A 288,358-nucleotide genomic window follows, 5' to 3' on the forward strand; every position below is an offset into this window, starting at 1 on the left:
AATTTAGAATCCAGGGGCACCTTTAAGACCCACAAAGTTTTATTCAAGGCATAAGCTTTTGTGTACAAGCATACTTCCTCAAATACAATCATTGGACTCAACATTTGCATTGTTAATAGGTTTTCATTGATTCAATGAATAGGTTTTTTTTGTATTATTTCTTTTATGTAATCTTTTGGGGGAATGGTTAAATTCTCCAATCCTCCCTCCCCCGGACAGCCTTGAGCCCATGGTTAAAAAGGTAAAGGTAAAGGTAAAGGTATCCCCTGTGCAAGCACCGAGTCATGTCTGACCCTTGGGGTGACGCCCTCCAGTGTTTTCATGGCAGACTCAATACGGGGTGGTTTGCCAGTGCCTTCCCCAGTCATTACCGTTTACCCCCCAGCAAGCTGGGTACTCATTTTACCAACCTCGGAAGGATGGAAGGCTGAGTCAACCTTGAGCCGGCTGCTGGGATTGAACTCCCAGCCTCATGAGCAGAGCTTTCAGACTGCATGTCTGCTGCCTTACCACTCTGCACCACAAGAGGCCATGGTTACCTATGCTAAATGCCAACAGCTCTCCCAGTCCTGCTGTCTAGCTAGTGAATTTGTGAAATGGAGAGAGAATGGCCTGAGGTCACCTGGTAAATTTCATAGCAGAGTAAGGATCTTGCATACAGGTTGACACTCAAGCCGCTGTCTGGACTTTCTGCATACAAAGGGCATGCTCTGCTTCTGTGACTTCTCAGTGAGGGCTTCTCAGTGAAGTTCTGGGGGATGAATGCAGCACCTCACATATGCACTCTAAATCTTATGAGGGAGATTTGGTGTTAGAAGCAACTAAGGGCATGATGGAAGAAGAAAATATTAGGTACAGTGGCTGCCCCTTTGGGCAACCTGAAGGGGATGGTGGTTCACACAACAGCAACAATTTGGAGAAATACAAAACTAGCCATTATGTGTATACCAGAAGTGAAGAAATAGCAGTGATAAAGGAGTTGATCGCTTTGGGGAACAAAAGTGTGTTTGTGTGTGTGTGTGTGTGTGTGTGGAGGGGGAGAGAATGCTCTACCCAACATATTTATTGGTCACCGTTGGCTCATTACTGAAATGATAAGCATAGGATGGAATCATTTGTATTATTGTTTCATATTTCATTTTCTTCTTTGATTTCTCATTATTTGCATTTTGCCCCTTGATTTGATTATTGTTTCATTCCCCCCTACTTGATTCAGTATCATTACATCCCTTACTTAATTCTGTGATGTATATTTTTAATATTTTAAATATATCAGCTCCAGCCCAACAGAGATTGCTGCCTTATTGGTTAATAATTCAAGTGTATTTGCCAAATATACTACCAAAGATGTTCTCTTTATTAAATTTCAGCCTGTTTATTTCTGGCCGCTATTCCAATGTGTTGAGATTACTTTGAATTATTATCCTCCAAATTGCGCACAATCCCTTCCAATGTGGTGTCATCCACCATTTTAAAAAGTGAACTTAGACAACAGAATTTTCAAAGCAGTTTTTATAGGATGCAGGTCACTTTTGAAGGGCGGTGGGAGGTAGAACGTCAGGTCAAATGCACTTATCGAACGTTCCAGTAATTCTAGGATCCTAAGGACCATTCTGCACAAGGGAATTTCAGTGCAATCCTTACATGCTGCAGATGCTTTAAAATCATGGTTTCAGATGATGCCGTCAGCCTCCTGCCCCCTCCCAGCACTGGTGTCGCTTTAACTGCCGATTAATCGGTAGCTGCGTAATCAGGAAAACTGCATTCACCTGGGCAGAATCCTGACAGATGCCGCAATCACCAGCCAAGTTAAAGTGAGGAGGTGACAGGAAGGTGTCCCGCCCCTGCTCCCTCCTCCATGGCTTCCCTCTTGGCTCCAGACCACAGCTGGAGCTATTTGCTGCTCGGGCTATGAGCTGGATCTGAGGGTGCAGTTGCCACAGACAGGCCCTTCCCAGTGGCGATCTGGGAGCAGATCAGGCCGGAGGATGTGGCTGCCACTACTTCCCGCACAGGAGCCAGCAGCAGATGCAGCGGCCCCTTGGGCCATCTCACCAGCATGTGGGGCATGGGGATGGGTGGTGCGCGGGCCAGGGACCCTGCGGTGAGAGGTGCGCAGGCAGGCAGCGGTGCGTGACTCCTTTCAGCAACCCCCCACCGATGCTGCAGAGCAGCCTTAGCTCCGTGGTAACTGGGAACTGTGAGAGCCCTCCCCCCGGGCCTGGTGGCAGGTGGTATTTTGGAGGCCTCTCAGAGCAGAGAGCGAGCGAGCGGGTGAGCGAGTGGGTGGGGGGAGTGCAGCACATAAAAGCCAACCCCTGTCCTAATTCTGCTTCCGTGCCTAGATCCTGTTAGCACATGAGGTCTCCTGTAGAAATGCTAGCCAGCCCCTCCCCAAGTACTGCAAAGCCTCCGGTTGCCCATGGCACCCTGCTGGCTATGCCCCCTCCCACCCATGCAAATGGCTCCAGTGGAACCACCATGAGCTGGCTGCCACACCAGCCAGCAGACGTTGGCCAACTGGGGTGAGGGGTTCAGAAAAGTTTGGGGGGGGGGTTCAGAATGGTTGGAAAAAACCCTGGTTTGCAAGGAAAAGATGCACAAAACCTAACCATTCCACAAGCTATAAAACATTGTAGCAATATTCAGAAGGACAGAATTGGAAGGAACCCAACAAACTCTCTAGGCTTGAGGCAGTTCAATCTAATGCTGTCTCTGGCCAGCAGATGGGAACCCAGCTAGGCGGAGGGAGGGGGGAGAATATGGCTGAAATCTTCTTAGTTTTGCACAGCTCCTTTGGTTGGTCAAGGTGCAAAGGGTTGCTCTGTACGCAGCAATTTCCTACAAAGGACTTCTGATCTCACAAATGGTAATCTAAACAAGGATTTGCTAAGTGCATTACATGTGCACAGGCATTAAGGCAAGCACGTTTGGCCATCAAACCTCTTTTTAGGCCACACTCCCCTAGTTCCTTCCTGTGCCTATATCATCCATTGGATTTCCATTATAGAGATCTAACTGGTGTTGCACCAAAGTGTGGTTTTCTCCATGCAATGTTGTGCATCTCGTATATTTTCAGGCACAGGATGTGTAGTCTACTTCAGTTGGTGCAAAAATCCTTCTGCTGCATTGCAGCTCAAAGCCAGTTTAAAAGGATACCCCATCTTGATACGTTAAAATATGAGATCCAGCAAAAGAGAGAAAATAAAAGAGGGACTCAGTATGGTGGGCAATAGGGCTGGCCTTGGCTAGTGTTACATGCTGTAACTTTGGTAGTGTGGTGCATTACGTACCCAACAAGTACACATGTGAAATTGTTATATTTATATTTCTTTAAGAAGCAAGGGATGGGGCTACAATAGTGAGGCAACACACAAATCAGATGTAGCTGTGTCTCAGAAGCTTCGGCCACGTTACAGTAAACATAATAGTGAACAGCACACACTTAATACATGTATTTTAAAAAATCGAGCATTTCTCATGTTACTCTCAACATATGTACAGTTGAACATGTGATTGAAGCCCTACATTGATGGAAGCTGTGGTGTCACCAGTTTCATTGGCAACGTGAAAGCATCAAGAGGGGTTATTCTGTAGGAGGAATGAGCACAGAAGCACCTTAAAGACTAACAAGATTTGTGGCAGGCTATGAGCTTTCGTGAATCACTGCTCACTTCTTCATCTACAGCTAGAATGTCAGTCCATCTGTCCTATATATTGGAAAGTGGAGTGATTTCAGATGCCGAATAACATCACACGACCAATGCAATAGCAGGTGAATGCTCTCACATGATTCCTAGCAACCCCATCAGTGGACTGAGCAACATCAGCTGTATCATCCCAGGTTCATACTCATGCTCATCCTCTAATGCGATTTTGGTCATCACATGTCAGCCATGCCCTTCCACCCTCTACACTGGACAAACAGGCCAGACCCTTCAACAAAGAATAAATGGACATATTTCTGACATTAGAAACCACAATGTTAAAAAAACAGTGGTGGGAAAATTTTTGTCAAAACCCTGTTTTCACAAGCTTTTGCTATTTTCATGTTTCCTCTGGCTTTTGCCAATCACCTTTTGTAGCTGCCTGCCATATATACTGTATTAGCCTAGACTGCCTTTTGATCTCTTGGTATTCATTGTAGAGGCTGTGAATGTAGCTAGCTTAAAGCCTTCGGGATTCTAGCCTTTGAGCTGTTTGATGTTATGGGAATGTACTATCTTTTCCCAGCTTTAAGAATTGAGGCACCAGCTGGAATCAGTTTTCATTATTGGTGCGGGGGGGGGGGGGAAGGGGAGGCATCTGGAAAGATTCGTGCCCAAACCAGGGACCTGGGAAAGCTGTGGGGTTCCTTCAGATTCCTCTCCATACACCATATCTGACATCTGATAGGGTTGCCAACCTCTCCATGGGACCTGGAGATCTCCAGGAATTACAACTCACAACAGACATCAGTTTCCCTGGAGAAAATGGCTACTTTGAAGGGTGGACATTAAATTCTTCCCTCCCCAGGCTCCACCCCTAAACCTACAGGAAGCTCCCATGTCAGAATTGTCAGCCTTAGGCATCTGGACACTGATGTGTATGCAATCACTAGTATTAATTATTCTTGATAGAATGATCACATCGCAGCTGACAACAGCCTCCAGACTCCTCCCGTAGTGTAGGAGGTGATGCGTGTTTCAAGAATGGCACGGAGGCAACTAAAGGGGTGCCTAATGTGATGACTGTCGTTGTTTCTGGCAAATCTAATTGCTATGCAGGCTCATGTTTAGAGCCTGAACTGTGGGGGGAATGAGTTGCAGGGTATGCGCCAGAACTACATTGTCTCATTATGCCACATGCTTCCTCACCTGGAAAAATCAGCTGTGACAAGCCACTTTTGTGGGTGAAGGGCTCAAAAGACATTGGGGAGGCTCAGGGCTGGATGAAAGGTATTTGATGTCAATAGTGTTTGACATCCACAGGTCTGATATGTTCCCTGCTTCTAAGCAATGCCACGGAATACAGCTTGTGAGAATTGCGGAAAGAAAGAGGACACAGAGCTAAACTCCTTCAGATAATTGCTCTTAGTTGTTGGAAGGATGACCTTCTCTTTTCCCCTTCACGTGCAGGCAGCAGATTGGGGAGAGCATATAATGATGGTTCTCGTTCCCCTCTCTTCGTATGACAGACACCGTACAAAGCAGATCAGCTGGAATGAGGAGAAAGCAATTATGGCACCTGACTATTTTGTTCAGGCAGGCTCGGAATACCAGCGTTGAGGATGGGATTCTAAACATGACGGATTCCAGTGCTGAACACATCATGCGTCTACAAATGAAAAACAGCTGTGATCATGGTGCTTGGTGGTGATGTGGGGGACAGAGCAGCAGGGATATCAGGTAGTAGGTAGAAACACCAGGCAGCTCTGGGTCCAAACCCCAGATCTTAATTAAAGTCCAGTCAAGAGCCTCAATATGGACTGCTCATTGGCCAAGAAAAACTCCACTCATCAGTTCCCAAGGATTTTGCTAATCATATCTGGCTACAGGTTTTCGGGCATGTCACATTTACCACGAAGGACAGCAACCTGATGATAAAATAAATGATAAAATAAGCAAGAAAGCTATGTTTTGATACCATATAGATTTTTCAAATCATACGATCAGGCTTCACAGGGTCTTTGAAGATTTCCTTTCTGCACATTTTCATCTAACGGCCTTAATTTACATCCCGGTGCATCCCAGTAATAGCTAGATATTCTCTGCTGCTTGTTGTAACTTCAGGCAGTAATGCAAAGGCGCATTCTCATGCTTTACATTATTTGAATTTGCATTGTTTTTCTACTGTGACAGAGCTGCTTGTTTATCCGATGGGCTTGTTTACAGGAAAGAACAGTGGCACATATAGCACAAATGCACAGATCTTGAACAGAAGCCGGTTGAAATTTGAATATTAAAAAGACTGAGGTATACAGATTCCTATATTTCACAGTAATTTTTCAGAGTGGCTGGCCGTGGTTGTGTTACTCTGCAAAAGACATCGTATGCAGAATCATTGAACAGGCAGGATGCTTGGGACTGATTAGGATGAGATCGTCATCCAAACTAAATCGTTTGTTTCCATTCTCCTGTAGCGTATCTGGAATGATCAGCTTGGAAAGTTTTTTTGGTGTACAGGGATCTATGTGTAATTTCTAGCTTTCTGAGTGGGTAATCTGTAGATGACTTGAATGCGAGAACTGGCTGCTATAAAAAGTAGTCAGCATTTGGTTGAGGCCAGGCTAAGGAAGATCGGGTCCCTCCCTATAGAAGCCCCAGATGCCGGACAACTGGACAGGGATTACCTCTCCCAAGGGCAGTGGTGTGTTGCTCTTACCAGGCATGGAGGGGGTGGGAGGAAGCTATTGAATTGGATTGTGCTGTCGTAACTGCTGTAGTTTTATCTGTCCAATGCATTTTATTGGAAACTGCCATAAGCTAGCAGGGTCTGAGAATGGCAGGTAATAAAAACATAAACAAACAAATAAAAAGGACTTGAGTCTAAGGGTGGAGCTAGATTTGATTGGATTAGATTGAACCAGATTTTCTGCTGATTTACCTCCAAAGTCTCTGCCTGGGATGATTAAACCTGGGTGAACAAAAAAATCCATAGGGGAACAGGGACTGCAGTGATTGGGGATATCCTCATAGATCAATTCTAGCTGGCTTTGGTATGCAATCTGTGTAAAATCTGTGTCCCAGTGAGAAAGGGAGGCTATAAATAATGTAAATAAATAAATTTGATATGCCTAATACTCTCCTTGCTGTAATGACCCTGCTCACTGTTACATTGGAAATTAATTGTTATTTTGGCACTACTTTGACAAAGTGCCTTGATGGATAACATTACTAACCCAAGAACATGTGTTTACCCAGGTTAATTCCCCTTTTTGTGAGTCAACCTCATGTGTGTATCTCATGTGTAAGAGCCAGTTTGGTGTAGTGGTTAGGAGTGCGGACTTCTAATCTGGCATGCCAGGTTCGATTCTGTGTTCCCCCACATGCAACCAGCTGGGTGACCTTGGGCTCGCCACGGTACTGATAAAACTGTTCTGACCGATCAGTAATATCAGGGCTCTCTCAGCCTCACCCACCCCACAGGGTGACTGTTGTGGGGAGAGGAATGGGAAGGTGACTGTAAGCCGCTTTGAGCCTCCTTCGGGTAGGGAAAAGCGGCATATAAGAACCAATTCTTCTTCTTCTTCTTCTTCTTCTTCTTCTTCTTCTTCATGTCAGAACAAGTGGCATGCCTTTCATGAACTGAAGTTGGCAAGATGTTATCTGCCTATTGGTTTGAGTCTCATGGAGTATTCCCATGAATGGAAGGGAGGTGATTTTCACAGGTTCAGCCTTTGTGCTAAAGACTCCCCATCTCTCCAGTTCTGTTTCCGAGGGATCTTGTGTTAGCCCACCACCACCATGAGCAGCATTTCTGGGTCATTTGGGGCTCCAACAGGAAAAAGTCATGTTATGTAGATAGAAATCCTTTATTTTGATAGATCACCTGAGTGAGATTTAACCTATTATCTATTATATAGAAAATGCTTTAAAAGTTCCTGGGCTAGACTCTTATTTTCATGTCTTTCAATATGTCAAATTATTGCTTCTCAGCCTCCTGGTTAAGATCAAGAATGTGTTCAATTGAGTGGTGCCTCATAAAGAGATACAGTCTAGCAATGGGGTAGATGCTTCAGCTGAGGTGATCTGGAAGAAAGATGGGATTTTCCCCAAAAGAAACAATAGAAATAAGGATGGCTGGGACACCTTCAAACATCTGTAAAATTGGGACCATTTGTCCAATTCACTTGAAAACTGGGGAAAGTAGAGAGGGGGGATGAGGTTTTCTTGAAATGTTGGTGTAATTTGATTAAAAACAGATGCTTTAGAAAGCTCCATAAGAAATAATGAGATGGATACTCAGCATTGATACAAATGAAAACATTTCCCGAATTGAATTTACCAGGTACATACCGCCAAATTTCAGGAACATGGTAATCACACCCTTTCTGATTTTACGGAATAAGATGAAAATGATAATTTTTGAAGTTCACACCCCTGATCCACACAACATTACATCAGAGCTAAACAACATTATTTCAGTGGTCAGATGTATTTGAAAGGGTTATTAATTTATTAAAATCTTTAGATCCAGCCTTTCTTCAACACCCTGATGGCGTTTCCCCCTCATCTTGAGGTAGACACTGAACCTCGTAGGAGTCTTCTCTCCTTCACCATCCATATTTCAGTATATTCAGAGCCCACATACAAAAAAATGTTCAACATTTTTAATGATGAAAATACAACACTTTCAGAGAATACTATTGTCAGGTCATCTCCATGACATTTTGCCACAGGTGAAAACTCGCATTCCACCTGCTGCCCCCAAAAGTAGAAATAAACAAAACAAATCCCTTCAGCTTACCAGTTTACTGCTTCATTTTACTCAGTCTGAAAACAAGTGGCGTGCCAGACTGGAATGCAAGTCGTGCTCCCTCTGAGAGATTGGAACGTTCCGGCAGCCCTTAAGCTCCTTGTCAAACGTGTGCATTTTTAAAATACAGGGATGATGAGATATAGGTTGGCTTGTTCTGTGCAGGGAATAGTCTTTTCATACACATGTCACCATCACAGATTGTCCAAGGGCAATTTATTTTCAGCAGCAGCCAATATTATCTTCAGTTGTATATCAGGGTAAGGTAGCTAGTAATGTATGAATCTGCCTTTTAAACAGTAGGTTTTCATAGGTCACTGTTGTGAACTTTTTCATTTCGGACACTGTGATTGCTGGTAGCTGTTCTTGATGAAGTGTTTCTTTCTTTTGTACCATTAAAAAAAACATTGGCAAAACTCAATTACAAACTCAATCGGGATCACACAAAGCTGGAAGAGACCATAGAGGACCACCTAGTCCAGCCCCTACCTTCTCAGGGACTTAAAGAATGCACATTCCTGACAGGTGTTCATACAATCTCCCCCAAAAACTTCTATGAAGGAGACTCTACCACCCTCCCAGGCAGCATATTCCATTTACAAACAGCCCTCACTGTCAGAAAATGCTTTCTAATATTTAAATGGAGCCTCCTTTCCCGTAATTCGAACCCATTGCTCCTAGTCCTTGCCTCTAAAGCTGCAGTAAACAAGTTGGTCCCCTTTTCAACATGTCTACCTTTTATGTAATTAAACACGGGTGTCTTATCACCCCTTGCACCCTTCTTCTCCAAGTTACATATACTCTCTTAACCTTTCCTCGTAAGGCATGAATTCCAACACCAACCATCCTAGTTGTCCTTCTCTGAACACGTTCCAACTGGTCCATATCCTTCTTGAACTGTGGTGCCCAGACCTGGACACAATATTCCAAATGAGGTCTAACCAATGCAGAATAGAGTGGCCTTATAACTTCCAGTGGTTCTCAACCTTCCTAATGCCACGACCCTTTAATACGGTTCCTCATGTTGTGGTGACCCCAACCATAAAATTATGCAAGTGTTCTTTCACAGAAATTAAACTGAAATTGACCAATGGTGTGAAGATCCATTGTTCATGATTGTATATAAATTGGTTATAAATTGTATATAAATTAGCGGGCACCTTCAAGAGGAGTGGCAATAGTAGTTGTGACCCACCCACACCAAGCTGCTTGACCGGCCGTGGCCCCTGTGAAAGGGTCGTTTGACCCCCACAGGGGTCCTGACCCCCAGGTTGAGAACCACTGGCCTAGATTCTGTGCTCCTAGCTTTTGCAGCCTAATATTGCATTAGCCTTCTTTGCTAACAACTAGTTCAAATCTAAAGACCATTTTGGAAGAGAATCAATTAAATTTTATGGGGAAAACCAATAATGAGGGGAAACAGATTAATGTTCCTTGGCTGGGTGTGCTACAAACGTAAAATTTCCATGGCAATCTTTGATTATGGCATCTGTTGATAACTTAAGAGCCTTGATAGGTTCAACAGGGAAGAAGGTATCTTCTTGGTCTGGCAATCTAGTCCTAGGCTGCTTTGAAACCTCTTAGATAGGAGTTGGGTAAAGAAATCACCTGAAAACCAGTAATTGTTTATCTTAATGTTAATCTGAACCCATGTTTTAAATCTATACTCAAAAATTCAATTCTGCAATCCTATGAGCACTTATTTGACAGAAAATATGCATGTAACTGGGCCACTATATTATGCAAATTAATAATAATTATGCAAGTGGATTCATTTTTCTAATTTGCACATCCTAAATACTGTTTTAAAAGTCACACTTATACAACACCTTTAATTTGTACTGAAGTCAAATATTACACTTAGGAGGAACATTGAAGAACAAATTATATCCAACACAAATTTTACAGAAGCAGCCACAATATCAAAACATTTGTGTTAGCACTGGGGAAATCATTACAAGATGAAAATTGAAATTAAAAACTTACACAAATGTATGCCAAACCATGTAAATGTGCTTGCCTGCATACATATTCTTCTTGTTTTGCATACTTTTTGAAAATCAGACTTGGATGAGGCTATAGTGGAATTTGAAGAATGGTTTCAAGGAATTAGTTATGTGGCGAGACAAGAGACAGGTCAAGGATGGCCAATAGGAAGAAGAGATATGCACAGACATTTCATTCAGGTTTGGATTCAACTTGTTTTGTTAACTGAATATTTCTAAAGCTGTGTATGCTTAAGGTTATTAATAAGGTAATCATTTTTATGAGTTCAGTACTCATTCCAGCCAGTGACATGGGATTTTAATATGATGTTTTCAGTCACAGTATCTAGAGCTGTACTAGATGAATAAGCAGTTTGACCTGGTATAAGACAACTTCATATGTTTGGTTACTCTCTGTAAATTACCTTTCTCTCTGTCCTGAATAGTAAAAGCGAGACCGAGGCTAAGCAGTATTTGGATGGGAGAACACCAAGAAACACCAGGCTGGTGACGCAGAGAGAGGCCAGCTTGGTGTAGTGGTTAGGAGTGCGAGCTGGGTTTGATTCTGTGCTTCCCCACATGCAGTCGCCTGGGTGACCTTGGACTCGCCACAACACTGATAGAGCTGTCTGACCTAGCAGTGATATCAGGGTTCTCTCAGCCCCACCTCCCTTACAGGGTGTCTGTTGTGGGGAGAGGAAAGGGAAGGCGAATGTAAGCCGCTTTGAGACTCCTTTGGGTAGAGAAAAGCGGTTTATAAGAAGCAGCTCTTCTTCAGTAATATCAAGGCTCTCTCAACCTCACCCACCACACAGGGTGTCTGTTGTGGGAAGGAAAGGGAGAGGAGAGGAAATGGAAAGGGAAGCCGCTTTGAGACTCCTTCAGGTAGAGAAAAGTGTCATATAAGCACCAGCTCTTCTTCTTCTTCTTCTTCTTCTTCTTCTTCTTCTTCTTCTTCTTCTTCTTCTTCTTCTTCTTCTTCTTCTTCTTCTTCAATGGCAAACCATCTCTGAATGTCTCTTGCCTTCCAAATGCCACAAGTCAGTTATGGTTTGATGGCACTTTCCATGACTACAGATGCCCTTTTGCACTGTCCTTTCAGTTCTTTCAAAAAAACATAGAACAGATACTAATGTGCATTTAACAAAATCTCCTCTAATCTCTGGTAGTAGTATAAATTAGAAATCAGGAATTCTCTCCTTTTAAAATCTGAATCAGTTCCATTTGTACCGCTTACTGTGCCTGACGTTAGTCTAAAGTGATGGTGCGGTGAGTCTTTTGAAGATACTAAAAACTGAACTGAATATACATCTATTATGAGAGACTTTTGCTCTTGAAGAGCCTATTATAGTTCATTGTGGGGAAATGGCTGAGTCAGAGGAATGAGAACATGATTGAGTGGGGGGAAAAGAAAAGTCCATGGCATGGGTTTTGCTGAAATACAACTTCTGGTTGAATCATAAGCTCACAGTCAGGCCCAATAGAGACATGTCACAGTAGGTACTCTGGAGCTTCCTGTGTAGCAAACCAGGGTGACAAATATTTGCTTTATAAAAGAAGCAAATCTAGGAATACTGCTTGATCCAAGGGGGTGGGGTGAGGAACCATGGCAGATTCAGATGTCATTAACTGCAGTTTGATTTGCAGGAATCAACAGGAAAACATTTATTCCATGCCATGGCTATGACCGTTATATTAATTAATTAATTCATAACAGCTGGTCTAATTAAAAGACTTGGCATCCCTAAACAGTATATGGCAAAAGTGTTTTTGTCTTGACCTTTGGATTCAGAGGTGGGTGGGCCAAGATTGAAATGTCATGCTATGCTCAGGATGTCATCCCGGTGGGTCTCAGATGTGTCATATAGGGGAACATTAATTAATGAGACCTCCTCCAATGTGAAGCAGTTATGCCAAGCTGGAATGCATCACATCAGACCATGTAGCCATTACCCCATATCCAGCCTGAATGGGCAACACTCTCTGAAAAAGGTGGGGGCTCACAATGCATTCAATGTATCACAAAACAAGAACATAGTATTGTATGCAACAAAGCCACACAACCAATGAATATGCAAAAAAATGTCTTACGCCAAGGTTTTTTTATAACAATTGAAAATAAAGCACTATAATATTCCTGCATACAGCATAGAACATTCTATAATTCAGCATAGGATTGTCTTGAGATGGTAAGTTATTTTCCAATGTGGTTGAATATTTTCTTCCACGTGTAATATATTATGTTTTCCTTCAACAGGTACCGGTTATACCCATTTCAGATCACCTTTTTCAGGGAGTACATCCCCATTCAGCTTGTCATCATCTATTAGTTATTATTTGTCACATATCATTAATATACATACCATATGAAAATCATATCATTGATCAGAACAACATCTTCCCATCATGAGATGGGAAGTCCCATCAAAGACTTATGCAGAACCAATATTTCTACCATCAACCTGGCACTTGTGTCTCCTCCACAATGAATTCTGAAACATCTCTTTGCAGCATGCACAAAGTGTGGTAATATGTATGTCAATTCAAAAGAAAATGGTCTTTCCACAACTTAATCAAATATTTCCATATTTGCCTTTAATTCAGTGGGTTTGCAAGAATGTAATACAAATCATTCCCTCTAATTAAGGACAGTAAGTATGCTACTCATAAAGCTGTCCTGACCGAAAGCCATAATCTGCATTATACCATATATGTGAAAAAGCATTAAAAGCCCTTGCCATCTGGTCCCACCCACTTTTTAGAAACACTTAATTGACACCAGCAAAGGTCCTGGCGGGCATCATGCCTATCACAATCAATCCTCTGTCAATTTGCAAATGATTGCTCTAATGCAGTGCTAGTATAATATCCAACAACAATATGGGGAGGTGGTACCCATGGAAGGCCCTTCTGAGATGGTTGAAGCTGTCGAAGTAGAACATAGGAAAAGAGGCAGTTCTGCAGATATGAGGGTCTAAATTAACGAAAGCCTTGTCCCTTGAACTAAAATGAGTAACTGGTTGCCAGCCAACAGATTAACTGCAGAATGGGTGTAATCTGCATGCTCTGCCTAATACATATTCTGTTCCTGATTTAGTATTTCTTGGTATCATCCAACCAGTTTGACCTCTTGATGTGCTGTGAAGGGTTAATTTTTCACAGAAACAGAGAGCTTTGAGTGACAGGCTTAACAGGAGTCATGCAATGGTACGCTGGGATAGCCAGTGTTATCCTAGGTCAAGCTACTTCAGTCTAAATTCACTGAATTCAATGGGCTTAACTCTGTTAGGATTGCACTGCCTAGGATTGTACTGTGACTCAAAGCGCGTCTCACTTCTTGAGACTTGGATAACAAGGAAGTTGTACTGTGAGCATTGAGCATTCAGAGGGTAGGGAGAAAGAATGCTGAAGTTTCTGTTTACTAGTTCCGAAGTTTCTTGGAAGTTCACTTAATGGCTATCCATCAAGCACACAATCTCTTTTGAGAGGGAGACTTCTTTATTATTCAGGGTTGGGTTTTTTTTTTAAGCAGCAGTGAAATAATATATGGCTATTTCAAACTTGGTTTCTGGTGGAAAGCATGCCTTGTTGAACAATGTTCCCCCGCCCCCTCCCCGGTAATTCTCACTCTGCTGCACCATTTTTATTTGCCGGGCCTTCTGAACAATGATCTATCCATCCATGTCATGCATATAATATCAAATTTATTACAGCAGCTCCTCAGCATATTTTCAGTCAAGGCTTCATTCTTCTCGCCCATTCTGCAAATGAACAACAGTTTTAGTTACAAATGTTTCCCGGTGAGACATCAGGCCTGACGCTAGAATGAAACGCAGTGCATTTCTTGCCGATATCTGAGACTGGCCCAACCAATCATTATGACACACTGCTGAGAAGTGCCATTTCTGCCCTGGATCTGATGTATTTCCACTCTAAAGTGAACCGTCGTGAAACTGAGAGCTGCTGAGACCTTGATTAGCACTTGAGCCGATCCAACATATATCTTTGTATTGCATTAAGACTTGGGAGGATTAAAGCTTCACATGATCTGAAATCAAGGCGGGCTTGCAAATGGAACCGATGATGGATGGTGAAATCATCCCTCACTTAGAAATGCCGGACATCCATCATTCGCAGAGATCTGGCTGCGGTTTCAGAAGGGGAACGTGCTTTAAGTGGGTCCCTGGCCCGTTCTGGATTTAGATCACCATGTCCATGGATGTAGACCAAGAGTTTTCATACTGGCTACCTTGTAGGAACTTTTTCCATGGACAGCTTGGTTTCCAAAAAAATGGCCTTATTTTTCACCTGGAATCTCTGCACATATTCAGAACATGTTGAAGCATCTGCTAGGTTTTACATACAGTTCACACAAGACCCTGGTTTGGTCCGTCTGGCCTCACTGCCACCACTAGACCATTGATCTTCAACTCAGCAGGTGAAGGCCTCCCTCAGTGGTCCCTTGAGAGCCAGTGTGGTGTAGTGGTTAAGAGTGGCAGACTCTAATCAGGAGAACTGAGTTGGATTCCCTCCTCCTCCAGAAGGAGCCAGTTGGGTGACATTGGGTCAGTCGTAATTCTCTCAGAGCTCTCTCAGCCCCACCTACCTCACAGGGTGTCTGTTGTGGGGAGAGGAAGGGAAGGTGATCAGAAGCTGCTTTAAGACTCCTTCAGGTAGTAAGAAGCAGGGTATAAAAACTGCTTCTTCTGTCTGTCCTATGTTCTAATTATTGTTCCTGTGTATGTGCATTGTACTGCATGTGTCCTTTGGTTTGGTTTTAAGTATTTTAATGATGTGTTTTTATTTGCTTTTAAGATGTGTTTTTATGATATAGGTTTTTAATCAGCTGCCTTGGTAGTCCCAGTCAGGGCAAAAAGGCATGGAACAAATCTTGTAAATGAAGAGGTGTGACAAAGGTGTTTCTCTCTATGGGAAAAGGGGCCTTCAAATGTGCAGCATCTTTTTTGACATTCTTGTTTCACATGGCTTGTGGTGCTTGCAAACTCCACAAGGGTTACATCTAAGTCTGTTTCTTTGTAACATATACATTGGCAACCAGTTTCTGGAGTTACTTTGTACTCCTTTCCCCTTGAGTGTTAATCACCTAACAACTGCAGCATCATTTGCCTGTGTGAATGTACCATTGTGACAAACTGCACTTTTAAGAAGCTTAGTAGAAGTGCGGTAAAGGTAAAAGGTAAAGGTAAGGTATCCCCTGTGCAAGGACTGAGTCATGTCTGACCCTTGGGGTGACGCCCTCTAGCGTTTTCATGGCAGACTCAATACAGGGTGGTTTGCCAGTGCCTTCCCCAGTCATTACCGTTTACCCCCCAGCAAGCTGGGTACTCATTTGACCGACCTTGGAAGGATGGAAGGCTGAGTCAACCTTGAGCCGGCTGCTGGGATCGAACTCCCAGCCTCATGGGCAGAGCTTTCAGACTACATATCTGCTGCCTTATCACTCTGAGCCACAAGAGGCTCTTTAGAAGTGCGGTACAAACAACTAAAGGACAGTGAAGGTTTCATTCTTCACAGGCCACCATTAGGGAAAGGTGCACAAGTGGCATTGTCACAAAAAAGCAAGCAAGGGCATTTTCCAGCAATCTCAGATTTCTGTCTTAGGCATCATTTTGGATCCCCATGAGAGACCAGAGAAATGGCCAGCTGGTATCCCAGAAACAGCTCTTCAGTTCAGCATTAAAATGTGTATTTTGGGAACTTCTTCTGGGGTTATTTTTAATAACTCAGAATATCTGCCCATTCCAACAAAAAATCCCCCTGCAAATGACAATTTTAGATGAAAAACAATGTGTGCTTCTGCTAGACATATCTTCCACCAAATAAAGGCAAGCTGGTGAAGAACCAGAATATTCAGAATTGAAATACAATGCACATAAATACAGTGCATAACAAACACTGCTTTTTGCATGTTTCCAGGAAGCAAGTGCAAGTTACGGCTGGCAATTCTGTCCTGTCAGGAAGATCACTTCCAAGAAGGCTTTCTTAGATTACTGGTAAGTCAATGTTGTTACCTAAGGCAGTGGTCCCCAACCTTTTTATCACCGGGGACTGGTCAATGCTTGACAATTTTATTGAGGCCCGGGGGGGGTAGTCTTTTGCCGAGGGACGTTGCCACTCCTGGCTGAGCCCCTGCTCCGCTTGCTTTCCCGCCAGCACCCCTGACTTCCTGCTGCTCACTGGGGGGTGCTGCCACCAGCAGCTGCACAGTGCCACGCTGAGGGGGAGCTCCAGACATGGCAGCCACCGGAGAGCACCAAAGGTGAGCTGGTAGTAGAGTGGCAGGGCAACCCCTGAGGAAGCATCCGGGGAGGAGGATGAGCAGGAGCCGTGGCCCGGTACTGACTGATCCACGGACCGGGACCGGTCCCCAGACCGGGGGTTGAGGACAGCTGACCTAAAGCACCAGACCTCATTGCTGGACTCGAATGGCACCCTCGTGTCTCTACAATCAAGTCATTCTTGGTACCCTCTTTAGCCTAGGCAAATGTAAGCCAGGCCAACAGCATAATGCACTCTAAAGAGAGCAACGGTGGCCATATTATGGCCAACTGACATTGCTCATGGACTCTGTATCCCTGCACTGGTGAGGAGGCGCGTATGCCTCTTCAATCAAGACAAAGAGCATCCTCCTTCCTGACATTCCTCCCCATCCCAAACATTTTATTGCTAAAGTGGGAACCAGCAGACCTATTAGAAATGCTTTCTCCCCCCCCCCATCCAGAACCCCCTGTCTCCACCATCATGCCAGCCTGCCCAGAGTTTTATTACTCTCATCAACTAGATATCAGAATTTCAACCTAGGTCCAGACTCCAGAATCTTCCTGAAGGTTCCCATCCATCCCCAAATATCCCTTTTTGTTTATGTTGATCTTCGCCATCTTAGAACAATCAAATCTTTTTGTCACACCAATCAGAGAGAAATCATTCCTTTTGTCTAAAGCCCACCTCAGCCTTTTCACCATGTACCTGGCTAGGCAAAGGGTATAAATCCCTAAACCTGGTCATCCTGAATCCCATCACTGGTAACCTTGGATCCTGCCAGATATTCAACTTGGATGCTGGCTTGTTCATAGAATCATAGAATAACAGAGTAGGAAGGGGCCTCCTGGGTCATCTAGTTCAACCCCCTGCACTATGCAGGACACTCACAACCCTATCGCTCATCTACTGTAACCTGCCACCCCCTTGAACCTTCACAGAATCAGCCTCTCCGTCAGATGGCTATCCAGCCTCTGTTTAAAAATCTCCAAAGATGGAGAACCCACCACCTCCCAAGGAAGCCTGTTCCACTGAGAAACCGCTCTAACTATCAGAAAATTCTTCAGGTTGTTTAAACGGAAATTCTTATGAATTGATTTTATCTCATTGGTTCTGGTCTGTCTGTCCCTCTGGGGCAAGAGAGAACAACTCTGCTCCATCCTCTATATGGCAGCCTTTTAAATATTTGAAGATGGTTATCAGATCCCCTCTCAGTCATCTCAAATCCAGGCTAAACATACCAAGCTCCCCCAACCTTTCCTCATATGTCTTGGTCTCTAAACCCCTCACCATCTTTGTTGCCCTTCTTTGGACACGCTCCAGTTTGTCCACATCCCTCTTCAACTGGGGTGCACAAAACTGAAGACAGGACTCCAAGTGAGGCCAAACCAGAGCAGAGTAAAGTGGTACTATCACCTCCCATGATCTGGACACGATATTCCATTTGCCTTTTTAGCCACTGAGTCATACTGCTGACTCATGTCCAGTGTATGGTCTACTAAGGTCCCTGGATCCTTTTCACACATACTACTGCCAAGACAAGTCTCCCCCACCCTATATTGGTGTATATGTATTTTCTACCTAAATGCAAAACTTTACATTTGTCCCTATTGAATTTCATTTTATTCAATTTAGCCCACTTCTTGAGCCTATCAAGATCATCCTATATCCTGATTCTGAGTTCTGTTGGGTTTGCTACCCCTCCCAGTTTAGTATCATCTGCACACTTAATAAGTACCCCCTCTATTTCCTCACCCAAATAATTTATAAATATATTGAACAACACAGGCCTCAAGACAAATCCCTGGGGCACTCCACTTGTCACTTTTCTCCAAGAGGATGCTGAGCCATTAATAAGCACCCTTTGGGTATGATCTGTCAAGCAGTTATCAATCCACCGGACAGAATTAAAATCCATACCACATTTTACCAGCAATAATATCATGTGGAACCTTATCTGTTGCTCTCCTCCTTCTTTCTGCATTCTCTATGTCCAGATTGGTAATTATACACCCCTTGCTGCCCCTCTTTCCCTAAATCTCAGCTATTTCTTTATTTATTTCTCTCCACATATGTGTGTTAGTGTAATTGCATACAGTCTATTATTTTTCTTTTGTGTTTTTCTTTAATAAAACTTTGTGCTTTATTTTTAGTATTTGTTTTTTGCCTCGTATTCCTAGATGGGTACAATCACCTCATAAACATTGACAAAAGATCCTTGCTAGATTACCCCCCTCTCACAAAGCTAAATTCCCCACCATAGACTAGAGCCTTTAGGGGTAACAATGTAACATTTTGAAGCATATCAAACAAGGTTACTAGAAAATCAATTATGGAACATTGTCATATGCCCTGTAATTGGACACTCTAGTTTGGACTTCCTGCAGAGAGGATGGGATTGGTCTATCAAGCCCTTTCCAACTGCTTGATGTGGGGAAATAATTTCCCATAAAATACATTGGTTCTAGTTATTTATTGGTTCCTTCCTCTCTCATTTTAAAAAAAATCTCTCAAAATGACTCTGCCATTTTATCATTAGTATCAAGCCTGCCCAGTATTTCTAAAACATGTCAGAAATGTGAGATTACTGAGAGAAAATTGATGAAAAAGAATATATTCTTACTGAACTCTGAATATTTGAGAACATCCAGGATTGGTATAGTTACCACCTTGCCATCTGAGGCACTTAAAAGACCCTATATAAAATGTATCGCTTCCTCAAAATATTTATTTGGTTAATGTATAGCTCAAAAAGCTCGTGCTGTCAGTTTCCTACCATTATTCGGCAGTTTCCATGTTTCTCTGACTGTTGTCTTGTGGCTGCACAGCTACATTCCCACTTTTTAATGAGTTCCAATCACCTTCAGAAGTTCCGTCCTATCACAACTGCTAGCCAAAGAAGCTAACAAACAAATCAGCTTCCCAAACTCAGCAAACATCCTAAATCCAAGCATGAAACAAGTCATTCATAATAAACTACGTGTACTATGTTTAAAACAAGAAACATTAACAAGGCAACATCAAGGGAAGGCCTCAGTTCTACGCCCTATTTTTGGCCCTCCAAAGGAACTAGTTGGCTACAGTTTGAACCCAGATGCTGAACTAGATGGACCATTGGTCTGATCCATCAGGGCTCTTCTTATGTTCACCTGTTCTTGTTCTGACTACTCAGCAGATTTCGCCCACTACGACTGAAGAGCATAGCTGGGTCAACCATTTGACCAGAGACAGTGGCCTCCAACAACTCATTTTAGGAAGCAATCACCTTCCATTCCCCCTGCTTCTTGTCAGCCTTGAGGGACACATGTTTCCTCTGGTGCTATTGTCTCTATCTGGGCATCTCTTTCTCCAAGCCACACATATTTTTGGGCCTTTGTAAACTCTTGCAAGATCCTTTTCCCTTGTAAGAGGCTGACTCCCTTATTGGTTCCCCGAGTAACTGCATTATCAAAGGGGTTGTCAGGGAAACTAAAATAATGGCTAAATGGCTACAAGGGGAAGGGCTCTTACAAGAGTTTGAGAATCCACATGGACCATACGGTTTCTGAAGACATGTGGCATGGGAACTGGCTATCTTCTTGGACCCTGCTGTCCGGATACTGCTGATCTGTACTGTGGTAACCTCAAGATTAAACTACAGCAGGGATTCCCAACCAAGACTCCCTGGAGCCCTGGGGCTCTATGAGACCTCCTCAGAGGCTCCTTGGCCTTCTCCCTATATCCTGCCTTAATGGACTCAGCTACAAGTTATTCCCAGCATTGCCATAAAAGAAGGGAACTGGCTGCTTCCATTGATCTGGGGGTGGAATTCTCACATGGTTTCCATTGCAGGGAAAGAAGTAGAGCCTGGATACCCACTCTTTCCTCAAACCACCTCCTTCTGCCCCCCAGTCAAGTATGACAGGGAGGTGTGGCCAGTTGGCATGATTCCTGGCCAGTTCCCAGGCCCCTCAAAATCTGAAAAATATTTCAGGGGTTCCTCCAGGGTCAAAAAGTTGAAAAAGGCTGGCCTATGGTAGCAAGGCCTCCATAGGGATGCTGTTGAAGATGTAGTGGCCTTCTTCAGTTTTGGGGGATTATGCATAAAAAGGTAAAAGGTAAAGGTATCCCCTGTGCAAGCACCGGGTCATGTCTGACCCTTGGGGTGATGCCCTCCAGAGTTTTCTTGGCAGACTCAACACGGGGTGGTTTGCCAGTGCCTTCCCTAGTCATTACCATTTACCCCCCAGGAAGCTGGGTACTCATTTTACCGACCTCGTAAGGATGGAAGGCTGAGTCAACCTTGAGCCGGCTGCTGGGATTGAACTCCCAGCCTCATGGGCAGACAGCTACAGACAGCATTTCTGCTGCCTTACCACCCTGTGCCACAAGAGGCTCCCTGTATTTCCCCAACCTTCCTCCAAGCATTCCAAGATTCATTGTGGAACCCAGGCTTCCATTTTCATTCTTTGTTACTATTTACCTGTTGGATCCTGTCCTGGGGGCTCTTTCATATTTCCGCTCACATAAAGAAGGGTCGACAATATTTGTGGATACCTCACTTTAAATGTAGAACTTCCTGCCACATCCACCCTCAATAGCAGCTTTTGGGGTGCGATGGAAAGAGGTAGCAGATTGGAGAAGTTGGAAATATCAGTTCCAAGAGAGGAGTGGAGTGAGCAAAGCTTAGGATCCAGCCCCATGTTCCTTGCTCAGTGTTCTGTCAGTTGTATCCCAAGTAAATACTTATAGAAGGGGGTCCCCAATGTGGTGGCTCTCGGTGATGTGGTGCCACTGCCCCCAAGCAACTTTTTTGGCATCCTCCAAGTATTTTTTTAAGTGGGTGGGGGCAGATGGGGCTTCTGAATGGCTATTGGAGAACTGATCCATTGTGTGGAGTTTTTTTAATTTTGTAGCAGCTGCCACCATGACTCAGTAATCTTCACTGTGTAATTGATGTAAAGCTATGGCTGGCTATGCCCTCTCCAGCAGCCATTCTGTGGCAGCCATTTTGGGAATAAACCTACCATGCCATGTCAGAATTCCAAAGGTGCTCAAAGGCTCAAAACGTTGGGAGACCTCTGAAATATACTCTAAGGCTATCCATGTATTTCTAACTCTAAGTCAGTTACCAGTATCAAGTAGCTCAATACATATATCTCAATGAGATTCAGAAAATAGGTTCTATTAGCTGTAGAGAATAACCATGAGATATTTTGCTTAGGAAAAACCTCTCAGCACTTTTTGGCTGGAATTTATAAGAGCAGATGTCTTCCTTCTATTGGGTACCATTTGCTTCAATTATTCTTAATGTTTAATGGCAGAATAATTGGAGCAAATGGTGATGTATACTCCAATAAAAATGCTTTTGTCTAATGCTTTAATTGCTGGATCCTATAACTACAGTGTAAAGCATTTTGCTCTGCCTATTGACATTTGACAGACTAAAATACTGATCCATTATGTTCATATAAATCCTTAGCTTACTTTCAACAGACATAATCATTCAGTAAACTAAGACACATCTCCCACTCAAAATAAAATGTGTAACTAGAGCATAGATGCATACAGAATTAATTGCACATGGATATTGTATCATCTAAGAGCCTCTTGTGGTGCAGAGTGGTAAGGAAGCAGAAATGCTGTCTGAAGCTGACTGTCCATGAGGTTGGGAGTTCAATCCCAGCAGCTGGCTCAAGGTTGACTCAGCCTTCCATCCTTCCGAGGTCGGTAAAATGAGTACCCAGCTTGCTGGGGTGTGAACGTTAATGACTGGGGAAGGCACTGACAAACCACCCCGTATTGAGTCTGTCATGAAAACGCTGGAGGGCATCACCCCAAGGGTCACACATGACCCGGTGCTTGCACAGGGGATACCTTTACCTTATTGTATCATCTAGTCCTATATCCTGCACAATTTAGAAAACTCACAACTATCTGTCCCCTCAGTTCCATGACCAGATGATGCCCCCCCCCCCCAAAAAAAACCCACAATCCCTGGTGAGTCTTCCCTGGAAGAACACCTCCTGATCCCAAAGTGGTGATCGGCATTTTCCTGGACATGCAAGACAGGGCCACAAGAGCCAAGCACTGACACGGTCCCTTCTGCCCACCTACTCACAATCTGCCTGTTCACAGAATCTGCATTTCTGTCAGATAGCTATCTAGCCTCTGCTTAAAAACTTCCGAAGATGAAAAACCCAACCATCTCTCGAGGAAGGCTATTCCACTGAGGAATTGCTGTCAAGAACTTGTTCCAGATGTTTAGCTAATACACTTCGAATGTTTGTAGATCATTTTGATCTGATCATCAAAAATCATTTCCCAAACTTCACTAAAACATTCTGATTCTGTTGGCCTGTATATGGGCACACAATGTTTTTTCTGCTGGAGCTGTGAGGGACAGTTGCTGTGCACTTCATATGGCTGGGGGTGGGAGGAGAAGCCATGCCCAGCTTCACTGCCTCAACGGAGGGGGTGTTGATAGTGACAGCTCCCTCCATCTCTCTTGACCTCAGCTTCACTGCCTCAGTGGTGGCTCTCTTCCAAGCTCACTTGACTGTAGCTTTACTGGGAGCCTCAGTGGGCCAGGGGATAACAGCAGTGATAGCAGAGAGCCAGTCCCAGCTGGGTGTGTATTGGCTGAGCCTCATGCAAAGAGAGGCAAGGGAGACAGTGTCTAGCTGAGATTTGCATGAGGTGAGGCAGATGGTTGTGTGTAACCTGCATGGGGCAAGGCAGATGGCAACACTTGGCCTGACCAAGCCTTGCATGCAGTGAGACAGCTGGTGGCACCCCGCTGAGATCTATTGACATAAGGTGAGGCTGAGGATGACACCCGGCTGACCTCCATGTGAGCTTTAAACTTAATCTTGAGGGAAGGGAGATATCTTGTTGGGTCTGGCAGTGGTGGTCAATAAATCCAAATATAAATAAATAAAAGTCAGAAGCCTATGATGATGCCGATAACTGGAGATAAGAACACTGGGAATGCACAGAATGGGGCATATCCACAGGGGCCCATTAATTAATTTTCAGGTAGGAACAGAAATGAAACACTCAAGGCACATAAATCATGGAACCGATGTCTCTGTGTGCAGAGTATGAGAAACAAGCAGGAGGGATGTGAAGCATTAATACAGGTAGGGGACTATGACCTACTCGGCATTACTGAAACTTGGTAGGATAACACTCCTAAGTAGAATATTAGGATTGAGGGTTACCACTAGTTTAAAAGGAATAGATAAATAAGGAAGGAGGGAATAGTAGTATATGTCAGAGATGTGTATACTTGTAGGGAAATGCATTAGGCCCATTATGCAGGGAGTGGAAGGTCCGCATTCGGGGTTGAATGGTGGAGGCTAAAATCACAAATTATGCTCGCTGCAGGCAGCAACCAGGCGCAGAGTCAACGTATGCCACCGAAAAATCTGCGTTAGCAAGATGCGGAACAAAGTGGAGCTTCCTGGGACCAGGACGCAACCAGAAACGGCTCTGGAGTAGCCACGTGCATAATCGGATACTCTGGGTTTTGCCGCCGTTGCATTCCATCCCGTGCGTAAGCAGTTTGCTTCGCTTCTTCCTCCTCTGCGTTCTCCATGCCGCCGTTTCAGCGGCCGTGCATAATAGGCCTTAATCTGAGCATGCCAGTTCAGTTTTGTGTCTCTGGGTAAAAATAAAAGGAGTTAAGAAATAATAGAGATATTACAGTAGGGTCTGCTATAGACTACCAAGCCAGGCAGAGAACCCAGATGAGATGCTCCTAGACCAAAAATATGGGGCATAGTGGTTATGGGAGATTTCAAATACCTGGATATCTGTTGGAAGTCAGACTGTACTAAAAATGAAAGATAAATTCCTGACTTGCCTCATTGACCACTTCATTATTCTGAAGGTGGAAAAGAAAACAATGGGGGTCTGCCAACTTGGACGATGGAACTCCTGGCCAGGTGCACCCAGGTAAATACAAAGTGGCAACATCCACAAGGAAATCATGCAGATAGTGAACATATGTGGAGTATTTACATTTCACAGTATATAGCTAGATTGTTTTCACCTCCCATCCAACCATCTAAAATGGGAGAGGAGAAATCATGGAAATAGTCTCAAAATGGAGGAATAAGTAAAACTAACATTTTTACTGTAGAGCCAAAGAACAAACTACCGACTAGGGCCTGGAATTTTGTAAAACTAGTCATAGCTGTATACACGACAGTGATTTAGCTCAGGGGTAGTCAACCTGTGGTCCTCCAGATGTTCACGGACTACAATTCCTAGGAGCCCCTGCCAGCATTTGCTGGCAGGGGCTCCTGGGAATTGTAGTCCATGAACATCTGGAGGACCACAGGTTGACTACCCCTGATTTAGCTGACTTTTATGAAACATACACACTTCCCCAGTTTCCCCATGTCTGGAGTTACTCCTGTACCTGTATTTCTGAATTCTCCACAAGCTCAGAAGAATTAATATAGAGAAGGGCATGAAAATGACACCTGATAATTACCATTTGTTAAACTTATAAGAGATAAGGCTTAGAAGAGCTGGTGTGAAAAAGTATGAAACAGTAAGTAGAGCAGATGGCAATATGAAGATGGGATACATTTTAACAGTTTTTTAAATTAGCATTTAATTACTGGCTTTTGGCCAGGAAAATCTCATTCACTGGCTGGGATCCAAAGAACTGCTTTCAGCATACACAAGAGCTTGCATGTGCCCATTGGATTGTCTTTTTTTTTTCCAGTTGAAGCGAAGACCCCACCCATCATGTCAGGATACAATCTGCTTTTGAACTTGTTCTTGCTTTAAAAACAAAACCAGAAGGATTACTGCCTGAGAGCACCCAGAAAACAAGAGTGACTGGAACTAGATGAAAAATTCTTTGGATCTGGCCATTGTGCTGTGGAATGCTACAACACCCCCGGGCCATTTCCCTCCCTCAGAGACAAGATTTTCCCTCCTTGTACTTTCCCTTTACTGACTGATGTAATGTGTTTTCATTGCTGAAGATTTCTGGTTATCTCACCCTGTCACAGTATGATAGTTTGTTTGTTAGCTCAGCCCAGGAACCTGAGGGAAGAACCAAGAGCCTGCTGTAACTTAAACAACTTAAATGGCACTCAAGGTGTTTAATATTCAGAAATAACAAAATACTTTAATTGATATAGAGGGGAATGGTCAGGTGAAATCAGGGGTTGACATTTCTATGGTAAAACTAGTGCATGCCCAAATAGGAGTCTTCATCTAACTACCCACTCATTCTTGCCACTTTCCCGAGTTCTTCTGTCTGTGTTAAACTACTCTCAGTCAGGGCTGAATTCCAAATAAATTCTCCTTTTCAGCATTCAGCTCTAAACTCTAAACTCTCTCTGCTCAGCTGATGCTAACTAATTGGATTGCTTGGAGCAGCCTGTCACTCAAGGCTCTCTGTTTCTGTGAAGAATTAACCCTTCATATTCCTTCAGCTGATTGTATGGCACTTCTATGCTTTTAAAAAGTGCAATCTTGTACAAATGGCCAATGCCCAACACTTCTTTCAGGAACTGGCTTTTTGAAATTCCTAAAGAAAGAGTCCATAGTTTAGGGGCATCTTAAAGACTAATCAGTTTATTTTGACATAAGGTCTTCAGACACAGAAAGAGTTTGGACTCATTGGATTACTGATTCTTTTTACTGGATGTTTTCATTTGCTGAACATGATAATAAAACAAACATCTGTTTTGAATTGGGTCCTCTGGCTCAACTTTTCAATAATATTCTTCTTCCCATGCAGTCTGCTCACACACATACTCAAATTACTGAACTGAGGGTGATACTTCATGGATCTAGTACAGGGAGCTATGGATCATAAGAGCTTAGTCCATAATATTCTCATTTGAGATGCCAGCAGTCTAGCTGCAAAAAGAAAATATCTTTAGATAACTGCGGTAAGCCTGAAATGTGGCAGGTCATTTTCCCAAAATAAACCCACTTTTATAAAGCATTCGGGGATATTTTCATTGTTCATGCCACGAATTCAGCCCTGTTGGTCTTAAAATCAAAATGCAAACAGATCTACAGATTGGAGAAAATGAATAAATAGACAAGGATCTATTTATCCTTGCAAGGATCCTTGCAAGGATGCTCCAGTTGAATACAGAATATGTAGTAAAGATGAAACCGTTAATGTAGAAGTAAAATAATTAGTTATGAATTTTAAAATCTATATGCACCCCAACAGAAGTGCCATTGTATCTTATACAATTTTTATGTTTTAAAACCTATAATGGGGCGGATAGGGAGAAATGGTTTTTATTTTATGTACCCTGTAGGGTAAAGCTAAAGGTATCCCCTGTGCAAGCACCGAGTCATGTCTGACCCTTGGGGTGACGCCCTCTAGCATTTTCATGGCAGACTCAATACAGGGCGGTTTGCCAGTGCCTTCCCCAGTCATTACTGTTTACCCCCCAGCAAGCTGGGTACTCATTTTACTGACCTCGGAAGGACGGAAGGCTGAGTCAACCTTGAGCCGGCTGCTGGAATCGAACTCCCAACCTCATGGGCAGACAGCTTCAGACAGCATGTCGCTGCCTTACCACTCTGCGCCACAAGAGGCTCTTAGGTGCCCTGTAATATATCATTATTATTGATGTGGGAACATCTACAGGTGCGACCCCTGGAACGGAAATGGCCATGGACGTGAAGTCTGTGGTTCCACCCCAGGGAGCACGCCACTACACGTGGTGGCCATAGCAGAGGCAGGAATGGCTGTGGTGGGAACAGCCAGGGCAGCAGGGTCAAGGTCTATGGCAGCAGCAACAGGTGGCAACAGGAATGGTGGTGGAGGCTGCAATGGCGGTGATGCAGGAGCAGGGCGGCTGCCTGGCTGCGGAAGATGGCCAGCTGAGGAGGCAGCCTGGGCGAGAGGCGTAGCAGGAGGAATGGTGCATAACAGCAGGGAATGGGGAGCCCAACCCAAGACAGGTGAGGTGAGAAGTAAGGGCAGCAGTAGTTCGCTCCACGTCTGCTGTCCACTGGACCTCAGCACCTGCCTGCCCAGCTTGGCCGGCGGTGAACCAGCAGCTTCCCTGTTCCCCGTCAGGCCTTACCAGGGTGGAAGGAAGAAGGGCCAAAGCAGCCAGCAGACTGGGTGGAGTTGCGTTCCCGGCCTGGACACAAATGCCAGGCCAGCAGCCATGCAGGAGCCACCCCTTGGGCCACGGCTGAACAGAAGACCCAGGGTGGGGAGCAGGATGCCCCTCTTAAGTGTGCTGGCGGCAGTGCTGTCACAGTAATCAGATTATGACAGTTTATGTGTTCCAACATAATCTGTGGCAGTCTGATCATTGTTTTTGATATAAAATAGTGCTATGCAACCCCTTTTTTTGCTTCCGTATCTCCTTTATACTTTTACTTTGTTTTCCAAAATAGTGCACTATTTCCCCCTTGGATTTATTCTTGGTTGCAGTTAACTGTTAACTAAAAACACAGCATAGACAATCACCAGGTAATTAACAATTAGCAATTTATTAGATAAATTTAATCTTTTGTTCAATTTAATTTTTTCACATCTTTACTAAATATAATTGGGGGAAAAAAAATCAAAACTGAATTTCTGGTTTGTGTCAGTGTAACAATGTTGCTTATACCTCTGTTTCCTGATTGGATAACTTGTGTAAATAACCAGCATCTGCAACACATAGCTTTATAGAGTCAAACCAAACTAGCACGCTGAAATGGTTACTGAGATGAAAAAAGGGTTTTGCTGCATCTTTTTTTCCTTTTCAGATGCATCTTTGTCACACAGAAAATGCACGATCAAGCCAATATTAAGTACTTTTACATTCAAATGAATTCAGACTGAGAGTGAAGCACATGCTTAACATTTCAACTGAAAGCAATGCAACTTAAAATGTGCTTATCTTCAGCTGGATCCCAATTATTGTCACAACACTTTTCCCTTTCACATTACAGGACTAACCCCGAAAGAGGGCGTGTTGTTCAGCATGATATGAATGACAATTCTACTACTATGCACATTGATTCCAGAAGCTCACAGTCAGTTACTAGATGGGCACACATGGCACGACACCATGAAGATGTAGTGTGTTTCCCCTTCAACATTTCAAAGTATTCACAAGAAAGTAATTAATTTATGGCACAGCATACAAATGGGACTCTTCCACACAATGACACTTTCTGTTTTTCATCTGGTGTGAGGTATGCACTATCAAAGCACAAGCATTTCCTTAAGGCATGTGTGAAACAAGCACATTGGCTATATGAAAACAGCTGCAACAAACTATTCCCATTACCTTGGCTCAAATGACGTAATACAAACAGTTGGGAAAGTTCATTAGAAACATAATGGTTGGGATCCAGAGAGTTGCTTCTGGCATGCCCAAGACAATGGATATATCCAGTGGGATTGTTGTCTTTTCACCCTTCAAGCAACAGCCTCATATCTAGGGCCACTGTGTGCTAGTATTGTACAGCACTTTGCCATAACTGAGCAAAGGGCCCATATGACAACATATGAGCCGGTGGATTCATAGCTTCTTTTATTTGCAGCCGTGTTCTACTTGCTGGCCCCATCATTCATCTCACCGTCTCACTGTGGGTGGTAGAGAGGATTGGATCCAAAGGGAGAGAATAAATGAGTAGGCAGTAGCAAAACAGGGGGCTCCTCAGGGAGCATGGTCCACTGGAGGCATCATGTCAAAGGATCTTCTAAAACTTGGAGCCAGCACTGCTCAAGCCACACTATAATCTGTTTTTGGAAATAATTTGGTACAACAGGGCTGCTTTTGGAAAAATGTAAGGTCAAATTGCACATGGGTGACTGGATCTAATGATGTAGCTCTTTAGATTTTTAACCATGATTATCAACATGGCTTTTATTCCTCTTGGATCATAAAGGTGTACCAAATATTAAAATCAGAAGTCACCAGAATGATTACATCTGTAAATAGTAATAATAGCTGCTCACAGGCTAGTCAGAAGAATTTAAAAAGCACAGGTCCTGTGACTTCAGTATTAACACAGATCTGAACTTTTATACACTGAACATTTTGTAAGTTCGATGTTGGGCAGAGCGGATGGGTCTATCCCTATTTAGTGGTGAATAAAAAATTTCTAATATATATAATTTGAGGCAACATTGGGAATGTCATCCATTGGGAACTGGAGTATTCTTTGTTGGCAGTGCTTTTATTTCTTTGTCACACTGGCCACTGCCTTCTTGGCAGCGTCTTCAAGGTCACTTGCTGAAGTTATTGGAAGTCCACTTTCATTCAGAATGCGCTGGGCTTCATGAACATTTGTACCTGGAAAAGAAGTGGGGAAACTTAAATAATGTGTACTGTTAATTTCACTGAGAAGAAACGGTTGGTCTAACGAATATCATGCAAATGTAAGTATCTATTAGGGATAACAATTGGGGACCTACAACATTTTGCAAATGGATGGAGGCTCCTTCTTACCCCTGACCCCATAGCTGCTGTATCAGTTGCCCTCTTTAAGCTTTTGTGCTTCTAACGAGCAACTGGAAGCGAAGAATCTTCTAACCAGCAAGTGGGAGCAAAGAATGCCTTCACCACCTGCTTCAGCTTCTCCTTGCAGCTTCGCTTGTCAGAAGCCAATTGGGAAGTATTAAGAGGGTAGCTGAGGCAGTAGCTATGGAGGCTTATTTATTTATTTATCTATCAATTTATACCCCATCCCTCCTAGCATGCCAGCTCGGGGTAGCTGCCAACATCATTTCATAAAAACACATACAATATTAACATTGGTGAGAAAAGGCTGACTTGCATAGACCTATGAAATGTTCATTAGAAAAATCATGAGAAATATGCCGACAGAAAGATTTAATATTATTTGACTTATAGATTTTCATATGGATCAATTTAAATACCTTGGAGATGTCTTGGGAGAGGGAATTAAAGGTAATACAAAAAATATAATAAACATTTATTTCCCCTGAATAACTAAAAAACCCCCAAAAAACAGTAGTACTTTTTTAAGATGCTGAAATGGCATTTGATAGATTTGAATGGCCATTTTAAAGGAATCTTTGAAAACCCTTGATACAAGGCCAGATTTGTGCCCTGAGTTGATTTTTTTTGCCAGAATAATATATTTAAATTTAAGATGAGTGAACCTAGATGGACCATATAGCTATATAGAAATGCTGTTATTTTTGACCTTGCAGTATTTCTCCAACAAAACCATTAAACCAGATACAAACATCTTTAAATAAGGCTGTATGAAACATGAACCCATATTTTAAAAGCTGTGTTAAAATGGATTAAAAAAATGGGAGGCAACTAATTGCTACTAATTGCAAGTTGTGACTCTTATAAAACATTATTAACAACTGTGTAAAAATGAAGAGGGAATGAAGAACATGTTTTTTTTTTTTTTTTTTAGCAAATTAACCTAGTTCAAGTGGTCCTGGCAAAGAGAAGCTCATACAATTAGTTCATTCTTGGATGAGTGACAACCTATAATTCGATTTTGAATAATGATCTAGACCAGTGGTCCCCAACCTTTTTATCACTGGGGACCACTCAACGCCGGGGACCACTCACCAGGGACCATTCAACGCCTTTTCCTCTACTCTCAAACACTGCCCTAGCGCTCTCTGAAAGGGCCGGGGGGGGGGGGGAGAAGGCATCCTTCGGGGCCCACCTCCAATTAGTCGAAGGACCACATGTGGTCCGCGGCCCACAGGTTGGGGATCGCTAATCTAGACCACAAAGAAATGTTGGACAACAAACATTAGCAATGACATAGACATTTATTCCTTTATTGTTTATTGATGCCCCAAGGACATTACTTTGAGTCAAAGGACATTGGGTTTACTCATAATACGGAATGATGATACAGAGGCCCATAATGGGATCTCTATTGTTAAACTGAATGTATGCCTTGAATGAAAAAATTCTTCGCTGAACCTGTATCATATAAGGAAAGAACTAGTGGTATGAGTTTATATTATATCGAAGCAGAATGAACAATTCTAGGGTTGCAGCTAGTATTGTTGCCGGAACGTGTTTCACCCCACTTGAGAATGTTTTAATTTGTGGCACGAGTTTCAATTTAAATGATGAGTATTTGCTTTTTGGGAAATTTTCAGTTAACATATCCCACCTCAGTATTATCTCCATTATTAAGACATGGTTGGGGAGTGGAATACTCCATGGTTAAGCTGCTTGGGGCCAAATTCCCCTGCAACCAAGGTTGTTGGCTGCATCTGACCCTTCCTGGAATTGTTGCAGCCCTGCCAAGCTAGGAAGGACTTGCTAAGGCTCTGAACTACTCCATCTAATAAAGGCAATCTTTTCCAACTCCTGGGTAAAACATGTCCTCCGAATCTCAGAGCTGTGTCAACTGATACATCAAGTTCTGTTTTAAATGTATTTTGGATTATTTTATTCTGCATTGTTTTGACCCAGCCTGGGAACTTTTGAAGGCAGGAGTAGGATATAAATTGCTGTAAAGATAAATAAATTCAGACAGCATAAGATTTGTAGCTACTTAAAAAAAAAAAAAGGATGGGGGGTCTACAAATTAAAAGAGACTTCTTGGAAAGTGTGCGTTAAATTCTGTCAAACTCCCATAAAAGGCAAACGCATAGCTAAATGAGAGGAGATTAATTAAAAGAGATGACTGATTGTTGCTCACATCCTGTAGCTCTTTGTTCATTAATGTTGCCAGAAGACAGGCCCAGTTGAATCGTTCTGGCAGAGCGATCACATAAATTTCATCTCTCCCCAGCAGTCTCTCCTGTGTTTTGATGCCATAATTTTGAGTACCTTCTGACAACATTTGGTACCTTTTCACTTGCTCTTTGGAAAGGTGATGGGTTAGACAAAAGGTCTGAGACGAAAGCAAAGACAGGCCCTCTCCTAGTGGCCAATCTCTGGAGGCTTTTCAAAACCAGACATACTGATGCCCGGAAGAGTGATCAATGGAGAAATGACAGCAACTCTCCTGAGTGGAAGTCTCATTTAAGCCTTGGGTGAAAGAGACTGTACACAACGGTGAGCCGATACTCTATTGATAATCCACAACCCTGAAAAACAGGCAGTCTATAATTCTATTTGATTTCTGCCACTCTCTTTCTGTCCCCATAAAAGATTCCCAAATGCATCCTTCCAAAAGGCAAACACCATTTTGACCTCAAGCTCTCTTTCTTCCTTTGCCCTTAGAATGCAATTAATATCCTCTTCCTCTATTAAACAATTAATAGCTGCTTCAGACCTCTAATCGGAGCTCATCCCTGATGACAGCACAAGATTGTTACTGGTTCCAAAGACCATTGTATATCTGTTATAAAGATGCTGCCTCAGAATATGAAAAAAATTATTATCAGATCATTCGAGGTCAGAAATATTTATTTATTTATTTTCGCATTTATATAGCGCCCTCCTCGAAGGCTTATTAACACCCCCCAATGAACAGTTTCAAATTTCAAACTATAACTAACTAAAACTATAATCTTAATGAATTTTAATTTAAACAAAAACTGTATTCTTTGTCTATTGATAATGTTTTAATGTATTTTATGATGTAAACCACCCTGAGCCCCCAGGGAAGGGTGCTAAAGAAAAGCAATAGATAAATAAATAAATACTGAGAGGAAGGGCTAAAGGTTTTCCGCAGGGCCTGCAAGAAGACGGAGCACTTCTGCCAGGTCTATGGCTGAGGCCAGTGATGGAGGAAGATCTGATTGCCGCTCTCCCCCCCCCCCCCAGGAAGCATATCATCCTTTGACCATCTTGAGGATGTTGTTGACATAGCCCTGTGTTGCCCGGCGGCAGGTGTTCTGTTATGGGAAAGGACAGTTTTTCTTCCATGTTGGGCTCTTTCTATTGGTTGTTGTTTTAATGGGGTTTTATTGTTTTTTTTAATCTTGAAACCCGCCATGAGCCGGCTTGCTGAGTGGTGGGTAATAAATGCAACAACAACAACAACAACAACAAGGATTTGCCAAATGGCAGCAAACTGTACCAGCAATGCAACATCATTTCTGCAATATTCTGATTTCTGGCATCATTTTAATAATGTAACCATGACTGAGACATTTTTCAACCAGTGTTGGCACATTCCAAACACTACAGAAATGATGAAGGTGACTGCAGCTGTGATCCATAAGTCCCTGACTTCCATGTTAATCTTGGACATGGGTGATGGTTGTCGTTTCAAATGATACCAAACAGAGAGAAACAGACCTATCCAGTGGCAATACAGACCGGTATCCCCATACTTAAGTAAGCCTGTGGCCAGTATTATATTACTATTACTATTACTATTACTATTACTATTACTATTACTATTACTATTACTATTACTATTACTATTACTATTACTATTACTATTACTATTACTATTACTATTACTATTACTATTACTATTACTATTATATAAGGTTTGAATTCTCAATACTTATAAAACTGATAAATATACTGAAGACTCAGAGGACTTGTCACTGATGAAAGAATCTCGCTGAAAACGGATATTACCTGGATTCCATTTTGACGGAACTCCTACAGAATAAAGAAATAAGGAAAACTACAAAAAAGGACACTTTTCTTTCGTTTATGAATATATTTATTGTATTGCCATTGGATAGGTCTGTTTCTCTCTGTTTGGTTTAATTATTAGACTGTCCTTCTTATACTCTTGTATGATGTTTCAAATGATACCTCAAACAACCCTCAGGGAACTGCTTCTGAATTCAGAAGGCAACAGAATTCAGACAATTGGCACTTAGGTCCTACACATTTCTGTCTCCACATCAGGCCAGCATAGAACAGCAGGCAAAAGAATGGAATGGGGGACTCAGCGGCACCCCAAAAGTTTGTGGCTGAATTGCATGTTCTTGGACAACTGATTACATCATCATCATCATCATCATCATCATCATCATCATCATCATCATCATACTATATTTAATTTATATGCTGCCCTCCCAGACCAGCTCAGGGTGGTGTATAACAATAATAATGATAACAATAATACTGGATTAATTAACCATTAATAAAAACATTACTGATAATCCTAAATCAGTCTACCTACCACACACAGTTGTTATGAGAATAAAAGAGATAGGTGGGGGCCAACCATGCATTTTTCAGAGAGAGGATAGGATAAAAATGCAATAAATAAAAACCTTAAATCCTGGAAAACTGGTGTCAACTAATGACGTTTTCTTATACACAACATGTCCCATACTTTTAAGTGCTGGTGCCAGTAAGCAAACACTCCAGACACAATAGTAACTCAGTCCCACAATATTTCTGCAGCAGACTTCAGGGAGATGGAGGTGATCCATGACATTATTCTGCTGCAGTACTATAGACCTAGCACTTTCAAACATGCTGTCTTAGTGAAGAAAAATCTTTTTATTGAAGATACATGCTTACATCTCTAATCCTTTGCTAAGACTAACTTCCCAGAATTCATTACTCTCTTTTAACCTCCAACCCCTTAGCTCACCTCGCCTATCCCTTGGGCATGGAACTACCCAGATTCCACCCAGTTTAGCCGGCTAGAAAGACACAGCCAGTGCCTCCTGCAACAAGGTCGAAGAGAGAGAGATAACACCTTCCCAAGCATCAAAGGAGCACACCTGGAATTCCTGGTACTGACTACACTACAATAAAATGGCTACAGTTCACAGCTAAGGCAATCAATTATACAGAAAGAATACATAGAAAACAACAAATGACAATGACATTTTTCAGAGCTCAATTGCGAAGTAAGTCCATGCTATTTTCTGCCTCACATTCATAAAGTGCAGAAATCACATATCACGTTTTTCATGTATGATGCTTATAATGTATATCATGATTAAGTAATAGGTTGTGCTTCATTGGTATTACATACAATATATAGAGGCAAAGCCAAATTTGCCACTGAGCCTCTCCTGCCAGCTCCCCCTGTTCCTCTTCCTGCCTCCTTCCTATGTGAACGTGTGACAGGGGTTGTGACCCATTTTCAGGTCCATGCCTGACTCACAGTTTGAAAACCACTGAACTATGTACCCTGTTTGGCAAATCGATGCCGTTAAAAGCAGGACAGACATATTAGAAGCTGCTGAAGACAGTTAATTCTACTGAAAGAAAATTGACTGCATTTCTCCTCCACAAAAATAGGTCTGGAGCTGGATAAACCAACTCCAGGGCTGTTTTTAGTGATAGGGAGAACAATCAATTTGCTCTCAGTAGAATCTGAATAAGAGTGTCATCAAAAAGCACTGGACAGAGTCTTTAGTAAGATAAAGACTTTCTTTCTGGAAGTGCTTAAAAAAATCCCTCACTGAACATTAACCTCCTGCCACTGGATGGTGTCAGAGAACTGTAAACAGACTTCCAAACAAAGCTATCAAAATAATCTGCACTTCGCTTGCTCTGGAGAACAGCTGCTTAACTGAGGAAAAGCATGGGATTTAAAAGGAGCTTTGTCTCTTCTTGTTTCAATTCTGCTACAGAACCAAAAAAGATTCTCCTCAGTTCCCCTCAAAGTCTGCTACAAGCAAGGCTACAATCATTGTCCTTCACTCATCATTTTCTGGATGGAGTTCAAATAAACGAACATTTTTCAATACTGAAAGGACTCCCAAGCATCAAACAAACACCTTTCCCTTCTTCACCTCACAACCACCGCCCTGTGAGGTAGGTAGGACTGAGAGAACTGTTCACCCAGCTGGCTGCATGTGGAGGGGTGGGGAATCAAACCTGGTTCTCCAGATCAGGGGTAGTCAACCTTTGGTCCTCCAGATGTTCATGGACTACAATTCCCATAAGCCCCTGCCACTCTTTAATGACTACACCACTTGGGGTCTAAAAGAAGTAACTGATTCTCTCACAAGGGACGCACTAGAACCCTGTTGCCAAGCTCTATGTAAAAGTAGCATCAGAAGTATGCAAACTGAGGAATTAAGAAGAATGGGCATACTTATAACGAACATTTAAAGAAATAATGGCTTCCGCCTTTTGCACCCTTCTTTTAAGATGGGTGCAACGCTCAATATCATAGTAGCGACAGGGAGATTTTTCAGGGTGACTTAAGCAGGCTAAAGGGTCACAGTGAACTTCAAATGCTCACCTTGAACCAGGGGAGATCCTGAGAGGGTAGGCGGGAGGAAGCTCGGACACAACCACTGAGTTTTTAAAAAAGCTCTTTAAGGGCCATTCTGCATGGGGGCTGCTGTGCCGGGCTGCCCCTGATGCATTGTGGCAGAGCAGCATGCTCCTCTGCTTCTTGCGTTTCCATGGGGATGCTTTGGGCAGTGGGGCTAGACTGCTTTCTGCAACCCAGTCTGCCACTGAAATGTGTCCCCAAGGGGCATGCAGGCACGGCGGAAGGGTTCCGCATTCCGGGGATGTTGTTGTTGTTGTTGTTGTTTTTTGCAGGGGAAAAAGTGCCATTTGGCACAAAGTGCCACAGAGGTGGGCGGTGCATTTTTTGTCCCCTCTGGGCCTCCACAGGAGGGGGCTCTTCCCATCCACACAGGCCTCCACCAGGCTAGGCCCCGTTGACTCCCGGAGCACTTAAGGGAACACGGAAAATATCTGTGTTCCCTTAAAGCAGGACAATGGCGGCCAATCTATGTCCAAAAGTATTTCTTTGCACATTAGCCATCCGGGATTCAGTTCAACTACTTTGCAGCAGAGAGAAATGAAGACATTTTAAAAATGTACACATTATACTAACACATGGAAGTAGAAAGGGGCGTATCCAACTGGGAATACCCATTGTGTAATATGATCAATATATATCTTCTAATGTGAGTAACCTTTCTGCTTCTTCTGTTAAAAGTTCTAATCCCTGACAGAAGAGACCTGGTATCCATGGCCCAAGCAAAGGAGGAGAAGAACTGAGGATACCTACTGGGGACTGGGAGGCCTAAGGTGGTATGTTTAAGTATTTTAAGCACATACTCTGACCTAAGTTGAACACTGATGGTTCTAAGGGTTTTCTGGAGGGAAGTGGTCTTGACCCAGTTAATCACATGGAACTGTGTATGTAGGCATCATATTATGAATTCATACAAGACAATAAATGATGCTTAAGCCTAAGGTTTTTGACTCCATGTTGGGAAATATCTGGAGAATTGAGAGGTGGAGACTGAGGAAAGTAGAGCTTTTTCATATAGTTAAAGATATGAGTTCCACCTGCAGTCTGAAGTGGAACAGTCCGTACTTGTGTGTGTGTGTGTATGTGTGAAGTGGCATCAACTAGCTTCTGACTTACAGCAATCCTATGAATGAATGACCTCCAGAACATCTTATTGTTAATAGCCTTGCTCAGGTTTTCCACACTGAGGTTTCCTAAATTGAATCAATCCAACTCACAATTGGTCTTCGTCTTTTCCTGCTGCCTTCAGCTTTTTCTAGCACTATTGTCTTTTTCAGTGGCTCTTGTCTTCTCATAATGTGACCAAGGTGAGATACCCTCAGTTTAGTCATTAGTACACACTTATGGTTGTGGAATTCAAATAATCCTATTCCACTTCAATGTGTGAGTCAGACCAGACAGTTCATCTGATACAGTGGTCCCTCGTAGGTGGGAGACCGTATAACCATACAGAACCATGATGGCCTCCTTGGTTCACTTCAGTGGAAGGGACAGGTGCATGAATGCATAAAGGAATTCAAAAGTGGAACTGTTTCTCTGCTAAAATGATCAGTGAGACTTGAATTGCACAGGAGTTCTCTGTGAACATACATGAGCATGCTGACTGGAAACTGCATTTACAATCCAGAACACATACTACTCACTCCTGTTCCTTAAAAACAAACAAACTCACTTCTCAGCTGGGGAATTACTTATTTATTTTTTTTAAAGAATTGTGGTGCCCATTTTCCAACAAGAGAGTAATCCACGAGTAAAGCAGCTTGCAATTATTATACAGCTGAGAACAACGATTTGTCCAGAAAATCCTGCTAAATCAAGACAGACCTGACTGATTAAAACTTTACTCATCAAGACATTTGTAATACATTACATGTGGGCATACGGCCTTTAAAGAGCAGGCTGCCAATCTAGTAAGATTTATGGGAATAAGCACAAACCTGCAGCTGGAGAAGGTACCAAATGGACAACACAAGATATACCAAACCCCTTAGTCTGGTAGTTTATGAAAAGAAGCTGTAATCAGATGCATCTTATAATGGCTTGGATCATGTGGCTCCCTGTTAACTGGATCCTTTTTGGAATCCTTTTTCCTCAAGTGGAAGATGATGGAAGCCTTTTTCCATGGGCAGGAGGCTTGCTGGGTAAAAATTGGAAGATCCATGGTTTTGGATCAACATTCTCCCTAATTGGCATAACTGATTCAAAACAACTTTCTTATTGATGAATGAAGACTCACAGAAAATAAGAAGCGAATATAAGGGACTGGGGTTCAAGATCAACCCTCTGAACAAATTGCTCAGTTCTTTGGCAGAAAGAAGAGAATTTTTTTTTAATTGACATTAGTGCTTTGTAATGGGCAGACACTTATTTTTATGAGCTTTTGCTGGTCAAACGCTCAGGAAGAAAAGAGAAGAGAAAAGCCTGAAGGGCTGGCTGTGCAATTCACAAAGAATCTCATGAGTAATGAAAGAGCAAAAGATCCAGTGGCTGGGGATCATGGATGAAGAATGACTGGTCAGCAAGGTAAAAAAGAACAGTTACACCCTAATTTTGCCTCGACCTGGCTAAACAAGTATGATGGACAGCTCATGGAAAATGAGGAAATCACAGCACCAGTGACTGAAGAGTTAACAATCCTCACTAGGCAGACGGAACCAGGGCTATAGGCTGCTCTGAGCCCTGTGACTGGCCAGCCACGGGTGAGTAGGAGTTGATATACTGACTGGTCTGATTCTGATAGATCCATTAGCACAGGGGTAGTCAAACTGCGGCCCTCCAGATGTCCATGGACTACAATTCCCAGGAGCCCCTGCCAGCGAATGCATTCGCTGGCAGGGGCTCCTGGGAATTGTAGTCCATGGACATCTGGAGGGCCGCAGTTTGACTACCCCTGCATTAGCGGATGAATTCCTCTGAGGGGAAACTCTAGTGTGAGAGTTTGCTACCGAGAGCTAATCCACACAGTGTCTGAACAATGAGCGTTGTTATTAGTCAGAATTTGGGTAGTCAAACCAAAGGAAGAGAAGAAAGAACCTTGCCAAGGTAGTGAAGAAAAAACATAGGTGTATTTCCTAAGACAGCAGTGTGTGAGAAAGAACTTCAGTTACCCCAGAAAGCAGTGAGAGACTGGTTCATCCAAGAAGAGAGAAAATAGTGGTACAAGCTAATAATCCCTATTTTCTAGGATCTAGAGAGAGTTCAGAAGAACTCTACAGAAGATAAAGATCAAAGATAAAATATTTATATGTGTGTTTTTGTAATAAATATTCTAAAGAAACGTCTCAGGACAAGGAAATTCTTACCACCTGAAAGTAAAGCTTAGGAACATCTGAAAAAGTCAGTGAGAACTAGAAGCTGGGATTTGTGTATAAACTCATGATTTCTCATTCCAGCTACCCTTCCCGTCTTTGTAAAACAAGATCTTTAATTAGTTTAGTTAGTAAAAATGTTTCAGTGCCATGCTGACAAAGGGTTTGTTAGGAAAAGGCAGCTTTTCACCTTCCCACAAGTTCCCAGGGCTGAATAAACCTAAAGGTGTCAAACAGTGACTGGGTGGGTCAGTGATTTTCATTTGGGAGAGAAAATAAACCCCTGTATGGGGAAGGGTGTAGACAGGTATCCATCATAGCAAACCATCATGTAGAATGAAGAAGTTGGTTCGTATATTCTGCTTTTCTCTACCCCAAGGAATCTCAAAGTGGCTTACAGTCGCCTTCCCTTTCCTCCCCCCACAACAGACACCCTGTGAGGTAGGTGAAGCTGAGAGAGCTCTGATATTACTGCTCTGTCAGAACAGCTTTATCAGTTCTGTGGTGAGCCCAAGGTCACGCAGCTGGCTGCATGCGGGGGAGCGCGGAATCAAACCTGACTCACCAGATTAGAAGTCTGCACTCCTAACCACTACACCAAGCGGTCTCTCAGAAAACTGAGATGAATAAATGGAAGAGAACTTTAGTTATCCACTCACCTTCCAATCTGACCACCAAAGGCACCTTCAGTTCAAGCTCCTGGCAGGCTTTAGTGATCCCGTTGGCTACAATGGCACAGTTGACAATCCCACCAAAAATATTGACTAGAATTGCTTCAACCTGGGTGAAAAAGAAAAATTCAACATATTGTCAGCCTTATTAACAAACTGGAACACAGAAGAAAAAGGGACAAGTTCAGAACTTATAATTCCAGCTACTATCTAAAGCAAATGGACAGTGTGTGTTGGGGGAAGAAAATAAATCAAATGGAGTTGAGCTCTAGATCTGAAGAAATAGTTGAAATTTCCAGGGCCCTGGCAACCAGATGCCTGAGGCTGTCTGGCTTTATTGAAGCCTGAAATGCTAGATTTGACTTCAGGACATCTAGGCTCAGATGTGAGCAAATCAGGTAGCCACAAGCAAGGTACTGACGCGCAGTTACTGTTTGCCGCATATAAAATAGTAATAATGATGATGCACCATAGTGGGTTGTGAGGGAGATGTCACAAGGCAAAGCTGAAAATCACATCAAAATACACAACCTGCCCTTGGAAAACTGGCTCTAACAGTACAATCCAGTAAAGGGCTATTTCAGTCAAAACTTAGACTGACTGCAGTAACTCTGCATAGGACCACATTGGAAGACACTGGGGATGCAATCCAAGTTTGGAAATATCCCCTCTCTGCTCCGGCCTCATCAATGAGTGAGGAGGTTTTATTTTTCTCCCTTGTTGTTTTGAGACTTGTGCTAGGTACCTTCTGCTGTGGTAAAACTAATCTAAAGCCATAATCATTTTAAAGCAGGGCCCAGCAAGGTAAGCTTGAAAAGCAAAAATCTGCACCACGGCGCAAACCTTTTCCTTTGCATTAGTAATGTTATTATTCTGCAGATGCTGCTCACTCCTTGCGCAGGAAAGCACATTTGCCTAGAATATTCCCCCCAAGAAAACAAAACTGGCACAGAAAAGTAATTCTTCTCCCAATCTATCAAAATTATAGTGCAGTTATCGTGCAAGTGATAGCACCATTGGCATTAAGAGGGGATTTACAAGAATATTGAACGGATGCCGGAATGTGGCCGTGGTGGTCTCTGACTAATGATGCAGCAGGGTGAAAAAGTCTGCAAGTTACTACTCTTAAGACACTGAGCACACTGCCCATAAGGGAATCAAAGCTCAACGGGGGATCATCTTGCTAGAGAGAGCTCTTGGCCAATTGGTCACAGTGAAAAGAGCAAAACCATTCCATTCCACCACTTGTGCAGAACAGCAGGTAGACCAGATACGTGATTTAAAAAAAAAGAAAAGAAAGAAAACAACCTTCCTTAAATATTTCATCTGAATAATTTGAGCCAATAATTTGAGCATGTGGATTCTTAATGAAACCACTGGCACATATTCCATATTCAAAGCAGCATGGACCGAGAGGTAATATACTTTGTCCTGACTTGATAAATAGGGGTAAGAAAATCCTTTATAATTAACAAGGAGAAGTAAGTTAGAGAATTCATTACAACAGATTAATTGATAAGTCCCACAGAGAAAAGAGCTACCCATCAACTCCAAGGGACGGAAATGCACCTAATGCACAATTAAATTGCAAACTCTCACACTATGTATTTATTTAAAAGGCTTATAAGACTGCCTTTCTCCAAGGCAATTGGAATTCATCCCCCTATTTAAATCCAGGCCATTCAAATGAGGGGTTAGATTCAAGCCATTTTTTTTACTGCTGAAAAAGGAAGGAGGGTGTCCTCCTTTGACATCCAAATCAGGCAAGGCCAAAACAGAACCATCGATACCTTGAGACTAAAGCCAAAGAGGCAGAGAATCAAAACAAGGCTGAAATTATAGAAATTCTCGTATTTATTTCATGTGTAGTGGTAACCAAAATGAGCTCCTAGGCACAATGTCCATTTTCAGATTGGAAAGCTTCCTCAATGTTTACTTCATCTGCAATGTTGGTTAGTTAGTTAGTTAATTAATTAATTAATATCCCACCACTTCCCAACAGGCTCGTGGCGGGTTACAGTATTCTTAAAAAACCTCCTTAAAAACTCCCCATTAAAAGACTCTAAAACTCATAACATGGCAGACAACAACCCACTCCCACCCCTACAAAGGCGTTGAGAAAGTGGAGCAAGGATGTTCTCCACTGTAGCCCCATGTATTTTTTAAACATCAATTTTCAAAGTAACGCGGTTAATCCACATGAGGGATATTGGGGTTTCAGGATCCCTCCTGTGGATTAACCCCATTAATTTGTGAGCTGTTGCCCAAGCGATAGTTGAAGATTGATGCTTGAAAAATGATATAATTAACCACCCTTGCAGAAGAAGTAACCATTGAGGAAGCTTTCCAATTTGAAAATGGGTATTGTACCTAGAAGCTTGCTTTAGTTACTCCTACACATAAAATAATGATTACTCCTACACATAACATGAATACAAAAATTTCTATAATTTAAAAATACTTTATTGTTCAGCCCTTTTTTGGGGATTCTCTCTCTCTTTGGCTTCATCCAAAACAAGTTATGCTGAGGATCCTGGAACATTCATAGGCAAAAGCATCAAGGGACAGGAACTATGGGAAAGAGCAACTTCTGTCAGATTGATTGAAATACCTGGCTGGATCCAATCTTCCACATCCCCAAAAGCTGCTTCCTATTGTCTGCGAGAATCTTCTCTACATCAGGGGTAGTCAACCTGTGGTCCTCCAGATGTCCATGGACTACAATTCCCATGAGCTCCTGCCAGTGTTTGCTGGCATCTGGAGGACCACAGGTTGACTACCCCTTCTCTACATGATGCCAGGTCTACAGAGTGTCACTAAGTAGATCAGGTGAGTTACAGCATGCCACAACTTATTCATAAGAAATCTTTAAATACCAATCTTTTCCATGAATACCTCAGGACCTAAGGTGGTAGCAACAACATAAAAACAACTGGGAAAAAATAAACATTAAATCCAATAAGCAAAACATTAAAAGGTAAAGGTATCCCCTGTGCAAGCACCGGGTCACCCTTGGGGTGACACCCTCTAGCGTAACATTAAGATATAGTTAAAAAAAAACCTATCTAGAAGAATCTTATGACCAACTATGAAGATCTCTCCCCTTTGACCAGGATTAGGCTTCCCTCAAAGCTCTCCAAAATAATTCTGTCTTACAACCTCACTGCAGAGCCAGGAGGGCAGAAACCTCCCTGCTTTCTGGGAGGCTGTTCCACAGAATAAGCCCATGCCCATACCACTGCAGAATGTGCCTTAAGTGTACTAACAATACATACTGGGTAGGAAGAGCAAAATGGCTACAGAGGAGATCACATGCACACAAACAGAAGCAGTCCTTCACATATATGTTCATGAAGGGGTAAAGGTAAGCACCAAGCCCTTCAAATGGAACTGGAAACTATTCTGTACCTCCAAATGACCCCCTCTTTCTAACCTCTGCCCCAGACATAAGAACTGCTGGGTGTAGCATACGAAAATGCAATGAGCTGTATGTGAAGCCATCTCTGGGAAGTTTGCAGACATTTCATTTGGTACAGAATGCTGCACCCAGGATGTTGACTGCAGTGGACCTTAGTGATTTTATGATTTCAGTTTTGGCTTATCTACACTAGCTTATAGCTTATAATTGTTTCTGGGCAGAATTCAAGGTGCTGGTCTTGACCATTAAAGCCCCGTAAGGCCTGGAACCAACAAATCGGAAGGACCATCTATTTCCTTATGAATCCACCCCACAACTATGGTAATCTTTGAGGGGCCCTGCTTTCGGTGCTCACACCTTCTGAGATTAGGCCAGTGGCAACCCAGGAAGGCCTTTTCAATCATGGCACCAAATCTCTGGAACTCTCTCTCTCAGATGATTGGTCTGTCCCCCTTCTGTTGCCATCTTTTGCCAGCAGTCAAAACGTCTTTGTTGTTTGGCATTCCTTCAGTGATCCCTTTTCCCTGACCAATGTCTTCTGTCTCTGTATGTATTTTGTTTTAATGATCTATGTTCGGGGGTGGGGTGGGGTTAGGGAGTTGTGAAGCACAGCATAGTTAATTTCCAACTTTCCCCTCCTCCCCCACCTTTGAGCCACTGCCTGGACCGTGAAGTGCAGGTGTCTAATTGGTCTCTGCCTGTGGCTGGTTCCTGGCCTTTCTCAAGGCTATTACAGTATCTCTGTTAATTGCTCAGAAACAGAACCTGTGAACCTGAGAAGGGAGGTGGGCAATCAAGGGGATGATATAATATTCTGGCCTTTTTCATCAGAATCATAATCGGATTGGTCCCAAGGGAGCACCTGACCTCCCTGGGCTGCAGGATTAAATTGGAGGACTGGGTATAGGGATTGAGAAGCTAGCTGGAGTTTCATGTGCTTCACATTCATGGACAAAATAAACTTATTTAAACTGAGACATGCTTTCTTGCAAGTACGATAAGTAAGAGAGGACCTCCTGGATTTAAAGGATCACTGTCAGGTAGTAACGTTAGTGTTTCTTGTTTTGTGTGTGTCTTTGATTCTGTGTTGCATTAAATTGAATTACTGCCAAACTATCCTTTCAAAACATATCTAATAACCATTTATTACTTTTACCAACTTGTCTGGTTATTTGAATACACCACCGCATAGAACTAAGGAGGACCAGTAGGCCTATTCCGTGGTAGGGCTGATTTTAATGGTTTTAAAATATCTCTTTTATATTATTTTTTTTATGATAAGATGTTAGCTTGTACTGCAATGTCACAACTGCAATGTCACATATTGCATTTCTCTATCCCCATTAAAGATCACTGGATGATGCTGGGGCTGGGTGGCAGGAAGATACCAGCTCTGGTAAGTTCTATCAAGTGTCATGGAGGGAGTGGGGTGAAGCATTGTTGTTGCTTTCAGTGGACAACATGCCTTGTATTCAATGGTGCTTTCCACATCAAAAGAACACTTATGCTGGTGGAAAGGGGGCAATCTTTACCGGTTTTACCCCTACATTGTGTTCAGTGTTGATTCTGGTGGGGAGGGATCCCCTGAATCCCAGAGGAGCCATTTCAGGGGGAGGCTGGACAGTCTGTTCTGTGAGTGGAGCTCCACTCTCCATTGATAGGACATAAGCCCATAGGATTCATTCCATTTCCAGTTTCATTTGAACTGCTCTAGCGGTTTCGAGAAGGAAGGGGCCATACAGGCCATCTAGTCCAACCCCCTGCTCAACGCAGGATTAGCCCTAAGCATCCTAAAGCATCCAAGAAAAGTGTGTATCCAACCTTTGCTTGAAGACTGCCAAATTATCCTTTGCAAAGAACGGCTGAAATCCCTTCGCTGGCAGCCATGGGAAGAAGACTTCTCTCTTTTCTAAAAATGGGTTCTCAGTGTCGTAGCAATTACACCAGCCGCGTGGAAGACCAACTTAAGGAAGCATGTTTACATCATTAAAGATAAGGAGGGGGATTTCATGCCTAGTATAGATATGTTTAATTCCCGCTGTGGGTCTTCTTATTTAAGCGTTCAAGCTGAATTTTAATCAGTTCCTCTAGTCTAATCCATTGACAGCTACATGAAAAAATATATATATTGAAGGAAATTAGATTCAGTGCTGTATAATTGAGGTTTGTGTGACTAGCTTTAATAATAACAATAATGTAACTAAAATCGGTTAAATTAGAGAGGAGCCTGAATGAGCTCAATCAATAGGACGCCGAATCAGGCAAGGAATTTAATCTTGGGTTTTATTGTAATCTTATAAATAAGCCAAAAGATCACTTCAAACAGTAAAGCGATTCAGTTATAAACTCTGCTAAAAATTGGTGAATGTTGTTTATCGCTCCTCTGCTGCCCTAAATGGATTTTGCTTTTCCTTAAAACCAGTTTAACATTCGAGAGATGTATTTTGATGAAGGGGGTTTATGCCTCCCTCCCCTGTTCTTTTTGCGTGCAGAAAAGTCAGAGGCTGGGAAAAGTGTCCAGTGGGGAAAAAGAAAACCACCTGCTGCAACATGGCAAACAAGCTCTTATTAACATAGCCGGCATCTGAGAAACACCAGGTAGAAAATGTGGATTGAGAACAGGGTGCCCTGCCTGCCTAGGGGAGACCTTGCCCTGAATGGCATATTAATCATTAACATTTCCACCTAACATCCCTGCCTTCCATGTCAGAGCTTTATGTTTCAAGCAGGAGGTAATATAGATGCAAGCATCTTTGTCCGGGAACTGTTTGCTTTTACTGACACAGCAGACATGAAAGATCCATCAAAGGAAGCGATGGCCCTTGAGCCAAAGGCAGGGAGTTAATGATAATATGAGAAGACATCATCTCCGCTTCTATGGCCAACGTGCAACACATCAATACTCAGGAATAGTGTTGGGAAATAAGGTGCTACGCGAGGGTTGTTGGCATTTTACAGCAAGCCAACACGTCCTATTCATATAAGCTGCATGCATTTCTCTCGTTGGATACGTCCATATAAAGCTTTGGGGACTCCCAGGCTAGCCATACATCTAAAATATCTGCTTGCCTTGAATGAAATTTAGCAGTTTATTTATGACATTTATAGCCCACCTTTCCCAAAACCTCCTGGGGTGGTCTGTAACAAAGAAAGCAATGAACCAACCAGTATTTCAGGGGCAAAGGTCCCAGCTGACCACCCCAAAACACTATGCTGGGAATCATGAGACCTGCATGAACAAAATCATGTGGGATGAGTGTTGTAGTAAAGAATGGGAATTGGTCAGGAATGAGTGAAAAAGCTGGCTGAATCCAAGCAATTTAAAAAGATGTCATGATGGGTTGGATCTAGCCGAAATTTTCTGTTCACACGAAGTTCTTGTCAGTGGAACACAGCTTTTCTTGACTCAACCTGCAGACCACCAGGAGCTTCAAAAAACTGCTCTGAGGGGAATGAGACAAGAAGGGGAAACTGGTAGAAATTACCTCTTAGCCTTTTTTATCAATAATTTTAGTCTGGATTCATATTAGCATGGTATAATAAGTCACAGACATCAGTGAGTACTAGGAATGGATACCGACTGGAAAGTTCTGGTCGGGGTATTCTTGAACCAAACACCCAAACCCAACGTAGCCCAAAACCCTGAAATGAACTGCCTGGTTTGGGCCAGTCTGTTTTGCTCCCCACTCCAAGCGAGGGACCACTAAAATAGAACACCAGCCCTGTTGTCAGGCTTAAATGGCTGCAAGACATTTCAGTGATTTATTTTGCCCCCTCCCGCTTGGAACTGAGAGAAGGCAAAACTGACTGCTAAAAGGGGAGGGAGCCATTTTAGCCTGGCAGCAGGGTGAGCGTGTCCATTTGCTGCTGTCAGCCTGAGGTGGCTGCCTGCTGGATTCCTAGACCGAATTGGACCAAGGTCCAGGGAATGTTCGGGAAGATGCCTTCCCCAAACCTTGGTAAGTACATCATAGTTAAAATAAGTAGTAAACATTTGTATGGCAGTAGATAAAGGGCAAAACATTTTCCAGGTAACAGATAGCATCAAACAGAGTTAAGAACCAGGAAGCACAAAAAAGTGAAATGAAATGCTCACTGAAATAAGACATGTTTCTGCCTGACACTGCAATGACACAGGTGGTATCAGATTTCTCCATATTTTAGAAGCTGTCAAAGCATTTCTGCACTTCACCCAGAAAATCTGGGAGTTGAACAGCTGCCACCTGTTCAGTCACCTTGTTCACTCAAGACTGGTTGATAATTACTCAAGTCACCTGGATTGAGGAATGTTTCAGGGCTGGGGCAACCACCCCCTCTTCACAGGAGGCAATAAACTCACTCTTGGACCTAGGCAGCCAATACTCCTGTCAGACATTTCTGCAGCCAAGAAAGGCAAGGGTCATATAAGCAGCTGGTAGGCTTCAGACATCCAGGGGGCCTGTCCTCATCCTTGATCTGAGTGAACTGAAAAGTAATCCAAACAACTGGACAACCCTGGCACCATCTAACACTGGTATGGCCAATAGAGTCCAAATCAGCATGGATATGAGAGAAATTATATGCAAACTACAAAGCAAAATGGTTACAGCAGGCAACTGAACAGTTTACCTCCTCATGCTGGTCAGATACCAACAGGCCTTTGACTATTTTGAGAGCTAGCATGGCATATTAAGGTCTAATGACCGGAACCTACTAGGATCCCTGGCCCAAGGAGATCAAAATGGGCCCAAGCGGATCAAATCAGCTTGATGGAACACTTTACCAAATGAGATCAGAGCTCTGTGGAACCTTAGGCTTGCAATATGGAGTTGTTCTGCCTGGCCTATGATTGAGGCCTGACATCTAAATCTACTGAGCTCTCTGTCTGTCCCTGCCAAGCCATGCCCACTGGTGAGAGTTTTGCTACTGTGACTCCCCCTCGCATCCCATACAATAGACTAATCTCTATGGGCAATACCAGTAAGTAGATTTATGATGTTTTAAAAGTAAATTTTAAACTAATTAGATTTTAATCTTTTTTTTGTATCCTGGAATTTTGATTTATGTTGTCATCTACCCTGAGTCTGCTGAGATACCGGGAAATAAAATAAAACAAAACAAAACAAAACAAAGACACAGACTTAAGTGATCAACATTAAAAAGCCCAGAAACATGGCTTTCCTGGGTGTGAACAAAAACACAAAAGGAAACAAGCAATTTTTATTTTATTTAGACTACATGTAATTTTTATCAATTCAATATGAATTACCCCTATTTTCATGATGTTTTTATATCATCAAAGTTTTTTTGAAATTTGAATTTGAACAAGCCATTTATGCATTGGAATAATGTTAAAGGCTCTATTCACTCATTCATAAACCAAGATACGAGATGCCCGGCTGCCTGCTGTGGCAGCAATCCTCATTCCCAGATATCCTTTGAGTCGTACACCAACAATAAGGACATTGTATACCATGAGGAAAAGGCCGATTCAGTGCATGAATTTTCAAGAAGCATTTGCCCAGCGTGGCACACTCCTACAGGACATCAAACAATACAACAGTGCATATTTTCCCTGTGTAGCCATCAAATACATTGATCCTTACTAGAGGGTGAAGAAAGAACCAGGGGTGCCAAGCCAAAAACAAGGCCAGCTGTTTCTGCATTCTCCCTATAAGGGCTTCTCACAACACACACGGTGGGTTTTCTCAGGAGAACTTTTCTAATAAGTCCACATCCGCACGTGCACACACAAGCACACACACAGAGTATGGCAAGTAATTGAGGAGCCTAATTAACAGGAGTCCTTAGATCCTGAGAATCAAAGCTCCTGCTAATGTTCTCTTTGTGAGATTCTTCTCCTGGAGACAAATTAAATGCTATCTAATCTTGCAGCAGTAAGAAAAGCTACTCTTCTTGGCTAATCCCCCTGCTCCCCCAATGGGCTGCCAGTGTCAAACATCTCCATCAGCAAACAGCCGGCACCAAGAAATAAATAAGTAAAGATCTGTGATGAAAATATTCTAATATTTCCAGTAAGACTGCCCAGCCCTTGCTGTGATCCGTTGCTCCGTAGCCGGATCCATTTATTAAAACTGAAATCAGCGTCTCAGAACTGTTGGCAAAGTCGTGTCTGCAGTGAATTAAAAGCTACATTTTGGCCGCAAGCTTGCTGTGATTGAAATCTGACAAAACCTCTTTACACCTCCAGGTATCCTCAAAGCATTTGTTGACCAGGCTTCTCCTGCCAAGACGTACAAGCTCCGCTTAACCCTTCCCCTAGTCACACAGGTATCCCAAAGCTGTGTATGAAAAGGATTTTTTTCCTTTCCATTTCTTTCCCACTGATGTTAGTGCCAAAGTGGTCCCTGGGATCATGAGAAATTAATTCAATGCCAGATTTTGTTTGCAGATTTCTTAAGCAGCTCCATTACGAACACGGCTCACCTCAACCGTCGCTGTGATCACACAGCCGTCCAATTACTCAAGATATCCACTAGAGGACAGTATCATTTCAGCATGGAAAAGGAGCAGGGTTATTATAAAGGGAATACGAAAATAGAAAAGAAAAGGAAAAAAAAAACCTCCGTTTTACTTCTTTGTTGCAGATTTTCAGAATCCCAGGTAAATCAACCAAAATGTCAACATGCAACACAACCACCTCTCCCATTCTCCCTTTCTCCCCCCTCCACTGTATAGATATGGCCAGTCACACCAGGTTCAATTTCTTCATGGTATCGAGTTATGTCTGCGGAACCAGATCATCTAAAAGCTGGAAAGTCTCACAAAATCCTGCTCAAACAAATGATTTGCATATGCACAATACTCAAGCAAATCAGCGTTGGGAAAAAATCAACTCAAGTTGGATGAAGATGTACAAGGATTATTTTTTAAATTTATATTCGACTTTCCTGATTAATGGGGACCCAAAGTTGCTTACAACATTGCCCCCCACCTTTCCCTGTTTTATCTTTACAATGACTGAGAGGCACATTGGGGTAAGGGAGAGCGGCTGGCCCAAAGTCAGCAGAGTGGGGATTTGAACGTGGATCTCCTAGGTCATAATACAACACCCACACTTTACTATTTAAGTTATTTACCAGCTGCCTTTCTCATGGAGGATCAAGGCAGATCACACAACAGAAATTACCACAGTCAAAAGAATAAGACATCAGTTCAGTGTGCATTATTATTTAATAGTATGGCATGCACAAAAACAATATGTAATGGAGAAGAACCAACGATCCATTCGAGGCCAATGTCTGTTTATGCAGTAAAGCAGGGGTAGTCAACATGTGGTCCTCCATATGTTCATGGACTACAATTCCCAGGAACCCCTGTCAGCATTTGCTGGCAGGGGCTCCTGGGAATTGTAGTCCATGAACATCTGGAGGACCACAGGTTGACTACCCCTGCAGTAAAGTACAAATCATAAAAGCAGTCTTGTTTATTTCCTGTTTAAATCTTGACATGGAGGTATGTAATGAAAATAATCCAGAAGAAATTATTCAGAGAAATGGAACCAACTATCTATATTTTAGTCTTTTTTGCTAAGGTGACCAAATTGAGGTACTTCTGCCAGCAGTGCCCCTGTCCTCTGAATCCATTTCAGAGCTAGAAATTCTTTATATTCTTTATGTATGGAGGGGAGGGCAGGACAACTGTCTAGTGAATGATAAAAAAAGTGGTAGCTAGGGTTGCTAATCCCCAGGCGGGGCCTGCAGGTTGTTTGCTTTCACACCTGATCTCCAGACTACAGAGATCAGTTTTGCAGGAGAAAATGGCTGCTTCAGAAATTGGACAGTATGGCATTGTACCATGCTGAGGCTCTTCCCCTCTCTACATGCCTGCCCTCTGAAGGTCCCCCCCCCAAATCTCCAGAATTTCCCAACCCCAAACTGGTAATAGCTGCAATGATAGGGTGACGACTCAGCATGAGATTTTTACCTAAGCAAAGTTCCAGCTCACTCAAAAGAAGTTTCTGGGGAGGAAAGATTGGTCTTTGATATGCTGCCCCCTCAAATTTGGGCACTATAATTACAAATGGAGTTATGTTACAAGCCTCCTGTTTTCCAACAGAAGGATTATGTATCTGTAGATCCTCAGGGAATAATTTCTGTTCCATCTAAAGTACATTTTCATTGTTCCCTAACAGTGAATTCTGTGAAAGTTGATGTTGAAACAGAGGCAGCATGATGGTCAGAACCATCTCTACTCCCAGCCCTCTACCTCAGGGGTAGTCAACCTGTGGTCCTCCAGATGTCCATGGACTACAATTCCCATGAGCCCCTGCCAGCAAATGCTGTCAAATTGTCTCCTCAATTCCCACTCCACAGCCTTAGATTGGGTGGGGGGGGGGGAGGATAAAGAAGGCAACCTTATCAACCCATCCGCCCAAGTCACCGTACCTTCTAATTTTATTCTCATTTTGTGACTGCCTGGAGGATCTAGAAGAAGAAGAAGAAGAAGAAGAAGAAGAAGAAGAGTTGGTTCTTATAAGCTGCTTTTCCCTACCCGAAGGAGGCTCAAAGCGGCTTACAATCGCCTTCCCATTCCTCTCTCCACAACAGACACCCTGTGGGGTGGGTGAGGCTGAGAGAGCCCTGATATTCCTGCTCGGTCAAAACAGCTTTATCAGTGCCGTGGCAAGCCCAAGGTCACCCAGCTGGTTACATGTGGGGGAGTGCAGAATCGAACCTGGCATGCCAGATTAGAAGTCCGCACTCCTAACCACTACACCAAACCGGCTCTGAAACGTTTCCTTATTTGAGGTTAACAATTCCAAAGCATTGTCAGGGCAACTAAAACACGTCTCTCCGTAGTGTCCTGGCCCCTTCCACATAAGCAAACAGTGTGGAAGCCCTGCCCCTTGCCTGAAAAAGATGCAAAGGACTTGCTTCCCTCAAACATAGCGCTTGCTTCCAGCGTGGCTTGAATCCATCCTGTCCTGTAGTAAAGAATTATTTTGCCCTAAACTGAGACTGCCCGGCTTGGCTCTCGAAAGAATTCACTGGAAATGTTTTTTTTTTCTTCTCCCTCTCCCATTTGTCCTCTTTCCCTAAAGTGGTCATGTTATTTGAAGAGACTCAGAAATTAATAGCTTATTTTCCTACTTGGCTATAGCTTATTTTCCTCCTATCAGGCAAAGCCTTGTAATGAACTAACTCGTATGTGAGCCACAGTCCCTGCTCAGTATGGTATAATCAGTACCCTACCATATAATTGGTATAATCAGTGCGGCGATTAGAAGGCTCAATATAATCATGGCTGTTGGGATGCGTGATTTCTAGTGATAACAGCTGCAGGAGAGTTCCCTTCAGCGAAATTGCCAGAGGCTTCTGCTGCAGTTGTAAAAAAGGTTGAAGGGCTATCCTCCCTTGCCAACACAAAGTTCAGGACCAACACGGTACACAGCCAAGTGACACCTGTCAACAAAGCTTGTCATGTCAGCTTAAATATCTGTTTTCCAGCAGGACCCTTCATGAACAGGCAACAACAGGCTCTTCTTTGTTTACGGGGAGTCTTTGCCTTAAATTTTGGGGAGTGGGTGTTCCTCCCTAAAAGATGGGCATCTATTATGTGTTTTTAATTTGTTAGTCGCATTGGTGGACAAAATGGAAGGCTAATATTTTGTAAATAAAATGGTAAGGTTGGCACAATAACAATCTTTTGGGGATTCTAACAGATAAAGGGAAGAGGGCTAGCCTTGTAAGATGCAGAGGCATGATATATAATATAATAGTTTTATATAATAGTTTTAAACAAGAAGACCCACCAGGACTTGAGGGGGGCATCTCGTTTTCCTGTTCTCCACTCTTTCCCTTTCCTGAAAGACCCCACAGCCTTTCCAGTTTTCCTCCTTCCTTCTCTTCTTCCTACCCACCAGCCAACCTACCTTTATCTGCCACCCTGTCTTGAGCTGTCCCTTCTTCCTACCCCAGCAGCCTCTCCTTGGGAAAACTCTGTGTAGTTCTATCCCTAGTCTAGGTTGGGTCCAGCTGTATGATGGGAAACTTGCAAGGGGCACCCCAAGGTCCCCCATAACCCTCCACTTCCTACACTATTTCCTCTTTTCCTTCTCCCTATATACTCACTGTCCATTGTAGTTCTTGCTCTGCAAGATGGGCTCTCTGAAGAGGTGAGGGAAACCTCTTCGGAAGGCAATATAATTCTTGCCTGTTTGTCAGGTCTTCTGATGGGGTTTGAATGACAAGGGGGAGATGTTTAGGGTTTGTTATTTTACTCTCATTTTAGTTAGAAATGGTTTCAACTATTATTGTAAGCAGCCTTGAATCATAAGGAAGGGTAGGATATAGATATTTAAATAAATAAATAAATAAATCTCCCTCTATATTTATTATTTATTCACTTCATTTAGACCTCTCCTTTCTCCACAACATGGACCTCGAGTGGTTTACATCATTCTCCTCTCCACCACTTGATCCTCAAAACAACCCTGTAAATCAGGTTAGGTTAAGTGTGTGTGATGATCCAAGATCACTAAGACCTTTTATGCATGGCAGCAGCTACACCGGGCTGCTGCCAATTCCTTGCGGTGGGGTAGCATGCCCCGCTGCTTCCCGAGAACATACGGAGGAAGGAATCCCCTGGTGCATGCAGACTGCTTCGACATTGTGTATGCACACACACAACACCGGGGCTGAAAGAGCCCATCATGCCACATGGCAGCGGCAGCAGAAGGGGGGAGCGGGAGGCATGGGGGCCCCACCGCACAATTTAATTTAAGCCACACAATCTAACAGATTGTGAATTTCACCAGAATCCTACCAATATACTGTGAAAATAGTGCCAATTACTGTATAACTTCAGCTGAGTTTATGGATTAGTGCCAAGAGGACTTTGTGAAGAGTCAAGGGCACCTACTTGATTCATAATGTACCCCTTGCATTTGGCAGGAAGGAGATTGATCAGCAAAGTTGGTAAATCTTATGCCATTTTTAAAACATAGCTTGAAAAGCGTATAAAATCCTCTTAGAATTATACTATGAGCTTTCTAAAAATTACCTTTATGCAAAATGCTGATGGAGGGGGAGGTTTGGCTGACATACAGGCAGAATTTTATATTTTCCTTGCTATATAAGGACATGCACAGTATACTTTAAAGGACATATGGCAAGGGAACACCAAAACCTTACTCTGAAGTAACATCATTCCTTGTTTGACAACATTCCTTAAATATATGCTGCATTCACTTGCTGTACCCGTCAAAACATTTACTTTCGATACTCACCCACCAGAATAAAAACAGATGAGAAATGGTTAGTCACCAGCTATGAGAGAGACTTGGGAGTTTGAGCATTTTGTCACCTGAGAAAAGTCTTTGACATTTATTCCCTGCACAGTAGAAAATAAGAGTCCTACAGTAATCCTATCTAGGTCAATCCACCTTTTGACTGAAGGAAGGGTTCTAACTGAAGAGGAGAACAATTAACACACACAAACAAGCAATGTTAGGAGTACTGGTTGAATCAAGCATTGGTTGTATCAAACATTTAAACCCTGCAAATAATTTTAAAAACCTCTTTTGTTATCAATAGGAATCGGGTCATCAAAATTCAGTTGCTGCTATCACAGGGTGGCATGGGTTACACTTTATTAACTACTAGAGGTAAAGCCCATTGTATTTTCTGCTTGCCCCGGTGGCCTTGCAGGGCTCCTGGTGGGCCCCTTCCACCGCGTCTCCCTTCGCCTCCCGCCCCAGGGCCTGGCTTTGGCGCAGTGAAAGGAGTAGGCCCACCGCGTCTCTGACGTGGTGGGCCTACTCATTTTGCCGCACCGAAGCCTTCTCCCCCGCCCCCCGAGGACCTGGCTTCAGTGTGGCAAAAGGAGCAGGCCCGCCCCATCTTTGACGGGGCAGGCCTGCTCCTTTCGCTGAGCCGAAGCCTTCTACGCCTCCCCCCAAGGTCCCAGCTTCGGTGCAGGAAAAGGAGCAGGGCCACCACATCGTGTGAATAACAACAGAATTTCAAGGAGATTGATTGGCTGTTTTGGCAAAGAATTATCATTGGCTGTATTGGGATGTGTGACACAGTTAACTAATGTAACATAATTCATTTTTGCTATATATTCCCACTGTCATGATGGTCAGTTCTTAGTCTGACGAAGAGTGCTTGCACTTGAAAGCTCATGCCCTGAATAAATCTTTGTTGGTCTTAAAGGTGCTACTGGACTCTGATTCTATTGTACTATTGTACTTCCATTGCACTGATTCAAATGGGAGACAATTATGCACAACCCTATCATCTAGTTAGTTGCCGAGGGGGCTCTGTGAAGGTGGGCACTGTGTGGGTATACCTGCAATGACTGTGACAGCCAAGCAAGGTAGCTATAGAGTCGCTATAGCTGCACCCATGCAGAACTCATCGAAGATGATGTTGTGAAGGAGAATAAGCCAGGTTAGCTGGAATACTAGTGATTGTTGAGGAGTCAGTGAAACTACACACACCAGATAAAGGCTTCATAAACTCAAAATACACCCACTATATTCCTGGGGAATTCCAAACACGTATTTCTACCCCACCACCAGCCTGACACATTGGAACAAAGGATTCCGTCTCAGTGACTAGACATTCATGGCACTATACCAGTCCATGAGCTTGACAGCCCTGTACAGATGAGGTTTGGGTAGCAGAGGACCAAAAAGCAAATAAAAAATTTAAATCCTATTAAAATGGTTAACATTCCCACTATTCTATTGACTTCTAAAAGCTACTGCAGATGGAAAAGTCTTATCACATACTGAATTATGCAGAATCTAAATTTTGTGTTTGTGACTTCCCAAGGGGAGAAGATCCCTAAATTCAGAGACAGCTACAAAGAGCTTCTATATGCCCTACCTGCTTTTTCAGTCCTTGGGTATTCAAATGTTTTACTTGGTATCTCATATTTCAAAAAAATTTCCTGAAATTAGGAGAACTAGAAATGTGTATCTTCGTAAGTTTCATTTTTGTTTTTGGTAAGCAGGAATCCTGAAATGGATGCATTGTCAAATTATTATTAGATCTCTTCACTGCCTGTAACATTTATAAATATTGCCACTGATTGGGCCTTTCCTTAGGGCTTAACCCACTTGCTCCTGAATAAATCAGATTCTTATATGAAATGTTTCCAGTCACCGGCAGCACCGGTTCTGGTTTCTCATCGTTTCAATAGTTTCGTCTTCCATACGTTTTCATCCATCTATACAAAGTCATTACTGGTATGGTATTGTGTCAGTGCCCAGACGTCACTATTATGAAGACAGATAATTCACAAGCAATGATTTCAGTCACACATTAAATATTGCAATGTTTGCTATCACTGATGGCTCATGGAACCGATGGCTCATTTATAAGGCACATCCCAGCCTAAAGGGGGAGGCAGTGACAGAGCTGGAGAGCTCACAGTTGCAGCACTGCTACTGAGAGGCTGGTACAGGCTTTCTCAACCGGGGTTTCGTGAAGCCCTGGGGTTTCTTCATGGCCCTGGAAGGGTTTCCTCAATGGGTGGGAGTTAATTCAATTTTAATATATTTTTAAAATTTGTTAAATATTTATGGGGTGAAAGGACCCAACCCACCCACCTCAAATGGCCGACGGGCCTGGAGGAACTGGGAAGGGGAGGGGACTCAGGGGCATGTACACAGGTGGGTATGAGTACAATGATGTTTTCTAGCCATGTTCTGCACGATCACACCACTTCTAGAGTGTTTCAAAGTCTGAAGCATGTTTCAAGAGTTTTTCCATGTAAAAAATTTGAGAAAGGCTGGGCTAGTGGAACCCAGTGTAAGCATGTGATATTACCACCCCAAGCCAGCTTCCACTAGCCACATGTCTGCAGCCCTGGAAGCTCCAGTCACTTCCTGATACTTTCCAGCAATGGTGCCACATCCCCCTTCAGGGGTGTCCTGTGGTGAGGGCTATGATATTCCTGTTGACCCACCAGCACTCTGTCTATTGTGTTTTAAATTCTCTTTAGTTGCTCCAGTAGCTGCAGCCCAGCTGATATACCTATTCCTTTCTGGACCACTGTGTGCTCAATCCTTAAAAGGTATGCTACTATCAAACTGTGTTGTGGGGGTATGACATCAAACAGTGTGTTGGTGCAGTGAAGGATGTATACAAAGCTCTGACTTTTTTCACTTAGGGAGATTAACCCTAAATTGGACAGCCTAGGCTACTGTGATCTCATCAGATCTCAAGATAAGTAGGGTCAGTCCTGGGATGGGAGACCTCCAGGAAACACCAGAGTCGCAAAGCAGAATCAGACGACGGAAACCCACCTCTGAATATCACTTGCCTTGAAAACCCTACGAGGCCACCATAAGTCGTCTGTGACTTGATGGCCCTTCCCACCAATGGAAACAGTATTTTAAAATGTATATGCTGCTTTTCCTAGTGCTCGAGGTCACTTGCTGAGCAAGAATTGCATCATGTCACAAGACTGACTGCCAACAAAGCAGTACACAGTTGCTCTGGAGTCCTGGTAACAACAGAAGATCTAAACACAGCCAATAAGCATGGTTCCTCAATCTAGGTGTAAGTAACAATAAAAAAAGACCTTTTCAAAGAACTTTTCTCCTTAAAGTCCTCTGCAGGGACTGCCAGCTGACTTGCTGAGTATATTAAAGGCAATCCATTGTGAACAAAGTTTTTAGAAGATGAATGTTCATTTTTATCTTCTGCTGGGTTATATAAAACTAATTTGATTTTTAAAAAATTGAATAACTGTGACAGTTTAAAAATTAATGATCAGTAATAACATTCATACAACTAAAGTGCTAACTTCAGAATTTATATTACTGGCTGAACTAGATGGCTCACAGGCTTAGTAATGAGTCTGAAGTCCTTTTATCACTGCCAATTTGAAGCTATAATATTTGTAAATTTGCAGGGCAGCTTTAGACCAAATCACATTGTAGACGGAATGTTCTGGTCCACATCTGCAGCAGACATAAAAACTGACACGGCCAGAGATACGCATGTTGCACATCTGATATATTAGTCCGCAGAACCACATGCAACAAGTAATGCGGAGACTACAGCTAGGTGCAGCAGATGCATGTGGCAGAAGCAGGATATACATTCGACGGGATATCACGTGACACGTTGGCGATGCCAAACTAACTTGTAGTATGTAGTGCCGGGATGGATTACTTTGCACGACTGTAGGCATCACTGGGATTTTCACTGCATTGTGCATGAAAGGCGTTCACCCCGGCAATCGGCTGTTCCATGCGTATCAGTCAGTTAACTCACGTGTCCAGCAGTCCCCAGTGCAGCATTTACATGAAACAAAAAAAATCTGTACAGTGGCAAGCGAATGTCTCCCAGAGAAAACAACAGAGTACAGCTTGCAGATTTTCATATAAGCAAAAGGCAGCTTGGGCAAGCTGAAATCTGCATTCTATAGCGCAGGGGTAGTAACCTGTGGTCCTCCAGATGTCCATGGACTACAATTCCCATGAGCCCCTGCCAGTGTTTGCTGGCAGGGGTTCATGGGAACTGTAGTCCATGGACATCTGGAGGACCACAGGTTGACTACCCCTGCTATAGTGCATTCCTTTCCAGTTTATGCTTTTTAAAGGGTTTAGAGTCCCGACCCCATGTGGGGTCACCTGGCCCCTTCTGTGGGGTTGACAGGTTGGTGGCCACTGCGGCGGCTGGCGGAAAAAGTAGGTGGTAATAGCAGGCAGCCAGCAGCAGCAGCAGTAGCAGGCGGTGGGTGGCGGGCAGCAGCAGCAGTGGGCAGTGGGGTGGTGGTGGTGGTGGACGGCTAGTATTTGGATGAGAGACCTCGAATGATTTGGGTGGTAGTTTTTCCAAGGAACACTAGGGGTCATGACATGGAGGCAGGAAATGTCAAAACACCCCTGAACATCCTTTGTCTGGTTGCCATACAATTTTTAGATGTCCTGGCTACACTACAGATACCATAAGATTAATAAATAAATAGCAACTGGTGGGCCACTATGAGACAAGATGCTGGTCTCACCCAGCAGGGCTCTTCTTCAGTTACAGACTGAGAAAAGATGAGTGGTCCAATATCACTCAGTGAGAAGTCTGCCAGAATCTGGGTCACAGCAGTGCTGGTTCAATATGCTACCTCAAGTCTATCCCTTGTTAATCTTGACTCTTCTCCCTTCTGCACCCTACATAGGGCCAAATCTTAGATTTTAAACTGGAGAATACCTATGTGCCACTGAAAAGCACTACATAAAAGTGCTTCTTCACTCCGCGCTCAGTAATATAGACTCTCCCTTAAAGCAAATGGTGTTACAGCTGACTTCAATTAGGATTTGCATTTAGATCAGCAGCTATGCCAACAGAAAGGTAGGTGTTTAAAGAGCTGACCACATTTGCACCTGTTCCTGCAGAACTGGCACCTGCAGGCTCCACAGCCTGTGTTTAACCCAGGGTTACCAATCATCTCCTTCTCCTAGGGTGAAGTAGGGATGAACTGCGTGGCTGGAGGCCAGATGGAAAACAGTCAAGATATTGTCCTACTGCAATACATTAACCACCCCAGTACTCTGTGGCATCTGGAGAGTCTAAACAAAATCAGAACAAAGGGTTTTTTTTTTTTGCTACTGCTTTACTTCCCTTTGGTCTAATTAAAATGTTTAAGAGCCATTTAATTACAACATGCCAAACTGTACGAATGTAAAGATCTTTCCTACCGAGACTATTGAGATGAATGGAATGTTGGGGTGTTTTGTTTTTTTTTGTTTTTTAAATCAAATCTTTTGCAAGCATGCCAGTTTCTTGTTTGTAAACAGCTACGCTGATGCTAAACATATTTATTCATGACTTGACAAGAAATATAGCTCTGTAATTAATCATTTCCCTATCTAATTCAGACCACACAGAAAAGGCACCCACAGAAGTTGTAGCCCTCTCCTGTTTATGAAAGTCAGCTATATACAAATGAATGATTATCTGCATTATCAACTATCTACACATGTGCCGCTCTTTTCAGCTCAAACAATGCCTCACCCTTGATGCATGTTGCTAATCTCACCCCCATTCACTCAGCCTTTTGTTTGGTTTGAAACTAAGAAAATCCCCTCACATATTAAATGCTCTCTGTCATGGGCTATTAAAACTATTGTTTTAGGTTATCTATTAATTGCAGGCTTCTCCGTTTGGATGCCCCTCCTAGGAAGAGAGGCCTTTGTTAATTGAAAGCGCTTTCAAAAATCTAGTGATGCTCAAATGTTAAAGGCTATTAAAGGAGGGGGGGGGGTCAAGATGAATTCTTTGAGAGCCCTGTCACTTTTTAAAAGTTCCTGAGAAAATCATTTGTTTTGAAAACATCCCCCCCCCAAAAAAAAATCACCTCCCACTCCCCACAACGGAGGAGAATAAACAGCAGAAGTAGTTAGGGCGCTAGCCGTCATGTGGGAGCTGGGGACCCCCAGAATTACAGCCCTTCTCCAGATTATAGATCAGTTCCCCATGGAAAAAATGAATGCTTGGGAAAGTGGACTCTAGGACATTATACCCCACAGAGGTCCTGGTCCGCCCCAGGCTCTGCCCCCAAACCTCCAGGAGTTTTTCAACCTGGAACAGGTAACCCTATAACCCGTTATAACCTGGCAACCTGAGTTGGAGACTATGTTTGTGCAGTTCTCACTTAGCATCAATGGGCCTTCGTTACACTGTGATGGTAACATTTCCAAGACCTCTTCCCCACTTTTGAGAAGGGAAATCGATTCGTTCCCTAAACGTGATGGCAAATGCATTTGGCACCACTGAACTGCATACACAGTGAAGACTCACCAATGCGTGAATCAAAACCTCCAGACTTCCTGGAGGTTTAGAGATCGAATTGGCACAAGGGGTGTTCAGCACTTTCGGACAGCAGCGTTCCAATGACAGAGCCTACACACTTCAGCCTGAATTCACACACCATGGTTCATGCTTATAAGCCCTTAAAACAGTAAATTGTCCACCTGAGTCAGCAAAGCACTGCACCAAATTGTGTGAGCATCTGCTATGAAGTTCTAGCGAGCGGAAGGTCTGAAAAAGCAACACAGGTGCCAATGGGTCACCTCTAGCGAGGAAGTGCACCTACCCACCCTGGATGGAGTGCAGCTATCAGTGGCCCACTCTGCCAGTACCTGGGTGTGATCCTCGATGCCACTCTCTCAATGGAGGCTCAGATCACAACAATAGCAGGCGTGACATTCTACCACCTTCGTCAAGCCAAACTACTAGAGCCCTACTTGGCCCAAGAACATCTAGCCACGGTGATCCACATGATGATTATCTCTAGACTGCAACTTGCTGTATGCAGGCTTGCCCTTGACTTGGATCTGGAAACTGCAACTGGTCCAGAACGCAGTTGCCAGGGTCCTCACATCAACACCTCGGAGGTCCCACATCCAGCCTATCCTCCAGCAGCTGCGCTGGCTTCTTGTTGAATTCTGGATCTGACTTCAGGTTCTGGTTATAACCTTTAAGGCCATACGTGATCTGGGCCCAGTGTACCTGAGGGATCACTTCTTTGGTTACCACCCCCCCCCTCCCACGAAGCATTATGCTACAGCACCTCCAACTTTCTGGTGAACCCTGGCCCCAAGGAAGCTCACTTGACCTCAACCAGGGCCAGAGTTTTCTTCATCCTGGCCCCCACCTGGTGGAATGAACTCCCAGAGGAGAGCAGAGCCCTGGCGAAGCTTGGGCAGATCTGCAGGGCCTGCAAAAGCTCCTTTGCCAGGTATTTGGTTGAGGTCGACTTCCCATGGGCCCTCCCCCTGAACCTCTCTCCTATGGCACCCACTGCAGTTCTGCCCAGCCCACCAGTATGCATTAAGTTAATGTTCTCCATATTATTCTATCATTCTACTACGTTGCTGTTATCACTGTATTACTGTTAAACTGAGTTATATGTATTGTTTCTGTTTTATGTGAACCGCCCAGAGCCATCAGGGAGGGTGCTATATAAATATGAAAAACAAACAGTGAGCCCCCTAGAAGCCCACAAAAACTCTTGCTGCTTCCATCACGTTGTACGAGAAGAACGGGAGCAGCAGTTCAATTTTACAGTTCTCTTGAATTCTGCAAAGGAGGACAATTTTATTTGGGAATAACAGCAGATGATAATACATTCATTATCATAGCCTTCACACTGTCATTTGTCTAAGTGTCTGCAACTGACTGATAGACCCATTTATAATCCCTCGCCCGTCAGAGACTGGAAAATTCTTTTGAATTAGCTCCTAAAACTTGAGCTACCCAATCCAGTTCTTTCCAGAAATGACTGGGCAACATTTCAAAACTTTGCTTAAAGCCACTGAGCATTGTCTTTCTCTTTTATAAAAAAAAAAAGACAATAAAAACTTAATTAACAGAGAGACTTATGGAATTTTTCAAAATGTTTGCTAGACAACTGACTCCATTTATGTCTTAAGAAACTAATCAAATTGCATGAGGAATTTCAAAAGCCATCAAAACAAACAGAAGTTGTGACTCTGTGGAGAAACAGGAGAAGAGGGGGCTTCTTCGGGCACTTTCAGCTGGAAGAAGGATTTTTTTTGGGGGGGGGGGGTGGATCAGGAGTCGGGCATGCCAGAATTTTTGTTAGTCTATAAGGTCCTACTGGACGCTTCCACTTTTCTTTTATCTGTGGCAAAAAAGTCTAATCGGGACAGTGCGGGTGGATTACTAACCAACAGGAAGCTAGAATCTAGCAGGCTTGCACTAGGGACAGCAGCACAAAACTCCTCTTGGTGGTCCCCCCCCCCCACATACACACTTCTGGTTTAGCATTATGGCTGAATCAGATTTGGGGGAACAGACATTTTGATATGATTACACTGGATGCCTTAACATTCCTCACGCTGATCACTGACAGTTTTATTTCTCCTATGTATTTGTGAACTACAACTGAATTTGAGGGGACTGATTGGCTATTTTAGCAATGAATTATCATATGGCTGTATTTGGATGTTGTGACACAGTTTACTAATTTAACAGGATTAATTTTTGCTTATATAGTCCCACTGTCATGATGGTCAGTCCAAAGTCTGAGGAAGAGTGCTTGCATTCGAAAGCTCACGCCTTGAATAAATCTTTGTTGGTCTTAAAGGTGTCTTAAACTCTGGTTTTGTTTTGTTGTGCTGCTTCAGACCAACACGGCTACCCACTTGAATCTATATATTTTGTGTGTGTGTGTCTGGGTGTGTGAGGTTTGAGCCTCAGTCTATTTTTAATTATACTAATATGAGGGAATGCATTCAGTCCAGGAAGTAGGATCTCAATACATATCAACAGGAACAACAATAATAAAGACATGCACACACAATACCTTTATTGGCATAAAGAACAATAATAAATGCCCCCTCTGGCCGTCCTACTACATTGGCCACACACCAACAGAATAGGTCTGGCAAATAGGGGGTCATCCAGAAAACCTGCAAGAATAATTGCGTGAAGAACATTGTTCATACCTTGTTCGTATCTATTTGTTGACAAGTCACAGCTGACTTATGGCAGTCTCATAGGTTTTCAAGGCAAGAGACGTCCAGAGATGGTTTGCCATTGCCTGCCTCTGTGGCAGGGGTGGCCAAACTGTGGCTCTCCAGATGTCCATGGGCTACAATTACCATGAGCCCCTACTGGCAGAGATACAGTTGGGCCACCCCTAGCCGAATACCTTTCTAGATTCATGATGACTAATCCCCATTCAGTCAAAAACCATAGCACAGTTCACATCCCTCTTTTTTAAAAGTAATAATTTTAAATGAATGCTGGAGTTGATTTATTCTGTTTTTTGCATCCCAATTTCAATCCAAAAGGTTATTAACTGCATAAGCAATGCATTCCTACTGTGCATTGGTAGACCAAGGCCATTTCCGCACATGCAAAATGTAGCTGGACAGCCTCCGAATGTTGGTGGCATATTTAACCTGTACATGACGTTGCCAACCCCCTGTACATGACGTCGCCAACATCCCAGGCTGTCCAGTAGGCAGCTTGTGATGTGGTAAAAACTGTGATGCGGTAAATCCAGGAAAGTGGATTTACCATCCTCAAATGTGCGAGCCACTGGTGAGCAACCAGTGGTCAATCAGTGAAAAAACCATATGGTGGGGGAAACGTGCTATAGTGCTTCCTGAACCACTGCCACAACCTCCCCTGCATGTGCGCACATACACATGCATTTCAATGAGTACACGTGTAGGTTTCAGTTTTTTTTTTTAATTGTGCTCGGGGTAACTTTGGAGACAAACCTCTGATTGGTTGCCTCCATTGATTGACAGGCCATGGAGCGGTGAGTAAAATAGCACATTGCTCTTTCTTGTGTCTAGTGAGGAGGGGAAAAGGCAAAATGTAGTGGCAGAGGGTGGAGGGGAGAAATAGTGCCATTTACTATCCCACAATTGCGGGCAGGCCACAAAGCACAATTTGATACTCTGTGCGAAAATGGCCCAAGTCATCACCAAAATTCAGTGATACAGATCCCTTTTCATACTTCCATTGGTGAAGAAGCTCTGCAAAGTGGAAGGATAATAGCTTTTCTTTTCCCACCAAATATTACATGGAAAAACTCCCCTGATAACAAACAAGTCAGTCCAGTAGTTGCCCATTCCGATCTTCATAAACTGATTCTTGCATCTCTGCCTTCTCATACTTGCTCTACGTGCCGTGATGTTAACTGCTTTAGCACTGATATTTTTAACATGATAATGGGTATGTGTGTGAGTGTGAAGGAGAAACCGCTTAGAATTTCTGCAGCTTCCTGCACCCAATGCACTGTTTGACAAACAAGAGGGAAGCATTCAAGCCATTTTTAGCCGAACAACAAGCCCATCCATAAGACAAATCATAACTGTACGGTCTAGCATAGTGAGGACATCTGTGTTCCATCATCGTTTTGGACATAATGTGTGGGCAGGACTGTTAAGGGCTTGCTATTACAAGTCAGGTCATGAAACATATTCATGAAATGGTTTCTGTAACCATGTTGTCCCATCTGTGCTGCAAACAGAAATCTATTTTGGAGCAGAAAATAGCGTAACCATGCCAGACACCCAAGAGCATGCAGTTAAATCTTACACTGCCAGCAAGACCTGAGAGAAATACATGTACTTTCCCCCCCAATTTGTTGGATGCCGTTTGGGTCCTCCAATTACTGAAAGGCTCAGCTGCCTTCAGTATTCAATGATGCTAAAATTGTTGCTCATTTCCTGTAATTTTATTTCCTGATTCTAAAATCTTCTCTGGCCAGCGGCATTGTAAAACTTTCCCCCCTTTTGTGATCATTCACTATTCTTTATCCAGTTTTCAGTTCCACTGCATGATTTTCTATGGAACATCAATTGAGGCATCAAGCAGTGCTTCGGGGTTAGGGGAAAGGTAACTTGACGTATACCTGGGCTTGCCTAGGGCTTAAATTGATTAATTCATCTGACACTTATGGTTAAGTCTTCCATTTTTAAATGCTCTAGGATGAAGCAGCTCCTCTGAACAAGGTAAGCTTTTAAGATATTTTACCCTTGACAAAAGAAAGAAAACCGTGTCTAGAACTGCTCAGCCTAAAAAACATCCGTGATTCTTGTGCTGAAGTCACCATCTCATGTAGTTTACTTTGGTTACAATGTATTAGGAACTTTTTCCAACATGTAACCTCAGGCACATTTCAGTTATTTTCACCCTTCCTTAACTGAATTTGTCTTTTCTTTTTGGATATGATGTGACAGGACTGCAGCTGGAGCACTACATTCAACCTTGGAGACCTGTACTCGCCATAGAAAATTTAAGCATTAATGAAAATCTGGAGGGAAATTACAGCGTCAGTGAGTGTTCAACAATGCTCAACAAGACTCCCCTTTTGATTTGCCTACTAGGTTGCCATGGCTAGGAATCCATGGAAGATACATGTTGGAGAGTACATGATTTCCACCAATTCCTCCTCACTCTGCAGAATTCAGATTCTTTCCCGTGCTATTTTCAAGGGGGGCTTTCTCCTAGGAGGGGTGTTGTGGCTGGGAGGGTGAGGCAGAGAAGCTGTGCTCCATGGGCTTTTGCCCCTCGCTCTGCAGAAAGCTCTGCTGGATTTAAGTCTGTATGTCTAAAATAACATAGCTGTATTACGGCTTGTAGGACTGTTCTCATCCTGTATCAGACCCTTGATAATACTTGCATTACAGAGTGCTTTTTCTTAAGTGTTCAAAGTGCTTCATAAAACACAATAGCAGTAATCATTACAACCCGATAAGCATTTTATTTTCATTCCAAACCTGCCTAAAGTACTTTGAAGAAAGCAATCTATATAGTTCATTAGGAACAATAGTGAAGTTACATCTCCCTGTCATAAACTGTGGGCCTCTTGGTATTTTGAAATGGAATTATGAGTAAAAATGTAAGATGACAGACCATGATGGAGAATGTGAAAGACGGGCAAAGGTTCTGCTTGTTTCTATATACAACCAATCCCCTTTATTCATGGTGGGAGTGTGTCAAGAACAGGTAATAGCCAATCAGGGCTCATGGAACTTGGGAAGAAATAAACAGAGAATCTGTTTTTTTTTTGGCAATCCAGTAAATACAGTTGGATGCTGTGAGGTTATTTTCACAATCTGTGGTGTGAAAATGAGAGTGGTATACGGCCTGATTATGAAACCGGTGCCTTATTTCTATATGTTATTAATAAGAGATATGGAAATTGTGAGAAATATTCCTCTTGAAAAGTAGATTGAGATTCCATTTCACTGGAATAAGGCCGTAGTAATTTCTGTGGGGCTCATATTATTTGAATGTTTAAGGTCAGGCTGAGTTTGTTTTGCTTCTCAAATACTGCCTTGACATTCACATAAAGTTAGTTACTACCCACCAAGTAATTTGTGTGCATATTCAAAGTCAAGTGGTAAGACTCATACAGCCCTGAACTTCAGGGCTTAATCTGACCAGGTGGCCATTCCCTGCAAACATACAATTACTTCAGCATATAGCACCTTCACCAAAAAGAGCTAATGGCCTAGAGAAGAGCCTTACTTTTAAATTCAGGGGTGTGATTTACATATTATGTTCATGAATATGACAGGTATGAATTTATATCCTTTTTTGATTGTCATATCTTATTCTGAATCCAGGGCCTTGAACCTCACTAAATTAGAAGATATCTGACATTAAGCATGAGAGAAGCAATGGAATTGGACTCAGCAAGCAGTGTCAACCATATTTTGCAAAGCTATATATTTTTTGAGGCAGTGTAAGCTGAGTTATAATTAAGAGGATTAGATATATAGATACAGAATATTTCCATCAGTGGATATTAGTGATGACCTTTAAATGGATCCTCCGTGTTCAGAGACAGTAGCCCTCTCTGTAAAGTCGCTGAGGTAAAACAACTGAGGAACAAGGGCCTTAGCACTCTCCTTGAAGTCTTATAGGGACATATGGTTGATCACTGTACAAAACAGGGACCATTTCTGCATGGAGGGATAAAATGCGTGTGGCCTCCTGCTTGCAAATGCAGGATGATAAGACTTGCGTTTGCAGCCCTCCATACAGGAGACCCTTCCTGCATTTTTCCTCTGCCCCATTGTGGCTTTTTACCACCCAACGAGGCTACAAGGGAAAACAAGCTGACCTTCTCACCCTGCTCCTTGGCTTGTCAATCACAGAAAGCCACCAATCACAGCACAGCAGTTCTCTCATAGACTGAAACTTTCTCCCCCTCAGCCCAATTATTTTTTTGAAGGCACTTCCATGTTGCAATGTGGTAATGCCACAACACAGAAGCATTCTCAATAAAAAATTAACACTTCTGCATTGCTACGGAGATATGCCAGAACGATACTGCATGGCAGGATGATCGGGAGATGGCTGCTTCATCACACGCCTCCCCCTCTTATCCTGTTCACTCCCCATTTCCAGAAAACACAAACAGGACTGTGTTTTTCCTGCCTGATCCCAAAAGGAGTGTGGACACTTTAAAGAATATTCCTTCAACTGAATACACGCTTGCCCCATTTGTGCCAATTATACAAGCAGCAACCCCAAAGGCCATGGCTTTTATTTCTCTTTTGAACGCACCATAAGATTGGATGCCTGCCTAAAAGATAAGAGGTGGCTGAGAATCACGTGAGAATAGATATATTCACAAATGATGGGATTCCATGCCAGATGTTCAACAGTGTAAATAATCTTAGTTCCAGCAATTTCTCCTCAGTTATGCTAATGAGCATAAGCTGTGGAGCTAGCCCACGGTATTCATTTCTTTGTTATTTAAAATGTTTCTCTTCCCCCCTGTAATTCAGAAACTCCATTCCTGAATATAGAACTGTACAGCTTGGCAGAGAAAAAAAAAGAAAATTCTGAAAAAAATGGCAGATCTTTAATCCGACAGACGATGACAGCGCATCCTAAAGAATCAAAAGTGGTAGAGAATCATTTAGAACAGACAGATGTCTGCACTGAACCACTGATCTAGTCCAGGGTACTGCTTGCCAAAACTGAGTCAATTAGGAGAGTGACTGTAACACAGGCAGTGATGGTGCACTGAGAAGGAAACAGAAATGGTAATTTCAAGGTCCATTAAAGATACGGATGGCGGGGAGGAAATCAATGTTCGCCAAATAGAAAAGGACAAAATCAGTAGGGATTAAAAAAAAAATCCAACCTACTAAGCAAATCTTCTAATGAATAATATAATCTGAAAATAATTCAGACTTTTCTCTCTCAAAAAAGTTTGTTTTAACAGCTAAAAGGTAGCAATGATGACCCGGGTTCCCATGAATCTGAAACAAAGAAAAGGCATTAAACCTTGAGGACTAGAGGGTATTGCTGCCATTTTGACTTTTGATTGCTGAATCTGCTGGAAAACTGCAAGGAACAAAGGTCACAGAGCCCCTAGATATTTCTTTACTCAAAGATAAAAGCGAGTAAGCATGGGCAGTTCAGCTTAGATAAGCAAAAAAGTACCCGAATCAAAGCTGATTGGGATACTTTATCCTCTGAGGCGAATCGCCCATTCCCTGCATTCGAACGGTCTGAATCAGGGTAGTAGAACTGTGATTTGGGATTCAGTCACAATTTGGTTGTTTAAATGCCCCCCCCCCCATCTTCTCAGCTCTGCCAGCGAAGTTGGGATGATGAAAGGTGTCCTGCCTAGTACCTTTAAATCCCTCCCCTATTGGGTAGAGATTTAAAGGCAGCGGGTCGAGCCCTTGTCACCATCAGCTGTTCAACACACTGGCTGCTCCCTTTAAATGTGGCCAATGTGCCTAACAACTGATAATGAGAGGGATTTAAAGGGAGCAGGCTGGAAGCCAGTCATCATCAGCTGTTTGGCAGGTGCTCTCTTTTCCCTTGCTTCTCAGGCTGCTACTTGGGATAGGGGGAAACAGAAGTGTGTGCACAAAAGGCTCCCAAACTTTTCAGATTTGGCCAAACTGATTTGGCTGAATCTGAAAAGCTGAAGGGGTATTCCCATATTTCAAATTCAACTGAATTGTTTCCAGCCAAATCCGAAATAGTACAATTTCGTTGTTTTATACTGCACATGCCTACAGTTCTGAATTAAATTCAAGGTACTGGTTATGACCTCTGAAACCCTTCATAGCTAGGGACCCATGTATCTCAAGGACTGGTTACTTCCATATGTTCCTGTGCACCAAATGGTGGTCTTCAGGCTGCTAGATGTTCTTCCACTTTGGGTACCTCTCTTGTCATCAAACAGAGCCTGGTCCTTTCCCACTGTGAATACCATTCTGTGGAATTTGCTTCTGAAGAGGTGAGGGGAGTCCCCGTGCTGGAGATCTTCAGGAGGTGCTGCAAGGCTTGCCTATTTAATAGAGTATTAACAGTAGGGATCATTTTTTGACAGGGGGAAGAGGTTTGGGGGGTCTATTAGTCCAGTTCCTTTTAATTTGTAATCTTTTACTTGTTTTTGTAAACCACCTTGAACAAAAAGGAAAGGCAGAGTATAAATAAAATAAAATGAAGGATGTTAGAATGTGGACTTTGATAAGATCGCATATTCAAACAGTCTTTTCCCTGACAGCTACTGTCAGGACACCTCAAACCAACTCTAATTGCCTAACTCCACTCCAGTTCTTTCATCCCTTCACTTCCTCTAAAACTCACTGCAGTCTCTAAAGTAGCTGAAAAGCTTGTTTTTTGTACCCTGCTTTTTACTACCCGAAGGAGTCTCAAAGTGGCTTACACTTCCTCTCCCTGCAACAGACACCCTATGACGTAGGTTAGATTAAAAGAGCTCTGTGAACTGTAACTGGTCCAAAGAAGATTCCATGGCCTATTATGCACAGCCGCTGAAATGGCGGTATGGAGAATGTGGAGGAGGAAGAAGCGAAGCAAACCACAAATGCACGGGACGGAACGCAACAGTGGCAAAACCCAGAGCAGCCGATTATGCACGCGGCCAGTCCGGAGCCACTTCTGGTTGCACCCTGGTCACCCGGGAAGCTCCACTTTCTTCCGCATTTCACTAGCGCAGCTTTTTCGGCGGCATACATTGACTCTGCGCCTGGTTGCTGCCTGCGGCATGCGTAATTGGTGATTTTATCCGCCGCCATTCCACCCCGAATGTGGACCTTCCACTCCATGCATAATTGGCCTATGGGACTCAATGTGGTACAGATCTTGCTGATCTAGAATCTGACACTGCAATTCTAAGGATACTTGCTTCGGAGTAAGTCTCATTGAGGAGATTCAATAGGGTTCTGAATAGACTACTCTTTGCAAAAGCCAAGTGCTGAGAGAAATGGCCTAGATCCTGTGAGACACTAAGTGCTGTGAAGCTTACTGAGTGTCCTTGGGACAGTCATATATTCTCAGGCTACCATACCTCATAGTGTGGTTTGAGGATAAAATGAGAATTGTATATTGTCCTGGGGTCCCTGATGGAAGGACAGGATAAAGGCTTACTAGATGAATGGTATGAAGAGATGAGACTTTATGGCCATTTCTGCATGTGCAAAATGTAGCTGGACAGCCTTCACATTTTGGTGGCATATTCAGCCCCCTCCACGTGATGTCACCAAAATCCCAAGGCTGTTCAGTAGCCAGCTCGCGATTTCACCATTTTTAACTCGCAATTTTGGGAGTCTAGAAAACTGGATTTTTCTGTTGCCTCCTCTTGGTGGGTAACAGAAATTGAAGCTTGTAAGTTGGACTATATGTAGACTTCAAAGAAGCTTTCAAGTATAAACTAGGTCAGGGCCCAGAAATTTCGACCAGCTGCTTGAAGAATTAGCCCTCAAGTCTTAGGGTCAAAGCTGGAGACCTAGCAAGTCTAGTCTTGGTGGCAGTACTACCTCGATCAACTTTAAAATAGTAAGCCAAATAATATTCCATCTTTATCTTCTAGTGTTTGTTTTCCCATCATAAAGATACGCTGAACATGAGGCACTCTGTGGAGATTAATGAACAATTGAGTTTTATTGGCTATGCATGGGCCATTAGCTCCTCCCAGCTAGTTATTAATTCCCAAGAAAAGCTTTAATGTCTCAAATCTTATTGCTTAAGCACTGTGGTGGAACAGGCCTGCTTTATCCTGCAGACCCTATTTCACTCTGCCTACTCAGGAGGTTGCCTCCCACCCTTTGTTTTCTTAGTGAAACCCATTTGCATTTGTTAAGAGGTCAGCAGATGTGAGCCTGGGAAGCCACTAACCAACCTCCTACTTTCCTGTCTAGAGAAAAGAAAAAAATGGTTAAAATGTCTTTTCCCCACAGCAGAAATGCCTTTCTTCACACCTCAATTCTTATTAAGCATCATTCTTGTTTATTTTATAGAATCATAAAAACATAGAGTTGGAAGGGGCCATACAGGCCATCTAGTCCTTTTATGGCCTTTAACTCTTAAGAAACAAACTTTCCCTCCTATTTCATGTAATAATGGCAGGTCAAATCACACCAATGTGACTTGACTGTCTCTTTAACATTCTCACCAGCTTTGTAAATATATGTAAAATGCTTCTAAGAGTTATCTGAATAGCAAAACAACAACAACAACAAAAGAAATGAACAAAAACTTAGTCAAAGTTAATTACTGGGTTTTTTCTTCTTCAAGGGCAGCCCTACATAGAAGGCATTACAGTAGAACAGCTGTGAGGTTACAACTGCATGGATCAGCATGGCCAGCTCAGCTGAGTTTAAAAAAGATAGGTGTTGGCAAGCCAGATGCCAACAAAAGGATTAATGGAACCAAGAACAACTTCAATCCAGGCCGAGCTTACCCTTTGCCTTACCCCCCAAAAGGAGAAACATAAGAATTTCAGAGTAGACCTGCTAGGTAAGTCCAACAGTCCATCTGGCTCAGCATCCTGTTTGATACAGTGGCCAACTCACTGGAAGGCTGACAAGAACACAAGGGTCACGGATGGACCTATAGTCAATGAATGCATCTACTTTAATACCATCTAAGTTAGTGTATCACTGCATCATGTATTCCAGAAGTTTGTTACTCACTGAGTAAAGAAATACTTTTTTTTCCCTGTCCTGTCAGATCAGCTTCATTAGATACCAGTGAGTTTTAAGGGCAAGGGGCAAAAAGAAGTTCACTATTTACTTTCTTTATCCCATAAATAATGTCTTGTCCCTCCCTCTCAGTCAGCTTTCCTCTCAATGGAAAAAGCCTCAAATTCTCTAGCTTTCCTTGTAGGGAGTAACTCTAGTTCAGATTACTAAGGGACTGCATGGTGAACTCTCCAGTTATTAGCATGACACACTGGAGAAGGAAAGCAGTATAAGTAGTTGAAGGTCAATTCTGGGCTTTAGTTCAGGGGCAGACAATATCCCAGCTAGAAGAAATTCCTAAGCCACTAGGATATTGTATGAGTAATCAATCTGAGTCAAGTTGTTGGATGTGGGACTCTCCTTTTACAATAATACTGCCCATTCTATCTTCTTTTAAATTAATGCTAATAACTACATTAACGTGGAATAGAAGCTGTGTAATATCTTTTATTAAGATTAACCCAAGTAATCAAAAAATGTGCAAGCTTTTGAGTTCTATGGAGGATCAAATGGCAATGTGTGTGTGTGTGTGTGTGTGTGTGTGTGTGTGTGTATGTGTGGGGGGATGATCTTTACCATGCTGAAATACCTCCTTGTCTGTTTTCAAGGAGTGAAAAAATAATCAGCAATTTGTTTTTTGTCTCTCATGAGTTTGTAGACAATTTGTGGTACTGGAAAGCAACCCTTTCGATTGTCTCCATTTAACGTAACAACATCACCATAGCCGATTAATGCCAATCCTTGAGTGGTCAATCAAATGTAACCTATTCTAATTTCTTCGGCTGACTTTTATAAATTGGTGCTGGGAGATCCATGTGGACATGGCCAATCAGATACCTTTTCCCAGGGAGTTGGTCAATTCTGATATTTCAGCCCACACACAATTAAAAAGGTAAAGGTATCCCCTGTGCAAGCACCAAGTCATGTCTTACCCTTGGGGTGACGCCCTCTAGCATTTTCATGGCAGACTCAATGCGGGGTGGTTTGCCAGTGCCTTCCCCAGTCATTACCGTTTACCCCCCAGCAAGCTGGGTACTCATTTTACCGACCTCGGAAGGATGGAAGGCTGAGTCAACCTTGAGCCAGCTGCTGGGATTGAACTCCCAGCCTCATGGGCAAAGCTGTCAGACGGCTGCCTTACCACTCTGCGCCACAAGAGGCTCATCACACACAATTAGCTCCCATCTATTTCATGGAGTCATTCAGATGCACCCTTCACTTGCATGACAGAGATTCAAAGAGGAGCAGCTTCCCATGTCTTTATGTGCAGTATGTCTTGAGGATACCTGAGTAGTTCACATATGCAGAATGTCTGGGTTTTGATAACTGATGGATCACCTTTTTAGGGTTTTTATGTTCTTCCTCTTCACCTTTCCTTATCAGAGAAAAAGAAAATTCCTTCTCTTTGTAATAGTCTCTGTCTACACGAGTTGTATTACAAAGCAAAAAGGCATGTTCATATACAAAGGGAAACTTTTATCCTCTAAAGCAGTGGTCCCCAACCTTTTAATCACCAGGGACCGGTCAATGCTTGACAATTTTACTGAGGCCCGGGGGGGGGGGTAGATTTTTGCTGGGATGTCGCCGCCTGAGCCTATGCTCCACTTGCTTTCCTGCCAGCACACCTGACTTCCTGCCGCCTGCTGCAGCAGCTGTGCAGTGCCACACTGAGGGGGAGCCTCAGCCATGGCGGCCGCTGGAGAACACCAAAGGTGAGCCGGCGGCTGCGTGGCAGGGCAGCCCCCGAGACAGCTGCCGGGGAGGAGGATGAGGAGGAGCCATGGCCCGGTACTAACTGATCCACAGACCGGTACCGGTCTCTGGACCGGGGGTTGGGGACCACTGCTCTAAAGCAGTGGTCTCCAACCTTTTTATCACCGGGGACCGGTCAACGCTTGACAATTTTACTAAGGCCTGGGGGTGGGGCGTAGTCTTTTGCCGAGGGACATCGCTGCCGCTGCCTGAGCCCCTGCTCCGCTTGCGTTCCCACCGGAGCCCCTGACTTCCTGCCACCCACTGGGGGGAGCTGCCAGCAGCAGCTGCACAGTGCCATGCCGAGGGGGAGCCTCAGAGCACCAAAGGCAGCAGCCGATGAGGAGGACGAGGAGCCGTGGCCCGGTTTTGACTGATCCATGGACCGGTACCAATAGAAACAGGGCTTTCATTATTCAAGAACTAATGCCAATATTTTAGCAAAATAATATGCATAATATTGGAATATCATCATGATGTATTTTATCATTGATGCTCCGGTACCATGAAATAGACAAGAAACTAATTGGCCAAACAATCACTTGTTGGATCTTAGAAAGTCATTAGGGCCTAACTGACCATCGTGGCGCACCGCTCATCTAGAGAGTGAATAAGGGGCTGGATGCAATGTCAGATTTCAAAAGCAGGAGGGGCACCCACCTGAGAGGACATTAAACCCTTCCCCTCTTGTGGTTCATCTATCTGTTGCTCCTCTTTCCCAAGAGCTATTTCTCCACCAGAATCCACCCCAATGTTAGAACTACAGCTGGGATAACTCCAGCTTTGCGCAAATACTCTTTAAAATTCAAACTGGATTTGCATTTCTTATTTGACATGGCAAGATCTTAGACTTACTTTATTCTGCACAGCACTTCAGCCAGATAAAATTTGTAAACAGATATTAGGTGGAGGAGAATTCAGAATAAAATATGAAACAAACATTTTGCTGTATGCTAGGGCAATTACAGCAGAAAATGAGTTTAACAGCTTTAAAATCGTATAGCTAGACAATAGGTTAAAACAATGTTAAAATTAAACAATGCTGCATTTCTATGCATGAAACTGTTGGCCTCAGAACACCAGCTGGATGCATGCAATTAGAAAATATGCTATACCTATAATAAAAGACAGGTTATTTTTTTAAGCTGTGATGTATACGGTATTTCTTGTCTGCAACCAAGTAAGATTTTACGGACAATCTAACAAGCCTTCAGAGTAATATTTCTCTAACATCCCATTTTTCCCTTCAATCTCTTTAGTTCTACTCTTTATCATGGTAAAGAGTAGAAGGGATTCAGGGGGGAAATGGACTAAGGAAAAAAAATCAATATTCAAGAAGTGGCACAAAAAAAGTATAGACGTGCGCTTAAAGAATGGGATGTAGATAATCAATACCCGGTAATGTTACTCACTTGACGTGTGTCCTCAGAGAAATGGTGAGAGTCTACATTCTCCAATTTAGCCTTTGATATTGAGTGACCTCCTTGGGCCTGATATTTCAGAGGAGAAACAGAACTGAAGCACCCATTGATTTTAGATAAAATGGTGGGTGTTCTACGGCTATGCACAAAACTCAGCCCATACAAGGGACACAAATTGGGTGACAGCTTGCACTCGTCCCATGCCACTGCTGCACGCTGAGCCTGATAGTGAGGCAGAACACACATTTCTGAATATAATGGAAAGCAGGGGTAGCCAACCTGTGGTCCTCCAGATGTTCATGGACTACAATTCCCACGAGCCCCCACCAGCAAACGCTGGCAGGGGCTCATGGGAATTGTAGTTCATGAACATCTGGAGGGCCTTTGGTTGACTACCCCTGATATTAAGCATAACATGCAAGCATCCCCTTGAGAAACATGTGATGCCACAAAGAATTGCCACAAAAGGAGGAAGAAGCCAAGTATACTAAACAGGCTGAAGGCTATATTTATACAGATTCAACTGGAATGTAGTGAATTCAGGAGGTAGACTATAATCTCTGGCCTGTACGTACCCACTGCCACACATGGGGAATGGACCGAAGCCACTTGACATATACCTCCCGTGTTTGGCTAGTGCTGATAAAGGAGCTGTAATGACTCCTCCTGGCAGAGGCCAGAAATAAGCCACTGTTTTGAGAGTACAAGCATCAATAGCTTTGCCACGAAAGCAAAAATCCAAAGGCTCTCAAGCCGTTTAAAACAAAAACACTTTCCTGTCACCAGAACTGATAAAGAGTTTGAAGACATCTCTTATCAGCAGTGTTTGCTGATGCCTCCAAAACCAAAACCACAACCTCCACTGGTTAGGGCTTCATTGCTCAGCCTGCAATTCCTTATTGTTGCCGCAAACCACATTTTCCTGTTTTTCTGTTCTCTACCATGACAATCCAGGGTTAAATTATTTCAGATTCTGTTTGAAAACAGAAGAAACTTATGTTGACGAGTTTAACCTGCATAGTTTTGTGGACACAAATTTCTGAGGTTCTTTGGTGGAGAGAATGAAAATCCATTTTATTATATTCCCTTACATATACCCACAAGTACATTCCAGTTCCTACACATAAATGCCGGTTGGAATTTACTAAAAAAAGAGATGTTTATGGAAGAAAACCCTAGGGTGGGTCTAGACAAGAGCCTAAAGATTGCTTCCAAATTAAGGAGCTCTTCCACTGCCTTCAGGGCAGTGATAGTAATACTATAGGATAGGCTCTACCCCACTTCATTCTTATTTGTCAAATCATTCCTCCATCTTACTTTGGATGTGGAAAATGAGTGAGACTGTATATGAAAGCTTAAATGCAGCTATCGTGCTTACCTGACCTTTAAGAATATTTACAAGAGGGGGAAAATGGAATTTGTAATGTATCAAACCTAAAAGACGGGAGAATGGTGATATAATTCATTCCAGGTTGGGGGGGGGGGAGGAGTAAACATCAACAGGTACTCTCCACTGGTGAATCGCTCCAAGACAAAATTTACTTGTACTTGTTGTGATTTTTAAAAAATGCTGATGAATATGTGCAGAAAATTGGTTATCTGGCAGAGGCAAAATTACGGGATATGTATGAGGTGGAACGGCATAAGGCCCTAGACATATTTTATGAATACTACTTTCACCTTGGCTTTGAAACTCAAGGGGGTCTGTAGAGATAAGAACTACGTAGATTTTCACTGATTCTGCTTATTGGGTGCCATTTTTCTCATTTCCACTTTCTGTATTCTCCTAGCTCCTCTAGCTCAGCCTTTCTCAACTTTTTTTACTGTTGAGAAACTCCTGAAACTTTGAGAATGCCAAGAAGGAGCACAATCATCCAGAATATGGTCACTCCCCACCCCCTCCAGGCCCATCATTGGCTGTTGGGGGCAGGTCAACATGATTATATATAGTCACATCACCTAATAAATGTTAAACAATTAAAAATATATTAAAATTAATTAGCTCCCACCCATTTGGAAAACCCTTCCAGGGCCATCAAAAGCCTGCTCTAGCCCCATCAAACTGGCAGTGCACTCTTCAAGACTCTGAAACCTGACTGCTTGAGGGCTGACCATTCCCAATGACCAAGTATTTCAAGAGAAAGGCAGCTAAAGGACCCAACACCTTCCTGGGTACTGCAAATGCCAAATCTTCAAATGAAGTCTTTTTTCATCCACCAGTACTAAACTACAATCTCCCTGACACCGGGCTTGGGGTATGCTTAACACACAACATTATATATCGCCTTGAGCCAGGCCACTGGGGGGTGAGGGGCATAACAATCAATCAATCAAACAAACAAACAAAATATTCACAGTTACTTACAAAATCTTTATGTTGAGAGGCTTTCATTCCAGTGTTTTCCCAAACACCTCAGCACACTTTGAGTATTCCTTGACTTTTATTTTACAGAAGGCTAGTACACTCTTTCCAGTACTTAAAACTCTTATCTTCGCCTGGGTAGTCTTTACCAACTACCCAAGAATTAACATTTCACAGTTCTTTATCCGTTTGTACAGCTAAGCTTTTAAAAGTGAAGTCTGTCACAGACGTTTCAGGAAGACAGATATTGGGTTGGATCCAGAGTAAAAACTACTAATTCATCCTGGCTTCCCCCAACAGTTCTTTCTGACCCCAGGAAAGCTGATGCTGGGAGTTATGGGACCTAACAGAAACATAAAGTTGGAAGATACCCCAAAGGGTTATCTAGTCCAACCTCCCACATATTACAGGGAATTCACAGCCCCCCTTCTCCCAGTGATCCCCGCTATATGCCCAAAGGAAGGTAAAAAACACCTCCAGGATCCTTGGGCCAATCTGACCTGGAGGAAAATTCCTTCCTGACGCCAAAGTGGCAATGGGCATTAACCTGGTTGAAGAAGAAAGGGTCACAAAAGCTTAGCACTTGCTCATCCCTTCCCCTCATTATCTGCCTTAAATTTAACAGAATCAGCATTACTGACCAATGGCCATCTAGACCTTTTCCTCTCCCCACTCTGGTTTCTCCCATCTATGTTTTTCCAGATGGGTGCCATGACTGTGGGAATATACTTTCCAAGGGGTCAGAAATGTCTGCTAGGGGGAGGGGCAAAACCTGCAAGGTCAGCATTAGTGCAAACATTCAGCTAATGGATTGTGGGATCCAGCCCACAGAGGGGAAAATCTGCCACAAGTGTGCTCAAACCAACTCCTATCTGAGATTCTGTGTTCCATTCAGGAGATTTGGAATGAATTCATTCTGCAGTGTGACAGGTGGTAAATGACCAGAAACAGTATGCATGTGAATCCCCAAATCCCAATATTATCTATTTTCCCCGGTCATGGGTTCTCCAGGATCTTAGACAGAGGACAGAAGTAGTCAGAAGTGGCTAACCTTAACCCAAACATTCAAGCTTAACTTGAAAATGCACAGACATGAAGAGCAGAAATTCCACAGAAGGTTTAATCATATTGTGGATAAATTGCAAGAGACTTAAAAATCCCTTTGATACTGGGGCGAGATCAATGCAGGTAAGTTCAATAAACTGTGCAGTCATTTTTTTTTGAGAAGCATGAAGGCATCACTTCCACAGCATGTTTGAAGCAATCTTCTCAAGTGACAGGCTGTGTTTTGTCTTACTGGACATTTAACCTCTGGATTTGGACAGCACACATTTGGCTTAGGCCCATTTCTTTAGGGAACACTGGAGTGGTTACTTCAAGTGACAGTTTTCTAATTATTCTGTCAAGCATCAATCTGTGAAGTTCTACATTCCTCAGAGCATTGACTGACTGGGCAATCAGTGCTTTACTTATTGCCTAAGTATAATCTCTTCCATAACGCCGCGTGTCCCGCACACCCATGCATGCACACACACACAGGAGCAGAAAGTGTTATAAATGCTCTCTATCATCTCATGGTCAGGAGTGCTGCTTTACAGTTCTGGCTACTTAATGCTGAAGACTGCCGATGGATGGATGGTGTCCACCTTGTGATTCTCACTTGAGATATCTGGCTGGGCACTAGCAGTAATTAGAATGCTGAACTGGATGGATTTCAGCACCCATCCCCCTTTATCTCCCACTTTCCCTGGGGAGGGATTGTGACTCTGCTTTTGCACCACAGATGAATTAATTTGCTTTCCAAGAAATATCTACCTTGGATTCTCTAGAATTGGGCACAAAAAATGTATTCATCTGAGTATTTTAATCTCAGTTTTCTCCATTCAATTTGGACTCTAAGCTAGCCTTTTTCAACATTATTATTATTATTATTATTATTATTATTATTATTATTATTATTATTATTATTATTATTATTATTATTATTATTATTATTATTATTATTATTAACAGTAATCTCAACCCCATTAAACCTTTTAACCATGGAGGAGCCCCTGAAATAATTTTTAAAGCTTCAAGGAGCCCCTGAAGTGGAGCCAACTGGCCATGCCCCCTGGAAGTGACATGTCACCACCCGCATTAACAGGCAAGCTCAAGGAGGAGTGAGGTGGGAGAGGAGGAGATTTAAAGAGAGACTAGGCATGCAGACTCACACTCAGGAGGGGGAGAGGGTGTGCAATGGAAGCAGCTGGTTCCCAAACTTGCAGCTAAGTCCATTGAGGAAGGACAGGAAAGGCCGGGGACCCCCCCCCCCCGATCCCCAGGGGTCCACATATTCCTGATTGGGAATCCCTGCTCCAGAGGCTTACAATGTGACAAAAATGAAAGCTACAAGCTGTTAATAAAAGAGATTTTCAGTTTATCACCATTGCCACATATTACCAAAACACAAATTCTAAGGAATATTTTTATACAAATACATATATGATACACAAATGTGCTAGTTCTTTATCCTACTGGTCTCCTGCCATCAGTACTCTCAATGGGACAATGACAGAACCATTGTGATTGGTGCAGTTTACACAATGCAATGCACAATGTCAGCCAGGCATGCCATATCTTGTTATGTGTGGGAATTCTGAGGTCATCATAAGCTCTCTTCCATAACTCATCTATTTATGGCTCCCTCCTGTACAGCTGTATATTCCTCTTCTGTTGGAGATAGATTTTTCCATGGCACTCGGGAATAAACCTGTAAAGGCATTTCAAGGGCATCTTCTTTGCCTCAAAGCATGCAAGGTCTACTCGCATGACACTTGAATTCCTCTAATCAAGACGATGAGACAGCATTAGAAGGCTAATGAATTAACAAGAAAGTGTAAATATAAAAATGCGGCAAGGCCCCGATTTCAGGGGAAAATTCTTTCCAGGGAAACAAAGCAATACAACTTCTCAGAATGCAAACTCAGAGGAGTTGATTTTGCTTTATGGAAACAAACAGGCAGGATACAGAAAACCAGGAAGGAGCAAAATAGATGGCTATTTGGATATTCTGAGTTGGGCCATAAAAAGTCTGGGACGTGTTCCTTAATTTGAATGGAGAAATGGCACAAGTGACGATCCATTCTCAGTTTCATGATAGGTTAAACTGAAATCCTCCCAGCAGGGACAGGCATGTGTGAAAGATTTGGACACAGTCATAAATGCACAAGGCAGGATCCAGGGAATAGGAAAGGCCCCTTATTCACAGAGCTGTGGAAGCTAATTCGATCAGCCAGCCATACGATTTCCTTAGAACTGGAATGACTTAATCACAATTGGAAACAGAAACAAAACCAGGGGGAAAGAGACCCTCAATGCAGAATCAAGCCTAACAAAGAAAAGAGATACCTATTCACAAGAGCGGATGTTTCCAAAAACATTGAAATTATATCATATCTAAAGAAATATAAAGATGACATGTTGTTGTTAGGTGTGAAGTCATGTCCAACCCATCGCGACCCCATGGACAATGATCCTCCAGGCAGCAGCATAGTATCTGCACAGATCAGTACTTAATGTTAATGGATTTTTTCCTGCACAAGTGGTAATCATTTTTCTTAAAAAACTCATCTTCAAAAGAAATGTGTATAGCTCAGTGAATTGTATTGGAGGGGAAATACTTCTCTTTTAGTTTTTTTTTTTAATGGCCTTCTGCTGCATGTAGGGAAGAAGTTAAAAATCTCTCTCCCCCCCCCCACCCCAAATGCATTATACCATTTTCTTCTAAGTATCCCAACAAACACAGAAAATAAGGAAAATATTATAAGTCCGCATCAAAGTTTTGATTAAAGCCAAATCTTTCACAATCCACAGAGCACATACTTAATCAGCGGCTGAAGAGGGGAAACCTCCAGGGAACTGCAGGAACTAAACAATTCTGATAAGGTTTCTGTGACTTTTCGGCAAACAGTAATTTGCTCTTTTCTATTTCTTCAATGGAAAGTCATGCATTGCAGTCCCAAACCTTTAAATCAACTGATTTGCTGGGCATCAGGCGTTCAAGTTTCATCACCTACTATAAAATATTGACTCTGCACATTCGTTTCCCTCCCGACACCCTCTCCCCTGACTCTTAGCAGTAATTGATTTTTTTTCCTTTTTCAAAGGCTTGGCTCTTAGAGCCCTATAATAGGATCCAGAAAGGATAGCTTAATCAGGACTTTAAAAAAAAAAGATCACTCTGCAAAAAACAAAAACAAAACCCAAACCCAGTATTTTAAAAGCAACACAATAGAAACCCAATTTCTTAACAAGCTCCCTGCTTTGGAACGCACTGAAATAATTAAAAAGATGCCCTATCTTGAATGGGATAAGTATTTATTTTTGTCTTAATGTGCCTGCTTTAATCGCGCACACCTGACATTACCTTGTCAACAAGAACAAAGCCTTGCAAACCCTCATGCTTAATAAAAGTCTCAGCTGGAGTTCATTTGTGAATGCCGCTCAATGGGGCATGTGCTTGCAAACTACATTAAAAGGTTTTATCTCCCCTTAAACACTGGCTTTCAACAACAATTTTATGGTTCTGTTTGCTGGCCTTTGTTTGGATCCTGTCATGGACTGCCTCATCTTAGCATGGGGAAACAAGTCCTACCAAAGCTGAATCCGGGCAGTCTCTTCCTATTAGGCTGGGGTCTCGGGGTCTTCCCAAAGGGGCCTGGAGCCAGCAACTGATACTGCCCCCTGAGACAGTAGACATCTCAAGCTTAGAAGTCCCAGCATGGACCCGCTCATGATTAGACTCTTGATGGTTTCCCAAAGTACTATGGAGGAAGGGAAGGGCTGAGGCTTGGACCAGGTGCAGAAGTATGTGCCTAGTAGAATGCAGCCTTCCCTCTCCTAAGGAAATCCTAGAAGACACTATTAAGTCATTCTAAGATCTGAGGCTGCAGTCCTTTGGCTGATGAGCCAGCTTTGATTCTTCTTGGGCAGAAAAGATCCTGCCACTGACTGTTTACGCACTGGGAACTTCACTGCCCCAGCTTCCATTCAGGAGCACAAATTGAGGGCAGATGAGGTGCACCAGGCCAAATGCTACCCCGTGTGGGTGCAGAAAGTGGTGGGGCAACGTGCCATGTCTAAAATTCTAGCCTGCAGCTTGGCATGAAATCTCCAGTGCATAAATGGTCACTGTGGTGACTGCCCTGCTAACATCCATATTAGATTACTGCATATGCTGTATGTGGGGCTGCTCTTGAAGACTGTCCAGAAGCTACAGTTGGTACAGGATGCTGTGATCAGTGTCCACTGGATTATGTCATAGGGACCATATAACACCAGTGTCATTCCACCTACTCTGGATTCTGATTTGCTTTAGAGCTAATTTCAAGGTGCTAATCTTGACCTTTAAAACCCTGTTTGGACTGAGACCAACATATCTTAAGGAGCACCTTCTCCCATATGTATCTATCCACTCACTCCAGTCATCCTTGGTGGCTGTGGCTTGGGTTTTCCCCACCATCTGAAGCTAAATGGGAGAATTACATAATTAAACCATCAGGCACAGAGACATAACTGTAGAGGTGAGTTGTGCCTGCTCCTCCCCACATGAAATTATACTGCAGCACAAATAAGAGTCTATAGCAGGCTGTGCAAGGCCAGGTCCTTAAGATGTATATCTGCCTATAGTGGGAGATCAAAACAAAATCCTGATGCATTTGGAGGCCAAACGTTTGTAACTCCATTTTCAAAACTTATTTAGAATGCCCACCTATGTGCATGTTAAGTGTTGTTGGGTTGCTTCTGACTTGTGAAATCATTTACTCTAAAACATTCTATCGGTAACAGCCATTCGGTTTATAGAAACATAGAATCATAGAGTTGGAAGGGGCCCTACAGGCCATCTAGTCCAATCATCTGCTCAACGCAGGATCAGCCCAAAGCATCCTAAAGCATCCAAGAAAAGTGTATATCCAACCTTTGCTTGAATACTGCCAGTGAGGGGGAGCTCACCACCTCCTTAGGCAGCCTATTCCACTGCTGAACTACTCTGACTATGAATTTTTTTTCCTGATAACTAGCCTATATCGTTGTAGTTTAAACCCATTACTGCGTGTCCTCTCCTCTGCAGTCAGCAGAAACAGCATCCTGCCCTCCTCCAAGTGACAACCTTTCAAATACTTAAAGAGGGCTATCATGTCCCCTCTCAACCTCCTTTTCTCCAGGCTGAACATTCCCAAGTCCCTCAACCTATCTTCATAGGGCTTGGTCCCTTGGCCCCAGATCATCCTCGTTGTTCTCCTCTGTACCCTTTCAATTTTATCTACGTCCTTCTTGAAGTGAGGCCTCCAGAACTGCACACAGTACTCCAGGTGTAGTCTGACCAGTGCCGCATACAATGGGACTATGACATCTTGTGATTTTTATGTGATGCCCCTGTTGATACAGCCCAAAATGGAATTTGCCCTTTTTACCGTTGCATCACACTGCCTGCTCATGTTTAGCTTACAATCCACAAGTACCCCAAGGTCTCGTTCACACACAGTGTTACCTAGAAGCGTATCCCCCATCCAGTAGGCATGCTTTTCATTTTTCTGACCCAGATGCAGAACTTTACACTTATCTTTATTACATTGCATCTTGTTCTCATTTGCCCATTTTCCCATTGTATTCAGGTCTCGTTGAACTCTGTCTCTATCTTCTGGAGTATTTGCCAGTCCTCCCAATTTGGTGTCATCTGCAAACTTGATGAGTAGTCCCTCCACCCCTTCATCTAGATCATTAATAAATATGTTAAAAAGTAGCGGACTGAGCACCGAGCCCTGAGGTACCCTGCTACTCACCTCTCTCCAGTCTGATGAAACACCATTGACAACAACTCTTTGAGTGCGGTCCTCTAACCAATTTCCTATCCACTTAACTATCTGAAAATCCAGATTGCAGTCCTTCAATTTATCCATCAGAACATCATGGGGAACCCTATCAAAAGATTTACTAAAATCCAAGTAAACAACATCAACTCAATTTCCACAATCCAGTAAAACCTGGTACTTGGTCAAAAAAAGAAACCAGGTTGGTCTGACAGGATCTGTTAGAGACAAATCCATGCTGACTTCCTTGGATCACCAAATTGTCCTCCAGATGTTTGCAGATCACTCCCTTTAATATCTGCTCCATTATCTTCCCCACAACAGAGGTCAAACTCACTGGTCTGTAGTTTCCCGGGTCATCCTTCCTCCCTTTTTTAAAGATCGGAATAACGTTTGCTCTCTTCCAGTCCTCTGGGACACCTCCAGTCCCTAAAGAGGTCCCGAAGATGATGGACAAGATCTGTGCAAGTTCTCCAGAAAGTTCTTTGAGCACTCTCGGGTGCATTTCATCCGGCCCAGGAGATTTGAACTCATCCAGTGCAGCTAAATGCCTCTCGACAACCTCTCTGTCCATGTCAACATGCCACCCAAACACTATCCCTTGGCTCCTGCCATCTCTAGATGTGCCTAAACCCCTTGACCTGTGGGAAAAAATAGATGTAAAATAGGCACTGAGCCTTTCTGCTTTTTCTGCATCTTTCGTTAGAGTTTGTCCATCTGCACCCAACAGTGGGCCTAACTTAGGTTATACCTTAGGTTAAGTCAATTTGTGGTTAGTAAAACACCTGTTCATCTAGTGTTCACCTAAAATGCCTCCCACTTCATAAAAGAGAATGTTTCTGCAAAACTGTCCATGACTCAGAGTTAAGTGTCATGTTTTAGCCCTGTGCCCATTCCACTGTTATGAGGAATAACAGAAAAGAATCTCTCAGCACAGTCTGATTCATTATGCCACTCTTAGTTCTCTACAGGTTACATTTATCATGAGCACTGAAAATACCATCTGCTGGTCTTCAGGTCTGCAAGGGGGGGAAAACCCCTTTCAATAACATGTGTTTTGTTTTTGAGTGAAACCTCAAAATTATAAATTTTCTTCTGCCAAACAGCATGCATTCCATCCCCCGTCTGTTTAAAAAGAAATGACACTACAATACTATGATAATTTAGGAATAACCTCAATTTTATTATTATTATTATTCAATTTATTGCCCGCCACTCCCTTGTGGCTCGTGGGTTACAACATTCTAAAACCCCATAAAATTCATTAAAATCCAGTTAAAACAACTACAGTCCAACAATTATTAGTTAGCAAGCTAACCTGGCAAGATTGGCTAATCCACTACCCTTTTCCCCTACTAGCAGGTGGAGAGGGGGTATTGGTGGTACCCATCTCTAATCCCAATCCCAAGTCCCGAGTCCCGGGGGGGGGGCATAGATGTTAGCCTTGGCCTCAACCATAAACCTGGCGTAAGAGCTCCGTCTTGCAGGCCCTGCGGAACGATGAAAGATCCCACAGGGCCCGCAGCTCTCCCGGGAGCTCATTCCACCAGGCAGGGGCCAGGACCGAAAAGGCCCTGGCCCTGGTTGAGGGCAGGCGTGCTTCCCTTGGGCCGGGAATGACCAACAAATTTTCTTCCGCAGAGCGTAAGGCTCTGCGGGGGGCATAGGGCGATAGGCAGTCCCTCAGGTATGTGGGTCCCAACTCGCGTATAGCCTTAAAGGTTAAAACCAGCAATTGGCAACCAGTGCAGCAATTGGCAACCAGTGCAGCTGCCTCAGCACCGGCTGGATGTGTGCCCTCCACGGTGTACCAGTTAGGACCCTAGCAGCTACATTTTGCACTAGCTGAAGTTTCCAGATCAAGGACAAGGGAAGGCCCGCGTAGAGCGAGTTACAGAAATCTATTCTGGAGGTGACCGTTGCATGGATCACCGTGGCCAGGTGTTCGGGGGACAGGTAGGGCGCTAGTAGTTGGGCCTGGCGAGGCTGGAAAAATGCCTGGCCTGCTACTCTTTTGACCTGTGCCTCCAAGGTCAGGGAGGTATCAATGATCACACCCAAATTCCTGGCCTGGGACGCGATGGTAAGGTGCGTCCCTCCCAGGGTGGGTAAGCGTGCTTCCTGCTCCCGCACCCTACGTCCCAGCCACAGGACCTCTGTCTTGGAGGGGTTGAGTTTCAGGCAACTCTGCTCGAACCATTCTGTCACTGCTTCCAAACATCTGGCAAATGGTTCCAGGGGAGAGTCCGGGCAGCCGTCCATGAGGAGATAGAGCTGGGTGTCATCATCAACGTACTGGTGGCAACCCAGCCCAAAGCTCCGCACCAGCTGGGCCAGAGGGCGCATGAAGACGTTAAACAGTGTGGGGGAGAGGACCGCGCCCTGTGGGACTCCACAAGGAAGTCTGTAAGAGTGCGAGAGCTCGTCCCCCACTGCTACCCTCTGGGTCCGGTCCTGGAGAAAGGAGCGTATCCAGCGTAAAGCTGTGCCCCGTATCCCCGTTTCGGCGAGGCGGTGGACCAATAATTCGTGGTCCACGGTGTCAAAAGCATCTGACAGGTCCAGAAGGACCAGCACTGCCGCCCCGCCCCTATCCAGCTGGCAGAAGTCTTACTTCTGATTAAATATGAATAGTCTGTCACCCAGGCCAGCATGCCAACAATCTAATTTGAAAGTGCAGCTATTTACATCTCCACCACACCATCCCTGAACATTAAAAAAGTGAAAGTTTGGACTCTGAAATATACAGAACACAGAACGGAAAGTCTTTCCTTCATTCCCCTCCCCCTTAGTGGAAAGAATGTTTCTGCAGATCAAAGCAGTGGTCAGCATGGATACGTCTTTTGGGGAAAAGGTAATGGATTTTCAAAGCCACTCCTCAGTTCTCATGGCACAGTTTGAAGTGTTCCAGGTCTCTACTGCTCTAAATCAAATGTTCTCAAACAGAGCCATGGAAGGCTTTCCCAAAGGTAAGGTAAACTCCCGCCTCATCCTACGCATTTTTCTAGAAAGCTCTTTTTAACAGCCCATTTTACATTGTCAACTCCCAGTGACAGGATCTCTTCACAAATTTTAATTTGCTTTTTTCCCAAGGAACTCTGAGTGGTGGACATGGTTTTCCCCTAATCATGTTTTTGTTTAGAGAAGGGATCTCATATTATCTCTGGTGTCAGGAACAAGAATCTAGCTGAAAGCAAGCAAAGAACTAGGCAGTCGCTACTAAAATAGTATCTCCCTAATCTTTCCCTCCATTCCCAAACAAACACACAGAGAACCCCTTTTCTGCACAGATTTGTGGTGAGTGCATCTTATTTTCTTGGAGAATGGAAGTGGCACTGTACTTCCTTTTCCCCCATGACCACACGTTGTTTCATTTATAATCTTGAAGATACAGCAAAGAAACAAAAGATTTGCATTGACCGAAGCCAGTATTTTGTTCTTAGTTTAAGGATGAGTATTTTCTCATGAGTGACAGTCACTCCTATATCTTTTGGTACCAGTCTTCTATTTTCTGTCAGAGAGCATCTATTTACTTTCTTTTTCTTTCCCCCCATATTGGCTTACACTGTACTTCTCTCCTCCATTTTATCCTTGTGAGGTAAATTACACTAACCGTGTGTGACTGGCCTAAGATCGCCCAACAGGCTTCCATGACAGAGTGGGTATTTGAACCCGAGTTTCCCAGATCCTAGTATGACACTGACCAACCCTTCCACTCAGAAGTTTCACTAGCAGCACCTGGCCCTGGAACAGCAAGCAGGTTGCCAACAATATGAAATACACAAATATAACCTTCATTGTTGGAAGGGCTGGAAACTGTTTAAGGGTAGCTCGTAAGTCCAACAGTGACTTTTGTAGGTTTTGAAAGCACTGCTGTGATGGGGGTAAAGATGGGTGGGAAGAAGAGCAAGGAATTGATGGATATTAAGAGGGTAGGATGGGATGTAAGTATCGCTGGAGGTAAGCGTAGCTGAAAGACACATTGTGTCCTGGCTGAAGCAAAGCAGCCCTGACACTGGTCAAGTCCAGATGGAAGAGCTCCCAGGAAACCTACACAAACTGCCTTTAACTCCATTGATTTTTTAATTCAGGTATTTTTAGCCCCGCTTCCTCCCAGCAGAACCTAAACATGGATTATAATATCCATAATGGAAAAAAGATGGTAAATAAATGCTTAGAATTTGAGGTTAGACAGTTTGGCTATGACACTTCCAAGCATCTGCATGTTGGGGACAGAATTAGAAAGTCTGATGTGGTGCAATCTGCTCTACCATCCCATTCTCCTGAGTGTGTGAACCAGATTCAGACTTTCCAGGATAGCTGTTACCTTGCAAACAAAAACAAAATCCAGCCCTTCTAAAACATAATTGGTTGATTAATCCACCCTGGCCTACGCTTCCAAAGTATATACTCCCACTGGCTTAGCACTTTGTGACTAAGTTAGACTCAGCCTCCACTAACGCCCTTGTTCTAAGCAAACTACTACATCTCCATTCATCAAATAAAAAAGGTATTAAATCACTTCTCTTTCCAATGCGTTGAAAAATGCCCATGCAGCAAATGAAGGTTCTGCCTTGTAATAAGGAAGGACAGCACATTAAATCATGGTTTAAAACAACAACACTTGCTCAGTATACGGATGGGGGTGGGGGGGAACAAGGAGAAACACTCTTAAACAAAGTTAAATGCAATAGGAGGCAGCAATGTAAAAGGAAATTGCCTGCTTGATCACACAGTTACTTGTAATAAGCAGATTTAGGTTTATCTGTGGCTAAGTCACAGATAAAAGTCGGGATGTTTATTAAATCTTCTTTCACTGAATTTTCCCAAGTTTAAAGGGAAGAGTGCAGTGACCAAACGCCTAATGGTTATGGGTCACAGAAAACCCTTAATTGGCTAGAGCTCCAGAATATGCAAAGGTTTCTTGTCATTTTAATTGGTCCACAAGGATCAGCCTTTGGGGTAAAGGTCTGAGCCCTGAGTTACTCTGGCTCCCTGAAGGGTCTCCTCCAAATGGGCTGTAGCTACAGATGGGTGATCTCTGTCCAGTTTAGCTTCATTTCTCTACTTACTCCCCAGTGCATTCAAGAAATTATGGCTCCCAATATGCCTGATAATAATGATGTGTGTGTGTGTAAGGACATTCAAGTCCAGGAACAATAAATGCTTAACTATACCATGGAACTATTTTCTGGTTTTCCCAGTTGTATAATCTGTGCCATCATAAGGGCCAACCAGGGGCATGCAAAGCATGTTATCTAACACTCTCCTATGGCCTTACTACCTGATCCATACTCCTGGGCATGCTTCAATTATCTCTGGATTTTGAAAATGGTCTCAAAGTATTAGTGCCCTGCCTTTTAACAAATGAGCTTTCTTTTCCCTATCCCAATTTTAACCTGCTCATTTCCTAGTAACCATGCTCGCTTAGTTCCTAGGAAATGAGTTTGCTTGCTGTATTCTCTGGTGAACGTCTGCCAAAAAATCACGGCATAAATGAAAAGGCTTTTCTTGTACCGCATAAAGGAGAACTGGGCAGTGAGGCATGTAAGAGGCACGGGATTGGAATCAGGATGCAAAAAGTCTTGCTAATGACCGCAGGAAAATGTAGTTGCTTTCCCATTATCTAATGACATGCAGTCTGACAATTCAAATAAATCTCCCACTAGCTAACCGTGCTACACTAAGAATGGGATGCCGCCTACATTTTACTTCACTCAGCTTGGACGCATCGATGATGGTGGGCGGGTCAATAACGTCTACCTGGGTCAACCATGGCAAGAGGCACACCATGCCCTTAAACAGGCTAGAAAAGATCTTTTACAGTGACTTATAGCCAAAACGGGAAACAAGGAAAAGTGAAGAATTCTAGTACATACCACGAGGCTTCTAGCACAGCCTTCAACAGAGTTCATTGGAAGTCTATGGACTTAGATGAGAATAACTGTGCTTAAGAACTGTGCTTGATCTCATCTGGATTATATGCAGGGAACACGAAAGCCCTCTACAAGGGCTTGATTGTAACACAACGATAATGAGGGACGCTCTTTCAAATAATCCTGGATTGCCTTGAACAAAGCAATATTCTCTAGACCAAGGCTTTTGATTTACCATGAAGGCTCGTTGTTGAGAGAAAGGGATTAGCAGTTTATTTGATGATGAAGCTCTTCTTACCATTACAGACAGCATTGGGAATTACAGTGAACCTAGAGTTGATGACCTCCTGCCATTACAATTGATCCCCAAGTGACCAAGATTAGTTCCCCTGGAGAAAATGGCTGCTTTGGAGAGTAGACTCTACAGAAGGGGTAGTCAAACTGCGGCCCTCCAAATGTCCATGGACTACAGTTCCCAGGAGCCCCCTGCCAGCGTTCGCCATATCAAACCATACAAATTATTGCCATATCAAACCATACAAATTATTACAATTCATAACGTATATTAAGTTACATATCGATATGTTTTAATACAGGATTTAATGTTCTACTAACTGTGATCCCCACAAACACTGTCCCTCTGAATCAAAAAAGACTTGGAAAGAAGTTCTGATCAGGTTTTCTTCCCATTGGGAAAGAAATGAGGTCTGACTTAAGCCTCTGGGCAACATGTTTTCTGGATGAGATAATTATCTGCCACACTTAATGCAGTCCATGACAGTGTCTGAGTTTTCTTAGAATCCATTCCTGAGAGAAGAAAAGCTGGGGGTCTCAAGGCCACTTACAATTGCTTTCTCTTCCTCTCCCCACAACAGACACCCTGACTGTTTATGCACTGGAGTGGGCTGTAGGCTTGAGTTTTAGTCATGGCAGGTTGCCCCACCTCTTCCTGCACCCACATGGGGAAGCATTTGGCCCCGTGCACCTCATCTGCCACCGATTTTTGCTCCTGCACAGGAGTTGGGCAGTGAAGTTCCCAGTGCATAAACGGTCCCTGTGAGGTTGATGGGGTTGATAGAGCTCTGAGAGAACTGTGTCTGGTCCAAGGACACTCAGCTGCCTGCATATGGAGGAATGGGGAATCAAACCCAGTTCTCCAGATCAGAAGCTTCTGCTCTTAAACTTCTTACTTTGGACTATGGAGCTTTTTGAGAAGGTTAACAAGGATATGGACAAAGAGACCTTTTCCACACCTCAGTGTTGCCCGTGTTTCCCAGTGAGTTGAGTCCATAGCTGATGCTCCAACTTTTTGGCATCCTTCTGGAAAAACGGTTTGGGGGACTTTTTTCTTTAAGTCAGATCAGATTCTTCCCATAGGCTCTGCACTTCCTTTGAAAAGGGGTCATGTGCCAGTAACATTATAACATCGTAATATTGTAAAAACAAAAGGCTAGACGTGTCAAGCAGAACAGCATGGTTGCCATCATGACCAGTGATCACTGAACTGGATAAACCAATCCATCACAGTGTTATTCAATGAAGCACATTAAATGTGTCATCGTGTACTTTCTCGGCAACTGAACCTCCTTTTTTTCCTGCACATGTGCAGTAATATTATAACATCATAATATTGGAAAGGAGGATGGGTGTATGGCGGGGAACAGCATGGTCACTGCCATTTTAAAGTCCCCCTCTTCTCTTCAGTGGTCAACTAAGAAAATGGCTGGCAAAGAGTCCCATAAAGTCCTAATTAAAATAGCAATCAAACTAGATAACACCAATTCATGTCGCTGTTATTCAATAGTTATGAATCATGTTAAATAGAGATACAGCATATGTTGAGTTTCAAGGATGATCAAATCAATTACAGAATTCAATTGTTTTCAGATATTTAAAAGACTGAATTGGCATCAAAACCACTCTGGGAGCTGAGGACTTTTGGGGAAACGGTGACCTGAACAGGAGCATTTCTAGAAGCTCCAAGCTTATTTCCCTGTAGGTGTACTTATGTTAGGATAGAGAATGTATTTCTCTATTCTCACATCTTCCCTAAGAGGAAGTTCAAACTGACAGGTGAATCCATGGACTCTGTTTCATTCAGACTCCACTTGGGTTCTGATAACTCCAAAATCAATGGCAAATAAGGAGGCTAGATTTGCTGGTAAAGGTTCACACACACCCCTTCTACTTGTATTTTATGCTTCCATTTTCTCTTCTATTTTAAAATCGTTCCCCAAATAAAACCAAAATATTTTCACTCATTTTTAAAGATCAACCTTGGAACTACAATTTATTTTGGAAAGCTGGCAGATTCCCTGGTGAGGGGTCTTTATTTGAAGGGTCGGAACTGTGGCTCTGGTGGGATGGGACAAGAAATGAGCAGGTCAGCAGATCAAAATTTACCTCTGAGCATTTACAGCATATAATAATAACAATAAGATTTTGGACATTGAACTAATTTTTCTCCCTTTCAGATGATGAGAACCATGGAATCAGCACACTGGAAAACAAAAATACAACTGTTGGACAAGCCCTACCTCTTTTACTTTTTTATTTCTTGGCCTTCCTTGGGTGAAGTATCACAGATTAATGTAGACTTCTAAAGAGCCAACAAATCAGATATATGTTTGTTTTTCCTTTCTTTCCCTTTTGCCTTTTGTTTTTCATTTCTTTTTAATGCAATTTTCAATAATGCTTACTATAGAAACTTTTAAAATTTTCCTTTCCCCCCTCAAACTCCTTTATTAAAAAAGTATTTTTCTCTCCCTCCCTTCCTTGTTAACTCTAAACCTTAATAGTAGACATAAAATGTTTTGTTGGTGATATAATTACAGTTATGAAATCATGATTAGGAAGTATGTATGTATGTATGTAGGTAGGTAGGTAGGTAGGTAGGTAGGTAGGCATTTCTCAACCGCAGCTCTCGGTCCAGATGGCTCATGGCAGTTGACAATCATAAAAACATAATACAGTAAAATCCAACACTCAACTACCTTCCCCCAACTAAACAATATCCCACAATTAACTCAATGGAACTCCTACATTATCCATTTCTTTCATTTTTATTTAGAATATTTTTATCTATGATAGATTTTTATACAAAGACTGAGGACAACATCTGTCCCTATTACAACTGATATTCATTACAGTTTGATTACTTTAAGAATATGCAAGGTGATATTGTAAATTCTTATATCTGCACAGAAGGGTAGAGGGGAACACCATAAGAGCTGTCATGGGAGTCTGGACCAATCACAAAAAGTTTGCCACGAGAAACTGTTTCAGAATATTGGGAGACTCCAAGCCAACCATCCTCCTATAATGTAGGTTGCTTATTTTTGAACGGGACTCCCCAAAGACCCCAAAGTGAAGTCTCCTAAAGTCTTCTACTACAATAATGTGGTAGGAAAAAGGCAGAACTGTTCCTTTGGATTCCAATCAGTCAAAGTTATTTAAGGAGGCTGGACAAACACTCCTAAGCTTTTATAGGTGTCAAAAATTGTGAATTTCTGGTGCCACTTTCCTTCTCCACCACACATAAACACACATGAAGCTGTCTTATACCAAATCAGACCTTTGATCTATCAAGGTCAGTGTTGTCTACTCAGACTGGTAGTAGCACTTAAATCTTTTACATCAGTGGTCCCCAACCTTTTTATCACTGGGGACCAGTCAACGCTTGACAATTTTACTGAGGGGGGGAGTAGTCTTTTGCCAAGGGATGTTGCCACCACTGCCTGAGCCCCTGCTCCATTTGCTTTCCCGCCGGCATCCCTGAATTCACGCTACCCACTGGGGGTGCTGCTAGCAGCAGCTGCACAGTGCCATGCCGAGGGGGAGCCCCAGCCATGGCAGCTGCCGGAGAGCACCAAAGGTGAGCCAGCAGCAAAGTGGCAGAGAGGAGGACGAGGAGGACCCGCAGCCCGGTACCAACTGATCCACGGACTGGGACCGGTCCCCGGACCGGGAGTTGGGGACCACTGTTTTACATCATCTCCCACTTGATCCTTTTAACTGGAGATGTCAGTGATTGAACCTGGAGCTTTCCGCATGCCAAGCCGGTGACTTACCACTAAGCCACAGCCCTTCCAGATAACTACTGTTCTTCATATAGTTATATATATCTAATGTCATCTCCTTCTCCCTTCCCCCCTTCTGATCTCTATTATGCTAGCCAATAATGAGAGCCACCTGTTATACTGCAGAACAGGCAACAGTTTTAAGAAAACAAATCGTTCAAATTCATCAACTACAAATGAAAATAACATTGGCAAAAAGGTACTGTTTTAAAAAGGGCAAACTGCATTATTCTGACACCAGTGACAGCTGAAAAATAAGCAAAGAGCAGAAATATTTAATGATAACTTCCTTCAAGATTGTGATCACTGTCTGAGATGTCTTGAAAATGGAAAGCCATGAGACCTCTGATTCACACACACACACAACATAATGGCATTGATGTTCCCTCGCCGTTATTTTAGCTTCAGTGCATTGGATGGAAGCGATTCGTTGGACAGAAGTAAACAAGCTTAAGAAAAGTGACATGAATGAGAAATGCTTATTCCATATTCATAAAACAACAGTCTGCATTTGGACTGAGGCATGGCTGTAGAAGAAAACAAATTAAGCTTGTCATCAATTATTCCATTGATATGAGCTAATGGATGCCAATAGCCAACATTTTACTGTGCCGGAGAAATGCCAGTCAATATAAGCTCCTCTCAGAATGACAAGTAAAAAGTTATTAATAATCAGAGGTTATTATCGACCAAGTTTTAAAAGATTCTTCTAAACCATAAGAAGATTCTGTTAATAAGAAGAAAAAAAACATATTTTCCCATCTCTTTTGAGTCTAATTTTAGAAAACCTGGGATTGGCTTGGATCCCACAGAGCATTACCACTGACAAAACATTTCAGTCAGCAGAGCACAACTCCCCCCCCCCCGCTCCCTTGTCGCAGCCCCAAATGCCTCCCGCCATGTTGATCTGCAATTGTGATGGAAATCTTATTAATGGAAACGCTCGGTGGGATCCAACCCCTTGTGTGTTCTGTGACAGTCACAGGAGGCTGGAAATGGCAACCTTTGACAGGTATGCACATCAATACCAAGACATGAGGGAAAAGATTCTTGGGTCATGTTAGAGGAGGGAGGGAAGGCAACCAAGTCTGAAGAAAAAAAATATCACTTATTTGGCGTCTTTGTGTCCTTCTTGATGTTTACAATGTCTGAGCTGGTACTTCTCAAAACTGCAACTTAGATGTAAATAAGAAAGCAATGATATTTTAACAGATCTTTTGTTATTTCATGTCCTTTTAAAGGCTGCTTTTGACTTGCTACTTTTAAAACAATCATCCTGGATTTGAGGATCTGTTTTTTTTTTCTTTGCTATTGACAGCATTCTTGCGTTTCCTTGTCGGAAAGAATAGTCTGCTAAGCTCCATTTAGCAAATCTCTCAGCAGCTTTGAAAAATCCCTGCCTCATGCTTCTATGCTGTCTTTTGACTCTCTCAAGTCTTGGAGAGCAGACTAACAATATACAAAAACCATTGCCTAAATTCAAATGTTTTCTTTCAAAAGGGAAATTCTAGCATTAAGAAAATGTACCACAATTGATCAAAGCCAGGCATTTGGACTACTACGTTGAGCATTTCCAGTAGGGTTGTGCGATTTGGCAGCCGAAGTGGCCGTTTGTGCCTGGCACAGCCGGCGCCATGCCACGGGGGGGGGGGGGGGGGGGAGGCGCTGGCATGCCAGTTGATACCTCTGTGTGTGTGCGCCTACTGGCACACCAATGCCTGCGCCTCCCCCCCATGGCGCTGGCCGCTTCAGCTGCTGAATTAAGGTAAAGGTATCCCCTGTGCAAGCACCGGGTCATGTCTTACCCTTGGGGTGATGCCCTCCAGCATTTTCATGGCAGACTCAATACGGGGTGGTTTGCCAGTACCTTCCCCAGTCATTACTGTTTACCCCCCAGCAGCAAGCTGGATAGTCATTTTACTGACCTCGGAAGGATGAGCCAGCTGCTGGGATTGAACTCCCAGCCTCAGACAGCATGTTGGCTGCCTTACCACTCTGTGCTACAAGAGGCTACAATGTGCTGAATTGCACAACCCTAATTTCCAGTGCTTGACTGTGATCAACAGTTATATGCATGTTCATCTTGAGCAGCAGTGGGTGAATGTTGTAAAGCTAAATGAGAGGACACATACTTTGAGCTTCTTGGAAGAAAGAAGAGATAAAAATGAAACTGGCAGATAAGCTTACAGCAAATCCTTCCAAAGCATTCGCCACGTGCCACATGATGTGGCTGTATGGAGATTTATGTGACTCTCCTGATCACAAGTGATCAAAGAAATTGCCCACATACCTAGGGTAATGCCCATCACCACTCTGGGTTCAGGAAGGAATTTTCCTCCAGGCTAGATTGGGCCAGATATCCTGGAGGATTTTTGCCTTCCTCCAGGTTTAAAGCAGGGGTCAATCGGGAAGTGGAAGGGGAGGCTAGTTGTGAATTTCCTGAATTGTGCAGGGGTGAATGGCAGCATTCCCTTTTAGCCACAAATGTTTCCCCTGGTGGAAGTACCCAATCAGAGGCTCGCTTGGCCCCTTAAAGAGTAGGAATAAAAGCAGCTGTGATGGTTCAAAGGTGAGCTGCAAAGAAACTGGAGATATTTTGCATGGCCCTGCAGGGCTCAAAGAGGCAGCTGCAACAGCACCTCAGTGCTTCCTCTGACCCAGTCATCTCTCCCAGGCTTTAAAGGGCTCACCTGCTTCTTTTCAGTGATACAAGCAAATGGTGGGGTGGGGAAGATGAATGGGGCTAGTGGAGAGAGAAGATGAGCAGGCAGCTTTTAAAAGTAGCCTTGAAAATAAAGCCTCCATCATCACATCCCAGTAAGTTTGCATTTGGTCTTAAACGGCATGGAAGGGAAAGTTATTATGAAAGAAAGGCAATCTGCAATTACCGTGTAATTCATGATTGATGCAAGTCTATCTTTAATGGAAGACTGTGTCAGGATCAGGAGCTCTGATCTCTGCCATGATTTGTGGTGGATCTGAGTGACTCCATCTTGTGTTACTGTAAGAGTCTCTGTATAACCCTGACCTGGTCCACAGCAACGTACCCTTGGAAATCCCCATTTAAGACCCCGAACATACTGTTCATAAGTCAGTGCTGAAAGGGGAAAGCTCTTTCTCTGATGACATGGTTTCTCCAATGGCCTCTCAACACAGGAACAGCATCCCCCATGGCCAGAGCAGTGCCAAGAGGGTAAAAAGCTTAAAATCAGTCACATCGTGCGGCCAAAGGACCTGCTGTTCAGAAAGTGCTCGCTTAAAGGGAACTGCCACAGAATATAAACTTACGGGAACAATAGTGCGGAGGGACTCAGTCAAAGTAACAGAGGTTAATAACTTTAGGAGAAGGATGATGGCAATAATTTCTGCTTGATTTCAAATCTACAGTGGACAAAGCCAGAGGCACCAATTGCACCTACACGTCAAGGCCTGACATTCCTATTAGCAAGGTGCCCAAGGGCAGACAGGGTGTTTAGCAGAGCCACATTTTACAAAGAGGGGAAATTGGGGGGGAGAGGGAGGGAGGGAGAGGGATAAAATGATCAAGTAGCCCAATGGGAAACTTTAAAGCAGACACATTCTGAGAAGCAGCAGGAAACAACGCAGGAGCAAGAACTGAGAAAGTTCGTTTTTAAAAAATCGAGACAATGAAGAGAACAGAATGGGGAAGGGGATTTCAAATAGAGATGCTTTCTCTTGGCTGAGAAAACAGCAGCCCTGTTCACAGTGGGTGAAAAATGAAACCTGAAATAAAACAGCAAAATCAAAAAAGAAGAGGAGGGGGAAAAACAGGGCAATTAAATAAATTGGAGGCAGAGCAGAACAATGAAAAGAATGACACTACCGCAGAACAGGGCACCATGAAATGCTTGGCTATCCATTACCTTGGATGCCTTTAGCCACAGAAAGACTATCGGTCCAATCTGCTTAAGGGGGCTCTATGACTAACATGGGTGGAGGACCAGCGTGCCATAAAGAGGGGAAAGATGCCTGGTGACAGCTTTATTGTCATACAAAGTCCCTACATGTTTGCCATACAAGGTTTGTACAAGCTATTACTGAGTAACAGAACTCAATGGCTATGGGAAGAAGAAGAAGAAGAAGAAGAAGAGTTGGTTTTTATATGCTGCTTTTTTCTACCCGAAGGAGTCTCAAAGCGGCTTACAGTCGCCTTCACTTTCCTCTCCTCACAACAGACACCCTGTGAGATAGGTGATAATAAAACAACCCCTTTGGTTTGCTGGCACATTGAGGCTCCCAGTGGCCACCTAGCCTGCTTGAAAGGGAAAGAAAGGAGAACTTCCTTCCACTTTGCTTCAACAGAAGACAGCGAAACTGAAGTACAATCCAATGAGGATGCCAGCAAAGATTTTGGCCTATTTTGTAAACCTGAGATGACCATCCTAAGGGATAGCTTCAGAAGAAGGCGATTTGTTACAATCAGATCCCAAACAATGCCACCGCTGTGAGGCACAATTGACGGCCTTAAATAGGGAGGTGAATCTCTCTCTATCCAGCTAGTTCAGTGTGATTTGGATTAATGCTCTGAAGCAGATGGGGCTGTGCATTTATCCATATCTAGTCAGGGTATTCCAAAGGCAGCTTAAGTAAACATCTCTTTTCTCTGGCTTGTTGGTGTGACTCTTCACAGTTAAGCGAAGGAAGGAAGTGACTGAAGTGGTTTTAATGGGCGAGGCACGGGCAAGCTAACTACCACAGCTGCAGAACATGGCTGCAGAAAATATCGTTTCCACAGTTCAAAATGTGAAGTACATTCTTGGCTTCGGGAAGACCGTGTATAATTGCGTTCTGAAATTTTCTCTGCAAAGACAACAGGTTTTACCTTGGGATCAGCGGTGAGCAATTTGAATGCTTGATACACTTGCGCTTCCTTCACGCCTCCACCAAGATCCAGGAAATTGGCAGGCTTTCCACCATTAAGGTAAATTATATCACAGGTTGCCATAGCAAGCCCGGCTCCATTGACTGTAATTAAGAGAGTTAGAGGTGTGAATTTGTAAGTGGCAAAATGCAAGACTTGTGAAAGATAAATGTAGTTTAAACATACCACTACAAAGCAAAGGGACTGTACGCCCCACGGCGCCGTGGATTTCAGCACTTGCTACAGGTGCCGTGCATTTAGATGGAATATACTTCTCTAGTGCAATGTGCTTTGGTTGGCGCGATAAAGGATCACGTCAACAAATTTTATCCCTGTACAGCCTCTGCATTTTTCAGCAGAGCTTGTGCTCGAAGACCATAAAAACCTGTGTTCATATAACTTGCTAGTTCAACACAGAGTTTTCATAAAGAGAGGCAGGGAGTATCCTTCCATTCTCTCTTGTGCCACCTGGGCATGCAAATCAAAACAAGCATGCAAATCAGACATCATCAGCTGCGGTTTGTGCAATAAACGCCGGTGTGCTAAGTATAAGTAACATGGCTTGCACATAAAACCAGGTATGTTTGCTTCTTGAGTCTTGCCTACCTCAAATGAGGGACAATCTCTTCCCTAGAATCTCAGAAGCCGTAGTGGGCCAGAGCCCTGCTTGGCCTCAGCCACTTTCTAAAACCATTTGGTGGACACCAGGAAAGGTGCTGGCGGCAACCATGGTGTTTACAGGCACCATATTGGAGACCCCTGGTTTTCAGCTGCCTTGGGTCCTTACTTGTGGGGGAAAGAACAGGTAAAAGCACAGAACTGCTTTGTGGAGAGAGGAAAGTTAGAATCACTACTTCTAAGAGACAGCCCCTTGCACATGACTTTCAAGTCATGGGCGGGGGGGGGATTCAGGGCAGTCACCAGCAGACTGGGTATTCCAGTGCCTGCAAAAGAGCCCACATATCGCTTGGAGGGGGGTGGCCTGTGGAATTTCCACCACTGTCTTTAAGGCTTTCTCTTTTTTTTTACCACTTGCATGGCTTATACAGAAAGTGACACTGAACTCATCAATGCTGAACTCAAATTGATAGTTCTATGAAATGTGAGTGTTTAAAATGGATGAAATGTATTGCCTACACTCTCTTCCTGGGAAAATGTCCTCTCCCCCTCTAAATGTGAAGTGTCTGAATGAAAATTTTGAGCGTACAAGAAAAACAATACACATTTCTTGGATGTTATCACACAGAAGAGGATTTTTAAAAATCAAATAAGCAAATTCTGCTCAAGTAGTCAGAGTGTGCTATGCTTTTTCAAGGCATATTCAAAAGCCTGTTTGGTGCCGTGGTTAAAGTGTCAAATTCCCACCCAGCCTTGAAATGTAGTCAGGAAGATTGGGGCACTCACTGTCTCAGAAACCTCCTTACTTTACAATATTGCTGGGAGAACAAAATGGAGTTGGGAGGGGGGAAGCATGTTACTACCACTCTGTGCTCCTTAGAGAAAGGTGCAGGATTTCAATGGATGTATAGTTAGGTAGGTCAGCTACTGCTAAATACTTAGAACACAATCCCTACTCTATCTAGGTGACTAACAGTTGAAGATCACCTTCATACATTCTCCCAACTTAATGGCTATATATGTGATTGCATTCTGGACTCATGCCCTTCACCCCCAAAAAGTGCAACTCAGAATTCACACACACAAACACATGCATATTAATGCATGAGTTCTTGTCTGTACGTTAAATAAATGGCTTATTTCCCCATCTTCCTCTGCACCTTACTAATGTTTGAACACTAGCATCTACACCAGCAGCATGCATTGCATAATCCACTGGGGCACATTGTTGCTCTTGATTAGGTATAGTCACACTTATCCATGACTAAAATTGAAATGGCAAAAATTGCCAGTTGTATAGTGGTTGTTGGTGGGGCACTTCTTATAACTTTTATGTTGCTTTACTGCGTTTAGCGTTTTAAATGTTTAATTAGTGTTGTGAACTGCCCCGAACCCCACTTGCAGGAAGGGGTGGTCTAGACATTAAATTATAAATTAAATAAAAATAAATAAGGTGGTCACCTGTGCAGTGAAATATGGGTACTACGTGTGCACAGGCCTCTCTGGGCTGCACAGGTTCCATGATGATTACACATTTCCATTAAAAAGGAATTCTAGCCAGCAAGACCACAGATCTAAATTTGAATTAGAACCATCACCCATCATTATGGATGGATGAAGCCACAGTAAATTAACTGGGGACAATTTCAGAAACACAGATGTGGAATAAGCAGCACAAGTGCCGTATGTTGTTTGTTGTCTGCCTAGCTCATGAGAATAATATGCTCATGGTACTGACCACATGGAACCTAAATATGAAAATGATAATTGTACTTCAGATTTCCAAGTACAATTTGCCCAACAGCATGTTAATCTGTTACTTTTTATTCATGGAGAACAAGATCCACAGTTACACAAGAATGGTTTGTGTAATTTTTTGCCCCTTTGAATGGCCATATCATATAGATCACAGCTGTTCTCAGTCTGAAAGGAAGCATGCCAGAATGGCCAGTGGTTTCCTTGAGGGTGCAATAGTGTCAAGCTCTGAATCTAGTATGGATCTGAATATTTTTCTGCTCACCAAAACAGGCAATGTTTCCATCCAGGCCTATGTACTTCAAGTCATAACGGGCAGCTTCGTTTTCGAAAGGATCGTTCTCAGATTTGTCATCCATGGCGAATACATCTTTTTGCCTGAACTCTGCATTGTCATCAAAGTTTATCTTGGCATCGAAGCACACAACTTAATGAGAAAAAGAAACGAAATTAGTATATTACAAACAACAGCTCAAAAACCTGAAAAGAACTGGCACTGAGTAAATTGCAGCCTTTGCACTTTTCTAGCTCTCAGAATATAGACTCTGCATTTGAGAAATCAGTGTTAGGTGTTCTGCTGAGTTATATGGAAGCAGAGCTTAAGAAGAAGACCTGGGGTCTTGTACCCCATTTTTTACTACCTGAAGGACTCTCAAAGCAGCTTATAGTCTCCTAGCTTTCCTCTCCAAGGCCCATTATGCACGGCCACCGAAACGCCAATTTCGGGTCACATGGAAAACACGGAGGGGGAAGAAGCGAAGCAAACTGCTTATGCACGGAACGGGACGCAACGGCGGCAAAACCCAGAGTAACTGATTATGCACGCGGCGATCCTGGTGCCGCTTCTGGTTGCACCCCGGTCACCTGGAAGCTGCGCTTTCTTCCGTGTTTCGCTAACACAGCTTTTTCGGCGGCATGCACCGAATCTGCAGCCGGTTGGAGCCGGCTCCGTGCGTTATCGGTGATTTTAGTCGCTGCCATTCCACCCCGAATGTGCGCTATCCCCCCCGTGCATAATGACCCAACAGACACCCTGTGAGGTAGGTGGGGCTGAAAGGGTCCTGAGAGTACTGTGGCTGGCCAATGGTCACCCAGCTGGCTGCATGTGGGGGAGTGGGGAATCAAACCCGGTTCTCCAAATTAGAGGCTGCTGCCCTTAACCACTATGCCAAGCTGGCTCTTTAATGGCAAACATCAAAGATTAATAGTCCATGGGCCTACTGGATATCTGAGTCTGCCTAGGTTGTGTACTGCTTTCAAATCTAGATATCATGAAAGCAATGACATAAAACGGAAGCCGAACATTCTTCATCATGCATCAATAATTGTACTGAAGCCATAAAGTTAGCATTCTGTGTTCAAATGTAAATCCTTAACTGTTATAGTAACTGGTTTATATTAGGCGATTATCAATGCAAAGAAGCTTTCCTGAGAGTAAGCTCCACTGAATAGATCTGAGTAGGCTTATAACTTCTTTCTATAGCGCTTAAGTGAACATTTCCATATATGCCACAAGCAAATCTTGACTTATAGGAAAGCGTTGATGGCATATGTACTCTAGAGAAGAGATAACACCCATATTTAAACATGTGCTTAACTTTTCCATTGAAAGCAACAGGACTGAAAACTTTGACTGGTTTGCGTTTCCGGCATGTAAAGTAAAAACCACCACAGGATCAGTCTCCATCTAAAAATGAATGAGGATGATTCCAGAGGAAGTCTCAAACAATGAAGCAAGGCCATCGCCATGATCTAAGGATTATTAATGTTTTTATCATAATATGATTGCATAGGTGTCTATATTCTACACCTTGCTGTCATTTTATTATAGGTATACTTCGTACATCTGAGTGTTCCTCTCTGGATATGTTTATGTACTGGCAGACTGGGGTGTAGGCTGCATGGGGCTTTTTACTCACTGCCAGCTCGAATAAATCCCTGCCATCTACACTGAATTTGATTTCCATTTTGATTTGGGGCCCTTTAAATTTTTCCTCTGCAACAAGCATGATTAATTCATGGTGACCCTACCTTTCCCCCCGCGATATCCTGGAGTGGATATAAGCCTCAATATTTCAAAAACCGAATTAACTCTGCCTTGGGCCTTGTGCTTCCAAAGCTGTAACAAAGCAGTCTTCCCTGACTGACCAGGGCATCAGCTCAAAGTCTTCCTGGTTCCCTGTTGCAAGGCTTGTCTTAAAGTGACTGCACTCCAGAAGCCCTAACTTCTCTCAGCAGAGATTTGCCTCTTGGTTTTCTCCCCCCCCCTCCTCTGCCATCTCCAATCCTCTCCACCCCCCTCCCCACAATCAAGAAAAGAAAGAGAATCAGCATGGGATTCCACTTCATCACTCTGAATAACAATATATGAAGTTACAAACAAACAACAATGGCCATACTGGCATATTTCGTACTTCCACACATCCCATCTCTGCTAAAAATGACTTTTTAATTTTGTTTAGATGAGAATATCAAGGACACAACAATGGACTGACTCTGTTTGCAGTGTAAAACAAGAGAAAATCTTAATCCAAACCAAAGTCCAGGAACCAAAAATGGTTAAAAAAATTGAAATCTTTGTAGGCCTAATGGGTGTGCAGCATAAAATTTCTAAAATATAATGCAGTTATAAAAATATCAATATACATTAATAATACCCTTTAAATTAAAATCACCTAAAAGCTCTATGCATAAAAGGTAAAGGTATCCCTTGTGCAAGCACCGGGTCATGTCTGACCCCTGGGGTGATGCCCTCTAGCATTTTCTAGCTATGCTCTATGCATAAAGGTAAAGGTATCCCCTGTGCAAGCATCGAGTCGTGTCTGACCCTTGGGGTGACACCCTCTAGCGTTTTCTTGGCAGACTCAATACGGGGTGGTTTGCCAGTGCCTTCCCCAGTCATTACCGTTTACCCCCCAGCAAGCTGGGTACTCATTTTACCGACCTCGGAAGGATGGAAGGCTGAGTCAACCTTGAGCCGGCTGCTGGGATTGAACTCCCAGCCTCATGGGCAAAGCTGTCAGATGGCTGCCTTACCAATCTGCGCCACATAGCTTCAGATAAAATCTGATCCTGTAAAAATACGAGCGTCTCAACACCACTGACTAAACACATTTTGCCGTTGCTGCCTTTATCAATGTTCTGGCATACAAACAAGTACAGCATTCAAGAAATGTACAATGAATTTTGTAATAGATTATCTCCTCTACATAGACAGAACCTTAACACATAGACAGTGGGCACTGTGTGGTCTGTTAGTCACATATGTAGATCAAGGGACCAGCTAAAATAAATGTAGGTCTCTAAATTCTCAAAAACAGGTCCTGGTAAAGGCAAGCATTAATCATGTCTAAGTCTGCACTTTCAGTGTCCACATAAGCATCCCCCAATCAAGTAGGGAGCCAAATACACTGAAAGTACGTGGACACTGAAAGTGCAGGCTTGGGCATGATTAATGCTTGCCTTGACCAGGGCCTGTTTTATCTGTCTGCAGTTTACTCTCATCGTGGAAGGCCAGGAAAATGGCTCATTTATTCTTTTATACTCCCATTTTTCTCTCCAATGGGGACCGACAATATCATTCTCTCCTCTTACATTTTATCCTCCCAATCATCCTGTGAGGACAGAGAGAGAGAGAGAGAGAGAGAGCACTGATCAAGGTTACCAGGGAGCTTCTGTGACACAGGGGCATTCAAATCTGGATCTTCCAGATACTAGTCAGACACTCCAACTCAGCCTTTTTCAGCCTTTTGATCATGGAGGTATACCTGCAATATTTTTCAGGCTTTGAGGTGCCATGGAAGCTATGTCAGCCATGCCCCCTCCCATGCAAATAAAACATAATAAATAAAAATAAAAAACACAAGCCCATCTCTGTTGAATGCAACACTGGTATTCGGGGCCCTTCTGCCAGTAAGCCAGGAGGTTCCACATCAGGCAGAACAAACAACCACAGACACCCCCCCTCCCCACCGCCACCCTATTAAATGTTTAGGATTGGCAGATGCTGGTGCTGCAAAGCCTATTCAGGGCTGTAACAGGCATTGGCATACAGGTTAGAGCTATGTCTGCTCTGTGCGGAACCCCACCAGTACCCTGGATAATGAGGAGAGCGAGGGTCACCAGGAGGTCTGGCCCACAGAACAAGCAGGGTGGGGAGATCAAGCAGAGGCTGGCATTGGAAGGTTGCTGTGGTGGTAGCTGCCAGCTCTGTGGAGCCAGCTACCATCTAGGATTCCCCCATGCTGCAGTACATCTGAGGTCCTCCAGAGGTACACCTCAGTACTACAGGATTGCTCCCTACACCCACACTAATTGTTTCCCTTCAAGATGAAACTCATTGTCCCACCTACCCACTCGTAGATCTTTTTGACTTCACTCAACCCTGGGAACTTCTGGGAAGGTGTAGGGCAGCCTTTCCTTTTCAGAATGGCACTGAGATGCTTTTACTAATAAACAAATTAAATATTTTATTTTACAAAGAGGGGAAGGGTAGTTGGAATGAGGAATCATGGTTGTAATAAACTAACAAATCAGTTAGTTTACATGTTTCCCAGATATTCACCTTAACTCTTCAAGCAAAAGGGAACTCATTCACCACTATTCTGAGTTTTCTTTTGCTGTAGAAAACTGCATCGAAACTGAAGACGGCTTATTTTTAGGAACCCAAGCACATCTTTGTTATTTACACTGGAATTTAACAGCTTATTTTTCAGCGATGGGTTGTTTTATAATGGTTTTATTGATTCTGTTTTGATTATGGATTTTAATGCATTTGTGGGCCATGGCTTAAATTTTCCATGCTGCCGAGAGGGCACCGCTGACAGGGAAGATATTTCAAACTAAACAAAATAAACAAAACTCTCCAAAGAGCAGATCTAACAAATGAGCCTTCTATGTATCCTCACTATCTCCAAAGATAGTGACATAACACAGCTTTCAGACGAAGCACACATTTTTGTTAATGTTAAATTAAGTCTTATGCCATGTACACAGGAGAATTGTAAAACCAATTTCACTGCAAAGCTTTATTTTGCTTATTTAACATGCACAAATATGGTGCAGAGTCAAAATGAACGTAGCCTTTAGGGGAATGACAGTTCCACCGCTCAAATTTAGCAGAGACTGAATCTGGTTGTGATCAGTACAAACAGGACTGCCTTCTGGCAAATTTAAGTCTCTGAGCGAGTGAGCGAGGCGGTCCAAACCTAAAACAGTCTGAGAAAGTCAACAAAACAAGACACATATCTCCAATCCATTCTGCTTGTCTGAACTGACATCACATAAATGCTCTTCCACTTCCAGCTGAAGCGCTCCTTGTAGTGTACAGCTCGGTAGTCCCAGGGGAACAAGTCAGGTAGAAAAACATCAGGACATCTTCAGCAAAAGAGGCTTAAGCATAAGGAGCAATGACATAATGTACAAACAAAACAAACACACAACAGAAAAACCAGACTCTGTGGGTTCCTGTAGCAAAAGAAACGTCCTGCGTGCTTTTTGTTCTTTAATAGGCAAAGAATCTCAATGGTAGTTGCAGGAGGGCAGGGAGAGAAGGTCAATGGACAATTGGGGGAAAAAGGGAATGTGACCTGACTGTGTATCTACAGTTTAATAATCTATTTCTCAAGTGTGACCCCCATCTGAGGATATCTGAATCTACAGATTCTGGCCACACTTACCCAAAACAGATTTTTATGTAAACTCAAGATTTTACATAACTCAGATTTTTATGTAAACCTTAGGTTTGCAAATAAAAAAAATACATGGGAGGGGGTTTAAATCCTCCCCCAAATTTCATAAAGAATGGTTTGCACATGTACACAAAATGCACTTACCATTAGGAGCTGGAGGGTGGCCCAAAAGCCTCTGTGACAGTGTTCGTTGTGATAAAGACCTACCTCTCCAGGCTCAGCAGTGGCACTGGGAAATTCAGGCAGCAGCTCTGGACCCAGAGCAAGTGCCAGACACCACCAAGGTGAATGGTGGAGCCTGGTGTCATGATGGGGGAGGGAGATGGTATCCTCCTCCTGTCTCGTGGTCTTCCCTCTTGGATCTCCTAGCACCCATGAAATGAAGGCTCCCAAACCAGCCGGAGTGCCTCCAGATCCAGAGCTTGCGTTATTTGCAATTGTTCTCTCGGATGCTTAAAAGACAGCGGCTTTGGTTTGGATGAAAAATCTAATCCTAACTAATCGCCCAAAGACTATGTCAGCTCCAAAGTCACAGAGTCTCTAATAGTTCAACGCATCCTGGGATATGAGGGGAAGGCGAGAAAGCAATGCATGCAGCTATCTAGTTGCCATCTCCAAAGCTCCCCTCTTGCATATTGAACTGCTCAAGTCCAGGTCTATGTGAACAGCTTTAGCAGTTGGGCTACAGGGCCTTATAGCACAAGACTTGTACCTGGTTGAGCAGGAACCAATACATTTAATCACAGGCCTCAGCAATCTCTTACAATTGTCCCATTGAGGGCATGGATGGACCTATCTGCCCTCTAAGCAGAGCCATCACCTTTTTCACTGAAGGGCCAACCTTGACAGGAAATTTGTTAACATAAAGATCATATTATACAAATTAGAGCAACTGGATCAAACTGGCGACAAGTGCCATATATACTTGCATATAAACCGACCCGCATATAAACCAAGGCACCTAATTTTACCACAAAATCTGGGCAAACGTATTGACTCGCATATAAGCCGAGGGTGGGAAATGCTCCATCATCGCAGGCTCACCCATCCAGCCTTCCCCCCAACAAATACAGAAAAGTCAAGAGGATGAATAGCTGCTGGATTTGTACCCCTGGTTTTCACCCACAGAAACCAAAAGAATAGTTTGGAAGAAGTGAAGGAAAAAGGGGAAAAAAAAGATCAGTCCCTCAGTCAAACCATTGAAGTCCTACAAGCTGTCAGAGCAATGATTGGCTGGTTTTAGCAGGCTTTTATTTCAATTACTGTATATACCATGTATAAGCCAAGGAGGGCTTTTTCAGTGTGAAAAAAGGTGCTGAAAAACGAGGCTTATACGCGAGTATATAGAGTAGCTCTCCTGCTGACTCCAGCAACAGTAATAGGTGTTGCATCACACTACTGGCCAGAACACCACCCGAATCCCTGCCTCCAACCCATGCCAAGGCTACCAACAAGGCTTCTGGGAGGAAAAAGAAATAATTCCAGTACCCTTTCTGAAATCTCATCTGTACAGAAAACTTGCCTTTAATAAAATCAGTAATGTGTACAAAATAGAAATGCCCACCATTCATATTTATAAAACAGAGTCCATCTTCAAAAGAATGCTGTTACATGCATGATAGATTATACAAATGATTCCCCCCTCCCTTCTGAACAAATCTCTGTGCAAGCTCCATCAAGTATATTCATAGAAATGTTTTGTTGTTGTCATTTGGGCGAGGATATGATGTTCATAAGACTGCTAATTCAACAGCTTATGCTAAATGAAAAGAAGAAGGGGAGGATGGGCAGAGCTAAATGAAACTATGGTCTGTTATGACTGCCCATCGAACAATGACTTTGACGGACAAATGAAGAGAAATCGAGATGTCCTCAGGGACTGTAATGTTAGCTCTAGAATTTTTGGACCTTTAAAAATAATTCCAGACCAACAGAAAGAATAAACCATCTCTGGTATAGAGATTTAAAATATATATATATTTTTAAATACAAGGCCAATGGCATGCTTTAGGGTCAAATGTTTTCTTCAGGCACAGAGAGATCGGGAAAGACTTCAGCAGAGAAACAGAACTCACAAATCCAACACTCTTCAGCAAGTCCATGGCAAGGGTGTGGATGGTAATGATGATATTGTTCTTGGCATTCCTTTAGTTGAACAGGCTGTTTTGTGACTAGAGATTATTTTAACTATGTATTTAAAACATTTATGCTTGTGAATGACTCTGAGCCCACCACCCGCTCTAAGAATAATTGCTGAACTACTCTGACTGTGTCATGCTAAGTCATGCTACTTAGTGGGTTAAGTCATGCTACTTAGTGTAGCTAGGTTTTTCTGTACTAGCAGACTGTTATATTGTTATCTGTCTTGGATTTAAGCAGAGAATATGGCATATAAATCTAAACCACACACTCAGCCATGATCAGTATGACAGCTGCATATATTCCAGCCCTTCTGACAGATTCTTACTTGTGGGACGTACAACAGACAGTCCTAGAATTACAGTGCCCCACTTATAGTTGTTTTGTGCGATTCTCAAAAGCTTATACCCCCACCCCTACCATCCCATTGCAAATCTTGTTGGTCTCTAAAGCTGCTGAACTTGAATCCATCTCCAGTTGACTATTGGAGTAAAAAAAATCTTTTAACTGAAGTTATCACCAATTACAGTTGATTCCAATTTCTCAGATACAGAGACCAAACAATTCTCCCATTCCTTCTCTTCCTTCCAGTGTCATATTGCATTTACAGCGTGGATCATAAGAACTATTCTGACCCACTTTTCTCATGCAAATCTCACCTTGTCCCCTTCTTCATTACAGTTGTCCACCATGGCTTCTCTCCATATTAAAATGCCTCACAATCCCTAGCATAGCCTTTTTTTGGTTGACAAAAGGGAATCCCTCCTCACTTTTCCACCAGTGTAAACGCTGGCGGGATCCACCCATTAACGTTCACACAAGAAATCCCACATTGTCTCAGATTATTTTAATTGACATATATTGCGGCTATAGATAGCAAATATATCCCATAGAGATCCCACTCAGTTCCCCATCATTACCTGACAGCATACAATTTTTCAAATGCTTCCGACAGTTCCTTTACGCATTTCTTCAACACCAGCTATCTTTGTTCGAAAATAATAATAACTTAATGAAAGACTTTATGAACAGTGGTGAAGAAAATACTGACGACGCAAACATTTGAGACTGATGCAGAAACCACAAAGCACAGCAGTGAAGAGGTTCCCATTCATATAAACTCCATCCGGACTACACTGGGAACAATCTTGAATCTGACAAGCTTTCCCTGCCTTTTCCAGCACCCACCCTTGAGGGGATCTCACTGTCAAATGCCATGTGGCAGAGGTTCTGGTGCAGGGGAGAAGAGGGTCAGGTGAAGCCTCCTCTCTCCCTCTTGAGCTATAATCCAACCCAATTGCTGTAGTGCTGCACCTGTAGATCCAAATATGAGCATCCAATGTCATCCAGATTATTACTGCAGGATATACTTTACTGGTTTTTATCTGCACTGAGATCCAGATGTAAATGTACAACACCAGTTACTGTCCCAGGCTTATACTAAAATGCAATATACCAGCTGCACATGGATATCTGAGGACTAAGGGTTGGATCTTGGTGTACAATCCCTCTCAAAGTATTACGGTTGTCCTGTCACTTGCACATGCATAGGGATGGGCAGAAACTAAACCGTAAAGCAAAATTCATTATGAATTTTACCCTGTTTGTGGTTCGTAAACAGCAGTTTGTGATGGGTCTACCATCATGAGCTTCCATGAACTTTTAAAGCAGTTCATAGAGCAGAAAGCAGGGGTTGAAGTGGACTTTACACCCCTGCGTTCTGTTCCCCATAAAGACCACAGAAAAAGCTGAGCAGCAGGAAGCAGTTTGTTCCCCACCACATAGTAGTTTTGTGCTTTCTTGCATAGTTCCTTTAAAAATGTAAAGGCACTGCACAAGAAAGCAGAGCAGCTAGGGTTTTGCAAGCCCCACGGAAGGTTTTTGATATGAACTGTATTTTCACAGTTTGTCCCCATCCCCAACCATATGTATACACATTCCACAGAACCCTCAATGGAGAGAGAGAATGTGTTCAATGAGAAGAATCCAGCCTTCAACTGTATGCTGCTAGTGTAGCCCAGATGACCTAGAATCCAACTGTAAGACAGGGTATGATAATTACAAATAATATCTCCTGCTTGTAGTGTTTGTGCTGCAAATCTATCCAAAATGCTGTAGGGCTTTGGACGAAGTCAAAAGCAGAAAGGCGTTTATGTACAGAGGCAACACTATAAATATGGGTCATTAATCATGTCCCGCCATAATTCAGTTTAATTTGACTATTGTATATTATAGTTGGAAAACAAACATACACTTGATCATGACTGTAACTCAATCTCAGAATTAATGTCATGTGTTACAGTAAATGAATTATTTTTATGCCTTAAAAAAGTCACTTTACTATATCCCCCCCATACACAAAGAAATGTACCTCAAGGCAAAAGAAAATGCGACTTGCCTACATCACCCAAGATCTGTGGCTTTTGAGAGAGTCATTAAATAACCAAAGAATTTCACTCTGAAGTATTGAACATTCACTAATTTAATTCACTAATATGGTCAGTTGCTTTACTGGATTGATTTACTAGATTAAAAAAAAACACCACTACTGAACATGATTAATACCATTTGATTAAATGTACTACAGCAGACCACCACCAATTGGAGTTGAGGGGGTAGGGGAACTAAAATGTATAAAATTATATTTTACATGCTAAATCAATTCAGAGGTTTCTCATATTTAGAAAGATTTGTTTCCATGTGCTTCAGACTGATTTTTTAATATATGATTTATATTTCTCTGTATAGTGATAAACAGGGATTTTTTTGTGATGGTACTTACTGAGGTTAGTACCAGTTAGTACCAGTACTTTTTAGAGGCTCTCCCAGATCCTGATCCTTATGCTCTAGCCCAGGGGTAGTCAACCTGTGGTCCTCCAGATGTTCATGGACTACAATTCCCATGAGCCCTTGACAGCATCTGGAGGACCACAGGTTGACTACCCCTGCTCTAGCCTACACCACTCAGCCAAATAAAGAAAGGGTGGAGCCTTAAGGGGAACCTAATGGGTATCTGCAGAGGGAGGGAGGAATTTGTAGAAATCCACATAGCCTTACTTAAGAATACTGGCATTTTATTTGCAAAAAGAAATAAAGAAAGAAATAAAAGGCACTGCTTATATATACACACACACCCTCTGGCTCTTCAAGCCCTAGAGGGGTGCGTTTGGCCTCAACCCAGGCCTTTTTGGTCCTGGCTGTGACCTGGATGAATGAGCTCCTGGGAGAGCTGAGGACCCTGGCAGAACTGTTTCACAGGTCCTGTAAAATGGAGCTGTTCCACCAGGTCTTTGTTTGAGGCCAGGTTGTTTAAGAGGTTTGTGGAGGGGGTGGAAATTTTTTTCTTTTTGCCATCTGGAGGTGTATAGTTTTAAAGGATTGGGGATTTTATGGTTTTTTTATTTAATCTGCCTACAGTCCCACCAAGGGGGAAGGTGGACTATAACTGTAATAATCAAACAAGCAAACAAAATAAGTGAACTCATCCTTTTGAGATACTACTCACTGGGCTATCACACCAGCTGAAAGAGCAAATTTTCATACTCAACACATTTTTACAAACTTAAGATCCAATGAACTCATCTAACAATCCAGATACTACATTTAAAAGCACTGTGTTATTTTTGTCCCGTTCACATCTTGTGATTTGGCTACCATATGAATTTTTATTGTTCAATAAAAAGTTATGTATTACTGATATTTTAGTTTTAATATGAAAACTATACTACTGCACTCAAATGTACTGCTAAAGTATTTATATATAAACTAAGACAAGCCTTCGCCCACCAATTCCCTAATGTGTCCTAGTTATAGAAATTAAAACAGAGGGATCTTTACCATAATTTTCCCAAACATAATTTGAGAAGAAATACATAAGCAAAACAAAGTACCTGCTGGAAGGTGCTGATGGAATATAATGCTTAAATGAATAATTAACTCAAGAGCAAGAAATTTTTTTTTTGCATAGGGAGACTAACTGAATTTTAAGGAGAGTTACACTCTTCTAAATCTACAGAAGAGTGTAACTCTGCTTGAGTTTGTACTGTCAAGAGAGCAATCCTAAACAGGTCTACTCAGAAACCTATGCAAGTCTCTTCACTGGGCCTTCCTTCCACTAAACCAGGGGTAGTCAACCTGTGGTCGTCCAGATGTTCATGGACTACAATTCCCATGAGCCCATGCCAGCAAATGCTGGCAGGGGCTTATGGAAATGATAGTCCATGGACATCTGGAGGACTACCACTGCACTAAACTGTTCTCACGATGGAACTGAAAACTCCTACAAACTCAATACTACTGAATTTGGATGCTGGTGATGCTGGTGATAGCTCAACTTCCTCTTCCCATTTGAGTCATTTGGACCAGCTGGATTGGTTCCTCCATACACAGATGTGTTCTACCCAAGGTCATAATGTTTTTCTGCACGCACAGTCTTACGACGCTTGAGAATATAGCATCAAAAAAGGTCGACAGCAGTATTTGTGCAACACGGCCATGATTATGATTATGCTATTAAGTAGCAGGCCAAGTATGGCCATTGTCTGGCAAATTACAGAGCCAGCCCCAAAACGTTAGCTATCAGAGAGAAAGATCAGAGTCTCATAAACTCTGATCTAAAAAATAATTAGGTTTCAAGAGCATAACCAACAGAGGCCAGCATAGTGTAATGGTTACGGGAAGCGGCTTGTAATGTGGCGGGCCGGGTTTGATTCCCTGCTCCTCCACAGTTGAGTGACTTTGGGATAGTCACAGTCCTGATACAGCAGTTCTCACAGAACAGAAGGTGATTGTGAGCTGCTATGAGACTCTTTTGGGTAGTGAAAACTGAGATATAAAAACCAAGTCTTCTTCTTCTCAGTTGCCTGGTCTGATAAATGCCACAACCATGCAAGAACAAAAGGGGGGTATGATTAATTATAACCAGAGGAAGGTTTAGGTTAAATCTGACTGATTTGTAATGCAAAACAAGTAATACAAGCTGTGAACATTTACACTGTGACCCTATTATATACAAACTTCATCAGCATTACTAGTTTCAAAGTATGGCTACCAGGCAATCCTTTTAACTATGGTTAATGCTAATGAATGAGCCTCTTGTGGCGCAGAGTGGTAAGGCAGCAGATATGCAGTCTGAAGCTCTGACCATGAGGCTGGGAGTTCGATCACAGCAGCCGGATCAAGGTTGACTCAGCCTTCCATCCTTCCGAGGTCGGTAAAATGAGTACCCAGCTTGCTGGGGGGTAAACGGTCATGACTGGGGAAGGCACTGGCAAACCACCCCGTATTGAGTCTGCCAAGAAAACGCTGGAGGGCGTCACCCCAAGGCTCAGACATGTCTTGGTGCTTGCACAGGGGTGGTGCACAGGGGTGACTCGGTGCTTGCACCTTTACCTTTTAATGCTAATGAAGACCTAACAGTTAAACCACACAATCAAGAAAGTGGAAATGTTGCATAGCAGAGAGAAGGGCAATGTGTGCTCCCAATCACAATGAGAAGTTGTGAAAACATTACGTCTGCTTTAACATGACCCACTCCTTATCTTCCAGATGAGCATTTTCTTTTCTCTTTCTGATTACCATGCAAGTTCCTTTGCTTCCTTCCCTCCGTTTCATACCTTGTCCTTCTGGAGTTTCACCAAAGGGATTCACTTCAACTTGAGTGGCATCAATTTTCAGGAAAAGATTATACAGCTTTTTAATTTGATCGGCAGCCTACATTTGAAAAACAGACAAAGAATGTGAGCAGTTACTCAAAAGAGAAATTGAGAAAAAAGAAGGAAGGAACTGTCTTATCATTAAACCAGAGCAGCTTTCATTTTTGGCATCTGAAGCATCTAAAGGAGCCCAATAAGTTAACGTTCCTTGACTGAACAGGCATTCCCCATGCGTTGCTTGCTAAGCGCTGACCAATGGCATCCCCGAGAAGTATCAAACACTGCTTCGACACTCTGTTGAACACTGCACAAAGTCCCCCCCCCTCTTTGCAGCACACTAAATAGGACTCTGCAGTGAGGGACAGCAGCATCATTAATTCAAACAAACTTAATTTAAGCACAATGAACCAAGTTTGAGGGTTCATAATGAATACATTAGGCTGATACTGAAGTTAAAGTGATTACCTTAATGAGGCTAAATTCAGAAACTGTGAAGCAATATTCCACTGACAAATGCAGATTAGTGCAGGATTTGTTTGGAAAACACATAAACCCTCCCTTCTGACACCAAAATGTTACTTTTGCTGCGGAAACTACAGTTGAAAAATTGGGCTATTTGCTCTCAAAACTCAGCTCTGTTCATTTCCCTTCAAGCCCTCCTGATGCATGGCAACTGCTAAACAACTACTGCAAGTTCACTTCATTAGAGGCTAATTTAATCTCTGTGTGTGCGTGTTTAAAGACAAAAGGGGAGGTCTATCCTTGGAAGGAACATTTGTGATCTGTTGAGCTTCTGTCTTCTGACCACACTCACTCAGTGCTGGACTGTGGTAATTCAGCAGTTCCTCCACAGTAGAGTTCTACAGTTAATAGGCCATACTAAATGTTTTTTTTTGTACCTTCCTAACGTTTTCCAGGTTGGGGAAGGAAGGTTGACCCAGGGCTTAACCACACAGAAGCTAGGAGTTTCATGACTGGAGCTCCCAGTGTTTCTTCACACTTTCAAAAATCTGTTGTCCAGGGGTTCAGTTCTGATCTCAACCATGGAATGAGGAGGGGCAGGGGTTTAAGCTTGCCCCCCACTTGGTGCCATTTTATTGACATGAAACATTCCAGCTTGTAATTTAGCTTCCTGAGGGATCGTCTCCCAATTTTTTTTCAGGGTTATTTAAGTAAGTCACTGAGCAACTGAAGTATCATAAGTATGGACACTGTAGTGTCCATACTACTACCTTATGAACTGGAGCCAGCTTGGTGTAGTGGTTAAAAGTGGAGGCTTCTAATCTGGAGAGCTGAGTTTCATTCCCCACCCCTTCATGTGCTGTCAGCTGGGTGGCCTTGGCCTGTTCTTACAGAGCAGTACTGTCAAAGCTCTCTCAGCCTCATTTATCTCACAGGGTGTCTGTTGTGGGGAGATGAAGAGAACATGATTGTAAACTGCTTTGAGACTGATACAGGTAGTGTAAAGTGGGGTATAAAAACTAACTCTTGTTCTTCTACCTGACCACTATAGTCATACTCAAATACCATGTGTCAGGTATCCCTGTTTTAGATTAGAACCTTCTCAATTTTGTCACCAAAACTCTCTCCCTAAGGAGACTCATCTGTCCTTTTCTGTTGACATCTTCCACCAGAAGGTGAACTCTTTTTTTTTTTCTTTTGGGGGAGGGTTTAATTTGGCATTCCTTCAGTGACATCTCCCCTCCTGACCAATATTTTAATTATCAGTTTTGATGTTTTTGTTTATATTTTAGCTCTGATTTAATTATGTGTTTTCATTTGTTTTAGTAGATATTAAGGTGTAATTTTATTATGTTGGCTTTTATTTGGTAGTTGCCTTGGTAACACTTATGAGGGAAGAAAGGCAGGGTATATATCTTGTTAATAAAAATAAAGACTCCAATAGGTTCAAAACTTTTTACATCTAAGGAATCTTTCTGTAGAGTCTGCTTTGGAACTATGGGAAAATACCTAGGTGTCGTTGGAGGGCACATGATACAGCTAACGTCTGGTAACAAAGCACAACTGTGTCTAGTCTCTACTGGGACAGCAGCCGTCTTCAGAATTCTGTGTAAATCCCTTATATTCCATGATACAGTAGAAATAAATTATCAAGTATATCACTGTGATAAGGATTTGCAACTGCAGGAAAAGGGCCAAACCTAGTACCTAAAAACAGAACCTGCCCTTCCCAATTGCAAATTCACAGACAAGAAACTTGTGAGAAGTACTGTGTGGCATGTGACAACAGGACTTGTTGGCAGTAGACTTTATACAAGGGAGATCAGACACACCATCTATCATCTTCTCCTCAAAACAGACCTACCATGAAGCCATTTACTGAACTACACTATCCTAAAACAGCAGTTCAAAGAATCCAGCATAAAAAAACCCTTCCTTAGGCATCAGGAGGTATCTTGAGAGAGAGACAGTTTTCAGAGAATCTCCTAAATATGGGAAACTGGGCTGCACAGTCATAGGAACTAGCCAGTAGGTACCAAGAAGTGCCCTGCCGTGATGGACCACATGACTCTCAGAATCAGGATGGATTCACTTACTGGGCAAGGAGCAATGTTCCTAGCAATTCTATTTAGAGATGTCAGTGCTGGATAATTGTGATACTATTGCAACAGAAGTGCTTGTTGAGAGATCCCTTCATATTTCTCAGACCCAAACCACATCCTCCTTAAAAGGATTTACAGACAGCAAGGTTAGGGACACACTGCTCTTCCCTGAATCCCATACATGATACTTTTGCTAGCTGCGGCAATTACAACTTGTGCCCACTACAGTTTAATCCATTCCACTGGTGCTTGTAGCCCTGACGATTTCAGTCAATCTTATAAGCCTACAAAGCTGCCACGGTCCAATTCTCATTTGAATTAATGTCCGCTTACTAAAATCCAACACGCTGCATTTGAAGAACAACAAAAACCCATGCCATTAACCTAGTTACTAGAAGTCAATTCAAAGTAGATTTTCTCTATGTTAATTATTGGAGAAAATCTGGATAATGATGTAACGTTTTAATTAAAAATAAATAAAACAAAACCACAAATAACTAGGAAGTAAGCACAGTGTATCAAAACTGATCACAATGGCTTCATGGCATGTTAGACGCCAGGATTTCATTGTAGTACCAGAATTCTTCCGGTGTTTACATAATGGGGAATATAAATGATTATGATAAAACTAAATTAAATAGACCTTTGATTGTACTGATGTAGCCATTATGTTTCCATGCTCCAGTAAATCACACCGAAAAGGTTACAGCACATGGGAGGAAATGTATTAGGCTGCTGTTTGGTTAAGCAGTTTGTGCATTGTGCTAATAATTAAGTGCTAGAACATGCAAATCTGGAAAGATTTAATAATAATTCTCTCTTATTAAAGATACTGCTAAATCTTCAAATGGGTGTTAATCATCTTAATGATTATGCATTTGTTAATTGCACAGTTGGGATAGAAATTAATTAGAAGTGGTATATTAAAAATTCAGAGGTTTTGCACAAGTGGCATTTTGATGATATGGGAAATTCTGTGCAAAAACAATTTATCATCTCTCTCTCTCCTCGACAGCAGCAAAAAGAAAGATTAAGTGAGTTACGAAATTAATCACACAGAATGGTAGCTTGAAACTTCATGCTCCACTTTGACACTTTGAGAACAACCCTTAGAAGAGAGAAATGCATACTGAGAAGACACATTTGATTTTGTGTTTATGTACCGTTGTGGGCTTTTCTTTTCTTGAGATCAAGCTTTTATTTTTTTTAATTGATTTTAATTAGGGAAAAGAACTCTTAGCAAAGCACAGGGCAATTCCATTCACATTTTAATGTTTTCCAATGGAGTTAAAAAAAGATGCAGACTTCACACAAGCAGCTTCCTCCTACTTTTGCTCTCCCAAAACTGAGACATGTTGATCATCCATTATTCTTTTGAAAACTAAATTTGCCCCAATGCTTTATTTTGCAGGATTAGTTTCCTAGAGACAAAAATTAATGTTTCCTTTGGAATTTAAAGAATAACATGCTAAATGTAGAAGAGTTAAGGACAACATAGGTGGGAGTTCCTTCTTTAAAAAGTTGCTAATGGCATAACTGCAAATAATATAAATGAGGAAGAAAATGAGAAGCCAGTGGAAATGAATAAAAAGTCATATGGTGCAATGAAAATAATCAAGAATAAATATAGAAACATGCGGATATAACCTGGGATTTCTCAGAGATTCTTTGAAAAACCTAACCTAACCAGTACAACAAGCTGGCTCTCACAACCCATTTCAGTGAATAAAATTATCTCTCCTGGCTATGGTGACCACTGTCCAGCCATTCTTTTAGTAGGAAGCAGCAAAATCTTTTACCCTTCTCCCACTTGAAATGGCTGCATGTGGGGAGGAGCGGGGAATCATACCCAGCTCACCAGATTAGTCCACACTCCTAAGCACTACACCAAGAGAAGAATCGATGCATTTAAACTCTAGTGTTGGAGAAGGTTTGTGCAGGTTCCATGGACAGCAAAAGTAACAAAGAAGGAAATACTATAGCACATAAGGTCAGATATATCATTGGTAGGCAAAAGCACGAAACTCTGGTTCATTTACTTTGGCCATATCACACAACTCAAGACAATAGTGAAAGAAATGAGTCAGTGGAAAAAGGAAATCAGGCTGACAAAGAACGCAGTGGTTGGATGTGATCTGGATGGTGACTGGCCAGAAGATTGGATATACAGTATGCTACTTGTTGACTGCTCTTTATGAATTAGTTTTAAATTTAATGTTTTATCTGCCATACTGGTAAAGAGATTTATGTGCAATGAACAATTTTTATAGTTTGTATGGTCTACTAGTTATTATTTTATTGTGATTTATGGATAGATATTAAAACTTTTTTGTTCATTTTTACATATATTTTTAGGCTTCCTCACTTAGCCATTTGACTATTTCAACTGCTTTTTGGGGCTGAGTTTTTTCTTCCTTTTGTTTTTGCCCCTATTCATGACAGTGGTGTCCTGTATCCTTACATATTCCATGGGCCCACTGGAATCCATGTTAGAGTAGGTGGCTGAATGATACAGTGCTCAGCCATGTAACACAGGGACATTTTTTAGCCTGTGAGCATCTTTGAAATTCTGGGGTGGTGGGAGCAACCACAAAATGATTACCACACAAGAGCCAATCACAAAATGTCATCTTTATAGATTATGCATACCTCTAACAGTATCCATTTCATCCATTTCAGGATGCTTTTTTCAATGTCCATACTGTTTAAAAATATTTTCTTCAATATGCACTGATTACCTTCAGTCATTCAATGAAGATCCTTGTGCTGTGATGGCAACTGCTGTTAAAACTATAGTTTGAAAGATCTGGATAGCCTTATTTGGCAATACCCATTTTCTAAAACGCTGGGTAGGCTCTAGGAAGGGTGCCTATGGGCTCAATGTTGGATACCCCTGGCTTTTGAGATCCATGATCTGATTCCCCAACATGTTTTATTTCACTCTGATAAGCAGACTTACACAGAATCTGATCTGATCTATCATTTTTCCTGTAAGGCAGGAAGCGGATAAGTGAAAAAAATAATCCTGAGGTTAATTGTTAATAGCAGCCCTAATCCTAACCACCCTCCCCTTCTGTGTTCTATTGAAACCATATACACAAACCAACCTTACAGCTAAACACCACCTAGGGATGCTACATCCAAAGATCATTGCCCTAGCCAAAATCATACACACAAACCTTCAAAGATTTTTGATAGCCATCTCACTGCTTAGAGACTCTCCTCAGAAACATCTTAGCACTTCCAGAAAGCAGTTCAAGAATTATTGACCGGCTAGTTTGCTTTCAAAAGGCAAAATGTTTACTTTCAGTCAATAAATATTTTTATATCTTCACATTTCCAAGCATTCTCAATCAGAGTTTCATGAATGGTTGGGAATTCATTAATTTTTTGGATTTTTCTAAAAAAAAAAAGTTAAACATTTATCGAGTGATATGACCACACATGGTCAAGTCAACCCAGGCCCCCCCCTCCCCAAATGGCCAATGATGTGCCTGGAGAGGGTGTGGAAAGGGGAGGGGCCCCAACTGGGCATATACACAGCTAAGTTTTCCAGTTATATTTTGCACAATCGTGCCACTTCAGGGGTTTCTTGAAGCCTGAAGAATGTTTCAGGGGTTTCTCAATGGTAAAAAAAGTTGAGAAAGGCTGTTCTAGGGAGCTACAATAAAAGGTAAAGGTAAAGGTATCCCCCATGCAAGCACTCGGTCATTTCTGACCCTTGGGGTGACGCCCTCTAGTGTTTTCATGGCAGACTCAATACGTGGTGGTTTGCCAGTGCCTTCCCCAGTCATTACCGTTTACCCCCATTTTGCCGACCTCGTACTCATTTTACCGACCTCGGAAGGATGGAAGGCTGAGTCAACCTTGAGCCGGCTGCTGGGATTGAACTCCCAGCCTCATGGGCAGAGCTTCAGACTGCTGCCTTACCACTCTGCGCCACAAGAGGCTCTACAATAGCTCCCTTAAATCCCAACCACTATATGCATCACATCTGGTGCTTAGGCCAGCATCTGCATCAGAATACTTTGGCCACACTACCTGCCTCCCCATCACATATATTATATGCTTTAAAGGGATCCCTGAAAACCATGAAAGGTATATGCCAGAAAGAGCTGCTTATCTTTTGTGAAATGTACCTGCTGTCGGAGAGGCCCTTTGAATCCGAGATTCTCTGCCATCTTCAGTGCTTGAGCATCTTGCACACCTTCAAAAATATCTATTTCCTCCTGTGACAATACAGTATTTAAAACAGATCAAATATATAGCAGTTTGAAGACAGATTTATAACTTCAAAAGTTTAAAAAAACAGAGAAAAGTCCTTTATATTTGCAAATTAGTAATTAAAATGTGGAAATTTGCCAAAATTCTGAGGCCACAGCAAAGTTGCCTATAGGGTATGTTATAATTACCACGCCACCTCTGAAAAAAACTCCCTCCCAAAAACTGTGTAACTCTTCAGGGTGGCATGCTGACAAGACAATCTGACACCACTTTTCACTTTTAATTACTGTACAGATGGTGTCGATGAATACTTAGTTGGATGATTTTTATGACTTCGTCTGGCAGGCGTCCAAAGCAGCAGTGCCCAGTAATATTTCTGAGTTTATGTACATTTCAAATGTGCACAAAATATTGTTGCAGAGCTCTACAGGCATGTACAAGTCAGCTCCCTGAATGTACAAACTGCTTCCTTGTTGTTAATTTGTCTCGTTATTAATCCTTTAATGCTGCAGCCATTATGAGGTCATAACTTAGCCAACAGTTTCAGCAGAGTAATATGAAATAATAGCTAGCTTTCAAGAGAGAGAGAAAAATAGCAGTCGTTAATAACAGGTAAACCTGCTAATAAACAGGTAAACCTGCTAATGACTGATAAATGCGGTCCTTGAGCGGCAGGAACATATTTGCTTGCTAAGGGAGTAGGGATTAGTTTATACAACAGCAGAACCTAGTGCATACAATTGCACTGTATTATTATTATTATTATTATTATTATTATTTATTTGATTTACAGACCACCCCTCCAAAGAAATTAAGCTCAGTATAGATATAGCTCTGATAAAACTGTAAAAACAGTAGTAAACCCTGAATGCCCCGTTAACCAATCTCCTGGGCCTTATTCTTGCCTCTGTAGCTCAAGCCACCATTTGTGGAAGAGCATTCTGGAAAGGAGGGGTGGGGACTATTTGGTTTTATTTGCTTGCTCTGACCTCACCATATGCCCGGTGGAATGTGAATTATTGTATGCCTGTAGGCCCCCAGCCCTATCCCTCTCGGGGGGATGGGCCTCTTCCTGGGACATAGAGGGCTCAAGGGCTCCCTGGCATATCAGTTTTCTTACACCACAAAAGGTCTCTTTCTCCCCTCTCCCTTCCCGTCAAATGTAGTATTCTGACATTCCAAACGCCAGAACATTCCAAACCCCAGGTGCAGTCCTGGGCAAGATCTGGCACTGAGGTCTGCTTCCATTAAATGGTCCTAACCAGTGATAGGAAGGTTGCTTAAGATAGAAAAAAGCAGTATAAGTTTGTCTCAATGACACTGTTATTACTACCCTTCCTGAAGAAACCTGCATTGTGGTGAGGATGGTGCCACAGAACAAGCCAGCATGTCCACAATCATGAGGCATGAGAAGCCACAATTAAGACTAATTGATGCTAATATACTCACCACAGTTAGTAAACTGGCTGACAATCACACTAATTATAAGCTTCAGTAAAACATTGCTTATCACTGCACCTGAAACTTGCTACAATTTGTCAGGGAAAGTTCAGATATCAAGGTAGTCATGACCTATTATTTGAAAGGTGATAAGTGATTGTAATACCTTGAAGATGAGCTCTGGGCTTTTAGCTGCGACTTCTTCTATGTCAACCCCACCTTCTGGGCTGCCAACTAGAACTGGCCCATTGCAAACTCGATCCATTAATATTGCAAAATAGGTTTCTCTTGAAATGTTCAGTGCTTCTGCCACCATGACCTGCATTTGGTAACATATGATTAGTAAGGCATGGCTGCAGTGATAACCATGGTAGAGATTCAGTTTTCAAAATATGACCAGGATATGACCATTATTCAGTTGTAATACACTGCAGTGTAAAATATCTTAAAAGAAGTTAGACTCACATTCTTAAGCCCATCACTGATTTCTCTTTTCATGAAAGAAAATCAATACTTTCATAAGACTATAGATATCATACAATTTGATTTTCCGTGAGCTTATGGAAAACAGTCACAATACCAATTTAAGTATTTAAGAAGCTAATCTTCCCTTGACTAGAAGAAAAAAAAACAAACCCACTACAAACTAAGAGAATGTATATTCACAAGGTACGTAACATCAATACATTGTTAATGAACTTACCTTAGTCCTATTAGTACTTTTAACAAGGAAATAAAAATAAGAGAGAATAAATTAAAAGTCATAGATTATTCCCCCCCATTGTTTAGGAGAATTTTTAAAAAGTTTATATTTTATTTTTCATTTAATATAGTGCCTTTCAAGTGGCCTTAAAATGACAATCACCAACACTTTATTGTTATGAACTATCAGTGGAATTATGTGTTCTCAATTATTGTATGTTCAGAGAAATTATGAGTTCTCCATTATTATATATTCAAAATGATGACGTTCCTTGTACTCCACCACAAATTGCAATGTAAACCGCCCTGAGCCGCAGGGGAGGGCCATATACAAATGTAATAAAATATAAATAAATAAACAAACAAACAATAAATATGCCAGCAAAAAACATAACTTATGACCACCATTTCACTAGAAACATATTGTAAATTACTTTCTGGACTACCCTCCTGTCAGAGAGGCCTTAAATGGTCACTGGACTGCTGCTCCAACTAGCCTCTTGTCCCCAAAATATAGTGTTATCAGAGGCAAGGTAAGAAATGATTCAGTGGATCCAAGTCAATATATCAGAGGAATTTAAAAATTGGAAAACACAAATGTTTGGTTCCTCTATATATTTGTGAAACAGCCTTGGGGGTGGAATGTGTCCGACTGTCCAAAACTGGCCCTGCCCCTGCTGCTCCCGCCCTCCCTCCTAGAGGGAGACAGAGAGACACACACACACAGACCTTCCAGTGTCCCCTGGGTCCTAGCATCCATTGCATTCCTGCTTGCAATGGGCTTTCTTGCTAGTACTCTGTATAGTTCACTTGTGAGAAATAGCTGCCAAGGGATGTGATGGCCACTAGCTCAGTTGGCTTTAGAAGGAAAATGGAACACATTCGCTGAGGATGGGTCCTGTGAATTCAGCCATGATGTCTCAATGGGACATCCTGAATGCCAGTAGGCGAGGGCAGCAGGAAAAGGCTTTAGTCTCTATGTTCCTGCTTGTGGGCATTCCAGTCATCTGGACAACTCATATGTCTAACCAATAAACAGGATAAGATCAACTCTGGCCTGGTCCACTGTAGGTCTTCTTATGAGCGATATTGACTAGTCACAGAATAGAACTCAGGCATTCCTAAACAAATTCCACTCTTTACATCTCACAGAATATTCTCAAAAGATTTCACTGTCTATCAAGACTGATTCTGTGAATCATTCTGTTTCCCCTTTTCCTATCCAACTACTTTATGGAGCTCAAATGAACATTCAAAGAGCTTAAATGAACATTCAAAAGAGGAATTAAGGAAAGTTAGGAATTGAGAGTGTGAATAATGGACTATACATTTCACTTCTGCCACCCCTACTGAGTCTATTCAAAACTCTGATGTTTCTACTTTCAATTAACAAATCTCTTTCATATTGCCCAGTCAATGGCAGCATTTGCTTCTTCAGTTGTCACTATGGAATATGGAACAGCAATTAAGATGTTTGGCTACATTATTATATCAAAGCAACCACAGATTTTCCTGTAGGGTGAACATTTAGAATCTATGTGGAAGGACATTGCTATTAATAGATCTACCTATTTCTATTTCATCACAATGGGAAATTTTTTTTTGCATGGATCAATCCAATTACCAGGGAGATTTTCTAAAAAGGAGAATGATGTTCATCTATCCTGGGTCCAAACTATGCTGGGTGCTAATATCAAAATTGGGTCTGGAAACAAACAGGAGGCCAGCGTGAGCCAAAAGCAAATCAAGTATTTTTCACTGGTCCCTCTTCTCCCGGGGCTGCATAATTTCAGACAACCTTCTTTTGCCACGTGCCAAAAGAGAGGAACTGCTGAGTTTATGCCTATGAGCAATTGGGAGCTTGACTGGAAACACCGATTCATTTAAAAGGTCACAAGAATTCCACCAGAACTGAAATAAGAGATTTTAACTCATAATTGGGTTGGAAAAGAGGCAGCAATGTTGCTTCGCCTTGGGAAGACTCCGTCTGCTTTGTTTTCTCTTGCTGCAGAGTAAGAGGAAGATGCTTTGCATCACCTTGCAGCAAGCTGGACAATGGCATTACTCTATGAACTTTGGTATTTAAAACAGAGTTTCTGGATTTTTGTAGCATAGCATAGCATTACATCCAGTGATGCCTACACTCATTCCTTTCCAAGCTGAGCTAGCTCAGTTCCTCGGGGCCTGCAAAATAGAGCTCTTCTGCCAGGTATTTGGTTGAGGCCAGTCAAAGACATCAACATCAACACCCAGAACTCCACTTCCCATCTTCCCATACAGATATGCCCATTAAATACATCAAGGACAATCCTACCTTGACCCATCTATGAGATTACAGTTACAGCTATGTTAACGTTCAATCATTACTGCTGCTGTTGTTATTATTGGTTGCTACTGTTACTAGTGTTACTGCTCCTACTCAATTTATATTGCGTCTGTTCATGTTTTCTGTAAACTAGCCTGAGCCGTAAAGGGAGGTCTGTATATAAATATAAGAAATATATAAGAAATAAATAAACAAATAAATTGTGTCAGTATGATGGCAGATGAATGGACTTCCACTTATGCACTCAACCACAGCAAAATAAAAATATGTCTTTTCGCCCTCTGAGATGGCTGAAGATCAAAGGAGAACCTTGGGATTCCACCTCCTTAGCACTTGTATACTGAGACACAAGGACAAGACTGTAATGGGAACATGGAGCTGATTGCACTGCCCATCTGCCTGCAGAAAAATGGCAGTGCAGCTTTCTAAAGCAGCCCTTCTCAACCTTTTGACTGTGGATGAGCCCCTGAAACAATAATATTTATTTATTTATTGAAGTTCTAGATTGCCACTCCCAGCCAGGCTGGCCCGTGGTGGTTCACAATGAAAATATAAAACCATTAAAACCCTAATACTAATACAAATAATCAATGGTGGCAACAACAAAACCTCTTATTTCCCATGAAACCTTAACTCTGTTGCTCGCAGTCTATGTCTAAAGATGGTCCAAGGCAGTGTCACCCTAGGGGTCCTGATGACAAGACGGGAAGGGAGGGACCACCCCCACATTTAGGTTTTGAGGAGTCCAGGAAATGATGTCAGCTGGCCACGCCTCCCTGACATGCCCCTGGAAGTGACATCACCACCTGCATTAAGAGGCAGGTTCAAGGATGACTGAGTGGGGGGAAGAGACGGAAGGTGGCTGAAGGCAGGAGTAGGCATGCAGGCATATAAACCATGAAATAACTCACACTTGGGAGGAGGCATAATGGAAGTGGTTGGTTCCCTAGCTTGTAGTTGAGTCCATTAAGGGAAAAAGCTGCAACCCCCCTCCAGAGCTCCTGCAGACCCCTGGTTGGGAATTCCTGTTCTAAAGCATACTGTGTGTACAGCAGCTTGTGTGTGCATGTGTGTATTATTTGATACTATAATCTGTACCGTGTGTGTCATAGTGTAGTGGAAGGCTGGGCAATTCTGCATCAAAAAGCAGAAAGGAAGGGGGAACTAATCTCTAGGAAATGAGACAAACATAGTGTCCTCATCTTAGGCGTATTACATGCTTTTTTACCCTCTAACAGGCCCCTTTCCCTTGACAATACAGGTTCAGACATAAAAAGTGTATACACACTTACACACATACACACTTACACAAACCTATGACCCATCAAGCTCTTGGGGGCCATTAGTACTGTCTACTCAGATTGGCAGTGGCTCTCCAGAGTCTTAGGTGGAGGTCTTTCACATGAATTACTGCCTGACCCTTTTAACTGGAGATGCTGGGGATTGAACCAGGGATCTTCTATATGCCAAGCAGGTGCTCTCCATTGAACCACAACCTCTCCCTTGCAAAAATGCCAAGGCATTTGTAGGGGAAACTCAGAAAAAGTCTGAACTGTTTGGAAGCATTTTAAGACCACCTGTTTGGGCTGGCTGTCTCCAAGCTACCACAGATCCATCCAACAGGATGCAAAGGCTATTCATTTTGGATTACATTAATTTTCTTTCTTTTGCTAATTGCCTGACACCTTCAAGATGAGCTATGAATATTATCACAGGAAAAGAATTAGCAAAACCTTACTATAATGAAGACTCCTGGTAGATCACCTAAAAGTATACCATTAAAGGAGAGTTTAATGATTCAAAAACAGGTTCTTAATTCAAATATTAATAAGGTTAATTCTTTCACTGTTTGGAGAAAAGGGACAGCAGCAAGTTCTGATAAGCAGAAACTGCCTTTGCAGATAAGCAAGCTCTTCAAATGATGCCATCAGAGAATTTTATGTAAACCTATAAACTTGCTGCCAGTTCTGAAGGAGCCAGGGAGAACTGTTTACTTAAGATTGATTCATCTTGCACCAATATTTTATGTATTACTGCAGGGAAAAGGGAGTCTATTTTCTAACACTCATTTGTTGATAAGGACACATCTCTACTATGGACTTAACCATGATGTTCAGTTCCCTCCCATCCATCCATTCCAAATCCTGGGGACTGAAGTTTCATGGGGATGCTGATAATCTTCTATTTGAGATTTCAATTAAGTGATGCCAAACATCACAGCATTCTTTGGGGATACGGGATCAGGGTGAAACGGCTTTGTGAAACTGTATTTATGCTGAATACTGTAGGTATCCCCTACATTTTCTTTCCCAGTCCAACAATTCTAATTTCATGGTGAGTTCATAATACCCAGCTCTAAATTTATTAATTATGTGGGATCAGCCCAGATCTGGGTCTCATTTTTTAGTACATTCATGTGTGTTCCAATTGAGTAGCCATTGTGTACTCTAATTGGGTATCCTTGGGTGGCTCAGAGAAGGGGGAAATGATGGGAAGCAGAAGAGCAACATGATGAGAACTTAGAAGTCCTCAGGAGAACGATGGAAAGAAGAACTGTTCATCATGGATGAATCCAATCAAATTTGAAACCACTAGGCAGCTGATTAGACTATTATACCACTAACAGAAAGAGGATTTCATTTTCTCTTCTGATAATGGGACAAAAGAGTTGCCTCGATTCTGTTCATTAAACTCACCCCCTCCCAAAGATCTAGGAACTCGGAGAAATAATGGCAGCGGTTATCCTATTAGATCGTTTCTCCTATATAAAGCCATTTTATGCTGTGCTCCTGAGAAACTCTCCTTTAAAGCCCTCAGTTAATTGCATGAATTCTAGCTGGAATTCATCCTCCTTTGGTCACACTTTTCCAGATCAGACATTGCTAGGGCAACAAAACCTTCCTATTAGTACTACAAATTCCTCACCTGACATATTCAAGGACTGTATTTGGCCTCTTTGCAGATGTATTACACTGGAGGCTCATAGTCATCTCGTGATCCACCAAAACCTCAAGATGTTTTCATCCTTTTTGGCCTAAAAAAAATGGCCCTGATATCACCTGCAAATTTCACTAAATTGATCCTATATATCTCTCTCAGTCATTTCCCACTGAAATTAGTCCCTATGTATTTTTCAAAACTCCCTTGCATTTAGGTCATTTAAGCATTCTCCTAGTTGTCCAGGAGCTGTTTATAGAAAAGTGGCTTCCATGTGGTCTGGAGAAACATGTAAAGGGCATCTCAATGTTCACTCACTGGAATAATGTACTTTGAACACACAGTCCTTTCATTTCCTATTGATTTTTGAAGAAAAGCAGAAGCCTGATTTTCAAGCTTATTCAATCTCAAAATTGGATGTGCAATATTTCAGCCATAAGAGAACGCCTTTTCTCTCTCAACACAACTGAAGACAATTTAAATAATATCTGAAGAGATTTTAGACAGTTTAGAGAAAGAGGGGCACAGCGTTCGTATGCTAAAAACATTCTGACCGAAATCCTGAGCATAATTATTACATGCACAGAAGATCCACTAAAATCAATAAGGTTTTTCAATGCATATAATTCATTGAATTGGTGGCTGCTTCTGAAAGAATGTTCAGGAGAGTGCTGTTTTCTTATCTGCATCGTATGCTGGGCGTAATTTAGTTAGATGATCACAGCATTCCATTTTAGATTATGTGTTGCTGCCGATTTTATATGTTTGGCTACTGTCAGATACAGGATGCTAGAACTGGTAGTCTAATCCAGAGGACTCTTTCAATGGCCTGAGCAAAATCATTTTTAAGACAAACTAATCAGCAAATACTTCAGGAATCTCAACAAATGAAAACCAATTTATATAAATACAGATGTATTGGATAGAAATATAGAATGTTATGTCCAGTAACAATAAGCAGCAAAACTATTTTACCTTCTTAACTTTAACGCCATCCTTTGGGGTTTGCTTTGTTGTAAGATTGTATCCAATCATCTGCTGAGCAAGTTGTCCTACAACTGTGGGGCTAAGGGGGGGGAGAAACATATCAATATGTATATACAGAAGTATTGCTAATGAGCCTCTTGTGGCGCAGGGTGGTAAGGCAGCCGACATGCTGTCTGAAGCTCTGACCATGAGGCTGGGAGTTTGATCCCATCAGCTGGCTCAAGGTTGACTCAGCCTTCTATCCTTCGGTAAAATGAGTACCCAGCAAACCACCCTGTATTGAGTCTGCCAAGAAAATGCTAGAGGGCGTCACCCCTAGGGTCAGACATGACTCGGTGCTTTCACAGTTAAAGGTACTTTAACTTTAAGTATTGCTAAGTTGTAAAAGACTTATAGCCCCAGCAAGGAGCTTTCAAGGCAAGTGAGTAGCAGTGGTTGACTTACCGTTGCATTCAACTGCAGGATCTCCCTTCCCATCCAAGTACTGATCCTGCTTACTTTTTGAGATCTGCTGAGATCAGGCTTTACCAAGCTGCCTTCCCTCCCAAACACATCGATACACAATTCTGAGGACTTACTCCTTAGTGAGATGCACACCTCCTTTGAGCCCGCTGCTGAAAACCCCCTTTCCTCTTCCTCCTGCTAAGATCTGAGCTTTCAATACGATTTCTGCAGCTTCTGCAAGAAAAAGGGAGGGGAAATCACCTTGTTGCATTATCAAAGCACTTATTAAACGGCAGCTAATTTGACGACATGATTTTTGTACACGCTTTTAAAGTCAAACAATAAACACATGAACAAACCGATATAACTTAAATTGTAAGCATCCACTGTGATCCCTGGGTGAATTCAAAATAATGAAACTCTCTTCATCAGGCAGGAGGTTTTGTTTTTTTTTTTTTAAGCAGGGAAGGAAGCCACATGTTGGTAAAGCTCCAAATTATTTGGGTTTTATAGTTTTGCTACCAGGCAGGCTGCAGACTTAATTAGAAATTCTCATCCAGTCATCAGAATTTGGCTTTATACTCAAACCTGCTCCAACAAAATGTATGCAATGCTGGGGACACAGAATTCGTAAACGTCGGTCCGATATGAGCCCAACAATGTGATGCACAGAGACCACAAAATGAGGTAGGCGATACGATAACATTTATATGTATATAGACAAAGGCCATTCCAAAACATAATTTAAAACAATATGGTACAAATACGAATAAAACGATATTTCTCCAATATTGCGTACATAAAATTGTAAACAGGGGCTACTGAAAAATATGGTGTATCAAGGTGGGGACTCCTGTAAAAAAGCTTTGGCTCGGATCTTCCTGGCGGCCAGAGCGAAAAGTGCCACCCTATATGAAATATAGGTGTCGACATCTGATAACAGATAGGTGATTTTGTCAAAATCAGAAGTGGGGTCTGAGTTCGGTAGTAACTTGGCAAGGAATTTGCCCCTGGGTTCAGAGTACAGGGGACAAGCCAAAGCATAGTGGGGCAGGTCCTCCACAGGCAAAGAGGTACACGATATATTTTATATTGCAAGTAATACATGATACGAGAGTAAGTCAGAAAGTTCTGCTATTAGGTTTCCCGTTCATACATGCACGGGTTTATTCCAAACAAAATATGTTTATTTCTTAATTTATTAATTAATTAGGCTTATATTCTGCCTGTCGGACCAGCTGGCTCAGGGGGGTTCATCTGTTGAGCAGCAGGCTCAGGGCAATTCACAATAAAATGTCCAGTTAAAAATACAGAATGAAATCAAAATACAAATATGTTTCCCAACAGCTGGCACGACTGACCATCTAGCCAACACTCCATTACAGATAACAGCAACCATTCCCAACTTTAACTAAACCCTTCACACCTCAGCGCTTCTGTTTAAACATGTCTCTGGGATTAGATCAGTGGTTCTCAACCTGGGGGTCAGGACCCCTTTTGGGGTCGAAAGACCCTTTCACAGGGGTTGCGGCAGGCAAGCAGCTTGGCTGGCGGGGAGGGGGGGCTGCCACTGTTGCCGCTCTTCCTGCAGGCAGAAAAGAGCAAGATCGGAAGAGGGGCTCTTTGGTGTTGATTCTATCAAAGCAGATAGAACTCTCAACTGAGGTCTGTATGAGGCAGCAATTGCCAAATGCTGGCCTGCTCAACTGCATTTTATCCTTTTCTTACGTCCCTTGCTGAAACTGGTGATGTGCTGAGAGTATGCTTATGAGTATTTTCTCTCTAATAAATGCTTTAAAACTTTTGATATTGGTAGTGGCTCTCTGTACCACATAGACCTCAACTGTCTTGGACACACTATTTTAAACGGAGTACCACGAGGATGGAGAGTGGCAGTTAGGTGGCAAGTGGCTACTTCCCCAGTAGTGCACAAGAAGAAGAAGAAGAAGAAGAAGAGGAAGAAGAAGAAGAAGAAGAAGAAGAGTTGGTTCTTATATGCCGCTTTTCCCTACCCGAAGGAGGCTCAAAGCGGCTTACAGTCGCCTTCCCATTCCTCTAGTAAGTTGTTCCTGTGATAACTAGACAATGGATAGTGAAAGACACAGAGGCAAGGTCTTGGAACTGGGAAGCTGGAAGTTCTGGTCCATCCAGTAGATAATTTCTACAAAGGCCAGGTGGTGGCTGCTGTTGAAAAGAGAGAGAGAAGTCCCTCCCTTCTCAGCAGGAATATTTTGCCTGTTTTTATTGCAACGTTGTTGTTAGGTGCGAAGTCGTATCCAACCCATCACGACCCCATGGACAATGATCCTCCATTTATTGCAATATATAGCGGCAAAGAGTTGAACTATTTTCTGACAATTAGCAACCCCCCCCCCCCAAATAACTGTATGTTACAAGATTCCATTGTGACAAGATAAATGAGCAACAGAAGGCAATACGTAGGATCTTGGAACAGAAAGGCACCCCCCACCATTCTGGAGCATTTTGAACACAACTAACCTACCCCTGTTTTCTAAGTTGATTGTTGTTATTTTGTTTTGATTGTCAAGTAATAGTCACTGCCATGCACACATGGAGTAAAATTATAAAACAGATGCACTGAATTGTTATCACGCAGATATATATATATATATATATATATATATATATATATATATATATATATATATATATATTTAAGCACAGGAAGAATTGTAAAAAATCATATTTTCTTGTCCACACTGTCCCTACAGGAGATGTACTAGAAAATATCTGCCTTCTAAGCATTTCCTGCTACTCTAGAGCATTTCAGCATTAAACCATCCGCCTGGAAGATAGGCCATCCATTCCAGCACATCCCCTTCCGACTCCTGGCTTACTGTAATTCATGCCACCCAAAAGGCAGATAAGAAGGAAATTTGCATGCAACAACTGCTCCCCCCCCAAAAAAAAAACACAACCCCAGTTTTATAAACATGCTTCATCTAAGCATACAAATTATTAAGATGAATTTAAAAATAAATCACTTTCCAGGCGACAACAGCGAAAGCCAGACGTCGGTTCCGTGCACTGTGATAAAACATCTATTTTGGCATTGTTAATGGACGCCATGAGCATTTAATTAGATTACGTTGAGTCGCTAACCATCCCGACAATGAAAGCCTTGTATGCTCCTTGATAAGTGCTGTCAATTATGACGGAGATCATTACCCTTTTGTGCCACGGGCTCTTTGGGCCTTCAGAGCCTGCATACTGATGACTTCTCACTTGGCAGCAGCAAATAAAACGGGTCTCCTTCCCCCCTGCCCCCCCCCTTTAGTTAAGCTGCCAAGGGAGCATCCAGGCAGCTACGAAAAGAATTCTTACTGAAACAAACATGAAAGACATAAATAAGTGAGCAAGGAAAAAGTAAGCATAACCATGTAAAGGTTAGACCTCCAAGTACTAATCAATATAGCGACTTAGCCAAACACTTTACAAACAGGTTCCTCACACCCAGGGGGGAAAAGTGACATGAAAGTAATTTAATTCCACAGTTATTTGCCCAAGCTCTGGAAAATGAAGTAAACCAGACAAATTTTATTCCACAGTAACCAGGCCTGATGGTTTAGCATCTACTAAGTTGATTCACTTCTCCGGTCTCGCTGTTTCCATTTTATTTAAAGATCTGATTTCTGGTAAAGCACAAACAACCAATTCCTCTTTTTTTGTTTTGTTTTTTTTGTTTTTAATGTCGTCTCCCGCCCAGAGTCCCAGATCGCATTAAGAAAGAGTACTCCACACCAGGAAATATAATTATACCTGAAGTATATACACGATTTAACTATACCCCCGGGATTGCGCCGCTGAAAAAGCACAGCTTCTAACAGGCTTTGTATGGATATGAAATAAGCCCATATTCAGAAAATGACATTAAAATGGATCTCTTTGGTTAGGGCCTATCAAAGTGGCTTCAGCCATTCTGTACGTCACTCCAAGAGACGTTCTCCTTCTGCAGTTTGTTTATACATCTATATATGAATGGGCGGGGGGGGGCAGGGAGACAGGCCTTTGAAAGGCCTGGCACAAAGAATAAAGTGTCATGTCAATATTTACAGCCACGGGGTGCACTACAGTGCAATATAATGTAGCATTCCTGACAACACTTCACTTTGCAATTAAGGCCTCTCAATCAATTCCCAGTCCCTTCTCTTGGCCAATAAGACTTAGTGTGAAATTCATTAGGGTGTTTGCTTCACAGCTACAAACTCAAAACAAATTAGTAAGATAAGTCAGATGCTTGTTAAAAGTGTATTGGTTTTGTCACTAATTTAGTCATTAAGCATTACACTGTAAAATTAAAAGGGGGAGGGATTGTATAGCCAGACACAGAAAACTCTTCCTGCTTTTTCTTCCAGTGCAATAAAGAGATGATTTACTAGCCATATGTGGGGCCAAAGAGTTTTTGACCGTTCAAAAGCCCTAAGTCAATATGATTCTTTTATTGGGGGAGGTGGTGTTGACAATGTGTTGCTTCTTAATGCTCTATTTACACAGTCACTTCAGCATGCAGATTATGATATTCACAGGGACAAAACACAAGGGGTGGGATCCAACCAGCTTTTCAGCTGGTGAAAAAAGGATGGCTGGCAAAAGAAGGAAGTTATAATAGGGATCATGGGACCTAAAGGTAAAGGTAAAGGTATCCCCTGTGCAAGCACCAGGTCATGTCTGACCCTTGGGGTGACGCCCTCTAGCGTTTTCTTGGCAGACTCAATACGGGGTGGTTTGCCAGTGCCTTCCCCAGTCATTACCGTTTACCCCCCAGCAAGCTGGGTACTCATTTTACTGACCTCGGAAGGATGGAAGGCTGAGTCAACCTTGAGCCGGCTGCTGGGATCGAACTCCCAGGCTCATGGGCAAAGCTTTCAGACGGCTGCCTTACCACTCAGCGCCACAAGAGGCTCTATGGGACCTACAATGACAAAAATCATGTAGGACTGAGGGGGCAGTAAAGAGAAACTTGGACAGGTTTTTCATTGAGTGAAAAGGCAAGTTGGACCCAACCCATGATCTGTACTAGGCATGGGCAGTTTAACTTGGATAAGTCAAAAAGTACTTTTTTGGGTAATCCAAGCTGAATCACCCATCCTTTGCATCCAAACATTCTGAATCGGGATGCTGAATCAAGATTTGCAATTTGGCCACAATTCTGCTGTTTAAATGCTCCCCCTTCTGCAAGACTATATTTTTTTAGGAATATGCTATCAGAAAAGGAGAGGGTATTTTCAAGTAAATACGGTTGTTAACAGCACAATAAGGGAGGAGGGGGAATTTCCAGGAAGCTGACTAGGTGGTATTTTGGTTTAAGTCCTAGACATGCCAGCACAGCTAGAGGGGAAAGGGGATAACTCAGGGCATGGTAAGAGTGAGTTGACTCCCTAAGTACAAGAATACCCCACCCACCATCACCAGCAGTAAACTAGGCTATCCAGAATCACGTCACGGTTCACCTAGTGTCATCCATGGTGACACTGGGACTCTTGAAACTTCTTGCCAGCTCTACCTGTCAAGCAGGCCACATCTTGAAGGCTCGTGTACTACCTCTTCCCTGTTTAGGTGGAGGGCATTGTTTAGCCCATCCACAGAGATTTATGGATCTGGATGGCTTCCTGAATTCTTTGTGGGATCCAATGCCTCCTGGTGCCTCATTGGATGATCTTGACAGTGACTGACATGACCAGATGCTGGCAACCATCGATGAGAGCATCCCCAATGTTCTTTCTGCCCCACCTCAAGCAAGCACCCTGGTATACCAAGGAGCTACGTAAGAGAAAAGGGGAAATGAGATAGCTAGAGCAAGTGTAGAGGAAAACTTGCAATGAAGCATTATGAGATCCTATGACATGGCAGTGAAGGTGAGTTTTATGCAACCTCCCTTGTATCCACGAGCTCACAACCAGCACAATTGTTAAGGGTAATTCAATTTTTTACGACCCTTGAGAATGGGCACAAGAATTGTAACGAATTGTGTATTAGCTGTGAGGCATTTGTGAACTATTGTCACTTCACCATGACCTTTCACAAAGTACCTTTCCCTGATTTGTGGGGTTCTTCAGGGCATGATTTTGTCACCCACTCTGTTCAACATATTTATGTATCCTCTGGCGCAACTGGCCAAGAGATTTGAGCTCAAGTGCCATCAATATGCTGATGACACCCAGCTTTATCTCCTAATGGATGAATGTCCAGACTTGCCCTCAGAGACATTTGCCAGTTGTTTGGGAACAGTGATGGCTTAGATCAAGCGAAGTCATCTGAAACTCAGTCCCTCCAAGATGATCCTGTAGCTAAGTAGGAAAAGCCTGGAAGAGGCAGCACATCTGCCTTACCTAGATGGGATACAGCTGATGGCTGCATTAACTGCTATGAATTTAGAAGTGACCTTTGGCTTTGCTCTATCAATGGAGGCTCAGGTCAACAATAAACTGGTGTTCTACCATACGTGGTCTGGGCCCAGCATACCTGAGGGACTGCCTAACTGATTATACCCTGCAAACACGATTTTGCTCAGCCAATTCAAACTGTCTGGTTATCCCCAGACCTAAATAAGTATGTCTGGCCTCAACCAGGGCCAGGGCTTTTCAGTTCTGGCCCCTACCTGGTAGAATTAACTCCAGAAGAGCCATGGGCCCTTCAAGAACTTTATCAGTTCCGAAGGGCCTGCAAAACAGGGCTCCTCCAACAGGCCTCTGGTTGGGGCCTGTAAACAAGTAGTAATGCCATCATATGGGCCTTCCCTGGGACTAACCTACCCCTGGAGAAATTAAGGTTTCTAGCTGATATGGGTTGATGTGTTTTTACTTGTTTTAAATTGTTAAATATTTATTGATTTTAATGATGCAAACTACAATGAACAGGTACATAGAATAAATAATAAATAAAACAATGGCCAAGCCCAACCATCCTCAGGCTTGTGTGTTCCATTCACCCCTTCAGCAAGACCAACCAACAATTCAGAATTTAGGTTTGTCCACAAGATAAAACAGCAATTTGTTAACAAGTTCCAATCTTGGGACATCTCAACAAATGTCCATCTCAAAACATGAAATCTTTATCCTCAGCTCCGCATAAGTGGAGGGGGTGGGAAAATGGTATGCAGCAACCCAAGGATAATGCAAACTAATTCATGTCATGAACAAACTGGAGTCCGAATGGCATATCTCAGTCTAATCTCTGCTTCACTGTATTGCTCAATGAATCCCTCCACATTACTTTGTCGTTGACCAAAACCAAGACCACAACAATATGATTATTTTAAAAATAGAGCTAATTGTGAGTCAGAAAGCCCACCAAGAGAGCTGTCGTAGCACGGCAGCAATGAAAAAGAGCTGTGATTTTTTTTTAGGTCTCAAGTTCAAATCTTGCCTGTGCTACAAACTCACTAGGTGGCTTAGGCAAGCCACCCGCTCTTCATCTCAACTGCTGTCTAGTTGACCTTACTGGGCAGCTGAAATAGGCAAAGAAACTGCCGGGTGTTATTAGCATCCTGTAAAACTTTGATCTTATGTAGCTCAGCTTCACTCCAGTAGAGGTTGGGAGAAAGAAGCACTTGGAGTATACTGCGCCCAATTCAAAATCCTTGTAGCCCAGCCTGAGACTACCGTCCTAGTAAACGAATTAAATCTACAAGAGCAATTCTTCCAAGGGAAAATACCTTTGGTATTAGGATTTTACAATACATCTCATTGTGTTTGAGTGTTGTGAATACAAATGGAAGGGCTGCCCCTTGAAATTGCCAACAGCCCTCCGTCCCATAATGAAAGCTTATTGTGAATCAATAAAAAAAATTGGACCTGCTTTAGGAACTATGATTGCTCTGGTCCACTGGAAACGCCTGCAGCAGAAATGAGCAGCTTGTTTTCAGCCCACCACCGTGTATATTTAACTGCTGGATTCCTGATCACGAAACAATATGGTTGGGCGAGAACGGCGATTATGGCTCCGGATGCAGGATGCTAATTTTACCTACCTGCGAATTGTTCTAATATTCCATTCACCCTGACAGGGTATGGAGGCGACATCAAGAATAGTAACAGAATTATTTGGCTCTGCAGAAAGTAATACCACATAGTGCAACAGTGTAACTTAGCTGTTCCAAGAGAATCTTTAAAGAACAAGGCAAAGACAGACGATCAATGTTTAAACGTCACTCCTGGCCATCTTTTTGCAAGACATACACACGGGCGCACACATACAACCAAATGGCCACAATCCCCAGATGCTTTTATACACACCTTTCAGAAAGCACTCACGGTCTAAGGGCACTTAGAACAGGGGTAGTCAACCTGTGGTCCTCCAGATGTCCATGGACTACAATTCCCATGAGCCCCTGCCAGCAAGCACTGGCAGGGGCTCATGGGAACTGTAGTCCATGGACATCTGGAGGACCACAGGTTGACTACCCATGACTTACAACATAGGCACAGAGAAAACCTACATATCAAATGACTTTTCCCATCTTCTTCAGGAGATGTAGCTGAAACACTCTGGGATTCCATTTTCAGATAAATGAAGCTGCCACCTAGGTATGGGCACAGGGGGAAAATTCAAACCATTTTGGATTCTGCCCGAGTTGATTTTGTCTGAATCGGAGAGAGTCCAAAGTACCCTTCCCTGACTTGTCCATCCCCATTCCTCTCCCCAATCCCCACTGACAGCCAGATCTCAAAGGCTCGGGAAGAGTGAAGGTGGGGCTATCCTGAACCTGCTCTCCCCGATCCTTCAGGAGCTGGTTGTCAGTGGGGATCAGAGAGACTCCCCTCCCTGATGCCAGCTGGCAGCCTCCCACACAGCCTTCTGAAACTGCAGAGAGAAGACTCCTTGCAGCCTCAGATGGCGGCGTGGAGAGGAAGGAGCCTTTTAGGTAGCTCTCCCAGTGCGAAAGCTACTTGCTGACTCCTTAAGCCTTGCCCCCTCATGCCACCCTGTCAGGCAGCGGTGAAGAAGGAGCCAGCAAGCAGCTCTCCCAGTGGGAAAGCTACCTGCCACTCCTTAAACCTCCCCCCGTCCACCACCCTGTCAGGCAGCAAGGAGAAGCTCTCTGCAGCCTGACAGAGTGGTATAGGGAAGAAGGGGTCAGCAAGCTATTCTCCCAATGGAAAAGCTACTTGCCAGCTCCTTAACCCTCCCCCCCCCACAGGCAAGCAGCCCTTAAAGGCTGCGTGCTAAACATCTAATAATGACAGGCACCTAGCCCACTCCCCAGTTGGAGGGGGATTTAAAGGGAGCAGGTGAGACGCCTGCCATCACCAACAGTTAAGTGTTCCACTCTCCCTTTAAATGGGGTGAACATCTAAAGGGAGCAGCCAGTGTGCCAAACAGCTGATGATGATAGATGCCCTGTCCAGATGCATGTGGGGCCCCCTGTCATTATCAGCTGTAATGTGCTCACTCCCCCTCTTTCTCATGTAGGGGAAGCATTTAAATGGCTGAATCAGAGTTGATTTGAACCATTCAAATGCAGAAAATGGGCAGTTCCATTCAGATAAGCCAAAAAAGTATCCGGGCCCAACCGTCCATGCCAAGTTGCCACCTCCAAGATGATGTAACCACCTTAATGTTGAGAGGACCCTTTGTCAATGCTTTGACCTGAACCTTTTTATATGTCTCTGTCCTCTCCCACTGCAGACATTAACAAGCAATACTGCTCGCCTTCATGCTGTGAAAAGCTTTATCAGATTTTGATTTTGACAGGTCAAACTGTTGTTAAAGGCGTAAGAGCTGGCAAGGTCAAGTTTCTCTGGTCAACTGACAAGTCAAGATTGTATAAACAAGCCTGAGATGGATCAACACTTAAGGTACACAGGGCCTTTATCCCAGATGGAGCCTGTCCTGGATTTAAAGCTGTCACTGTAGCCAGCTCTCAGATATTTCATTTATTTGGTTCAGATCCTTAAAGAAAGATCACAGCAATGGGCACAGGATCCCCTGTCGTTTTCCAACAGGTACAGATCAGGTCCTCATGTTTTTTCCCCCTTCACCCATGCCACCAAGTTTAAGAGATTTTTGACTACATGTGGGTTGTAGCAACGGATGGACCTATTTGTCTTCAAGACTATGAGGTGACAGCAGAAGATCTCTTGTTAATATTCCCAGAAGCACATATAACTTCCTTGTTGGTCAGTCAAAATCTCAGATCGTCTCAATCAGCATATCCCTGACCTCTTAAATCTCTAGATTGCTCATTGCCAGGTATTCTTGCTTCATAAACGCAGACGGTATGGCATCACAGTTAACAACACTGGACAAGGATTGAGTTACAGGGATGCCAGCCTCCAGTTGGGACCTGGGGATCCCCTGTAGATTCAGATAATTTCCAGACTACAGAGATCTGTTCCCCTGGAGAAAATGAATACTTTGGAGAGTGGACTCCATGACACTGTATCCCACTGAGTTCCCTGTCTTCCCCAGGCTCCACCCCCAAATCTCCAGGAGATGCCTAACCTGAATAAGGCAGCACTAGGGGGAACCTGGCCACCCTAGTTACAACACCCACCTACTCTGACATTGAATCTGAGCCATTTATTAAGTATCATGTCTTAAAGTCATCTGACAGGGCTGCCGTGAAGATCAAACGGGGAGATGCACTGTCTCCTGAGATCCTGGGAAAAGAATGGGAAATAATCAGACAGACGTCTTGCAGAATTGTCCAGCCTTTCTTTTTATGATATGCTTGAATTACCGCCCAATCTGAATGTGTCCTTCCATGTCACTTCTGGCTGCTGGTGCCTTAAGAGACTTGGGCCGGTCGCTGCCAGTCTAAGTAGACAATTCGGATCTTGACGGACCAGCGGTCTGATTCAGCGTAAAGCAGATTCGTGTGTTCACCTGTCCTTATGAAACCGTGTTTTTTCCCCTCCCAACAGAAAAAAAGGAGCTGCTACGTCCCAAAGCAATCTCTGGTTTCAAAGACAGCACTCCCACAACGAGCAAGCAAATAAATGGAGACGTGAAAGTGAAGTGTGAAATTGAAGCATCCCTATAAAACACAGATCGGCCTCCCGCCCACCACTGGAATTCAGCCACATCATCTATTATGTGAAATGCCTGCATACCAGCAACCTGTATGGGTCTTATTTTTAAATTAATGCCCCTGCTCGTCCCAGTCGTTCCATTTGCCTTCCATCCCCCAGATGTGCAGCCATCCTTTAAGCTCAAGAGTTTCCAGGCCCTTCCATTTTTTCCTGCCTAGTTCCGCAACTGAAGACAGATAAATCTTCATGTCTGTAATGCCTGCGCTCCTTAAAAAATACTGTATATTTATTACAAAATTACAAGCTTCATTAAAATCTATAGTGATAAATTACCCAGTCTCTTGATTCTGTCAACTGATGTTATTAATTGTTTTCACATCCATTACTACACACTTCACCAGAATTCAATTTTTTTTAAAAGCTAAATAAAAACAAGTAAGGCTTCCTTTGACTACTGCAATCTTAAACAGCCCCCAAGCAAGACTCCCTTTTTCTTGCACCTTATCTATAGGGTGATATATTTCTCACTTCCTTCACTCCACCCAACCTGCAGTCCCACCCAACCTTGAGAAAGCTGACTTGGGACCCACATCAAGTAATAGGTCTGCAGAAAGCGGGCTGCAGGGACAACAGAGAAGGCAACACAATCAGTACCTCTTCCTCTCTTTCACTGACCCACATGACTATTATTTCCCATGGGTTCCATGACCCTAGGAATCACCATTCCTGGCATCAGAAGAGACTGATGGGGATCAAGGGGGAGGGGAGGGAAAGGAAAGTGAGGAAGATCTGAAACTGTCAATATCTTCCACTGGCTCATCCCTGGATTCCATTTTATGTCTCTACTAGCTTCAAAGCCTGTTCTTAAGAATGGGCCCTGAAAGGGTTCCCTCCCCTAGCCCCTGGCCAGGCAGCTGAAAGGTGGCTTTGGGCCGCAGCTGGCAGCCAAATCAAGTGGGGCGGGTGGGGGCTGGGCAGCTCATTAGCAGGGCCGAGACAGAGCTCCTTAGCAGGCAGTCAGCAGGCCAGGAGGCCCTCGTTAGCAAGCCCTCCACCACGATCCTTTGCCCAGGGCCCTCTCACTTGCTGCTGGCTCCATCCACTGAGGCGTCTGAGAGCAAAGAGGCTAGAGTCCAGGGATGGAGGGCGGGAGCCGCAGGGGCAGGGCCAATCAGGACAAAGCTGGTTGCACCCTGATTGGCCCTATTCCAACTTGCCCCTATTCCAGCCGGACACGTCCCACCCCATAGGCTGTTTCAGAAATATATAGAGGAACAACAATGGATAAGGATGTCAGTATCTCTGAATCAGCCATTGTCACGGATGATACTTATTCCTATGCCAATTTTATGATTTATATGCCCTCCTTTCTCCCAAGGATCTCAGGACAAGGGGGAGGGAAACAATATAAAACAATTAGATTTTAGAAAACACATTAAAGCATTAGGTTTTTTTTTTTTAATTAGGTAATAGCAGAGAGACAGATGCCCAAAACCTTTACTGTGGGGCACCAGAGCCTGAATGATGTCAAGTCTAGCTAGGAACTGGCCCTGCTCCATTGGAGCGAGTAGCTGCAGAACATTATCTTGTTAGTTAATCTTCCCTGATTACCACTTCCCCGAGTGGCTCCCACTAACTCTGCTTTGGCACCAGGACTGCAAGAAAACAGTAGCCAGGCTGACCTTAACGCAGAAGGCCTTTCTGAACCTAGCTAAGCACAATTTGCAGCCGCATGACTATATCCAAAGGGCTAACTGGTATACACTACCCAAGGGGATGGAATCTATGGCAAACAATTGCTCCTGTTTTAATAACCTATTCAGGATTGTTGCCATGCTCACCACAAGGTGCCCATAATACCCCACCTTTGAAACATTCTTGTGTGTTCAGCATATGAGAACTGGGTAGGAGTTTTCCCAATCCACAGCAGATGGCTACCTCCGTCATGCCGATTTCACAGGTCAATCTGTTTAGGCATTCTTTGTGCCCAAGCTGGACTAGACAGACCTTTCATCAAGTTCAACATGTCGGTCTTTACGCCCTGCAAGGCTAAGGGACACTGAAAGAACGCAAGCATGCATACTCGTCTTTGCCTCCGGCTCTAGCTACAAAACAGGCAAAGGCGAAAGAGACAAGGGAGTGTATATTTCTCTACTTTGCATTTTCTTTTTATTAATGCAAATACAGCGAGCAGGGGACAACTGCTCAGCTGTGTCTGGAAATTCACACTATCATAATAGCATTTATTATTATGCCGCAAGTAGTAGGCGGCACCGAAGCCAAGCAGTCATTAAGAACGACGCACATGGCTCCTGCCCCTAAGCTGCAACAATGTGCGCACCTGTTTTCCTGGGCTGCTTTCAAAATGCCTCTCTCTCTGTGATTCTGTGCAGAACATGGGAGCTGGGCAGGAGGAGGGGAGAGAAAGTACTTCTCTCTTTGGATTCTCTCATTCTGCACCGCTGAACCGCCAGGCTGACGGTAAGGAACATGTGCAAATGCTGCAAATGGAGAACTGGCATTGCTTTGTGAATCTACACATGTGAACACCAACAAAAAACAAAGAGGCAGATAAGTCAGGCCGTAGTAATCCGTCTGAGTCTACTGCAGGGGTAGTCAAACTGCGGCCCTCCAGATGTCCATGGACTACAATTCCCAGAAGCCCCTGCCAGCATTCGCTGGCAGGGGCTTATGGGAATTGCAGTCCATGGACATCTGGAGGGCCGCATTTTGACTACCCCTGGTCTACTGTGTCCATCCACTAGCACAGCAAAGGAGAGCTGCATCTCTTGGCCCACTGGGGGTGTGTAGCTTTGCTTCCAGCAGTACCTAATCCAAGCAAATCTGAAAAAAAAAAAAACATCCTGCGTTCCATTGTGATCAACTACCCAGTCGGAGCTTCTCTATCATGCCCTGAAAATAGTTTTGTCTATTCTCCCTTAATTCATTTTTGTACACTCAGACAACAGTCCGATAAGGAGTTCAGGAGATATTTTGGTCAGTTCTAATTAAAAGAAATCATACCTTGCTGGATCCGATGAAGTGTGCATGCACACGAAAGCTTATGCCCAGAATTAAACTTCACTGGTCTCAAAGGTGCTCACACTTTGTGCTGTTATGCCTTACTGTTTTTGTAGGCCACACTCGAGACTGCCGGCATCGGGCTACTTCTCAAAGCAGAATGCACTGAATTAATGATCTCTTTTAGCAATGGGTTCAAATTACGGGAAAGGAGGTTTCATTTAAATATTAGAAAGCACTTTCTGGTGGTGAGGGCTGTTAGTTGATGGAATATGCAGTCTCAGAGGGTAGTGGAGTCTCCTTTGGGGGATGATTATAGGAGGAGATTGGATGAGCACCTGTCAGGAGTGTGTCATTTTTAAGGCCCTGAGAAGGTGGGGGAAGGGCTGCACTGGTTGGCCCTTTGTGGTCTCTTTCTGCTCTGTGCAATTTTGATTCTGAGAACCTTCTATTCCCAAAGTCCTGGAGCAATGTTATGATAAACCAGAGTCCAGAAACAAAATGGTGGTAGATTAGAAAATCCCCAATCAATCCAGGCCAGTGGGCTCTAGTACGCACTTGGGGATGCAAAAATACTCATGGAATGATGATCAAAGAAGACCGGTCACCATGGTAGCAGCAGGGACGTCGTTACGTGGACACTGAGATGTCAGCATGGGACTGCCTGTGACCTTTAATCAAGCAGACCCCGATCAAGGAGTGGTCCATGCGCACAAATCACAGCCATGCAGCTATTTAGATTGCACCTGTTAAACTGAAGCAGATGCACCATGAATTGAACCTCCTGGAGGTAGTTTATTGTCGTCAATCCCAGAATTGAATAATCCAGGGGGTATACTCCACGGTACCTTGCAAAATTACCAATATATGTGGCAACTCAGTTATTATATCCCATTATACTCAGTGAGATGACAAAGGATTCAGAGGTACCCAAAAGATCCTCAGTCACATACCGCTTCATCGGCATCCCTAAAAAATACTGCAGCTACTTAGGCTGATTGTGCATTCAGGGCCCTTCCTCTGAATGAGGCTGGCAGCTGACTCCCTTTACTCAGTGGAGTACCTTGCCAGCTGACCCTTGCACTCATTCCCTTGCAGGATTAGAGCCTTGTGCAGCTGCTGCAGAGGATGAAACATTAGCAGTCGCTAAACACAGGATGGATAAGCAATTTGGATGGCACCAGCATCTGCCTTGAGGGACCCCCTACAAACAACATTTCACAGGGGTTTAGCTGGTTGCAGTGGGAAACGAAAATCAGTAGGAGCCACTACCCCTACTTAAGACTCAGACAAACTTTATTGGCATACAGCCCCTGCTTAAGAAAATAGGGGTGGGGGAAACTGCATTTATTAGCAGAATTACACTCTTCCTTGACCACTCACTTCTGCGGACTGAGAAGGGTGTAACTGTGCTGTTAAGTGCCCCTTAAATCTTTGGAACTGCAGGCCAGTGCTTCGTTTTTCTTTACAAAAAAAAAGGTCCCCATTTGTGAGAAACAATTAGTTCATCTGGACCTGGAGGTAGCAGAAGGACTGGCCTTCAAGTGATCCAGCATCAGATTTATAAACAGTATATCTTTATTGGCCTGCCTCTTTCAAGCAGGGCTGCTGGTACTCCATCACACGGCACAGTGTACCAAAATGTCAATACTTCATCATCACCCTTTTGGGCTCGGATATCCCTCTGATTGAAACACCAGGTATGATCGAGAGAGGACAGGCCTTTCTCCCCCTCCCCCCGTCCCTGTACAAAAGTGACTTGAGTTCCATTTAAGTCTTCTTTTGATGATCTAAATAAGATTAAATTGGTTGCCTGTCCTTGTGATGAACCCCTTTGCTTAGGGGCAAATTTCACACAGAAAGAAGCTTAAAAATATATAAAAGGACTAAAAACGAAAGGTGTGTGTAGGGGGGAATCTGATGGGAATTCATTATGATGTCTCTTTCTTGTGCACTGAAGGCTAAATAATTGGAAATTGCTGGTCAAAAGCTGATTTTTCAACACCGACGCCAATGAGAATCTAAGAAGTAAAGTTCATCCATGCTAGAAGTGGACAGTACCGTATCATTGCTCACAGGTTTAAGCGCAGGAGGACAAAAAAAGAAAAGAAAAAGGAACACAGATTAATTAAAGGACAGAAACCTTGCAGAAGGAAACGGAAACGTATTTCTGAAGACGGAAACGTATTTCTGAAGACATCATTGTTTCCTGAAGAGTGTGCGGAGAATCTGCCAATGCTTTCATTTGTTAGTGCTCCTAGTCTCTCTCTCTCTCCCCCCCCCCCTTTTCATTTAAAAGCTACTGCATGAAGCAGTACAAGGGAGAAATATTGTGGCCCTCAGGCAACTGGTACATATTAACTACTGTAAGGAGATGAAGTCTCATCAAAAGTATGCCTCTCCATTTCATAATTTAATATATGCTGGGACCAATAATAAACTAAGCAGAAGTCATAAAGGCAAAAGGGGGGTTACGCATCATGTGGCTGTTTAGCTTCCAACATGCACACGTTCTGCCAGCCTGCAAGAATGATAATCAAAGAAAAAACAGTTTGGAAGAGACATTTGGGTGGGTATAATTGGCCCATGTCCAATATTCATCATTTGCCATCATGTCTTTTAAGCCAACAGAAACTGAAAGGCCTGTGTAAGTCCAGCTACCAAACTAAATAATGTAGGCAACACAGTGCATCTTGCAACAAGAATGTATTAATGCACAATACAATTAGTAAGTAGACCAATATGAATCATCAGCATAGACTTTAACAAGCCAATAAAAACGTACACAACAGATAATGCAGGAATAAACAAGGAATAAACAATCCAGAGAAGGATAACAGAATGTTAACACAGTCTGACAGCCAAATGTAATGCAAAGAGTGGCTGTCTTATCTTCTCATAAACAAAACAGTATTCAAGGTGGAATCTTGCCCATCTAAAGACTCCCTTCTCATTGAGGTGGTAAAGTTGCATTTGACCCACTTGTCCTATGTACCACTTCCCGTAGAGGCTCACATGACTAAAATTCATTTATGTTTTTTCAATGATTAACATTGTTTACAGTCTGTCTTTCTCACTTGGACTCAAGGTGCATTACACAGAGTGAATCAATACGTGGGCCGCCATGCAAAAAATAATAACTTTTTAAAAATTACCCTTATACATAGGAAACAAAGTTTGAGTTCAGTGGTACCTGTAAGACTAACAAAGTTTTATGCAAGGTATATGTTTTTGTGTGCAAGCACACTTCTTCAGATACGGTGAAACAGAATTTCCTCAACTATTACTTACAGGCAGAGAGAAGATGGCTTTGTTGTCAGAAAGGGCAAGTTAGCAACTGTTTCCGCACAAGGAATCTGCCTCTGGACAGTCTCTGGTTGCTGGCAGGTTTTAGAGCCCCCTTCATAGACGTTGCCTGCATCCCAAGGCTGTCCAGGGACTGGCTCACGTTTTGCCCAGATTTGTCTCAGGATGAGGGAAATCGCAAAAAGTTGATTTGCCACTTTTTATCTCACATCACATCAGTGAGCAACCAGAGGCAACCCCATATGGAGGGGAAAACATGACAGTCTTACTAGTATTGCCCCCCCCTTGCACGTGCCCTCCCCCCTTCATTTCCTGCTCCAAGAATTTTTTTTAAAGGTGCAATTTGCGTTGCCGTGGGACCACAAAGCTACATTGTCAAAGGTAAAATAAAATCTTCTTTAAAGTATCCATGGTATTTTTGGGATCAGGCAGGCAAAACACAGTCCTGTTTGTCTTTTCTGGAGATGGGGAAAGAAGGGGGTCGCAGGATGAAGCAGTCTTCTCCTGATCATTGAGGTGTACATGCACTTTGTTTTTAAGCCCACTGTTCACACACAATCACTCATAAGGGTCCAGTTAACATTTCCAGCCTCTCACACATCTACCCAGATGTAAACAGAGTCTGAAACAACATAAATCCTAAAAGGGGGGGGGATGCTATATCATTCTGCCATTTTTCCATAGCAACATGGAAGTGTTAATTCTTAATTAAAAATTCTTTTGTGTTGTGGCATTACCACATAGCAATGCAGAAGCGCTTTTTAAAAAAAAAATAATTTGGGGGGGGGCTTTCAGTCCATGAGAGAATCGCTGTGCTGTGATTGGTGGCTTGCTGTGATTGACAAGCCAAGGAACCGGGGGAGAGAAGTTCGGCTTGGTTTCCCTTGCAGCCTCGTCAGGAGGTAAAAAGCCAGATGGGACATAGGGAAAATGCAGGAGGGGTCTCCTGTACGGAGGGCTACAAACGTGAGGTTTACCATCCCATGTTTGCAAGCAGGAGGTCATACACATTATACCCCTCCGTGCAGAAACAGTCAGAGTAATGATTTACAAGTAACTGGGCTGAGATCTAATTAAAGAGGTTGGTAAAATCGGTGAATGGCAGAAAGTTGACAAGCAAATACAAGAATTACCAAACAGATATGAGACCAGTAGTACCTCCAAGGCCAACAAAGTTCAACACTGGGCATAAGCAAGAACTGAAAGACTTAGTTTGTATAGATGCATACTTCCACTACATTGAAACAGATTTGGAGTCAAGATGCATAACAAACTGAGAAATAAATACAGCTAAGAGTGGAATAACACATTTGGTAAAATATGTGAATAGTAGCAAATTGTCATACATGTAATAGTTAACAACAGATGTGAGAACTATATTTGAGTCCAGTGGGACCTCCAAGACCAACAAAGTTTATTCGCTGGGTATAAGTGAGAACTTATCTGGTATAGTGAGATAAGAAGCCAATATCTCTGTTAAGCCTAGGGGGTTTCATTGTCCTGAATATTGTAATAACTTGCAATTCAGCAAACACATTCAAGTCTATTTCTGAAATTCCCTGCAATAAAACTGCTACTTAGAGGTCCCCTCTTTACTGCCTTGGGAGGATAAAATGTTCTCCTACAGGTTTCTCAGCTTTGTGATTCTTGATATCAGACTTGTGTCCATTTATCCTTTGCTGTAGGGCTTGATATGTTTGTTCTAATGGCATATACAGGGTTGGAAGATAAGCAAATGAATAAGCCTTGAGATGGTGTAGTTGATGTTGTTAGGGCTAATGATTGTATTCCCTGAGTGTATGTGGCAGCAAAGTCGGCATCTGGGTTTATTGCAAGGTCTGGTGCCAGTATCCATGTTCAAATTAGATGCATTATCATGGATGAGGAGTTGTTTGAGATTAGGGGACTTTCTGTGTGCAATAATCCCCCCCCCCCATCAATACTCTACTTTCATTATCCAGTAGAGCAGGGGTAGTCAAACTGTGGCCCTCCAGCTGTCCATGGACTACAATTCCCAGGAGCCCCTGCCAGCGAATGCTGGCAGGGGCTCGTGGGAATTGTAGTCCATGGACATCTGGAGGGCCGCAGTTTGACTACCCCTGCAGTAGAGGTTGTAGGTTGCTGATGATGCATTGGACTGTTTTGAGCTGAGAGTTGTATGTGAGCACTAGTGTTCTTGCCTCTTTTGGGCCCGTCTTGCAACAGGTTTACTCTGGGTACCATTCTGGCTTTGTTCACCTGTCTCTTGACTTCATTTTAGTTCTAAAGAGGCTTTGTTGTAGATCACTCAGGTGAGAATCTCTGTCTATAGGACTGGAGTAGATGTGGCTGGAGCGGAGCGCCTGGGTGTATGCAATGGATTGTTTAGTATGTTTAGGATAGTGGCTGGTGGCATGTAGGTATGTTTGTTGCCTGTCAGGTTTCTGATATAAGGTGCTGTCTATGCATCCATTGTGTATTTTTACAGTAGTGTCCAAAAAAGTATTTCTTGCATACACAGGTTCATTGTTAGGTTGATGGTAAGGTGAAAGTCAATGAATGCCTGATGGAATATGTCCAGGGCTTCTCTACCATGTACCCCCAAAATAAAAATGTCATCAATGTATTCCAGGTATAAGAGACATGGGAGTGGGGGAAGTTTAGGAAATGTTGCATAAGTCAGCCATGCAGAAGGTAGCATACCATGGGGCCCACTGAGGTGTAGGAACAAGTGGTCACCAGATTTAAAGTGGTTATGGGTGAGATCCAAATGACACAGTTTGGTGGGAAAATCAGAAATAGTTTGTAAGCTATCTTTGTGAGGGATGTTGGTATACTGAGATTCTACATCCATGGTGGCAGGGCCTGATGACTAGTGGTCAACTGTATGATATTTTAAAGAGTTTGTGATTGAAAAATGAGAGCTTAATATGAGAACTCCAGGAAAAATGAGAAGGATAACACACATCTTTCCCATTGACAGTTAGTAACCACTGCAAGTGGGAGGCAATGGATGCCTAGAATCCCAAATGCTCATTTGCTCCTAAAATTTAGGAATGCAACCCAAGATTAGAAATCGTTCCCACGGTTTCATATAGCCTCCATTAAGTATTACTCAAATTACACTGTCCAAAGATTCTGTATAACAGTTCTGTGTCCACTGGATTGCGAAGCACTCTTCTTCTGCTAGAACTTCAATTTGCCCCAAACCAACGGTATTCACAAATAGAAGCATCAGTGGAAGAGGAAGCATGTTCCATGGAAGGGAGAATCTATTATGCATGGAACTCATTCACAAGATCCAAGCCACAGGGAAGCTTCATACTCTTCGGGATGGGGAACTCTAACAGGAATCACTTTCAACAGCTTGATGTGAAGACCTGGAGCTTCTACTGGTGAATCATTAACACTGATCATCAAAGGATTTTCTATCAGGAAACAGACTGCCTGATGTTGTGTAGTTGTAGGGAAATGATCATGTGAAGGAAGCCAAATCTTAAAATGCTACCGATGGCCATTTCCATCATGGGTAGGATTTCCTTCACAACCAGGACGTTGACTATAGCAACAGTATTTCTCTGTAACAGTATCAATACTAAGAACAATCTAATGTATGCAATTTGTTTGAAACCCAAATGAAAAGGTCTAAAATTAAATGAAAATACAAGCAAAAAACCCACAAACAACTTAACTTTAATAGCAAAATAATAAAATCTTTCATCCAGCAGCATCTTTTACAGAATGCGGCAAAGGATGACTCAAGCTCTATGGCCAATTTCTGGTGGGTCCCCTGCTGATTTTCCAGGTTCGCAACAGTATCCTAATTTAGAGGGACTTTCATCTTATGCTCTTCAACAAGTGTATTGAGGATCATGTCATGAGTGATGCCTTAACTGTTTAGCACTCCTGAGTACACACACTTACTTGCTTGGCAAAGTTCACACATGTGGGCACAGCAATAAAGCTCTAAAAAACACATTTCAGTCCACAGAAGAAGCCATCCCACCTCTGCTGGATTCTGTCCAATCATCTATAAATTCAGGTTATATATAAATTTGTGCTGGTCAGCAAAAAAGCATTGGGGAGTGTTCTAAAGGAGAATTCTAATGGAGATTTTCAGTTCCCAGCTGCGCAGGAAATGCTGTGCAGTCCAATTTGCTGAAAAGGGTTCCATGGTATATTATTTATTTATGTGTTTATGGGATTCATATTTATGGGATTCATATGAATCCCAATATGGGATTCATATTCCGCCCTATCAATTGGAACTCAGGACAGATTACAATTTTTGAGTCAACACAAACCTTGTATAAATTTAAATCAGTTCACATTAGAACAATAATATTAAAATGTTTACTTTAAAATCTTGTATCTTAAAATCATCATCATAAATTAACGTTAGATGTTAAAATCAACTGTAGCGTTATCCTTATGGGGTAGGGAGGTGGCTCATTCGGTCTACAGTGTTTTTGCTAGGTGGGGATGGGTAGAGAGGCCAGTGGAATTTGATGTTACATCTGGCCTCAACCATAGGCCCAGCCGAATTGCTCTGTCTTGCAAAGCCCTGCGAAACCGCTGAAGGTCCCGCAGGGCTCTGATGTCCTCTGGCAGAGCGTTCCACCAGGAGGGGGCCATGGCCGAGAAGGCCCTGGCTGTGATTGAGGCCAGTTTTGATCTTCTTGGGGCTGCGGACCCTTAGTAAGCTTTTCTAAGAAGAAGCGGTCCTGCAGATCCTATGGTACTAGACCATCATATGTACACATGCTTAACTGCAAGCACTCCTTTGGATTAAAAAAAAAGATATGTGCCCTACAGCTTGACCTTTCATCCTCCGCCCCTGTCAGATTTCCTGTGTGGCTTTATAAATAGTGGCTTGTTATCATAAACAATTACATCACACTGTGTATGAAGGCACCCTACAAGCTGCCAGCTTTATTAAGTTAATAATAGATTTCAAAGTGTGAATACTAATTAATTTCATTTTCCATACGCACACAAAGCTCCACGGGAAGCCAAAATTATAGAGTAGCCATATGGTGCTTCATAAGTAATAATTAAAACTAATTTTCTAATCTTCACTCTGTAAGGGGAAAAATATACAAATGGTTTTCACACCATGAAGAAAATGAAACTTTGGTCACAACTTCAGATAGGCTTTAGGAAAACCCCTCCATTTCTACTTGTTCAATTTTAAGAGTAAGCACACATCGGCTTCAACCTGAGATTCATTTAACAGTTTATATGAAGGTATGTAACTCCGAGGTGTCCTTAACGATTTTCTGCTTTCAGTGCCATTAAACTTTATTCTCCAGTGGAATTTTTTAAAAAAAGATAATGTAGAATATCTAAGCAGCTCCCCCCCCCCCCTCTACTCTGCTATTTTGAAATCGGCTTCAATCTTCACAACAATCTGACAATTGGCTGAACTGCTGAGAAGGAAGAATGGAGGAGGGAGGGAAGGGGGGGTGGTACATTCCGATCTCATCAGTTCTTGGAAACAAAACAAAAGCAATGGCAAATCAACACCTGCCTAGAAAACCCCTTCCTGTGGTCCTCATAAACCATATACAACCTGATGGCACTTAGGTATGTATGTAAGAAAAGAGGAAACGAGAGAATGGAGCTCATGGTAAAATCCAGATGACCTCTGTCATAGGACAGCTTATAAACAATGGAAGGCAGATATAGCCTTCATTACCCTAACTTAAAGCATCTGGCTGGCCATTGCTGGAGGAAGAGAAGGAGACGGAGAAGAAGCTGAGTTGGTCTTTATACCCAGGTTTTCACTACCCAAAGGAGTCTCAAAGCAGCTTACAAACATCTTTCCCCTCCTCTCCCCGCAAGAGACACCTGTGAGGTAGGTGGGGCTGAGAGAGCTTTGATAGGACTGCTCTGTGAGAACAGCACTATTAGGGCTGTGATTAGCCCAAGGTCACTCAGCTGTCTGCATGTGGAGGAGGACTGGGGAATCAAATCCAGTTCTCCAGATTGGAGGCCACCCCTCTTAACCACTACACCACAATCGAACAAGATCACGAACTCACTGGAGTCTTAGTATGATCTAGTTGGGCTCTTACATACCAAAATTGCCAGACAGGAATGGACCCTCCCTCCATCAGACACATCCAGCAACTCTATGATCCTGTGGTATGTATAACTATTGTGTACTTTTCTTTCATTTCTGGGGTTTGAAGCCTCTCAGTCTGTCCCCATCCCCCCCCCCAGACACACACATACATAAAAAACACCAAGCTATACCAAATTAATAAAGGGCAGTATGATGGTAGTGGCAATATGAAACATGTCTTGGTGTGGGCTCTCTCTAGATTGCTCTTCAAAGCCAATTCGACACACAGCCTTTAGGACCCGGTTTTAAAGCCAATTTTGCTGGGCAAATGAGAAATGAAATGAGATAATGCGCACAATAATTGTCTTCTACTTCATTACCGCTCTTCAGAAACTGAACGTGTACAATCAAGTCATTTTCTTGAGCCAGAGTGATTGTAACACTAAATGGCTCTGTATTTCTTCCCCCACCCCCGCCCCCCGCCACCGCCTTCCTAATATTCACTCAGTAGACGCTGGATGGGCCTGCTGCATCTGCCCATGGAACATCTGAACAGCAGGAATTAAATTGAGGTTAGCTTCTTAGTGGCAGCCTCAAGCAAAGTCGAAGTATCAACACATTCCTGGTTCTTCTACAAAGGGAATTGTATTAAAAGAGAAATGGATTACTTCTCTCCGGAAACCCCAAACCCTGGAGCACCGAGAATTAATAGCCCGTGAACAGTGAAAAAGCTCCACCCTCTGAGATTGAATGAGGGAGTTTCTTTGGAAAGGCCAAATCTGAATCAAGGGGGAGAAAAGCTTAAGGACCTGCCTTCCTCAGAGAAACAGCATGGGCTGTGCATTTGCAGTGTTGAAAATGGGTGGAAAGGTTAGGAAATAGGAATGTGCCTGGGCCTGAGTGACCACCTTCCTCTGCCCTCTCCAATGAAGCACTAGACTAAAGCTGTATCCAACTGTAAAGCAGAGGGAAAGCAAGGGCTCGAAAAAGCAGGGCTTCTGATCACAGAAATTACTGCTCCCATCTGCTGCTATGGATTACCATCCATGTACTCAAGCACTCAGTTTCATGTTGGGACTGCCTTCGATGAAAGTGACACGAGCAAAAATCTGTCTTTTTAATATATTTATAAAATAATTTTTTTTCTCCCTAGCAGGGACCCAAAGGAGCGTGCAGATTCATTCTGCCTTCCCCCATTTTATGCTCTCAACAATCCAATAAAGACGGCTAGCAAGAGTAACTGGCCCAAACTCAGCCAGCAACCTTCCATGGCAGAGTGGCCATCAGACCTGGGTCTGCCAGATTTTAGGCCGACATGTTAGCCCTCTACGTAATGTTGGCGATCTAGAGATGCCTGCTAATGAACTGAAGGCTCATAATGCAACCCTCCCCTCCACACACACACAATCTGGAACCCCCCATCCCGCTTTGAGATGGGCTCAGACTTGACCCAGGACTCCATCAACCTTGACACAGGACTTGCACCCATGAAGGGTTTTAAAAATTATAGGCCATCCTCTCAAAATTATGATTCTCATCTTCCCTGGCTGTCGTTTCCTGTAGGTTTGTCAGTGACAACAGTTCTTTTCATTTATCAAGAAACTGGGGAAGAAGAGAAAAGCCAAGAGCTGGCAGGGGAAGTGGGGAAGGGTTTGCTAACTGACTACGCGCAGCTGAAGTATATTTGCCAGAAGTTGTTTCTCCTCTGCCTGCAGATGCTTAAGGCTAGAAACGGCCACAGGCAGGAGCTCTTGGGCAAGAGCCAAGAGGATCTTGGCCTGAGGATCATAGCCTAGAGTGGGAAGCAAGATCTGCTTAAAGGCAGAAAGACTGACTCGCCCGGCTTTTAAGAAGCCCCACATTCTGTTTCTAGTGTATTTGTTGTCTTGTTTCATCTGTTTCTAGTGGATTTCTATATTGTAAGCCAGTGGGGAGAAAAGTGGGAGAAAAGTTATGATGAATGAAGGGCAAGTAAAATACACTTTTCTTATATTAAATTAACCCTCTTTCTGGTTACAACTAACAGTTATTGTCCTCTTCACAAAAAATTGCTTGGGGGGGGGAAGGGTTGCAAAGGAGGGAGTGACCAGAAACATCTTTTTACGCATCCCTATTGACTGCTTGCATAAGCTCCTTGGCCCTTTCAAATATTCCCTGGGGACAGCCCACAAAAGTGATGAAGGAGGAAATCAAGCCTTGGACAGGGGCAGAATGTAAACAATAAACTTGGCCGGTACATCCTTATGACAAAACTGCTGGCATAACGCAGAGACTTCTGAATGCATCTGGGTTTAGTTCTGGTTATGAAAAGTGGTTCTCAATCGGCTGTTTGTAGTAATAGCCATCTGCCTCATGCAGTTTTGCAGAGGCCAGTAATGCATTTAAAGAAATTGTGCCAAGGCAAGAGTGTTTAAGGGCTTAACCCCCTTTCCCCCCTCTAAAATGACCCCAATCCCAACCAGAATGCACAACTGCTACTGAACTTTACAAACCGCCACAGAGCTCCCAGCTTCACATCATTTTAGGGCCCAAAATGACATCTGAACCAGGGGGCACAGGCAGCACATGTCTTGCAGGAAGGGTCCTTAGGGCTGTACATTAAAAAGGCAGACAAGACAACCCACAGAATGATACAAAACCTGCAACCGGAATGGTTCAAAGAGTCACAGTGGCTAGCTGATCGTACATTGTGGACATCAACGCAGAGGTCCTCAAACATTTTGAGTATGTGGACACTTTGGGGATTCGGACACATCATGACGGTCACCATCACAAAATGGCTGACACGAAAAAGCTGCCCCAGCTTACCCTGACTCACACTGGGGATGATTCTTGTGCTGTGGGGCAGCAGCACCAGCAGTCAACCAACACTTTTTAAGCATCTGCACAGTCAATCAAATCTCCAATGGTCAATCAGAAGCCTTGCTGGGCGAAAGTGCTTTCTCCCTCACTTTCAGCACCAGGAAGAGTGTTAGTGGCACCACAGTGCTCACAGGCACCACGTTGGGCACTCCTGATGCAGGGACTACGCAAGCTGCACATTAGGTGAGGCATGCTTGCCAGAGACCAATATTCATCAGCTGGCTGCTGCCTGGCCACAAGAATTAGAATAATAGAATCATGGAGTCGGAAGGGACCTCCAAGGGCATCTAAGCCCTACCCCCTGCACAATGCAGGACACTCACAACTACCTGCCCACCCACAGTGACCCCAATTTCATGTCCAGATGATGCCCCCTCCCCACAATAAGTTAGAATCCCTGGCCAATCTGGCCTGGAGGAAATTTACCTCCCGATCCCAAGATGGCAATCGGCATTTCCCTGGGCATGTGAGAAAGGGCCACAAGAGCCAAGCAGCGACACAATCCCTTCTGCCCACCCACTCAGAATCTGCCTAAGTTTACAAGGGAAAGAAATCAGGTGAAGGCACTGGGTTGCATGACATTGGGTTCCTTAACACCGAGGAGGAAGTAATGAATGGCCTTATAACAAAGAGAAGGTCAAACAGCCACAGCACAGAAACAGCAAGGGATACAGATATCACTGTGATCAAGTGAATTGTCTGAAAAGGAGGAGGGGGAACTACAGGTAATAATATTTCAAGTCTCTATTAACATTCTTACCACATTTCAAACACAGGGAGATTTTTAAAAACACTGCATGTGTTTTCTTCTAAGCTGCCTTCAATGCAGTGAAGGAGGCAGGATATCAAATTTTAAATGAATAAATAAATGGAAACGGGTCATTCCCGAACTGAAATAGAAACACAGATTAGAAAACGACGTGGTCATAAGCATAAATTCTGGCTGAAGGTTTGTATGAATACCGCGATGATTTAACGTAAGTACTCCAGCTCATAAAGAAGCAACATTTCAGACGGCAATAAAATAATTCATACACACTCAATACTTCGGTTTCCATCCCAACATGCTCCTGTACATAAAATTCAAGATCAGATAAATTCCTATCAGTTTAATGCATAAGAAATCAAAAACAGCATCTCTTTAAAGGGACCTCAGTGCTATTGATTGGGTGCTTTCCAAATACTACATTGAGTCAAAGTCAGAATGTGCTTGAACATAAGAAGCTATCTTATATGGAATCGGAAAAGGATGGGTCAATCTAGATCAGTGTTGTCTACTCCAGAAGTAGTCAAGCAGGGGCTCCTGGGAATTGTAGTCCATGGGCATCTGGAGGGTCGCAGTTTGACTACCCCTGGTCTACTCTGACAGGCAACAGCTCTGCAGAATCTCAATATAGGACACAGCAGATCATTTGCTGTTGGTGAGGATGGGTTTTAACACATTTGTATTACAACAAGTGTGGTACATTTCCTGGTACCTCCAGATAAAAGGATCAGGCAGTAGATGATGTGAAAGACCTTTTTCTGGAGCCTCTGGAGAGCTGCTGTCAGTCAACATGGACAATGTAGACATTGTTAGACTAACTCGGTCTAAGGCTGCTTTGTGTGTTTCTAGACACAACTTTTGTTTTAATGTTTAATTGAACCGGGGGGGGGGGGAGCTTTTCCCAGTTCATGGAGGCAGCACACACTACAGACACATTTTTTTCAAAAGAAACATGTAGAAAGCCTACATGCTAACTCATTTTATCTGGGACAACGGCTTGCTTATATTTCCAATCCTACCATCTAAATCTGTAAATCAAGAACCAGGAACAAGCAACAAAACTCTGCTGCAATAACAGAGAGAGACCAATTATGCATGGCAGCAGCCACACTGGGCCGCTGCCCGTTTCTTGTGGTATGTACGAGGAACAATTCCCCGTGGCATACACAGTCCACCCCAGAGTTGTGTGCTTGCATGCACAACTCCAGGGCGGAAAGGTTCCACCATGCTTTGCAGGGGGGGAGTTACTTCCATGAGGGTGGGATTGCATGACATACCATGCATGATTGGTTCATGACATATATTTATTCCAAGCTAACGCAAGTCAGGAACCAGGAGTAGAACATGGATTACTCAAGGAAGCCACGGTTGACTGTATGACAGTAGTTCAGTACCTGTTTTAAAATTCTCCTGTATTCTCTACACATAAAGTAGCTCATCTGAATGCACCCTGCATTTAAAAAGACTTGGGACGCATAAGTTACCCCATGGTGAATGTTGCAGCATATGAAGCCAGAGCTATACCGCAGAGCCATGGCATCTCTCCAGGTGACTCTTTCTGCTTGAATAGACTTGCTTCAACTGGCCTCATGTCTCTGTCTCGCAATAGTTCAGGAGAAGGAAAATAAAGCATGAACTCCTTTAAATGGAAAGAAGCTTTCCTCAGTGACATAAAGCAATGAAATATTACAATGTCACTTCCTTGACACTACAGACCAAGGGGGCACAATTGGCAATTTTCTACTGACGTCTCCAAGGATGTTATCAAGTGAACAAGTCGCCTGAAACTGCTCATACAATACCACAAGCTATTCTTTCATCCCCAACACCACCACCCCTATAGCAGATTGCCAGTTCTCAAATGAAAATCCCAAATAAAACTTGTCCAAATGCAATTTGTGCGGGGCCACAATACTTACTGCTTTAAAAGAATTAAACAGAGATACTGGAATCAAACGTGAGGCCTTCAGGCACCCTTAAGGGAGCTGCTGGAGGGGAGCCATTTCCAGCCCTCCCTTTGGGGGACAACTCACCGTCCCTGGTGTGGTGGGCAGTAGGAGATGAGGCCCTCCCAATGACACAGGAGACTAGGAACAGGCAAGATGGTCATGAGTGTTGGTGTGGGAAGGCAGAGGGACAGGGGATCGCAAGATGCGGAAGCCAAGGCGAGGTTAATATCACCTTGGCCCAGACTGATAGGGTGGCCATGACCAGAGGGGAAAGAGAGGATAAAAGGGGGCAGGGTGTCAGGTGAGAACGATAGAGGCAGAAGGAGATGAGGGAAGAAGGAAGATGGGGCTGGAAGGGACATCTTAGCTGACAGTACTGGGCAGATTGTTGCCCTACCGAGAGCCACAGCTTTGAAGTTGAGGGCCTGTGGCAAGATCCCATAGACAGTGACAGTGGAGTGGATGGCTACAGCGGGCCCAAAGACTTGTCAAGAAGTTCCACAGGGATTGTGAAGGAACGTCACCCTGACCCCTCCTGCCTAACCTCTGTACACCAGCCAACATCTGCAATAAACCTTTGTGACCCCCGGAGGGCGCAGACACCATATTTGGCTCTGAGTCATTCTGCTGGCTGTGAAAGGTTGGCAATGAAAAATCGAAAAGGAGGAGAGTTGATTCATTTGAACTCAGGTGCTGGAGAAAGCTTCTGTGGATTCCATGGACAGCAAAAAGTCACAAACAAGGAAATACTAGAGGGCATAAAGCCTGATTCATCACTGGAAGGCATAATCAGAAAACTCTGGCTCACTCACATTGACCATATCATGCGATCCAACTCATTGGAGAAAGCAATTATGCTAGGACTGGTCAGTGGTAAAAGGAAATTAGGCTAACAAAGAACATGGTGGTTAGATATCCACACGATGGTCACCTCTAGACTGGACTTCTGCAACTCACTCTATGCAGGCCTATCCTTATCCTTGAACTGGAAACTCCAACTGGTGCAGAACCCGCAGTCAGGACTAAAACATCATGGAGATCCAACATCAGGCCGGTACTCCAACAACTCGGCTGGCTCCCAGTTGAATTCTGGATTAAGCTTAAGGTTTTGGTAATCACCTTCAACGCTATACGTGGTTTGGGCCCAGTGTATCCGAGAGACCGCCTCCCTGCCTATACCCACAAAAGAGCCTCATGCTCTGCCACTTCCAACTGGCTCTGCCCCAAAGAAGCATGTCAGACATTAACAAGGACCAGAGCCTTCTCGGTCTTGGCCCCCACCTGGTGGAATGAGCTCTCTGGAGAGATGAGGGCCCTGCCATAATTACACAGGGCCTGAAAAAGGGAGCTCCTCCTCCAGGCATTTGCTTGAGGCCGTCTGACCCCCCCTCAGATTCCCCCTTCCATGATGGGACAATCTGACCTACCCAAGGATATGTCAGTGTTATTGTTTTATTAAAATACTGGCTGACATGTTATGATTGTTATCTGTCACATTGTTATAATGTTCTATGTAACTATTCTATGACATTTTATGTAAACCACCCAGAGCCGTATGGAAGGGTGGCATAAAAATCTAAATAAATAAATAAACAAACAAACAAATACATAAAATGATATAATCAAAACAGACACTGGCCAGAGCATTACACAACTAAAAGAGGGGGTGCAAGATTGAAAGACGTGGAGACAGCTGAGCCTTAGGATCGCCAAGCGTTGGATATGACTGAGTGGCTAACATCATCATCAGATGGGGCTCCTACTTGAAGGTCTTGATTCAAGACCACTGTCCTAGACAAAGAGATCTGGTATATCAAAATGCGAGTGTCCCTTACAATAAGGACAAAAATTGTATCAAAATTTATCCATGTATCTTACTTGGTATGTCTGGCTCCTTGTACTCATAGCATATTTGATCTGGAGACAGTATGTATTGTAATCTTTATGCTTTGGCAAATGTATTCTGGTTGGAAAAATGCCTACATAACATTCACCAGAGAATAGGACTGCAAGCAGTATTTCACACCTTGGCCTTTGTTTAGATTGTCAGTTCTTTCCTTTGATCTTTCTTCTGCACTTTGAAAAACCAAAAATTGATTTTCCCAGATGAACAAAAAGAAAAGGAACAATGTTTTATTAAAAGATTTTTCATTCTTTTCACAGTCTATTTCCTTATTTATACACAAAGTATGTCAATTGTCTTTGTTCTTTTCTGAAAACATGCTTACAAGAAAGGAATGCTCACAGAAATGTATTCACTGTAGAATAATTCACAAAATAGCAATTACTAATCACTCAGAGGTGTCTCACTGGAGAAACAAAAAATCCTCCACAACTCAAAAAAAGTATAGAAATTATTATCATAATGCCATTAAAAATGGGATCTCAAGAAGGATTTTTTTTAAGGACACAAAATATTAGAAGTTTTCAACATGGTCAAAATTGGTATCAAGCTCAGGACAGGAAATCACTTTTAAGGGTCAGATGATTGCTTATAAAATCCACCCCACCACAGTCAAAGGAGAGCTACCATCAAAAAACATCCTAGTCTAAAAAATTTTCCTAGATCTAATTCATGCTGTAATACAATCACATTACAAAACAAAACATTTTTGGCATTTCCCTGTATGAGCGCTCTGTTGGAGAAGAAAGTCATACTGAGGACTGAACATACTGAACTTGCTGGCATATTGCTACAGAAAGTTTTCTCATAATCTGTGAGCGCCAGAACTGCAAGACTTCCCCCTCCTCCCAAAGTCCTTTCTGACCCTAAGAAAATGTATTCCCTGGGTCTTGAGCACCCACATGGACTAACAACCATGAATGCAGGAGGCTAGGGGGGAAGATGGGGGTAGGAGTTGGCAAAATTGCTCCCTTTTTCCTCGTCTGTCAGTGGATCTCTACTGATGGAAGAAGGAGCAGGCAACTGCATCTTCTTCTGCCTTCTCACTGGAGCCTTCCAAATCTATGCAAGTCTTGTGGCTCTGGGAATAAACCTTTCTAGGGTCAGAAAGGACCGCTGTACAAAGTGGGAGCCTTTGCCTGGCTCCCATCCACAGAGTAGAACCAGGAGTTTTTCTAGCCCCATATCATCTGCTATTGCTATTTATGGAGTGTCGTCAGTGGTCACTGTTTCACAGAACACAAGACAATAGGGCCCACAGGAGCTTATGACGAGGGTCAACCCTCCACCCCTCTAATCAGATCAAGCAGCAAGCTGCTCCGTGCAGAAATGAAGGCCCAGTGTACCTCCCTTTTCATGGATTGGGCCAATTACAATCTGCAACAAACCCATGGTTGTCATGGTGGTCATGAATTCCTGAGCCAGACTCAACATGGCAGCCTCAGCATGCACACTGAATTCCCCAAGGACAATCCTCCTTGGGATTCTGAGCACCAAGTCCAACACTCCCCCTGTTAGCTCAGCTAGTTATTCCACTGGTAAGCTAGATGGACAGAACACCTGCAGAATACCTAATTTGTCCTTGGTGACAAAGTCAGCCTTGGTCTTCACCAGGTATCTAGCAATGGAGAAATGTTCATTAAAAAAAAAAGTCTGGCCACCCCACCCCACCCTCCAAGGTCAGTGAAGGATTTGATACCCAGCCAGTGTGATGTGTCAGGGTGACCACATCGGAGTTATCCAGCCAGGCTGCAGAAGTGAACAAGGCTAGCCAGTTACTCCTGCAACAAATCAGATATTGTTGCAGTCTGGTTTTCCACAGACCTGGCATTGCAAAACACCATATTACAATCTTCGCAAGACCTTATATGCCATGCCAAGTGGCTATGTTGTTCTCTTATGAACAGAGTGCTTTGATGCAACCCTATCATCCAGATGCCCAACCAAATGAGTTTTAACTTGTCAAGAAGCTGAGAGGTAGACCTTTATTCTGGTTTTACGGTTGGAGTCCATTTAGGTATCTTAGCCGTACTTCAGTGACAAGTGTACGACTGGAACACAACCCCAGTGCCAGTTGTTATTAAGGTGTAAACCTTTAGACTTGCCTGTCATTTCAACAAATGTGGAGAGAGCTGGTTAATAAGGCATTAGCTTTAAGCGTGCAATTTGCTTTAACAGGTCTTAGATATGCACCAGACTTCTGATCTCCTCAACAGAGCAGCTTCATAATCGTCAATGTGAACAACAGCAACAAACTTGTCTTCTGTTTGGTTTGGGTTCTCTTCCTGGTTCTTAACAAAATTTGAGTCCAATGGCACCTTTAAAACCAACAAAGATTTATTCAATAAATTAAAAGATTTATTGACTAAATCTTTGTGGGTCTTAACTGTGACCCGAAATCGCCGTTTCGGCAGCCGTGCATAATGAGGGTAGAAGACACAACACTTTGTCATGCCAGAAAGTTGGCCATGAGCCTGAAACACAGAAGCTGTAGTTCTGCTTTTGATTTTTAAGACACAGAAGTTCACAAAAGAGGTCCACCAGGGTTACCAGGATCCTGTATGCATTACAGTAGTATAACAGGAGCACTACTGACATATAAGCATTTCCAGCCTATGCTAAGTTGCACCCTTCTAGCCCATTAACTTAAACAGACTTTAAAGGCTATAAAACACTGTTTAGGGTTGCATTGTGGGAAAGCTCACTGTGACAAGCCCCATCTGCATGCTTTAACCACTGCTGAAATACCACAGGACAAATTAATGAGAAACCAAGTCCCACATCTCACAGCTGTAGCATACAAAGGGTAGCTGAGAAATTAAATGTATCGATTCTATATGGTGATTATGCTATGTGATTTTGAAATGTTGGAAGCTGGAGTACAAATCTAAAGCTGAATAAAAATAAATGCAGCACAGTGTTGAGAGTATTGGGCTAGAACTGGGGAAGGAAGCCAAGGTTTAATGCCCCAGTTACCTTGAAGATCCCTGGCAGAGTTACACACTACTAAGTCCATTGACTTCAACAAACTTAGAAGGCTGTAGCTCTGTTTAGGCTGTAGCTCTGTAGCTCTGTTTAGTTTATCACTGTGATAACCATTGGCCGGTCACTCACTTTCAGCCCAACCTACCTTATAGGATTGGTTCAAGTGTGCAGCTGTGTTGGTCTGCTTTGAAGACTTATGCACCTTTAACATGAACAGAATTTTATTCAAAGCCGGTATAAGCTTTCATGTGCACGCCCATTTCTTCACATACCTGCATGCTTGCACACAAAGGCTTATACCCTGAATACAACTTTGCTGGTCCTAAAGGTGTCCCTGGACTCAAACTTTGTTCATAAGACTGGTGTTGAGAAAGGAAGCAGAAGAGGGTCATGTAGGCCATGCTAACTCCTCAGAGGATGAGCAAGAGTGACAATCTGAACTGGGGTGCAGCTTCCATTTAGGAGCTGATGCAGCATTCTGCTGTTTCCCTTCCCTACCCTGCCATTAGGGCTTTCCCTCCCTGCTGCCGCTTCAATAACACCACCACTAACCCGCCATCCTTCAGCTAGAGATAATGGCAGCAGCTCCAAACAAACAGGATTTGCCTTTTGTTCTTCAAAAGGGTAGCTTTCTACTTCCACAAGTGCTCGTCTCCACCGAATCCCAGCCTCTCCGACTCAGCAAAACCCCTGCCTCCCACCATGCTCACCAGATAAACAGCAATACCTGCCCTTCCCCAACCCCTCCTTGCATTTCTCCCAAAGTTAAACGCAACAGAGTTTACCTAACAAGCGTCTGCCCTCTGATAGGCCTTTTGATCCTCGGCCTCCTGCCAGGGTTGATTCTGAAGAGTCTTTAGGTTTGTAAAGAATGGAGCAGCTGGAGACCAAGGAGGGTGGAAAGAAGCACCTGAAGCAAGGTTATATTTACCATCCCTGGCCCTGGAAATGAAAGCAGATCCCTGCTGGGCCAGGCATTGGAACAAAAAACAACACTTGAATGGGTGTAGAGAACAGACGCGGGGATTAAAATAATAATTATTATTTTATGAACAGCTGCTGGAAGGTGAAGGTGGGAAAAGCCAGAAGTACCATTTGTGGGAAAGGAGGCAGTTTTTTGGTTGTATATAGCAGGCAGGGCCCTGAGCTGGACGGTCCAGGCTAACCTGGTTGCAGGGTCAGCCTTGGCTAGTATTTGGATGAGAGATCTCGAAATTGTTGTGATGCAGAGGCAGGCAATGGCAAACATCTTTTGCCTTGAAAACGTCAGAGTTGCCATAAGTCTGCTGTGACTTGTGAGGGGGGAGCATAACGGCAAAGAAATGGGGAGAGAAGGTATTTCATCTTGAAAAGAGAGGTCTAGGGGTTCAACTTTTAATACAATTGAAAATTGTGTATTAAGCCCAGCCAGGCTTCAACAGTCCTTGCCCAATGAAATAGAACATGGAAGATGTGGCTATTGTGATTTATACTGGGCAGCCTTAAATAATGAGTACTTCTGAGTCATGTAAAGGCTGGAGGCAAACGCCAGAAAAACTGATTTTGTTGCCGGAGTCATATCCATTGATTTTTATAGCAGACAATCAATGCCAAACGGAATAGTCGAGAGACTCCCGGACATTATTTATAGGCCTCTGTGATCTCGTCTAATGAATTCTTTAAAAAGCCCCCAAACTGTCTTCTGAACCGAACCATATTCTGCTTGAGCTTACCTCAAAGTACATACCAATTCGGAAAACTACGTGACACCCGAAAAAAATGAAGGTAAAATATTGTTTGCCCAAGTTTACTGGTCCTAATGGTGTCACTCACCTCCATTATATTATTCCATATGAACTGAACTTCATTCTAATAGGATGCTGTCACAGAAAAAAACAGACACTCCTTTTTACCAGGGATTATTTACAGAACACGGTTGCACAGAGATTCAGCAGGTATTAAGTCCAAATGTTCACCTTTAACCTAGAGATTTATTTTCTGCATATGGCTTATTTCTCGTTTGTCAGCCAAAGTATAGAAGTACCGATTATGAAACATTTGCACATTTAATCTCACCTTACATTTTTATGAAATCTATAAACTCCTCTCCCTGTAATATCACTTTGGCCATTTTCACAGCTGTCTGTTTTTTTTCCGGGCCTCCTTCATATTGGCCTCTGGAGGTTGACCTCGCTTTTGTGCATGGTCATCCGCACACGTAGTTTCCAAATGGCAATGCCAAGGATTTGCTTTCTTTGCATGCCGTTTGCATTAACTTTGGAGGCAGGTGCTCCCAAGTTTTTTCGGAGGAACAGGGTGGGTAGCCCCACCCCCTTCTTTTTTTTCTATTTTTTTTCCTTTGCACAAATTTGTACTTCAAAGCTGAAATGATGAGGGTGGGGGGGAGAGAAGGCAAAAAGGAGGAGGTGGAAAAACCATATTAATGAGTCTTTAATACAGCCAGACGAGCGTCAAAGAATTGAGGCTTTTGAACTCTGGCTGGAGAAGACTCTTGCGAGTCCCTTGGACTGCAAGGCGAACAAACCGGTCAGTCCTAGAGGAGATCAGCCCTGACTGCTCCTTAGAAGGCCAGATCCTGAAGATGAAGCTCAAATACTTTGGCCACCTCATGAGAAGGAAGGACTCCCTGGAGAAGAGCCTAATGCTGGGAGCAACTGAGGGCAAAAGAGGAAGGGGACGACAGAGAGTGAGGTGGCTGGATGGAGTCACTGAAGCAGTTGGTGCAAACTTAAATGGACTCCAGGGAATGGTAGAGGACAGGAAGGCCTGGAGGATCATTGTCCAAGGGGTCACGATGGGTCGGACACGACTTCGCACCTAACAACAACAAACACGGCCAGAAATACAAAAAAAAAAAATGGTGGCAGGGTGCAAAAAAGCAGGGAAAAGCGTGCACAGGTCCACAAAAGCATGTAGAGAGTATGGCCGAATGCCTCTTGTTCTTTTGGCTCATTCACTTCTCAGGAGACATGTGTCAAGGCTACATGATAGCAGTTTAGAGAGTCATGTTTTCTTCTGCCTTTGGATGACTGATTTCTACTATCTTATAAACTACTACCAAGCATATACCCGACCACCTCCCTCCCACACACACACTCCAGTATCTTCACTTTGCTTAGAAGTTCCAATCTTCTGTCTTTTTTTCTAGAATTGTCCTTTTTATTCTACCATTTATTTCATGGTAATAAGATCTATATTAAGGATCCAAATTTATACCATGGCACAGTTCATTTTTCTTTCCATTACTAATAATTCCTAACACTGAGAGGCTTTTTTTTCCCCTCCGCATGCATTTTTAAAAATAAAAACTGGGGAGAGTAACACTGAGAACAGACTAAAAAATTCTGATCCTGTTCAAGAGACAGATGGCTCAAGCAAAGTGAGCAGACAGAAGTGCTCAACTTCCTGAAGAACTAGCAGACACCAGATTCAGCACACCCTGACCTACATTCAGAGTTGGATGGTGTCTTTTGCAACATTTGCTTGTCAGAAAGAATCTTTCACTGATAAATGACTTTCCTCCAACTGTTAGCCATCCAGTTGAAAGAGGGAGAAGGTTGCAGCTCTCTGTAAGTACGCGCTTTGCATCCCAAATACTTTCCCTGTTCAAGGATCTCAGCAGCATAATTCTTGTCTTGGTGGTTAGAAGCTCACTGGCAGCCAGATTTGAAGACAAAGAAAAACGACATTTCGCTGTACAGAGTAGAAGCAGGGGAGGATGAACTTCAGATATAGTGAGGGAAGATATTCTTAATTTTATAGACTACTGTTCCCCCAGCCAGTATCATAAAGACCCTCATTTGGAAAACTTCTGGTCGTCATACCTCAAAAAAGATACAGAGTTGGAAAAGGTGCAAAAAAAGGACAACTAAAATTATTAAAGGGATGGAACACCTTCCCAATGAAGAAAGGCTAAAGAGGTTAGGGCTTTTGAGCTTGGAGAAATGGCAACTAAGGTGTGACAATAGAGATGTTTACAAAATCATACAAGAAATACAGACGGTAGAGGAGGAAGTCCTATTGTCTGCCTCCACATCACAACTCTGGCATTCCTCGGGGATCTGCCATCCAAATACCAGGTCTGAACCTGCTTACTAGCTTACTAGCTGAGTTCTAACAAGATAAGACTAGCCTGGGCTATCCAAGTGAAGGTAATTTTATATTTACACACATGTAAATGCTTACCAATATAAGACATAGTCCTTACATTTGACTAAGTAGGCTCCAGTTCACAAAAAACATCATGTCATAATAATCTTTAGGAGGTAGATGAGTAAGAAATTTCTTTGTAGTCTAGCATAAAATGGGGACAAAATATTTCCCTCAATATTTTTTGGAGTACATGTAAACATGTTATACCAATTTTCTCTTAACATCCTGTTATCTGTGAATTTGGTTTATTTCCCCTTAAATGTTCCCATTGATTCATTGGTATTTGTTTATTTAAATTATGTATCCATTTCATCATACTTTTTTTTTCAAAAGTTCTGTTTCAAACTGGAGCAATAAAATATATCCACCATAATAAGTGATTGTTCTGTCTTTTCAAACTCAGGCTTCTCTTAAAACTCCCCCTTCCTTAATAATTCTTTTCTTTAATCTTGATGTTGATTGATAATGTTATCCACTGAACATTGATTCCTTCATCTTTGATATCTTGCCAAGATTTAAACTTCTCCTGGGCATCCAACATATTGTCAAAAGTTAGGAAATCACCCCATGTCCTTATCATAATATGCTTATATCGGGAACATAATCAGGGAATTTGTGGGACTTGATAAATTCTGACTTAAAAACCATATTCTCAATAATCCAACTCTTTTTCTTGTATTGCAATCATTTAAATTGATTTCTTTATCCACAAGAGATAATGTAAGCCTTCGTCTAGGTTGGATGATTCAAGTTTTACTATTTCTTGTTTTGGATTTTTAATCCAGTTCATGATCCAGGCTAGACCTGATGCTTGACAGTGCAATTTTTTATTTGGAACTGCTAAGCACCTCTATTTTTTTCATTTGAAGTATTTTAAACCTTATTCTTATCACTCCAAACAAATTCATGGATTGTTGACAACGTATCGAAGGTTTTTTGTCCATGTATATGGGTAGTACTTGAATTTTTTTTTTAAATTGCAGTATTTATTTTAAATGCTGAAATTCTACCCAGCCACGAAATTTTTAATTTTTTCCATTTGGATAAATATGCTTGTATCAGTTGCCCAGTCTTCTGATAATTATTCTTTAAAAGATTATGATTTTGTCCAGTCTTTTATTCCCAAATACTGAATAGGCAACTGTGCATTCTGTACACTTTATGATAGCCTCTTCTTGGGGTGTTAAAAAAATGATCATTTTTGTCATCTATTAATTTTATATTTTGAAATGGATCTGAATTCTTCAATGTGTTCCACTACATACAGTAACATTTTTATGGATCCAAAATTGTTAAAATCACATTGTCCATATAGCTTTTCATTTTAAATTCTGTCTTCCACATTTATTCCTTTAATTCTTGCATCTTGTTTTATCTTTGTTGCTAATATCTCTGTTGCCAAAATGAATAATACAGGTGAAAAAGGATGACCCTGACTTGTACCTTTTTGCATTGGGACCGCTTTGACAGCCAAGCTGATTAATAACTGATTTTCAAATTAACCTTTATGAGGTTAGTGGTTAAACAACTGTTTTGCAATTAAAAGTAAGCATGGATCGCCTTATAGGGCAATAATGTGATATGTCAAACGACAACAATTATTTTTTACATTTTGTCAATATATGTCAAAATAAGTTGGCATCCCTCACTCCAGAATTTTGATCAATTTGTACTTTCTGTAACACTGAAAGGAACTACAATCACCGTTTTCTATATTTAAAAAATTTTAAACCAAAGAACAAGAATACCAGACTAATCCTTTTTGAGCAAAACTGAATAGTAGATTAAATACAGTGGGTCCAGTCAACTTTTTCAGTTATTCTGGCTCAACAGTCCTCCTTACCAAAGCCACCTTTCAGCATGGATTTTATCCATGCAGTTCTCATGAACCTCAGCATAGCACCTTTGTGGTGGTCAAATACCTTTGGTGGCCTTATTCCTTTTTCACCAGCTTGATCCAATCCAGTACTTAGAGAGGGCAGATAGGACAGATAGAAAGCCATTATCTTGTCCTTCTGTTACCTGAGGACATTCACTAGTCCATCAAGCCCTCTGTGATGTTTTTATATAGCACAGAGAGAATGGGAAGTCACTCGGCCATTGGTGAGAAAATGGGACTCTTACTGAGACCCAAATGAAAGCGCACATTACAACTGTGCTCTCCCAGTTACACTGGCTCCAGATTGGAAACCAAATCAGATTCAAGGTGCTGAGACTTACATTCAGGGTCCTAAATGGTCTGGCGGGCCTGTATCTGCAGGACCATCTTTTCCAATACGTACCTAAAAGATCATTAAGAATAAGGGAACAAAATCTGCTCAGGATCCCAAGGCCCAAAGAAATAAAACTGGTCTCAAACAGGGGCAGGGCCTTTTCAGTCTGCTGAAGCTCTCTCCCTGAAGAAATCAGGGCCTTCCAGGACCTTAAACAGTTCTAGAGGGTCCATAAGGCAGAGCTGTTCCACCTTGCCTATGGCTGAGGCCAGGAAATAACATCACAAAGATGCTAGCCTCACAAGTTTGAGAACCCACCTTCCTTTACTGGCGAGATCACCAATCAACCTTCAGTAGTCAAAAATTACAATATAGGTGGTTTTAACTGTGCTTTTAAATTATTTGAAAATAGGTGAAAAAAGTGGTGCTGAGGAATTATTTACCATCAAGACAGTGTACCTGCTCATTTTTTGAGGGTAGTAAGGGCTGTACTATGAGAATTTTTTTGAGAAACCTTACTCCATTCACCCTACAGCCCTGATCATGCCCCTCAGACTTCTTTTTGTCCCCAAAACTCAAAGAACACTAAAAAGGAACATGATTTAGTCCATCAAGGAGGCTAAAACTGACAATTTGATACGGTGTAAATCAAGCTGAGCAGAATTCTTTGAGAAGGGACTGTTATATTTTGATATTTGTGTTTAAAGGTTTCTATGGTCTTGTAGTTAAAAGATGTTATGATTTTGTAGCAATACTTTTTGACTTACCCCTATATACACATATTGCATGAGGTGGTATCTTCATAGAGTGAACCTCATTAGAGAACCAACCTGTCGCAGTGGCAGAATGTTAAGACTAGAAATGGGGAGGCCCACACGCCAAAATACGTATTGGATGATTTGAGGCTAGTCAACTGTTTTCCTCTAGAATACCTAACATAAAGGATACAGGAGTAGAGGGAAGGGTTAGGCATGTCACCATGAGCTCCTTAGAAGGAGGACATTAGATAAGCATTAGATAAATAAATTTACCAACAAGTGTATAGTAAATTGTACGGTAAAAACATGGAGCCAAAACAGAGAAATGCAGAACATGGCAATGTCGCATCATACAAAGTTGTCTGTGTCAATGTATGCTGAACCAGAACTGCAGAGATCTTGCCACAAATAAGTAGATGGTGTATGGGTTTTAAAACATCTATGCCAGCTCTAAGTGACACTAAAAGTGTATTAACTGTTTGTTATACTAGTATTCATGCAAATAATGTGCAGCATTTGATACAAGGCTAAATTGGAAGACTTTCCCATTCTGTGCATTACAACAGGAACAGTTCCTTTCATCTAACCTTCAACTGTACACCTTATTTTTACAGCTGCATGATAAAATACATCACGATCAGGAATAAATAAAGACAAGTAATTTCATGGCCGATCTATTTGTAACATTATTTGCTTTTTATCATGTTTATGTATTAGGAATGTTGCCTGCTGCCAAAGCCTCCAATCAGACTCCTCAATCTTTTTTACCATAGCTAGGATTAAAGAATTGATTCTATGATGTACGCCAAATATGAAATTCAGTACTTTATTTCTAGCAATGTTTTGTTTGTATTCTTTTGTCTCCATTCCTACTTCCACATGGCAATTTCAGTAATTTGATCAAAAATCCAACACAGAAAACAGTAACTCAGCACAACATTAGTGTCAAACATCTGAAATGAGATTTTGATTTGCTAGCCCCCTATCCATTACTCATATTACTATAAATCTAGTTGATTCAAAGACATTTGGTGGCAGAGAAGGGTTATAAATAACAGAAGGCAAGTCGAAGCACACTGGTCACTGGCGTTCTCAGTGAAACTTTTGGGAAGTAAAAAATTGATGGTTTTAAATGCTTTCCCTTCTTTTTTTTGTCTTAATATACATGTTTCTTTCGCATCTTGCTAAGATTTATTATATCCAAAGTAAGTGAAGAAATTTCTTTGAACGGTGGAGACCAGAATGCATCTCCCTCCAGCTATAGTTATGCATTTGTTGGTGGCTTTGGCTAATCCAATGGATTACACTTCATTTATGCCAATGGCCTTGACTGCTATTACACAGGTTTGGCCCTATGGAGTCTTAATTAGTCTGAGTCTGTAGTACCAGGAGGAATGTTAAGGGCAGGGCTGTGGATCTGTGCTAGAGCATCTGAGTATCTGCTTGGCATGCCGAAGGTCCCAGTTTCAACCCCTATCATCTCCAGTTACAAGATCTTGCTGCAAATTAGTGATATGAAAGCCTGAGCACCATGGAGAGCACCTGCCAATCTGAGTAGACAATACTGACGTTGATGGACCGGGGGGGGGGGGGGAGTGAAGGACTTGGGAGCACAGGTGGTGTTTTTGTTGTTTTTTCCTATTAATGGTTGAGGCTTACGAAGGGAAATAAAAATTATGCAAATAAATGATTGACTACATCATTGGTGTCCTAAGGAAAGGTTTGTGCTTTTGGACCATGGATCAAGCTACCGTGATGAGGCTCTTCTACTGGGAGATAGTTTGCACCTCACAAGGGTGGGGAAAAATGCCTCTGCAAAGAGTCTCGTGGACCTGGTGAGAAGGGCTTTAAACTAAGTCCAATGGGGGTGGGGGGGAGAGACATACATTCGAAGCTTAGTTCAATGAGGATAACTGTAGATGGGAACACTGCAGATTGAATGGGACCGGTACATATACAGAGAACTATTAACACAGGAAAGTTCAAACTAAAAACCTGGGTTACTCGTATGAAGGATTACGATGTGTACACTGATGCGCAGTATGGGAAACAGGCAGGAAGAACTGGAAGTCCTAATAAAGGAAGGGGACTATGATCTATTATTATTATTATTATTATTATTATTATTATTATTATTATTATTATTATTAATAATAATAATCTATTTATTTATTTATTTATTTCCTGCCACTCCCTAAACTGCTCGTGGCAGGTCACAATGTCTAAAACCCCATTAAAACTCCCATTAAAAGACTTTAAAATACTCCCAATACTAGGTGATGGCCTGGTGGTAAAGAAAATGATTGCAACCTTCTGACTGATCATACAGTTATTAGAAATTGACTATAGTTCTGCATATTGGTAAGACTGGTTTTGAGCCTTGGTTCTTATCAAGGGAGCAGAATGTTCCTCTCCAGAACATGGCTTCCCATGAGCTGGAGGAGGGAATGTTTTGAGCAGGGTGTGAGGTAATAAGCCATCAGCATTATTAAGAGGTTGAATGCTGTCTTGCTGGAGCTTCACAGCTCCTGCCAGCTACTAGTCTGCAGCAGGGTTCCATGGACAGGGAGCAGTTACAATAATTGAAACTTATGGGATGAATTATTTGATGAATAGCAATTCCTGTGTTTTCCTCCACTATGGAAAGCATGTGACGGCTTGTTCCAGGAGTCAGCTTGATATAGTGGTTAAGTGCAGCAGCCTCTAATCTGGCAAGCCGGGTTTGATTCCCCACTCCTCCACGTGCAGCCAGCTGAATGACCTTGGGCTAGTCACAGTCCTTTTAGAGTTGATGTCACAGAATAGTTCTGTCAGAGCTCTCTCAGCCCCCCCCCCCATACACACACACACAGGGTGTTCATTGTGGGGAGAGAAGGGAAGGTGACTGTAAGCCACTTTGAGACTCCTCTGGGAAGTGAAAACTGGGATATGAAAACCAACTCTTCTTCCTCTTCTTCTCAAACTGCAAGTTTATGCAATTTATATGAAATGGCTGCTCATTTATGTTGTGATTTCTCCAGTGAGCACAAAACAAAACCGTCACCACAGCAGGGTCTTTACAGCTAATCCCTGACACATTTTCAGTTTTTCCTGTATATTGCCCACGGTCATGCCTCTTTCAAAAAACCAAGCAATGGAGGAAGCAAGAAGGAAATCACTACTAGTCACATCTACATCTTTCTCTCTCTGGGTAGCATTATATATCAAGCCCAGAAGAAAAAGGCAGGGGTGTGGATAGTAAGAAGAAACTGGACTCTACTAAAGCTACTCTGGGAGGGCCCCATAAGAAGACAGCATTGCAGCACACAGGAATAAGAACAGAGACTTACTCTAGGAGGGAAACTATAAGTTCCCAGGTATCTCCAATTAAGAAGTCTGGGTAACGGGATGCAAAACCCCCTGCTTAAGATCCTGGAGTATTGAAGGGTAGTTAAGAGGGGCCAATAAGATCTGGCTCAGTGTGGTACAGCTAAATGAGTTCAAACTCTGAACACATAAGATTGTGATGCCAAGAAGCACCTACCAGAGTGCTGTGGTACATCAAAGAAGTGAAAGGAAGTTTGATGTTACTCTTCACAAGGAAGAAGGGCTACCAATAACCAGCAACATTCAATACATCTACTGCTTGCAAATGTAGCTGTTTATTTAGAGGCACTGAAATTCACACGGATACTGATATTTTTAGACTGTTACCTTCATCCCATCTGTCTCCTCTGAAGTTCAGCCATATATTTGACACAGACAATAAAACCAAAGCAAATATTAATGATACATTATGGTTGTTCCCTCATATTGGAATTTCAGAGATAGGCACTCAAATCCCTCGGCTTATTCAAAGTTAAATATAGATATAAAAAGACAAATTTGTTTATCCTGAGTCTCCTTCATAAAGGAAATCAGGCATAACAGAGTGTTTTCTACATTGTACAGAGCATGTCTTTCTTTATTTGTTGGGATGCTAACAGCATCTTTACTTGGAGCATAAAATGACTTAATGTTGACTCATAAGCAGTGTCTTCTTGTTTAGCAGAATTGTTTAGAGAATTGTTTAGCAGTGTACAAAGCTAGAAATCCTTCTTTTAGTAGACAGAATTTCCTCTGAAGGCAAGTATTAATGGCATGACTTTTAATTTTCTAGGCATCTGCTATGCTTTGTTTGGGGGGGGGGGAGGAAATGAAACCTACAGGTCTCTTTAAACTTGTTTACATTATGCTCCTTCCTCTTTCCCGCTTTTTAGTGCATTTTTGACATGTTCACAAAACCATTAGCTTTTTTGCCATCAAGTTACAGCTGACTTGCGGCGACCCCATGAGGATTCCAAGGCAAGTGGAATTCATGGCATTAATGCCGGTGATTGGTTTGCTTTGGCCTCCTAGGGACAAGGGAGGCATGAGGGTTGTGGAAGCAGCTAAATAGAAGAAGTGATTTGGCCTTATATATTCTGACCTTACCTCCACCATTCACGCTTTCCTGCTGGCTTCTAACCCACCACCTTCCCCTTTGCTGGTCATCTTTGGGGTTAAGCAGGAATTTTGGGGGCCTCCTCTGTTTGGCTATTGGTGGGGTCTTTTTTCACTTGATTCTTGACTTTAGGGTAAGGGGGTTTAAATAGGCCTTGTCTACGGCTGTATCTGATTTGGCAGGAATAGGACACACTGATCATAAAGGATAGGGATGATCAGAAAGCACCCTGAAGCATCAGCAGTGAGGGAGGGTGAGTCCGGAACAGCATATCACTGTTCATGCAGCAGGGTGTAGCTTGGAAGGAACGCCCTTGGTGCTGTACCTAGTAGTAGTTGTGCGGCACATCAGGGAAAGGGGGTGGTGCTAGGCACCTCTTGGTCCATTAGGTGCAGCTGGTGATAAACAAAGCCAGTGGAAGACACCAGCCATGTTTGGGGCCAAGGTGAGTCTGCCCGACAAAGGCTACCATTGCCTAGCACAGCCCACCCATTTAAATATGTTAGCATATTTAATGATACAATGCAGATCTGCATAATTAATTAATTAACTGAATAAACTAGTTAAACCCAGTATTGATGTCTTGGGTCTTCATTGGGGAGAGGGAGCTGAGACAAGAGATGAACAGAGATGGCTTGCCAATCCCCACCCCCACATTGGGAACGTGGATGTCCTCGGTAGTCTCCCATCTAAATACTAACCACGTCTGACCCTGCTTAACTTTAAGACCTGACAAGACTTGAATCAAGCTAGGTACGTGCACAATGATGCACACTGGGCCAAAACATCTTAACTTTAAAAGAACATATTGACGGGGTCTGAACTGATGGAGACTGAGAGGAAGTGCAGAATGGGGCATACAAAAGGCATAAAAGGTTGTAGTACTTTTCCTAAGAAGAAAGGCTGAAGAGGCATTGGCTTTTCAGTTTACAAAAAAGACAACTAGATGGGAAGGACATGTGATAGCGGTTTATTAAAGTACACACAGGTCCACAATACATGAACTTCAACTCAATGAAGTTGGTGGGCAATGTAGCCAGGAAAGGAACCCATAATAAGATTATAGAATTTATTGCTGTTGGATGCTGCCATGCCCATTGGCATGAATAACTTTAAAAGGAAATTGGGTCAAATTGCAATCAGTCTTGGCTACAAGCCAAAATGACTATAGGGAGCTGTCATATCCAGAGGCAGTATATATCTGAATAGAAGTGCCAGGAGTTGACACCATGAGCAGCCCTGGTCTTTATGCTCTGTTGGCCTTCCAGGGCAACTTGCTGGCCACAGTGTGAAAGAGGATGCGACACTAGATGGACTACTGGTCAGATCCAACAGGGGACCAACCTCACATTCTTATCTACAACAATCCAAATGACAGGGGTGCCAGTTCACTACATGAAAAGCCATGATACATATCCCTTGATGTGTAAGGGCAATAGAACAAAAGCAAGAGATCATTTCTGAAATGTGTTCCTCAGTCTAAATTCCAATTTCTAAGTAGACATGACAAATGATGGCACAGACAACAGCAAAGCTTCTGTTAATTAACATCTCAGTGGAGCATGCAAGGCATTTCATAGCTCCACCAATTCCCTTTACACTAAAAGACAAGTGTATTAAATAATCCAGCTAATTCACTGAGCATTTGATGCACTAAGAAAACAAACAGCATTACCACTGTGAGTGAGGGAAACGTGTTTTTGGAGATGAACACACTGACACAACAGGCAAGTTCAACAAATGAAGCATCCGCATTTCTGTCACTGTACGTGATTGGCTATGCTTATTTTTATACCTCTTTGCCTCCATGTTTCAAAAGCCATGATAAATACACTATTTTTCTCTCTAGGTGAACAGCCCTGTAATCATATAAATATCATGCCGCCAAGATCAATGGCAATAACATTAATAAATCATGGAAGTGCCATGGACTGAGATCATTACAAATCTAGAGGCGCAACAGTTTTTATTACAACAGGCACATGACTGTAACAGACTGGGTTTCCTCCTCTCCTGTTTATAAGACTCTCATTTATACGTCACACCACAGCTTGAGTTAAAAGCAAGCGGCAGTTAGGGTACAAGTTTTCTTCTGGGCTCAGTTGTACTTAATGTGAGTTGATGACGGAAGAAAAGCAGACAGATTAAAACCGATGGGTTCAAAGTCTCACGGAAGAGCATGTTCATTTCTCTGCTGAAATGGTACCTGCCGCCTTATTCTAAGCTGAAAGGCAATCGCTAGAACAGTTCTGAACTATGCAAGACCAAGGTTGCCTATGAAAAAATCAGACTAGTTACTGACAATACAGGCTCACAAATATGCTCTTTTCACGTTCTATAAAAGGAGAGATCCCACAGTGTTCCCTGACATCGCCCCAATATTCCAGGACCATTAACACAGTTTCAATGGGATGACCTACGGATCTGCTTCCAACCTCTGTTTTACAGCAACAGGAGTTTGAACAATGGTGTGTGCCTGCATGACATTCCCGTTGAAACCCAAGTGGGAGGGAATGGTTAGAGCAGGGGTAGTCAAACTGCAGCCCTCCAGATGTCCATGGACTACAATTCCCAGGAGCCCCTGCCAGCTGGCAGGGGCTCCTGGGAATTGTAGTCCATGGACATCTGGAGGGCCACAGTTTGACTACCCCTGGGTTAGAGTGTCTATTCCCACCAGAGACAGTTGAACAATGCAAATTGTACAAATCTTCAAATCCATCGACATCAAGCATGTAACTGTTTAGCACTGCACTGCAAAGGGCCCATGCTGCAGATGTTGGCAAACACCCTTCTGTGACAGACAAGCCACGTTGTGCCTCTCCCTAAGCGCAGCCAATGAGAGCTGGCAGAACGTTGAGGGCAGGAGCCTTAGAAAACAGCCGTTGAAAAAGGACAGTTAGGGGTTAGCAGCAATTTTAATTCAAATTAGATTCTCTATTGTCTTTTTAGAATTTTATGTGATCTTAATTCTTATTTATTTACTTATTAGATTTTTAAACCGCCTTCCCGGCGAGCTGGCTCAGGGCGGTATTTAAAGTTGCATATAAATGACGATAATTAGGATAATAAAATTAATTTTAAAATAATTTAAATTAGGTAACCAGGAGGTTAAAAATTAGCAGCAACTGTTCCACAGAGCATCTATTAAGGCATTCCCGAAAAAGACAGGCATGTCTGGGAGTAAACAGATCACTAGAGGAGTGGACAGATGGAATGGGTGGGGCCATAGATAGGTAGATGGATAGGTGTTAATTTTGGCCCCAACCAAAAGCCTGGCAGAAGAGCTCTGTCTTACAGGCCCTGCAGAATTGTGCCAACTCCAGCAAGGCCCAGATGTGCTCCAGGAGCTCATTCCAGCAGGTAGGGGCCAGGATGGAGAATGTCCTGACTCCTCTTGAGGCCAGGCGTACCCCTGCAATCCATGCTGTGTCTGCCAAGAAAGGGCAGAATAAAAGTTTATGTAATAAAAATAAATAAACAAGTAGACAGCTAAAGTTAAAAGAGGGTTTAGTTAATTTGTAACTAAAGTACTTGGTATAGGACCTTCCTTCACAAGTTTAATGGAAGAGAAACACTATTTCTTAGACTTTACTTTCTTTAAGGGTTTTGTTCTTATATGTCAAAGTTTCTTGTTTTGATTAACCTTGCGGGCTGCATGTCTTAAAGGAACGAAATACACACACAATTTAATACCTTGGTCTATACACATATATTCTAGGATATGAATGAATGGTGGCAGGGAGTGAATGGGGGCTGGGCTAGCCTGTCTGTGCTTGTCTCTGGGAGTGAGAGAGAAGAACTGAGGTGTGAGATGGTCACCATTCTCTGTAGACTTTAAAAGAGACAAGAAGGGTAGCGCGTGTGATGCCCTGACCTACATATAACCTATAACCTGAGGAAGAAAGGTTGTAGAAGGTGGAAGGCATTCCATGTTAGCTGCAGGAGGCATTACATCTTCTTTGCCTGAGAAGGCAATATAATTATCCAATCTGATTAGGGGTTACAGCCTACCAATCACGGTCTCTTTTTCAATGCTGGATTCTGCATCTTGGTTCTTTTAGCGCCTCTAAAAATCACCTTTCTAATACTGACATACCCACCATGTCAAAAGGTCAACAATCACGCAAGCCAATTCAATCTGCTGAGGCTGATGCAGACACAAGAGCTCCTGAATATGAATACTTCCACATTCATTTTATGGCACACAGGTAATCCTATGGAAATACCTTTGAAATCAAAAGTCTGTTTGTACAGGTAAGAGTTCCATATACTTGGTTTTGCAAGCATTCACATGCAGTCAACAACAAAAAAAGTTGATTTGAGCATTTCAATGAGAAATTACAGCATGAGATTGTTCATTGTTAATTAACAAGTTCAGCAAACAATGGAACCACCACCACCCTGGGCTGAACAAGGACACAGGAGTTTTATCTCACTATAGATGCTAATTTTCTTTTCCCAAGCATTTCTCTCATTTTCTAATCAAGCTGACTGCAATATCCATTATACATCTGCACTTTCTATAAGCATGCTTTACAACACCTCTCCCACCTTCTGACTAGGATAAAAGGACTTCAGTTCTACTCTACAGTGTCTGATCAAGGCAGCTTTGACTCTCAAAGGTTTAAACCTTGAAATTCTTGTTGTTCTGTGAAGGGCTACTGGAGTCAAATCTAACTGTTCTACTGCAGATCAACATGGCTATCCTCTATCTTGCTAGATATTTATAGATTACATTCCATTACAGCCTCAGGGATTAAGGGAGATTTTGAAAATACAAATAAATGAATAAAATGGCAAATGAAACGATGCTCATTAGCTGTGGAATACTTCTAATCTCTTGAGAATAAATAGGCCCAGACGAAAAGATGGTGTGCAGCACAATGCCTGTATTTACTGCAAAGCCATTTTCATTTTCCAGGTTCGTTTACAGCCACGACAGATTTCACCCCATTACTAGCCTACTTACTTAGTCTCTTAGCAGCCTCGAGTGCATCGTTTGCAGTGTCAGCCACGAAGAATCTCTGAACTGTGACCCCATGATCAGCCATTAGCTTCTTACTCTGGTATTCCTGCAGGTTTAGCCATCGTCTAGGGGTTAATTGAGCAGCCTAGAGAAACAAAACGGGAGAGGAAGAAAAAAAATGCATTATGATTAGTTCTTGCAGCAGTCATCTTGGCTATTAAGCTTCATGGTTGTGGTCACCTGAAATCTGCAAACAAAGTAATGGGGGGAAAGTATTTCACAGGTAGCCTCCTATCTGCATCCTTAGGTGCCCACAGAAATGCCACAAGCTGATGGAACGTTTGCCCCCTCCCATACTATATATGCAGGGTTGCAACTCAACAGCACATCTGAATAAAATTCATTTTATATTTATGGTTTTGCTTTTATATACCCCTGAACTGCACAAGCATCACCAGCTTCAATAGCTTCTGTGGTTGCATGCAGACAAGTCCCAGTCATATAAAGTGAGATTTACCCTAAAGAAACTGTGAGATCACTTCAGACCTTGGGCTTGCCAAAGCACTGAGAAAACTGTTCTGACTAGCAGTAATATCAGGGCTCTCTCAGCCTCACCCACCTCACAGGGTGTCTGTTGTGGGGAGAGGAAAGGGAAGGCGAATGTAAGCCACTTTGAGACTACTTCAGGTGGAGAAAAGTGGCATACAAGAAACAACACTTCATAAATATTTACACACTACAATTTGTTTGGGTGTCAACTTTCAAGTCAAGTCCAACCCACCCCAAAATCTACATGGCTTTTTTCCCCCTGGTCGGAGTGGGAGAAATCAGCAAATTCACACCAACTGTAAATAACATCTTTTAAAAATACAAAGAACCAGCACCATACAGCTGTTGATGTGTCATCCAAATCCACAGTTGAACGGTCAATGGAACAGTAACCTAATGCAACACAATTCCTCTTTTAGTCATTTGTTTGCTGGGTGACCTGAAACTAATTGCACAGTTGTGCCACTCTGTAGAATGGGACTGAGGTCAGCATTCTTCACAGAGTGGCTGTGAGGGATTAGAAAACTGCAGCCTACATTTCAAGCACTACACAAAAACACCACCATACCTAGCAGAATTTTCGTGCAAGGAAATCAAAAACAGCAAGAGCACACAGTGGCAAGTAGCAAGAGTTAGCAAATGGTACATTTTATGCAGTCGCGGCTAGAAAAAACTACAACAGTAGTCCAACAGGGTTGCCAGCTCCAGGTAGATAAACTCCTTGGCGATACTGGAGTAGAGCCTGGGGATGGCAGAATGTGGGGAGGGAGGACTTCAGAGAGGTATAAAGCCATTCATCCCACAAAGCAGCCATTTTTTCCAGGGGAACTAATTTATTCCTTCTGAAGATCACTTGTAATCCTGGGAGCTTTCCAGGCCTCACTTGGAGGATAGTAACCCTACACCCAAATCCTTCATTCTCTATTGTCAGAGAAGATTCATGGATAGTAACAAGACAGCAGCGACCTATGATCTGGTTCTTTTGCTAATCCAACGATGAGCTTGGGCAGCTGTGATCACACAGCACAAGTCGGACTTCTATGATCTAACCTAGCTTTGCAAAACTTCAGCAGCCTAGATTTCACGAATACTGGGATCACCACCGCTGGTGTTGTGGTCACCTTGTTTTTCACCTCCCCTCCCCCCAAGTTAAGGCTTTATCATCTCAATGGTTCCTTCATATCCTGTGATTAAAATGATCAACGATTAAAAATATGATTTTCTTTATTCAAAGGAAAGGTTTGTAAGACTGGCTTAACTGCAGAATGAGTCCAATATATACAAAGGTCAGGTTGCCTGGGGCTTAAATTATGGGACCTGGACATGGATCTAACATGCTCAGTTCCATTACTGAGCCAATAAACCAATAAAACAGGTGAAAGAACTGTCACTTTACCACTATTCCCTAAATGCAGAAAAGAGAACTGCATATACTTACCTACCAAGGCTGCTGAGAGCCCCTGGGGTGGGGGGAATTCCCTCTACCCCCTACACACACACATTAATGAAAGAGACAATGCAGAGGGAGGAAAGGAACTCACAAATTCTTAACAGAACAAACCACCTATTAAATTGATATTGTCTCATTTTTAACTTTTGCTTAACTGGAAATCTTGCTATCTTGCTTTAGAAAAGCCCTTGCTAGGATTTCGACTAAAGCAAAAGATTAAATGAATGATTACAGATTCCAAGAGAGGCTTGTAAATGTTGCTGAAGCACCAGGATTATAGGTATCCTGATGGGTGGGAGCATGAGGGCAAAATAAGGCAAGACCACCCAAAAGCAACCTGAGACTTAGTTTCCCAACTGGCTTGGAGGGGGGGGAAATAACCTTTAACAGAAGCTGAGTGGGATATTATTAACCTCCATGCCTTGAAAAGCTTCAACGTCCCATTTCTGCACATTACATCTCTGTTAAATGTACAGGATACTATCCTCCAGGTTTTTTGGCCACCCTACTTGTACTCCCAGTCTCTCCCTTCTGAGGACTCCTGCACCCAATCACAATTTGTACCACCTGGAATCTGAGGCAACAAGTTGATTCTCTCATTAGCTGAGTGTCAGCGCAATTCATCACAGGCCTTAAAAGATTTCAATCTTCTTTAACACTTGATTCTCAGGCACACTGGCCGTATCAGCAGTTTCCGGAGTCGAGCTCTTCTCTTGACATCTCTACCCTACTTTCTCCCTGTTTCTACTGCTCCCTTGTAACAGTCTCCTAATGGTCCCATCAGCCAAAGTCAATGACAACAGTGATCCAACCCAGCAGCATTGTAATTACCTTCAGTGTTCTGAGGAAGACAACCTCCTTATGGAGAGATTAACTGTCCCCCTCTGGCAACTAACCCTCTAGAATCAACAGCTGTTCATCAAGTAGGAACTACAGCAGACATACAGGAGTCCACAAGCCGGGATTTAAAAAATAAGAGACGTGCAGAATTATGTATGATATTAATACCTTGGTGTTGATGTAGAGTCCTACAGAAATGGATGGTTCCCATAGTTTCATACTACAAAAAAAAATGTAGCATCTGAACATCACAAAAATATATGGCTTTTAAACAATATTAAAGCTCTCTATCAACAAGCAGTCCCACCCCCAGCTGCTGCTGTGGCTGCTACTTGCTTTATACCTACACAATGGCAAGCTGACACTAAAAGCCACGTAAATCTGCAGAAACCATTTAAAAACAGACATGTGTTGAGCAGCCTTCAATAAGGAACTCCCACAAAAATAAAAATAGTTCAGAACCACATACTGATTCCTTTGTCATAAATAAATTATTTAAGTATTTTGAGGAGAATAAACCTACGCACTACAGCTCAGATTTAAAGATAGACATGCTCCATTCTGCACAAGCCATGCCAGATGAGGAGGAGGTACAAACATCTGGGAATGCTTTCCATGGTGAACTGTCCCTGGAAGCCCCTCTCTTTCAAGTGCCATGTTTTCCAGCTCCCACAAATCCTTCCTCAGGCCATACACAGCCAGAGGTGAAGGCATTTGGAACAAACTTTTGGAAGCAATCATCCTGGACTTTCTAAATATTACCAGGACAGCCATTTGGTGGTTGTTCTATCATTCAAGCTCAGGAGAAGAGCTGAAGTTTGGGTCAACCCAATCTTCTAAGGCAGTGGTCCCCAACCTTTCTGAGGCTGGGGACCGGCAGGGCATCGGGCCGCGCCCGCGCGGACCACGCCCGCGCATCGGGCGTTTTTAAAAAATCAAGTGTACATTGATTGTTCTCAAGGTTTACAAGCTTTCCCAAATCATTATTTAATTCCCATCCTCATCCTGGTGAAATATGCAGTCTATCTACGGTCGTCTGTTCCATCACACACATACTTGCTGCGTGAAAGCCAAGCTCCCTACAATATGGACTGGAGCTGCACAGATGTTTAGAGTTGCTAGAGGTGACCTTGAACCATGTAGCCAATTTCACTGTATGGCTGGGCTGGGGCTTCTGACAGGCTCTATCTCTGAGCTTTGCTACTAAAACATGGAGGAAACCTGAACCTCTCCAAGCAAAGTAACAAATCAGCCTAGAGAAGGAGAATCACTGGAGGTAGTAGAAGGAGAGAGTGCATCAGTTAAACTGACCTAGTCCTCATGCACCAGGGAAGGGAAAAACTATTCATTTTCCAAAACTTCCACTTACCTAGAAGACCATAATACTAACTGAAGTTGATGGAACTGGAATAAAGGCGAGGACATTAAAGGGAGGGCAATAATCAGCCTTTCATCTTTTACTAGGGGGTTAGTTCAGGCACTGTTTTGATTTTTTTTTGCAGGTATTTGAGCTTTTCCTTCTGAGAATATAACAAATGCATTTCAGCCATAACAAACTTACTGATCAAAATAAATACCATAGAGGACATCAAAAGGGATCCACAAATTAACAACATGGAAATTAGGCTTCTTTCATTTAAAAAAAAATCCAATAAAGATAATCTGCAGGAAACTGTAAGCTCTTCCAAACAGAGACCTTTAAAAAAAATTATAGAGTATGACAAGGACAACAAGATAGTTTATAACTGATTGATTTGACAACATTTCAACCTGCTTCTTCCTACAAGAACAAGATCACTAAACAGTTAAATTACACATATACAAAAAATATTCAAATGGCTGGAGAGCTTATAAGACTACCCTGCATCTTTAGAACAGTGGTCCCCAACCTTTTTATCACCGGGGACCACTCAACACCGGGGACCACTCACCGGGTACCACTCAACACCTTTTACTGAGGACCGGGGGGGGGGGGGGAGGTAGTTTACTCCTCTACTCTCAACCACTGCCCTAACGCTCTCTGATCGCTATGGTAATGTTTAAACATCACTTCAAAATAAGATACAGACACACCACAAAAATGAAGTGTGTTGTAAAGGGCTGGGGGGATGAAGTAAAGGGCCTGGGGGGGGGGAGAGAAAGCGTCCTTCAGGGCCCACCTCCAATTAGTCGAAGGACCACATGTGGTCCGCGGCCCACAGGTTGGGGATCGCTACTTTAGAGGAAATACCCATCTTTTGGGAAGGCCCTTCTGAATAATTCCACCTAAACTGGGCTATATATATACAATTTTCTGGCACCCGACATTGAAATGGCCACCTTTATGCCTTCAAAACAAAACAACAAAGCATTGAAGTCCAAAAAATGGCAAGAATATGAACAAATATTATCTACAGCTTTTCGTATCATATAACTTGAGGAAAGCACGAACTCGCAGCGGGGTGAACACTGAAATCTCCCTTTCTCGAGGGGCTGAACAAGTCAAACTCTCTGTTCTCAGCTGTTTTCTTTAACTGATATTCAACAGTCCTCAGCACTCTATTCCTCTCAAAGCAATGAGCACACTCCCTCCCCATCAAGCCCCTTTTTGTGTGGTTGGTTGGTTTTTCATTTACAAAATTATATTTTCCTGCATTCCTGGCAAGCCCCTAGAGTATGCAGAAATAGCTGCCCTCTTTGTGGGTGACCCCTACTCACTGCTCAACTGAGAGGTGCCAATACTTCCAAGTCTATTATTATGAGCAGTCATCCCTAAATGCAGGTGTTTACAGTAAGAAATGGCGCACTCTGCTAGCTTGCTGTGCAGTTAACGCTCTTGGAGATAGTCCAGTAGGCTGAATAGAGCATTGGACTAACTCAGTAGCATTTTTAATGTTCACTGACACAGCCATTCATGCAATGCCTTCTCACAGTACAACATTCCTCGGATTTGCCTCTCAGTTCCTTGAAGAGTTGCAGGGGCTTGAATGAGTGACAAGCCATGCCTCCTGATGTGCCAAATTTTGCAAAGCACGGTGGCTGCAGAAAACCAGCACAAAGCAGGTCTTGCTAGATGGAGTTCAAGGAATAATCCTATGTACAACAGTAGCCAGTATTCCCCTGCCTGTTGGAATAGTTCCATTGTCGACGCATATTTGAAGACTCTTACAGTGTTTATGTCCCTTTTATTGGCATAATTAGGCACTTGAGGACCCATGCAACTGCACAAGGAGCTCTGAAAATCCTAGCCATTGACTTATTAGCTTACTGGTTTCATTCCAAAGCTTATACAATATTACTGTGAAGAGGAAGAAGAAGAAGAGGTGGTTCTTATATGCTGCTTTTCCCTACCCGAAGGAGGCTCAAAGCAGCTTACAATCGCCTTCCCTTTCCTCTCCCCACAACAGACACCCAGTGAGGTCGGTGAGGCTGAGAGATCTTTGATATCACACAGAACAGTTTTATCAGTGCTGTGGCCAGCCCAAGGTCACCCAGCTGGCTGCATGTGGGGGAGTGCAGAATCGAACCAGGCATGCCAGATTAGAAGTCCGCACTCCTAACCACTACACCAAACTGGCTCCTATGGCTAGATAACATACATTATGCTGTATAAATAAATGCTGTATAAGTAAAAGAACTCTCTTTCATCAGTAAACAGACTGCAGGACAATAAGCCCGATTAAGAAGGCAATAAACCAAGAGCTATTTTGGAAGAGGACATGATGTCTACAAGCTGGCTGCGATCTTTGTGTTGCTGCAGTCAAAAAAATATATGTCCAAGCCTGCGGCTGCAGCACACTCTCTGGAAAGATGCTCTTCATGTTTTTCGTCTGCAAAGGGGAATTAATCGATGTCACTGTCAGGAGTACAGGAAAAACAAGCTCATATATTTTCACTAATTCACTGGCCAGGCTTTCAGCAGATGTTAAACGGGCATGAATGGGTGTGGCCCCATCAAGGAAAGGAAGAAACGTTGCAGCTTCAATGAAGGATGCGTATTATGATATTTGAAAACACAGTGCATGGTTGCACTTTGATTTCCATCCTTAAGATATAGCCAGCCCTCAAAATTATGACTGTGTCACCCTGCTCCAATTAAAAACTGTCCAATAATGCCCAGCTGCTTTTAACCATGATGTTTAATGTTATACTATTACCCTGTTATTGTCATTTATATGTATGGTTTCTTGTATAGTTTTTAGTTCTATGTAAACCACCCTGAGCCTTCGGGGAGGGCGGTATATAAATATGAATGAATGAATGAATGAATGAATGAATGAATGAATGAATGAATGAATGAATGAATGAATGAATGAATGAAAAAAATCATCCACAAGACTAGAACTTAGTCATTTTAGTTCATTTTTATCCTACCCTTCCTCCAAGGAGCTTGGGGCAGCATATCTCTTTCTCACCTCCTCCGTTTTATCCTCACAACAAGTTTGTAAGGTAGATTAGTCCAAAGACACTGACTAGTCCAAAGACACGGACTAGTCCACACATCATTGCACAGTGAAAATCTGAAACTGAGCTTCCTGGATCCTAATCCAACACTCTAACCACCACAGGGGTGGCCAAACTGTGGTGCTCCAGATGTCCATGGACTACAATTCCCATGAACCCCTGTCAGCCCATGCTGGCAGGGGCTCATGGAAGCTGTAGTCCATGGGCATCTGGAGAGCCGGAATTTGGCCATCCCTGCATCACAGTATGTTGGCTTCCTAAACAGAGGAAGCTGGAGCCAGTTTGTTTTGTTAGAATGCAGAGATGGACATTTTCAGGAAATTCTGAAGCCATTGTAAGAAAAGATGGAGGACTAGGCAGGGAGGGAGACAAATCTCAGAGGGAGGGGAGCTTACTTTATCACACTTTAAGAACAAATTATGCTTTAATTCATTACTTGATTAGCACAAACATATACTCACAGGCATTATTTATGAAAAATAAAAAAACACCTTACTTTCATTCTGACAAAACGGCAAATATCAAGTAATATCTGCTATACTTGAGAAGGAAAACTGCAAAATCCTGTGCTGATAAAATACATATGTCTTCATTTTTGCCGTCTAAGTAGTAAGGAAAGAAGAAAAGGCTAAAAATAGACATGATAAATTACGTAGTAAATGAAAGAAAATGTATTATTTTAGCTAAAGCCTTCATGCAGTTGCACCATTAATGACTATCTGCAAATCTGCACCGAATGCACTAATCTCTCCAGCAGTGTATTATTACCATATATACTCTTTCATATTACTTTTGGACATGATTGGCCACATTAAACATATCCTTGAAAATATGTTGCACATGTCTAGTTGACATGAGGAATTATCATTATCCAACTGCGGGAGATATGTTATGCCAGACAATCTAAATATCATACCGTTTGTAGCAACATTCTGATAGAGTCTTATCTTTAAAAGCAATTCACTAGTTTCAAAAGAAAAATAATATTTCCAAGAAGCTTTTCTCCCAATGCTCCCCCGTAATTCTAGTTTTTATAACTGGGAAAAGACCCAATTTGGGTGGCAATAAAAACTGTTTATGAACACCAACAAGGTCCTTCACCCTGGGTGGTTTGAAGTCAAGTACTTTCTACCTGGGATCTCCAACTTGCGCCATGGGCCACTGACACCTTTCCTGGTGTCCACCAGAAAAGTGGGCGGGCCCAGCTTGGTGTAGTGGTTAGGAGCAGCAGATTCTAATCTGACAAACTGGATTTGATTCCCTGCTCCCCACATGCAGTCAGCTGGGTGAATTTGGGCTCACCACACCACTGATGGAGCTGTTCTGACCAACCAGTAATACCAAGTCTGTCCCAGCCTCACCTACTTCTACAGAGTGTCTGTTGTGGGGAGGAAAAAGAGAAAGTGATTGTAAGCCGCCTTGAGACTGCTGGTAGAAAAAAGTGGCATATAAAATCCAACTCTCTTCTTCTTCTTCTTCTTCTTCTGGTGGGGCTTCTGATTGGCTTTTGGAGATCTGATTGGTTCTGCAGATTTTTATAAGACTTGCTCTGGCTGTAGCTGCCACCATAACATATGAATCTCCACTGTGTGACTAAAGGTAAACTGTGACATCCATTCTGTAACAAGCTTCACTTCCTGAGGCATCCATTTTGTGGTGGCATCTACCATACTGGGTCAGAATTTCAAAAGTGTATGCAGGCTCCCAAAGGATGGGGACCCCTACTTTATATAAATGAGATTCAGGAGAAAACACAGAAGTGTTCTTCCAACAAAGAACCTTGTGGCATCCTAAAGATGAGCAAGAGTTTATGCCCCCAGAAATTCAAATCACAACGAATGTACCCATATATACTTGCATATAAGCCAACCATTATATAAGCCGAGGCACCTAATTTTACCACAAAATCTGGGCAAACTTATTGACTCACATATAAACCGAGGGTGGGAATTGCTCTATCATCACAGGCTCCCCAACCAGCCTCCCCCCCCCAACAAATACAGAAAAATCAAGAGGATGAATAGCTGCTGGGTTTGGTACCCCGCTTTTCACCCACAGAAATCAAAAGAATAGTTCAGAAGAAGTGATTAAGAAGAGGAAGAAGTGAAGGCAAAAGGGGGAAAAAAAGATCAGAGTCCCTCAGTCAAACCTACAAGCTGCCAGAGCAATGCTTGGCTGGATGGAGCAGGCTTTTATTTCAATTACCCTATATACCCGCGTATAAGCCAAGGAGGGCTTTTTCATTGTGAATAAAGTTGCTGAAAAACTAGGCTATTACGCAAGTATATAGGGTACTAAACCTTTAAGACACAATAAGCCTGCTCTGGGAGTTGCAACAGATCAACATGGCTGCATTTGTTCTTAAGGCCAGTTTTCGGTCCCGAAGGACAGAATGACTTCACGGTCAATATCAGGCTGTTACTTCTGATTGATAAGATGTATGAATTGGATCACTATATTAACTACCAAGGAGATTTACAACAGAATCTTTCAATCAGTTTAGCAAGATACAGCCAGATCCTTGAATTGTTTTCTTTAAAGTTTAGCATGCAAATATTCCCAAGATCGAAAGCACAATGTTGGGCAGTAATGCTGAAAGTCTAACACCTTGTCAATGGGCAGACAGAAACAAACACCTTCTAGACATTCTTATTTATCTTCATTTCCCTTCGCAAACCACAAAGTTCTAAGCATGCAGCCACCCTATTCTGCCCAAATTTCAACTGAGACAGGCTTTCAATCAAGATTTTCCACAATACACAAACTCCTCGTGATAAATGAACTCCCGGCGAAGATGAATTAATGCGGCCTACCACTGCATACAACAGGCATTGATTACCTTTACACTTTGGAAATCGCTGGAAATTGACTGTGTATTAAAAGCTCTGCAGAGTAAAAGAATACTTGTTTAAGAGATGTATTACAAGCTGCAGAGAAAGAACTTTTGTCAAGAGCAGGCAGAAGGAAACGTAAATCTTCTACCTGTGAATAAAGAAATCTTGCTCACTGGTGTACGTTGGCATTTTTTAATCTCATACGAATTTATGAGATCAGGCTGGTGGTCCAACCAGCCCAACATATTGTTTTGCATAATAGCGAACCAGTTGCCTTAAAAGGCCAAATAACAATAATAACTTTATTTTTATAGCCCGTCCTTCCTGGTTGTCTCAGGATGACTGTAGAGGCCCTGGCACTACCTCCTAACACTGGTATTCAACTGTTGGGTCCCTCCTCCCCCCCAAAAAAATACTCTGCCACCTTTTAAAATGTCTATGCCAACTCCCGCTCAAAGGCTGAGCTAAACACCACTGCGAGAAGGAGCATCTTTTCTCATTCTCTTGCTCTTTAAGATCAGCTAATGACGATGCTCCAAAATCCTTCACAGGAAGATGCAAGATAAGGGGTCTCTGTAATTACTAATTCTAAGGGCATTTTTCTTGTCCTCAAAAAGTGCTTTTCCTAATTTAGGACAAGATGGTAATTCTCAAGGATCTTCACATCTGTCCTTCCTACGATTAGTCTTTTATCAGAGAAGAAAGTGCATAAGGAGGAAAAGGTGAACAGCCAAAATATAGCACCGTGCCAATCAGTGCAGCTAAAAATCTTTGTGAGATCCTGTCTAGACACCTCACGAATCCTCACGTAAGCCCACAACTTTAAACTGCAGAATCCAAGCAGTCCCTGCCACAAATACGGGAGCAGCCTCTGGTAGCTGGTACAGCCACACCTGAAATTGTAAGCAAGCTCCTGTTAGGTTTTCTTCATTATATGGTCATTATTTCCTAGGAGTAACAGTGAAGTGGGTAAGTTTGTGGATGATACTAATTTATTAAGCAAGAAGAGGTTGGGGTGTGTGTGGGAGGGGGTGTACCTTGCATTTAGTACCCAAAGGAATCTCAAGGTGGCTTATAATCGCCTGCCCTTCCTCTCCCCACAACAGACACCCTGTGCGGTAGGTGAGGCTAAGAGGGCTCTGAAAGAACTGTGATTGGCCCAAGATTGCCCAGCTTGCTCCATGTGAAAAGTGGGGAAATCAAGCCCACTTCTCCAGATTAGAGGCCCCTGCTCGTAACCACTACACCAAACTGGCAAGGAGAACTAGGGAGAACTGTGAGGCACTGCAGGGGAAGGCTGGGCAAGAAGATGTCAACATGGCAAAAAGGTTCAATGGGGGCAAGTGCAAAGTAATGCATATTGGAGCCAAAAGTCTCAACTGTAAATATACATCAATGAGGTCCACACTCATGATAATTGACCAGGAGAGAGATCTTGGAGACATAGTATATAAATCACTGAAAATGTCAACTCAGCATGCAAATACTGTGTTAGGAATTATAAGGAAGGGGACCGAAAACAAACCAGCCAGTATTGTAATGTATCAATCTATGGTGCAGCTTCATTTGGAATGTTGTGGACAGTTCTGGTCACCACACCTCAAAAAAGATATAGCATTGGAAAAAGCATGGGAAAGGGCAACCAGAATGATTGAGGGGATGAAACTCCTTCAATGCGATGAAGGAGGCCAGGACTCTTAAGCCTGGAGAAACGACGATTGAGGAGTGACATGATAAGAGGTTTCCAGAATGATACATGGAATGTGATGCCTTTTCTGTGGCCTCACATGGTGAGACTACCGACCCTCTACCACCCTCTGCTGTCTTAGCTGACTCACAAAAAGTCTCTCAGACCAGGTTGCAATCCATCTGTGGGTTTTTTTCAAGTTCCTTACTATCCCTTGCACCCTGACACTCCTCTGAGGTTCACCTGTTACCTCATACTGCGAACACTTCCCTCCTTCCCCAGCATCCTTTTATCCCCCAGTGTGTGCCCCACCTCCCACTTTTTAAACAGGAGTCCCCTTCCTCCTGGTTATGTCATTTCCGCTGAGGGAGCCTTATCCTCTCCACCAGATCACTGGTATTCTCTCTTTCCAGATGTCCTGAAGCTCCCACGAAAGCTCTCCCTCCCCAAGACGACCCTCTCACTAGCCCCTCTGAGGAGGCAAGGGAGGTGGGGTTGCAGCATGTGTCTCACTTTCCCTTGTCCCCTTTTCTGGGCTTCCTGAGCCTGCCCCTCCTTTGGAAGCTTCTGAATGCATCAATTTCTCCTAGTGTTGGGTGTGACCTTCTGCCTCCATCGCAGCCCTAAGCTCCTGGTCTCCTGGTAAGTCTCCTGCCTGTTCTTTTTCGACTCCCTTCCTGAGACTCCTACCCCTTCCTGTCCTTTCCTCTCCCCTGGGGGTTCCTACCCCTCCTACCTGCCCACTCTGTTTTAAATTAATAAATAAATGCCTTTTAAAAGTCGGGGTTAACCAAATACCACAGAACAGTATAGAAGGTTGCAACATTTTTCTAGAATACAACAACAACAACAACAACAACAAAAGAGTGGGAGTGTGTGTGGAAGGGCGGGAGAGATTTCAAGGCCAAGCTCTCAAGGCCTTGTCTTGCAAGCATCCTGGGAGGAAAGCCAAAGGGTACCATTTGACACCAACCCCACTTTTAAGTCTCCATACCTATTCAGCATTCCTCACAAGATGCTTCCATGAAAGACACCACTCTTGTTCTTCTCTTTGTTCTTTAACACCTAGACAGATTAAAAGTTCTAGAAACCCTGAAACCTTATACAATGTTCTACATTATTTTTTTATTCATCCTTCTCCAAGAAATGCTCTGGTTCTCAAAACAATGAGTATTTTTAATTAATCCCTGTGATCTCTTTTGAATTGATTAGTTGCACAGTGAATCCAGCATGATGGAGAGTGAAGAAATAAGGTGACCAAACAGGTTGAGACAAACAAGAAACTAAAATACAGTTTTGCACGTAGAACTAATGTACTAAATATTGTAAGTAATTTCATTATGCTTTCAAACGGGCTAAAGCATCATTTAAAAACCAATCCTTATCCATTGTTCCCCTTAATATCTGTGAAACAGCCTGGGGGAGTAGAATGAGTCCGAGGTGGAATAGGTGTGTCCGAGTTGGAATAGGGCCAATCAGGGTGCAGCCAGCAAAGCCCTGCCCACACAGCTCCCACCCTACTTCCCTGGACGCTAGCCATTTTGCTTTCAGACACCTGAGAGAGACACACAGAGATCCCTGCCAACCCTCAAATGAGCCCTGCTATGGCTCCTGATGCGAGGGAGAGACAGAGACAGAGACAGAGACAGAGACAGAGACAGAGACAGAGACAGAGACAGAGACAGAGACAGAGACAGCCACCCCGAACTGCAAATGAGCCCTGATTCCCTCCTATGGCTCTTGGTCTGAGAGAGAGAAAGAGATCTGTGCCTGCCAGTGTTCCCTGGGTCCTAGCGCCCATTGCATTTCTGGTTGCAATGGGCTTTCTTGCTAGTCCTACTATAAAGACAAATCATATAAATACAGGTTAAAAGGTATAAATTCTATCTATGTACAAGAATCAATACCAAATGTGTTTTAGCTAAACGCTTAAAAAAACATAAAACTCATCATACCCAGAATGGATACTATGTTGAACCGTGGAGTAAGTGGTCATAAATATTCTTGAGATGCAGCATGGGCAATTCATCAATCAAGATATATAATATTTCATAAGCCCATGGATCTACTTAAGCCCAATTTGCAATACTCGAAGCTTCAATGGAGTGCTCAGTAGTGCAAAAAAAAAAAAAAAAAAAAAAAACCCTGATATATGCTGAAACCATTTCAAAACCGAGTTTACTGACATTCTACTTCAGTCTTTCATCTGGTCTCTGAAATACTAAACTGGAAAAGAAACCAAATATCGCTGAGACAACCTCCCCTCTTCCAAGGTAGCAACACTTTCTCCCCTTGAGACTTATTAAACCGGCTGCTTTATCTGGCAGGGAATCAAAGCAGCATGTGAATCTAGCTCTCGCATTGGGTACCTGCTGCCAGCTGTACTGCTTATTCCTGACAAACCCCTTTCAAGCCACAGTTCACCGCTGTCAACAACCCAGACATCCTCAACAGCATTAGGGCAGAGGTAGCAAAACATACTGGCCTGTCTGTGACAGATGGACAGCAGGGGAAACTGGGGTTTGAGTAAGGATCACTGGATGTCATTTGAAATTCCCTCTTATGAAGGAGGTGTGTGTGTGTGTGGGGGGGGACTCAAGCGAAAAGAACATGTGTTTTGCATGGGCATCCTGTAATCCAGCTTTTTAACATCTCCACGCAGAACGGACAACTAACAATACTCCATGCAGAACCGATGCTTCATTTTCTCCCCATCTTTTGGAAGGGTGCTGATATTTTATAGTTAGAGGATCGCCTTGGCTTACCAACAGAAAAATAAAATAAAATGACATATTAAGCAGACTAGCAATGAGCTTGGTTCCTGGATGGTTTTGTACCTCTTTGTTTCTTAATTGCCAAGCAAGCAAATCCCTTTCGTTAGTCGCACATTTTCATCTCACATCAACATCTTGCCTCAGTGCAGAACACCTCAAGTTTGTACAAGGGAAATCTTCATTTGTGTTTATCGTTCGAAGTGTGGTCTTCGGGTTTCAAGTCCTCAACTGTACTACGACACCAAAGCCCTGCTTGACAGGCTATACACATGTACTTGTTTGACACAAAGAGCCAACACAGTTTGCCTTACAAATGAAACAGAACCAGCACCTGGGTCAACGTGGAGTTTAAACTATACATTCAATTGCACTTCTGTGGAACACAACACGAAAATTACATTCAGAAACCCTACAGTAACTACTGACACTCTAACTGGCAGACTGGGATCAGATGGGCCCTATCTGCATATAATTACCTGACCTGCATAGCCCAATTTCATCATGTTAGCTATGCAGGGTTAGCCTGGTAAATTATGGGATGGGAGACCACCAAGAAATACCAGCGTAGTCACATGGAGGCAGGCAATGGCAAACCACTTCTGAATGTCTTTGCCTTGTAAACCCTTTCGGACAGCCATACGTTTTTTAAAAAAGCAAAACAAAATCTGTAACATGGAGTCAGGTTGGGGGCAGTGCTTTTTGCCAGCACAAAAGGCCTCTGCAGATCACACACAGTTTAGAAGCACTTCCTTCTGCCTGATGCAATGTCACTGCTTCAGAAATTACACTCACTTTTCAATATTTTACTTTCTCCAAAGGAACACTCAATGCCTGCAATCAGAAAGAGAAATATTGTATGGCCTGCCTTTTCTCACACAGTAATGACACTTCATATTGTTCCATATGGAAAAATAAAAAGTCAGGTCACGTTAAGACTGAAATGGTCTTCAAGAAACAAAACAAGCTTATTTTACCAACTTTCAAACAATTCAGATTTTAAAAAGTGAATAAAAGCTATCCATATTTGAATGAAGTCATTAGAGTTTTTCCTCCACACACACTCCAACCTTTAACTCTGCAGAAATCACGTGGGCCCTTTATGCACGGTGCCAGATGCCGCACGCTGGCGCCATGCCGTTGCGGCGGGCCGTTTCCCATGAACGCACGGGAGCAGGGCATGCTGGGTTTCCCCACTGTAGCGCATGCGCGCTTTACGCCAGGGCTAGGAGGCCCGGCCGAGGTAAGTGCAGTGGTGCGGGCAAGTGAGGTGGGGTAGGGCCAGGGGGAGCAGGAGAGCAGGGAGTCGCCCCTGGCAGCTCTGTGCCACCACGGAGCCCACAGGGGGCGAGTGGTGTCCCTTAAGGGACACCGCAGGTCAAGGCTGGGCGGCCCTACAAGCCTGGCACTGCAGTCCCAGCTTACCCGGGAAGCTCCGGAAGATCCCGCGTTCACTTAACGCGGGTCTTCCGGAGCCCTGGGCTGGGAGGCACCTGTACTCGCGACGGCGGCGTGCGTTCTCGGTTATTTTAACCGAAGCACTGCTGCCGCCAGTGCGGGCCTTATGGCTTGTGCATAATGGGCCATTGTGTGTAGCTGAATTTTTAATGGTTGTTTATTGGGCCAGAAGTAAGATGTTTTAAACCAGCCTATTTTACCCTGTTTTAGTTTATAATAGCCTATTTTACCCTATTATATTCTACCCTGGCTGGCTGTATTTGCCTCCCATTGTTTTATGCCAATAAAGGTTTACTATATATTATTATATATTCACTCCTTAACAAGTTGGCCATGTGTTCTTTTCAGCAGAGTTTCTATTCCCCATAACTCACTCATCCATTCCAACACAGCAATCCTTCTGCGACTGACAAACTCCTGGTTTTGTCTTGTTCAATATAAGTGAACAAGATTTTATGGATTTTTATGGTGTCACCTCTGCCTTTCCTACATGCAGCAATGCGAAAATTGTTGAAGAAAGAAAACGCCAACCACTGAAACATTTCTTAGAGATAGCAACAGCATCCTTGAAGTGGGACTCAGCATTGACCACCACGGACTCCTCTTCCAGCTGTTGGAACTGTTGCAGTTCTGTCTGGGGCAGGATGCTCTTTGATATACCCATGATTGGCCCCTGGCTGCTGCAGTCAGTTTCCAGCTTTCTAGCCATGGTATGTTACCAAAAAAAAAAAAAATTTCCAGCTCAACAGGCAGCAGCTGCAATACTTTGCAAGGAGATACCGCGGAAAGTCTTTTAGAGGGACAAGGCAGATCTTGTCAAACAAACTCCGAGCCATTTCCAGTCTCTGCTCAGAGAGCAAAGAACTTTAATCTTTAAACACTCTGTGTATTCTTTAAATATTAATGGCATGGTCTGTTTTTGTGGCTTGTAAAACAAATGCAGAGCATAGATGCCATGCAAATTGCTGTAGGGAAAAGGGCACTGAGAGGGAAGGATTCAGATATATACCTGCAGGTTCCAAAGCACCAAATAATCACCACTTTGGATTTTTTTTCTCAGTTAAAAGTAAACATCTTTACCAAGGTAGCAGATTGTCTGGCTAAAAAAATTCACTGGGTGAATCTTGACCTTGATTTGATCTTGTTTAGTCCTCTGGATGCAGTATGGATGCTCTGCTTCCTTTCCTTTTTTCTTTTTCTTCCACTGCGGCTTTTTTCTCCTTTCCGAATAGATCACGTGGTTCACTCTCCCAGTCAGGAATCAGCCAGTGTATCAGATGAAGTCACAAATCTACACAAGCCATGAGATCTGTCAATGTGACAACATCACTGAAGGCAAATGATGCCTGTTAAAAATGAGAGATGGTCAGGGCAATGCAAATGAATGGGAACATATTTTCCTGCAACGAGGACCAAAAAAAAAAGAAAAGAAAGAAAGTAGAATAGGAAGGATATGCCTCAGCATGCTGAAAAATTTCATGAAACACTGGGGGTTGGCTCACATGAAGCCGCCTGACACTGAACCAAATCATTGGATTTATCATGGTCAGGGTTATCTGGCCAGCAGTTGCCCTCTGAAGTCAGCGTGGTGTAGTGGCTAAGAGTGGTGGTCTCTAACCCGGAGAGCTGGGTTTGACTCCCCAGTTCCTCCACATGCAGCCAGCTGGGTGACCTTGGGCTAGTCAGTCCTGTTAGAGCTGTTCTCACAGTACAGTTCTGCCATAGCTCTCTCAGACCCACCTACCTCACAGAGTGTCTATTGTGGGAAGAGGAAAGGGAAAGGGATTGTAAGCCGCTTTGAGACTCCACTGGGTATAAAAACCAACTTTTTATCATAGAATCATAGAATCATAGAGTTGGAAGGGGCCATACAGGCCATCTGGTCCAACCCCCTGCTCAACGCAGAATAAGCCCTAAGCATCCTAAAGCATCCAAGAAAAGTGTGTATCCAACCTTTGCTTGAAGACGGCCAGTGAGGGGGAGCTCACCACCTCCTTAGGCAGCCTATTCCACTGCTGAACTACTCTGATTGTGAAAAAATTTTTCCCGATATCTAGCCTATATCATTGTACTTGAAGTTTAAACCCATTACTGCATGTCCTCTCCTCTGTAGCCAACAGAAATTTTATATTTTATATGTTAATAAATTGTAGAAAATATAGTCAGAGAGGAAGAGATATTTGGACAAATTTTCCCCAGATTTAACTATGATTTAGCAAATGGGGAAAAATTACACTAAATAAGTATCAACCCAAAGCAACTGGTAGGCAGTTGGAAGGCTGCCCAAGCAACAAAACCTGGGATTACTTAGCTAGCTTAGCAAAACTCGGCAAACTGCATTATCATCAATTAGAGCTGTTGTGAATTGTCTCTGCAATTTCTCTGAATTCCACATAATTACATCTCACTTTGTATTTCTTGTTTCTCATGGCACTTTACCCTTAAAAAAAAAATCAGAACCAGTTAAATTGCCTGGGGTTCTACTGGATCCAGCTTTGGTTACTAGAGAAGCTAATTAACGCACCAGTGGAAAACAACAGCGTTTCTCCCAACTCAGCCTAGCCTTGATATGGTTGACCTGGCTACTAAGATCCATGCCACAGTAACAGATACTGGACTACTTTAATGCACTGTATTTTGTTCTCCCCTCAACGTCAACTCAGAAATTTCAACTAGTCCAGAATGCTGTGGCTTGGCTATTAGCCAGAGCTAGATGAAGTATGCATATTATTCATATTATACAGATGCTCCTTTGGCTGCCCATCTGTTACCAGGCTCCATGTAATGTATTGACGATCATATACAAAGCTCTCCATGGCCTTGGCCCCTCTTAATTGTGGGATTGTCTCTCTCTCAAGGTTCCACCGCAACAACCTCACTCAAGTCAGTAGGGGCTTCTGCAGGTGCCAACCAGCAAGCAGGCAAAATCAACAACTGCCCACATGCATGCTTTCGCCATTGCGGCTCTCGCCTTGTGAAATGGTTTGCCCATAGAGGCCAGGAAAGCTCCCACTCTCCTGGATTCCCATGAACTAGGTAAAACTGTACCATTCAAGAAGGCTCTTCTGTGCAGGCTTGCACTGTACAAAATGGTTTTACAAACTTAGATAAATGATTAGGGACTGTGGTCTACATTGCTGTGTCTAGCTCAGGGGTAGTCAAACTGCGGCCCTCCAGATGTCCATGGACTACAATTCCCAGGAGCCCTTGCCAGCACGCGCTGGCGAATGCTGGCAAGGGCTCCTGGGAATTGTAGTCCATGGACATCTGGAGGGCCGCAGTTTGACTACTCCTGGTCTAGCTTATTGGAAGCTTATTTCTGTACTGCATAATGCGACAGGTAAATACTTTGCTATGCTTCAGCTCCTTCTGTTGGTTCCAGACTTCTCAAATCCTAACTAATGCCCCATTTTTTTCATCGTACTGACTCACTAGGTGTAATCAAGCCTTGCACCCCTCTGGGAAAGCAGAACTATAAATGATATAAATCAGGGGTAGTCAAACTGCTGCCCTCAAGATGTCCATGGACTACAATTCCCATGAGCATTCGCTGACAGGGGCTCATGGGAATTGTAGTCCATGGACATCTGGAGGGCCGCAGTTTGACTCCCCCTGACATAAACAAACAAAACCTCCTAGTAAGAACCCCCTGCACATTCCTGATGAGCTGGACTCTGTAAAAGTTATTGCTAGAATAAAAAAACTAACTTTCAAGGTGCCTCAGTCTTTCTGCTGACTTTTGCTACGTGTGACTAGCAGGCTGTAATGCGCCCCTTAGGACAAACCTGGGTGTGCCACCAAGTATTTATTTATTTATTTGATGTATATACCACTTTTCTCCCCGATGGGGAACCAAAATCATTCTCCTTGCCTCCCTTTTGTCCTCGCAGCACCACTGTGTGGTAGGTTAGGCTGTGAGTGTATGAATTGGCTCAAGGTCACCCAGCAAGCTTCCCCCGAGGAGTGGAATTTGAACCTGAGTCTCCCAGATCCTAGTTCAACTCTTTTAACCACTACACCACACTGATACTGCTGAGTGGTACCTGCGTTACACATGCAGTTCATAACATGTGAGTGCTGCCTACTTATTTAATGTTTTAGTAATGCACTTCAATATCTTAAGAGCATATCTAAAAACATGATGTGTAAGGGGGCTATGGAAATGTTAAGAAACCACACTTTTTGTTAATAGCGCAGCAGGCGGACAATGGGTCATTGGAGTAGTGGAATCGGGGTGGGGGCAATCATAAGCACCTGAAGAGGCTAGAGAAGTAACTATCACTCCCCCCCCCCAAATGATACTGTATTCTTTTAAGGGGATGTTTTGTTTGCAACTAAGATATGCTTCCACTTTCTGTGCAATACTGGGTAAAATTTGGTGTACTATGAGCACAGGTGCAACAAAGTTTGGCTAGCACAATGCAGTTATTTTAATTCTAATTTAATTCAATTTTTTTATTTATTAGATTTCTATACCGTCCAGCAGCTTCTGAAGGTCAGATGAGGACAAGCATCTGGGCCAATGGAACCATAATATCACACCTTAAGAATCTGTTGAATGAGCAGCATATAAATAAAAACAGCAGGAAGGTGAACAGGAAGGTGAACAATTATGGTCTTCCTGTTTACTCTTGGAGGTCCCATAAGGCCACCTAAGCTCTTGGAGGTCCTATAAGGCCAACAGTGGCCTCAATGGCTCATTGAACAACCACCTGCCTAAATAGGTATCAGCGAAAAGGTAGATCTACCACTTTCTGTACAGACATAGGTTAATTCATGTATATGCCCAAGTTAATTTTCTAACTCAGATTGAAATAAAGGCAGCCATGGGGAATACAGAGATAGGAAACTCCCTGACAGGCAGTGTCTCAGTATTAATCTCAGGACAGCAAAGTTCCAAAAATGTGAGAAATGAAATGCAGTCTCCCCTTGCCCTCCATGCTGCCTCACCAAACTAATATAGCTATAACCTTTAATCACACGGTTGACACTAGCATTGGAAGCTGCTCCAGCAATGCAAATTATCTGCCAATTACCAATCAATTATTTATAGCGTCGGGGTTTATAAATATGGAAGATCTTAAAGTGCCTCATATTGGAAACCCAGTCAGCTGAGGAAGAAGGGGAGGAAAAAGACATTTAGAAAGCAGCCTGAACAGGGAAAGACAGCCGGACTGGGAATGCATTATTACCACCAACACCAACACCCCAAAAAGAAAGGTAAACGAATATTGTATTCTCCACTGTACCACATTTTATTCGATTTGCTTCTGTGCTATGACCTGTAATACAAAGCAGTCTTTGCAATTCCAAGACAATGCGAAAGGAAATATGCCAAGATGTCTATAATGAAAAAGTGTACTATTCATCAATAAGGAGCAAAGTCTTTCTATTGCACACTGAATTATTCAATAAATGTAACTGACAATCCCATTGTTGCAGCAGTTCACAGCCAAAGAAAGCACAAGAAACGTAACGTGGGCTGATGTAGCTTCCGTATGAACCAAACGTGACACGGATTAGGTCACAGATCTAATAGGCCCCATGGATCTCCAAAACATGTCCTTCCCTGTGTTTCTGTCACCTGATTTTTATTCTATAAGCAAAAAAGAATACTTAAAGGGGGGTTAAAAAAACCAGAATGTTGTCAAGAATCTGATGGAATCAGAAAAGAGTTACGGTTTTACTGTTTTGAACACAGAAGGTCCCCGTCATCTCCAATAAAAAGATCTCTGGAAGCTGGGAAATAACCTTCTTTGTATTAAAAAAAATGTAAATATGCATTTAATAATAATAGGAATAAAATAAGATGATGAAGAGGGATATTTAAAAATAAAGTAACTAAACAAGACATATAGGGATTATGAACTCATGTTAATTCTGTAAAGTTATGGCTTGGGGAAGTAAACTCTTCCTTTCCTGTACTTTATTTTTTTAAGTAGAGATTGACAGCTTGGCACACATAAGACCAACTTTACTAAGAAATCAGCATAAATTAAAATGTACTGAACTGAAATAAATCAAGAGATTGAGGAATTAATATTTGGGCAAACCCCATCAAAGGTTACTCACTAGCAAAAAGGAAAAAAAAAAACAGAACTCAGTTGTGATAAATTTATCCCAGTAACTTACTGGACTGTGCCCTTGGCAACAGACACCTTGTGTGTGATGACAGGACGACCTCCATCCCAGCACCAGCCTTATCAAACGCCAAACATGTACAAATGACAAAGAATGAAATACAAACATGACCCTTTCAGAGATCTGTGACCGCCTCAATACAGGCATATACTTCCTTCCCAGGGTCAAGCCCTGGGATGAGGAGAGGGGGAGGAGAATTCAGCAAATTGGCTGATCCAGAGTTGAACGGCTAAACAAAGTCACCAAGAAATTTTCTCTCTCCCACTCCTAAAATGCGCCCCCCTTTTTGAAAGCACAGTATCTTTGTTAAAATGTTAATAAAGTAAAAGATATATAAGCACGCAGCACTTTGGAAAACAAAATGAAGAAGCAAGGGAGACAACCTGTCAGCAAAATGGAGGGGAACAGGAAGACCAATGGCTAAGGGGCATTTAATTTGCTAGTATACCTGTCTAAAGCTTCCTTTGTAAACTAGAAGGAAAGAAGGCTGCCTTGGCTCGGTACAAGTTCTCTTTTTTATTATTACGCCACTTAAAAACTATACAACTATCATCTCAGTCAAACTGAAAAAGATGTAACTGGCATGCCAAATAAAGTGGTTACCAAAGCTGCCAGATTATTATGTTCCAAAGATTTTCTAGTTTAGTTTATTAAATTTACTAGATTTAAAGCCCATTTCACATGCAAATGAAATGGGCGCTAGATGGCCTGGGAGAAGGCCTACCCCCCACCCGTGGCTCTCTGGAGCCTTCTCCCCACCCGTGGCTCTCTGGCAGAAGGCTGCCCGGCCCACCCCCCACCCGAGGCTCTCTCGAGCCTTCTCCCGGCCGGCGGAGCGAGGCCGCTCCACTGTCCGGGAGAAGGCGGCGCAGCCCACCCCTCACCCGTGGCTGTCTGGAGCAGCCGGGCAGATTCCCTGGGCGGGTGAAGCAGCCAATTGGCTGCTTGGGGCAGGATGGACACTCGGAGGGGCCAATCAGGAGCCGCTTTGCGGCTCCTGATTGGCCCCTCCAAGTTTTTATCCCGGACAGGGCCCGCCCTAACTCCTCCCACACAGCCCTTACTGCTTTATTCAGTCCGTGGCATTCTGCGCCACGGGGCTGTTTAAAGATATACCGCCTAGCTCCGAGACCAGCTCTGAGCAGTATACAATACACTGCACCTATAAATACAATTTCAATAAATTAAAACAATTTCAAGTAGCAATGAAAACTTTGTATAAGCTGTTAGCAGTAAGAATGTCCAGCGTCAGCAGACTGATGTTCATAGCTCCTGCCGACACTGCACCTATAAATACAATTTCAATAAATTAAAACAATTTCAAGTAGCAATGAAAACTTTGTATAAGCTGTTAGCAGTAAGAATGTCCAGCGTCAGCAGACTGATGTTCATAGCTCCCGCCGACTAAGTCAAGCCAGGCGGTGGTCTGGATTTCCCATGATCGAACAATGAATAATATTATGTGGGAAAGGTGGGGTCCATTAGATGTTTCATATTTCATGCACTTTTTATAAAGTTTGAGGCAAACTTTACAACCAATTCATGAAGACTATTTAAATCACTATTTCCAAGTAGCAAGCCATTCACAGGCAGACACTTCAACCAAGATCCCAGAAACCCTGGTTCAAATCCTCACTCTGCCATTGAAAATAGTTATTGTTATTGTTATTGTTTAATTTATTACCCACCACTCTCGGCAAGCCAGCTCATGGTGGGTTACGCACAATTCAAATACAATAAAACCCCAATTACACCCCAATTAAAATCCCATATACTTTACAAAAAAAAAAAGGACAACAAGATGGCGTCAGTAAAAATATAAGCCCTCCCTAAACAGGAAGGACTATTAGTCGAGCAACAAGGGAGTGCAACACTGGCCATGTCAGGGGATAACAGCACAGTATCTTCTCCAGGGGGCCCCAACAGATCTATCTCCAGCACTGACCTCATCTATAGACCGGGCGGAAGAGCTGTCTTGCAGGCCCTACAGAAAGCAGGAAGCTCTCCCAGGGTGCTGGGTGACCCTGGCTCAGTTTTTCTTATTCTACCGTACCTCACAGAACTTCTGCTGTGAGGAGAAAATGAGGAAGGGGAGAACAGTGTCATAAACCACTTTGGATTACCATTGTGAGGAAACACAAAGCAGAAACTTCTAAATAAGCTGGGCAGTTCTCTATACCATTGTAGGTCAATATCAATAAAGCAAAACAAAATGAAATATTTATTTCATTTATATGAAATACCCTTCCCTATGGCTCAGGGCAGCTCACAGCACTTAAAACACTTAACATACAAATGATATAATATGAAATGCAATAAAATTGCAGCTTATTTTAAATTAATGTAACGGTTAACATTAATTTGAATGGTGCCTGTTCTATCTAAAACATAGCCTATGTCTAGGGTAGGATAGGTACTGGTAGTGGGTTTAGGTGGGAGGCCAGCAGATGTAAAATCTATCTTAAGGCAGAGAGGATTTTTTGTTTTTTCTCAAAACTGGAAGTACTCTGAGGTGTCCATAGCAATATTTTATATACCCACAATGTGGGAAAGTTTAGTACACAGTCTAGTAAAACTACTGTAATCTTAAAGGATTCTGAAAACAAAAAGAAATAGGTTTTCACCTCCTTGGTTGTCTGCCATGTCTTTCTTTAATCTTTTAAAAAAATCTAACTTGAATGACTCTGAAGGTGAGACAGATGAGGTAATTGGTTTTCCATATGTAGAGAAAAATGACTTGGAGCAATATCTTTATTATTCTTTCAATTAAATTTTTATCATGTGTTCACAGGCAATTTCTTCAAGTGGGATAAAGCATTATTTTCTCATTTAAATTTCAATGGTCTGCTCATCCTCTACAGATGCAAAATCAGGCATTTTTGCTGCAGTGTTATGAAGGGAAATTGATTAGACTTGGCACATCAAAATTCATATAGAAATATCCATATACTGAGGTACAATGGGGAAAATAAAAGATTTGAGTTGATTCTAGAATTTCTTCTACCTGATTAACTGATTAAAATAACAATTTCATTACTGCAATAGGCCTCTATAGTTACAACTGGCTTTAGTACTTCAGCAGAACAATTTCCCCTGCTATATGGCAAATGTTTTACTCTGAGTTACCCCCCCCCCAAGGAAAAATACTAACTGGTAGCAAATATCCCAAGTCATTAGCAAGGCACATGCACTCTTTCAAAGCACCCAGACTTACTAAATGACAATTCCACACCATTATAGTACAGAATTCCCAAACAAAAATCAATTACAATAATCTTCTAACTTCTCAGCTTATGCCTCACAATGATCCATTCCCTCCTGGTCTCAGAAAAACATACAAATGTCAAGAAAAACAGATATAGTTCTATCAGCTACCTAAGAAAATGGTCTAGTATTCTCCCATCTTCCATTTCATAATGCTCAAGTATTTTCTTGTCCTTCCACTGGTTTCAAGAAAAGATGAGCCTAATATCTCATTTAGATTAATGATGGAAGAAGAGATTTTTCCCCCTTTATCTTCCTTTCACTTGTGCTAACAAGACACCTGTGTACTCATGCTACGCAGAAGAGAAGAGCTGGTTTTTTGTACCCTGCTTTTTACTACCCAAAGGAGTCTCAGAGTGGCTTATCGTCTTCTCCCCAGTTGCTCTCAGCAACCAGCTTACAAGCACAATGGCCCATTTGTATCCGTCTAAGGAGACAAAAGACACTCTTCTCACAGTACAGAACTCATACATCCATGAGCAAAAAATCACAGCATCACAAAGTAGCTCACTATCTGTTGGAAAATCCAAGTATAGTTCAGACTGAAATGATAGTATCAGCCTAAAATCAGATTAGAGGAAGGAGGCTAACAGTTGACTTCATTTCTCCTTCACCTAAGTTTATACACCACCCACCTTCTGAACAGCCTGTGGGCCACAATAAAGACCAATTGACTACCAATCCATGGCACAACAGATGTTCTCCCTATGAGGCAGAGGGCATCTTAGCTGGGCTTTCCCACCATTCAGTCAGGGAGGCTGGAACAAACTTCTTTCCACTTCCTGTCTCTTTGGATGGAACCACCCCTCAATCAATTTTCTTCCTGCATCAAGAGGGAGCACAGCTAGTCTAGGCTACTCTGACTCTTTCTTGTTTTCCTGGAATTTTCTATCATTTCTTTCTCAACCTGTCTCTTTCCCTTCCTGTTTTTTTGTCCATTCTCCTTTTTATAGTTGGTAAAAATAAGGAAAAAGCTGCAAAGGCTACAACAGTAGCAACTTCAGATGGAACATGTTCTGGTGTACTTTTCAGGCATCTCTCCTGCCCATCATGTTGGAAGATGATATCTCCTCTGCCATGCTTGGTGACAGAGGAGAAACTTCAATCCCAGCCAGCACATTCCTGAACGGAGCTGCATTGGCCTCAGCAAAGGGTGAGCACCAGCAGGGAAAGGAAAGTGGCACCAAATAACAGAAGGTGGAAAGCGCCTCTCAGGAGCCAGCCTCACCAGCTTACTCAAAGGCAGGCCCTCAGTGGTCATTTTCCTTTGACTGCATCAGCCTACTTCAGACTGATGAGAGCTGACAAGATTAGAAGAGACTCAAGATCAGGAGGGTAACTTGGAGCGTCTGCCCTTTAGTATTTCCTCAGGTTTTATTAGTTTAACTAGTAATCAAGCCCGCTGTACTAAAAATACAGCGGGCGCTAGGCCAGGGAGCCCCCGGCACCCGTGCACAGCGCGGCTGCCGGGGGCTCTGTGGCCGGCGGGCAAGCAATCGGAGGGCCCAATCGGCAGGCGCTTCACGCCTGCCAATTGGACCCTCTGATTGCCAGTCTGGAGGAAGGGGCCAATCAGTACCCTTCCTCATCACGGACTGAGCCCGCCCTAACTCCTCCTACTCTGCCCTTACCGAATTATTTAGTCCGCGGCGCCAGCGGTTTTAAGATAGGAGAAACAATGAGGTATGAAATTTCTAATTTCTGTCATGCAGGGCTAATTTCTGTGACCCAGCCCCCATAACTATCATGCCTCCCCCTCCCATGATACTGAAGAGGAGGTTACAAACCTTTACCACAACCTTTCTCAACATTTTTACCACTGAGAAACACCAAAACATCCTTCAAGCTTCAAGAAGCCCCAATCATGCAGAATATTGTTGGGAAGCATAGCTGTGTACGTGCCCACCTGTGGGCAACTGGAGCCCACAAGCACAGCACACAAGCTGTATCTGTGCCCAAAATGGGCAAAGCTCTATTTAATTCCCAATTGCAATGATATCTGAATGAACACAGAAATTATCACGCTTCCGCTGTAGTCGCTCGTCTCTTCAGTCAAAGAATAACTGTAGAACACGAAATGGTTTTATCGGAACAGCTTTCCCTGCTATATAGGAAAATAGGATAATCAGTGTTTAAGAAAACTATATAGCCTTTGTTCAGAACAAAAACCAAGTGTCAGGCTCTGCTAAGCTCATCTGCCTATATATCCACTAACTAGCAAACACTAAAATATTGAAATAAAATCTACACAACTGAATTATCTAATCCCCAGAAATGCAGGCTTATCTATTTATAACTGCAAAATAAAAAAGAACTTTAATTTGTATGTTTAATACTAAAGCAAGATTTTGCTACACATTCAAAAACCTTAAAAACAAGAAACCAGTATAAAACAAAGAACTGGCCCATTTTTTTTCCACTGCAACTAAAATGGTTACGCTCCAAATATTTATTCTGCTTACATTCAGTATCTCCATTTGTGCAGCCTTTGACGCTAACTCACCAAAATATTTAGACTCAAACAGATCTATCCTCTTAGTAGCTCTCAAATAATTTAACTGGATCAGCTTGGGCTTAATGAAGTAATGCAATCATTAAAGAAATTTCCACAGATTTCTACTTTCTGTACCTTCAATTAAAAAAAAAATAGAAGTGTGTATTATAGGGCAGGAAGCGATTTAAGGGCTATGAAAGATAACTGAGTGTCAAACAACAAATGGGAAATTGCTTAAGGGAGCTTTCTTAAGGGTAAATAATAGCAGGTATGGTTTGGCCAGAGGCCACAGACAAGGGCCTGGGAAGGGAGTTAACCTGAAAGAAACATATAAGGTTGGATCCAATGGTAATTTTCCACTTACGGAGGCATTTGAGTCACCATGACAAAACCTTCCTGCTTCCCCTCCCTCTGCATCCCCTTGAGTTGACTGAAATGTTGTTTTTGGTAGAAACACATGGGGCAAATACACAATCTAAAGAGGCAGCCAACAGCAACAAAAGGTCTTCCTTACATGAATCCAAGCCATAGGCTTCATATTGGTGTTTTTGTCTTTCTCACCCAACCCTGGTCTGGCAAAAGAACAGCTGGGAAACATCACTGACAAACTCTCAATTCCAGTGGCATGGCCACAATCTAGAACCCATTCCTGATCTTGTAGTGCATCATTTCTAAACTCATTCATCAATCTCACGAAGTGTCATATTGGCAGTCTCTCTGTAATGGACTGTATTTTAAAAGCTTAGAAGTTCTGTGTAAACAGACAAAAGGCTGTGAAGGGTTAATTCTTCACAGAGTCAGAGACCCTGAGTGGCAAGCTGTTCCAAGATGGGCTAGAATCAGCTGAGCAGAGAGACTTCTGAACTGGATGCTGAGGAGATTTTATTTGGAATTCACCCCTGACTGAAAGCAGTTTAACACTGACAGGAGAACTGACAGGAGAACTGAGGACAGGAGAACTGACAGGAGAACTGAGGAAAGTTGGCAAGGATGTGGGTCAAAAACAGGAGATAGATCTTCCAGAGGGAGAGGAAATTTCCTACTCAGTCAAACAAGAAATTAGGTCTGAAGAGTGCAGATCCCTGGCCTAGTCTGGCTAGAAATTGCCTTTGTGGAACTTAAGAGTCTACTAAAAACGCCAAAACTGGTAGTTCAAGAGAAGGGGGTTGGGTACTAGAATGTACCCACCTTCAGGGAATCAAAAAAGTTATACAATACTCAGAGAAAGTGTAGTGAAGTGTTTGGAGGAAACAATGGAACAAAAGCCTCTTAACATAAAAATTCCAGTCACTGTGAAAAGCTTAAGAAACTCTGATTAACCTGAAACATAAGAACAAACATCTGTGTGTGTGCTGATTTTGCTTCAGAATGATCTATATTGCATTACCACCAAAATGTTACCCCTGATTTCACCTGACTGTTCCCTTCTGTGATAAGCCAAATATTTTGTCAATTTGGAATATAAAAACATCTCCAGTGGCATTTAAATTAAAGAGGGCTCTCCTTCCCTCCTGTTCTTGGGCTGAGCAAAATACTATACCATGACAGGGTGGGACAGCCAGAGTTGTTCAGCAGAAAACACATTAATAGGGTGGCTCAGTCAGAGGGAAAGGAAAACTCAGGGGAAATCTTGCCTCTCAGGGAGGCAAGAAAAGGGCGGGGCTCATACATCCATATCACAAGCTCCTTGAAAGTGGAAAGACAGCACACACTGGGAAGAAAGGGTCAAAACTCAGCTATCATCCTTCTTTAACCACACAAAAAAGAAGACTCTAAACCAGTGGTCCCCAACCTGCGGGCCGCGACCCGGCGCCGGGCCGCAAAGGCCATGGCGCCGGGCCGCGGCTCCCCCCCCCCCGCAGTAAAAAACTTCCCAGGCCGCAAGCTTGCGGCCCGGGAAGCTACTTACTGCGGGATGGCGGGCAGGGAATCAGGGCCGGGCCGCGCCCGTGCAGGCCGCGCCCGCCCGATCCGTGGGTGCGGCCCGCGGGCGCGGCCGGGCGCGGCCCGCGGGCGCAGCCGGGCGCGGCCCGATCCGCGGGCGCGGCTCGCGGGCGCGGCCCGAAGCATGGGCGTGGCCCGCGCGGGCGCGGTCCCTGCGGGCGCGACCCGATGCCCTGCCGGTCCCCAGCCTAATAAAGGTTGGGGACCACTGCTCTAAACAATCATCAGCCTCCCACCCAACCTTCTCAAGGGCAGCACTGTTAAGAGGACTGCATCAAAAGGCTTCCCTTGAATATTTCAATTGGATTCCTTGATTGTAATTATGACACAGATTCATCAACCGCTAATTACTTCTCAATGCAGTTATTCCCACCCTTCATTCAGAAAAGCGAAGAATAAAAAGAACATAGATCCAATTAAGACCATCAGAAAACCGTCCCCATTCATTATTTCTGCTTTCATCATTAGAGTGGTCATTTCTGAATCTTGCATACACCTTTGCTAAAACTCAGGTTGATTAACATTAACAAAATATTCCAGCTGCCAAATGGAGTACAAGAGGAAGTTTTGCCTCCCAAAGAGTGATCTGGCTGGCACTCTACCAAAGAAAAACAGATCTAGGCCAATAAACTGCCTTGATGGACGACAGGGTAAGAGTCATATGTAAGCTGCTTAGACTTCTCTGAGAAGCAACAGGGTAACAAGTAAATAAAAGTATGAATAAGCTATCTAAATACATTCACAGTATCTCTGTTGCTTTTCTTAAAACTGGATGCCTCTGATACTATGTCAAACTGTGGAGGCTCTTGAAGAGTGAGTTGGGTCTGGGCAGAGATGTTTTGAGTTGGCTTTCAACATTTTTTAATAGACATATCACATAAGATTCACAGACATGGAGGCTGCCATGAGGTTATGGGTTATCTCCCATGTTGTTTAAGTAAAAACCACTGATGGAGAGCAAGTTCAGCTGAAAACCTTTGCTAAGAGCTTGGAAACATTGTTAGATTTGAATCTCCTGGTAGGAAAGTAGGTAACCACAGCATTACCCCCCAAAAAAAGAAAGAAAGAAAAAGCTTTCAGCAAGCTTCACTTATTTAGGGAGCTTGCTCTCTGTTGGAAGACACCTGATCTTGCCATACTCATCACCATCATGAGCAACTTTGATACTAGATTACAGTCATGTGTTGTACATGGGGCTGCCCTGGAATACAATCTAGAAGCCTCAACTGGTGCAAAATGCAGCAGCACATTTGCTATCAAAGACTATCAACAGAAATTGCTCCCTGTCAACAGTACACACCAGTTGCTCTTAGGACCATATTATTCGTATCCTGAGACTCTTTTACTGGGTGCCAATTTGTTTCTAGCTCAGCCCAATGCAAAGTGATGGAGCTTCCTTTAAAAGCCCCACAGGACTTGGAGGCCACGTATTTGAAAGACTGCCTCTCCCTGCATGCTGCTATAGGACAGCTTCACTGTTGCCTCTGCCTGCTTTGTCTAAAGTGCAGTCTGCAATAAGGTGTCCAGATTGTTCCACTTTTGGAGGGACATCTGGGGGTACCTGGCAAATTGTACTTATGTTGAAATTAAAAATATATATATTACAATACTATTTTTGCATTCTATGTATTCTATGAAACTTTTTGTTGCTCCATTTAGACCAAATTTTTAATCAAGAACCCCGCCCCCCGGTCAATGTTGCCCTGCTTTACCAATGTTAAAATCTGGTCATTTTATTCTGCAAGGATATAGGCTCCATCTTTTCAGTGGTTGCCCCATAACTTTGAAATACCCTCCTGCCTCATCAGCAGGACTGTAAAAAAAAATGTTATGGCACTCAGAATGTGGGCAAAAGACCAAACGGCTATTTAACAGATTTTTATATAGGCTATTTTATCTCATTTAAAATGTATTTCATATTTTTAAACTTTTAACATTCATTGTGCTGAACGATTTTGTAATAACATATACAATTTAACCTGCTTTACGTTTATTGGTGTCCACCTTGGGTGCAAAGCTGTCAGGAGAAAGGTACATTTACATTTTAAATAGGTCTTCTTCACTCAGCGTAATCAAAAAAGCAGATCACAGGGCTGGCTATCCACAGAGGGGTGAGGTTACTGGGGAATTGCCATAAGCAGGTCTAGCCCTCTTCCCACTAGCGTCCACAAATTAACCTCTTTATTTCTAACACACTTGTGAATGTCTGTCATTTATTACCCTGTGGATATCTGTTCCTGGACGGAGCTGTTGCAATCAGAGCAAAACTTGCTCCCAGTAACAGAAAAAAAAGGCCTCACAGACAAAGAAGTGAGCTTCCGGAAAAGTGAGCAGTGACTCATAAAGGTTCATACCCTGCCATAAATTGTGTTAGTCTTTAAGGCGCTACCGGACTCTTGCACTTTTAACCATGAACAAAGGCCATGCCCCAGGGGTCTCTGCCATATACAAGTTTTCCTTTTGCAAATGCTGCAGCCATCATTATGACAGACATTCTGCTACTAAATACATCCAGTCACGCATTTAAAAAGAAATGTTGAAACTGGATACTAGCCATACACAGAAAAGGTCAAAGCCAGTTTTTACAGCTTTGAACCACGATATACTAAATATCTGTCCCAGGTACCGAAGCTCCTGAGCTGCTTCCGAGATCGTTAACATAATGTAATACTTAAAAATACTTAAAAATGAAGAGAAAGGAAAACAGCAAACTGCTTCAACAAATCAGGCTTGGATGTCAAGGAAGGACACACACAAACACACACGATCTAGCCCAAAGAATGGAATTATGTGGGTGTAAAGAAACAGTCCCTGAAGGAATTGTTTTTTCCCCCCCAAAGCTGAAGGCACACCTTTATCATTTATGTGTGTGTTTTTAACTCCCTAGTGGTTTGTTTGTTTGTTTAGATTTCAGGTTTGTAGAAAGATGTATCTTTCCTGTTCTCAGTTCCATTCACCAGATTTAAATAGGCAACGATCTAGCAACTTGGAATAGAAAATGGTGATCCTTTACTGAAGTTCTGCACGAAAGACCAACATACATGGTGGGTTTCATGATTGCCTCATGGTTCCTTACATTTGCTTCACCAAACCTATGAGGCCATCAAGAGAAGGGGGTACCTAATTTTTGTCAGATCCCTCTCTTATCTCCCAACAGTGTGGTAGAAAAGAAAGGACTAATTGTTGTTACCCACCCTGGGTCACTCAGGGAAGGGCAGGTCATAAGAATAAATTTTAATTTTAGAGTATTTTAGAGCAACAATTGGGGTGAGGGGTTTACAAATTTATCCCAAAATCAACCACCATAACAAAATCTCTGAAACAGTACACTAAAACTCAAGTATTTTCAAATCAGGTTTTGTCAAAGTAAGTTGAGCTGAAGAACAGAGACATAATTGTAATGGGCTAACTATCAATAGCAATTCTTTCACATGCGTAATTAACTTAAAGTCAATTTATGAACATTTTGCTTATTTAAAACTTCAAAGCTTTGGGAAAAGCATGACCTAAAAATAAGAGCTTTGAAGTTTCTGATGAAAATAGATTCTTACTGCCATATACAACTGTATAATCAATTGCAAAAAATATCGTAATACATTCAATGCATTTGCAAATAAAATATGATTACATCTCATATGCATTAACAACCCCAAAAATAAAATGAATCCCTCCCCGACATTAAAACAGTATTTTTATTTTAAGTACCTGGAGGAAAAGATGAACATTTGTGCTCTCATTCTAAAAAAAAAATCACTACATTAATTTTATTACATTAAAGTTACAGTTATACAAAATACAGGAGTGGTTTTTTTCATTTAATAGAGAAAAATGTGAATTTCTACTCTACTCCCCAAATGTAGAACAGATTGTACCATATTGCAGATTTTCTATACAAAAATGTCATGCTAATCTGATTTTTTTTAAATTGTTCAGGCCAATAATACTGTCACAAAGACACACTTAATCTCCTTACATAAAAATCGCGATAATTGCTATAAATGTCATTCCTACTGCAGTAAGAGGCTTTATGCTTGGCCAAACACAAACTGTTCCTTAGGATTATTGGGATCATGTATTTCTACATATGGCTTTGAGTTAATAGCAAATTAGTCCGGTCAACAGCTAGCTTGGATCACAAATAGCTTTGCTTTCTCGGGATGTGAAGGAAGCTCTTTAGCCAGTTAAGGATTTCTAAAATGGACCCAAAGAGCCTTGATTTCACAACAAGTACATATCAAGGGAAACAGTGCCTCTCCTGAACTCTGCAAGCCAGCCCAGTCAGGCCTCCTCGGGAACACTGCCCTCAAGTCTAGACTTGGGAGCATCAATACATACTGGCAGCCCGAAGCAAGAACTTGCTTGTAACTAGTGGACAGGCTGATCCAACAAGGCAACCTTCCCTTGTTGTTGTTGTTGATGATGTTGTTATTAATTGCATAGTCGTGTCTGACCCCAGGGACAATGATCCTCCAGGCCTTCCTACCCTCTACCATTCCCTGGAGTCCATTTAAGCTCGCACCAATTGCTTCAGTGACTCCATCCAGCCACCTCATTCTCTGTCATCCCCTTTTTCTTTTGCCCTCAATCGCTCCCAGCATTAGGCTCTTCTCCAGGGAGTCCTTCCTTCTCATTAGGTGACCAAAGTATCTGAACTTCATCTTCAGGATCTGGCCTTCTAAAGAGCAGCCCAGGCTGATCTCCTCTAGGACTGACCGGTTTGTTCACCTTGCAGTCCAAGGGACTCACAAGAGTCTTCTCCAGCAGGTAAAGGTAAAGGTAAAGGTAAAGGTAAAGGTATCCCCTGTGCAAGCACCGAGTCATGTCTGACCCTTGGGGTGACGCCCTCTAGCGTTTTCATGGCAGACTCAATACGGGGTGGTTTGCCAGTGCCTTCCCCAGTCGTTACCATTTACCCCCCAGCAAGCTGGGTACTCATTTTACCGACCTCGGAAGGATGGAAGGCTGAGTCAACCTTGAGCCGGCTGCTGGGATCGAACACCCAGCCTCATGGGCAAAGCTTTCAGACGGCTGCCTTACCACTCTGCGCCACAAGAGGCTCAAGAGGTCTTCTCCAGCACCAGAGTTCAAAAGCCTCAATTCTTTGACCTTCCTTATGGTCCAACTTTCACAGCCATACATTGCAACTGGGAAGACCATAGCCTTGACTAGACGCACTTTTGTCGGCAGGGTGATGTCTCTGCTTTTTAGGATGCTGTCTAGATTTGCCATAGCTTTCCTCCCCAGTAGCAAACGACTTTTGATTTCTTTGCTGCAGTCCCCATCTGCAGTGATCTTGGAGCCCAGGGGGACAAATCTGTCACTACCTCCATTCTATTTGCCAGGAACTGAGAGGGCCGGATGCCATGATCTTAATTCTCTTGATGTTGAGTTTCAAGCCAACTTTTACACTCTCTTCCTTCACCCGCATCAAGAGGGTCTTTAGTTCCTCTTTGCTTTCTGCCATTAGAGTGGTATCATCTGCATATCTGAGGTCGAACCTTCCCTATCCTCAGTCTAAATAGGCTGGGATGTAATCAGGCTCAACTGCCCTGCTGGCAGCTTTTGAGCTCCTGGTGCTGCACTATGTTTTGGGCAGGATCCTGTGAAGAATTAGCAGCCTCCAGCTCTGGGATGGGGTTGCACTTTGCCTCTTTTGGTCCAACTCAGCCCAGGCCTTTGGCCTTCACTGTTCATCCAAAGTGGAAATGTCCCCTGGGGAACTATGTGGGGGTTCCTGGTGACTATTTCAAGAGCCTCTGGCAAGGACTCCATTGCAGAATCAGGCAGAACAGCTACTGGTGCTGCTGGATTCCTGTCAGCAAACACCTTGGTCATGTTAGGTTCTCCCTGGCCCTGCCTGTCCTCTTCAGCAGTTGGCCTTATCTCGTCAGGTTCCTCCCATGAAGTCTCCAAGTCTGAATAGCTGAGATGGGTGTTATCACAGTGCTACCACCCAAAATGCCCTGTGTCTCTCCTATGAAGACAAGGGCCCAGAGAGCAGGGCTTGAGACACAGATCTGAATTGGAGCTCAGTTATGAACCCAACACCAGACAGTAATCCAGTATATGATAATGGACAAAGTCCATTATTTACGCTAGATCCAGATTAAATTTTCCAATGGCAGAATTGCACTTTCCTGCCACACCCATCCAGATCTCCACAAAATGCTTCTCCTGGAAATACAGAACTTCGAGTAATGGCATGAAGGAAGTCTGCAGCATGAACCAGAAACTGGTGGAAAGTGCCAATATAGTGTGAAACTTACTTGTACTTCCATATTGATGCGTGTGGAGAAAACACAAATTACAACCAGAATGCTGCATTTGCAAATTTCATTTGTTTCAATGCGACTTTTAGGAGTCATGTGTGCAACATCCAAGAAGCAGCAGCTACATAAGGATGCTTACACACTTCTCAAGTTTTATCATATTGCAATGTAGTAACATATCCTTAATTCAAATTAAATATGCCAAGTATTGGAGCCAAAGAGTGGTGAGGAAGTATAACAAACATTCGTGGAATTTGTTTCAATTCTCACTTCACAAAAATCATCTTCTACTATCTTATCTTCTACTATGCTACTAATCTAACATGCTGGGAAAATCACAAACTGGAAAGACACTGAACTAAGATCAAGCACATCTCAGAGCATCCATACAGACAGCAATAATAAGCAATATCATCCGCTTGTCGTGATCAAAGAGACCGACCTTAAAGCAGATTTCCACCAGCACCTCAGATCAAACATTCTAAGCAAACAGAAGGTCCATTTAAAAAATCTTCTTCAAAACAAAGCAATATTTGATTTCTCTCTCCCTGGAAAACGCAAGCCAGTCCTCAGCCATTTGAACCTATTTAGCCACGTCCTAACATTTACTATATGGCAAGAGCAAAAGCAGTTAAGCAGAAGGAACAGCAAAGAACAATCTTTCATCAGAACTCAGCAGTTCTTGAAGGAGACCCGTTTGCTGACAATATCAAATCAAGCTGTAGTAATAGAGGTCATCACCAAAGCAAATACCAGCCTATTCGGCCACTTGCAAAAAGCAGAGCAGTAATGAACAAAATCTATGAGGACATTCGGAGGCTAGTGCGGGAGTGAATTGTCAAGGGGACAGAGCTGTACAAATCTGTAGGGTAAAGAATAATAATTTCTGAGAGCAAGTTAGGAAGCAATGAGCTATCAACACCATACTAACTTTAATTCCAGTGAAATTCTCGACAAGGAATTTGATTCCATCTTTAATTCACTCCTCTATTGCAGGGGGAGTCAACCCCTGCTCTATTGGACTACAGACTCAAGAGCTTTATTTATTTGGCAGGAATAATGCCTTCTTAGCTCACTTATTAAGAACTAATTGATGGTAGTACAAGGGATCATGTTCTGCCATCAAAGAAGCAGATACGGACAGGTTTTTATTGTTTTTTTCAGAACAGTGAGTGGGACTAGAACATCATGTGATATTTTTAAGCCGTGAACTACCTTTGCCATGTTCATTGGCAAACTGTGTTCTGCTTTTGTTGAACAAGACAATAACTTACAATGGTGGATGTATGGAATCAGTGGTCCATAAAGTAAGGAAGACTATACCGCTCCTAATGGGAAATGCAAAGGATACTATTTGTCTCACTATGACCATTTATGCACCGGAGGTTTCATGCCGGGCTGCAGGATGGAGTTTTAGTCGTGGCAGGTTGTCCCACCTCTTCCTGCACCCACATTGGGGAGCATTTGGCCTGGTGCACATCCGCCCTCAATCTGTCCTCCTGACAGGGGGGTGGGGCAGTGAAGTTCCGAGTGCATAAATGGTCTATAACTCTCACTTCATGTAACCTTAGATGTTCCTACAAAAACTGCCAGTCTTCAGTATAGTTTACTCCTGTTCAACCTGTTAAAAATTAACACTCACACCAACAAAAGTAAAGTGTCATTAAAAAATAAAATGATTGAAGCAGTTGTTATCATAAAGCAGTGTAAACTTATCTAGGGGCACGCAAAAACATTAAAAGCAGATGGTGGAAAAAACCAGAATTGCAAAAAGATGAGAGATTGGGGAAAATACTTGCCATCTAAAGCTGAGCAAGCTTGGAAAACCATTGGGGTAAGGGGATCCCAGACAACATTAAAGGCCCTATCTCTAGTCATCACCTGGCTTGTAACTGAAGAAGGAAGAATACAGAACTGGAACTGTTGAAGAGTTTCCTCTCTTTACCATGGAAGCTTGCTGAGTGGCCTTGAGCCAATATAATAAATATAATAAATAAATCTCACACACACATTCTCAAACCCAAGCTGCCTCACAGGGTCATCATAAGGAGAAAACCGAACTGGAAGAATCAGCCGTAACCCTGAGCTTCCTGCACTAGATTATGCATTAGATCAGTTCTCAATCTGGGGGTCGGGAACCATTTGGGGTCACAGGGGTTGCGGCAGAGCAAGCAGCTTGGCCGGAGGGCGCCATCCACACAACAGTCTTGTGGAGCAGATTGAGATACAGCGTTTGTCTGTCTGGAGCAGCGGAAAAGAGCGAGATCGGCATGGTGGAACAAGAGGCAGAACTGAACTGAAAAACCCGGGGGGGGGGGGGGGGGACAATTTATATACAATCAAGAACAATGGATCTTCATGCCATTGGTCAGTTTCAGTTTAATTTCTGCAAAAGAACACTTGCATGATTTTATGGTTGGGGGTCACCACAACATGAGGAGCTGTATTAAAGGGTTGCGGCATTAAGGAAGGTTGAGAACCACTGCACTAGACAATTTTTATCTGCCTAAGAGGCTCCTTAACATTGTATATACCATCTTCTCAGAGGAGTGTACTTGCAAGAAATACCCACAGTGTCATTCTGACATCTCAATGCTTAGTGTTACAAACGTTACAAACAAATTGAACAATGTAGTACACAGCGTCACTCAAAGGCCTCAGTCAATGAAAGACTCCTGGGTTGATTTGTGCCCCTTAGAATGCATAAAGCTGGCAAACATTTAATGTCATTGGATAAAAGTTTGGATCAGGACTTCAGAGATCCACGTTCAAGTCTTCTCTGCCACTGGACTCACTAGGACCGTTTATGCACTGGAGGTTTCATGCCGGGCTGCAGGCTGGAGTTTGAGTCTTGGCAGGTTCCCCCACCTCTTCCTGCACTCACATGGGGGAGCATTTGGCCTGGTGCACCTCATCCGCCCACGATTTATGCTCCTGCACGGGAGCTGGGGCAGTGAAGTTCCCAGTGCGTAAACGGTCTAGGTGTCCACGAGCCTTTTGTTCTTGCCGGACCACACTCAGAGCAAACAAAAGACCTTAATCATCCCACGTAAGTACACAGATTTTGCACACCCCATCTGTGGACAAGCCGGTCAGCTCACTCATTCGGCATGCGCAGAATGCAACTGAAAAAGAAGAAGAAAGGAGAAAGAGGCCGGCATCCACCCTTGCACAGCAGTTGCATGGGTGACACAAACTGTAATCTCTTACCATTTTTCATCTTCCCCAGTTATTACCATCATCCACTTGCTTATCAGTTCCGAATTACTCAGCAAGCTGTGGCATTCAAACGGGCGCTTTCATTTAAGTGACAGAAAGTGATACTCGGAAAAGCAACCACTCATTTTCAGCCAAACATACTCTTTCATTTACAGTTCAGTCATAAAAGCCTAATTCAATTTAGGACAAAGCGGGATATCGTTTAAGGGCCATTGAATCCTGAAGGTCAGTATTCCTTCCAGTACACATTTTAAGAAAGCAAACCTGGGCTTTATTAACTTAAACTGCTTGGACACTTTATATATTGAGAAGTCACGCAATCATTCTGCTGAGCCAAAGAAAGACACACACGCACAGCCACAGGCACACCCCCAAGCTGCTGCCAGCATTCACCACCATGCTTGTGCAGCTTTACTTAGCTCAGGGGTAGTTCGCTGGCAGGGGCTCATGGGAATTGTAGTCCATGGACATCCGGACGGCCACAGTTTGACTACCCCTGACTTAGCTGATAAGAACACAAACACAGAAACTTTGGACCTTCACTTGTGCAAGGGACGGTTTCTCACCCAATTATTCCTTCCGCCACCCAAAAAACAAACAGAAGAAGATGAATGAAAGAATACTAAAAAGAGGAGAACTGTAGCTGACAGCTTCCTTTGCACGATACAAACTGGTGGAAAGAAGTCAAGCCCAAAGCCGTTTCCCCGTCAATCTATGATGATTCTATTTTGCTCTTCTCCTATGGCTGTGCATATACTGTTCCTCTCTTCCAGTTAATCACCACAACAACCCTGTGACAGCTTATTTATTACCTATTTTACAAACTGAAGACCAAGGTAGCCAAGAAATTAAAAATGAATATAAAAGACACAATGGCATCTTAAACCATTAAAACCAATAGAAAACACATCAAAACAATTATAACAAATATGTTGCCAGCCAGTTAAGAGAGCCAGTTTGGTGTAGTGGTTAGGAGTGCGGACTTCTAATCTGGCATGCCGGGTTCGATTCTGCGCTCCCCCACATGCAACCAGCTGGGTGACCTTGGGCTCGCCACGGCACTGATAAAACTGTTCTGACCGGGCAGTAATATCAGGGCTCTCTCAGCCTCACCCACCCCACAGGGTGTCTGTTGTGGGGAGAGGAATGGGAAGGTGACTATAAGCCGCTTTGAGCCTCCTTCGGGTAGGGAAAAGCGGCATATAAGAACCAACTCTTCTTCTTCTTCACAAGGCAATGGCATCTGAAGTGGCAACTTTGAAGATGACCATATAAATCGATAATGGAATAGGTGATCTTTCAGATATGTTATTCCCAACCGATTCAGGGCTTTAAAGGTCAACACTAGCACCTTGAATTGTGCCTAGAAACCGGCTAAGAGCCACCGTAGATAGGCCAAAGCTGGAGTGCTACAGTCTTTACAACCCTCTCAGGTCAGCATCCTGGCTGCAGCATTTTACACTTTTCAAGGGCAGCTTTCTGGGTTGCAGTAATGTGCTTCAGGGCTGGGGCCACCATACTCCCCCCCCCAGAAGTATTATCTCTCAGGCTCAGCCAGACATGCCACACCTAGCAGATGTAAATAACCAGGAAGGGCAAGGGTTACACAAGAAGGTGGTAGGCCTCAAATTTCCAAGGATCCTGCCCACATCCCCGAACTGATATTTTAAGAAGGGTCTTCAGAGCTATAAACTGACTCTCTGCAAGAGGAGAGGTCTAACTTCTAACAGTATCACCGTATCTGAAGAAGAACAGCTGGATATTTATACCACACTGTCCAGTACCTGAAGGAGGCACAAAAGAGCTCACAAAAACCTTTCCCCTCCTTTCCCCACAAGAGACACCCTGTGGGGCAGATGGGGTTGAGACAGCTCTAACAGAAGTGTCTGGCAACTAATTCAAGGTTACCTAGCTGGCTGCATGTGGAACAGTGGGGAATTAAGCCCCTTTAACCACTATACCATGCTAGCTCTCATGCTTGCACATGAAAGCTTTCACCTCGAATAAAATATCATTGGTCTTAGTGGTGTCAAACGTTGCTCTGCTGCTTCAGAACAACCACCGGAAACTGTTTTTGATGTTCTGCCTAAGGCATTACACATACCACTAAGACCTAACAAGTCTCATTGACCCATGTAACTGCATGTGTTCACTGAAATCTTTCCAAGTTGATTCCTATTTATTTTATGAACAATGACAAGGATGTGCCAGCTATGAAGTTTCTTAGCTTCTGAGAGTTTGTACAATCTTGGAAAGCAGCTTTCCAAGTTGTCCCCCCCCTTCCCTCTTAGGCCCCAAACTTTTTAAGATCTCCAATTCCAGACATTAATCATGAAATAAAGGCTGCAGGCCACTTGGCAGTAACTGAAACAATAATACAATGAAACTCCTGCTGGGTGTTCATCACCTAGTTATGAGATTAAGTACAGAGTTAACACACACAGTATAGAAAGGGGAAAACAAGAGGATAAAGAACTCTGGAACTCTAATATCCCTGCAGATAAGATCAGAAATCTTCCAACAGGAAACTATAATCATAGACATGCTATAGTGCCACAGGGTGCCTTCAGATATCTTTAAATCAGATTAAGGTACAAATACAAGAATCAGCCGAGTTCTTCAGAAATACATTTAACAACAGCCTTCCTAATGAGTAATAACAAAATGGGTGAAAGATCCAGGTCTGAAGCCACAGAACAAAACTTGAGTTCCGTGACACCTTTAAGATCAACAAAGTTTTATTCAAGATGCATTTTTGCAAACACCAAGAGGACCTCATTTGCCACAAAGTACCAGCAACACATGAACCAATGAAGCTACCTTAAGAGAGCATTGGCCTATCAAGGTAAATATTGTCTCCACTAACTGGTTCTCCATGATCTTCTGAGGTGAATAATTCACCAAGTATTCCAGAGGAAAAGTCCTGTTCCTTTAATAGAGCTTTTGTTGTTAGTTGTGAAGTCATGTCCGACCCATCGCAACCCTATGGACAATGATCCTCCAGGCCTTCCTGTCCTCTACCATTCCCCAGAGTCCATTTAAGCTCACACCAACTGCTTCAGTGATTCCACCCAGCCACCTCATTCTCTGTAAAGTAGAGCTTTACCGCGATGGTATTTACCAGGTAATATTGTTTACCTCTACTTCCATAGATTAAGTTTCTACAAAACGGACAGGACTTCCCCTCCTCTAACCCCAGCCAATTGATAACCCTAGGGTAGAGGTTTTCCACATCATTTCCTATGCAATGCTTTTAACTAGAAATGTCAGGGGGTAAACTAGGGAGAAAATGTTCAGTTTAGCATATTCACAGACCAGCTACTTTTCTACACAGGTAGCTCTGGGTTTTATAAGGATGGAAGTGAACCTGCTTTTCTATGATATCTGGGAAATCATAGCAAAGTCTAGATGGCTGCTGCAATGTGAGTGAGGAAGTCCAGATTTTTCCAGTCTGCCCACATGGCTGCCATTTGTCCTTCCCCAGACACAGTAACAACCATACTCCCCAAAGATACATACACACGCATGGTCACACATACCCGACTTGTAGGATTTTTTCACGGTTTACTGGAAGTCGATATATCAATATACCAATGAAACTGTTTAAAATATGTCAGTGATAAGTTTTTTTTAAATCCTTGAAAATTACCCCACTCCCAAAATTGTTAGGAGAGGAGACATGGTCATTTCAGAGACTGAGGAAACAAAAATCCAGATGAATGGGACTTCCAAAGGAAAATGTTGCCATCTGGATCAGCCCTCAAAGACAAGAAGGCATAAATGAGCACCTGAATTCTTGCTGAAGGCAGAATAAGGGTTTGAGGAATCTTAGCCAATAACAAGAAGATGGATCCGATCTTGCTAAATTGCAGTCTGTGGCAAAAAGTTAGAATTCAAACTATTTTGCAAAGGCCAGTACCACCAGCATAGGAGCCCAACATGGCTTGCCAACTCAAGAATTAAAATGGACCAAAAACATGGCCATTTTCAATCTATGCATTAAAGGTACTTTGTATTACTGGCATCGTACTCAATTCTTTGCTATTATTACTGGAGAATTACTTCTACTGCCACAGTTCACAAGAGACTTCAGGTTTTCTCAAACATCTTTTTAAAGACATCCTGACTATGCTTTACAACAGATACATTCATTGAAGAGGAAGAATACCGAATGTCATTGATCTAGATACAGCGAAACAAGATATATTTGCCTCTCGTGGGGTTATCGTGAAGGAGTACTAAAAACAGTATTGCAATTATTTACTTACACTGCATTGCATCCTGAGCAAACTAGGGCAAAAGGTCTGTAGTTCACATATGCTGTATGAGTATGAATGTCTAACTATGATCTCCAGTATTTTTGGTTTGGGGATTCTCTGGTATAGTTCTGAAGCTAGCCAAAATTCCCCACAGCAGCCCTCTTCTTCTTGTGATTACTGCAGCTCATGGTACAGATTTAGAGTTACTCAGTTAGCAGAGCTAGGCAAATCCTCAGAGAACTGAATTTAGGATCCTGTAATCCCACCAAGCTAGCAATTCTGAGCTAGAGCAGAAATTCTCAAACTTTGCCACAGATGTCTTGCCAAACAAAGACACTCAACCTGTGGTCCTACAGATGTCCATGGACTACAATTCCCATGAGCCCCTGCCCCATGGAAATTGTAGTCCATGGACATCTGGAGGACCACAGGTTGACTACCCCTGCACTAGTATCTTGTATCCTATCTGGAAACTGCTAAAGCAAAATAATTTAAGTAGTAACATATTTTAGTTCAGACTGGTAAAGGTATATTGCATATCTAGCCAGATTAATGGATGAGGACCCTATACTGAAGAAGAAGAGTTGGTTCTTATATGCCAATTTTCTCTATCCCAAGGAGTCTCAAAGCAGCTTACAGTCACCTTCCCTTTCCTCTCCCCACAACAGACACCCTGTGAAGTGGGTGAGGCTGAGAAAGCCCTGGTATTACTGCTCGGCCAGAACAGCTCTATCAGTGCTGTGGCAAGGCCAAGGTCACCCAGCTGGCTGCATGTGGAGGAGTGGGGAAGCAAACCTGGCTTGCCAGATTTGAAGTCGTTGCTCCTGATCACTACACTAGCAGCCCTTTAACAACCAAATCCATAACAGTAAAAAATGGAAGGGGGAACCTCTCAGGCAGTGTCATTCAATTAGCTGAAGGGAAAGCTGCTTATCAACCGACCTGGGCAATTTCAGTCCAGAAATAAAAAGCTTGATGGCTGAGCAAAGAATTTCCTCAGGGCTGGGAGTAAACCTGGAATAGAAAACTGAAGCTGCTAACTTTCACTGTATATGATTTTTAACCATGTTTGTGTTTTTAGGTGTGTGAATTTGTTTATACTGTCATTGGAGATACTTTTGATGGGGCTGTGATTGTATTTACCTTGTTTTAATGTTACATGCAATTTTTGTAAAATTTGGGGGGGAAATTAAAAACATAAATAATAAACCACATTTATAGGACCATATGGAGAAGCATAACCATCTGAAGAAACACATACACACTTCTTTTCTATGGCGCTGGTTCTTCATTTCTCATGAGCCCTGCTTAATCCCCCATTTTTTGTGATATTTTATTTAAACTACTTACATCTGCCCTTTTGACTCACCCAGGACCACAACTAAAACCAAATTAGAAGAGATAACCATTAAAGCCAAGGAAAACATTTAAAAGCTATGCAGTAATTGAGAGTAAATCAGCAGAAATAAATTGGATATAATAGTTGTGCAATAACCACGGAACAGAAACAATGATAAAAGATCATTGATTTTAATTATACTATCTCTTGAAAACATTTTAAAGCTGATTTTCCACTCAGCTTAGGATTCCCAGGGCATTAAACAATCAAAACATTTTAAAACAAGAGGCTGATGTGGGTTTTTTTGGGTTGGGTGGCCATGGTCTGGTAATCTGAGTCCCTGACGTTTCACCAGGAACTATGGCTGGGATCTTCAGAGGTAGGATATGGCGAGATGGGAATCTCACCATACCAAAGCCTTTGACAATGCAGCCGGCTCAGGGTTGACTCAGCCTTCCATCCTTCTGAGGTCGGTCAAATGAGTACCCAGCTTGCTGGCAGGTAAACGGTAATGACTGGGGAAGGCACTGGCAAACCACCCCGTATTGAATCTGCCATGAAAACACTAGAGGGCATCACCCCAAGGGTCAGACATGACCCGGTGCTTGCACAGGGGATACCTTTACCTTTACCTATATATATGCACAAAATCTAATAGAAAAGGGAATGCACAGATATATGAATGGGAATGAGGGTCAACAAGTAAGTGAGAGACCATCAAACAAATCAGAAAGGTTTTCACCCACTGCCAGAACACAGTGAGTGAAGGGAAGAGACAAAATTCTCTGAGGAGGAAATTTCATAGTTGTGGTGCTACAATCCAAACGGCAGTCGAAAGACTATCGGAAAACAAGCCCAGAAATTTTTCCTGGGAAATAAGTCCTGCAGTTACAGCACCACAGGTGGAAGGCTGTATGTTATGTGCCAATCAAAGAAGGAAGTCCTGAACATGTGAAGTAGGCTTTTATGGGAATAAGCAGTCCTTAAACTATTCTTGCACACAAGCTGTTTATGACATATTATGTTAAAAACCAGTTCTTTAAACTAGACCCCGAAAGGAACTGACTGCCAAGGAAATTTACACAAGGCTGCACAGTATGATCCGCCGTGCCTAGCCCCATCTGAATAATCTGACGATTGTTCCACTCTTGTGCTGAGAGTGCAACTGTATTTAGAACAGTATAGGCTCCATGTTAAGTTATAGAATCATAGAGATAAAGATGGAAGGGGCCATACAAGCCATCTAGTTCAACCCCCTGCTCAATGCAGCACCTTAAGTATCCAGCTGCTGCTTAAAGACTGCCAGTGAGGGGGAGATCTTACCTCCTCAGGCAGCCCATTCCACAGCTGAACTACTCTGACCATGTGACCAATGTCCAATACAACATGCCTCCTTTGGGAAATAAGTTCTGGTTTGTTTTCGCACAAATCGCCACACCCCAAATGTGGAAGGTTTCCATAGCTTGATGTATGTAAAGTCCCTCCCTGGTAAAAGAGTATTGGTCACCATCCTGCGCTGATAAGGGACACCTTCAATAACTGAGACATTTCTCAGCAATTGCATACACCCATTCTGAAGATAAGCAAAGCTTGAGTTCATCTTCACAAGTGTACCTAGCTAACATAAGACCTTGCAACAGGTTACATGAGGAACTGTAGAATTACACACAGAAAGCTACGCTTTTTCAGATCCATAATGAAGTACAAGTAACAGCAGAGTGCACATTTGTTGCAAGTTATTTTGATTTTTTTAGTTTAAAAAAACATGCACTTAAAATGTAGTTTCTTCCTGTGGATTTCTGATGTGCCACTATATTCTGTGCATTTATACACAGAACAGTCTCTTTCCGTAGTATGACAAAGTCATATATCTGTTATTCCAGATATGCCACAAAAACCACAGCTCCCCCCCCACCTCAGTATTTAAGAGACTACACAAAAGGGAACAGAGAAATTAAGATTAACGGCATAGACATTTTCATATTATGTGATTCGGTAGAGTGAAGAATATTGCCTTTGAGAGAGTCTTTTCATTTGAATGCAGTAATTAGACACTAAATTAATTGAAATGTTTTATCAACACATTTAATAACTAAGTCCCTTCTTTAAAAGCTCTGGAGCATTTGGAGAACAAAGAAAATCCATTTTAAAGGACCTATTTGCCATCTTTATCCTGCCTCCTCCTCTTCCACTGCAGCAACTTTGAAAAACTAGTTACAATTTTACCAAGTGTAACTTCCCCTTCACACAAATAAAACACTGTCAGAATAACTCTACTATGTTTTGTTCCATAAACAAAAAGCAGAAAAACAAACAAACCCACACACATAACAGCATTTAAGGGGGTAGAGTATTTTACAGCCCCAGGAGACAATTAAATCTGAGCTGATGATGGTAATGATGGTAATAAATCTGATGATGGTAATGATTATGATGATGAAGGAGAAGGAGAAGAGTTGGTTCTTATATGCCACTTTTCTCTACCAGAAGGAGGCTCAAAGCAGCTTACAGTCACCTCCCCTTTCCTCTCCCCACAACAGACACCCTGTGAGGTGGGTGAGGCTGAGAGAGCACTGATATCACTGCTTCGTCAGAACAGTTTTATCAGTGCCGTGGCGAGCCCAAGGTCACCCAGCTGGTTGCATGTGGGGGAGTGGAAAATCGAACCCGGCATGCCAGATTAGAGGTCCGCACTCCTAACCACTACACCAAACTGGCTGCCATCAATTACAACGTGATGATTTATTTTAAGGTATATACGATGAGATCATATTGAGATCCTGACTCACCCCCCCCAAAAAAAACCCCGACTTACACAATAATTAATTTAATTGAGATGGTAACAATGCGGTCTTGGCCTCAACCCAACGCCTGGTGGAAAAGCACCATTTTACAGACCCTTCAGAACTTTCACCCTGGTCTCCACCAGCAGCTCATTCTACAAGGCTGGAGCCATGGCCAAGAAGGCCCTGGCTCTGATCAAGGCCAGGAACACTTTTCTGGGGCCAGGGACTGCCAACAGTGTATATGGAGAGGGGTGTATATGGAGAAGTGGCATTTCAGCAACCTGCAGGTACATAAGGACATATAATTATTACTAGTGGTGGTGGAAAGTACTGTCAAGTCACAGCTGACTGATGGCAACACCATAGGGTTTTCAAGGCAGGTGGCTTGCATTGCCTGCATCTGTGTAGCAACCAAGGACTTCCTTGGTGATAGCTCATCCAAGGAAACCAAGGCAGACCTGAAGAGATTGGGCAAGCATGGTCAGGTTGTATTACTGGTGCTAAACTCATAATGAACTTGGACAGTAGTTCAACCCTTTGTATTCATTCTAATCAACTTCATTCAAAGTATTTTACAGAAGAAGTCTAAACATTTTAATATCCTTGAGATAAAACTAAAAACTTTAATACAGGAACAATTTAAAAATGAAAACCAAGATTTTCTATTTGTCTGAACCATTATGATGTTGTAGGGTTTTTTTTTCCGAGAGAATTTTCCAATGCATGATTTTTCTTTGGAAATATTTCTACCCCACATGTATAGTTATAGTCTGCTTATCTATTTAAGTGCAATAAATTCAGATATTCTTGCAAAGCCCACATCACGGCCAAACAAAAGTTGTGTGTGTGTTTTGTGTGCATGTGTGTGCATGTGTGAGAGAGGGAGAGGAGAGGGGGAGAGGGAGGGAGCACTGTCATCAAGTCCCTTCCCACTTATGGTGACCCTATGAATCCAAAACATCCTATTACCAATAGCCTTGCTCAGGTCTTGCAAGCTGAAGGCCATAGCTTCCTTGACTGTGCCAATCCCTCATGTTGGGTCTTCCTCGTTTCCTTGAACTTTTCTTAGCATTATTGTCTTTTACATTGATTCTTCTCTTCTCATAATGTAGCCAAAGTGTGATAGCCTCAGTTTAGTCATTTTAACTTCTAGCTGCATGTGGGGGAGCAGGGAATTAAACCTGGCTCACCAGATTAGAAGTCCACACTCCTAACCACTACATCAAGCTAGCTCTCCTTGCCGAGAGAAAAACAGAGAGACAGACAGACCATCTAATGCTTCTTAGAAGACGGGCGGGAAAAAAACAGAGAGAGAGAGAGAGAGAAAGGCCAAACATTATTTTATACTTGAATATTACATTTATAAATGTAAAGGTATTCTCTGTGCAAGCACCGGGTCATGTCTGACCCTTGGGGTGACACCCTCTAGCGTTTTCATGGCAGACTCAACACTGCCAGTAGATTGTAATGACTTTGGTGGATTGATAGTTCAATGATAGTTCAATGATTTGAGAGATCCCAACTTCCCATAGCATCACGATCCATTTATGCATCACTAGAGGTTTCCTTGTCTTCGTTATTTATTTATTTTATTTTTATACTGCCGCTCTCGGAAAGTCTCACGGTGGTTTACAAATAGTTTCCATTAAAGGTAAAGGTATCCCCTGTGCAAGCACCGGGTCATGTCTGACCCTTAGGGTGACGCCCTCTAGCGTTTTCATGGCAAACTCAATATGGGGTGGTTTGCAAGTGCCTTCCCCAGTCATTACCGTTTACCCCCCAGCAAGCTGGGTACTCATTTTACCGACCTCGGAAGGATGGAAGGCTGAGTCAACCTTGAGCCGGCTGCTGGGATTGAACTCCCAGCCTCATGGGCAGAGCTTCGGACAGCATTTACCACTCTGCGCCACAGGAGGCTCTTTATTATATTTATAAGTATATACATTTTGTAAAAATCAACACTCAGGTGTCAATTCTCCTGAGTTTGTCTGCATTGGAAAAGAAGCTTGAGTGATCAAAAGAGTTGACAGGTTTCAATTTTAAACAGTATTGTCCAGCACAATTGTGCAAGCTAAGGCAGACCCTGAGGAGATCTGACTGATATGGGAAATTGGTAGAGTTTGGCAGAAACTGGAGTCTTTGACTTTTCTAACATCTTGCTTATTTATTTCCTCCCACGATTTACACCCTGCTCATCTTCCATTTAAGTCTTCAAGGTGACTTACAAATAAGTTCAGAGAAAATATAAGAATTATTAGCCTCTCATTACGATCAGCAGGGCACACAAATTGGCAACTGAAGCTTTTCCCACCACTTATATGTTCTAGGCAAAGAAGTTGGCTGAGAGGCTGCGTTATCTAACAGAAGTGAGAGGCATCAGGCAAAAGGAATGTACATAAGGCTTGATAGCTAAGCAAACAATTGGTGGGCAAAGTTTAGACCGGAAAGCCAAGATAAGGAGCTGGGGGTGGGTGGTGGGCTGCTGCCTCCTTCTCCTTTCCACATGCAAAGACCTGAAAGCCCAGTGAAAAGCACTCCATCCCCCGCCCTCTTCCCCACTGCTGGACACAACATTTCAACCCCCTGCAACACAAACAGCTGATCCTAGAGACGAAACAGGGGAGAAAGAGCATTCGCTTAGCTTTGTTTTGTATTGCTGCCCATTTTTTCTCAGCAGAGGTGATGGAAGGGAAGGAAGTGGAGGTGGAGGTGGAAGAGGTGACAAGACATTATGGAGGAGACAGCGGGGGTCACAGCTGCTGCAGCCCCTCATTGCCAGAGGCGCAATGTGCAGAAAGCATTGTGGGAGGTGGTGGCCATAGCCCCCCCCACACACACACACACAGCTCCTTATCACCCAGCTGGCTCATGCTTACTGCAGGGGGGTGGAGATATGGTGCTGGGAGGCGCCAGCTGAGGAGTGGCACCTGTTTATGGTTGCTGACCAAAGGTGACCACAAGAGGTGGCGGTGGTTGGTTAGTAGCCTGGGGGCATGCAGCTGTGAGAGTCCCTGCCCCTATTTCCATACTTCTGTTACACAGCTTAGCTATGAGTGCGGCTACGGATGTTTTCACATCAAAATTAGCCTCATACTACTATAAGCATCATACTACTATACTTGGGGAAGGCACTGGCAAACCACCCCATATTGAGTCTGCCATGAAAACATTAGACTAGAGGGTGTCACCCCAAGGGTCATACATGACCCAGTGCCTGCACAGGGGATACCTTTACCTTTTACTATAAGCCAAGTTCTTGGAAAATCTTCAGCTTGCACAAATGATTTGTACCATGATCCTGGACACAACTGGAAGTTCCATAGCAACCAAAGACTGATCTACACATACAATAGAATGTGGTTGTAGAAAGAACCAAACTGCTTCACATCAGAGGTACATTTCTCCAACATGAAAAATGTCTGGCTACAAAAAAAAGTAGTGTATGAGGTAGAATTATCGTAACCCTCTTTTTTATCTTGTAGTTCTATTTGCAAGGAGGATACATAGCAGAATATTCAAATATATACCTTCCCCCACCCAGTCTGTAGCAGTAGAGATCACCTCATTCTGTAGGAAGTACAGACCAGGCCTTAGCAACATGAGTACCCAGGAATTGGACTTCACCATAAAGCAAAGAATAATTTACCTGTATTTATTGTATTTATTTATTATTGAGTGAATGTACTGGTGTACTACACAGCAATCATCTGCGTTTCATTTAAATAGCTAATGGCAGTCTTAACCATAATACAGCCTCCCCCCCACCCCCCCAAAAAACAACTTTGCATTCACAAGGAAACGGAGAAGGAACTGACCTCAGAGAGTAAAGCAGCAGATGAAATACTAATCACAAATAAATGTTAGCCAAAAAAAAATTACTGTTTAAATCTCATTTTAAAACAATATTAATATTATAGTTGATGAAGCATGAACATTATTTTTTCTCATTAATTAGCAGAGAAAATAGATAGGGGCATTGCTCAAAGGCTCTTGCTAACTAATAATCTAGAATAGAAACAAGAAAGTATGGTTCATATAAGATTTCTGCAACAATTATTCCAAACTAATCAAAGTAGCATTTAGGCAAAAAGATATTAATAGGCCTGCAAGCTATTAATTGGTAGATTAATCAACTAAAACATTCATTGGATAGTCAGTGGGAGCCCAATTTTAATCAGTGAGGGCAAATTTTAAAACCAAACAGCTGTTTTATTATTTATGCTGTTTATTTTTCAGACTACTTTCAATCTGCTGCATTGCTATAGAAAAGAATGAAAAAAGCTAATTTTAACTTTGGTTTATTAAAATGTAAGCTAATTTGCTCACCCTACAATATCTTCAAAAGTACCTGTTATGAAGTTTTGACAATATTAAAATATATTGAATAATCAGAAGAATTTAACAAAAAGACCTAGTCCAATTGACAGTGTTTGCCATTAATCCTTTTTATAGTACCCTCAACAGTCTTTATAAACTTTCAATCATTTGTTTATAGAACATTCTAACCTAAGGTTGTGATGGGGAAGAGAGGTGGATCAGGTGTGGAGCACTAGCTTTACATACCCATTGGATTGGACCAGTGGCCCATCTAGTCCAGCATCTTGTACCAAACAAAGGACCACCAGTTGCCGTGCCGACAAACAGGACTGCCTCCCAGCAGTAGCATTCAGAAGTCATATATAATGGTTCCATTTGGTCACTATGGTTAGTAGCCACTGACAAGACCCATCCTACATGAATCTAATTCCCCTTAAAGACTTCTGTGCTCATGGCCATTACTGTGTCCTCCAGCAGTGAATTCCGCAATTCAATTATGGATGTCAATAAAGATAAACTAATTATCTGACAGTGTATCAGGCAGCTTCCTCTACCTATTTAGAAGAAACTCCCATTGACCAAAACAAGACTTACTTACATGTCAATGGGACTGGGACAGAAATGCAAGACTTCCACTTTTAATTAAGGGAAGCAACAATCTGAAGACCACACAACAAGACCATATCTTATCTCATCTTACAGGAAAGAGGAGATTTCATCTATTTGCATGTCTCCTCTGAACCTTCAAAACAGGCACACTTCAAAAACTGTTAACCGGGACAATCTGAGTACTATCCAAAACATCTTTCAAGTGTTTTTTCCCCCACACAGTTTAACATTTAAGAACTGTTGAAGACAACACTACCAGAGTCTTTAAACTGTCATAACCAGGAAAGTGTTCCAGGGGTAGTCAACCTGTGGTCCTCCAGATGTTCATGGACTACAATTCTCATGAGTCCCTGCCAGCAAACGCTTCTTCAGTATAGGGTCCTCATCCATTAATCTGGCTAGATATGCAATATACCTTTACAAGTCTGAAATGTGTTACTACTTAAATTACTTTGCTTTAGCAGTTTCTAGATAGGCTATCTGGCTAGATATGCAATATACCTTTACAAGTCTGAAATGTGTTACTACTTAAATTATTTTGCTTTAGCAGTTTCTAGATAGGCTACAAGATACTAGTGCAGGGGTAGTCAACCTGTGGTCCTCCAGATGTCCATGGACTACAATTTCCATGAGCCCCTGCCAACAAATGCTGGCAGGGGCTCATGGGAATTGTAGTCCATGGACATCTGGAAGACCACAGGTTGACTACCCCTTCTATACCCCAAGAAGAGACCGCTGCAAATAATACTCCATAGAACACTCATGTAGTCGCTCATGACAGTATCTGTTGCGGCCGGTCACAGTTTGATGTCTATGTCCTGTTTGTCGGTAGGGCACCTGGTGGTCCTCTGTGTGGTACAAGACGCTTATATTCTTATATTCTTCTCTGGGACAATGGGCATGTAAGGCTAGTACTCCACCACTGCTCCACATCTCTTCCCCATCACAACCTTAGACTGTTCTGTAGACAAATGATTGAAAGATTATAAAGACAGTTGAGGGCATTATAAAAAGGATTAATGGCAAGGGACAAGCCTTTCCGCTACTGAAAAGAAATCTTGATGCCATAATTAATTCACCTATATGCAAGTTCCCACCTACAAAAGTTCTTTGTTTTCTGACAGTTTGCTTTTTAAAGCCTTTGTTCGTAGAATGGAATATACTTCCTGACTTGAAAATTCTTGTAACTGCAAGCCAGTCAAGAAGACCAATTAATTGCATTTATGCAGCTCCAGGTGGTGTATGGTTTTTAAGCATCCTTTCATCATGCTAAATTATTGTTCTATTTTTCCATCTGTCCTCCAACCCAAACCAACATCGAAATTTCACACTTTTAACTCCAAAGAAACCAGAATGCCCAGTGCTAGAGAACCATATGATAAAAAGCTCCAGAGTGCAAGAGAAAACTTGAGGTAAACACCTCAGAAAGAGCAAGAAGGTACTACTGAACATTCAGGCAGGTAGAGATTTCTCAGTGCAATTGCACCGAGACCCCAAGGTAATGTTTCAACTGTATCCTTTTGAGGGGGAACATACCTTATGAGCACATGTCAGAAGGAACAGGGCGAGATACCTCTTCCACAACCTCATTAAGTAACTTCAGACAGCTCTTGTCTCTTGGCTAGCTACAAAATAACAACCCTGATCTACCCTGCAGTATGCAAAGCAGGATAAAGTGCTCTCTTCTCAAAGCTGTTGCTATCATGACCTCCTTGTGCACCATTCTAGATGTCCAACAGGGCTCACTAGGAGCGAACCCAAACCCTACAGCAATGCTAAGGTTCATCCTTGAAATATGTAACATGATAACAGCAAGGCCACCAAGGTTCTTTGCACAAGAGAAACCTGAGAGACCTGAGAGACTTTCAAGGGCAAACTAGCCATTATAGTCACTGGGGAAGTGAGGTGATTGCTGTTGGGCCCAGCCAGGTAAAGGTGTGCCGAAGGTGCTGCTGCACAAATGGCTTGGTGATGGGCCAGTCCAGTGAAGCCTTATGGAGGCCAGCCTCAGGAAAGTGGCATGGTGGCTGCCACCAAGCCCACAGTGTCCTCCTTTCTTTAAAAAGGTATTGTGACTGCCACTGGGCCTCCCTTTGTGCCCAAGCCATTTTGTCCCCCCAGTTGACCCGTGGAGACCTTAAATATAAACGCGACTGCTCAGTCTTTTATGGAAGTTATACTTGGGAAGCCCGTGCGCCCTCTCTCCAGCCTCGGAGCATGGAAAGAGCCCACAGCATCCTCGCTAAGCGAATACGAGAAGGGCAAGACGTGAAGCGCACTACTGCGGATGCCAAAAGGCGTGAGGTTTCCCCATCTCACTGGACGCCCAGTCGGGAGGAGGCTGGCACGGAGGATCCCGGGAAGCGAGCCACTCTCTGCCACGGAGGCGGCCAAGGCGAACTGCCCAGCTCCTCCCGCGGCGCGGCTGACACAAGCGCCCGGCCTCGAACGGCCCCTCCGGCGCACTCACCGCACTGCGCTTCCTCCGCAGCAGAGCCGCTCGGAGCACAGCCAAGTCCCGTAAGGCGCAGCCGGCCTGTCCGGCCATGGGAGACGCCATCTTCGCGCGGTCACACGTGGGCGGCGGGGCGGGGCGGCGGGCGAGGCCCGCCCGCAGCCGGCCCAGGGGGAAGGGCCCTGGCGCGGGGTGCGTGAAGCTCCAGGAGGCGGCCGCTGCTGGCGGCGCAAAAGCCAGGCGGTCCCGCGGGGGAAGAGAGCAGCCTCGGCGGCGCGCCACGGGTGTCTCGGGTGGAGGTCTTTTGTCGGGCGGTCGTGTCTGGCTGCTCGCTTTGGCCGTGGGAAATGTGCTGCCTTTGAGTGCGCTCCTTTAACTTCTTGGAAGGAAGATCGCCGCTCTCTCCCCCCCCCCCCCACCTCTCCCTCCGCAAGCACGCTAGGCTGGCCAAATCCAGACGGAAAACTCCTGGAGATTTGGAGATGGAGCCTGGGGAGAGGTCGGGGACCTCAGTGGAGTACAATGCCACAGAGTCCACCCTCCAAAGCATCCGTTTTGTCCAGTGGAACTGATCTCTGTATTCTGGACAACAAAACGAAATCAAAGTCCAGTGGCACCTTTAAGACCAACAAAGATTTGCTCAAGGCGTGAGCTTTCGAGTGCAAGCACTCTTCGTCAGACTTTGAATTGTCATGGTCAGTTCTTAGTCTGAGGAAGAGCGCTTGCACTCGAAAGTTCACGCCTTGAATAAATCTTTGTTGGTTTTAACGGTGCTATTGGACTCTGATTTTGTTTTGTTGTGCTGCTTCGGACCAACGCGCCTACCCACTTGAATCTATCTGTAGTCTGGAGATGTGTTGTAATTCCGGGGGATCCCCAGGTCCCACCTGGAGGCTGGCATCTCTGCCCACACAGAGAGAAAGAGATTGCTTTGCGTTGGTTCCAACAGGTTGCAGCACAATCCTAAAGATGTATGCTGAGAAGTGAAGCCTGTTGAGCTTTGTGGGGCTTACCTCTTAAGAAGCCTGCATCCACTGACCATTGCGCTGTCCTAAGGCTACAGCATTCGCTTCCCAATGAATGTAGGGGAGATTTATCGCACAATGATTGCGCCTGTGGCTGCACCCCTGTGTGCATAAAGTGCTGTCTTGCCTGCTTAAAGAATTGAGAGGGTTAAAACCTGCGCAGGTGGGCGGGATAATAGTTTTAAAGGGTTTGGGGAGTAGAAAATATTTTCAAATCTGGTCAGATTTTTTTTTTTGGGGGGGGGATACTGTAAACCTCAATAGACAAGTTCCTTTGTGGATTGGAACATGGGAACAGCTTGGAACAAAATGGAACAGCGATATAGAAGTAATGGCATAAAACGGAACAGCAGTATATAAGTATTTAAGGGCACAAAACGGAACAGCAGTATATAAGTATATAAATAAACAGGCTTGGCCCAGGGATGTCCTGCGGAGCCACCACCTCTGAGGGGCTCTTCTTGCGCCTGCAGACTGTGGTTGGGGAAGAAGAGGAGGAGGCTTTAGGTGATAAAAGATGTTGAGCCAAACCTGCTGCTTCCTCCCCTGCAGTGCATTTCGGCAGGAAGAGGCAAAGAGGTGCAGCTCAGTGGCTTGGGCATTTGTGTTGTATGCAAAAGATTCCCAATTCAGATCCTAATAAAATCAGAGTCCAGTAGCACCTTTAAGATCAACAAAGATTTATTCAAGGCGTGAGCTTTCGAGTGCAAGCACTCTTCCTCAGACTGAGAACTCCCTACATGACAGTGGGAATATATAAGCAAAAGTTAATCCTGTTACATTAGTAAACATTAGTGTCACAGCATCCACACACAGCCACATGATAACTCCCTGCCAAACCAGCCAATCAGACCCCTCCAACCCATTTGTAGTTCACAAAGACATATGAGAAATGAAACTGTCAAAGCCAGTGATCCACGGCTCACACCCTACTATCCAGATCCTGTTAGCTCCATTTAAAAGGTAGGAGGTGACTTTAAAGACTTTGTGTGACCCTGGAAAGCCACTGCCAGTAGATTGTAATGACTTTGGTGGATTGATAGTTCAATGATAGTTCAATGATTTGAGAGATCCCCAACTTCCCATAGCATCACGATGCATTGCTAGACGATGCATTGCTAGAATGCATCACTAGACGTTTCCTTGTCTTTGCTCTGTTATTTATTTATTTTATTTTTATACCGCTGCTCTCGGAAAGTCTCACGGTGGTTTACAAATAGTTTCCATTAAAACCCCATAAAAACAGCCCTTATCACAACCCAAGCAGACAGCGATCACTACCCTAAAAGATTTTAAACCCCCCCTCCCCATCCCCTGATTCAGCACGAGGGCCAAGTTCTCTTCAGAGCGGGGAACCAGATCTAACCTATCCCGGGGATCCTCTGCTGGTAATACCGAGACCCCTCCCGGGCCTCAACCATATGCCTGGCGGAAGAGCTTCATCTTGCAGGCCCTGCTGAAAGCTGGTAACTCCGGTAGGGCTCTCAGCTCTTCTGGGAGCTCATTCCACCAGGTTGGGACCAGGACCAAAAAGGCCTTGGCCCTGGTCGAGACCAGGTAGACATTTCGGGGGCCTGGGACATACCGGCAGAGTGGAGAGCCCTGCGGGGGGCATGAGCAACCAAGCAGTCCCGCAGATAAGCAGGACCCAGGCCATGTATAGCCTTAAAGGTCAATACCAATACCTTGAACTTGACCCGGAAACAGCCAGTGCAATTGTCTGAGCATGGCGGAATATGGGCCCTACTCGGTGTTCTAGTGAGGACCCTTGCAGCCGCATTTTGTACCAGCTGCAGTTTCCGGGTCAAAGCCAAGGGCAGGCTTTATCTCTAAAACCTGCTTTTCTCCAAAGTTTTGGGAAAGATCACATTAAAGCTTGGAGGCTTACGGTGCTGGTGGGAGAATGCATCTTTTTCCAGTTCACACAGCAGGGCTTTGCCAGCTTCATGTTGGGAAATACCTGGAGATGTGGGGATGGGAGTGAGGGGTGGGGAAGAGTGAGACCTCAGCGGTTCTAATGCCTCTAAAGTGTTCATTTTCTTTGGGCAGAAATAGATTTCTGTCATCTGCAGCTCAGTTGTAATTCCAGGGGATCTCAATGCCCCCACCTGGAGGTTGGCAACCCTGCATGGCAGCTATTTTCCCTGCTCCTGTCCCAGCAGCAGCCATTTCACCACCACCACTGTGTGCATGTGTGTGTGTGTATGGGGGGTATTCTTTTAAACATCTGCACTTGTATATCGGTTGTGTCGATATGCTGTTGGAACAAATAGATATTGTAACAGAAAACAGAACCTATCCCGGGCTATATTAAACAATTCCACAATAAATACAAATAAACGTGTATAAGCACAACCAGAACGGCCTCTAGATTAAACCGTTTTCAATTTTGTTTTCCTCAGTGGTTGTCCTTCTTTAAATTATATTATATATATGTGGCCTTTCGCTCTCAGGTTTGGGGAGGTCTGGGGATGAGTCTTTTGAAGGACAACCACTGAGGAAAACAAAATTGAAAACGGTTTAATCTAGAGGCCGTTCTGGTTGTGCTTATACACATAAACATATAAGAAGAGATAAGAAACGTTTATTTGTATTTATTGTGGAACAAATAGATATAGCAGGCTTCCTAGCTTTCTTATTTTTGTCAAGTCTCTAGCTCCTTACCTTGTGGAGATACAAGGATACAGGCATATCTTTCCAAGAGAGAGGCTGTGAAATATGTGGGCTTGCAAGGATGAACTCCAGGCTACTAGGCAAACAAACAGCTCTTTATTGATCTCAGTGGGGAGCGGATGTTGAAGGAAGCAACTACAAGAATGGGATCCCCCGAGAACAAACCTCCAGCTTATATACACTTAAACAAAAATAGAATATTGTGTGGCTGAACCCGATACCCTCAAAGAGGCTTGATTAGTTTTAAAGGATTGGCTCCTGCAGCTAGAAGCCTTGAAGCGCATTGGCTGCTTCTGAGGCTGCTAGAATCCAACCCCAGACCTCAAGCTCTGCCCTGTGTGGATTAACATACACAATATCCCTTCCCCCTTAGATAGCCTCTTAAGAGGTGGTGGACGAAGTCCTGTAGGTACTGAGTGCCGTGCGAGTCCCTGTAGACCGGTGTAGCTCCGGCGTGGGAGGCGGCTGAATGATGCCTTGCATAGATACAGGAACCTGGGGATGATGGTCTCTGCTTCGGCCAGCATCTGGGCCGATGAGTTCTGGGTGGTGACAGGTATGAAGGGTGGTTGTGCATCCACTGCTGGGCTCGGCAGTGCTTCTCAGGTGGCTGGTCTGGATTCACAGTGGCATACCTGGTCCACATGCCGGAATTCAGTTGGTGCCATTGCTGTAGTTCTGGACATTGACCAGGTTGTCCTGAGCGAAAATGCAGGGTGCGATGGCGCTCTCTCAGCACTCTGCCCGTGTTGCATTGTGGTTGGGGTGCTAACAATCTAGGAGGGTGCGGCGTCTCTGGCCCATTAACAATTCCACCGGGCTCTTCCCTGTTGCTGACAATGGAGTCGTGTGCTGGTGGGCTAGAAAGTGTGTCAGGCGCTGCTGCCAGTCTCCCTGTGCTAGCTTGGACAAGGCATCCTTGGACAACATTGGGACCATTCGCTCTGCCTGCCATTTGTTGAAGGGTGGAATGATGCCGAGGTTACCTGGCAAATCTGGCATTCAGCTGAGGTGAATTGTGCCCCATTGTCAGTGATGACCATGTCAGGCAGTCCATGGGCTGCAAAGAGATGCTGCAGGGCCCTTATGACCATGGCCAACATCATCAAGGTTACTGAAACGACCTCCAGCCATTTGGAGAATGAATCTACCATGACCAGGAACATGTGTCCCAGGAAGGGGCTTGTGAAGTCGATTTGCAGGCAGGACCAGGGATTCTTGGCTGACTCCCATCGCTGAAGCGGCACCGAAGTCATCTCCAGGGAGTGCTCCCGGCAGGTCTGGCAGCATTTGACCCAGGACACAATGTCCTTATCTATCCTGGGCCAACTGACGTAGCTGTGAGCCAGTGCCTTCAGTTAATATTCTAATGCTGATTATTTTTTAAAAGCAAAAGTCCTGTTTGTGCATGGGTGGGCCAGTCCTTGGGGAATGAGGCAGAGAAAACTGCCGTGTGGAAGCCCCATCATGAAAGCTCAGGCCCTGCCACACATTTTGCCAATTTGCCAGTAAGCTCAGTTGGATTCAGCAGGGCTTATCTTTAAGTTAGAATCTGGCTACACAGCTGCAGTCATATATCCATTTACTTGGAAGTAACTCCTTTGGGATCTAAGGCCGTGGGGCTTTGTTTCTAAGTAAACACTTGCTTATCTAAAAATATTTCAGTTCCCACCTTTCCTATCTCTACTTTGGCTTGAGTTGTTCTGAAATTCATCAGAAATTCATTGGCCACATTTCTTATGCTTTAAAACTTGTTCTAATAAGCTTAGTTCAGGTGGAACAGCAGAACAAAGTCTGAGTCCTGAAGCACCTCTAAGATCAACAATGTTTTATTCCTGTGCATACACGCTGAAGAAGTGTGCATTCACACAAAAGCTTATACCATGAATAAAACTTAGTGACTTAGTAGCTGTTGATCCATTCTGCAATCTTCCCAAAACCAAAGAAAGTATGGGGTACTTACTGTGTGTATATAGTGTACTTAAGTTGTAATTCATATATGATGATCTCATAGGGTTTTCAAAGCAAGAGTTGTTCAGACCGTTTCCACATTGGAGGCTTCATGCCAGGCTGCAGGCTGGAGTTTGTTGGGGCTGGGTGTCCCACCTCTTTCTGCTCCTGCACAGGAGAACATTTGGCCCGGTGCATCTTGTCCGCCTCGGATTCGTGCTGCTGCACAAGAGCCGGGACTGCAAAGTTCATAGTGTGGAAACGGTTTCAGGGGAAGTTTGTCATTGCCTTCCTCTGCATGGTGACCCTGGTATTCCTTGGAGGGCTCTCATTCTTTAGTTTGGTCTCCCCAAAAAACTTTGGGCTGATCCTGCATTGAGCGGGGGGGGGGGGGTGGACTAAATGGCCTGTATGGCCCCTTCCAACTCTATGATTCAAATTTTGTTTGTATCCAATCCTTCCTGGGTAGCTGCCCAAGGATCACTCAAAGGAGCAGCTTGAGGGTCACCCAGTTGGCGGCTGTGAAGAGGAAATGGCATGACCAGTCCCACTGATTCAAATGGAATTTACTTCCAAGCAAGTACAGCTTAGGAGTGCAGCCTTCTGTGTTCTCTACCCTGATTGGGACTAGCAGAATTACAGCGGAATATATTGAAGGTATGATAACTACCTTGAGCCTGAATTCCTTCCTTCCAAATAATTTAAGACTTATTTTGTGAAAGGAGAGCAATTACTCCATCCCCCTTCACCTTTTCACCATTCCCACATTGCCTCGTTTCTTTGTTTTTGTTCTGGTCAGTCCATGTTAACGCAGAAATAGCATGCTCATTTTCATATCTTTTATAGAGACTATTTTCTGAACTCCAATTTGCGCAAGATGAATGTCATACCCAGCGATGGGGGGAGGAGGGGTGCCCAGCAGTTCAAGAAGTGTTGTTTATCATTAACCTTTTTATTTAAGCATAAAAACTATTTGACAAATACAAACTCATTATAAACAGCAGGGCTACGTGGGGCTTTCAAAGGAAATAAATAAATAAGTTGCCTGAATGCCATCGGAGCACCTGCTGATACATGTCAAGAATAAAACAGCTATTTCAGCAGTGAAGCAAAGAGCATTTGCCTGGGTGTTGTTGTTTTTTCTGGGTAACTGCACTCTAATTTGGAATGAAAGAGACCGAGAGCAAATTTTGCCTTTGATTCCCAGTATTATTGGTCCTCTTGGCCAAAATGGGGATTTTTTTTTTCCAGGCAAAAACAAATAAGCCCGTCCTTCAGGGTTTTGTTCCTCATCAGTAACATGACTGCTTGAAATTAAATTGGTTCCACCTTTTACTATGATTGCCAACTGCCTGCAGAAAGAATGTTCTGTCCCTTGAATGAGATGCTTAATGAGATGTTATTGACCAGGTGGTATTATTTACCTCCATACTATTAAAAGCTTCAGGTGCCCATTTCCACAAAGCCAAAGGGTTATTCTTCCCCCTACAAGGTGTGGTTGGCAGCCTTGCCTTTGACCTGCCAAACTAAAGAACACCACAGTAGCCTTTGAAAGCTAACAAAACTTTGCCAATAACTCTTGGTCATATGCCAAGGTTGTAATAATATGAATATAAAAATTGCAGTGCAGTACCGCAATTGAAATCTTAGCCAAAGAGTAAGATTATAACTTTCTGTTTCTCTTGCACATTTACAATGCAGTCCTAAACTGAACTGGAGACAGCAGGTTTGGAAGCATGTCACTTTGCTTTGGATTCAAGTGGGTAGCAGTGTTGATCTGAAGCAGCAGAACAAATGGCACCTTGGACTGCAAGATACAAGACAATCCAGTGTGATGCAGTGGTCTGTGTTGGACCAGCACCTGAGAAATCCTGGCTCAAATCTGCACACATCCATTAATCTCATTTGAGACCTCGGGCCAATCATTTTCTCTATCTTAAACTTATCTCAGAGGGTTGTTAGTGGTCTATTTAAACCATTGCCTGCTCTGCAGAGCTCTTACACAGCAAGGATAGGGGAGCACTGTACGAGAACATGGATGTGCCACAAGCCGGCTGGTTTGTACTGCATTGTTAGTAAGGAATACAATGAACCTACCAAACAGAGTGATGAACTGTCCAAGTGGTCATAAAAAAGAAGGAAAGAAATCTGGTCTCCATTCACAATTGACTAACAGGTTTACACTTGTCTGCTAATTGAGGCTAAACCTGTTAGTCGATTATGAATGGAGACCAGATTTCTTAACTTTTTTTAATGACCACTTGGCAGTTCATCACTCTGTTTGGTAGGTTCATTGTATTCCTTACTAACAATGCAGTACAGACCAGCCAGCTTTTGGCACATCCATGTTCTCGTACAGTGCTCCCCTATCCTTGCTGTACAAGAGCTCTGGAATTTACATTTCAACTTCAATTGCACATCCTGTGCATGTTTACTCAGAAGTAAATGCTAGTTGGTTCCATGGCTCTTACACTTAGGAGAGTGCATAGAGAATGCAGTTTCCACATATTAAACCTGCTATGAAATTGACCATGGCTGCCCTAGCCATTGAAAGCCATGGTGACTTTCATTTTCTGCACACTGAGGTAAGGTAAAGGTATCCCCTGTGCAGGCAATGAGTCATGTCTGACCCTTGGGGTGACGCCCTCTAGCATTTTCTTGGCAGACACAATACAGGGTGGTTTGCCAGTGCCTTCCCCAGTCATTACCATTTTCCCCATCCAGCAAGCTGGGTACTCATTTTACCGACCTCGGAAGGATGAAAGGCTGAGTCAACCTTGAGCCGGCTGCTGGGATCGAACTCCCAACCTCATGGACAGACAGCTTCAGGCAGCATTTCTGCCGCTTACCACTCTGCGCCACAAGAGGCTACTGAGTACACTGAGGTAGTATTGTGCAATTGTATGGAGCCTTATCCCAGTCTAGATGCACTGAAATCAATAGCCTACTAGAAAAACTCTGCATAGGATCATAGTATAAGCATACTGGTGGTTTGGACAAGTGCAGTTTCCTGTCGAGGAATCTGAATTGAAACTGATCCAAGTTTTCTTGGCCACACAACCTGTTCTGTGTTCAGAACAAGCTGGATGCAAACAAGAGAAGGGGAGAAGAGGGAAGAATGCTGCCAAGTGTACAGACACACACATAGATATCCAGTTCAAGGAAGATTCTTGTGTAACCCAAACGCATTCCCTTTTTGTTTTGTTTTTTTAATAAAAATCATGTGACTTTTTTTGCATGTATGGATAGCAGCATCAACAACTGAATCTGTTATCTGTAGGAATACAGGTTCTTCTTTCAACAAATTAATTTGATAGTTGATGATGCTGTTATCCAAAAAAATACAAAGAAAAGCATGTTTGTTTGTTTTTTACAAAAAGAATCTGTTAGCCATAGGAACACAGGTGAGCATCCTAACCACCCTCCATGGTGGGATGTGCAAAGCTGAGTGTACAGAACCCCTCATAAATGGTGCATTTGGCAAAGAAAGGGAATGCCTCGTTGCTTGACCACTCATGAAGCCACCCTGTTCTCAAAGTCTACTGCCAGCCTCACTTTGTATGTGCCTTGACATGCCAACCTTGCCACAGTCACACTCTTCTTCTTGAAGCTCCAGTAGTACCTATTTCATTTTCGTGTGGGTGGCAGGCCACAAGCTTTCTCCTTACCCAAGTTTTCACTGAGGGGGTTCACCTTTTTAAAGCTATTTTATGGTCTGTTCCTAGCCTGAGGACTGTTTCTCACAATAGACTATTCTATTTTACATCCTCTTATGCCCCAGCTTGCTGTTATTGGTGATTTTTATGTGGATGCTTTTTATTACTTGGATGGTTTTATTGATGCGTTTTGTTGTTCTGCTGTTCCATTGTTGTGAGCTGCTTTGAGCAGGACTGAAGAGGCAACTTCCGCATTATTCCCAATAAAGAAATAAGAAATACGCTTGTAAGAGTTTCTCGTCCCTTGAAATGTATGCAATACCATTTCATTCGGAACGTGCTGGGTTTAAGTAAGGCTGCCTCCATTCAAGAAATGACTCCCTACTGTGTTCTTGCTTTCACTGTGTGTACATTCAGAATCACTTGCAACAGAAGCTCTGCACAGGGTTATTTTCATTGTTTCCCTTCATTTCCCATTGTACATTGCTGCTAAGTTGGTTTTTGCTGTTTTTTTGTAAGTGATAGTAGGTATATTCTTGTAGGCTTATGATGCTACAGTGACATGCCTATTACTTTTACTATTATTATTGACCCTCTCTTCAAGCAGACTAAGGCAGTTTACAACATAAAGCATTCATAATCAGATTTTAAAACACCCTGAAGTTAAAACTCCCACCCTACACTCCCCACCCCAACATCTTCAGTCTGGCCTGTAGATTGGCTAATGGCCAGGAATCTATGCCCAGCCCAGAAAGGGGGAGGGACCTGAAGAAGAGAGGCGGGAGGCCCACATGATGTTAAGCCACCCTGGCCTCTGCTACAGGCCTGGCAGACAATTGCTGTTTTACAGGCCCTGTGGAACTGTGACATCCCCACCAGGGCCCTAATCCCAGACAGCAAGTCATGCCACTGGGCTGATTGATTTTAAAAGCAGCAACAATCTTGTTGATGGTAGTGGTGGGAATGGTGAGCGTGAGAAATGGCATGGGCGGAAAGTGGCACTGGATACTGACAGGGCGTTGGAAAATCTGCAGGTCCCTGCCCACACTGTGTCCAAACCCTTTCTGGAAAGTAAACTTCCTAGAGAGATCTATCAAATCATGCTTAAGAAAAGACACTGGAAAGAAAAGGGAAATCCCATAAGTGCATAGCTTTTTTTTTTAAATGTAGTTGGGAAGGAATGTGATGTTAAAGGTCCATGCAGAAGCCACCTCAGATCCCAATTAATGGAGAGTTAGATGGTCAGTGGGTTTCTATTTCTGACGTTAGTAGTAATATCTCAACATGTTCATTGTGTGCAAACTAGCAAGATGGAAATAGGCAGCAAGATATTTGTTCACCCCCTCCCCTTTCCAATAATTATGAGCCCAAACCATTATATAAACAAGAGAAGCAGGGTTTGTAAGTTTCATTCTATGAAGACTATTCAGTCTATAGATTGAGTCAAATTACAGACACTACAGCTTCAAAAACAAGCAGGAAAACTGAACAGCAACAGAGAGAATACACATGTCTATGGATTCAGGCCACACCTCCTTAGATACCATATTGGTTAACGCACCCTTGCAATGGGCTACTAAATATACTGTGCTGCTTGCAACTTTCTAGCGAATTGCAATTGAGGACTGAAGAGCACAAGCTCAATGAACTGCATTGCATGAACATATATCCCCATACATATTGGGGGGGGGGATACTGGGGAAACATCTGTCAGTGGCTTTGCTGTCAAATTGCTTGTTGGAGAGGGCGTCAGTCAGTGGGATTAGGCGATCCATTGTACACCTTTCTATGCAAGCGGTCTTTGTCTGCTCTCTCAAGAGCCCTGCGGTGAAATCCTATCTTCACAGAAGTCAATGGCTCAAACGACTCCCTCCCCCAAGAGAGCCCAGATTTCGTCCAGAGCAAACACTTAATAACACTCAGAAGAAAATAACAAGCTGAAAAGAAGCAGGAGTGAAAGAACTGCTTTGTTATTTTTTTTATAAAAAAGGAGATTTACAACTCGAGAGTAGAGAGTAGAGAGAGTCATCATAATCCCTCATTCTTTTGGTATCAGGCTCTGTGAATTTACCAAAAAAAAATCTAACTGTATCTATCTATCATCTATCTATCTATCTATGTAAGGAAACAAGCACAATAATTATGATTGAAATGAATGGGCTGCAAACAGTACAAGCAGCACATCAATTTGCAAAAGAGATGTATTATCTTTTAGTGAAGGGACTGCTATATAATGAAGCCAGGAGGGAGCTCCAGTCTTTTGAGAGAGATTTGCTGTAACTCTCCAGCCCATGGTTCCAGAAAGGTAGAATGCTGTATATTTGGGGGAAGGGGGGGGGGAGAGAAAATTTTATTGAATTTCTGTCAGACACAATAGAGGGAGTGTGGAGGTATAAAAAAAAAAGTGTTAAGATCTGAGCGGCAAGATCTAGTGGAGGAAAATGACTTCTCATCGTTCGGGCCACTGATAAAATGTGACTATATCCCTTCAAAGCCTTGCTAAGAAGCTGCTTTTAAAATATTATAGGCAATTGTGGGAGAAAAGGTCATCTAACAAAGACAAAGCAAGGAGTTTTCTGAAGGACAGCATGGAGAGGAAAGCTGCCACGTCCGTTGTCGGAAAATGGAAGAGTCCGTGAGAGAAGTTACACGGGAAATACATAAACATGTGTTGTTTTTTCCTTTGCCCGACATATATTTTTTCTTTCTCAGAAAGCAGCTTCAGAGGGTGTGATTGAAAGTGGAAGGGAAAAGGTCAGGGAGGGCCTGCTATTTGTTTGTTCAAAATTGTTTTTGTTTGTTTGCTTTCTCATACCCAGGAGGAAGACATGGACATCCTGTTGTAAAAGATTTACATGTAAAGAAGAAGAGTTGGCTTTATACACAACTTTTCTCGACCAGAAGGAGTCTCAAAGCGGCTTACAATTGCCATTGCTTCCTCCCTTCAGAACAGACACCCTGTAAGGTAGGTAGAGGGCTAAGAGACCTCTGATAGGTCGATTCTGTGAAAGCAGCACTATAGGACTGTGACTAGCCAAAGGTCTCTCAGTGGACTGCATGTGGATCTGGCTCACATAATCAGGAGACAACTGAATCTCTACAGAACCCCATGAATTCCCTCTGTGTTTTCCACATGCTTTCCCAACCAATTAGTATGTAGTTAGTAGTGATGCTGGGCAATGGTCCAACATCCCTAGGCATCTCGGTGTGAGGCAAAGGCTGGAAAGAATGTTTTGCTATGTGCCGAATTCATATCCGGTTAAAAAGCTAAATGTAACATCAGTACATTGACTATTCTGGAAACTCTATGGCATTACCATAAAGTTTCTAAAGGATCAGCTGACATCACGTCCGGGTTTTTGCCTGGATGCGAGGCTGGCATGCAGCCCAACACCATCTCTGCCCTCACTGTTTCCCCCCACATCCCAAGAGGCAATGGAGGATTAGAGGGCCTTCTTTGGGAGATTGCTTACCTGGTCATGGCCCCGAACTGGTGGAATGAGCTCCCAGGAAAGCTGAGGGCCCTGATGGAGCTGGCAAAGTTCCACAGGGCCTGCAAAATGGGGCTCCTCCACCAGGTTTTTGGTTGAGGCCAAAGAGGCCAAAGAGGCCAAAGACCTGGGGGCCCCCCTCAGGCTACACTACACTATGGGTAGGGGGAAAGTTTTTAGCCATCTTGCTGTTGGAGTTATCTTTGGATTTTAAGGGGTAAGGGTTTTAATGTTTTTTATGTCTGATGTCTAACCCACCTTAAATTGCTTGAGAGAGGCAGTCTAAAATTGTATTGATTGAATGAATGAATGAATGAATGAATGAATGAATGAATGAATGAATGAATGAAAGTGGGCTCTTGGCAAGCCTAATAGAGATGCTTAAGGCAGCAAACAGCTTTCCTGTGGGAAAACATCCCATAGACAGGTGCTGGCATGTGCATGCCATTCAGCATTAGCAGTTTTTTTTTTTTTGAACCTTTGCACCTCATTGGTTAATGGGTAGCTGTGTGACCAACAATTTGCCCTATGGAGTAACATCTCAAGGGGACTGTTGAGGATCCACAGTCTTTAGAAGAGGGATGTGAAAAGCCTGTCTTTGCTTGATTTTGCATTGTTGTGTAACCACAAATACTCCCTACTTACAACAACATCTTGTTAAAGCTTAATACAGATCATTTTTTTTATCATAAGCAATTTGTTCTCTCCTAAGAGGAGAATCTGGCAGGCTCAGATTCTGAACACAAGAAGGAAAGCAGCTTCAGAAAGGTGAGTAGATCAGTGGTGGGAACCCCATGGTTGATCTGCTCAAACTGGCAGCCCCCCAATGCCTGCTTTTGATTTTTGAAAAACTAGCTGGCAATACAGGACTCCCCTGTGTAACATCTGTTTGGCCTTAACTCACTTGGTTGGTTTCAGAGATTTATAAACAGTCTTCAAGAGTCTTTTCAGAACTACAGCTTCCAAAGTCACACTGTAGATGTCTGGGGTTGGCACCTCTAGAGACTTCAGGGGTGGAGCTGAAGTGGTCAGGATTTTAGGCCAGGAGAGACCACAGTGGACTATAATGCTATGGAGTCTACCTTCAAAGCAGTCATATTCTCTGGGTGAACTGATCTCTGTTGCCTGGAGATGAGCTGTAAAACTGGGGGATCCCCTGGTCCCACCTGAGATTGGCATCCTCATATGATCCTTCCCAGCATTCTGAAGTATGCATGTCTGGTTGAGAACCTTAGTGTGCATTATCCATTCAGCAAAATAGTTGCACATTTTTTTCTAGATGGGAAGATGCCTCTTGGCAACCTGTCAATTCAAAAAAAGTGTGATGCCTGTTCTAGAATTTAGCCAACCATTGTAGAGGAGGGTGTGCTGATTGTATGATTACACACTTACCTGACTGAGACAGAAAAAGTAATGATACAGCAACACAAAACGAACCAAAATGTAAGCATCAGTTCTCCTCCTGTTCATTATAAAATGAACGGGTCAATGTTTGAAGTGCCATGGATCTAAATTTGTCTTCTGTTGACATTTCATTGGGTCTGCCATTTAAGCCAAGATTGAATTTTCAAAAGTTTGAAAGTCAGGGGACATTGACTGGCACAATAATCCTTCCAAACTATTGAAAAGCTTCATATTCTCGCTACTGCCACATCCCCCACCACAGCATGCACAGAACAATGGCAGTGGATAAGAAAAAGCCCTTGATGAAAGAAGAAAACTAATGAACAGAATTTTTTCTTTGGAGCTTTAAAAATCGTAAGAACTATGAGCAATGTATTTCATTCTATTGCATTGGATTGTGTGCCAATGCATTTATAATGACTGCAGGAGTATCTGGGAAGGTAGTAACATGCCTGTGTAATTCTGGGGGTTAGATCTAATCTACTTTTCTACTAGGGGCAAAAGGGAGGAAGGAATCCCCTTTGACCACCAAAGATATGCAGGGAAACAGTAGACTTGTGTGGACAAAAGCTGTGTTGGATGGGGCTGTAATAAGGAATTGGGGACATCCGAAGCAAACCGTTTGTGGGATCCAGCCCTATGATTAGAATGATGGGGAATACTTGGGATGCACGGACTGACTTCACCCCGACGATCCTGGTTGGAAGTAAATATACCTGTGGTGAAAAGCCCAGGAAAACAGAAAAAGAGGTGGTGTCAACTTTATTCCCCCTGATCACTGAAGCTGTTCTCATCCTGTGACTCATTTTGCTCGTCGCGTTTTTTGAGGAGTTTCAGGATAAATGTGAGGTTGCTTGAGAAAAGGAGAAGGCGGGAAAATATTTGCTTGGCCAACACCATCTGTGAACTCTTCTGATGGATCCAACTCACTCAGTGGCTGCAGATGTACCACTACCATGCGCTTGTCCATGGCCATGGGTTGTCTGCCTGCATGTGTGAGTAGGATGTGCAAAGAGCTCCTTTCTGGGAGCAGAGTGGCAGTGTCACTGTATGTATCTGATGAATGGATCCTCCCAGTTTTAAAACTGAGAAATTAAATGTAATGTAATGAATATTGCATAAACCACAGGTTAAATATATAAAAAGCAATTTCCTCTTTTAAAAAATCATTTTCTAAGTTTCACCTTGTTAAAAAAAGTTTACCAACCAATCAGTATATGGTTTGTTTCTCTTAAGCTCTTGATGCGTAAAAGGAATTGGTCGAAAGATATCCTTATTGTATTTTTTTTATATTGTCAATCTGTATGTGAGGAATGTTTCCTTCCCCCATTCCTTCCTTGAAAAAGCAAGGGAGATTAAAAATAAATGTCATATGAAGAATGGGATTTCTTTTAAGAAACAACTGATGGACAATTCAGATTGCATTCAAAGTTCCAAGAAGAAAATGAAAAGTATAAATGAGAAGCTCATTGAAAAGGTAGTGGAGATTCAATGTATAAAATTTAGATAATGTGCTCATAATGTACTTTTCATTGAGGAAGCCAGTCACTGTTTTATTCAGCTATTTTCATGCTCCTTATTTGAAACTTTCCTTTTATTTTGACTGAATTTTATCTTCTTGGTGAAACTGTTTATCATGAATACAAAGCTTCCTGTCAGAGAATCATGAATTAGGACTCTCAAGTTTGAAGAAATATGGGTTCTTAAATGCACTTCTAATTAGTTATTTACTAAATTTGTATGCTGCCTTTCAAGGTTACTTTTCAAAGCAGTTTACAACTTCAAAGAAAAATATATGCAGCTACTGGATGCCTTCCTGATGTTTAACATTCAGGAACTTTGTGGCTCAATTCAGGTACTTTCTCAGGAGCTTTACCATAAACTGAATTTGCATCTGGTTTACTAAAAAATGAGTCACTCTATATCTGCATTCTTCCACCAATTAACTTTTCTGTGCCCTAGGTCAGGGAGAGTTTGCTGGCAGAGGCTCATGGGAATTGTAGTCCATGGACATCTGGAGGACCACAGGTTGACTACCCCTGCCCTAGGTCATACTGATTGTAAGGAGTTCTAAGATCAGGACTCTGTAGCTCTGGAGAGACTGGGAATGAACTACTGAGCAAATCCTGCGGCTCTGAGGCCCTTTTAACCTAGGGAGAGAAGAACTAAAGACAATCCTGTTAGGTCTAAAGAAAAAGAAGCACAGTATATAACAGCAAAGTTGCAAAATGCTGTTGACAGCACACTATACCCAAATTGAGCAAATCCTGGGTCCCTTTTTCGTTGAGAATTTTTTTTTTGGAGGTTTAAAAAACAGAATAATAAAATAATTTTACCTATTTTGCGCCATCAGCCTGGGCCTTGTTTTTTCATACCTGTAAACTATAGCAATGCGTAATCTTCCCCAAGAATCTTTCTCACAGTGACCATGAGACCATTAGTCACTTGTGCTGGTACTTGGAGGTAAAGATGGCCTCTTAGAGTGAAAATGAAGATTGCTTTAAAAAAATTCCTAGCGCATTTGTCCACATCTTATCAATAGATGTATGTTTGCAAATGTGTTCTACAGAATATTTCTATGCAATTTGTAATGTTTTGCAAAGAGCAAATCTTTCTAAAATAACGCTTGAGGTTTGTTTGTTTTTAAAAGCTGCCTATCTAGTATGGTCAAGGGGGGGGGGGTGATTTCATATGTCCATTTGCAGATTTCATTAAAGCTTTGAGGAGTCAACAGCTGATAGGTCCTCACAAGTCCTGCATTTTGGTAACTACTGCTAGCAGAGTTTAAATATGCAAGACGGGGGTCAAGCACCAGGTTGCTTAAAGAATAAAATAGTTTTAGAGAAAAGAGGACACAGAGACCTGACTGACTGTCTAACTGTTGTATTCTGCATTCATTTAGTCAGTTTGTTGTGCAGACAAGCAGGGAGGAGATGTGGTCAAAGGAGCAGGAAGTCTCATATGTAACACCAAAAGTGATCGCTAAAATTGCCAAAAATTGTAACAACAAATGCTGGAAATGTGATGATAAAGTAGGTTCTTTTTTTCATATGTGGTGGAGATGTGAAAAAGTTTATAAGTTTTGGGCAAAAATACGTATTATTATGCAGAAAATGTGGGGTCTTAGATTTCCTATGAAAGCTGAAGCTATGTTATTAAGTGTTCCTCCGCAGTGCCTCCCAACCCACACACAGAGTTTTTTCCTCTATGCGACGACGGCAGCAAGACTAGAATTGGCCAAGAAATGGAAAACGCAAGAACTACCCTCGATAGAAGACTGGCTGAATAAACTAGCTGACTTTGCCAAGATGGCTAAACTGACACTAATAGTTAACGGAAGAACAGAAGAGGCCTTTCAAGAACAATGGGGCCCGTACCTGAACTATTTAAGAAAATAATACAAAAGGGATTGAAACGGGGAACTAAATGTATTAAACGAAGAGCACAACCCTCCTTTTTTCTGTACTAACAATGTAGATTGCATGTATTTCACTATCTTTAATTCTGGAAAATAAAAATAAAAATCTTAAAAAAAAAAAAAAGGAGCAGGAAGTCTCCAGTTGAGCCATGCAAGCCATAGGAGGAGAGTATTTGAAAAAAATATCACTAAATTCCTAATCTAACCATGCAAAATACACATCTCTTCTGGTGCCCCTTGCAGGATACTCTTCAAATGTTTCTGAATCACTAGAGTTCTTGCCTATTCCAACAATTTTTTGTTTTGTTTTGAAAGCACAAACCATGGGTTCTATTTTATAAGAATCCAACACAGAGACACACATGCACACATCCTTATAAAATATAATCGGAAGTCTTAATGGAGGGGAGCCACGTCTTCAATTGTAGAGCCTATGTTTTCCCTTTGGACAATCCCAGATTCGGTCCCTGGCATTTTAAGTGGAAAAGATCCACTGCCTGACACACTAGAGAGCTGCTATCAATCAGAGTGGACTATATTGCCCTTGTAGGCTGGTAGTCTTAATATAAGGCTGCTTCATGTGTTTCTGTGTTCCTCTGTTCAAATCCAATTCATCCTGCCTAACTATTTTCATAGTCGAAGGAGACCCCGCCTCCCATTTTCAGTCGCAGAAAAACAGGTTGGATCCAACCCTGTGATTCCCCTTTATCGACATAACGGGGGGACCATTGATTACGTTACAGATCTTAAAACATGCCTGTTTAAATACTGCTGAAGATCTGAGGAATTCACAGAGTGTGCACAGATGTTCTAGGAGACTTTGCTAGACCTATTACTAACTTTTATTTACAGCAGAGTTACACCCTCATAAAGTCACACCTCATTGAATTCAGCCATCTTAGAATGGTGTAACTGGGCTTAAGACTGCACTGTTATTCTTGTTTTCTTTGTCACCTAGGGCAGTGGTCCCCAACCTTTTTATCACTGGGGACCGGTCAATGCTTGACAATTTTACTGAGGCCCGGGGGGGGGTAGTCCTTTGCCTAGGGACACCACCACCTTAGCCCCTGCTCCACTTGCACAGTGCCATGCCGAGAGGGAGCCCCAGCCATGGCGGCCGCTGGAGAGCACCAAAGGTGAGCCGGCGGCAGAGTGGCAGGGCAGCCCCCGAGGCAGCAGGCGGGGAGGAGGACAAGGAGGAGCCACGGCCCGGTACCAACTGATCCATGGACCGGTACCGGTCTCCGGACTGGGGGTTGGGGACCACTGACCTAGAGGATGCCTGTATGCATAGCCCCCTTCCCCCCACCCTTGATAAACAAAGGCAATGAACAGTAGGAAACTCTGAAGCAGTGGCATCCAGTTCAGTCTGAAGGGGGTTTCTTCAAGGTAGAAATGAATTTTGCTCTTCAGCATCTTCCTCGGAGCATAGAAAGTAGCTGGGTAAGCACTGCCTTACATCAAAAGGCACATACCTGTTCGCACAGCACAGCGTACAGCTAGAAGATCTTTCAGCACTATCCTTCAAAAGTCTTTCATTCTTTTTGAGACCAGCGAGAGTGAATAGTTGCAGATCCTTTCAAGCAACAGGTGGAAGCAGAGGTAATAGACTGCACCCCATTTATAGAGAGGGAAGAGATCAGAGATTTTGATTCACATTTGAATTGACACATGCAAGATGAAACAGATTATTTTAATGCTAGTTTTGGCAGCTTTTGTAGATCCCGTCTATGTAAAGAGCAACTTTTTAGGGTCTTGGGAGCTATATGGCATACATGCTAGACCTCTGTTCGCAAATTAGTTTTGCTAGTTTTTCTAGCAATGCCTTGGAAAAGATGAGGAAAGCCTTACAAAACATGTAAACATTTTATGGTAGCAGGAATTGATTGGCATCTCATCTCCTGAGAGGGTCCCAGGAATACTGACCTCTTCTTCCTCATGTTAATCCCTCTACCCCTACGTCTGGAGTCTTTCAGTTTTTAAAATAATATTTAAAAACAAATTTTAAAATACTTTTGCGTATAAAATGATGGATTAATCTCCATGCAAAATGCACAATGCTTTCTTTAGGCTTTCGAGAAAGCATTGATGTGATCAGTTTTACATTCCATAGATACAGCCTCCCCCTCTTGGATGCATACCTTAATGTAGTGAGGGAGGTTTTGTACGCTAGCAAAGCTGAGAGCAATATCATAAGAAGCTTGAGTTTATACTCTCACTAGCAAAGTCAGTCAAGGCAGAATGGATACTGCTGGGGAACCAGACGAAGTTGCATCCGCCCCCCTCAGAAATCAGTGGCCACATCAGCAGAAGAGAACAGACAGTTCCAACGGGGATGGGGGCAAAGGAATCCCCAATGGGTAGCTACTGGGTGGCAGCAATAGTAGAAGGTGACACTGGTGGAGGTTCTGCTACAAACAGTGGCAGTGCTGCTTCGGTTAACCCTGGATAATAGTGTTCAGAAGAAGGCTGTGTTAAACCTTTTTTTATCATCTCACATCTTCAAAACCCTTTGATGAGACAATCCAAAAGATGCAGTTTTGAAAGACAGGACCTCCACCGCATAGGTAGCATAGCATTCAGACAGCTACTAGGGAAGAGCAGACCATAAGTACAAATAGCACTGTTCTTAATTGTGCCATGAGATTAAAATCGAAAGGATTTTCAGTTCAGTTGTTGATGCAAATGGATGCTAAAGGAACATCCCATAGCTGTCTGACATGTACAACAGGAAAAGGGAACGTGAGAAGTATGGATCAAGGGAAGATCAAAGTCATAAAACAAGAATTGGAATGTTGAAACATTGCAATCCGGGGAGAGAGTGGTCTAAATTTAAGGATTAGGATAGTTTTGGCCAGAAAATGACCAAGTGTTTTACAGTGTGGAAATGACAAACATAGAAGGAACAGGGTTGTTTCAGCAGTGATGTAGGACAAACAAGCAGGGGTTATAATGCAGTTTGACCAAATAATCGCAATCAGACTTCATGAGAAGAACTATCAACATAAACCATTATTCATGTTTGTGTCACCGCTACAGATGCTGGAGAGGTAGATACTGAAAGTATCCAGGAAGAAATTGATTATACATTTAAACGTGATGTGCTGATAAATGGATTGGTATGCTGCAACATTTGATTGTTTTGATATGCAACCTATAGATAAGAAGCTACTGTTACGGCAGAATTCGGAGAAACAAAACGGCTTCCAACTGGCAACGGTATCAGACAAGGGTGTATTTTATCTCCCTATCCCTGTAAGGATGTGTTGCTGGCAACCAAAATCAAGATTTTGAAATAATTTCAAATGAGGCCTTGGAGGAGAATTCTGTGACCGCCATGGGCCACCAAAAAGACAGATAAGTCAGTTCAAGTCTGACATTCTCCCTTGAAGCCAAAAACACCAAACTGCGACGCTTGTAGTTTGGTCACAGTTATGAGGTCTTCACTGAAAAAGACAGTCATGGTAGGAAAAGTTGAAGGCAGCAGGGAAAGAGGATGATGCCACATGAAATGGGTTGACTCAGTCAAGGAAACCCCGGTCCTCAGTTTGCAAGACCTGAACAGGCAGTTAATGACAGGACGGTTTGAAGGACATTCATTCATAGGGCTCCTAGAAGTCAGAACCAACTTGCCAGCACTTAATACACATGTGTCCCCCCCCCCCCATCAGTTGTCCATTTCATCTATTCTCGTTCCCTCAAATGTAGGCCAAAATTAAACACTTTGTGGTGCCACCATAAGCCAACCGCCTTTGAAAAGTCACTGAATTAAATATCTTTAAGAAGGGCAAAAATCTACTTAGGACAGAAAAGTTAAAGTTCTATTGATTTGAATGGGAGAGATTTAAGCACATGCTTAAGTCTCCCATTAAAACTAATGCAACTTCAAAATGTTGAACTCTGACTCTTTCATACATGAGCAAATTTACATTCAGCTAATACCTTTGACCTAATTTCCAAAGGTTGTACAGAATCCCAAGGAACGTGTGTCAGTTCTACATTCAATTATAAAGCTTTGTACATTTCCTATTCAATAATTCTCCCCTTTTCTGTCCCTTTTTTAAAATGTAGAGAATTTACAAACCAATTTAGAAGAAGAAGAAGAGTTGGTTCTTATATGCTGTTTTTCTCTTCCAGAAGGAGTCTCAGTGGCTTACCCTTTCCCTTCCTCGCAACAGACACCCGCTGAGGCAGGTGAGGCTGAGACAGCCCTGATATCACTGCTTGGTCAAAACAGCTTTATCAGTGTTGTGGTGAGCCCAAGGTCACTCATTTTGCTGCATGTGGAGGAGGAGCAGGGAATCAAACCAGACTCGCAGTCTGCACTCCTAACCACTATACCAAGCTGGCTTATTACTCCATATAGAGTGTAGCCGGAAAGAAAATGAGGGCGACCCTGGTGTGCAATTGCCTGTAGGCACATTACTCACCTGGCTGAACTTCAGCCAGTATTCTCTTTTTAGATAATACATGTTAGCTAATGAATGCCAAATTTAGTTTGCCGTATTTAAATCTATCTGCATCTGCAACAATAGCCAAATAAACATAGGAGCAAATGGATGTCATGAATTATATTTAGGAAGATCTGTATTCCCTGTGATTGCAAGTCTGTGTTCCTGGGTACAGAATTCAGCGGATTTCAGTACACATAACACATGATCTAGCAATGTATGCATTCTGAGTGAGCACCCCTTGCAAATGGTATAGCAGACTGAACTGGGCATCTTGAGGATTTTAGCTGTTGTTGTTGTTGTTGGACAAATAAGAACTTTTGGTCTTCATTGTCTTGATTTGAATGACATTAGAAGTGTAGTCAATTACAGGACTTTCAATAGCTGGGGGAAGGGATTGTGTCCCAGTGTGTCCATTCAGAAAGTTTCAGAATCTATGGCATCTCTGGTTAAAGTGATCAGGTAGCAGATGATCTGAAAGGCCTAGAGACTCTGATTAGACAGTACTGTTAAAGCTCCTTCAGTGTTCCAATTTTTCTGCCATCATTCCAAACCCATAGAGGCTCCTCAGGCTGCAGAAATGGGGTTGACAAGATTGCAACAATTGCCCAGCAGGTCCATCTTTGCATGCCCAAGCTAACATTCAGCATGTATAACCTGTGTCTGACTTCTTCCTCAGCCTGATGTGGATCTCTTCTTTTCTTCATGTCCACGTTTCTAGTCTGCCCATCAGTTGCCCAATCCTGTTCATGCTTCAGTTAGCTCATAATTCCCTGGCCTAAATGGCCAAGCCCCCTGCTCTAGGCGACCCTCCTCAAAGGATTCTCTCATCTGCCTTAAGACAACCATAGGCTTTTTGGCACTGACTGATGATGTCATCAATTAAGGCCAGGAAGCACCTTCATTTAGATGCTGCCGTTGAGGTCAGGCTCCTCCTTCTACCTTCAGCAGGGTAACCATGGCAGTCTCTTGGCCCTGGCTTTACCCTCCTAGTGTCTCAAGGCAGCAGTGCTCTGGCCAGGCTCTGTGCTCCACCAACTGGGTTTCAAGCATCAGCAGCAGTGCTGAGCCTGGGGTAGCTTGCCTGCTTGCTGACAAGATCAGTGTTGGACCCCTGGTCAACTCTTTTGGGCCTTCCTGCTCCTTCTCATCCTTACTGTATGCTGCTACTCAGCCCTCTTGACAGTCTAGCCCCAGTTTCTACAGCCTTCTGATCTTTTCCTTCAGCCCAAGCTGTCTTTGCCTTTAAAACTTACTCTTAAAAGTTATAGAGCTTGATACATCTAAGAGTCTTTGATCAAACTTGGGCAAATCATTAACATATGGGATTCATGTTGTGCTTCTAGGCAGGGAAGACACAGATTTGAGGTCAGTAAGGTTTATATTCAAAAGTTGTTTAAACAGCTGCAAGGACTTTGGTCTAGTCCAGCAAGAAAATTCTTACATTCTTACACATGGATGGTGGATTTGTTTTGACAGCTTCATGTTATCTGCTGTTTTATATGGCACACATTTAAGTAATTTCCTGACAAGGATAAAGCTGCCATGAGTAATGTCATATCCACCCAAACGTTGTAGCGTTTGAGTCTGTGTTGATCTTGGATCTTGACAGTGGGCGGACAGTATATCATTCTATTGATATTACTAAACTTGCCTACTCAGTCCCTCAAAGGTGATGGCAAGATGGATAGAGACCAACTCTATTTTGAGACACTTCTATTGATTAACAACGATGACATTTTTAGCAGGGAACTAATTTTTATTTGTATAAAGCCAGCCATTCCGATAATAATCCAGGAAGCCTCATTAATTACAACCTACAGTCAAGAATAAAGTGAGTCGCAAGGAGCCAAGCAGCTGGTGCAGTATAAACAGAGAGAGGTTTTAATTGTAACCTTCACGGTAGGAAAGACAAGAGCTAACGAGGGCAACTTAACTTCATTAAAATGGGTTTTTTTTCCCCCATTGGGCTTTTAGCTGGAATGTCTTCAAGTGTTCTGTCTTCCCAAATGTAGAATGTTGTCTATAAATTAACTGTAAAGAGCCACATTGACTAATCTCTATGACTATCCCTAGTGGGAGTAGAGGTATTTCTCACTCCACTGAAATCATCCCATTACATGGATGTAGAACTTTAATCAGTTCCGTGATATCGGTTCCCATAGCTTTTCCTGTTGCTGTTTTTCCTTGTCTGTTGTTTTGTCTTCTTTCCTGGATAAACATGTGAGGAATCCAACCCAAGAACAACAAAACACCACACAGTGAACATTCCTATGTAGCAAGTTTGATATGACCACTACTAGATAAATGAATTAGTGGCCATTTTCCCAACTAAGGATAATCACCAAAATGGAGGGAACTTTTTTCTTTCCCACACATCCAGAATGTGCAAGTAGTTCTGGCTCAATTCTACTTTAGTGGCCTTTTTGTTTTATTTATTCTTTGAATTCATATGTTTCTGAGGGCTTGGGAAAGAGACATTTTAAAAATAAAGTTTAAAATCCCCTTACCGTTCAGGTAAACAGGCAGAGACATGGATTCCTTCCCCGCGTTTTTCTGGTTTTTACAGATTGAATCTAAAAGTTTTGGTGTGCTTTGAAAATGCACTGAACAAGCCCTCTCAAATCAAACCGACACATTGATATTTGAGTACAAAACCTGTGCGAATTTACAGAACAGTTCTGAACTCAGAATGTTTTATTGCTTAAATACTCTTGAATGTTTGAAGTGTTTTAATGTTCACCACCTCAGGGGACCCTGACTTGGACGAAAAGGTGGCATAGCCATGTTTCAAATAAAACAAACAAATATGGACCCCTACTTTTAAAAAGCCTCCATTTCAGCTGATGTTCTGAATGTTCTGTGGGACAACATTTTTGCTTCATTGAGCTTTTCTTCACACTTTGGCTCTCAACATTGCCTTGATTGGGGACCGTTTTTCACCTGGCTCCTTTTCACAAAATGGTTGGGGGGAGTAGTATGGGTGCGACCATCATCTGCCCAAGTAATCATTGGAAGTGGCTAATAATGTATTTAAGCATGTTGTACCTCTCTTTCCTCCCACGCTCCATGGGATTTTTGTGGCCTTTCTCAGACAGGTCAGGAGAAAGGCCCTATTTCATTTGTTTCATGCTGCTGGTTTTTCTTTAGGTGTGGTTTGAGTAGAAATGTGGTTTAATGTAGAATTGGCACTGGCTATTTACGTCAAGGATCCCCTGGCTATTTACGTCAAGGACCCCCTTCAAGGATCGCTGCCTTGTTGTGGCAAGGGGGCTTGCGTAGTTCAGTGAAGCTATGAGCTATACTGTGCAGGGCCACCCAAGACGGACAGGTCATAGCTGAGAGCTCTGACAAAAGGTGATCCACTGGAGAAGGAAATGGCAAACCACTCCAGTATCTTTGCCATGAAAACTCTATGGACAGTTCCAATAGGCATAACGATATGACGCCGGAAGATGAGCCCCTCAGGTCGGAAGGTGTCCAATATGCTACTGGGGATGAGCAGACGGCTAGTACGAGTAGCGCCAGAATGAATGAAGCGGCTGGGCCAAAGCCGAAAGGACGCTCAGTTGTGGAAGTAACTGGTGGCGAAAAGACAGTCCGATGCTGTAAAGATTTTTATTCCATAGGAACCTGGAACGTCAGATCCATGAATCAAGGCAAGCTGGACGTGGTTAAACAAGAAATGACAAGACTGAACATCGACATTTTAGGAATCAGTGAACTAAAATGGACAGGAATGGGTGAATTTAATTCAGATGACCATCAGGTATACTACTGTGGACAAGAATCTCGCAGAAGAAATGGAGTAGCCTTCATAATCAATAAGAGAGTAGGAAAAGCAGTCTTGGGATACAATCCCCAAAATGACAGAATGATCTCAGTTCGAATCCAAGGCAAACCATTCAACATCACAGTGATCCAGGTCTACGCCCCAACCACTGCTGCTGAAGAGGATGAAGTTGATCAGTTCTATGAAGCCCTACAACACCTTCTAGAAGCAACGCCCAAAAATGATGTGCTTATCATCATGGGGGATTGGAATGCTAAAGTAGGAAGCCAAAAGATAACCGGGATAACAGGCAAGTTTGGCCTTGGAGTACAAAATGAAGCAGGGCACAGGCTGGTAGAATTTTGTCAAGAGAATACAATGGTCATAGCAAACACTCTTTTCCAGCAACCCAAGAGACGACTCTACACATGGACATCACCAGACGGTCAACACAGAAATCAGATTGACTATGTGCTCTGCAGCCAAAGATGGAGAAGTTCTATCCAGTCAATAAAAACAAGACCAGGAGCTGATTGTGGTTCAGATCATGAGCTTCTTGTTGCAAAATTTAGGCTTAAATTGAAGAAAGTAGGGAAAAGCACTAGGCCACTCAGGTATGAACTAAATCATATTCCTGACGAATACACAGTGGAGGTGACAAATAGATTTAAGGAATTAGATCTGATAGACAGAGTGCCTGAAGAACTATGGACGGAGGTTCGCAACATTGTACAAGATGTAGCAACTAAAACCATCCCAAAGAAAAAGAAATGCAAGAAATCAAAATGGCTGTCTGAGGAAGCTTTACAAATAGCTAAGGAGAGAAGGGAAGTGAAAGGCAAGGGAGAAAGAGAAAGATACACCCAACTGAATGCAGAATTCCAGAGAAAAGCTAGAAGAGATAAGAATGCCTTCTTAAATGAACAGTGCAAACAAATAGAAGAAAACAATAGAATCGGGAGGACCAGAGATCTTTTCAAGAAAATTGGAGATATGAAGAGAACGTTTCATGCAAAGATGGCTATGATAAGGGACCAAAATGGTAGGGACCTCACAGAAGCAGAAGAGATTAAACAAAGGTGGCAAAATTATACAGAAGAACTATACAAGAGCGAGCTTAACATCCCTGATGACCACAATGGGGTAGTTACTGACCTGGAGCCAGACATCCTGGAATGTGAAATCAAATGGGCCTTAGGAAGTCTGAGCAACAATAAAGCTAGTGGTGGTGACAGCATTCCAGTTGAACTATTCAAAATCTTAAAGGACGATGCAATAAAAGTGCTACACTCAATATGCCAGCAAATTTGGAAAACTCAACAATGGCCACAGGATTGGAAAAGGTCAGTTTACATTCCAATCCCAAAGAAGGGCAATGCCAAAGAATGTTCAAACTACCGCACCATTGCACTAATTTCTCATGCTAGCAAAGTTATGCTCAAAATCCTACAAGCTAGGCTCCAGCAATATGTGGACCGAGAACTTCCAGAAGTACAGGCAGGATTTCGAAGAGGCAGAGGAACTAGAGATCAAATTGCCAACATACGCTGGATCATGGAGAAAGCTAGGGAGTACCAGAAGAACGTCTACTTCTGCTTCATTGACTATGCTAAAGCCTTTGATTGTGTGGAACACAACAAATTGTGGCAAGTTCTTAAAGAGATGGGAATACCAGAGCATCTTATTTGTCTCTTGAGAAATTTATATGCAGGTCAAGAAGCAACAGTGAGAACTGAACATGGAATCACTGACTGGTTCAAAATTGAGAAAGGAGTTCGGCAAGGCTGTATACTGTCGCCTTGCCTATTTAACTTGTATGCAGAGCACATCATTAGAAATGCGGGATTAGAGGAGTCACAAATTGGGATCAAGATTGCAGGGAGAAATATCAACAACCTCAGATATGCAGATGATACCACTCTAATGGCAGAAAGTGAAGAGGAACTAAAGAGCCTGTTGATGCGGGTGAAGGAGGAGAGTGCAAAAGTTGGCTTGAAACTCAACATCAAGAAAACAAAGATCATGGCATCCGGCCCTCTCAATTCCTGGCAAATAGAAGGGGAAGAAATGGAGATAGTGACAGATTTTATTTTCCTGGGCTCCAAGATCACTGCAGATGGGGACTGCAGCAAAGAAATTAAAAGACGCTTGCTCCTGGGGAGGAAAGCTATGGCAAATCTAGACAGCATCCTAAAAAGCAGAGACATCACCCTGCCAACAAAAGTGCGTTTAGTCAAGGCTATGGTATTCCCAGTTGCAATGTATGGCTGCGAAAGTTGGACCATAAGGAAGGCCGAGCGTCAAAGAATTGAGGCTTTTGAACTCTGGTGCTGGAGAAGACTCTTGCGAGTCCCTTGGACTGCAAGGCGAACAAACCGGTCAGTCCTAGAGGAGATCAGCCCTGACTGCTCTTTAGAAGGCCAGATCCTGAAGATGAAACTCAAATACTTTGGCCACCTCATGAGAAGGAAGGACTCCCTGGAGAAGAGCCTAATGCTGGGAGCGATCGAGGGCAAAAGAAGAAGGGGACGACAGAGAATGAGGTGGCTGGATGGAGTCACTGAAGCAGTCGGTGCAAACTTAAATGGACTCCAGGGAATGGTAGAGGACAGGAAGGCCTGGAGGATCATTGTCCATGGGGTCGCGATGGGTCGGACACGACTTCGCACATAACAACATTTACGTCAGATATCGTATTTGGGTATTTATTTCATTATTCCTAAAGGGATTCCAAAGTAGCTTACATCAGTCCCCTTGCCTGCATGTCCTCACCACAACCCTGTGAGGTAAGTTAGGCCAAGCATGTGTGACTGACCCAACAACTTCCAGTAGACTTCCATGGCAAAGACTCCCAGACTGTAGCTGGGCACTAACCACTCCGCCACATATGGTGTGTTCACCTTGAAGTCTCTGGTGATGGGAGGAGGTTTATTTCTCATGGCTCACCAATCTAGGGGTGCTGTAGAAGGAAAGCCTCTTTACTGCAGGACATCCATTATATGACCTTTGATGCAATCCACTGGTAGGGTTGCTAGCCTCAGGTGGTAGCTGGAGATCTCCTGGTCTCCAGGCAACCCAGATCAGTTTCCCTGGAGAAAAAACTGGCTGCTTTGGAAGGTAGACTCTGTGGCATTATACCCCATTGAATTCCCTCCCCTTCTCAGACCCCACCCTCCTCAGGCTCCACCCCTAACAACTCCAGGTCTTGCTCAACATGGAGCTGGCAATCCTATCCACTAGGGGCCTCGGCGCTGGGCTGCGGCTCCCTCTTCCCGCCCCCCCCCCCCACAGCGAGAAGCTCGCCAGGCTGCGAGCAAGTCGGCCGCCGAAGCGGCCGATCAACTTGTGGCCCGGCAAGCTTCTTGCTTTGGGAGGGGGCGGGAAGAGAAGCTTGCCGCGCCTCAAGCTAATCGGCCGCTTCAGCGGCCGATTTCCTTGCGGCCTGGAGGGGCGGGGAGAGGGAGCTGCAGCTGCCGGCCTGCTGGCGGCGCAAACGCGCACGCACAGACTTGCCGTGCGTGCGCGTTTGTGTCCGGGGGCGCAAACACGCATGCACTGCAAGTCCGCACATGCGTGTTTGCGCCGGGGCTGCCGCGCACGCGCAGGGCCCCAGGTCGCCCTCTCCCTGCACCCCGGCGCAGCGGTCTGCAGCCTAAGAAAGGTTGCGGACCACTGGTTTAGTGGTTAAGAGTGGTGGACTTTAATCTGGAGAACCAGAATTTGTTCCGTGCTGGGTGACCTTGGCCTAGTCACAGTTCCCTTAGGTGGGGCTGAGAGCTCTAACAGGCCTATCTCACAGGGAATCTGTTGTGGGGAGAGGAAGGGAAAGGTGTCTGCAAGCTGCAGATTTTGGACTCCTTTGAGTAGTGACAAGCAGGGTGTAACGAACCCCAGCTCTTCTTCTTCTTTTAAATAGACAATCCCAAGTCATATGCCTGGCTTTTTTACTTGGCTGGTGGTGCCCTGTCGTTCTAGCTACAGACAGCAAGAGATCTGACTTGACTATTTCAAATACTAACTTTCCACACCAGTGATCAGGAGCACGTTAAGGTTTAATGTGATTGTTAATGAAAATCTACGATTCACCACCAATATGATTATATCAAGGCACAGCATTATGTTTGTGGTCCGCTGAGAAATTCTGCAGAGCTTCTTTGACATCGCAGTGTTTTGTTGCCGACAAACACACTAATCAAAATAGGATGCAAAGCATACACACAGCGCCAAACCTTGAACATGTTAGGATTTGCGATTCATTGTTCCTGAATCACTCAGCCTGAATGACTGAGTTTAGACCCAAATAGCATTTTGAGAGCTGCACCGTGAGCCAGAGCCATAGCATTCAAATCATTGAGAGTGCAGCTCCTGAATGGAGCCACTCTTCAAAGAATCAAATAATTATCTGTGCAAAATGGAGTTGGAGCTTATGGTCTGTGAAACGACGCCCCCATGCCATTGGGCAAACCGCTCTTGAAAGTACAGTCTAAAGCTGCTTGTGATATAGTTGCAGTCACATCACATGGCAAGTGGCTCTTCTCCAACATACAGAAATCCCAGCTCCTTTAGCCTCTCCTCATAGGACAAGGTTTCCACTCCTCACTGGCTTTGTTTCCCTGCACAGGTCTCATTCTAGGGCAGGGGTAGTCAACCTGTGGTCCTCCAGATGTTCATGGACTATAATTCCTATGAGCCCCTGCCAGCTTTTGCTGGCAGGGGCTCATGGGAATTGTAGTCCATGAACATCTGGAGGACCACAGGTTGACTACCCCTGTTCTAGGGTATCAACTTCCCTCCCAAACCATGGTGTTCACATCTAAACACAATACTCAAAGATGAGGCCTAATCAAGGCAATGTACAGTGACACCAATACCTCATTGCAGTTTTTTTTATTGTTGCGTCATGCTGCGGAGTCATTTTAAGCTTGTGGTCCACTAGAATCCCTCAGTCTTTTCCCCATGTAGTACTATTCAGCCAGGTTTCACCCATCTAATATTTATACAACCTGTGCTCCCAGGTCCTTTACCTTTTCCCCCAGATCCACAAAGTATTTTTTAATATGTTCCATGTTCTGCTGGGCAGTATTATTTGTTCCTACATGGATGAGAAGGAAGGGGTAATGATCTGCAGTCTTGATGAGCCGTTCTGTCACATCCTTGATGCGTGCACCAGGTTTGCAGCAGACCTCTTGAGAAAACCTCTCTGGTCTACACACTTCGGCCTCTACACCTCTTAGCAAGGAATCCCCAATTACCAGTACCCATTTCTTTGTACCCTTGGGAGCAGAACTAAAACTCTTTCTCGTGGGGGTCTGTGAAGTGTTTCCTGAGCTTGGTGGGGTCGGTGGGGGAGAAGACCTAGAACTCTCACCTGTGTGGGCCTGTGACTTTTTTCCTGGTCTACGTTGGGGCTTATTCTTCATGGGGGATTGCACATGCTCCTGTGTTCCTGAATCAACCTCTTCAGGCAGATCTTGGAACTGATTGCTAAGCATCAGTGGGTCAGACCTTTGGTCTGTGTGTGTGTTTGGGGGGTCCAGATAATACACTGATATTTTGGCAAAAAAACTTTATAGTAGAAGCCATTTTTACCATAGTTTATGGCCAAAAACCAGAACATCACCAAGATGTTATCACATTGTGATAACGTTACTTCTGAGTCATGTACCTAGGTCCCCCTCCCACTCCTAGTAAGTCCCCCATCTCATGTCAGTTGCCAGGAGGGACCTGGCAACCCTGCCACAAACTTGACAAGCACTTTCTGTATTACCTCATCTGAATTATTTGTAAAGATGTTACACAGTGCTGGGACCAAAGAAGAACCCTAAAGTTCTTTCTGTCCATTCCCTCCAAGCTGTCAGGTAGCCCAAAACTATAATCACTCTTTGTATACATTTTTTACATCTCATTTATTGAGATTCTATAATGGCTTTCCTATGTCCTCCCATATTTATGTTATTTTGTAATGTCAGAATTGGCACTGGTTCCGTTCGCCCTAAATTTTATGTCACCCTTCCCTAAGGGGGCCAAGGAGTCATGCTTTGTTCTGAAAGGCTCTTACTCTGCTTTTGTCTTCTGTATAATTTATTTATCTTTTTGTTTGTTCGAATTGTATGAGTTTTTCTAGACACATCCCTTGGATTTATGCATTAATATCAGGCCCCAGATGGAGGAGCTTTTATCGGATAAACAATCTTGGTAGGGAGATGCGAATGTTAACATTGTGGATGAAGAGTGGAACTCTATTCACCCTTTGACTAAATCCGATTCCATTTGGATGACTTATAGGAGAGAATATTTTTTATTTTATTCACTGGTTCTATTACTCCCTCAATAAACTACATAAATTCAGGGAGAGAGGAAAAAAATGGTCTATGATGGCTGGAAAATTCAATAGCAATGCACAGTAGGAAGCAATGAACATATATTTCAGTTTACCACTGTTTGGTACTCAGATGGCTGATTGTCTTGTGTGTACTTTCAGAAGCCTGAGATCAATATCCCACAAGACTCTTAAAGCACTGCTGATACCACTTCCATAAACGCACCCCAGCATAGAAAAGGCCAGTTCCCAGGGGATCCCGATATCTACACAGCTTCAATCACATCTGACATCTCAGGAGGAGATTTCTAGAAAGATTAGCTGGATAGACTTGCCTTCATGCTCGATGAATTCATGCAACTTTTTATGTGGCAATGCCAGCCTGAGCCACCATTTCTGGTTATTATGGCATGCTGTGCCACAGAAGCATAAGCTCTCGAATTGTGCCTTGCTATGACTGTGATCAAAATTAGGGAGGTCTAAACATGCATGAGTCTGGCTCATGTCCTGTTCCCCAGTCATGAGCTGGATTCTGATTGTTCAATGGTCAGTTTCACTGTTTATTGACCATTCATGGAGGTTCATCAGGTTGCTTCACTGCATTACTCCTTAGCCATGCAGAAGGGTGCAACTGGCTATACTAGCGGACTTGCTGTTTATGGGCTCTGCTCAACAGGCAATGGGTTATGCAGACAATTCAACAGGCCACCAGTCATATCAATCAGCCTGGTGAAGATCAGCTGCCTCCAATCTGGAGAACCGGATTTGATTTCCTCTACATGTTGATTTCCCACTCCTCTACCTGTGCCTCACCTACTTCACTGGGTGCCTGTCATGGAGAAAGGAAGGTAGGCACTTGTAAGCTGCTTTGAGATTCTGGGTAATAAAAAGCAGTATACAAAAACCTAACACTTCTTCTAAGTGGCCAGAGCTTTTATTGTCATGCAAAGGAGCATAGGTGCAATGTGGCCCTCCAGGCCAGTCTGAATTCTGGAGGTTTTTGGTGGGGGGATTAATCTGGCATGAAACTGGGGTCACTGTGGGTAGGCAGCTAGTTGTGAGTTTCCTGCATTGTGCAAGGAGGAGGGTGGACTAGATGATCCTGAAGGTCCCTTCCAACTCTGTGATTCTATGAGTGGATCCAGCCATCTTGCAGCCAGCCGACCACAAAGAACCCACCACACCAGCAACCAGGCTAGCAAACACTAATTCACAAGAATGTGTGCCCCTGCTTGCCTATGGCAGTCGGGTGGTAGCCTTTGGGCGTCAGCCTTCAATAGGTTCCCCTTGGCACCCAGAGATGTAAGCCAAGCAGCACTCCCCCTGCATCTACAGTCTCACCTGGGGATACCAACATTCTGGCTTGGTTTCCCCCCAACATGAATCTGACAGTTATGACAAGTATTGAAATCAACACAAAAGGAAAATAACCCCAAACAGAACAGTAAAATAAAAAAAAACTCAAAACCTTATAAACAAAAAGATGGTGGGATGGGTGGGTTGCCCCAAGGGTCAGAAAAGAGGGGCCAGGTACTGATTTGCGTCTGAGTTTAAAGGGGCTGCTGGCTGCGGGAGCATGATCCAATTGCAACAGTGGCACAAAGAGAAGCACGGGATGCTGCACTCACGAGCCACTCCATCCCTCCATCCCAAATTCTCTTCTGGCTCGGAGCCCCCTGTGGCCTCAATCTGCCCCCTATGGCCTCAATCCACCATGCTTTGTAGCACCCTCAATCAAGGTGCAAATGTTCAAGAGCTGTTTGAGCATATTGAGGACCTTGGGTTGCAAAAGCATCACCCTACCCCATTTCTGACAGGCCCAGAATTTCAGTGTGTTCTTGAGACAGATTTGTTTTCCGACAGCTTGAGAAAATAGCTTCTGCTTTCGACTGTATGTTCTATACTGAATTAACATAAGGCTTGGATGGTGGGGACTGCCGCTCTGGCGCCCAGAGGCCCTCTGCCTACAAATCCAATTCAATATTATTTTAGGAAAGGGTTTCGCGAGCGTCAGCATCCTCCTACATCTGTAGCCATGCTTTCCTTTAAGACAATCAAGCTGCTCCGAAATATGCTCCAGAGAGCACACTGCCTTGGGACAAAAGGATACAATACAGGGTCAGTGTAATACCTTTTGTCCACCAAGAAAAATAGTAACAACAGAGTGGATCCAGACAATGGCTTGATTGCATCTTTATTGCCATGCTGGATAGCAGGAGGACCATCAATTCATTATAGGCACAGTTCATCCGGTAAGTCTATCCAAATATAGGCTACGTATGTTTGCTCACAAGGAAGCTTTGTTTAATGGGACTCTGTTTGTGGAGGCCTCTCAGATAACCACCACAGCAGCTATTATATCTTCATTGCTATTGGCAAGGATGGAAGCCTTCATAAGGCTAGACTTGATTGGCTTGTCCCCCACATTCCACTAACCCTCCCAGCCTCTAGCAGAAGCTTATGCTGTTCCTGTTTAATCCTTTATGGGGTGGGGTGGCTGGTCTTTCAGCCCTAAAGAAAAGAGTGAGTGGTCCTTCTTTTGCTGCTGGCGGCCCCAAGTTTGTTTCAGTCCAGCTGTCTGTACTGCTAGAGTCACCTGATCTCGATTGAAGACAGACAAGTGTTTTTTAAAGAGGTTTGGTTTCCTTCCTATGGCCAAACCCCATTTCTTCCTCCCACCATTGATAAAGGTGCAAAATCTTTATTTTGGGTTGGGATGGTGCCCTGTTGTTGGTCTTCATGCTTGGTTTTCTGTACTCACTGCATGACTTACAAGGATCATGGCATGATGGTTGCAATAGAATGCTCAAAATCATTTCTCATTTTCTGGGTCCTGCAGCATCTGAGACACATTGCTGATCCATTTTATTCATATGGGACCCTGTTGTCAGAGTCCTTTGTCATTGCCATATGACACATTGACTGTAAACCTTCCTCTGCTGGCTGAGTGGAGTGATTGCTGCTCCCAAATATTCTTCAACTCAGGCAGCTTCAACTCTTGAATTATTTTCATCAGGTTTCCATTGGGCCTGCATGCACACTCTCTGTTACTTATTTAAGAATGCTGTCATCTGTACGAATCCACTTTGTAGTTTGCTGTTGAGTCCAATCTGGCATTTTATCCCAATATTTGTCTTTCACTTCCCAGAGCATAGATTTCATGTCTGAGAAGTATCAAAAATTTGATTTTCCTCCATCCTCTATTAATTTCTCTTTGGGTTTATTCTATTGTGCAAGTAATTAGACAATTGTCTATCAAGAGTGGCTCAGTAATGTATATCATTTCATTCTGAATAAATTTCAATACCAAAAAAGAGAGAAGGAAATCACCATGGTTGCCTATGTAATCCCATGTGTTAGTGGGGGGGGGGGGAGAGCTCTGTTACTTCAAAGGAGATGCAAATCATGTTGAAATCAAAATTGCACTTTTACGATGTGCATATTACAGCACGTTTATTTACATGAATTTTTTAGCTTTCCCGATCCTGACATTTCTGGGCATCATCCAGAGAGTTCTATTGTAATATAACAGCCTACAGAATGATTCTGGACTCAAATTATATTTGCAGGTTGGGGTAGGATTATTCTTAAATTCCTTTGACCAGCAGAGCACAACATTATGTCCTTTGGGGGGGGGGAGGTGAAACCATACCAATATGAGATAATCTTGTGATAGAATCTTTGTAATTTTTACACCAGTAGAATTCCACCAGCATGGGAGGGGGGGATGGGTAAATTGGAATACTATTGGGGGAAAATGAGAAGTCTATGGAAATCTTATGCTCTCCTGCAACTCCTGGATTTACTTTTAACCCTATCAATAGATTCAGTCCTGCTCCCAAACCCCCTCCTCAGTCCAAATGCTCATATTGTAGTATGGGGTTAGGAATATTGATGTAGATATAGTACCCTATATACTCGCATATAAGCCGACCCATATATAAGCCAAGACACCAAATTTTACCACAAAATCTGGCAAACTTATTGACTCGCATATAAGCCGAGGGTGGGAAATGCTCCATCATCACAGGCTCTCCCATCCAGCCTCCCCCCCCCCGCAACAAGTACAGAAAAGTCAAGAGGATGAATAGCTGCCAGGTTTTGTACCCTGCTTTTCACTAACCAAAGGAGCTCTGCACCTGCGTTTGCGCGCCGTATTACGCACCAGTGCCCGTACATCCCCTCCCCCCCTGCGGTGCGGCGCTGGCTGCATCAGCCTGCAACAGCCGATTCAGATGCCGCTGCGCACAGCCCTACTTGCAGGACACATTTGCAAAAGGCAATGCAATGTTTGGCTGGCTGGAACAGGCTTTTATTTCAATTACAGTATATACCCACATATAAGCCGAGGAGGGCTTTTTCAGTGTGAAAAAATGTGCTGAAAAACTAGGCTTATATGCAAGTATATAGTGACATATAAGCTCTGGCCAGGGACAGAGATTGCAATCCTAAATACTTGTATTGGATTCACTAGTTTCCTGCTTGTAGTCAATCATTAAGGTCTAATCATGGGCCTCTGTTAATGCCCACTGGCACACCCTGCATGTGTATTTAAATTCCCCAGTTCTGGTTATCTGTGTTCAGTGTTACTCGCTTCACTAAAGTTGTTCACTTGTTGGAGCTGAGTGTCTGTGTCTTTAATACTGATGATGACTAGAGGCCTCCCATTTATAGCAATTTGTCAAGCTCGAAAGATAAATAGCTAAACAGCAACTATAGCAAAACTGGGCCTGCCTCCTGCTCCCCTGCCCTCCTTTTTCTCCCCAACCCAACCCTCCCTGTATGTTAAAAGTTGCTGTCAACAACTTGATTTTAATAACTAAAGTGATGCAACAGTGTGGAATTGTGGTTCATATAATTTTAATCTGGCCTTTATTTTATGTATTACTGTTTTATGGGGGTTTTAGACTGTGTAAACAACGCCGAGACAGGCAACTGAGAGGGGCAGTATATACATCAAGAGACAAACAAATAAAATTATATCTGTGACTTTAACTGATTTTGCATTTGAACAAGAGACCTGAAGAAAAGACAAATCCCAAGTTTAGGGGCATCGGGTGACTTGCTTAACTTGGTGAGAACCACCAAACTTTCTGCATCATTTCGGGGGCTCAAAATGAAATACATATGCTTTGAGTAGCACCTTAGGGGGGGAGTGACAACGTTCAGACCTGCTGACTATGACCAGGGAGAGATATCTTTGAGGTTCTGGTGGGCTTCAGATGCAAAATGTTGGGAACACAGCAAGAGTCAGAAGTACTTGAAGAACCAAACCACATGGTTTCAAATTTAATTTGAGAAATCCGCCACTGCCCTGCCTGACTGCTGGGCTGGCTGTCTGTGCTCCCAGGAGCAGAAGGAAAAAAAGGGGAAAAGGCAGCACAATAAGGTGGGTCAACTTTGCTGCAGTTGGTGGAACATGCTGAAACCTTGACAGTGCTGTGGCATTGGTGTGCATTTACTGAAACTATGCCTGTGTTCCATGGTGATGAAAGCCTTCTGTGCAGAAGAGAAAGAGAATACTAAGAGAATACCTGACAGCAATGTCGGTTTTGGGGGAAATACAGGTGTTTTGGGGAGAGAGGCAGTATAAAAGTCCATATATAGATAGAGATAGAGATAGAGATAGAGATAGAGATAGAGATAGAGATAGAGAGACAGAGACAGAGACAGAGACAGACAGAGAGACAGAGAGACAGAGAGACAGGGAGACGGAGACGGAGACGGAGACGGAGACGGAGACGGAGACGGAGACGGAGACGGAGACGGAGACGGAGACGGAGATAGAGATAGATATATACTATGTTTATAACTTATAAATTATACATATGTAAGATATAAAAATATGCCTTATTAGTCAGGGACATTTAATTAATTGATGAAAAATCAACAGGGACATTTAATGGATCACAAGACTAACTTTACTAGATTTATTTAATCAGTTTAACCCAAGCAGCCCTCATTAGACGTTTTCCGTTTTCACCAAGTAGGAAACATGTAGACGACAACTTTTAATGAGTTGGCTTTAGATTTTGGCAATGAATGCACAATGCTCCCCCCAATTCCAACTTTGGTGTGAACGTTGCTGCTTCTGTGGCCCAAGAATCTTAAAGGTTAATGTCTCTGCTTTTAACAGTTAGAAAAACCTCCACGTTTCCCTGGTGAATATGTGCAACAAGCCGGTGGGAGAAAGGCTGACAGATTGCCAGCCCCATACTGTGGTCCTGTCATGTACTCAAGTATGTAACTATGACAATAGGAACCCTTAAAAAGAGAGAGAGAGAAGGGGAGAGGGAGAGGGAGAGAAATTCTAAAGCAAGCAGGTTTACAAGGTGCCAAGACTGGTAAAAATAAATAAACTCACCACAATGGAATGTCAAATATCAAATTAAATTAATTATACAAATAGAACAGGTATACAGCTAATCTTACAATTAGAAAAGGTATACAAGAGGTCCACAATTAACAGTCTTCTATTTTCTTTATACAAATTTAATGGCAATGTGTAATACAAACGAACAGTAACTCCCACTTTGTGGGAGACGGAGAAATCTTGGTGGGGATGCCACCCAGAGAATGGCTGTTGGGATGCATATACCAGGGGTAGTCAAACTGCGGCCCTCCAGATATCCATGGACTACAATTCCCACGAGTCCCTGCCAGCAAACGCTGGCAGGAGCTCATGGGAATTGTAGTCCATGGACATCTGGAGGGCCGCAGTTTGACTACCCCTGGCATATACAAACCCTGAATTTGCATCTGATTAACAAGGAAGGATTCCTCAGTGGTTAAATTTGCATAATTCTGCATGAGGAAAAACAAGCAAGCCAAAGCAAGTAGTGTTATCTTGTTTTCAGAATATGCACGTGTGGGTCCGAGCAGGCACCACCCTAGAGGCACTTGTTCCTGTGAGGCGGCAAAAAGGTTTTGCCCTTCCGAGACAGCAGCATACTTGCCAAGATCACTTTTGATAAACACTTGTATTGACTCCTTGTCCTTACTGGAGAGAAACACATACAGAATGTCTCTATAGCTTTATGGTGGGAAAACTCTGTTTGTAAAAAACTGACTTGTGATATCCAAGTATTACAATGACTGTAACGATTAAATATTTTATAATCTTGGGATCTAGAACAGACAAAGATGGACGGTGTGCTGGAGAAGTTAAGACTAATTCTAGGGAGAAAAGCTTTTACAAACTCGGTGGAGATTTTGAAGGACAAAGATATTTCATTGGTAACAAAGATCAGAATCAGGTTCAAGGTGCTGGTTTTAACTTTTAAAGCACTAAATCGTCTGGAACCAGCATACCTTTGGGACTACCTTTTCTCTTATAACCCCCCAGGGGAATTATGGTCTTCGGACCAACATCTACTCAGTGTCCCCGAAAATGGCCTCAACCAGGGCCAGGGCATTTTCAGCCCTGGGCCTAGAGACAGGGCCCTGAATGACCTAGATCCATTCCACATGGCCTACGAGACAGAGATGGCCTCACCACTGGAGAAGGCTTGAAAGATTGGCTCTTTACAATACCCCTGTCTGGGGAATTTTAGCTGGGGGCATTAGGAAAATTGAAAGTTTTAACATTTTTTAACTTTATATGTTTTAAATATTGTTACCCACCCTGAGTAATGTACAAGGGTGGGATATAAATAAAAAAAAATAAAAATTAAATACCACAGCTTTTCCTGTGATAATGTATGGATGTGAAAGTTGGACCTGAAGGAAGTATGAGGGGAAGAAGATCGATGCCTTTGAATTATGGACCTGGAAATGATTACTGAAAATACTATGGACTGCAAGAAGAATAAATTGTTCTGTTCAGGGCCAAATTAAACCCAACGGCTCTCTTGAGGCAATGATCTGTGAACAAAAACTCTCATACTTTGGTGACATGATACATGCAAACAGTGCAATTATTATGCTTGTAAGACTGAAGGAAGCAGAAGAATTGGTAGATAAAGAACAAGATTGATGGATAGGATCAAAGACATAAGTGGATTGACCTGACAAAAACTTAAAGAAATGACTGCAGACAGAGTTAGATTGCGGGTGGAGGGGCTTTGTTCATAAAGGTACCATGAGTTGTAAGCAACTTGATGTCAATTGGAGGAGGGCAGGATGCTGTTCCCATTGGCTGCAGAGGAAAGGACATGCAGTAATGGGTTTAAACTACAAGTAGAATGATATAGCCTAGATATCAGGAAAAAATTTTTCACAGTCAGAGTAGTTCAGCAGTGGAATAGGCTGCCTAAGGAGGTGGTGAGCTCTCCCTCACTGGCAGTCTTCAAGCAAAGGCTGGATACACACTTTTCTTGGATGCTTTAGGATGCTTAGGGCTGATCCTGCATTGACCAGGGGGTTGGACTAGAGGGCCTGTATGGCCCCTTCCAACTCTATGGTTCTATGATTCTATATTGTCAGCCCCCAACCTATAAGATGGTTTATGATAATGGACATCTAGCAACCCTAGCTACCTCTCTATGTACATGTATCCTCTCGCCATATAAATTCTGGCTAGAGGTTTGTTTCTTTCCCTTCTCACTTATGCTGCAGCCGACTCTGGTCTATATATAGTCAGAAGAAAAAAATAGATAAATTTAAGGATGCTGAATCTATGATACCCTAAAACAGCTGCCTACCTTCTTTTTTTGTCCTCTTTGGTGATGTGTTCTGGAGAACAAAAAAAACATGCTTAGATTTTTGTGACATTATGTTTGGTCCTAATAAAAACTTATTAGACAAAAGTTGTTTTTAGAATTTTCCTGCAGACCAATTCAGATACTTATAATCTTTATCTCTTTTGGAAAATATTAAATTCAGTTCTCAAAAAGAAGGATTCTTCAAGTGGAGGAGTGTCACCTTCAGATTGTACTTGGCTTATAGTGTTTGTTTGACCTCCAACCAGTAAGTTCCACTTACCTAGTGGTAAAAATTAATCTGTAGTTTTGTTAATATAAGTACTATCACATTTTACCTCTGTATCATATGAGGGACATACCTATTTCTTCTTGTTTCTCGAAAGATATCTGGTTAATTGCTAGCTTTTATTTCTGAAATGGACATTGGCCTTCTGTGTCCCAGGAGCCTTTGGTGCATCTTGAAATCTGTTTTGCATGCAGGACCACCAAATCCAGTTAGCGAGCAATACATCCTATATCTCATGTGGCAGCCATGGATCCTATACTTTATGAACTAAAACATACACACCTACTTGTTTTCATTTTGTATTATTTGAAATATTTCTATCCCGCCTTTCTCAAAGGCTCAAGGTGGCTTACAACCAACCAAAGGACACGATCGTTTTTAAAAAATGCTTGAAACAATCCATAAACCCACCTCTCATTAGCGACAAGCCCAGAATGCCAGATTTTTATACTATTCAATGTTTGTTTCCAGCTCAACCAAGGGACCTCCTAAATTATACATATTCCTGAAAGCTACCAAAAAAGGAGGGCATACAGAATGTCAGACCAATCCACAGGATCAGGATATTGATTGAAAATGTTTATGACTGGGCTGAAAAGGATCATCTGAGTATCCCTAGAAGGAGGCATAGAGGGCAATGGTTGCTGCGAGGAATATAATTGCTGCATGGATTCACATAGGAAGAGGCAATCCTTCAGATGTGTTTGAGAGAGAATATTGCTCACTGTTTTGTGATGCTTTTTATGTCCCATACCTTAAAGAGTCGGAAAGTGGCTTACAATTCCCTTCCTCTCCTCACAACATTCAGCTAGTGAGGTAGGTAGAGTTGAGAGAGTTCTGAGAGAACTGTGATGACTAGCTCAAAACCACTCACAAGGCTTCACACAGATGAGTAGGGACACAAACCTGGTTCTCCCAATTTGAGTCTTCTGATCTTAACTACACCACGTGGGCTTTCATGCAGCAGCAGCAGCAGCAGCAGCAGCAGCAGCAGCAGAAGAAGAAGAAGAAGAAGAAGAAGAAGAAGAAGAAGAAGAAGAAGAAGAAGAAGAAGAAGAAGAAGGAGTTGGTTCTTATATGCCGCTTTTCTCTACGTGAAGGAGTCTGAAAGCGGCTTACAGTCACCTTCCCATTCCTCTCCCCACAACAGACACCCTGTGAGGTGGGTGAGGCTGAGAGAGCCCTGATATCACTGCTCCGTCAGAGCAGTTTTCTCAGTGCTGTGGTGAGCCCAAGGCCACCCAGCTGGCTGCATGTGGGGGAGTGCAGATATTAACCCGGCTCACCAGATTAGTAGTCCACACTCCTAGGGATGTGCGATTTGGCTGCCAAAGCAGACGTTCCCACCCATCACAGCCAGTGCCGTGCTGCTCTGCGGTTGCATGTGTGTGTCAACCGGCACGCCGCCACCTGCACCTCCCCACCGGCACTGGCTGCGATGGGCGGGAACGGCTGCGGTGGACGGGAACAGTCACATCGCACAACCCTACTCCTAACCGCTACACCAAGCTGGCTCTCATTACATTGATCATGCTCCCTTCCCCAATTACTTCTTTTCTAAATGAAATCACATTTTTGTAAACAGCCCCAGACTTATTCCCTCACAGGGAAAGGATCCAACTCCTTGATGATTTTGCTTGCTCTTTTCCAACACTTTGGTGTCTTTCTTTCTTTCTTTCTTTCTTTCTTTCTTTCTTTCTTTCTTTCTTTCTTTCTTTCTTTCTTTCTTTCTTTCTTTCTTTCTTTCTTTCTTTCTTTCTTTCTTTCTTTCTTTCTTTGCTTTCCAGTGTAGCAAGCCAATGTTTTCAGTGAAGGCACCATCTCAAGCATCACAAAATTTTCACCCAGGGCCTCTGACCACGTGGCATTTGATGCTCACAGTCCTGAAACGCATTGTGGAAGTTCCCTCCCACCCTGCAGCAGTGGGAAGTTTACTGTAAGCTGGGTAATTTTGTTATGAGACACTGATGTCAAAGGGTGGTTTCGCTGATATGCTATATGCATCTTCACAGCCTCTACCCTTCTGAGCATAATACAGAATAATTTATGATCGGACATCACAGAAGACTTTCAATTAGATTCCAGCAGTGGCATAAGTTACTGTCAGCAGAGAAGAAACTTGCAAAGCCTGGAGGCCGAAACATGGAACAATCCTTCAGCTAACTAACAACTACATTTGGCCTTCCGTCACCCATAAAGCACCCCAAAACAATACAAAAGAGGATGGAAGCTATATGGCAGAGCCACGAATTCCTCTCTAAAACCCCTAATGTGCATATGGCTCCTGTGCTTGAATTTGATTAACAGGGGTGCAGGGGGAAAGGGATGAGGAAATTCAAGGACATATACCAATTAAGTGAAGGAGTTAGGCAACGATGTAAATGTTCAAACTAACATTGGCCATGCAAGCACACTTAGTAACCAGAACCACATAGGTTGGCCATTGTAAGAAAATGCAGCAACATCTCAGTAGTTTCTAACATATGGATTCCAGTCCCCAGGTGGGGCCTAGGGAGCCCCTGGAAATATAGCTCATCTCCAGGCTAAAAAGATCAGTTCCTCTGGAGAAAATGGCTGCTTTGGAGGGTGGACTGCACAGCATTATACTCCACTAAAGTCCCTCCCTGCCCAAAATCCCACCCACTTCCAGCTCCACCCCCAAAGTCTCCAGGTATTTCCCAACCCAGTTGGCAACCCTATTCTAGCCTTCCATCATGCGTTCTGATGCATTTCCACCTCAACTCGCTTCACTGCCTACTATCTCACTTCCCCAGGCCCTTTTCAAACCTCATAAGATCCATTCCTTTCATGAGAACTTCACCTTCCAGTTTGGATGTCCCAGTAACAAATACTCCAAATGGTGACCAGACTTTGGCAAGACTTTGGCAAGGGGAAGAAATCCTGCAAGGGATCAGAAAGCCCTGGACGGTAGAGGGTAGGCAGTATGCCATCGTGCTTCCAAAAGAGCCTTGAGGGAGAGATAGAGTTACCATTGGTGAGGGATTGGGGGGGGGGGGGTCAAGTTGCCAGATCCAGACTGGGAAATTCCTGGGAATTTGGGAATGGAGCCAGCGAAGGACAAGGACCTCAGTGGGGTACAATGCCATAAGGTCTGCCCTCCAGAGCATCTCTTTTCTCCAAAGGACGTGATCTCTGTAGGCTGGAGTTGAGGTATAATTCCAGGGGACCCCCAGGTCCCACCAGGAGGCTGGGATCCTTAGGGAGAGAACAAGAAAAACTGCTTGCTTCAGCTCTTGGTTACAGTTGACAGCAGTGAGATGAGCAAGGCAAGGTGGAGGCTGACCTTAATCTATTAAGTACTTGTCGTGATCTATTTATGACTGAGCTACCTAAGTATGCATCAGCTGTACAGGTAACTGATCTGATTGTACAATTCTGTATTGTTGTTTTCTGCTGCACAAAGGGAGGGAGCAGGGAGCAAAAAATGATATAGCTATGCCAAACAAATGGCCTTGTGGCTGCTATCTCACTGACACATTTGTTTATATAAAATTGAAAATGTGTTTAAAATATTTATACCCTACTGAATAAGGCTATGAGGTAGGTTTTCAAAATAAACTAGTTCTAAAACATGCAATTTAAACAGCAAACTTCAGTCATTAAAGCTCCTATTTAAAAAGCAGAAGTTGGCTTGCCGGCTCTGGGCTAGAAAATACCTGACAATTTTTTTTTGGGGGGGTGGTGTCGGGGAGGGGAGACCACAGTAGATATGAAGCCATTTTCTCCAGATGAAATGATCTCTGTTGTCTGGAGATCAATTGTAAAAGAGGATAATCTCCAGGCCCCCAACTGGAGAACAGCAGCCCTAGGGAAAAGAAACCCACAATATTGTTCAGCAAAAGCAGCCTGACGTTTGCAATGCCCTGAGAGTTATATTGGGATTTAAGTTGCTGAATCCATTCCCATCTCTACAGGAAGGAGAAGAGTTGTTTTTTATACCCTGCTTGTCACTATCCAAAGGAGACGCAAAGGGGCTTGCAATTGTCTCCAACCCAGAGCTGGCAACCCTCTCTGTTTGAATGTCTTTTTAAAGGTCTCAATGTGCTTCATAGAGTGATCGTAGCCAGTCAAGAACCATATTTTAAAAGCAATGATGTCACCGTGTAATGAAGCTTGTTAGATCTGGCTACAGGTGATGTCAGAGGAGGTCAATGAAGCCAGCTCAGTAATTAGGACAGTACTTCCTGAATCAAAGTGCCCTGTTCTGAAGGCATACCATTCTGAGTCACAGACATATTTATTCCCCCAAAAAGGCAATGGCAAAACAGTCATATGGCTTCTTAGATAACTTGATGCATAACTCTACCCTCTTCAGCCTTACTTCCACAGGGCTCTTTAAAAATAGTGCTACAAGTCATCTACTTCTCCTGCTACTTCCTGGTTTTTCTGACTCCCAGCAAAAATAGGTGGGATTTCTGTACTGAACAAGCTTTTCTTGTTCCTTTGGGAAGGAAGGGCCTAAGATCACCCCAGTTCTGAATTCCTGACCCATTCAAGACAATACAATTTCTTCATCTCTGATACTGTTCCTGAAGGTTAGCCAGTCCTTATGAGAAGTCCTAGATTACTGTCTTATCGCTCTGTCTTATCCTGAATGTCGTTCAGCAGGTGAAGCTCTTCCTTGCCTTAAAGTGAAAGGGGAAATATTCCCACATGAATCACATGTGAAGCTGCCTTATACTTAATCAGCCCAATGGTCCATCCAGGGCAGAGGTGTTTACTCAGGCTGGCACTCCAGGGTCTCAGGCTGAGGCTCTTCACAGAACTGCCAGATCCTTTAACTACAAATGTGGGGGATTGAACCTGGAAACTTTCCCAGGCCAAGCAGATTCTCTGCCCCTAAGCCACAGCCCCTTGCCAGCCATAGCTCTTTCTCCGCTTTTACCTACATCAGCAAACCAATGTTAAAAGTCCATGAAGAAGAGAGAGTCCATGAAGAAGAGGAGAGGACTGAGAGGGGATCTGATACCCATCTTTAAAAGGCTTCCATGTAGAGCATGGAGCAGAGTTGTTCTCTCTTGCCCTGGAGGGACGGACCAGAACCAATGGGATGAAATTAATGCAAAAGAAATTCCATCTGAACATCCAGAAGAAGTTCCTGACAGTTAGAGCGCTTTCTCAGTGGAACAGGCTTCCTCAGGAGGTGGTGGGTTCTTCATCTTTGGAAATTTTAAAACAGAGGCTGGATAGCCATCTGACAGAGAGGCTGCTTCTGTGAAGGCTTAAGGGGGAGGAAGGTTACAGTAGATGAGCGATTGGGATGTGAGTGTCCTGCATAGTGCAGGGGGTTGGACTAGATGACCCAGGAGGTGCCTTCCAACTCTATGATTCTGTGAGAAGCTATGAAAATGCAGCATTAGATCTGTGTCAGGCCCACCCAGCAAATGTTTCCCACCCCTCCCCCCTGAAACTGCTCTGAATCTCTGCAGCATTTGGTTCAGTCTCAGGGGCTGACACACAAAGGGAAAACTATCTTTCTCCTCACTGCTGTGAAAGGGTCACCTGATTATTCATCAGAAACAGAGCCTGGCATTTTCCACTCTACCACACAACCCACATGGTGGGAGTTTAGAGCAGCATGCAGAATCCCAGGCTCCGCTTGGCTGAGGCCAGACAATCTGTTTGCCACACGCAGGAAATTGCTGCAGGCCCACTCTCTGAGCCAGGGGGAGGGGGCTGTGTGCATTGCGCTCTGGCCCTAACGGAATCTGTGGTTACAGCTGCCTGCTTTTGGAAAGATTACTGAACTGCAGGCCTGACGTCTGGCTGCCGACAGCGGGCTTTTCTGTGGGTAAGAAAGGCAGGGATGTATTTTCCTCTTATGCGCACGATGCATTCCTGTTCCATGCAGAGTTTCTGATGGACTAACAAGTCTCTCCAGTAGCTGTGTTCTCCCAACAGCACCTGAGGCAGCATCCCCAAATTGCTCACATTTTAATCACAAGCTGAAGCTGGGAACCACCATCAAATAAAATGCGTACGGTTGGGGAAACAAGAAGACGACGACGCAAATTAGCTGCGTTGTTCTCAGGTACCTCCAGCAGCCACTTCGTATCAGCGTCAAATAGGAAGTCAACTGCTTTCCGAAATTTTTATGTAAGTAAAAAGATTTATATCTCTCCCCCACAGCTGCTGTGATGGGGAAGAGCTCTGTCTTAGTTCCCAGACAGCAACAGAAGCATCAAATGGAATGTGAAGGAAATGAATGTTCTTCATTGTGCAGAGACCTGCACACAACCTTAGGGGCAAAGACTTGGAGGTCTTTGCAAGAGAATCAGTGCCTATGAGAACATTTCAACATCTGTCCCTCTTAATAAAACAGTGAGGAGGGTTGGCCCCTTGGCCCCGGACTGACAAGTAGATGGGCCAATCAGAAGGCCCAAAGCGACTTCCGATTGGGCCCTCGCCAGGACAGACCAGAGTTCCAGCCAGTCGGGTGGGCACGAAGCCAAATTTCTGACAAGGTCAAAATTCTGACTGGGCTCACTCACCCAGCCCAGCCAGGGGCAATCTGGAGACATCGCTGCCAGTCTGCTCCTGAACACCACCAGCAACACTTACCAGCAACTGTTTGTATTTTGGGGTGCAGACAGGCAGACCAGCATCAATCCTGTGAGTCTGGAAACTGGAGGAAGATCTAAATAAATATTTACAGCCTGAAACTGTAAATAGTGAACAAGCTAATGGCTGGAGAGACATGGGAAATATAATGACTTTTTCAACCTTGGCCTGGCAAATAAAAAAAACAGTATAAAAAACCTTACTAAGGTCAAGACTGCTGTGCACAGAGAGTCTTCCTCTTAGGGTTGCCAGCTTCTATGTGAGGCTCTCTACCTCACCTCCCTCATGGGGAGTCTGCTATGGGGAGAGGAAGGGAAGACAATTGGAAAATGCTTTGAGACACCTGAGGCCTGCTGGGTCACTGTGGCCCATTCCCAGTTCTCTCAGACCTCTCACAGCCTCACATCCCTCATAGGTTGACTATTGTGGGGAGACGAAGGGAAAAGGTGTTTGTGAACTGCTTTGAGACTCCTTTGGGTAGTAAACAAAAATCCATTCTTCTTCTAGGGAGAAACCATGAAAAAAGCATGTGGGCACATAACATTTTATCAATAGTGAAAAAATGGAGAAGGAGCAGAGTGGACACCTGTGTACTGTGACTACCCCATGTGTATTAGGGCAGAGGGGCATTTCGGTGTCTGTGGCCTAATTCACACAAGAAGGGAAATGACGCAGAACTGGGAGGAATTGGTTGCCATGTACTCTCCCCCTAAGAAGAGTCTTCAGTCTGATTTTCCCTTCAAATTACTGAAGACATGGCTCTGGAAAGCTCATCTGTAACCACTATGCCACAATTCCCAAAGGTCAGTCCTCTCCCACACTCAATGAATATTCCAAACCACAGGTTCTTGCTACTCATATCTCCACACCCATACCCTCATTTGCCACCACAACCTCCCATACAACACACATATTGAACCCCATACCCTTACAGACTGGACAACTCCTCCCCTTCCTATTCTTTGATACAATGGGCTTTGCCCCTAGTTTATTATAATTTCTTCAGTACTTTTTAAAAGCTTCTCCAAGGATCTCAGGGTAGCTTGTCCTAGAATCATAGTATCATAGAATAATAGAGTTGGAAGGGACCTCATGGGTCATCTAGTCCAACGTCCTAGATGCACTATGCAAGACACTAACATCCCAATCGTTCATCTACTATAACCTCCCACCCCCTTAAGCCTTAACAGAATCAGCCTCTCTGTCATATGGCTATCTAGCCTCTGTTTAAAAATTTCCAAAGATGGAGAACCTACCACCTCCCGAGGAAGCCTGTTCCACTGAGGAACCGCTCTAACTGTCAGGAACTTCTTCCAGATGTTTAGATGGAATTTCTTTTGAATTAATTTCATCCCATTCATTCTGGTCTGTCCCTTTGGGGCAAGAGAGAAAAATTCTGTTCCATCCTCCATATGGCACCCTTTTAAGTTCTTGAAGATGGTTATCAGATCCCCTCTCAGATGTCTCCACTGTAGGCTAAACAGACCAAGCTCCCCCAACCTTTCATCATATGTCTTGGTCTCCAAACCCCTCACTATCTTTGTTGCCCTCCTCTGGACACGTTCCAGTTTGTCAACATCCCTCTGTAGGGTTTTCAAGGCAAGAGAGGTCCAGAGGCCATTTACCATTGCCTGTCTCTATATGGAGACTGTGGAGTTCTGTGGTGGTCTCCCATCCAAATACTAACCAGGGCTGACTCTGCTTAACTTTGGAGATCTGTGAAGATCAGGATATATTGGTATCCCCACCTTTATTATATACTCACACACACACACCCCTCCCGTATAAGAGTGGCTGGGCTGAATGAGTGATTGTCCAAGGTCAGTCTTTATGACCACTACACATGTGTACCTCACTTGAAACCAAAATGTTGCTGAAAAGAAGTTTTTCCCCCTAGTAGCATTGCCCGATCTATGGGATTCTCTTCTTAGGTGAAGGTGGGAGGCAACTACATTTTACCTCTTTGGTGTTAGCTTAGCACCTTCCTAGCCTTTTATTTTATTTTGTCAAAGATGTCTGCCTGGCTGTTCCCTGATTGTTAGCTAAGACACAAAGCAGCTTAGAAAATTTAAAAATACAGAACACCCTACAAACATCATCATAAAATCAAAGGGTAGCAACCAAAATCCGCAGGGCCTGCAAAAGGGAGCTCCTCCACCAGGCATTTGGTTGAGGTTGACCTGGACCATCGCTTCCACATTGAGTCACGTTGAGACTTCTTCTGAAAGAGAAAAATTGAAGTCTTCTAAAATTTATTCATTTATTCAATTTATAGTCTGCCTTCCTCCCATAAAACCCCATTAAAACCCTAAAACTATATTTAAAAAAATCACAAACACGAGATGGTAGAAGGAAAAATCCTCCAGCCTCCCCACAGCTGTGCCCAAAGGAGTTTATCAGATGGAATGGCATGGCCTGAGGCGGCCCATTGATCTTAACAGACCTGACCTCAACCAAAGACCTGAGAGAAGAGCTCCATTTTACAGGCCCTGCAGAACTTTGACAGCTCCGTCAGGGCACTCAGCTCTCCCGGGAGGTCTTTCCACCAGATCAGGGCCAGGACCGAGAAGGCCCCGGCCTGGGTCGAGGCCAGGCGTACCTTTCTGGGGCCAGGGACCACCAGCAGATAAGTAACTGCAGAGCGAAGCAGACAAGCAGTCATTCTGTGCACACACTCCTGACAACCATCAAGCATAAATGTGAGTGTATTTGTGTCTATGTGAACTAAGAAAGGTAAAGGTATCTCCTGTGCAAGCACCGAGTCATGTCTGACCCTTGGGGTGACGCCCT

General features: G+C 43.1%; 1 protein-coding gene across 1 annotated transcript; it reads right to left on the reverse strand.

Moving 5' to 3' along the window:
• Positions 1 to 28,183: 28,183 nt before the first annotated feature.
• On the reverse strand, positions 28,184 to 238,070 carry SUCLG2 (succinate-CoA ligase GDP-forming subunit beta). The gene is made up of 11 exons (XM_077325118.1): positions 237,915 to 238,070; positions 182,775 to 182,916; positions 132,523 to 132,622; positions 131,933 to 132,023; positions 125,159 to 125,311; positions 123,468 to 123,557; positions 116,726 to 116,822; positions 103,547 to 103,708; positions 100,870 to 101,012; positions 40,789 to 40,909; positions 28,184 to 30,001 (listed from the first exon to the last, which is right to left on the reverse strand). Exons 1-11 carry the CDS (start codon positions 238,002 to 238,004, stop codon positions 29,886 to 29,888), a joined length of 1,305 nt encoding a protein of 434 aa, XP_077181233.1. The 5' UTR covers positions 238,005 to 238,070; the 3' UTR covers positions 28,184 to 29,885.
• Positions 238,071 to 288,358: the final 50,288 nt, after the last annotated feature.

This window comes from Paroedura picta, chromosome 3, assembly GCF_049243985.1.
Source record: "Paroedura picta isolate Pp20150507F chromosome 3, Ppicta_v3.0, whole genome shotgun sequence".
Taxonomy (NCBI): domain Eukaryota; kingdom Metazoa; phylum Chordata; class Lepidosauria; order Squamata; family Gekkonidae; genus Paroedura; species Paroedura picta.

What these genes read in the sequence shown, in the direction of transcription:
- SUCLG2 (XM_077325118.1), bottom strand. Translation starts at nt 238,004, where the DNA reads ATGGCGTCTCCCATGGCCGGACAGGCCGGCTGCGCCTTACGGGACTTG. An exon ending in GGTGTGCATCTCACTAAGGA is followed by an intron (nt 132,024 to 132,522) that starts GTAAGTCCTCAG and finishes CCCCCCCCTTAG; the next exon opens with CCCCACAGTTGTAGGACAAC. An exon ending in TGGAAACATTGCCTGTTTTG is followed by an intron (nt 101,013 to 103,546) that starts GTGAGCAGAAAA and finishes TCTTAATTACAG; the next exon opens with TCAATGGAGCCGGGCTTGCT.